At 41.3% G+C, this 288,358-nt stretch overlaps 2 protein-coding genes across 6 annotated transcripts in view; both read right to left on the bottom strand.

Annotated features, from left to right (window-relative positions):
• Positions 1-1,272: 1,272 nt before the first annotated feature.
• ttc27 (tetratricopeptide repeat domain 27) lies at positions 1,273-221,868 on the bottom strand. Its single transcript, XM_072580509.1, has 20 exons — positions 221,650-221,868; positions 194,603-194,777; positions 193,079-193,208; positions 186,896-187,036; positions 181,296-181,398; positions 172,051-172,215; positions 169,819-169,952; positions 162,464-162,576; positions 140,093-140,159; positions 117,629-117,742; positions 98,682-98,777; positions 98,123-98,245; positions 92,322-92,549; positions 77,061-77,159; positions 72,067-72,119; positions 67,223-67,388; positions 25,050-25,247; positions 19,820-19,931; positions 13,329-13,429; positions 1,273-1,525 (listed from the first exon to the last, which is right to left on the bottom strand). The coding sequence occupies exons 1-20, from the start codon at positions 221,738-221,740 to the stop codon at positions 1,403-1,405; spliced, it is 2,532 nt and encodes an 843-aa protein (XP_072436610.1). The 5' UTR covers positions 221,741-221,868; the 3' UTR covers positions 1,273-1,402.
• Positions 221,869-235,975: 14,107 nt separating this feature from the next.
• Positions 235,976-288,358, bottom strand: part of birc6 (baculoviral IAP repeat containing 6) — a 243,325-nt gene continuing 190,942 nt past the window's right edge. For all 5 annotated transcript variants that reach the window (XM_072580512.1, XM_072580515.1, XM_072580513.1 and 2 more), the window contains 9 exons: positions 269,979-270,189; positions 259,595-259,740; positions 258,364-258,474; positions 255,240-255,457; positions 253,061-253,222; positions 251,607-251,684; positions 248,114-248,302; positions 239,761-239,895; positions 235,976-236,697 (listed from right to left, as the gene is read on the bottom strand). In XM_072580512.1, coding sequence (XP_072436613.1) covers positions 236,512-236,697; positions 239,761-239,895; positions 248,114-248,302; positions 251,607-251,684; positions 253,061-253,222; positions 255,240-255,457; positions 258,364-258,474; positions 259,595-259,740; positions 269,979-270,189 — 1,436 coding nt within the window. In that variant the 3' untranslated portion in view covers positions 235,976-236,511. The remainder of the gene's footprint in view (positions 236,698-239,760; positions 239,896-248,113; positions 248,303-251,606; positions 251,685-253,060; positions 253,223-255,239; positions 255,458-258,363; positions 258,475-259,594; positions 259,741-269,978; positions 270,190-288,358) is intronic.

The raw sequence follows: 288,358 nt of genomic DNA on the forward strand, positions 1-288,358 counted from the left end.
AACAGCAATTGGATGGCTGGACTTGGTTCCAGCCGTCATTTCTCCCTTTACCAATTCTAGCCTTGTTGTTCAGGGGACAGTGATACTGCAGAAGTAGCTACATTTGCTTTAGGTGAAATACTTGTGACTCTTCAAAATAATTCATTATCTGAAATGGTTTATAAACTTTTAGTTTGATAGCAGCAATTACAAATATGATACGCCCCATTTTTTCTGTCCAAGCAAATGCCAAATGGGCACATTATTTGCCTTAGTAAAATGAGGTGATAACAGAATTTCTTTTCAGGCAGCAGAACAGTTTGAGATGATCATTTTAACAGTAATTTGACCTGACTTCCAACTATCTGCCCAGAGACGGGCTACAAATACCCAAGAGTTCCGAAAGAAAATATCAGCAATCCCTGCACAGAACACATCTGTGCATTAAACATAACGTACCAGTTATTTCTCCAAATGATTGGATATTAAGAAAGTTTGAGAGACATGCATGAAAAAAACCAAGCTCACCACCACCCCTACAATACAAAGCTATTGCACTGGGCAAAAGATTAGGTTAATGGATTAAAACTGTCACATTATTTAACTTTTCCATTTCAATAAAGCTTTTGTTTTCAGATGCCAAACTTAACACTCAGTTATCATGGTTTATTTAGGAGCTAGGTCAACTTAAGGCATTTTATTATTTTGAAGGTGCTATCTAAATGCAAGATTTTGCGGTAGTTTGCAAACTCTTTTCTCCATTTCACACACTTTCCCAATCTACCACAGGACTGGTAATCCGTGAAACTCCATCATGTCTCCACCACAATACTCAAATTACAACATGATTGAACAGGTAACATTGTCACTTGAGTGCAACTCCCATTTTGAATTCATCACACTTGTTACACCCTACCCCCAAAGAGAAATGAAATAGACAAGAGTCCCAACTATAAAGGAGGTAACACAGCACCTGAAGAAAGGGAGTTTTCTCCGAATAATTATGCCTAAACTTCAAGGTAAGATACGCAGGGTTACTGACTATATTAAGATGCCCTGAGGGCAGTATAAGACTCTGGGGTAAATAATCTGGGGTTATTCTTTCCTTTGCATATATAATGTAAAGACTGGAGTGTGCTGCTCAGTTTCTGTTTAGTAATTTTCTAGAAAGCACTTTGAAAAACACCATACAACACTGTCAGGAGTTTAATGTGAGGCAGTTTACTCCTTAGTGACTTGAATCAACAGTGATTGATACAAAATATATCAGAAAGATGAACACAGACACAAAGCCACAGAAAAAGGAACATTTTATTGAACATTAATTTACATCTAGTGCAATGATTTATTTCAGGTTCAGAGAATCTTGGTCTCTCAATACTGGCGTTTCAGTGAGAAAATCAGATTCAATTCTTCCTTTTCCTCATAACTGATTCCGGAGGAGGTTGCTAAGTTCTTGAAGCTCCTTTACCAAGTTGTCCATCGCTGTTTTCTCACCAGCTAACTCACTCTGAATTTCGCCCGTCATAACATCAGTGAAAAGTTGCTGTAAGACAAAGACAGAGAAAAGTAACAACTGAAATTTAACAACCAGTTTACTGTTCTCCCATTTATTGCTACACCTATTTAATTGAACAGCTAATTCTAACCTGGCTCCTTAATCCATCTTTCACTCTTTTTTCACTCTTTACAAACACTAGCATTAGTTACAATTAGGAAGCAGCATTGAATTCCATCAATGCTGCATTGCCATCAGCTAACACCACAGCTGGAGTTTTCAAATAAATGTTAATGCTTAAAACTGTTACACCAGAAAATGCGTTCATTGAATAAACCTACCTGTTAAAAACCAAGACCCTACATTGACTTTTAACCCAGATAGTAGAATGGTTATTCCAGTGTACCTTAGGTAAATGTCAAGCATCTTCTTGACCACAAGTATGCAACCATGCTTCACAACCCAACACTATATTTGCCCCTAAAAATACCAACAGCGCAATGTAATCAAATTGCAAATACAAAATCAAAACTTGAAAGATGCTAGAAATCGAAATTAAAAAGAGAAACGGTCTGAAATGCTCAATAGATCAGCCATCTGCTTTTCTTTGATCTAGTCACAAACTCTGCAAGTTTGAGCTTAAAGACATTTGCAGGAGTGAGGCTGTAGGCAATTTTGGAGCTCGGATGACCTACTGTTCTCATTATCAGAGTGCCTTTATACAACATATTACCTTGAATTGTGAAAATTGCTCAAAGGGGCTTCAGGTGAAATATTTTGAGCTATGACGAAAGCTGCAAAGATAGGGCCTTTTGTTCCTGCCTCCATCAAAATAAATGGCCAGCAGTAAAGCTAAACAGTACTCGTCAGAGACATCATTACTAATATTTTTGGGTCTGGCACTGAGCGGAAAACAAGATGAGACCCTGAGCTCAGTAAATGTATTTCCAGTACTTCTAACTTGTATACGCCCTGTCCAAACACTCTCAACAGTTTTGGAAGACTGAATGAGATATAGCCATTTTGGGCGGCACAGTGGCTCAGTGGTTAGCACTGTTGCCTCAAAGCACCAGGGATCCAGGATCGATTCCCGCCTCAGGGCGACTGTCTGTGCAGAGTTTGCACATTACCCCTGTGTCTGCGTGGATTTCCTCCGGGTGCTCCAGTTTCCTCCTACAGTCCAAACATGTGCAGGTTTGGTGAATTGGCCATGCTAAATTGCCCATAGAGTTCAGGAATGTGTAGGTTAAGTCTATAAGTCAGAGGTAAATATAGGGTATGGGAATTGGTCTGTGTGGGTTACTCTTCAGAGGGTTAGTATGGACTTGTTGGGCTGAAAGGCCTGTTTCCACACTGTAGAGATTCTATTCTATTACTGGAGCAATTTCATGCCCGTGGACTCCATCGTGGGGCTGATCCATTGCATGGTACAAATCATTGTATAAAATGTGCTTCATATTTGGAAGAAAGAAGCGTATTCAGATCCATGAAAGTGAAACATTTAAACTGCACTCATTTTACACAACAGGAATTGGAGATTCTGGAAATCTGGTTTTAAAAATGATTTATAAGAGCAGAAATCAATATGTTTTACAAATCACACAGTTACACATGCACTAGGCTGTAGAAAACAAGTGAATTTGTTTTGCTTTAATAAACCCATCAGTGGTGAGTCAACAGTCATTGCCCATCCCTAACTGCCCTTGAGAAAATGGTGGCGAGTTGCCTTCTTGAACTGCTACAATTCAGTTGCTGTAGGTATACCCAGAATGCCGTTAGGGAAGGGAATTTTGGGATTTTGACCCAGTGACACTGAAGGAATGGTGATTTATTTCCAAGTCAGGATGAGGAGTGGCCTGCAGGGGAGCTTGCAGGTGGTGATGTTCCCATGTATCTGCTGCCCTTGTCCTTCCAGAGAGTATTGGTCATAGGGTTGAGTGCATCCTGTAGATAATACGCACTGCTTTTACTGAGGAAGGGAGTGAATGTGGATGTGCTGCCAATCAATTGGGCCATTGTATCCTGGATGGTGTCAAACTTCTAGAGTGTTGTTGGAGCGGCATTCATCCAGGCAATTGCCTCTATTCCATCACACTTCTGATTTAAGCCCTGTAGATGGAGGACAGGGATTTTGGTGGAGACAAAAGTGAGTTATTCATTGCTGGACTACTAGCTATTGATGTGCTCTTTTATATGGTGATTCCAGTTCAGTTTTGAGTCAATGATAATGCCCAGGATACTGACAGTGAGGGATTATGTGATAGCAATATCACTGAATGTCAAGGGGCAATACTTAGATTCTAGTGAGAATGGAGAAGATTTGTTGCTCAGTTTGAAGTTCTGGATGTACGTTTGCTCGCTGAGCTGGAAAGTTCATTTTCAGACATTTCGTCACCATATTAGGGAACATCAGTGAGCCTCCAGTGAAAAACTGGTGTTAGTGACCCACTTTCTATTTATGTATTTAAGTTTCCTTGGGTTGGTGATGTCATTTCCTGTTCTTTTTATCAGAGGGTGGTAAGTGGGGTCCAAGTCAACGTGTTTGTTGATAGAGTTCCGGTTGGAATGCTCTGCTTCTAGGAATTCTCGTGTGTCTCTCTGTTTGGCTTGTCCTAGGATGGATGTGTTGTCCCAGTCGAAGTGGTGTCCTTCCTCATCTAAATGTAAGGATACTAGTGAGAGTGGGTCATATCCTTTTGTGGTAAAAACAAGGACTGCAGATGCTGGAAACCAGATTCATTATAGTGGTGCTGGAAAAGCACAGCAGTTCAGGCAGCATCCGAGGAGTAGGAAAATCGATGTTTCAGGCAAAAGCCCTTCATCAGGAATGCTTTTTGTGGCTAGTTGATGTTCATTTATCCTGATGGCTAGTTTTCTGCCTATTTGTTAGATTCTATTTTGGAGATGGCAATTACCTGCTACTTGTGTGGCATGAATGTTACTTGCCACTTGCAAGCACAAACTACATCCTGTCCATGTCTTGCTGCATTTGGACATGAACTGCTTCAGTATCTGAGGTTAAAAAAAAAAGCAAAATATTGTGGATGCTGGAAATCTGAATCAAGCAGAAACTCAACAGGTCTGGCCATATCTGTGGGGAAAGAAACAGAGCTAACATTTTGAGTCTGGTTTCAGTTCTCTGCCTCTGTCAGAAGTATAAAAAATAACCTATTTTGCAACACCTTTCAGTTCTGAAGAAGAATCATACCTGATGCTGCCAGATCGACTGAATTTCTCCAGCATTTTCAGGAGCATGAGGAGTCACAAATAATGCAGAACACTGAGCAATGATTTGCGAATATCCCACTTCTGACTACGCTGGAGGGATGGCCATTGATGAAGCAGTTGAATTCGGTTGGGCCTGAAACTTTTTTCTGCCAAAGATCTATGTTAAATTAACCTTTGCTGAGTTACCATTTCCCATTCCTCCCTACCCCAACTCATTGTGCTAAAGATAAAATATTAAACTATTTTGGATCAGAAGTGGATTACATCACAAATGTTTGCTTTACAGCTCACCTTCTAAGTAAAACTGCTCTTTTGTTCTATACTAAGTTAAAAAAAGACTAGTGGGTTCCCACAGGCTTTTGAATGATGAATTCAGAAGTGAAGGTCAATTAATCTTCAAACTGATAAGTCTAGCCTTGACTGCCAACACTACAAAGGAGAAAAGGAACAGTGGGTGGGTGAACATGGAAGGCCCCACATTTCTAACACATCCAACAGGGTCACACACATTTTACTGAATCCTGCACAATAATGTTCATCAGTTTTGGTTGCCCCACCATCAGAAGATCAAATGCAATCATAATTTAGTTCATTGATCCTTATGAAAACCTAAATACTTAAGCTGGTGATTTGTACATCTGCTTCATGTACAGATTTCTAAATTAAACTCTGTCGAGGAATTGAGGTGTACCTCTGAGTCACTTCAAGGCTGAAGGTGCTTATGGAATTGCACACTGGCAAGAGTCAAGGTATTTGGGAAATGAAGAGAAAGAGTAAGAAGAAATAAACAAAAGAACACTTAATTTTTTTTGAAAAGAAATTGAAGACAAAGTAAATTGAAAATGATTTCTACTGAAGCTAAAAGTTTTCTGTGGAGGGGGAGGGAACAGAGGATGACTATCCAAACAGCAGTGCCCCATTTGGAAAACAGATGTGCTTCTGAACTAGCTTGTAAAAAGCTCCTGTAATATGCAAGATAATAAATGTGTCAATATTAACCACAATAGCTTCCTTTGTGACCAAATGGGAAAAAAATTCAATAAAGACATTTTGTTTCCAAATAACAAGGAAATTTATGGGGTAATTTTAATGCTGATAGCAACAGGAGCAAATTTTACAAAAACATTAGCGTTCCCGAAAACACCCCCTGCACCCCACCCATATGCTCAATTGTACAAATGAAGAATAAATGGTTGCTCTGTTGGTTGAATGTTTCGAAGAATACTGCAACCAGAAGAATAATGCACATTGACATTTCTCTGAATGGCTCACTCCCTCTGAGAAAGAGACTGGGCTCGAGTCCACTTCACATCAGAGGACCCAACATTTAGTCACATGTTATAAGGAAATCACAATCACCCAAACCCAGAACAAACTATCATACTAACATATTGAACGTTGCTTGTTTTTTCATGGGTTGCAATTATTCCTTTATCCTGAGAAGACTCCGAAGTAACTTTATACTTGATACATCAGTCTGAATATTAACAAGGGTGGGTTATGTTTGTGGGAGTGGGGTGGAGTTAGGGATAGGAAGACCTCCCTACAGAAATGAGTCAAATAGATGTTTAAATCTTAATGGTTCAAAAACTGATTCTATGCCATCCACTTCTGGTCTTTATGGAGGTGGATAATGTTGGGAGATGTCATCCTGGTTCCAAGAGGTAGATTAATGATTGAAATGTTTTAATGAAGCTAACCGCCTCTGATGCCCTCAGCGCTTACAGGTTGTATAGTAAACAGATGGGTTCTCGGCAGCTGAAGGGAGGCGAATATAGATTTGGGAGAGGGGTGAGTGCCTCTCCGGCACCGCTTATGGGCCAGGGAGAGAGGGAGTGTTTTCATCACAGGTTTGGAAATCTGATCTATGTGGTGGTGTAGCGTGCTCTGGAATCCTTTCTTGCTTGGCAGACATTGGAGTTAAAACTAAAAGGTCTTCTAGCATTCCATCAGTGAAATAAACTGCTTTGACATTTCCATTGCTAAGAAAAATATACGGCAATACAGGAAGATGCACTGTTTTGCAGTTCAGGTTACACGCACACAGTCTGTGCACCAGATGTACAGGGAATGTCAATTCTAAATCAAATTGAAGGGCTTTTGCCCGAAACATCGATTTTCTTGCTCCTTGGATGCTGCCTGACCTGCTGTGCTTTTCCAGTACCACTCTAATCTTGACCCTGGTTTCCAGCATCTGCAGTCCTCACGTTTGCCTAAATCAAATTAATTACTGGATTAGTGGTGCTGGAAGAGCACAGCAGTTCAGGCAGCATCCAACGAGCAGCAAAATCGATGTTTCGGGCAAAAGCCCTTCATCAGGAACAGCACCACTAATCCAGTATTTGGTTTTCAGCATCTGCAGTCATTGTTTTTACCTTAAATCAAATTAATGTCAGACCATCTCTTGTTCAGTTTGGATTACTACAACAGAGAACAGATCAGTCGCTCTTGGACACATTGTATTGATAATCTATGGATTATTTTAGCTCACTTTAATTAAACACCCGTAAGTCAAATATCATCCCAATTTGAAACAATATTGCTGTTTCTTCAATAGTAGCTGCGCTTCAAGACAGCAACTCACTATTAAGGACAATTAAGGGATGGGCAATGAATGGCAGTCCTGCCAGTGACACCCACACCTTGTGCACAAAATGTCTTCCCGTCAGGCACACAATGTTCCCACCCAAAATGTTCTCATCTCTACAGTATCCAACACACCAGATTCAGGAATATGTAACCTCTGCAATGGGGTTCTCTTGCAGTTTTGAGGTCCCCATTAAGCCGGTATTCAATGTGGCACCATACTTAACAGTACAATCTGGCAGCTGTATTGTGTTGCACAGTTTCTGTTGTAACTTGTGATTTGATTCCTGGATTACAATCCTACCTGAAGATTGTCTAAAAAAAGTAACAGCACATTTCCAAGAACAACGTGGCAGTAGTCCAGGGGAAAATGACAACGTGTATAACGGCTTCAGACCCTCTCACCTATGCAGTGTTTGAAAACGTCTTAATTTACTTGGTTTAGGTTATGCACTCCATCTGCAGTAATTTATGAATTTGTGATGTTCAAACACAACTGAGATTAGAGAATAAAGTTTCAGAAACTATGTTGGAAGTGTGTTGGCGAGTACTCTTTGAAGTTGGATTGGGTGTAAGTAGACAAGCATTTTAATGAGCTCGAGACAGACTCTCATCACTACATTGCCAAATGGTAGCATAAACTTTCGAAACCATTTCCTCCGTTCAGACCTTGCCAGAGACTTCCTCCACAATTAATATTTAAGAATTGTAGCCATTAATCTATGCCTTTCAACTGAAATTCAAATAATCAATGTACAATTATAGAAATTTATATTGGACGAACAATGTAAAGCTGAAGACAAATTTTCTTCACTGAATTATGAAATAACATCACTGGTTTCCAAGATATTAATTTGTTTAACATGCACCAGAGTTGGATCCAGTGCTTTGTGAAAGTGCCTCATCAACAGCTGACATTCCAATCAGGTATGAGAAATGGTTCATGCTTTTCAACCTATATTGGCTGTTAATAATAATGGAAATCCTACTGCTGCCATAGTGTTACTAAAATTGACATGGCTTTGAAAGGTAACAGTGCTGTGAGGTGTAGCAAGAGAAACATATTAACAAGAATGGATCTCTCAAGAACTGAGAGATTTCCAGGGCAGCTAAAGAATTCAAGAAACTGAACTGTAACATCAAACAGATCTCAGCGAACTGAATTCATGAATTGAGGATTAATGCTGACAAGAATTATTTTTATATTCCAACCTCTAAAATATTATATGCGGAAAAGCTATTGTGGGCCTGTGAAACATTACACTGACATTCAGTACTGGTGTTTCAGAACAGTGGAAGTAGATCTTGACATAAAAGTGGCAGTCTAACTTCAATATCTGTAACTCATACCATGTTCCAAATATCTCACAAAGGGTTGACAGCTCAGCCACACCATTGCAATGAATGAATAACAAAGAATTTTACAGAATGAATATATCGTTCACTGTTTGTTGTCATAAGACCATAAGATTTCGGGGCATAATTAGACCATTTCTATAATTTTCCATACAACTGAATCCCACTATTTAGATTAAAGTCCAATCCACAGCCCTGGTTATGAGATTCACCAGGTCTCTTGCCCATTGAATTTGCTGCGCCGTTCAATATTGGCCCTTATATTTCTCAGTTCCATTCTCCTAGCTTCTTCCTGTAACCCTTGATCCCCTTACCAATTAAGAACTTATCTGTCTTAAATATGCTCAATGGCTTGACCTCCACATCCCCCTCAGCAATAAATTCCACAGACTAACCACCCTCTGACTGAAGAAATCTCTCCTCATCTCAGTTCTAAAAGGTTGTTCTTTCACTCTGTGGCAATGCCCTCAGGTCCTCGTCTCTCCTACTAGTGGAAACATCTCTTCCACATATATTCTATCCAAGTCTCCGAGTATTCTATAAGTTTCAATCAGATCCCCCTTTTCTTACTAAACTCCATCTTGTGTAGATCCAGAGTCCTCAACCGCTCATGTGCAAAGCCCTTCATCCTGGGATCATTCTTGCAAATCTCTTCTGGACCCCCTCCAATGCCAGCACATTTTCCTTCAGAATTGATTTGATTTATGGTTGTCACATGTGTCAAAATACAGGGAAAAGTTTTGTTTTCAATCTTGGCTCACTTGGAACCTACAATAAGCAAGAAAATCACTGCCAACATTAGATGCGTATTTCTCATTTCAAACGCATAATTCTCAAGGGTGGTACTAGCCATTAACAGTCTCCATTAACAGCTATTCACCCTCTTAGCCAGATTGTTACCCACTCCTTTGTCTGTCTATCTGCTCTTCTCTCTCTTTGGGCTCTATCCACACCTATCACTTACTCTTTACCTGCTCCCCCCACCACATTATCTGCATATAAACCTACATTTTCCTAGCTACCATCAATTCTGAGGAAGGGTCACTCGACCCGAAACATTGACTCTGATCTCTCTCCACAAATGCTGCCAGATCTGTTGAGCTTTACCAACAATTTCTATTTTTGCCTCTGATTTACAGAATCTGCAGTCCTTTCAGTTTTTACCAAATCCAGAATTTCCTGTTCCCTAGTGGTTTCTACATAAGCTGCTTCGAAACAAAAATCCATAGACATTCCACAAATTCCTTTCCTTGAGATCTACCCACCAATCTGATGGATGTAATCCACCTGCATTTTGAAGTCCCCAATGATTATTGTAATAGTGCCTTTCTTACATATCTTTCTAAATCTATCTCCAGCTTTATTTTCTTCCTCACATCCTGACTGTTGCTAGGAGGCCTATACACATCACCCATCAGGGCATTTTTTCTCCTTTGCAGTTTCTCAACTCTGCCCACATAGATTCTAAGCCTTCCAACTCACTATCACTTCTTGCTGTCAATTTGATTTCATATCTTACTAACAAGACATCCCACTCCCTCTGCCCATCTGTTTCTTAAAATGTACCTCCTTGACCAAGCACCTGCCAATTTCAATCTGCGTCACAAACTCATTGACCTTGTGTCATATATTGCATGCATTTAAGTACAGCACTCTCAGTCCTACGTTTACTCCCCTATTCTCATAGCTGCCCCCCTCATCTGCTCTGTCTGAGGTTAGATTCCTGATTTTTTCTACACTCTGTCCTTTTACATGTTCTGGAAACTTGCTGAGACATCATCCCCCCCTCCCTAACCATTTCTATAATTTTCCATACAACTGAATCCCACTATTTAGATTAAAGTCCAATCCACAGCCCTGGTTATGAGATTCACCAGGTCTCTTGCCCCTGCATGATTGCAGTGGAGCCCATCCCATCGGAACAATCCTTCCCAGCAGTCCCGTGATTTCAACCCCGTTTCTTCCACACTAATCTCTGAGCCATGATCTCTTTAATCTTGTTGATCCTGTACAAATTTTCTCATGGCTTAGGTAGCAATCTGGAAATTATCGCTTCAAGGGATTCGGTTGTTTATAACCTGGGAGCAAGAGACAGGGATTTTCTATAGTCTGTCAAATAAGTTGCCATATTCTATCCCAAGGCACAATGTCGGACAGTTTCCAAAGGTGGCACTTAGGACTGTGCTTATTTGGTTATCTCCATTCTTCTGCCATTTGTTTTCCTCAGTTTAAATACATCACATGATGATTTCAAAATGAACTTGCAAAGTATTCTTAGCTGAGTGGAATTTGTGACATTAAAGAACTGTGGGACAAGGGCAACATCAGCATTTTCTTTACTTTGAGAAATTGTGATAAATGACAATGTCCATATTGCAGAGTAGCAGGTTGAAAATGTCTCATTTGTATTTTCAAACCCTATCTCGGTAACTTTCCCTAGCCCCACAACCCTCAGTTATCAGCACATGTCTCATTCTGGCCTTTCAATTTGCACGGTTCCACCAGTTGCCTAGGTCCTAAGCTCTAGAATTCCATCCCTAGCTCTCTTTGCCTCTCCTTCCTTCTTGAAAGTGTTTCTTAAAATGTACCTCCTTGACCAAGCTTTTGGCCATTTGCCCAATATCACTTTATGTGGGCACACTCCAGATGTTTTATTGAGTTAATATACTTGACAAATACAAGTTGCTAAATATGACAGCTAGTGATTAAAGCTTGGTTTTGAAAAGCCTGGATATTGAACAATTTCATGGCTATGATGTAAGAAGAAGAATATAATATTAAATAATATAAACAAAAGAATATGTTGACATGAATGAAATAGGAAAAGGCAGAAAAAAATTGATGAAGTTAGACAGGACAGAAACATAAACCGAAGTTGCTGAAGAAATGCAGCATCTGTGCAGAGAAAGCAGAATTAATGTTTTGGGTCCACTGACCTTTCTTCACTATGATTGGAAAAGGTTAATATGTATGCTCAAGATGGGGTTGAATGAAGGAAGGAGTAAAAACTTTAGTTGGAGTTGGAACCCAGAAAGAGACAACGAAAGTTGGACAGAAAAAGGAGTGGGTAAAGGTGACCCTGGGGGAATCAATACCTGCTACTGGGGAGCATTGGTAGCTGACAATTGGTTGGTCGTGATAGAAGCCCCTGTGATGACAAGGTCTGGTATGTGTTGGGTTTAGGTAAGGACATGGGAAAAGGTACTAAGGCCCTAAAATTATTGAACTAGATGTTGTATTCTCAAGTTTGCAGGGTGGCCAAGTGGAAAAGGAGATCTTTTTGTTGAGAAAGGACAGAGGTGCTAGCTGAATCTCACTAGTTTTGGCATCAACATTTTAATCTTGGATAGACTTAGCCTTTGTAGAGAAATAGTAGCTTTCTGGAAACCTTTCCAGAAAACCTTTTGGCACAAGAAAGGAAAACAAACTTTGCGGAAGCAGCTTTATTAATGGAGGCAGAGTGAGGTTGGCGTGATGGTAACACTAAGAATGTCAAGAGGAAGAGATCTAATGACACGACCATCAAAGAGATGAAAGTTTGGCTTATAAGAAACATAACACACAGTGTTTTTGTGAATTGGTCAAGTTTCAAACTTGGATCTCTCCATGCTGAACATTAAGCATTATCTTATTCAATGTGCAAAGCTACCTGCATGCAAGCTTATGTAGTGATGTCAGTGAAAAGAATAAGCATTGCCTCCCATTCACTCTATCTTTGATAAAGATTAAAAAGTTAAAGGGAAAAGTGTACTTTCCTGAAGGACCTTGGGTGAAGTTTGTGACAACATAACTGAATCATTTTCCATTGCCTCAACATTGGTATACTCTGATGGAGTCATAACCAGCTACATCATCAGAACTAGATATGTAGGTTACTGAAGGCTAGAGCTTCAACCTAATGCTGAGCATCAAGAGAAATTTATTCTTTGATCTTGAAACTGATTGCATTACAAACAGGAATGAAAATAATCATATGCAAATCATTAAGGTCAAATTCTTACAATTGCGTCGCATCAACTATTATTCCACGAGCTTTACAATGGCCAGCAGTCAGAACACTCGCCCATAATCATTGAGGTATCACTGTAGATAGCATGAGGCCTCTTGCTTTTTGTCTCAATGAGCCAGGTTCGAGCTTTAGGCAGGGATTTCCAAATTTCAGTACTTTCTTTGGGACCCAATCAGGAAAATGTTTTATTTGAAAAAAAATCAGAAGAAACCAAAATGCTACGGTTAGGGTGGCAGGAGGTGAACTGACAGAATTGACCTGGAGAACTTCTGATACAACGGATGCTCAGATCACCAAGCCAGGCTATCCATGACAGCCAATGACAGATCACATGGAACTAGGAAGACTGAATCAAATTGAGCTGCTGCGGCAATACCATTTACCTGCTGGTGAACAAAGTCCTGAGGCGGCAAATGCATATTAGATGCAAAAGTTTCAATGTGGCACTTAAACAGATATATACGGACAAAGCAGTATATAAAGAACTCTTTTCCGCAAAGTACATTCTTAGGAAAGAAATGATAAACACAGATGCTACCTAACTCAACATATTTCTGAGTTACAGCACAAGTATTGCAAATGACTTCCAATGTAGACAACGTTTTCTCTGTATTTCTGTTAGCAACAGAGAGATTTCAGCTGTTAATGTAAAAGAGTTATACGGTGTTCTACCTGTGCTTTACTGGACAGGTTACGCAGACTGAGGCGAGCTGAGGATAGCATCTGCAGAGCCTCCTGGGGGTTGGTTTTGCCTTTACTGCATTTGATCGACACTGCAAAAATAAAAACAGCAACATAGATACAAGACACTAGGACACAACTTCAATTATAGTCTTGGACATTTATAACGAGATACTGGAGAAATGGGCACGGCAACATTTCTAACAAAAAGAAAGAAGTGTTTTAAGAAGTAAATGAGACCTGTGATAAATGAAGCAAAACCTCAATAACTGATACTTAGATATTTTCAAAAGGAGCAAAACCTTCTAATGATGGAAATTTGAAATGAGAAAATATCAAAAACTCATCATGTCAAGCAGCATCTGCAGACAGGAAAGTGATCAGCATATCTTGGTCAGAATGCAGGATACTACAGATGAACTGCATACTGTACACCATCCTGGTTTGGAATTACATCACTGTCTTGTCCCTACTGCCAGATAAAATTCCTGAAACTCCAGTTCAAACAACAGTGCAGTTGCTCAAGAAGGCAAGCAATCAGGAGTGGGTAACAAATGATAAGCTAGCCAGTGATATGCAGCCTATTATGGAATATATGTTTAAAAAGCTTACAATGAGAATCAGAGCAAGAGAAAAGGGGTTGGAACAGTTCACCACATTCTCGAGAAAATGAATTAACTGCAAAAGTGAATATGTGGAGAAGAGGAGATCATTAAATGACAAATGAAAATATTTAAGAGATGATGAGAGAAATCAGAAAAATAACATCCTTCTAGCCTTCACAAGCACTAAGTCACAGCATGAATTCCACATTACAGGAAATACAGGTAGAAGTGGAAGCTGCAATTCAGTTGTGAGGGTTGCAAGATGCTTAGCAATGCAATAAATGCTGTTTTGAGAGCTTATATTAAGCTTCATTCAAAATGCAGAAGGCTGAGGGCAAAGTGGAAGCACTAAAGAAGTAAGTGATCGAGAGTGGAGGGTTGCACTTGTGTGTAAATACAGAGATGATTTCAGCAAAGCAAATTGCTTTTAATCTGCCCAAACTTCAGGAGACCATATTGTGGTCAGTGAACAGCGAAGCCTGCAATTTAGCATTATTTTGTTTTAATTTCAGTGAGTAATTGGAACGGAAATCTCATTGAGTGCCATGAAAATTCATTATAATGTTTACAGCAGTGTATTACAGCATGGTGCTGTGCCTGAGCTCCTCCTGCTCCCCCCCACCTGCCCCACTAGATAATCCATACCACTTGACTACAATTAACACCCAATTCATATATAATTAATATAAAGCTCTTGAGCTGCAGTAGTAGTGTCCTAACCTTTGAGCCAGGAAGCCCGGGTTCAAGTCCCCCCTGCCCCAGAGGCGTGTGGTAGCATCACTGAGCAGTTTGATTATACAATTAACGTGGGAAGCTAAGCAGGTTAGTGGGGTAATAGAGATGCAGACGAGGATGCCTTCTAAGTACTTACAGACAAAGGGGTAAGGACAGAAGATTTATGTTTTTCAATCTGGGCTCATTTGGAACCTACAATAAGCAAGAAAATCACTGCCAATATTAGGCGCATACCTCTCATTTCAATAGCTGGCAATATAACTGTATTCTAAAGTTGAGATACCTATATAATTAGTTATTTTAAAAAACTGAAAATTAAACCCAGATGGCTCCTGCAAAGCAACATCTGTGGTCAACTCTCTGATGGCAACAGCACATCATCAAAATAAAAAAACAATTTCTAGGATTTCATTTCATTTGGAGTTTATTCCAAGAATAAGACAAGTTCTCTAAGATTCAAAAGAAAATATGCCGATACTGGAAATCTGAAATAAAAATAGAAAATGGCAGAAATGCTCACAGGTCAGGCTGAACCTGTGAAGAAAGAAACAGGACTAACTATTCCTTTCAACAGAACTGGTCTGATTTTATTCGGAAGAAAGCTCATTTAACTTGTAATGTGGGCATAATCTTACAGGGATCTGAGCAATGTGGGTTACCATGAGATTATTCACAGAATTGGACAAGGGTGAGGCTTTTATCAACATTGGGAGCAACTCGCTGCATCGTTTATGCATTTGCCAAGCAGCGAGTTGTCAGTTTAGGTGGAAAATTACTTGTGAAAAGTCTTATTAATGGCCCAGCTCACACGTCAAACAAGCTAGATGTCACAAAATCTCCTCATGGAAGTTAGAGTGGGTGCCTGGTGTGACTTCTGCTCCCTGCTTGCTCCAAAGGACCTTCACATTTCTTCGGAATAAACTGCATCCCAGGGCACTATCCACAGGCACCTGTCTCTCACACACCCCTCATCCATTGACGTTCGCATCTAATATTTTTCCAGCACCACATGACTATCTTGGCAATTCTCCACTCTGTGCCATGCAGGACAGTACATAAATGTGTTGCAGGGTGAACCACCAACTAACATAGAAAGGCTGCAGCAAGGACAGTGTGTGTATAAACAGGTACCTAGCTCATGGATTGGGCAGGTTGCAGCTCAGGGCTGCTTACCTTGTTCTATTAATGCTCACTCATATAGGTCCTCCCTTCATATTGGCACCATCCATGCATCAGCTGCCATGCCATGTCTGTTTGGGTTTCAGCCAGTGCCATATTGACAAGCTGTTTGACGCAGACACGCAAACAGGCTGTTGTTATGTTCTTCAGCAGGAAACTGGGTACTTATTGCCAAAAGGGGTGGCAGCTGGCACATGGGATGGAGGTAACTGATGTAGTTGTGAAGGTGAGTGCAGGTAGACTTTCCATGTAGTACACAGAAAGTCTCTCTACACCATACCCCCATATGGAGACCCACGACACTGGACTTTACCTCCAACTGTGCTCTCTAACTCTGAACCTCAATGTAACACCCTAATGATGCCCACTCTATCCCTTTAGACTCCCCTTGTGGAGACTATGGAGGTGGCCACTACCAATAGAAGCTCTTCCCACAGCCTCCCATGCTGAACTATGCAGTTCCTTATACCTCCATCAAGCTCGACTTTCCCTCCCAACACCATCCTTGTTCTCACATGAAAGGCACCAAGAGAAAACTCCAATTATAGCATTAGGCTACCCTCATTTATAAGATACCAGACAAATGGGCCAGGCAACATTTCGAACTAGTACATGAAGCAGGAGCTTGCAAACGCCAACTTTGCTTCATGTGCAATAATTTCTTCACCCATAGAGATATTGGCCAAAGATGGTTTGCCATTGGTGTTACATAAATCAACAATGTCATCTCAATGATGCAGGAGTTAGCAATAACTTAAAAGGGGGCAAATACTGGCTAAAAGTACCTCCAAGCAACTTCCAAAGGCGTTCTGGGACCAAGGAAACATTGCAACATCACACGTCATGCAAGCATGACGATGGACTTTAACGAATGCGATGGAAATTAGAATGGTTGAGTGTGTCTGGGATTGAAAGTTGAGTCAGAGCACAGTTAGCATTCCCTTTTAGATGCTGTGTGTTGGTCACTCAGCATGTGTCAGACCTTCACCATGCTGTGACCAGCGCAGAGGTGAGGCAATTATCATCTGCTGAAGTTCTAGGATAGTCCAAACAGAGTGTGCCACACCATTTTTGTGTGTTGTGCTTTGCACAATTGGAGCAGGCAATGAGGCAACATAATTGATGCTGAAGAACTAGGGGAATGGGAGAAGTCTTCCGAGGAGAAGGATACGAACAATGGTGAGAAGGAAGCTCTCTTTTTAGATGATGGAACTCAACTGCATTGGGCTCTACAATACAGACAGGGCCTGACTGAAACCTGGTTAGCTGGGTGTAGAAAAGCAGCACTGACTGTCAAGGTCAAGATGTCGGTATGTGGTATTCATTGTGGGTGTGAACTCCAGCCTGCACTCACTTCCCGTGGGTTCCCTTTTCCTGGCTATCAATGACAAGATACTGGAAAGTGGGGAACGAGTATCAAGGGTTCAGATTTAGGCGAGGTGTATGCAAGGATAGGTAAACTGTGTGGCTTAGTGTTACTAGGTGTGACCAAGGTGAGAGAGATTTGTGAGGCTGCTGGTCCATTATGCGGGCGGTGGCGGGCAACCTAAGACTGTCAATGCTTCTCCAGGTAAAGAGTGATCTCTCAAAGGTGGCACAGACACAAGGGATAGAGGTCTTTCAGTGGATATCCACTGTGTGGCGAGTTATTCTGGTAAGATAGTGCTAGAATGGGAGGTGAGGGATACGACTGGGGTGGAGCAGGTACTTAATGAGGCACATTGTGTAAGAGATGGTGAGGAGCCTTGCTGGCACTCACGGCAAGGATACCTCCACGCAAATTCACACAACACACAAGAAAAGGTAAGACTCAGACCATTAAGTTTATTTTTCTCTCCACAGATGCTGTTGAGTTCCTTCATTTTTATTTATTTGTTTTAAACCCAGGACACCCCATAAAACTTAACGTTTTGGCCACGTTATTGGTCATCTGCCCAAATCATTTCTCACGTGGGCCAAACTCTATTTGAAAACACCATGAAATGCCTTGGGATGATTTACTATGTTAAGGCACTGTATAAATATAAGTTGGTGTGCAAATTGTTTCAATATATTTGCCTGATTTGATCTGATTGTGCAACACATTAAAAATCCACAGGCTTGTGATCAGATCTGGGCACTGGTTCTGCTTCTTGCCAGTGCATCAGCCGAGATTAGTAATGAAACAGGAGTGCCCATTCATAATATTAAAAACCTTGTTCTAATGAAGTTCAAACATTTGTGCACATTTGTATTTCCTCATAAAGGCTATTTCCTAGTTAATCTTTGCTGTATTTTTCTAAAGGATCATTTTTCCATAAACCTACCATTTTGATTAAGTAGGCAAAAGTGAGGACTGTAGATGCTGGAAACCAGAGTCTAGATTAGAGTGGTGCTGGAAAAGCACAGCAAGTCAGGCAGCATCCAAGGAGCAGGAAAATCGACGTTTCGGGCAAAAACCCTTCATCAGGAATGGAGCATTCCTGATGAAGGGTTTTTGCCCGAAACGTCGATTTTCCTGCTCCTTGGATGCTGCCTGACTTGCTGTGCTTTTCCAGCACCACTCTAGTCTAGGTTTTGATTAAGTAGGTCTAGTGACACCGGTAGAGAGAAACAGAGTTAACATTTCGAGCCAGTGACTCTTAACTTTGTTTCTCTCTCTAAGGAAACTACCAGACTGAGTTTCTGCAGCACTCTTGAGTTTGTGTTTCAGGTTTCCAGCAACTACAGTTTTATTTTTAACTTTAAGCTTTTGATCACTTCTTCTCATACCTTGACTTGATTTGGTGTCAAATTTTGTTTGATAATGTTCTCATGAAATGTTTTGGCATACCTTACTGTTATGTAAATGCAATTTATTATTGCATAAAGGTCATTGCCACAGCCAGTACTCTAAAGGAGGTCGTATTATGGGAATTGCATTTGGCTAAAGGGATAACAATTGGAATTCAGGCCTGCTGATCCAGTATACCAAAATCTCTGCTTGTAATTCTGATCATCTTTTCTATTCTCTCATGGGATGTGGGCATTACTGGCTGGCCAGCATTTATTGGCCATCCCTACTTGCCCTTAAGAAGATGATGCTGAGCAGCCTTCTTAATCCATTGCAGTCCATGCATTCTGGGTAGACCCACAATGCTGTTAGGGAGTGAATTCCCTGCTTTTGACCCATTGACAGTGAAGAAATGGCAATATATTCAGAAAATAATAAGAGTGAAAGCAAACTGAATGTAGGACTATGGAAACTCAGTTAAGTCTAGTAAGATAAGTTCGAAGGCCTTTCATTGTGCTGTAATATTCTATGAAATCATTTAATTCTTGGAAAAGACTCTAAAAACATAATGGGCATAATAATTAGGAGCAGGAGCAAGCCAGTCAGTCCCTCAAGCCTGGTCTGACATTTAATAAGATCATGACTGATCTGTTTGTTTCAAACTCCCCATTCCCTTCTAGTTTTGTTAACCTTGCCTAATAAGAATCTCTCTTGCTCCACCTTACTGCAATGTTTTGTTTACATTCTTTGGATTACTGATTTGCAATTAACACAGAAATACTGAAGAATTAACCACAGTCACAAAAGAGGATAGGGAGAGATTGTTTGCTTTTGTTGCTAGCCAAATACTCCTACTAAAAGTGAGAACAGTGTCAGTTGTGATGCTTCCAATGAGAATATTCAATGGGCAATCTAACTATTGAATTGCTTCCTTCAGTTTCACTGCCTCACTGTATGGAGCCTTCAGCAAATCTGATCACTTTGAATTAAGATTCCAAGTCATTTTTGTGAATAAGAAACACTAGTAGTCCCTGAATTGAGCACTAGGGACCCTACTGAAAGCAAACAGGTCTCTTTAGTTCCCTCACCTGCAATCCTCCCCATTAGTCAGGTTAACACATATCACGTTAGAACTAATTATAAGCAACCATTAATGGGCAAATTGTAAAATTAAGGATTAGAGAAGTAAGTCATGGCTGCTGGCAGCTCACCATGTGCAAGTTCTATCGCTCCTTTTGATACTTCTTTGAAAGATGCGACATCTTTCTCCCAGCCACTGGATTGAGTTTCACATCGATGAGCTTTAATTAGATACTGCAGTGCCTGTAAATAAAAGCAATGATATTAGACTGCATATAAACGAGCACAGTGGAAAGACTTTTTTTTTGTACTTTCGTTCATGGACTATAATGAGAAAACAGCTATCTTAAAAACAAAGTATTGTTGATTGTACATTTTAAAAGCAAACAACTTGACACTCATTGTAAGTACTGCTTACACAGCTGCTTGTTCAAGCAGTAGTGGAGCCTAATTAAAGATAAGCTGGAGCCAGGAGTCTGTATATGAACAGAGCTTCACCCAACAAGAAGTGGCTGATTGGTCTGTGAACTCATGACCAGTTATCAATGATGAAGACCTTTACATGTCATACTTATGTAATGGCCTCCCAAATAGATGAACAACTTGGGGTTATGAATGTTTTGGCAGAAAACAATGGACCTCTGGAGAAGGAGCTATTTCTGCAACATTTCAGAAAACTGATGGCTGGGACCACTGAATGCTTTCCCAGTCTTTTCCTCTGCCCATGAACACCAATGGTTTTTTTAATCCTCTCTGTGTCTGTCCATATGTGAGTGTGGAGGGGGAGTTTATAAGTGATTTAAAAGTTTAGTTGGTGGAACTATATGTCAACGATTCCTAATTGTTTGTCTGTAGCTAGGATTGATTTATTTATAATAAATAATCATTCTTTCTCGTACAAAAATCTGATCCATATTTTCTGGCAACTTGAGTCTAAAAGACAGGCAAATTAGGGAATTCTGCATACTTTTGGAAATCTTTGACATTGATGATGACTTAGGAATAGTGGGGCATAGTGTCCAATGTATTACCCAGTGAGGAGTAACTACAGTTACTTATTTTCCCCATTATGTTCCCCTATTGCCTTCTCATCATCTCATCATCATTGTCCTTTAGCCAATCAGACAACACAGAGTTTCTATTAACAGCACAACGCACAGAGTCAAGACATTTGAAGTTTGCTTGCCAGTCAAGGTTACAATAATAAACTCAGGCTGTACAGTTCATCATGGAATTACAGCACACCATTAAACTGAGGTTTTCTAACAGTGACTCAGTGATCAATAGTCAGTTTATAACAACAATGTGCACACGTGTGCATTATATACATATTATACATATAAAAATAAAATGCCTTTAAGAATAGATCAGAGATGCTATATGTGGGCATTATAAAATAATTATGGTAGATGCCCATAAGCTTGGAACAAGGGGTAGTGTTAGGGAGTGCATTAAAGGAGTAAACAGGGTGGAGAGATGGAAAGGTTAAGAGAGGGAGCCTATGTTTTCGGGACCTGAAGACATACCCAACCAAGGGTATAACTATTCAAATTAGGGATGTTCACAGTGCCAGAATTGAAGGAGAACAGTTTGTTCGGAGATTAGGGATGAGGGATAGTAAATCAAGACTGGATCTAAAAACAAGAATGAGAATTTTAAAATCAGAGAGCTGCCCTATGGAAACACGTGTAAGGCAGCCAGCAGGGAGGTGAAGTGTGAACAGGATTTAGTGCAAGGTAGGAACTGGCAGCAGAGTTTAGGATGAACTCAGGTTTATAGAGGGTGGAATCTGAAGGTTGACCAAGAATGCATGGGAATATTCAAGTTTAGAAGATAAACATTCGGCAATAGATGAGATTAGGCAGTAGCAGAGTCTGGCAATGTTATGGAGGTGGAAATAGGTGGCCAGTGGTCCCACAGATGCATGTTGGAAGCTCATCTCAGGATCAAATGTGACACCAAAGTTGTTAGGAGTCTGGTTCAGCCTCAGGCAGTTGCCTGGAAGAGAAATGGTTTAAAAATGTCAACTCTATGCATCATATCTAATTTTAAATATCTAATCTGTATGAAAAATAAACACTGCAATAAGATTATTTTTTAAAAGTGGTTGTTACATTTCCTTAAGCTACATGCACTTCCAAGTGAAGGAAAAATCTAAACAAACTTGCAGGCGATCCCACAGTTAATTACTGGTGACATTTGGTAATTCTATTCAAAATCAATTGTATATTACTGAACCCAACAGCATTTTCTAATTGAGGTAAGGTACTTTTTCCTATTAACCTGCTGCTGCCTTTACTGTACACCTGAAATGGTTATGTGAGTACTGCTACACTCCTTGAGCTAATATCAACAAAAGTAGCAAGAATGGACTTTAATTCATGTGCTTATAAATAAACAGAACTCTTGCAAATAATGAGTATTTGTGTCTGGAAAGTAGGCATATTAGGAATTAATGTCTGCAACCGATAGGGAATAAACTTCAGTCTGCGTGTTCAGAGGATTATGAAGTATTTGCCCTCAAACCTCATAATCTGAGCCCATTATCCAGTTTATCTCCATTTTATCCGGTATTCTTTTTGAACCTGTTGAACTAACTTGGCTAAATTTTACAACTCAAACAGTTATAAATAACCCCTTTTAAAGGGTACCTAACACTCACGAAAAAATACATATGCAGTTTACTCCTTAAATTTATATTATGCTTCTTTTCCTCAACTATGTTGATGTCAAGATGTCTTTCTCAGGTAATGCACCATGGGGAGCCTGGTACCGCAGACAGAAAACTCCACGACAGAGCCAATCCTGAGCTGCGGAGCTCCACAGGACTAGGTACGAACAGGGAAAGTCTGCCCATACATGCATCAAGTGTCTTAAGGCACACACTGCAAAATGAACATTATAGCTTATCCTAAACAAGTAGTCCAGAGGAAAATGTGTGCAGGGACCTGTCCTCCCCCTCCAAAAGTGCCTGCAAGTTGTCAGACTTAAAAGGAGTAAAAAATATTAGCATTGTAAATCCTGAGTACACTTTCAACAAAAAAAGTCAGCACAAGCACTTCTCGTTCACTGAAAGGACTGCTTTTTGTCAGTTATTTGAATAGACATTTTATGCTTACAAGTAGTATGGAAATGTAACTCAAAGACTTCCAAAACTGTTTAGGACCGTGCCCGTAAAATTATTGAGTATGCTGAACTCTCCAGGAGTTGCAAATATAGGAATGTCTGAGCCTAGACCTCTGGGAGTCTATAGCAAAACGTGGTAGAATTACGTAGCAGATTTCTGATCCTTTGGTATTGAAAATCCCAATTTATAAAGTTAATGCCTTTTGGACAAGAAATTTGAATAACAACTATCAACTGCAACTCGTTAAAACAAATGCAGAAGGATTTGATTCAACAATGAAAATCTCTGAAGTTTCTTGAAATAAACATTAATGAATTCTACACCCAGGATGATGATATGGAGCTCCTTCTTTCTATGGACCTCATAGCTTGTATTTCAGCCTCTCAAGTGAGAAAGCCAGAACCACAGTGGGACTTGTGCACTGGCTGACACTTCAGTGCTGCACTGAGGTGCATCTTTGTCAGCAGTGTTATCTTTCAAATTCAACATTAAATCAGGGCCCCACCTACTTTTCTCAGGAGAATGTAGAAAAAAATCCACGACTCCTTCTGAAGAAAAGCAGGTGAGTTCTCCCAGCATTTAAGTTAACATTTGTTCCACAAATAGAATCAGGAAAAGCAGATAGATGTGGTAAAGTGAGTTTCAGCCAAACATTAGCAGGTCCTGGATAAATAGCTAGAAATTGGCAATATATTCCACCTTGAGGAATGGTAGGACATAGCTCCATAATCCAAATCTCATTAAGGCTCCAAACTGCCATGATGCTTGGATGTCTGAATATATGACAGATCATTCACTAAAGGGCGGGGTAGCTGCAGCATCTATAGATTTGGGAGCAGATAACTTATTAAAATAAAACATTTTATACTAATAGACAAATTGAAATACCTACTTGATGCATACTTAAGAATACATTGAGTTAATAGGTGCATAACATGGTTACTGGAATAGGGTAGGATGCTCTTTGCAGGGTCGGTGTGGACTGGATGGACCAAATAGCCTGCTTCCACACTGTAGCGATTCTATGATCTGTGAACACTTTTCATTTCCTGAAGCACTGCACTTTGATTCACAAGGACTATAAAATCTCATTTACCTCTTTGGTCTTCGTTTCAATTCCCCTGTGACACACTGGTTTGGATCCTGCAGTCCCAATATCAGGGAAGCAGTTGCAGGCTGCCTGAAAGGATTCCATGCCAACGGCCTCACCAACACCTGCCAGCATGTAAACTTGGGCTCACTGCAAATATTGGGGTTAATCTAGGGCGATGATTTGTGTAGGGCCTGCTGAGGAATGCAAACCTTTAAATCAATAGAAGGTCCATAATACTCTTAGCACAGCCTCCCACAGCAATTCCTCAGTCCTGATGTGTATATATATGTGTGCGTGCGTGCGTGAGAGAGAGAGAGAGAGAGCGCGTGTATGAGAGATAGTGTGTGTGTGTGTGTGTTTGGGGGTGAGGAGTGATGTTGAATGGTACCTCAAGTGGATCTTCAACTGAAAGTTTTATAAACTTTATTAATTTTCTTCCAAATAAAGAACATCTCCAGATTGTGACATTAAAAGACACATGGTCTCAGTGGAATTGCATCTTGCAATTCAGCCTCCCTATTCACTTCACCAATGGATCTAGGCTGGAGCTCGGACAGCAGTCAATTGGAAAGGTAGGCACATTACTTTTTAACTAAGTTAGTAGCATGCACTTCTGCTTCACTGCTGACCTGCACAATCTGGGCCATTGTTTTTTCTTAAAAACCTTTAAAAAATATGTGGCATACATATTTACAGAGTTTTCTGTTCAAGAAGGAGGACCAGCCCAAAGGAATGCTGAGTATCTGTGAACATATACACCCTCATCTCTAAATAAACACAGAGGAGATTGAAAACTATAAAGCTATGGGTAATTTACAGTTCTAAATCATAAGCAGGCAAGATGTTCCAGTCGCGCAGCACACTCGTGAATGCAGCATTTAGATTTTTGAGACATTTAAACCTCAGTCCAGGGAAAACATGGGGGCACGGGGGCTGAAGTTGTCATCTGCCATTAATCTTTATTCGTACTTTATTGCGGCTAGTTTAAGCATGGCACTGATAACCCAACCAACGTAGTGGTTGTCTAGTTCTCACTTTTCTGCAGAATGGCAGAGAGGAGCAGTGAACTTGGGCAATGACAGCTCAAACAGACAAGTCAGATGGAAGCTCCACTATGTGCACAACGCTATAGGATACTGACCTTCTCGTTGTTGTCTGCATTCTCTGTTTGCCCATTTCCATAAAGCCTGGCATACAACTTCCAAATCTCAGCATCGTTGGTTACTTTAGAAGTCACCCTACCAAAGAGCTCCCGTAATCTTCCTGTCAATACTGTTGCAGGATCCCCTTTGCAATCAGCAATCCCTTCATCCACAGCTCGCACCAGGATTTTCAGAACCTAAAATGAACATGATAAGAGACTTTAATTTATGCTTAAAGAACACTTTTGAGATGTTAAAGGGTTAACTTGTTCTGCTGACATGTAAGAAATTGGACGTCTGGGGGTGTCTTTTTGTCTTGCAGGCAGGATATGACAATCTAATCATACTCTATAAATGCCGCGGTTTTAAGGAATAACTTAATCACACACTGTCTCTGGAAATAATCTAATCATTTTACATTGTTTTTGGGTGGCTTGTGACTATGGGGGACTGGCAGGGGGTGGTGTCTTGTGTGCATGACTGACTGGTGTAAAATCCTGTATAAAGGGAGGATGGTTCGCTTGTTCAGGAAGCCTTGTTTGTCACGCTCTGCAAGCATAGCGAAGAGTGTTAAATGATCCTCCAAAATCTTGTACCTGCTGAAATAAATTGTGGCTGTTCACAGAAGTTGCCATATTGCAGTTGCATCAAGTGTATAGAAGTCTCTAGAAGGGAACCTAACATTTGGTGATGAGATTGGGATTCCAACGTATATGGAGCTTCTAGGCAGACTGAGTAAGTGATTGCCTGTATGACGGTAACATGAGATGGATGGCCCCATGAGGCAAGATTTACCTTGATGTCTCTCACTAACCTATCACTCAATCGACCCCTCATCCCCTAGGACTTTGTAGTGACAGAATATTTGAGATAACCTATTCGCTTGTACACCGAATTCATCCCAGGGAGGTTAGAGATCCCCTGGAATTTGAAGGTTAGAATCTTCTAATAGTGGGGTTTGAGGCCCTGGAACATAGTAAGTAAGATAAAGGACAACTACTGTGTCTGTCTCAATCACCCTGCCTTAGACCAGTTGTTAAGAGGGGAAATCCCCCACAGGAAGGTCAGGACCCTGAATTAGGTGTGGAGACTGAGGACACTGAACTAGTATATACAGATAAGATAGGAAGTTGAGACTTTAAAAATGGGACCTCTTTGCATCGGTTATGCCGGGGTGAGCCCCAAAATGAGGAATGGTTCAGGTGCCTGTCAGGATGTTTAAATAAAAAACTGGGAAATGAAATTTGGCCAATGGGAGGAACTTGGGACATAGATAACTGTTTAAAAGTAGAAGCAGCAATTTGGAAACGCAACATGGCACGAAATGGAAAACATTAATGTCCGCATTGAGAAAGACTGCTGAGGAAATAACTAATAAATCTAAACAGGCCAGCTGGGACGTAAAAGAGGGATTAGAGTGTGTGATCATGAGGGACAGCCTAAGACTTCAAAGTCAGTATGGGGATTATAATTTGAGTAGAGAAAAACTGGAAAAACTGAGAAAGTAAAGATAAAATAAGGAATCACCGTTGAAACGCCAAGCTGGACTATCGAGTGGGAATAAAATGGAGGTACCTCCTGACATGTATGGTTTGCCAATAATGTTTCAAAATAATGACACTGATGACCAGCTATGGTCACAACGCGGATTTCTGACCTCCTGAGGGACACCTATTCAGAACTCACTACATGTCCAAAATCTCCTCAAAGCCATCCTCCTCCCCAAGCAATTGGTCATAATCAAACGTGCTGCTCATGTAATGGACAATATGGACATCAGCACTGGCAATGCCAGAGCTGATCGAGCTGCCAGAGCCGCGGCAACAGCCCACAATTCTACTGTGTGTTCTATAAACCGGCAGGCGCTAAATCGATCACCTGCCTCCAAAACAACGGACATACCAGACATTGTCGCTGTGCAGCGTTTACAGGAGGACACCCTGACCCAGAAAAACAAATATAGAAGATGCATGGTTGTTCGCACTCTGCGTTGAAAGGCCTCTAGATCATTCCAGTTGGTCAAGTGTGTATACCTGATGCGTTGCTACCAATGCTTATTGACTGTCTTCATACTGTAAGAATCTCAAGAAAGGAACCTAACACTTTTGGTAAAGATTTCAGAGAGTGCAATGATGTAAACATGACATTTGGACTCAGGGATCATTACGCCAACAAGAGGCAAACCAAAATCCTGTCAAGAGCCTTACATACAAGATTTATTTTTATATTGCTGCTTCTCTCTTCTTTTTGAAAACTTTGACTTCTCATGGGTTGCACCACTCTCAGTCATGCTCCAATACCTCATCAGGGTGAACATTTTACATTTGCACAAGTCTGGTTGGGTGAGTCTCCGCAGCTGGGTTAACCTCCAACAGCTCTTGAACCATAACCAATGGCCTCTCTCACACACAACCAGGCAGGAGCACAATGGAAAATAATTGTCAGCAGATATGCTAAACAATTTTTGTTTCCTTGTTCCCAAAAATTGAGATCAACAGCTATATTCCCTGCCACCACTCTGACTGAGATCACCTAATTCTGGACCCCTGCAGATGCATGATTTTAATAGTTCCACAAGTGGCAATTGTGCCTTTGATTGCCTTGGCCACAGACTCTGGAATTGGATTGCTTAATCTCTCTGCCTGTTTTTATCCTCAGAACCTTTATCATGAAATGTTTTATGATGTGTTCTAATACAAAGTTTGGGAGAAGATTTGTAGCTTGGGTGCTCGTTGTTGTGGTTCGGTTTGCCGAGCTGGGAATTTGTGTTGCAGATGTTTCGTCCCCTGTCTAGGTGACATCCTCAGTGCTTGGGAGCCTCCTGTGAAGCGCTTCTGTGATTTTTCCTCCGGCATTTATAGTGAGCACTATAAATGCCGGAGGAAACATCACAGAAGCGCTTCACAGGAGGCTCCCAGGCAGTGAGGATGTCACCTAGACAGGGGACGAAACATCTGCAACACAAATTCCCAGCTCGGCGAACAGAACCACAACAGTGTTCTAATACCTCATGACAGTTTGTGTGATAATGTGCCTATGAACTACCTTGTGACATTTTATAATGTTATGGTATAAATAAATGGAAGGTGCTATTGTTACTAACCATTCCGTGGGAATCAAGCCCTCCTAATCAACTTACCACAATGATGCACAGGATGAAGATGTAGCATTAACACTTTCTTGGGAGTTTAAATGGACCAGCATCAACCATAGTATTGTTATGAGGATGGGGCAGCACGGTGGCTTAGTGGTTAGCACTGCTGCCTCACAGCGCCAGAGACCTGGGTTCAATTCCCGCCTCAGGCAACTGTCTGTGTGGAGTTTGCACTTTCTCCCCGTGTCTGCGTGGGTTTCCTCCGGGTGCTCCGGTTTCCTCCCACAGTCCAAAAATGTGCAGGTTAGGTGAATTGGCCACGCTAAATTGCCTGTAGTGTTAGGTGAAAGCGTAAATGTAGGGGAATGGGTGGGTTACGTTTAGGCAGGTCGGTGTGGACTTGTTGGGCCGAAGGGCCTGTTTCCACACTGTAAGTAATCTAATCTAATCTTAAATTACCTGCTACACAAGTGACTCAGTTTATGACCTCTGAAAGCCTCTCCACAAGACTCAGATGCATTTGGATACTTACTACTTATCTGGATGTGCCAGCTAGAACATCACTCAACATCAACCAGGACTGTGTAATCAGATTAGATTACTTACAGTGTGGAAACAGGCCCTTCGACCCAACAAGTCCACACCGACCCTCCGAACAGCAACCCAGACCCATTCCCCTACATTTACCCCTTTACCTAACACTACGGGCAATTTAGCATGGCCAATTCACCTAACCTGCACATTTTTGGAATGTGGGAGGAAACCTGAGAACCCGGAGGAAACCCATGCAAACACGGGGAGAACATGCAAACTCTACACAGACAGTTGCCTGAGGTGGGAATTGAACTCAGGTCTCTGGCGCTGTGAGGCAGCAGTGCTAACCACTGTGCCACCGTGCTGCCCTGTGTACTTGACTGGCACCTTGCAATTCTACTCAGTATCAGTGACACTGAATTCATAATGGGACTATATGAAACTAACCACACTTAGTTAAAAATCCTGACTATCTTGACCTGGAAATATACCGCCATTTTTTCAGGGTTGCTGGAATCTTAGAGAAGTCTTGGAATTCTCTCCCTAATGGCATTGTGGGTCTGCCTACAGCACACATTCAAGAATGGAGGTCTCCACTACCTTCACTGGGGTAACTAAGGATGACTAATAAAGCTAGCAAGCTAGCGAAGTCCATGTCCCGTGAGTGAATAAAAAAAAGTTTTTAAAAAGCCTTTTTCCTTTGACTTTTGCTGTTGTAATATCATGCGAATATCATCACATGAACATTCTCCATTAAGTCATAAACTGTGCTGAGTTGGAAAGAAAACATGGTTCCTTCAGTGCTACTGAAGGGTCAGTATACACTGCAAGAGCAACATTACCACAAGGACTGCAACATGTAACAGACCTAGGAGGTCGACAGTATCACTTTGCAACTTCCTATTATATGGATATACCAGGATTAAACCATTTATAAATTATTGGTCTTACTGCATTTAAAACAGCAAAAGACGATGAGAGATTTGACTGATCGAGCATATCACTCTACTTTTGAGAGATCATTACCTTCTGAGGGAAGCTAGGGATTGGAAATAAATGCTGTCATCCATATCCAGAGAACAAAATCAAACTTAGATTAATTTTATAATTGGTATTAAAAACACAAGCTGCCAAGAGAAAACAGCCTGTAATCTTGCTCCTGATCTGTTGGAAGATGCAATGCTTGCAGACAGGATTGAAGTGGAATGGGATGTACCTTACACCTTTTCCAGCTGGTTCAGTGTTCCACCTCACAAATGAGAAACAGCTATCTCAGTAACATACTGTACTGGAAGGCCACTGCTGTTTGCAGAATTCAATCCAAGCATGAACTGCCCCCTTAAAGAGAGGGCAGACAGAGGAACCAAACTAAAGCAAGGGAAATCTGTTAGGCTGGAACTGGTTATACATAACAATACAGTACAGCAGAGAAAAATGTTACTCTGCACGCAAGTGATTTAATAAGTCTCGTGTTCAAACTCTTGATCTTTGACTTTATCCAAACTAATACAAATGAGTCTTTGCATGTGGTTTTTACTGTCCCCCAATGAGCAATATAAAGGCATTTTTGAAAAAGCATGAACCAACACTGAAGAAACCACATGCAAAAGGCCACTAATTAATTTTTACTGGTTATCCAGACATATTAATCCTATAATGAGTAAGTTTTACTCTAAAGCTTGGAGCAGCTGGGGCAGTAAAGATCCCTGACTGTACACACGTACAAGGTTTAGTCAATGTCTTTACTACATATGTAGTAGCCACTACTCGAAAGGAATCATAAACAATTATAAATGATAAAATATCTCCGCGTTAAACTTTAAATAAGCTCATGAATTGGTTGGTTTATTAAATGTACAATACGGTGTGAACTTAGTCACATAATTTATTCTTGTATCATCAAAAATCTGGAGTCATAAAACTGCAGAGACAATGTACAAGTCAACATGTGAGGTCTTCTAGAATCTTGTGAATCAACTTAGACGGCCAGTATACAATACAATATACTGGTGTGGATGGTCACCATTTAAATGTGATGGAAGTGCACAACATCGCTAATTCAATTAAATGAATGTGGCATGGTTTTCTGAATGAATTATTTATACAAAGATACCTTTGACTACAAACAAAGAGTTTTAAAAATGGCAAATTCATTGTGCTTAGTATTTGTGCTAAGAATTCACTGAATTCATTGTGAGTCACCAGATTTGGTGTTTTCAGTTTGAGATAGCATCGTTCCACTTCAAGTAAGCTTTCTCTTCCACCTTTTCTGAATCATCTGCCAATATTTTGTGCACTAATAGCAGCTCATGATTTGATAATGCAACTGCATAAAACAACAAGTGGAGTCAGGTACACATACGACCACTTTTTGTGAAGGCTTTTTGCCCAAAGGTTCTTGTTCCATTCAGCTTAAACATGATCCTTGGACGGCTTGGTGACCCACATCTCCAAAGGTCGAATATTGAGTGCGAGATGCCCCACCTAAATAGCTGCAAAGTGGGCATCATTTCTTCACAGGCACCTCCTGATCTCATCAGTTAAATGGAGTCTGAACATGCCCCAGATTAATAAGCTACATTCTTTACATATGCCACTGGGATGCCTACTCCACATAGGGTTCACTCCATCCTTACCCAACTGATTATAGGCATGGGCCTACACCAAAACCTTGCAGGAAATTTGTTGTTGAGCATGGTTTTAATGCTGATAACAGGCTTTAACTTTGTTCCATTGGTCATGAGGGTTACTACCACCATGAGTCTTTGTCATTTTCACTAGAACGGTTTTTTGCTCCATTCCATTCTGTAGCTTGGCTGCTGGACACGATTAAATTCTAGGCCATATCACGCATGTTGCTGACATGACTTAATGGTTACTTGTGATTCCCCTGCTGACTGCTGGCGAAATGATGGAAAACTGAAATTTGACAGAGGGGGCTTCTGCTGGAACACTTACTGTCTCATTCTATAAAGGGGCGAAAACAACTAGTCCTTGGTCTGAAGTTTTTACTGAACTTAAGGTTTAGTTTGGTCCACTAAAGTCCACTTACATGTCTATATACCTAATGCATTTGCTGGGATGATGTAATCACTTGGATGAATTTTGAGCACCCATTCCAATATGTACGTTGCTCAGTGGTTAACGTTCCTGCCTCACAGTTCCACAGTTCCTCACAGTGTCAGGGACCTAGGCTTGATTCCAGCTGAGGGTGACAGTCTGTGTGGAGTCTGCATGGGTTTCCGAGAGGTACTCTAGTTTCTTCCCACAATCCAAAGATGTGCAGGTTAGATGGATTGGTGATGCTAAATTGCCTACAGTGTGCAGGGATGTGCAGATTAGGTGAATTAACGATGGTAAATGCAGAGTTACGAAGACAGGGTAGAGGCTGGGTCTAGGTGGGATGCTTTTTGGAGGGTTGGTGCACACTCATAGAGTCATAGTTATACAGCACAAATTCTTTGGTCCAACTCGTCCACACTGACCAGGTATCCTAAACCTGATGGGTCGAATAGTCTCTTTCCACATTGTTGGGATTCAAAGATCAGGCCATGATTTGGTTTCTGCCCTGACAGACTATCCTTCTTTCATTCCTACACCAATTTTCACTAACATAAATACCCTTTCCCTCATTTCAGCAGAGCTACTTGATGAGCTAGCAAATGTTTTGAATTTTACTTTGAAACCAACTTTGTACTTTTTTTTGCTAGAAGAACCTAGCCATGCAACATGTCTTCATGTGAGTTTGTCTTAAATTCCCATGTATCATCTTCACAAAGCAGGCTCTATTACCTGTTTGGTGCCATATGTGCTGACTTGCAGAAGCAGCTAAGTAAAACATGAGTTTAACCTCACTCTGAGGTGAAAAATTGAGGCTAACTACTTAGGCAAATATTGCATTCTTTTCCATAGCTGAAAAAAAGGGTCAAACTAATACAAATTATACTTAGAAGCATAATTTATGGCATTAAAACACTGGGGTAATCTTGTATGTCATATTGACTCGTGCTCCACAATCTATAGCAGGGGATTATTAAGGTCTATCTAATAAGGAGTGCAAATGAGATACATCAACACTCACTATTTATAAATAAACATAAAATTATTAGCAACAAAGAAAATAAATTAAGTTTTAAAAGTGCTCTGGTTTATTAATAATTTGGAGGTGATGGTGTTGGACTGGGGTGTACAAAGTTAAAAATCACACAACACCATGTTATAGCCCAACAGGTTTATTTGGAAGCACTAGCTTTCGGAGCACTGCTCCTTGTTCAGGTGGTTGTGGAGAATAAGATCGTAGGACACAGAATTTATGGTAAAAGTTTACAGTGTGATGCAACTGGAACTATACATTGAAAAAGACCTGGATTGTTTTTTAAGTCTCTCATCTTTTAGAATGACCATGCTGGTTTCAGTTCTTTCATATGTGAATCCCAGAACTTTTTTTATAGTTACATTCTCAAGTGAACTTTAACAATAGGTTCCATGTTAGCTCAGATCATGCATTGGAGGTGTGAGGCTGTCTTTGCCCCAATGTTCAGACTGATTCTATTTCGATGAAAAGGATTTACAGAATCTTCCATGGATTCATTAAGTTTCTGAGCAAAATAAAATGCAATTATGCAAGTACAAATTCACCCCACAAACTTGCGTGTGGATATCCGGGGGGGGGGGGGGGGGGGTCGTGTATGAGTGTCTGTGAGTGGGTGTGTGTATATGTGTGAGGCTGGAGTGTAAAGGGATGTAAGTCTGTGAGAGGGTGCCTGTGTGGGTGTGTATATGTGACCGTATGAGAGAGAGGTTGTGTATGAGAGAAGTTGTGCGTGTGCGTGCGTGCGTGAGAGAGAGAGAAAGAAAGAGAGAGTGAGTGAGTGAGTGCGTGAGTGAGTGAGTGAGTGAGTGCGTGCGTGCGTGCGTGCGTGTGAGAGAGAGCGAGAGAGAGAGAGAGAGAGAGAAGAGAAGAGAGAGAGAGAGAGAGAAGAGAGAGAGAGAGAGAGATTGGGTGACCCCACTGCACTACTCGTCAACCTTTTGATCTACTTCTATCCTTTTCCATCAATATTTTAAAACTAATAGAATTATGGTCGCTGGCCCCAAAGTGCTCCCCCACTGACACCTCAGTCACCTGCCCAAGAGTAGGTCAAGTTCTGCACCTTCTCTAGTAGGTACATCCACATACTGAATCAGAAAATTTTATTGTACACACTTAACAAATTCCTCTCCATCTAAACCCTTGACACCATGGCAGTCCCAGTCTATGTTTGGAAAGTTAAAATCCCCTACCATAACCACCCTATTATTCTTACAGATAGCGGAGATCTCCTGACAAATCTGTTTCTCAATTTCCCTCTGACTATTAGGGGATCTATAATACAATCCCAATAAGGTGATCATCCCTTTCTTATTTCTCAGTTCCACCCAAATAACTTGCCTGGATGTATTTCCGAGATTATGCTCCCTCAGTACAGCTGTAATGCTATCCCTTATCAAAAACACCAATACCCCTCCTCTCTTGCCTCTCTTTCTATCCTTCCTGTAGCATTTGTATCCTGGAACATTAAGCTGTCATGTTTCTGTAATTGCTATGATATCCCAGTCCCATGTTCCTAACCATGCCCTGAGTTCAGCTGCCTTCCCTGTTAGGCTTCTTGCACTGAAATAAATGCAGTTTGATTTATCAGTCCTACCTTGTTCTCTGCTTTGTCCTGCCTGCCCTGACTGTTTGACTCACTTCTTTTCTCAACTGTATCTGCCTCAGATGGATCTCTTTCCTCACTATCTCCCTGCACAACCCTCTCCCACCCACCTTACTAGTTTAAATCCTCCCGAGCAGCTCTAGCAAATCCCCCGGCCAGTATATTATTCCTTCCAATTCAGGTGCAATCCGTCCTTCTTGTACAGGTCACTTCCACCCCAGAAGAGATTCCAACAATCCAAAAATGTGAATCCTTCTTCCATACACCAGCTCCTCAGCCATGCACTCATCTGCTCTATCCTCCTATTCCTGCCTTCACTAGCTCATAATACCGGCAGTAATCCAGATATTACTACCCTCGAGGATCTCCTTATTAAATTCCTGCCTAACTCTCTATACTCCCCCTTCAGAATCTCATCCTTTTTCCTTTCTATGTCATTGGTTTCAATGTGTATAATAATCTCTTGGTAGTCCCTCTCCCCCTTGAGAACATTCTGCACCCTCTCTGAGACATCCTTGATCCTGGCACCAGGGAGGCAACACAGAAACATCTAGTCTGTGCCTCAGACTGGAGAGTCCCCACAAACAAATGAACGTTCCCATTGAATATGATTTGTAAGATAAGGTGTTTCTTTACAATTTTCCTCTTGACAACTGAAAACCCAATTCTTTAATTTCTTTGAAACTGAAGCACGAATTAACACTATGTGTGGTATCAAGCTGTGGATAATGGCTAGCAACGTAGTTGACTCAGAGTGCAATCCCAGATCTTCAGATTATTGTCCTTCTGTGGAAGGCAGTTTCTCAAGAAGAACTACAAGAGAGCTGTCAAAAGAAAGTGGCTTCTACCAGCATAAGCAAACAATCTTCCTGTCCAAGCTGTATCAGCATTACTCACCGAAACAGAACTTGCCCAGAATCTGTGCAAATTGCCACAGTGAAACCAAAATCATAGAATTAATGGAATTGTTACAAGCACAAAAGGTAGCCTTTTGGCCCATTGTTTCAGTGTCAGCACTCTGCAGGAGTACCTGAACTTGACTCACTCCTCTGCCCTTGCCTTGTAGTCCTTGCAAATTTTCTTTTTTCAGGAACCTACACAATTCTTACTTTACCATCACAATTGAATCTGTTCATAAGACTGATGTGACATGAAACGTATTTTAGAATGAAGGAGCACATGCTAATGACAGCTGATTCTGCTTGGGTAAATACAGAACAACCTCGATTATCCAAACAAGACGGGAGGGGAGTATTTTGTTCGGATAATTGAGAGTTCAGATGACAGATAGCGTTTCTACAGGACCATGAGATCTTGCTTGGATAATTCGAAATTCATATAATTGATATTTGGATAATCGAGGTTGTTCTGTAAACTAATTTTAAACTGGATAGTCTCAAAAAGAAATGAAGTTTTCTCCTCCAATCAAGTAAATAATAAGTAATAATGGGGTGGCACGGTGGCTCAGTGGTTAGCACTGCTGCCTCAGCAACAGGGTCCTGGTTAGATTCCAGCCTTGGGTGTCTGTCCGTGTGGAGTTTGCACATTCTCCCCGTGTTTGTGTGGGTTTCCTCCGGGTGCTCCGGTTTCCTCCCACAATCCAAAGATGTGCAGGTCAGGTGAGTTGGCCATGCTAAATTGCCTATAGTGCTAGGTGCATTAGTCAGAGGGAAGTGGGTCTGGGTGGGTTACTCTTCAGAGGGTTGGTGTGGACTGGTTGGGCCAAAGGGCCTGTTCCCACACTGTAGGGAATCTAATCCATAACTGGCTTCCTGTTTCATGGTAGTGGCAAAATGGCATGTAGCTGTTACTAGGCAAAACATTTGTTACACCTTGCTCACAATGTCCTTTTGAAATTTCATTAAGTTACTTATCCACTTGCAGAATTACTCTCTTATTAAATTTCTAAATTATTCACCTGCAGCTGGTTTCGGTCAATGACCTAGGTTCCTTCATTATAGGCTGAAATATTTGTCATTAAATGTGCTGATAGATTCTTATTCACGGTATAAAACTGCATTTCACCACTATTCCATTTGGACAGCCAACTCCGCTTTTCGAACTAAACTATTCTGATGAACAGAATCACTATTGGGATTTCTTCTACTTCTTGATGTTTCTGAATTGGCAGTTGCACAGCTGCTGACACTCACAGCCTTGGCACTCACATTGGAAATGGCCGCATTGGTGAGATATGAAGAGTGCCTAGTACTTGTGCAGCATTTATTCAACAAGGTTCAATAGCTGCAGGACAGAGAGGATAAAAACTGGCGAAAGAAAGCATCCCCCCATGTGCTGCTCTGAACTGCTTACGTTTGTGGCTTTAAAATAATGTTGAAACGGTTTCAGGGTAAAACTGTATGACATGGTGGGAGGAAAGATGAAAACTCAAATCGTCAAAATCCCATACTTGTCCTAATCCACATAAATTGGTAACTGTGGAAAGCATGTACGCATGTTCACTATGAAAATGTACAATGAGGCTACAACTTGCTTTTAATAACATTTTCCATAATGCTTTCAGTCCAAGCGTCATGTTTTAAATAAAATGTATTTAGAGTATTAGTCATAGAGATGTACAGCATGAAAACAGACCCTTTGGTCCAACTCGTCTATACAGACCAGATATCCCAACCTAATCTAGTCCCATTTGCCAGCATTTGGTCCATATCCCACCAAACCCTTCCTATTCATATACCCATCCAGATGTCTTTTAAATGTTTTAATTGCACCAGCCTTCACCACTTCCTCTAGTAATTCATTCCATACATGCATCACCCTATGTGTGAAAAGGTTGCCCCTTAGGTCCCTTTTAAATCTTTCCCCTCTCACCCTAAACCTATGCCCTCCAGTTCTGGACTCCCCCACCACAGGGAAAAGGTCTTATCTAGTTATCCTATCCATATCCTTCATGATTTTATAAACTCCTATAGCCTCTGACACTCCAGGGAAAAACAGCTCCAGCCAATTCAGCCTCTCGCTTTAGCTCAAATCCTCTAAGCCTGGCAACATCCTTGTACATCTTTTCTGAACCCTTTCAAGTTTCCGATCGGATGGAGACCAGAATTACACGCAATATTCCAACAGTGGCCTAACCAATGCCCTCTATAGCCGCAACTTGACCTCCCAACTCTGACCAATAAAGGAAAGCACAGAAGTCCTTGTAAAGACTGAGTCTGCAAACATGCAGAATTTCTGAACAACAAGCACTGTTACCAGTGTCCTGGAACATTAGATCTTGATAAAAGCACATTATGACTTTTCTCATAGCAACATACTGAGTATTGTTGCTCTCTCCAATTTAGAAGCCAAATTCTTAAGAATTCAACAGGGAAAAATGCAATTAGGATTTCTTCTACTTTTCATTGATGTTTTCGCATATTTGGCAAAATCATCAAATTCCAGCAGAGGAGGTAGAATGTCTTGGAAATGTATTGTTCATGTATCAACCATAAAAAAAGGAAAACTTGCTATAAATAATTCAGAAAAAGGATCTCACCGTAACTGAAACTGTTTCAATTTTCTGAAGGGGTCAAGAGCGCTTTTTCACTTATTGGCCCTGAGCTTTCTCTGTGTGTCTTTTCTTGGGTAGGAAGCATTGGTCAGGTGATAATGTCCCAGCCCATTTAGATTGTTAAAGGCTAAGAGCACCAAGTTGGTCTTTTCCTGCTATCCATTTTAAAGTAGCCATCAGAGTCAGATGACCACTAACTTCAGGTTACTCTTCTGTACTAAACTGTGTGTGTACGAGCACCAACACAGCAGCATTCCACTTATTATAAAATGCAGGCCACACCTATGATATCATGTATGCTGGCTAATATTCAGGTCATCAGCAAGAAGAAAGCAGCAGCGATAGGCAGGTGCTTCCTTTGCAGGAAGTGGAGGGTGTGACCTACCTCAAACTGGCTAGGAACACATTGTCAGGAGGTTATTTCCTGCAGGTGTACACCCTTAGCTAGGGAATGGTGCATTGCCTACAGTACCAGAGAGCATCTAAATCTTGGGATCAACTTATTTAAAATGGAAAATTTGTTACTTAAAGTATTACTTGGTAGTATGGTTTGTATGGTTTAATTATTCTCAGCTCTGGCTTGCTTGAAAGTACTTTTGTTTCTGAGTCAGAATATCATGGTTTCAAGTCAAATGCCAGAGATCTGGGCACGATAATCTGATGCTGAGGGAGTACTGAACTGTTAGAAGTGTTGTTTTTCAAAAGGGACAATACTCGCCAATGATTTAACATTAAATCAACATCCCAAAAAACAGATTACCTGGCCAATATTTATATGCACAGCCTGGTTGTGGGCAAACTGAGTGCCAGGATTCCCAATTACAACAGAGCTACATTCTAAAAGTACCTCATTGGCTGTGAAGCACTTTAAGATGTATTGAAGCTGCGAAAGACGTTACACAAATTCAATAAAGTCTGAATAAATGCAATAAATTTGTTAGACAGCCCACATGTCTAATCCAGGTACCAATATGAATTATGCTGACCCAAATTCTAATAAAGTACCAGGTTATAGTCCAACAGGTTCATTTGAAATCACAAGCTTTCGAAGCGCTGCCCTTTCATCAGGTGCAATGACAGAGAAGAGCACAGTCACAGAATTTATAGGCAGAGAGATCAAAAGATCATACAACTTTTGAGTGTTGATCTTCTTTACTGTCCTGTTTGACGCCATTACCTTGATAAATTGTTGTAATCTCTCTACCTTAATTAATATGTACAATTTTGGATTACTTATTACTTTGGTTAGACTCTCTGCATGCAACTCTTATTCCTATCATGTTATTCCAGTCATTTAACTTGTCTCCAGCACCAGCGTATTTTTAATTCTTGTAAATGGCTCTCTGCCTCATTTAATCAGATTGTAGGTCATCCCTTCACCTGTTATTCAGCTGCTGACACTTTGTTCACTCCATCTGAATTCTGGGTCAACTGCAGAGATTTAGATGAGATTCCCTACAGTGTGGAAACAGGCCCTTCAGCCCAACCAGTCCACACCGACCCTCTGAAGAGTAACCCACCCAGACCCATTTCCCTCTGACTAATGCACCTAACACTATGGGCAATTTAGCATGGACAATTTAGCATAGTCAATTCACCTGATCTGCACATCTTTGTGACTGTGGGAGGAAACCAAAGCACCCAGAGGAAACCCACGCAGACAAGGGGAGAACTTGCAAACGTTACACACAGACAGTTGCCCAAGGCTGGAATCGAACCTGGGATCCTGGTGCTGCTGAGGTGCTAACCACTGAGTCACCGCGCCTTTACTGTTTGACACTCTACTCACACCAGTTGTATGATCTTTTGATCTCTCTGCCTATAAATTCTGTGACTGTGCTCTTCTCTCTCATTACACCTGACAAAGGGGCTGTGCTCTGAAAGCTTGAGATTTGAAATAAACCTGTTGGGACAATAATCTGGTATCATGTGACACCTGACTTTGTCCACCCCAGTCCAACACCGGTGCCTCTACATCATGGCCAACAAAATACAGCTTACTGTTTAAAAGAGTAAGTGCCTGAGCCATTTAGGCTAGGTGTCCTCTATATTTCAGTTCAAGTCAGCTGAGTTGGTTAATTTACCATTAACAATATAAATCCTGGGATGATTGGAGCTAAATTCTTCAGTGTCAATGGTTTTCAAGCTTTTCACTTTGGGAAGCCTGCTGCACATAACAGATATGTTCCTGATTTTAGTTGAAAGCTGAATGTTGGCTCAGTCATCCAAGAAACTCTGCTCTTCTTTAGTATCTCAGAATCTTTCACATGCCACAGAATTCAATAGGAATTCAATGATTCTCACAAAAGACAGTACCTTTGAAATGTAACATTGGCTTAATGGTGACAATACCACATGAAGAGCTGAATGCTTGGAGAGGGGCTTGAACACAATATTGTCTTGCTCAGAAGTAAGTGCTATCACTGGACCAGACTGGCTCTTCATAGCCAGAGAATCTCAGCAATGTCCTGCCTAAATGTCTATAAAATTGTGTCAAAGTAAAACAAGTATTTCAGAAAATGAGCTGCTACATTCTCCATGCTTGTGCGAACATGCTTTGTCTTGCTAACTGTGATTGTCAATACAATTAGAAATGATCCACCCAGTTCAAAACATTAGAGTGACTAAAATAGCTAATAAATAATATGCTGTCTCCTGCAAGTAAAAGTTGCATAGCTCTAAAGTGTGGCTACTTTATAGTACTCTTGGTCCAATGTGGCCAGTGAAGATTGGTCAGGGAGAAATCAGAAGCCTTCATTTAGATCCCAAGAAAAGTCACTGGACTTGAAGCGTTAAAATTGCTTCTCTCTCCATAGATGCTGCGAGATCTTCTGAGTTTCTCCAGTACTTTCAGATTTTATTTCAGATCGCCAGCTTTCCAGTATTTCACTTTCAAACATATGGGTCAAATTGAATTGTTAGGAGTAATAATAAATTAGTAATGCTAGTATTTAAGAGCTCAAACTACTTTCAACTTATGCACATCTAGCATGAAAATAAGTTTTGAAACCAAAATGAGCTTGAAGTCATGAACGAAATTATCATATTTTTGTAATCCTGACAGTGTACAGTCTAATGCAGATTTTGCTGATGTGCTTGAATGCTTGTGGAACTGACATTCATTCACTGGCACTTTCTTGAATCCAGAAGATGTGCAAGAAGGATTGCTGACAGAATTTCTCAAGCACATTAAATTTATAGAAACACAATGCAGGAGAACACTCTGTGCACTGTGACTTTAGTTGCCTTCTGGAGGTCTTTTTTGTCTAACACTCACCACTGTAGTTTGTGGAAAATTGAGTCAGCGCAACTGATCAGGTATTGGATCTCCTCAGCAATGGTGACCTTTTGACTGAGCAGCCAAAGCACTCAACACATTGCAGTGCCTGCTTCTTATTCAATCATGGATCTAGGCATCACTAGCTAATATATTTTCATGTCTGGACAGTGAGTGGCTTGGACGGGAGCTTGCAAACTCCCATGTATCTGGTGCCTCTGTCCTTCCAGATGGTAGCAGTTATAGGTGGAAGGTTAAAGGAAATTGAAGGAGGAGGACTGTTTGACTGGTTATGTGCAGGTGGATATTTGAGTTTTGTTTTAGCAAACTGTAAGTGTCCTGTATGCGGGATTAAAGAGGTTGAGAGTGGTTTACAAATCAGTTGTAGATTGAGCAATAAAACTGCAGTCATCTGCAAACTGTCGAACATGTAAATCTAGGTCGTCAGCTCAACTTTGGCACAGAGGCATCTGAGGTTAGTCCATCTAGGCACCATTTAATATTCTCTCCAGAGAGCAGTTGATTTTTGATTAGGTGAATAGCCTCTTGCAGGTAGGTTACATATCAGAGGGGGCTATCACGTGGTTTTGCTTGTGACTAATCTGGTTTTTGAAGGCGCTGCGTCAAATCTTCTACTCAAGACAGTTGCGTTTGTATTTTATAGAATCATAGACTCCCTACAGTGTGGAAGCAGGCCATTCAGCCCACAGAGTCCACACCAAACCTACGACAAGCATTTCTCCCAGGCCCAACCAATATTCTCCATAGCTAATCTGCCTAACCTGCACATCTTTCAACTGTGGGAGGAAACCAGTGCATCCGGAGGAAACCCATCCAGACACAGGAAGAACACGCAAATTCCACACAGACAGTCGCCCGAGGGTGGTATTGAACCTGGGTCCCTGGTGCTGACAGGCACCAGTGCTGCCCCTTAACTGTAGACTTTTTAAATGCTAGGAACTGCTCTAACGAGCAGATAGAGTACAATAAGCTATAAAATTCACAGAGATAGAAACTGATGACTGACATTAATCTGTTGACATAGGGAATGCAATTTTGTAACTTATGGTCAACATGGCTAAAACCGTAGCTTTGGAAAAGCATGGCCCACTACAACAATGTGACATTTCCATTTCCCACACCAGGCGTCTTTGTCGGTTATAAGTGGAATTGCCAATTTAATGTCAATTAGTGCCTAATTATGAGTAATATATGCTGTTAACTGCTACCCATTAGGAACTAGATAGAGACTGCCTAAACTAATTTCCCCAAGGAGACTTGAAGCCAGCAAATAAAAGGAACTTTAATCCAGTCTGGGCTGCACTCCAGACCCCAGGCTCCCAAACTGAAAAGACAATATGCTACCATACTGAGCTATACACTGTTCTTCTTTCTTTAATCCACTCTGCTGGCAGAGCTAGTAAAACATCCCCTACAAGATAATGGCAGTTTATCAACTTGCCTGTTCAACTCGCAAATTAGTCATGAAAAAATGTAAATAAAAAGCCTCAAAGTTTTTTTAATTCCTGTAATAAAATTTTAACTAAACGAATCACTGATTAGTCATTGCCTGCAATTACTTTCACAAATGTGAATCTAGTCCAATAATGCAAGGAATCAAATTGCTGCTCCCACATCATTACTGTGATTTTCAGCTTCTAAGTAATGATGAACAAATAATCAACAAAAAGAAACCAAAGCATCTTAGCAACTCATGTGAAGGATAATGCAGTTTTATTGAGAGATGAAGTACAGTTTTGAAAATGCTTCCCCATTTCAGTCCCTCTTAGTGCTGTACATTGTTCTCCAGAACTGGCAGACTGATGGCACTTAGAAGCCAAGTGGCAGAAAATTGACACAGTTTGATTATTAATCCCTCTCACTCCCTGGCAGGAAGTATCTTGTTTTTATTTCACCTCTCTGTCCCCAAAAGCCTGGCTTCTCAACATCTGGGAAACCATGAGTGCCAAAGCAAGTCTCACCACATCCCCAAGAAGCACACTTCTGCAACAGGCCTGTATCATCAGATGGCCGAAAGCAAAGTTGGGCAGGGAAACATGTGAGGTACATAAAAACTACATTGATTTTGAAGGAAAAATATCTAGTCTCTATAAACACAGAGAAGAACAATACATCTACTGTGGTCGCTACCGGAAGGCAATGTAAGAGAGTAAAGATGTTAAATTCAGATGTGATGTATTCAGATCAGAGGTACATTTTCCTTTTTTCTTGGAATGTAGTCAGTGAAGGCAAAACTAGTATTGTCCATCCATGCAACTGTGTCCATGGAATTCATGTCACATAGAGGCCAGATCAGATAAGTGGGGGCTAATTTCCTTCCCAAAACAATATAAGTGAACCAATTGTATTTAATTTAATAATTGAATATCTTCACAGTCATATTTGCTGACAACTGCTTTTTTATTTAAGATTTTACGGTCAACTATCTGGTGTACTTATTAACAACATACCATTCCATTATTCACTTTTGCTTTATAACATATGTACCAGCTTAGAAAACCACCAAAAGTTGTTTAATAAAGATGACAGCGTTCCGAAAGAGCACTGAATCAATAAAAGCAAATACTGCAGATGATGGATATCCAAAGAAAAACATGAAAGTACTGGAAAATTCAGCAAATCTAGCAATATCTGCAGAGAAACAGAGTTAATGTTTCAAAACCAGTAGATTTCTCCAAAAGTTTAGAATCACAGAAGTGTTAAAGTGCAGATGGAGGCCATTCAGCACATCATGCCTGCATCAATTCGTTAAATGAGCATTATAACCTAGTGCCAATCTCCTGCTTTTCCCCCATACACTTGCACATTATTTTATCCAAATAATCATTCAATACCATCTTGAATGCTTCAATTGAGCTTGCCTCCAGTACACTTTGAGGTAGGGCAGTCAATATCCCAATTGCTTGCTGAGTGAAAATGACTTTCCTCACTTCATTCTTGCTTATTTTGAAGATCACTTTAAATCTATACCCTCTTGTTCTTTTCACAAGTGGGAACAATTCTGCTGTATCTACTCTATACAGCTTGCTCATGACTTTGACAACCTCTATCAGATCTCTCCTTAGCCTTCCTCTCTCCATGGACAAATCTCTCATCCCTAAAAACAGTCTTGTAAATTCATCGCTGCACTTCTTTGATGCGTTGATATTCTTCCTGTAATGGGGTGCCAAGAACTGTACAAAACACTCCAGCCGAGGTCTAGTATGCATCTTACACATTATAGCAGTGGAAATATGATGGGTTTTTGTTAAAAAGGGGAAGAGTTTCAGTTAGAACAAATAAGTAGGTCAGGTAGAGGCCAGGAAAAATTAAATGGCAAAGATGTCATGGAACAAAGGCAAAGGGAATGGGAGTGGTTGTGGTAAAGAAATAAATAAAACGCAATTTAAAATCCAGTGATTGCAGTGATGAATCAAAGCACTGATCAAGAGTAAGCATTAATGGCAGAATGAAAAACAGAATCAAAATACAAAACTAAGGTCCAAACTGGTGCTGAGAAAAAAAGAATCAAAAGGGAGAACAGACTTCAGAGTTCATCTGGGGGAGATGGTGATGTATTTGTAATGTCAGTGGACTAATAATCCAGAGGCTCTGTGGGCATCTACAGCAGCTGGTGGTGAAATTTAGATTTTATTAATAAATCTGGAATATAAAGCTAGTTCCAGTAATGGTGACTATGAAACTACCACTCATTGTTATAAAGACACATCTAATTCCACTAATGCCCTTTAGGAAAGGAAATGTGCTGCATTTACTTCGTCAGGCCTACGTGTGATTCCAGACATGGAGCTACGTGGCAGATTCTTAAACTGCCCTCTGTAATGTTCTAAAGACTGTTACTTAGTTCAAGTGTAATTAGGGACGGGCAACAAACAGTGGCCTCTCCAAAAATACCCACATCCCATGAAAGAACAAAGAAAAAAACTCCAATATTTCAGATGATTATATTCTTGTGATAGATGGCTTTAAACTGCATAATCTGAAGATGAGCTGCTGTTCCTCAAGCCTGACTTTACTTCTAAACCTTGAATTTAAAGCATGTACAGCTTCATCCTTTTCATCAAAGCAATCATCACTCAACGATTATCCTGGAACTTCTCCCTGAGAGACAACCGCATTTGAAACCTTTGCCAGAGATTGATATAACCCATTTTAGATTAGATTCCCTACAGTGTGGAAACAGGTCCTTCGGCCCAACAAGTCCACACCGACCCTCCGAAGAGCAACCCACCCCCCTCTGACTACTGTACCTAACAATACGGGCAATTTAACGTGGCCAATTCACCTGACCTGCACACCTTTGGACTGTGGGAGAAAACCGGAGCACCCGGAGGAAACCCACGCAGACACGGGGAGAATGTGCAAACTCCTCCTGGACAGTTGCCCGAGGCTGGAATTGAACCTGGGACCCTAGTGCTGTGAGGCAGCAATGCTAATTCGATTGACACAGAAATCTCTGCCTCCTCTGTTCTGAATAGTTTTTAAAATTGAATTGTCTAAACATGAAACTTTCTTAGAACATTGGGAAGATGTTGTATTAGTGACTTTGACATGAAGCATCACCATCACTGCTGCCTCACAGCGCCAGAGACCCGGGCTCAATTCCCGCCTCAGGCAACTGTCTGTGTGGAGTTTGTACATTCTCCCCGTGTCTGCATGGGTTTCCTCCGGGTGCTCCGCTTTCCTCCCATCGTCCAAAAATGTGCAGGTTAGGTGAATTGGCCATTCTAAATTGCCCGTAGTGTTAGGTGAAGGGGGAAACGTAGGGGAATGGGTCTGGGTGGGTTGCTCTTCGGAGGGTCAGTGTGGACTTGTTGGGCCGAAGGGCCTGTTTCCACACTGTAAGTAAGAAAGACTAGCTTTACAAGGGCACAATATACTCTGGGTGGGGGATTTTGAAGTCCACTACCAACAGTGGTTCAGCAGCAGCACTACAGATCTGGACGGGTCCTGAAGGACATAACTGCTAGACTGAGTCTGCAGCAGGTGGTGAGGGAACAAACAAGGGGGAAAAAACAGACCTCAACTTTACCAATCTGCCAGCTGTAACTGCATCTGTCCATGACTGTATTGGTAAGAGTGACCACCACACAGTCTTGTGGAGACAAAGTCCTGCCTTCACATTGAGAATAACATCCATCACGTTGTGTGGCACTATCACTGTGCTAAATGAGACAGGCATTGAACAGATATAGAAACTCAAGACTGGGCATCCATGAGGCACTGTGGCCATCAACAACAGCAGAATTGCATTCCAGCATAATCTGCAACCTCATGGCCCAGCATATTCCCCACTCAACCATCAAGCCAGAGGATCAACCTTGGTTCAATGGGGAATGCAGGAGGGCACGCCAAGAACAACACATGGCATACCTAAAGATGTGATGTCAACCTGGTGAAACCACCAACCAGAACTACTTGTGTACCAAACAGCATAAGCAGCAAGTGATAGAGCTAAGCGATTCCACAACCAACGGATCAGATCTAAGCTCTGCAGTCCTGCCACATCCAGTCATGAATGGTGGTGGACAATTAAATTACTCACTGGAGGAGGAGGTTCCACAAATACCCACATCCTCAATGATAGAAGAGCCCAGCACATCTGTGCAAAAGATAAGGCTGCAGCTTTCACAGCAATCTTTAGTCAGAAGTGCCGAGAGGATGATTCATCTTGGCCTCCTCTAGTGGTCCCCAGCATCACAGATACTAGATTTCAGCCAGTTTGATTCACTCCATGTTATATGAAGAAACAGTTGCAGACACTGGATACTGCCAAGGTTACGGGCCCTGACAACGTTCCAGTAAAGTTACAACACTGGTATCTACCTGATGGAGTGGAATATTGCCCAGTACACAAAAGGCAGGACAAATCTAACACAGCCAATTACCTTCCCATCAGTCTACTGTCTATCATCAGTGAAGTGATGAAAGGTGTCATTAACAGTGCTATCAAGCAGCACCTACTCAGCAATAACCTGCTCAGTGACACCTAGTTTGGGTTCCGTCAGAGCCACTCAGCTCCTGATCTCACTACAGTCTTGGTTGAAACATGGACCAAAGAGCTGAATTCCACAGGTGAGGTGAGAGTGACATAAGGCTGCATTCGAATGGATGCAGCAAAGAACCCTGGCAAAACTGGAAACAATGGATATCAGGGGGCAAACTCTCTGCTGGTTAGAGTCATACCTGACACATAAGGAAGATGGTTGGTAGTTGTTGGAGGTCAGTCATCTCAACTCCAGAACACGTCTGTAGGAGTTCCTCAGGGTAGTGTCCTTGGCCCAACCATCTCCAGCTGTTGCATCAATGACCTTCATTCTATCATAAGGTCAGAACTAGGGATGTTCGCCAATGATTGCACAATGTTCAGCACCATTCACAATTCCTCAGATTCTGAAGAGTGCATGTCCAAATGCAGCAAGATCTGGACAATATCCAGGCTTGGGCTGACAAGTGGCAAGTAATATTCACACCACACAAATGGCAGGTTATAACCATCAATAAGAGACAATCTAATCATTACCCCTTGACATTCAATGGTGTTACCATCACTAAATCCCCCATTGTCAACATCCTGGGGACAATCATTGACCAGATACTCAACTGCACACACCACATAAACACAGTGGCTACAAGAACAGGTCAGAAGGTATGAATACTGTGGCGAGTAACTCACCTCCTGACTCCTTAAAGCCTGCCCACCATCTACAAGGCACAAGTCAGGAGTGCAATGGAATAGTCCCACTTGCCTGGATGCAGACCCAACAACATTCAAGAAGCTTGAAACTATCCAGGAACAAAGCAGCCTGCTTGATTGGCACTGCTTCCACTAGCATCCGCTCCAATTACCACCGATGCTCAGTAGTGGCAGCGTTTACTATATAGGAGACAAGCTGAAGAAATTCACCAAAGATCCTGAGACAGCACTTCCAAACCCACAACCATTTACATCTACAAGGGCAGCAGATATAGGGGAATACCAACACCTTCAAGTTCCCCTCCAAGCCACTCACCATCCTGACTTGGAAATATATTGCCATTCCTTCACTGTCGCTGGGTCAAAATCCTGGAATTCCCTCTCTCAGCAGGTGGATTGCAGCGATTAATGAAGGCAGGTCTCACCACCTTCTCAAGGGACAACTAGGGACAGGCAATAATCGCTGGCCAGCCAGCGACACCCACATCCCACAAATTAACTTTTTAAAAAAGTTATTAATGGAATCACCAACTTAAGCACCAAAAGTGCTTAATTTTCAAACTCACTGAAAAGACCGGGAGACAGTGTGCGTACACGTGCATGTGTTTTGTGTGTGTGTTGCGGGGGGGGGGATGTGTGGGGAGGGGTGATGGGGTTAGGTTGTGGCGGTATAGCAAGGAATTAATTTTTGGGATAAATTATTGAGCATGCTGTGTGTTGAAACCCAACAGCAGTCAAGGTGTGGTCACTGAATGAGTAATCTAGTATCAATTGGACATATTGAACTCTCTTCTGTTGAACTGTCAGGTTCAGAGACGCCTTTGAACTAAACGAGTGTTGGTTTATCCCAGCTGGTAATATTTTCAATTCTGAGTCAGAGAGTTGAATTTAAACCACTCTTCAACATTTCAGATGATTATATTCTTGTTGTTTGCAGAGAATAGGCAAAGTAAATCAATTCACACTGCTGCTCTGCTGTGGCTTGTTAACAGCTACACGAACAGCCAATTTAATAATCAGTCAAGCTTGTAACGTGACTCATTTATGTTTGCTAGGAGGGCTAGATATTCATACACCAGGACATACTCTCTTGAAGAAAAGACCAATGCAAGAAAGTTCAAGCCCTGAAGCACTTTTGAATTATTTGGGAACTTAGAGGACGTACAGATCCCCTTTGCTTTTTCTACTGCAATGCATCAGCATTGACTTGCCAACCAGATGTCTCCTGTAGAAGAGTACAGACATCTGAGAGGTTGGAGGGGCTGAAAGATATTATATGGAAAGGTTAGGGTGAGAACCTAGAGAGATTTGAAAATAAGGATGAGGATTTTAAGATCAACACACTGGTTAGTTGAGAACAAATGTTCATCAGTTGTGGAAGGATGAAGTGAATTTGGTACACTATAGACAAGATCTCAAAGCATTTGACAGACACTATCTGACAAAAACTAAACTCAATCTATTTCAACTTATTGGCTCAAGGATGAAATGGTTATACAGTCAGAACGGAGCTTGTGGCAAACAAACGTGTTGCAGGCTGAATGTGCCCTACAAGTTACAGTCCCTTTAAACTACATCTTGCTCATTTCAGTGAATACCTTAGTCATGAGTAAAGTAGATTGCCTATGCAGAGTATCAACTCCAAATTCCCTTTTCAGGGCTGGACAGTCTGCAAAGTAATGAATCAATTTTATTGTGCAGAACACTGTTTAGGAATATATTCCTCAAGATTGCTTAACACTGATTTATAAGATGGGTAGAATATAATCACAGCCACTGATTGTTAATTCACAGAAATTATAGCCTAAGAAATTGTTTAGGTAAATTGAAGTAGTTGGACAATCACTGGACATAAAGGTTTGAGAGATTGTCATGGGATAGCACGCCATGCCAATGTGCCCTAAAACATGGGTTAAGGTATGACAGGGAAGGGTGTCATATCACAGTGTACTGGTACAACTTTAGAGAAATTGATCTCACGATACTCCCTCATCCATTGAAAATGGGGGAGATACTAAACGAGTATTTTGCATCAGTATTTATTGTGGAAAAGGACATGGAAGCTGTAGAATGTAGGGAAATAGATGGTGACATCTTGAAAAATGTCCATATTACTGGGGAGCAAGTGCTGGATGTCTTGAAATGAATAAAAGTGGATAAATCCCCAGGAGCTGATCAGGTGTATTATAGAATTCTGTGGGAAGCTAGGGAAGTGATTGCTGGGCTTCTTGCTGAGATATTTGTATCATCGATAGTCACAGATGAGGTGCAGGAAGACTGGAGGTTGACTAACGTGGTGCCACGTTTAAGAAAGGCGATAAGGACAAACCAGGGAACTATAGACCAGTGAGCCTGACATCGATGGTGGGCAAGTTGTTGGAGGGAATCCTGAAGGGCACGATGTACATGTATTTGGAAAGGCAAGGACTGATTAGGGATAGTCAACATGTGTGAGGGAAATCATGTCTCACAAGCTTGATTGAGTTTTTGAAGTAACAAAGAGGATTGATGAGGGCAGAGTGGTAGATGTGAGCTATATGGACTTAAGTAAGGCACTTGACGAGGTTCCCCATGGGAGACTGATTAGCAAGGTTAGATCTCATGGAATACAGGGAGAACTATCCATTTGGATACAGAACTGCCTCAAAGGCAGAGGACAGAGGGTGGTGGTGGAGGGTTGTTTTTCAGACTGGAGGCCAGTGACCAGTGGAGTGCCACAAGGATCGATGCTGGGTCCTCTACTTTTTGTCATTTATGTAAATGATTTAGATGTGAGCATAAGAGGTACAGTTAGTAAGTTTGTAGATGACACCAAAATTGGAGGGGTAGTGGACAGCGAAGATTACAACAGGATTTTGATCAGATGGGCCAATGGGCTGAGAAGTTTATTTCAGTTAAATGTGACGTGCTGCATTTTGGGAAAGCAAATCTTAGCAGGACATACACACTTCATGAGAAGGTCCTAGGGAGTGTTGCTGAATAAACAGATGTTGGAATGCAGGTTAATTGCTCCTTGAAAGTGGAGTCGCAGGTAGGTAGGATAATGAAGAAGGCGTTTGGTATGCTTTCCTCTATCGGTCAGAGTATTGAATACAGGAATTGGGAGGTCATGCTGCAGCTGTATGGGACATTAGTTAGGCCACTGTTGGAATATTGTGTGCAATTCTGGTCTCCTTCCTATTGGAAAGATATTGTGAAATTTGAAAAGATTCAGAAAAGATTTACAAGGATGTTGCCAGGGTGATGCTGAACAGGCTGGGGCTGTTTTCCCTGGAGCGTCAGAGGCTAAGGGGTGATCTTCTAGAGGTTCACAAAATTATGAAGGGCATGGATAGGGTAAATAGACAAAGTCTTTTCCCAGAACTAGAGGACATAGGTTTAAGGTGAGAGGGAAAAGATATAAAAAGGGCAACGTTTTCATGCAGAGGGTGGTACGTGTATGGAATGAGATGCCAGAGGAAGTGGTGGAGGCTGGTAAAATTGCAACATTTAAGAGGCATTTGGATGGGTATATGGAACAGGAAGGGTTTGGAGGGATATGGGCCGGGTGCTGGCAGGTGGGACTGGATTGGGTTGGGATATCTGGTCGGCATGGACGGGTTGGACCGTAAGGTCTGTTTCCATGCTGTACATCTCGATGACTCTAAATTCATCATCTCAGCTATGTGTAGCAAGTTAACAGGTTACTTAATTCAGGAATAGCATGACTTCTGGTGCCTGCTCTGAGTAGCTCGGTTACTTGACTGATAAATTACCCGACTACTTAATCTACCACAGACTCAAACTGGTAAAATGGTGCTCACATCTCATCACTTGAGTTTGGTGGTGGTGGTAAGTTGTGAGCAACATTGACAATGGGAGATTGTTTTTATACTAATAGAGTCCCGTAAGACATTTCTACTAAAATAGGTATCCATATTGATAATGTACTTATTTAAATCCCCATCTCATGCCATTCCCCTCTTCCAATGCCATAACCATATCATCTTCATCCCATCCGTCCAATGCCACCATCACACCTCCATCCCACCATCAACTCAACCTCCAAACGGTTCAACTTGTTTCTAGGCTTGTTCCTTTCTCTTCCCTGCCAAACAATCCATCCTAAAGAGAACACATTGTTTAGCAACGGGGGCAGCAGGTCATGGCCTCATTCTGAGGAACAGTCATTGGACTAGATGGAATGCACCCCAAAGAGGGTCACCATGGCATGTGACCATACCCTCGAGAGAGGAGGAAGAGAGTCTGTTTCCCCTCTGACCATAGCGGGGAGAGATGGCATCTCCTGCTAGTACCCTAGGGAGGATACCTTCTGTCATGGTTTTAAGTAAACAGCTCTCTGAAACAACATTTTTATAAATTTGTTATTCAACACATCCCACTGAAAAGTAATTCCTATCTACTAGTCACCTTACCAGTATCCTTGTCAAAAACAGAACCCAAAACTAAAGACATTCCATATGGATGATACTCACACATCTAAAAACGTAATTTAGTTCAGTATGCAGAATTCTTTTTTGTTCAAAATTTAGTTATCATCCACTTCCCTGAAGTAATGTTATTTACAAATTAGTTGTGCAATCTCATCCAACTATTCAACTCTGTCCTGGTCAAAAATGGCACTGATGATGAATCCCATGCATCATCCACCCAACAGAGGCACCCCTATTGTAACATCAGATACGGAGTGTACTGACGACAACAACTGTTGACCTATTTGGTAAAACTTCAACCAGAACAAGGGAGAAGATCCTAAACCAATGGACGGATTTTTATACTGATCAATCAAAGCAGTCCATACAGACAAAAGCCAAAGACAGCACTGTACTATAGATTTTAAAAGAAAAAGAACAAATTAAAAATTACAACACTATGATCATAATGCTGTTTAGATGCTTTCAAAGTCCTGAAGTAGCAAATGCAATATTGGAAATGTGATGGACTCAACTAAAAGGAATTTTATAAGAATTAAAGGCAAGAGTTATTCTTGAGTTTCAAAAGATTACATATTATTAATTCTTTTTTGATTAGAAAGAAAAAGCTGACAGTTTTGACAAGCAATGTGATCTAACTGAACATGGTAGAAATTTTTCTTAAAGGGGCCCTCATACTAATTATGCCCCAATAGTTGTACTGTTTAATCTATGGTCTTGTCTATATGTCCATTACGTTAATTTAAATTTTGGCTGCTCACCATTTAAACCATTACACTCAAGTCCCTTATCTCAGTGTTAGACTCACAGACTCATGACAAATTGGTCTACAATTACACTGAAAGGAGAAGGGATCCAGATTTAGCAAAGTAAATGCCAAGACCTGGATCACTAATGCCAGACTCTCTGAATCCAATCTGAAGTAACTTTAACAGTATGCAATTATGAGCCAATGGCCATACTGCAAATATGTAGGTTTTATTGGGGAACAGAAAACTGTGGAATATTGAGAGAATACTTTTTTCCCCAAGATTTGTGTGTTTCTATCCTGGAATTTAATCCATTTCTTTTCTGCTTGGATTATTTTTCTCAGCGCCATTTAAAATCACCATGACACCTAAGGTTACCCTGACATTCTATTTCTAGGCCAATGCAAATTTAACTCTCAGCAAACCAACTATTTTATTCTGACTGTGACTGAGTGCAGACAACTCTTATTATTATCATTCTTTTAACTGGTTTCTAGAAGGGACATAAAAGTGATGCTGTCATTTATTCTTCATAGGATGTGGGTGCAGCTAACAGCACTTGTTGTCCATCTCCAATTCCCCGCAGACTGCTTGCGAGGCTGTTTCAGAGGCAACTACATCTGCAGTCACATGTAGTCCAGATCAAATAAGGAATGCAGCTTTCTTTCCCTAATGGATATGAGTGAATCAGATGGTTGTTAAAATGACAATCGCTGGGACACCAGAGTACCTTGTACTTTACCACCTTGAGATAATGGGCTGGTATTTCAGACTTAGTGGCTGAATTTAGTTTACACCAGCTGCCTTGGTGGATTTAAGACTATATCCTCAAAGTGTTAATTTGGGCCTCTGGATTATTATTTGAATGACATCATCATTATACTAACACCACTCCCTTACAGTGTGTCACACACTTACTTTACCTGTTTGAAATCTCACTCCCTGATTTTTCCCATTTCCTATTTTTTGAGGAATATCCACCTTCCTCATGGAACCTCCTCCTTAGTCAACTCATTCAAAACAAGGTGCTTATTTAGGGAAAGGTTAATGCAGTTCCAGACATTAGGAGTCCAGTGCAATTTAACGCATTCTACAAATTCATAATAACTGCCCAGAATATAAGTTTGTTAGACATCACTGTTTTGCAACAGACAGAAAATGTGCATATCCTGAAATCTTTGAGGGACTTTAGCACACATGGAAAATAAATACTTTGTGCATGCTTTCTTCATCTGAACAACCACAATTTCCACAGACCATACATACTGTTGGAGTGAATTGCTCCTGGGACCTCTTCGCTGTTTCCAGATTGTAGTGTCTACTACATGATACTCACAAGCAAAGCCAGGCAACACCAATTTCCACATAGAAAAACCATCATGCCTTTTAATTACGTTGGCACACTAAAGGATAGATACACCAGCATTTTTGGGCATTAATTAAAGATGTCTGAGGACCATGAACATGTGACAGTGTACTATTTTGGTTCTGCAGTTTCTGAACAAGGCCATAATTGGAAACTTAATCTTGGAATACTCTACTTTGGATTTAGTACCTTCAGATAATGGCTGTAATGGAATTTCATGTCTGGGACATATTTCCACTTTTCGAGACTCTAAAGGATTAGGACTGACATTTTGTAAAGGCGTGATTGTAAAATATATTACAGCAGTGGATATAAATACCCTGCAATTTGAATTTTTTAAGCATTCATTTCACATTCAAATTAGGTAAGTTATCACAATGGGCAAAACACTCGCACAAAATCCTCAATGGACCCACTCTTCCAGCAGCTCCTAAATTAACTTTCAATATTCATAGAGAAGTTCACTGAAAATATGGTGGAAAAGGAAATTGCTGTACTCAAGAACAAGAAATCTCCCAGTAGAGGGAGGCAGAAGTGGGTACTGCAGATGCTGGAGATTAGAGTCAAGATAAGAGTGGTGCTGGAAAAGCACAGTCGGCACACACTCATTCCTGATGAAGGGCTTTTGCCCGAAACATCAATTTTCCTGATCCTCGGATGCTGCCTGACCTGCTGTGCTTTTCCAGCACCACACTAATCTTGATTCCCAGTAGAGGTAATATCACTGCAGAAATATTCAAGGCAGGTGGAGAAGCAACTATCTGTGGTTATGTAAACTTTGTACCCAGGTTGTGACATTAGTTCACAATTCTGAAAATATGGATCAATCTTCAGAAAAGACAAGCTCATGGTTTGCAAAAAGAAATTAAACAGAGTCTCACATCTGTCAATACCAGATAGTCTACTACCAAATGATCCTGTTAAGACATTGTGGATGGTGAAGTTCAACTACACCAGCTAGTCGTCAGTTCAAAATGCACTTGCGCCAGCAGATTTTTAGACTATGGCCAATTGTTGAGGATTGCCAACAGCATCAACCTCCACTTGCCCCAGCCATCAACTTTACTGATTTAACAAAGGCTGGAGAACCTAAACAGCCGAAAAGAATCTCATTTTGCTGTTGCTGGTAGAACTCAGGAGAGAGTGGGAGACTCGCCAAGCAAGCAGCATGACAAGCAAAACTATATGGGCTTGCTTGCAACCTTCTATGCCTGATCAAGAGAGCCTGCTGAGAGCTACCCTCCTGCATCCACATGGCTAACTGGCTCCTTTTCTCTTTCTGCTTTATAAAAATGACTTTACAAGTGCAGCAGTCTGGAATGGCCAGGAATTCGCAGTAATAGTGACAAATCCCACAAGTTAGATTACTGTGCTTCCTGAAGTGATGCCACAGGTCCAAAGAAGATTGACAGCTTTATGATGTCAAAACAAGCTTTTTTTTCTGCAATCTCTTTTGTTAATGGATCAATGCTTATATACTCAAGATAAAATGTTATTAAAGGCTTATAGCTTCTGCTACTCTTATTTTAAAGGCTTGATTGATTGACACCTTTAGAAGATTGTAGCAACAGCAATTTTATTTTAAAGAAAATTATGAGCGGGAGTTTTTCAAACAGTTTCACATCAACTACTGTTACTACATTGTTGATTCTGGAGTGTATACTTAGTAAATGAGCACGGAAGTTGGTGAGTTAGCAGGAAGAGTATGAGGAGGCCATGAAAGTGGGTGACAGGCATGTATTGACATTGGAGTAGGTAGCCAAATGAGACGGGTGAGAACTAGACAGCCAAAATCACAAACAAACATCAGGGATGAATCCACGGAGAGTCATGGCTAGCCCTTTCAACAATCCACTTCAACATTTGGCTGACTTGATGCCAATTACCAATTTGTTTGGTGAGGCAGCTGGGCCGCCTCCACCTCACACCTGTCACCTCCACCCTTCACCTCCTGGTGAAAACTAATCTGAAAGCTCACTTCCTGCTGAGGCACATCTGCCGAGTTGAGAAATTCTCCAAGTTGAGCTACTCTATTCAGTAGTGACAGTTTGGCCAATTTGATGCACAGATATACTTTGACTAAAAATGCGTCCATGTAATAAATCAAAAGCTTTGTAAATAATATCAACTTTCGGTAACAACTTTGTTACAGTCATCATTGATTATGATCAGTCCAAATTTTCTGTGAAACATGCAGATTTATTCCACCAAACTTAACAGGATTCACTTTAGCAATGAACCACAAATAATTAAGGCATATCATCCGTCTTAAAGGCCTACACACCTGCACTCAAATAGTAATTGATGGAGGTGATGACCGAGTGATATTATGGCTAGAGTATTTATCCAAAAGCTTAGCCAATGGTTTGGGGACCTCAGTTCAAATCCAGCCATGATAGATGTTGAAATTTTAATTCAATAAAAAATATCCAGAAATAAGAATCTGTTGATGACCATGAAACCGTTGCCATTGGTCAGAAAAAGATATCTGTCTCACTAATGCCCTTGAGGGAAGAAATCTGCCACCCTCACCTTGTCTGGCCTACATGTGACTCCAGACGTGTTGACTCTCAACTGCCCTCTTAAACGGTTGAACAAGCCACTCAGTTGTCGGAATCACTACAAAACCTCAATAAAGAAATGAAACCAGACAGGTCACCTGACCTTGACCTAGCCACTGGAAAAGGCAAAGGCAGAAACAGCACTCTAATCCTGTAAAGTCCTCCTTACTAACACCTGGGGGCGAGTGCCAAAATTAGAAGAACTGTCTCACAGACTAGTCAAGCAATAGTCTGGCAGTCATACCTACCGAACCATACCTGACAGACAATATCCCAGACACCACCATCACCACCAGAACCAGCAGAGGTGGTGGGAGAATGGCATACACTTGGAAGAGAGTTGCCCTGGGAGTCTTCAACATTGACTCTGAACTTTATGAAATCTCATGGCTTCAGGTTAAACATGAGTAAGGAAACTTCCTGCTGATTACCATGCACTGACCTCCCTTGACTGATGAATCAATACTCTCCTCCATATCGAACAACACTCAAAGGAAGCACTGTGGGCTTGCAAGGACACAAAAATGTACTCTTGGTGGGGGATTTCAATGTCCACCACTGAAAAAGGCTCAGCAGCAGCACTACAGATGGAACTGATCGGGTGTTAAAGGACATAGCTGCTAGATTGGTCTGTGACTGTTGGTAAGGGAATCAACAAGAGAGAAATGCATACTTGACTTCATCCTTACCAGTCTGCTGACTGCAGATGCATCTGTCCATGACAGTTCTTGTGGAGACAAAGTCCTGTCTTGGCATGGGCCATACCTTTCAACGTACTGTGTGACACCATCACTGTGCTAAATGAGACAAACTTCAAAGAGATCTAGCAACTCAAGATTGGGCATTCATAAGGCGTTATGGGCCTTCAACAAAGGCAGAATTATACTCCAACACAATATGCAACCTCATGGCCCAGCATATCCCCCACTCTACCATCACCGTTAAATCAGGGGAACAACCCTGATTCAATGGAGAATGCAGGAGGACATGCCAGGTGCAGCACTAGGCACATCTAAGCAACAAGTGATAGGCAGAGCTAAGCAATCCCTTAACCAATGGATCAGATGTAAATTTTGCAGTCATCCCATACCCAGTTGTGAATTATGTGGACAACGAAACAACTCACAGGAGGAGGAGGCTCCACCAATATCTTCATCCTCAATGGATGGAAGAACCTAACACAGAAGTGCAAAAGATAAAGCTGAAATATTCACAACAACGTTTAGCCAGAAGGGCCAAATACATGATCCATTGCAGCCTCCTCCAGTGGCCTCCAGTGTAACAGATACCAGTCATCAACAAATTCGATTCATTCCAAGTAATATCAAGAAATAGTTGGAGACATTGGATACTGCAAAGGCTATGTGCCCTGACAAGATTCTGACAACAGTACTGACAACTTGCGCTCCAGAACTTGCTGTTTCCCGAGCCAAACTCTTCCAGTACAGTTGGAACACTGGCATCTAACCAATAAAATACAAAATTGCCCAGGCACACACAAAGCAGGCCAACTCCACCCCAGCCAATTATCACCCCATCAGTCTACTGTCGATCATCAGTGAAGGGATGGACAGTGTCATCAACAGTGCAATCAAGCAGCACCTGCTCAGCAATAACCTGCTCAGTGACGCTAGATCCTGACCTCATTGCAGTTTTGTTCAAACATGGACAAAAGAGCTGAATTCCAGAGATGAAGTGGGAGTGATATCCCTTGACATCAAGGCTTAGTGTGCCATCAACAGACCCAGCAAAACTGGAATTAATAGGTATCGGGGGCCAAATTCTCTGCTGGTTGGATCCAGACCTGGCACATAGGAAGATAGGTAAAAACAATGACTGCAGATGCTGGAAACCAGATTCTGGATTAGTGGTGCTGGAAGAGCACAGCAGTTCAGGCAGCATCCGAGGAGTAGTGCTGGAAGAGAACAGCAGTATCTGCTCCCAGGTGGACCAGTTCCACGACAGAACACACCAGATGGCCTCCTTCTTTAGAGACCGCAATTTCCCTTCCCACGTGGTTAAAGATGCCCTCCAACGCATCTCATCCACATCCCACACCTCTGCCCTCAGACCCCACCCCTCCAACCGTCACAAGGACAGAACGCCCCTGGTGCTCACCTTCCACCCTACCAACCTTTGCATAAACCAAATCATCTGCCGACATTTCCGCCACCTCCAAGCAGACCCCACCACCAGGGATATATTTCCCTCCCCACCCCTTTCCGCCTTCCGCAAAGACCATTCCCTCCATGACTACCTGGTCAGGTCCACACCCCCCTACAACCCACCCTCCCGTCCTGGCACCTTTCCCTGCCACCGCAGGAATTGCAAAACCTCCGCCCACACCTCCTCCCTCACCTCCATCCAAGGCCCTAAAGGAGCCTTCCACATCCATCAAAGTTTTACCTGCACATCCACCAATATCATTTATTGTATCTGTTGCTCCCGATGCGGTCTCCTGGACACCTCCTAGCAGAGCGCTTTAGGGAACATCTCCGGTACACCTGCACCAATCAATCACACCGCCCTGTGGCCCAACATTTCAACTCCCCATCCCACTCTGCCGAGGACATGGAGGCCCTGGGCATCCTTCACCGCCGCTCCCTCACCACCAGATGCCTGGAGGAAGAATGCCTCATCTTCCGCCTTGGAACACTTCAACCTCAGGGCATCAATGTGGACTTCAACAGTTTCCTCATTTCCCCTTCCCCCACCTCACCCCATTTCCAAATTTCCAGCTCAGCACTGTCCCCATGACTTGTGCTACCTGCCTACCTTCTTTTCCACCTATCCACTCCACCCTCCCCCCGCCTCCAACCTATCACCTTCATCCCCTCCCCCACTCACCTATTGTACTCTATGCTACTTGCTCCCCACCCCCACCCTCCTCTCACTTATCTCTCCACCCTTCAGGCTCTCTGCCTGTATTCCTGAAGGGCTTTTGACCGAAACGTCAATCTTACTGCTCCTCAGATGCTGCCTGAACTGCTGTATTCTTCCAGCACCACTAATCCAGAACATAGGAAGATAGTTGAGGTTGTTGGAGCTCAGTCACCTCAGCTGAAGGATATCTCTGCAGGAGTTCCTCAGGGTAGTATCCTAAGCCCAACTATCTTTAGCTGGTTCATCAATGACCTTCCTTCCATCACAAGGTTAGAAATGCAGATGTTCACTGATGATTGCACAATATTCAGCCCCTTTGAAACACTTCAGATACTGAAGCACACCATGTTCAAATGCAACAAGATTTGAACAATATCCAGGCTTGGATTGACAAATGGCAAGTAACATTTCTGCTACAAATTCCATGTAATAACCATCTCCAATAAGAGATAATCTAATCACTGTCCCATGACTTTCAATGGTGTTACCATCACTGAATACCCCACTATGATTCTCACCATACAAACCCATGACCACTTCTATCTAGAAGGACAAGGGTAGCAGATATGTGGGAACACTACTACCTGCAAGTTCTCCTCTAAGCTTCTCACCATCCTGACTTGGAAATATATTGCCATTCCTTCACTGTAGCTGGGTCAAAATCTGGGAATTCCTTCCCTTAGGGCATTGTGGGTCAACCTACAGCACATGGGACCATAGCAGTTAAAGAAGGCAGGTAAAAACAATGACTGCAGATGCTGAAAACCAGATTCTGGATTAGTGGTGCTGGAAGAGCACAGCAGTTCAGGCAGCATCCGAGGAGCAGTAAAATCGACGTTTCGGGCAAAAGCCCGTCATCAGGAATAAGGGCAGAGAGCCTGAAGCGTGGAGAGATAAACTGGAGCAGGGTGGGGGTGGGGAGAAAGTAGCATAGAGTACAATAGGTGAGTGGGGGGAGGGGATGAAGGTGATAGGTCGGGGGGGGGGGGGGAGGGTGGAGTGGATAGGTGGAAAAGAAGGTAGGCAGGTAGGACAAGTCATGGAGACAGTGCTGAGCTGGAAGTTTGGAACTAGGGTGAGGTGGGGGAAGGGGAAATGAGGAAACTGGTGAAGTCCACATTGATGCCCTGGGGTTGAAGTGTTCTGAGGCGTTCTGGTAGTGAGGGAGTGGCGGTGAAGGAGGCCCAGGACCTCCATGGCCTCGGGAGAGTGGGAGGGGGAGTTGAAATGTTGGGCCACAAGGTGGTGCGGTTGATTGGTGCGGGTGTCCCGGAGATGTTCCCTAAAGCATTCTGCTAGGAGGCGTCCAGTCTCCCCAATGTAGAGGAGACCGCATCGGGAGCAACGGATACAGTAAGTGATATTAGTGGATGTGCAGGTAAAACTTTGATGGATGTGGAAGGCTCCTTTAGGGCCTTGGATGGAGGTGAGGGAGGAGGTGTGGGCAGAGGTTTTGCAGTTCCTGCAGTGGCAGGGGAAGGTGCCAGGATGGGAGGGTGGGCTGTAGGGGGGGGGCGTGGACCTGACCAGGTAGTCACGGAGGGAATGGTCTTTGCGGAAGGCAGCTCAGAGACATCGTCTCATGGACAACTTGGGACAGACAATAAAATGCTGGCCAGCCAGTAATGCCTATGTCCCAGAAGTGGATAAAAAATTCTTTCCCTTGCAAACCTGTTGAACTACAACTTAATCTGAAGAGTTTGGATCAGAGCGGTGCTGGAAAAGCACAGCAGGTCAGGCAACATCCAAGAAGCAGGAAAATCGATGTTTCAGGCAAAATCCCTTCATCAGGAGTAGAGGCAGGAAGCCTCCAGGGTGGAGCGATAAAAGGGCGGGGGGGGGGGGGGGGGGAGCGCAGAAAGCTGGGGAGAAGGTAGAAAAGAGTACAATAGGTGAATGGGGGTGGGGATGGAGTTGATAGGTCAGAGAGGAGGGTGGGGGAAGGTAGCAAAGAGTACAATAGGTGAATGGGGGTGGGGATGGAGGTGATAGGTTTTTACCTCATTAATTTGAAGAGTGTCAAGGATAAATTTATGTTATTATAACTATTACATTTCCATAACATCAATGCCATTTTTTCAAATAAAAACAAAGATACATACTCTTGCTCCTTGAATTTTTTTTGCTTTCTGTCTCTGCCCTTTTTCAGTTTGCAGTTCCAATTCCTCACCAATGCATAAACTGAAAAGCATTTTTTTCTCAGCCAGTATTTACTATGCCCACACTGTGTGTTGTTAATCAAATGCACTGAAAAGAACATGTTGTAAAAACGCCAGTATGGAAAACATTACTTCGATTAATGGTGCCTCACATTTATGACCCCTGCCAGACAGTACAAAAGGTTGATACAATGAGATACCTCTAAAGAAAAACTCGTTAGTTCACTAAGAAACAACAGGCAGCAGCTAATTAGTAACCAAATCCAGAATGTAAACTCCTAAAGCAGTTTAGTCATTAGAGATTTCTAGATAAGCCATATTTCGTTTTCTAAGAAATTTAAAGAGGTTTAAGTTTCATGTGGATGGAAGACGTGGTACATTTGACTGGAATATCACACAATTGAAATTTGGAGCACAAGCCCGAGCTCAGCAGGTGCTTAATAGTTGTCACTGGCAAAACAAAAATGGCTTTTTCAGGAAATGCTTGGTTTGCCTGACACCTTTTGCAAAGTCAGTCTTAATTTGTTTTTTCAGTTTGAGTTGGCATTAAAATTGAACTGGCATTTGGACTTGGGTGAACAGAAGGCAACACATGTACAACCCAATGGAACCAGAGGCCTGCAAATCTTTTTCCCAGTTTAGAAATCAGATGTGGGGCAACATTTCTGCCGTTCACTTTTAAACTATGTTGAAGAGGAATTACAGGGATACTTCTAGTCCTATTTGTCTGGACTTTTCTTCCTTATTTGTACAGGCAGGCACAATAAACCTGACCTGGGTTCAAACTGCTTGCGGCTGCTTAAACTGAGTGCCAAAAAGGGTCTGGAAACCACTCAAATGTGTTTAATTTCCTTTGTGTGCTATTTTAAGTTAACCAGTTAACGTGTTTGCACAAAAGCCTGTATGCGCTACTTCATATGAATCTGCAACACGGCATTTTAAAAAAATAAAAGGTACAGAGGAAATTAATTTAGATAATAGTTCATCTTTTGTTAGAATGTTTCTCACTTCAAATTACATATGGTGTTGGTGGAAAGAATATTTTATACTCATTTGAAGAATCCAGTCATTGAACAAGAAATAACAAAGATGACCAAGGCCAAGCTAATTTATACTGATATCTTGAATTGGCACAGATCTGTGCTCATCCCTAGTTTCTATATACTCTGTGCCAGAAATTCTCTAGACACACAAAGTCTGAGGTAAACATGTCCTGCATCCCCCTCTTCCCAGCCCCTGGCCCAAAAGTCAGACATTACTTCAGAAACTTGAAGGATCGGTTGATAACATTAAAGCACTAAAATTCATTTTGAATTCTGGAAAATTGAGGCCATATTCGGAAAGAGGGGTTGCAAATCCACCTGCAGTGCAGCTACATCATGGTAACAGAACACTTATTTGGTGCTTGTTTTTTTTAAAAAAACCTTTCCAGTAATGTCTGTTCACATTTCCACATTTATTGAAACACAATTTCTGCATATGCCTTCTTCATCTACCTGGTGTTTCAGGCAGGATCTTTCGAACAGGTTTGTGTATGCTCATGACTGACCGTTCTGACTGGTTAAGTGCTTCTGTTGGACTTGAATGTTTTCTCAATAGTAATAGTATTTACACAATCTGTGCATGAATATTGATGAGACAACCCCCCTCCCACCTCACCTATGCCTTGATTATTGCTAAATACAAGTATAAAAATGTAAAGGGCTGAGGAAGACAATCAAACTGACTGCACCAAAACTGAACACCTATTTACAACCAATATTTTGTTATGAAAAACCACTCTGCACTTTACTCACACTGTAACTAAAACAAAGAAAGGATTGGTGTCAATGATGAAACTATTTACGCAACCAACCTGCACTCCATCTAATCTTTCCCGCCATTACACAGATCTCTGAGATCCATGGTAATAATGACCTCTGGAACTGGAAGTCAATGCCAAGCAACAAGCATGGACCCTCTGAGCTATCATGCAACTTAGAGAGTACGTTGCAGGCAACAATTTCTTAAACAGTGATGTTGAGGACTTAGAAACCAGCTGGAGCATTATTTTCACTGGGATAACATCTGGCAGAGGAAAATAATAGTTGAGGGTTGAACTTTGGCTGCAGGGATCAAAGGTGATATCCTAACGCATAGAATCACCCACTCTGCTCATTCTGCTATATTTCTTCTTAACCTGAATAAACAATCAGGGCTGTAATCTCTTACTGTTTGAAACAAAAGACAAGACAACAATAACAATAAAAGTGAAAGCTGTAAATTAATCTCTACATTCAAACTTAAGTACAGGCAAAAGGTTGATGTATTACCAGCTTCAGCTTCTGGGTGTAGCTCATAATAACAATGTATCAGACATTACAAACAATCTAAAGTGTCCCTTTATAGTGGAGTCAATTTATGAGCAAGCTGCCGAAAGTTCACTGACACAACACAACATACATTAATTCTTGACTAACCACAATCACCTTCTTGCAGTCTAATACACAAATTAACCATGTTTCATTTGCCTAGAGTCAGGGCACTTCAAAGCAACCCTTTCTATAAAACATGGAAACATTCTTGAGAAATATAAGGGACCAAATAAGTGGTGATTATTTTTTCATATTTTATTTAAAAATATGTTTACAAATGTTGTTACCTCATTTTCCTTTGATTTTACTTCAGAGCTAAGAAAGTGATAAATATACAGAGGAACCTCGATTATCTGAAGGAGATCTCAAGGTCCCGATAGAAACATTACATCAAAGAGGTGTTTCCAATACTGATGGTGTCTTTTGTTAACAATGAGTAAAAACAAATTTAGCCTACTGAAAAGCTGCCGAGAACAGTCCTGCACATCAATGGGAGTCCAGGCACCGTCCCCAAATGACTGACTTCCTGCCCTCTCTCTCGGTCTCCCCACACTTTCCCTGGAGTTCTACCCTAACCGTTCCCTTCCCCAGACAATCTCTCCAATCAGGCAAAGGTGGAACTTGTCAAAATGTTGCAGTGAGAAGTTGTGTGTGTGTGCGCACACACGCTCGCTGTATTTGGAGACTCATCCCACCGCCCCCCACCCCAAAGGCTCTGCTCCAGTCCAGTCCAGTCTGACCGCGGGTGGGGATGGAGATGGGCAGGACAGAAGGGACGGATGGGGGCATGGACAAGGTTGGGGTGGAATGTGTGTTGGGGGTGGAGGCAGGGGTGGACCAGGGTGCTGGGTTGGACAAGTTTGTGGGGGTGGGCGGCACAGTTCGATAGGGTTGGGACGGATTGGTTCAGTCAGGGAGCGGGGGTCGGACAGGGAGCAGGGTTGGGGGGGGGGATGGATGGTGAGCGGGATCAGGCGGGTCAGGCGGGAAGTGGGGTTGGGGGGGTCAGACGGAGAGCGGGGTCAAGGAGAAATACGACGGGGAGCAGGGTCGGGGAGGGGTCAGACAGGGAGCAGGGTTGGGGGGTTCGGACAGGGTTGGGGGCAGATGGACGGGAATCAGGGGTTGGGGGGGATGGACGGTGAGCAGGGTCAGGGGTCGGACGGGGAGCAGAGTCGGGGGGGGGTCGGACAGGGAGCAGGATTCGGGGGGGTCGGACAGGGAGCAGGGTTGGGGGGGGTCAGACAGGGAGTAGGGTTGGGGGGAGAGGGATGGGGATCTGGGTTGGGGGGAACGGACGGTGAGCGGGGTCGGATGGTGAGCGGGGTCTGGGGGGGGGTCAGACAGGGAGGGGGGTCGGGGAGGGGTCGGACAGTGAGTGGGTCGGGGAGGGGTCGGACTGGGAGCGGGTCGGGGGGGTTCAGATGGGGAGCAGGGTCGGGGGTTCGGACTGGGAGCGGGGTCGGGAAGGGGTCAGATGGTGAGCGGAGTCGCGGTGGGGTCGGACAGTGAGCGGGGTCGGGGAGGGGGTCAGACTGGGAGTGGGGTCAGGGGGGTCGGACGGTGAGTGGGATCGGGGGGTCGGACAGTGAGGGAGTCAGGGGGGTTCGGACTGGGAGCGGGGTCGGACGGTGACCGGGGTCGGGGAGGGGTCGGACAGTGAGCGGGGTCAGGGGGTCGGACGGTGAGCAGTGTCGGAGGGGTTCGGACGGTGAGTGGGGTCAGGGAAGTGTCGGACGGTGAGTGGGGTCAGGGAGGTGTCAGACGGTGAGTGAGGTCGGGGGGGTCGGACGGGTAGCGGGGTCGGGGGGTTCGGACGGGGAGGACAGTTGTGGGGGGGAGGGGGGGGGGAGTGGTTGGGTGGAGAGTGCATGGATGGACGGGTTTGGGTGGGGAGCGAGGGCGAACTGTGTGGCGCAGTTGGATGGGGTTTGGGGGGGTCTGACGGGTGAGGGGGTGGTGGCAGACATGGGTGGGGGCCCGTGCACGGTGTGCTACTGTCTAGTCTCCTGAACGGGGAGTGGATATAGCAAGTGCTCGCTGTATCAATCCCATTGAACTGATAGAGGTTGGGCGGGGTGATGTTTCAGCAATGCTACAGGTCTCTTGCAGTCAACTGTGTGTTGGCTCAGAAACAAACCGTGAGACAGAGAGGGGGAGCAAGGGAGGCAGAGCGAGGAAAAAGAAAACTTCAGAAAACTCAATGCCCCAGAGGAAAGGCACTGAATCAATGAATCGAATAATCAATTATCAGAACGAAATAGTGCCCGCCCATCTCGTTCGGTTAATCGAGGTGCCTCTGTACAGTGAAATCTTTTGCAAATAACATGACCTGCAAAACCTCTGTGAAATATGCGAGCTTCACAACCATCACCTCCACTTTAAAGAAACATTTAAAGGCAGACAGAAGAAACAAGAGTCAGAGTAGACCACATGGTCCCTCAAGCTTGTTCTGCCATTCGATGCGGTCATGACTGATCATTAGTCTTAACCCCAACTTCCTGCCCACTCTTTGCATCCCCCAATACCAAAAATCTGTCTCAGCCTTAAATATATTCAACAAGAGTGTCTACCATCCTCTGGGATAGAGAATTCCAAAGAATCACAAAACTTCTAGTGAAAAAAGTTACCCTCAACTTAGTTTTAAATGATCAGCCTTTACCTTGAGATTGTGCCCTTGCGTCCAAAGTTCCTCAATCAGAAGCAACAATTGCTCAGCAGGAGAAAGCACCAGTAACTGAACAGGTGACATGACATTTCACTGAAAACTTAGCATTCACTTGACTGTAAGATCAGAAAGCAAGATCCAGAAACAATTTAAAACAAGAGCTCACCTGAACATCTCTGTACTTGTCTTTCAAATCCATGAGTCGATGGTATGCCTTAATGCCATCGCCAAATTCACCAACATCAATGCAGGTAAGTAAGTAGTTCTCCCAGATCTGCCAGTGCTCATAATTACATTTAATGGCTTCTTGGAGAGTTCGCAATGCTTTGCTTCTATGTAATATGGAATTATATAACAGATCAGGCATACTTCCTTGATCTTAAGAGTTTTTTGTGTTTTATGCTTGCATTGAGATTGACTGACCAAAGTAAGGCAAAATACTTTCCCTGCATCTATTAACTCTTAAACAGAGTTAAAAATCACACAACACCAGGTTATACTCCAATAGGTTTAATTGGAAGCACACTATAAGACCATAAGACCATAAGACATAGGAGTGGAAGTAAGGCCATTCGGCCCATCGAGTCCACTCCGCCATTCAATCATGGCTGATGCGCATTTCAGCTCCACTTGCCAGCGTTCTCCCCGTAGCCCTTAATTCCTCTAGACAACAAGAACCTATCAATCTCGGCCTTGAAGACATTTAGCGTCCCAGCTTCCACTGCACTCCGTGGCAATGAATTCCACAGGCCCACCACTCTCTGGCTGAAGAAATGTCTCCGCATTTCCGTTCTGAAATGACCCCCTCTAATTCTAAGGCTGTGTCCACGGGTCCTAGTCTCCTCGCCTAACAGAAACAATTTTCTAGCATCCACCTTTTCAAAGCCATGTATTATTTTGTACGTCTCTATTAGATCTCCCCTTAATCTTCTAAACTCCAACGAATACAATCCCAGTATCCTCAGCCGTTCCTCATATGCTAGACCTGTCATTCCAGGGATCATCCGTGTGAATCTCCGCTGGACACGTTCCAGTGCCAGTATGTCCTTCCTGAAGTGTGGGGACCAAAACTGGACACAGTACTCCAAATGGGGCCTAACCAGAGCTTCATAAAGTCTTAGTAGTACATCTCTGCTTTTATATTCCAACTCTCTTGAGATAAGAGACAACATTGCATTCGCTTTCTTAATCACAGACTCAACCTGCATGTTTACCTTTAGAGAATCCTCGACTAGCACTCCCAGATCCCTTTGTGCTTTGGCTTTATTAAGTTTCTCACCATTTAGAAAGTAGTCCATTCCTATATTCTTTTTGCCAAAGTGCAAGACCTCGCACTTGCTCACGTTAAATTCCATCAGCCATTTCCTGGACCACTCTCCCAACCTGTCTAGATCCTTCTGTAGCCTCCCCACTTCCTCAGTACTACCTGCCTGTCTACCTAACTTTGTATCATCGGCAAACTTCGCTAGAATGCCCCCGGTTCCCTCATCCAAATCATTAATATATAATGCGAACAGCTGTGGCCCCAGCACCGAACCCTGCGGGACACCGCTCGTCACCAGCTGCCATTCTGAAAAAGAACCTTTTATCCCAACTCTCTGCCTTCTGTTAGATAGCCAATCCTCAATCCATCCCAGCAGCTCACCTCGAACACCATGGGCCCTCACCTTGCTCAGCAGTCTCCCGTGTGGCACCTTATCAAAGGCCTTTTGAAAGTCCAGATAGACCACATCCACTGGGTTCCCCTGGTCTAACCTACTTGTTACCTCTTCAAAAAATTCCAACAGGTTTGTCAGGCATGACCTCCCTTTACTAAATCCATGTTGACTTGTTCTAATCAGACTCTGCTCTTCCAAGAATTTAGAAACCTCATCCTTAATGATGGATTCTAGAATTTTACCAACAACCGAGGTTAAGCTGATTGGCCTATAATTTTCCATCTTTTGCCTTGATCCTTTCTTGAACAAGGGGGTTACTACAGCCATCTTCCAATCATCCGGGACCTTTCCTGACTCCAGTGACTCTTGAAAGATCTCAACCAATGCCTCTGCTATTTCCTCAGCAACCTCTCTCAGAACTCTAGGGTGTATCCCATCGGGGCCAGGAGATTTATCAATTTTAAGACTTTTTAACTTTTCTAGCACTATCTCTTTCGTAATGGCAACCATACTCAACTCAGCCCCGTGACACCCTTTAATTTTTGGGATATTACTCATGTCTTCCACTGTGAAAACTGACGCAAAGTACTTGTTAAGTTCTCCTGCTATTTCCTTATCTCCCATCACTAGGCTCCCTGCATCAGTTTGAAGTGGCCCAATGTCTACTTTTGCCTGTCGTTTGTTTCTTATGTACTGAAAGAAACTTTTACTATTATTTCTAATATTACTGGCTAGCCTACCTTCATATTTGATCCTCTCATTTCTTATTACACTCTTTGTTATCCTCTGTTTGCTTTTGTATCCTTCCCAATCTTCTGATTTCCCACTGTTCTTAGCCACTTTATAGGATCTCTCTTTTTCTTTAATACATTTCCTGACTTCCTTTGTCAGCCAAGGTTGTCTAATCCCTCCCCGGTTAATCTTTCTTTTCTTGGGAATGAACCTCTGTACAGTGTCCTCAATTATACCTACAAACTCCTGCCATTTTTGCTCTAGTGTCTTCCCGGTTAGCCTCTGCTTCCAGTCTATTTTAGTCAGTTCCTCTCTCATGCCCTCATAATTACCTTTATTCAACTGTAACACCATTACATCAGATTTCGCCTTCTCCCTTTCAAACTCCAGACTGAACTCTACCATATTATGGTCGCTACTTCCTAAGGGTTCCCTTACTTTAAGATCTTTTATAGAGTCTGGTTCATTGCAAAGCACTAGGTCCAGAATAGCCTGCTCTCTTGTGGGCTCCATGACAAGCTGTTCCAAAAAGCCATCCTGTAAGCATTCCATGAATTCCCTTTCTTTAGATCCACTAGCAACATTATTTACCCAGTCCACCTGCATATTGAAGTCACCCATGATCAATGTAACCTTGCCTTTCTGACATGCCTTCTCTATTTCCCGGTACATGTTGCGTCCCTGGTCCTGACCACTGTTAGGAGGTCTGTACACAACTCCAATTATGGTTTTTTTGCCTTTGTGGTTCCTCAATTCCACCCACACAGACTCCACATCATCCGACGCTATGTCATTCAATACCATAGATTTAATTTTGTTCTTAACTAACAAGGCAACCCCACCCCCTCTGCCCACCTCTCTGTCTTTTCGATAAGTCGAAAAACCATGGAGGTTTAACTGCCAGTCCTGACCCCCCTGTAACCAAGTCTCTGTGATGCCTACTACATCATAATCATTCACTATTATCTGTGCCATTAATTCATCGGCTTTGTTATGAATGCTACGAGCATTCAGGTAAAGTGCCTTAATGCTAACTTCCTTATTAGAGATGTTGTAAGTCATATGTCCTAAGTTATCCTTGCTTTTTTCTGCATTCTCAGTCTGCCTCAATTTTAAATCCGCCTGGAAACATGCTATCCTGCTGCTTATCTTTCCATTTACCTCCATACTCCCTGTCGCTTTCACTTTCCCTTCCCCCCAACTCAGAAGTTTAAAGTCCTACTGACCACCCTATTTATCCTCTTCGCCAGAACATTGGTACCTAGCTTTCGGAGTGCGGCTCCTTCACCAGGTGATTGTGGAGCGGTGCTGCGAAAGCTCGTATGCTTCCAATTAAACCTGTTGGACTATAACTTGGTGTTGTGTGATATGTAACTCTACAAAGGAAGACTTATCTATTCTTTGCAAATGAAAATAAAAAATCTTTCTCTCTTTTAGTCAAGTACATTCCAAGAATACAATAGCACAAATTTTGATTTGGTTTTGTACCACAAGAACATGCCCTCAGGTTTCAATACTGCAAATGAAACAAAATATCTTAATCGTTTCATTAAACAACAGGTTCAATGGTTTCTGGCTCTGATATTCAATGTAGTTCTACTGTATTGAAACATTACTGTAGAAAAGGCATGAGCAATAGGAATCAGTTTATTAAACAACTTTGCTCGTGCTTATACCAATTGTTTCAAAATAATATACCTAAGCGATGCACGAACAAAGCAGCCCTAGTTACCAGGTCAGGCAGCATCAGAGGAGCAGGGAAATCAACGTTTCGGGCAAAAGCCCTTCATCAGCTCCTCGGATGCTGCCTGACCTGCTGTGCTTTTCTAGCACCACTCTAATCTAAACTCTGATTTCAAGCATCTGCAGTCCTCACTTTTTCCTAGCCCTATTTATCACAACTTCCTGTATGCTTTTTGCAAGGTTTGTGAAGGTTTGTAGCTCAGGTTGAGGTTGAGAGTGTAGGTTTGCTCGCTGAGCTGTAGGTTTGATATCCAGACGTTTCATTACCTGGCTAGGTAACATCATCAGTGGCAACCTCCAAGTGAAGCGAAGCTGTTGTCTCCTGCTTTCTATTTATATCTTTCTCCCGAATGGGGTTCCTGGGCTTTGTGGTGATGTCATTTCCTGTTCGTTTTCCGAGGGGTTGATAGATGGCATCTAGATCTATGTGTTTGTTTATGGCGTTGTGGTTGGAGTGCCAGGCCTCTAGGAATTCTCTGGCAAGTCTTTGCTTAGCCTGTCCCAGGATAGATGTGTTGTCATAAACAAACACATAGATCTAGATGCCATCTATCAACCCCTCGGAAAACGAACGGGAAATGACATCACCACAAAGCCCAGGAACCCCATTCGGGAGAAAGATATAAATAGAAAACAGGAGACAACAGCTTCGCTTCACTTGGAGGTCGCCACTGATGATGTTACCTAGCCAGGTAATGAAACGTCTGGATATCAAACCTACAACTCAGCGAGCAAACCTACACCCTAATCCTGTATGCTCTTAAATAATCAAAAAGGGTCAGAATTATAAAATATATTTTAAAATGCTCAGAATTCCTTTATTGGTCAAACCGATATCTTCTAGTTGCATAATAACAGGTACACGTGTGCAACTTACTTTTCTTTTAATCGGATATATGCTGTTGATAAGTTGTTCCAAGCTTCTGCATTCTGAAAGAACAGAAACATGTACAATGAATCCATACCTTCAACCGGAGATAAATCAAATGTAATTATTTTATTTCTGCACAATTACAATCGTTAAGATGTGGAGGTGCCGGTGTTGGACTGGGGTGGACAAAGTCCGAAATCACACGACATCAGGTTTCGAAAGCTTCATGTGATGAAGGAGCAGTGCTCCAAAAGCTTGTGATTCCAAACAAACCTGTTGGACCTAGTGTTATATGACTTCTGACTTTACAATATTTAAGAGAAGCTGATGGATCTAAATTTCTAACAGCTCGAGGTTCACATGATGGCTGACAAGTTGGATCATGTTACTGCTTTTTAAAACTGTTCTTTGCAAGGTGTAAACTGTCATCCTTGGCCATATTTCTCATGATACCTCCTTACCAATTATTTCAAGCTCTCTGATATCAAAGATTCAGGCGAAATACCTCTAGGAGGAATATTTGAAGGGAAGCATAGGAAAGGCAAAGCTGTAGGACTAGCTCATTCAAAAAGCCAGCATAGACGTAACGGGCCAAATTATTTCTCGTACGTTTCCTTGAAATTGATCCATTATGGCATTAATTATTCAGATCACAGATTGCGACAACAGCTACAACAATCAAACTGTGTCAAAATTCTGTTAAACGAAGAATAAAAGAAAATTAGAGGTACACTGCAAGACCATGTTAAATCTGATGGTTAGGTAATTTTAAACGTTTCTTGGATCCCTGGCAGCTGCAGTTTTCAAAATCATTTGTACTTCATTATAAAGGAAAAGCTGGAAATATAAATGGTCTAAAAGTTGGCGTTTTATGGAAGCTAACTGAATGTTCTAGTTAAGATGTACACCACATGGGGCATATAATGTTCCATTCCACGCAATTTTCTCTGTAATTGCTCACATGATCTCTAATTTCATATTTGTCATACTGAGGAATGTCAGTACTGGGACCGTTCTCTTATTTTTGGTGCCCATTGTTTGTACTGAGCATTTCTACAGCATGGAACACTTGCTCAGTAAAACTATTAGAACTCAAAACAGCCAAATGAGGGATAGCATATTGGATCCTAGTCTTTTTACATGGACAAATGTCACCAATAGACATATAATACATCTTGTGTACCTCCAACCACCACACCACCTTTCAGCCTGATCATATATATTTACACAGGTGAGTTTCCAAACAAGACCCACCACTGAACAGCCAACGACCTAATATAATGACCGCTGCTTGCCCATCAATGTGACTCAGTGAGCAAGAGCAGCAGTCCCAGTTGTGAATTTTTCCACATTTGATTGACCAGAACATATTCTTCTCTAATGACTAAGAACTGAATAAAGATTATTAAAATCACTGAGTCAAACATTTTTACCTCAGTGGAAGTGACTGATAGATAGGATAACATAGTCACCCACTTGGAAATTTCAAACTCAAATATATGTCAATCACCCAATTCTCCACTTGTAAAATCTTGATGTATAGTTCTGGACTAGTCGATGAATCAGCTCTCCCAAGTTTGGCACATACTCTCAGATGTTAGTGAGAAGTACATTGTGGGGTTGACCATCAGTGGTCCTGATACACTTTGCTTTAATTCCAGATGTATTCAAATTGAGATGTGTTGTTTTAGTAAGTGCTTTTTAAACATGTGTCTGAACTTCCATTTTGAAGATGTGAGTGAAGAAGGTGAACAGCCAAGGTCTTTTCCCCAGGGTAAGGGAGTCTTAAACTAGAGGTTGAGGGGGGAAAGATTTAAAAGGCACCTAAGGGGCAACATTTTCAGGCAGAAAGTGGTGCGTGCATGGAACGAACTGCCAGAGGAAGTGGAGGTGGCTGGTACAAATATATCCATCCAGATACCTTTCAAATGTTGTATGAATAGGAAAGGTTTAGAGGGATATGGGCTAAATGCTGGCAAATGGGACTAGATTAGGTTAGGGTATCTGGTCACATGGATGCGTTGGACCAAATGGTCTGCTTCTGTGCTGTACATCTCTATGACGACAGGTACATTAGAGTTTGTGCCATCATTCAGGCTCGAAAATATGTTGCAATTCCTTCAACACCAGTGGGTCACAATCTTAGAATCCCCTCCTCACCATATTTGTGGATGTACCTACACTACATGAACTACACTTGCTCAAGATGGGTCTTTACCGTTCAAGGATAACTGGGAATGGGAAATAGATGCTGGTCCAGCCAGTGACACCTACTGCCCAAATAAGAAAATAAACAAACTGTGTGAAGGCTATACCCAGTTTATAGCTCAAAGTTCAAACAAAGGAATATCAAGAAGCTCTCTCACAATTAAATATATCTCCAATCATAGGATTCTGCAAAGATATAAGATCAGTCTCATAAAGATTGTTTCCTGTCATGCGTTTATTCTGCACAAAATATACTCTACTACCTGACATCAAAACAGCAAATCTCAGACTCCTTTCTGTAGCACAGCAAGTGAAATTGAGTGTTTCTGCCATCTGTGTCCTTGATGATCAACCACCTGGACAGACATCAACAGACCTTTGAAGTGGCTGTGACACAAAAAGTAAATTACCTGATTTCTAGGCCCACTGAAAAATTCGGCCTGCAACAAATAGCTGATTGACAACTGGTCACCGTCCTGAGACCAATGACAAAGGCCTTCTGCCTGCTAACAATGATGTGTTTGGCTCCCAGATAGATGAACAACTTGTGGATGCAAACAGTATGATCAGAAGGCCTATGACCTCTGGAAAAATAGATGGTGTTAATTTCCCACAGTAAAAAATACTTAAGGCCTGAAGAAAGCCAGTGTATTTCTCCTTACCAGTTGCAGTAAGCTGTTGCTTTCAACCAGTAAGCCAGAGACTTCATAAGCTGTGAATCAGTCACTCTATACCTGTTGTAAGCAAAGTTCCTGGAGAACAGAGATTGAGAAGCAGAAATCTCTGACAAGCCAAAAGGATCATATCAGTGAACCTTGAGGACAGGACCATTTAACTGTCTTCCCAGCCTTTCCCTCTATCCATAACATATTTTACATCTGTCTGTGTTTGTGTGTGTGCATGTGTAGGGGAGTTTTAGAAGGGGTTCAGAGTTTTAACTGGTACAGTTACACACTGACAGTTCATAATTTTTTTACCTGTTAGTAGAATCTATTTCTTTGTAATAAATAGTAATTCTTGATAAGTTCAGAAACTTGGTCATTCTGGCAACCTGAGTCTAAAAGCAGTTAAATCAGAGAATTTCACACACTTTTATAAAATGTTTAACTTTTGCGATGACGCCAGGAATAATGGGTCTTGATTTCCAGTGTATTACCCCAATAAGGCATGACAAATTAAGTGAGTATGGAAAGAGCTTTGCGTTGGTGGATCTACAAAAAGCGCAAGATTTCACAGCATTTCAACAAACATAAATAATTTGGAGAGACATTAAGTGGAAAGGGCTGGCTCTGCACATCTTCGTTCAACAAAAAACTTTTGATATTTTTAAAATAAGAAATTGCTTGTGACAGTGGCAATGATAAATCTGCAGGAGCTCCGGGCTTAGTGTAAGCTAACGGACTGTTCCCATTAAATTGTACAAGTGGCTATGAGCCATCAAAATGCCAAATCAAAATATTTACAGAAATATAAAGTGCAAATGCATTTCATAGAATCCCTTTGGGACAGTTTTAGCCACATGTATATACTATTCAGAATGATTTGCAATTCTATTACACATCAATGGGTGATGAATTAAAACACTTTATGTGCTTGCCTCTAAATCACTATCATGGTGGTAGTTTATTTAAGTAACATGCAGTCAAAGTTAAAAAACACTTTCAGCTGCTCCCTCTTACCTGGTTATGTGAATATTAAGCATACATTATAAGCTATACAACTGCTGGGCATTTAAGTCTAGTCACCAGACTACATCCATTAATTATATTCGCTTTAACTGCTTTTTTAGATTATGAAATTAACGTTACTTTAAATCTCACGAAACACTGCAAGCTCAAAGATGTGTTCGGGTTCTTAGCTCCAAGCACTTTCGATGCCAAACGGAGTAGTTACATTATTCAGATATTATCCCATATTATTCAGAAAAAGTATTCAAAAATGAATCCAGATATATTTGCACTATAACACAGAAGTACTGAATCAGCACCAACCTGAAAATAGCGTTATAGGTAAAATGTACATCAATTAAGATGTTAATTGTATTTAGATGGTGGCTATAACTAGGGACTCACCAGTTTGTGTTATGGAAGCAGACTTAAAGGGGGACAGTTGGTTGGAGGTACTTAATAAGTATATGGCCTCAAAGTAAGTAAAAGCTTCTAAGAGTCTCAAGACCAGTTTTGGTAAAAGGCCACAGACCTGAAAAAGTCAACGTTGTATCTCTGCTGCCAGACCTGCTGAGTTTCTCCAGCATTTTCTATTTTTATTATCTGGAGTCTTGTCTGTGTTTATTATTGTATAAATAATAAGCCTCAATTTCTGTCTTCCAATGCCTGGTTAGCTGAGTTTTAATATTGTCTTCTTCACATCCACAGAGATCAAACATTTTCAATATTTGGGTTAAGTGAAATTCTGTCTCTCATGTCAAACTTGATTATTATTCAAACATCAAACAATATTCTTTAAGCCTCTGTGAAAAGCCATAACTTTTTTCTTCAATAAAGGATCTCCACAAATGCCTTCCATATATAATGGAGGCTCTTTGCTGAGCTTGGGTGCTATGCAACATAAAGTGGGAAAGTGATTTGCCTCTTATGATGATAATTACCTCCTTAACAGGGAAGCAGTGCACAATCTGAAAAATACAGATGAGTGCTAAAACAGATGCCCACCTGGACATTTCAGCCAGGCTACACTGCAGGCAAATAAAAGGAAAGTGGCTCTTATACCACAGTTGCTGCCTTGAAAGTTATTTCTGTACTGAGACAAGGTTCTTGCTGTATGGTACTTACATCAGGTTCCAGCATCACACATCTTTGAAATGCTTTTGCAGCACCTTCGAAGTTTTCCAATCCCAGATATGCACAGCCCAAAGAAAACCAAACTCCAAGCTGTACAAAATACAGAAGGCACATTAGAATGTTTTGATAGCTATTAACTCCATTAGCAAGTAAAACAAAATCTTTGTTCCTTATAATCGACACCACAGTGATAGAAATAGAACTCTCCACAATTGTCAGCATTGAGTTTTACTGTAGATTTTAAACTTTTAATCAAATGATAACTTCCAGTGAATCTAATTTAGACTCAGTGCCAAAACAAATGCAGGACTGTACAGTTTAATGATGGAGTACTCAGTCGGATCTAACACTTCACCCTGCCTTAGCATGACACGCATGTGGATAAACCAATCAATAGCTTCAAAAGGGCAAGCTTTAGTGTTACTGTGTCTATGCAGCTCATCGATTTTAAGCAATGAAGCAGGCAGCCCCAAAGTTGAACCTTTGCAGAGGTTCCCACAAGGCAAAATTTGTCTAACACTCACAGACTGCGTGGCCCCAATTGCACTGTTGTCCCTGTGGAGACCAATTAACACAGCAAACATCAAATACTGAACTTAGATGCTTTCTGATGTGTTAAACACCATACAACACATTTAGCATTTGCCAACTAAGATTTAAGTTATGTGATCATTATAAATTACAATAATTTATTTCAGAGTTTCAATATTGAACTAAAAACATGACTTTCTAAACTGCGAGAGAGAATGTTAGAGGAGTGACAATGGAACTTTGTTCACATTGTGACAGTTTTATGATCGGACACATTCAACATTGAGGAACTTGCTTTCAGTTGAAAAGAATGGGATTTGTTTTGGCTTAGGGAAAACCCACAACTTGGAAAGCTTTTGGTTTCAGTTTACAGATGTCCTGGTTGAAATTAGATGGAGGAACAGTTGCTCCTATAAAAGAGCTCTCTCAGTGTCAGGGTTTCAATTTAAAATTCCAGACCAAAAGTGTTTGGTTAGAACAGAGCTGATAATTAAGGAAGACACTATTAAACTCTCAAGATCAGGAATTGGAAAAACTAGCCAAGTTAAACCCAGGGTTGTGATAGAGGGGCAAATTTCTCTGCTACTTGAGTATCACAAAGTGATGCTTCGGGGTAAATGGGAGTGTATTTTTATCATGTGTTTCATAATCTTTCAAATTATATGTGAATAGTTCGTTTATTCCACGTTTCTTCATTTTGCTTGCATAATAAACTTGTTTTATTGTGAAAAACAATTCTGTAGCTTGTATTTTAGTGAGATTCATGAAATAAGAAAAAGATCTGTCAAGCCAGTTTTCAGTCTAGGATCTGAGCTGTCTAATTGTAAAATCAGCAGGGATCATAAGGCTACTAAATTACTGGAAAAGCATCTTCAGAAACTGAACCTTCAGTCATAGAGTCACAGAGATAGAAACAGCGGTCCAACTTGTCCATGCTGATCAGATATCCTAACCTAATCTAGTCCCATTTGTCAGCACTTGACCCATATCCTTCCCTTTCCTATTCATATACCCATCCAGATGCCATTTTAATGTTGCAACTGTACCAGCCTCCACCACTTCCTCTAGCAGCTCATACCATACAGGCACATCCTTTGCGTGAAAAAGTTGCCCCTTAGGTCCCTTTTATATCTTTCCCCTCTCACCCTAAATCTATGCCCTCTAGTTCTGGACTCCCACACCCCAAGGAAAAGACTTTGTCTATTTATCCTATCCATGCTCAAGATTTTATAAACCTCTATAAGGTCACCCTTCAGCCTCCGATGCTCCAGGGAAAACAGCCCTAGCTTATTCAGCCTCTTGCTGTCACTCAAATCCTCCAACCCTGGCAACATGTAAATCTTTTTTGAACCCTTTCACGTTTCACGGCATCCTTCTGATGTGAAGGAAACCTAAACTGCAAGCAATATTCCAACAGTGGCCTAACCAGTGTCTTGTACAGCCACAACATGACCTCCCAACTCCTGTACTCAATGCTCTGACCAATAAAGGAAAGCATACCAAATGCCTTCTTGACTATCCTATCTAGGAGCGATGAATCTGCACTCCAAGGTCTCTTTGTTCAGCAACTCTCCCTAGGACCTTACCGTTAAGTGTATATCTGATAAGATTTGCTTTTCCAAAATGCAGCACCTCGCATTTATCTAAATTAAACTTCATCTGCCACTCCTCAGCCCACTGGCCAATCTGATCAAGATCTTGCTGTAATCTGAAGTAACCTTCGTCACTGTCCACTACACCTCCAAATTTGGTATCATCTGCAAACTTACTAACTATACCCCCTACCTTCACATCCAAATCATTTATATAAATGATGAGAAACAGTGGACCCAGCACCGATCCTTGTGGCACTCCACTGGTCTCGGCCTCCAGTCTGAAAAACAACCCTCCACCACCACCTCTGTCTTCTACCTTCAAGCCAGTTCTGTATCCAAATGACTAATTTCCCTGTATTCCATGATATATAACCTTGCTAACCAGTCTCCCGGGGGACCCTTGTCAAATGCCTCATTGAAGTCCATGTAGATCACACCCACTGCTCTGCCCTCATCAGTCCTCTTTGTTTCTTCTTCCAAAAAACACCATACCTTTGTACTGCCAGGCTTGATTATTTGAATGCTTTTCTGGCCAGCCTCATAACTCCTATACTCCGTAAAGTTAATTCACCCAAAGTCCTGCAGCTCATATCCTAACTTTCATCAAATCCTGTTCATACATCACATATTCACTGATTAATATCGTTCCTGAGTCAGCAGTTTCTCAATTAAAATTTTCATCCTCATTTTCATATCATTCCATTGCTTTACTCCACCTTATATCTATGATAAACCTCCAGACCAAAGAGATAACTGGATTTCTCCATTTCTTGTCTGTGGTCCAGCCTCAACTTTAATTGCCCCAACACTGGAAGTCATGCCCTCTCTAGGACCTAAGTTTTGGAATTCCCTCCCTTAATGTGTTAAACTTTGCTCATTAACACTTCCAAGAAACACCTTGGGATATTTCTGGAACATGTTCACAAAAGTTTTTAAAAGCATCAAAGGCATGGGGAGAAGGCAAGAATATGGTACTGAGATATAGGATCAGTCATAAGGAGCAGATTTGAAGGGCTGAATGGTCCACCCCTGCTCCTAGTTTCTGTGTTTCACTACAGTGAAGATGCTACAGAAATGCAAGCTATGACTTTTTTTAAACCGAAAAACAGAGAGGGTAATAACCTTGTAAATAGCATTTCATCAATGACAGCACCCATTTTACCCTCAGCCGATTTCAACCACAGCACTAACAGTATTTTGAGATCTATCAGTTATTTATGTAACCCCTAGGGACAGACAAGATCCATGCTACATCAACTACCATGAAAACAGCAACAAGCCAAAGGATGGGACTTTGCACATAGCCTGTCAGACAGCCAAAACAGAAGAACGTAACAATTTTTTTTTCCAAATATTGCATTTACCACATTTTTGTTTACAGCTCCACAGCGTCCAGGCCACAAGTCTGCTACGGATATTTCAACCATCTGGATGCAATGGGTTGAAAGAACAGAATAATAGTTGACAAATGTGGATTTGGCCACAAATGAATAAAACCATGCTGAAATCAACTTCATTTTCAACATCAAGGATGAAAAAAGATTTCCACTTGTTCCATGAATGGAGGATGGTGTTTACTCAGGGCTGCGAGTTTCTGCCATGAGTCTTCATGTGTCTGAAGATGATTATTTTTAGTCTCTGGATCTTTGGGCACATGGGGTGGGATATTCCACAATGCAGTTGCGAGACCAAAGTTCAGGATTTACCCCCTTTTTATAAGCTCCTTCAAGCATTAATGTGAATCTTGCCATGCTTCAAGGAGAGCATCAGAGTGACTTTGAAGCTTTCTTTTCAGTCCTCCCCTTGAACTTTGGTCTTTTAAAACCTTAAAGAATAGGACTTGGCTGGGAAGACTGTGTTTGGTCACCTGGACTCATCTAAGTTGATTTTGCAGGAGTTTTGTGGAACTATCCCTAAGATATATACTGGTGTTTGTTTGATGGCCCTTCTATTGAACCAGAGGATGCAATGGAAGCATGGCAGATGGAATTTCTCGAGTACTGTTAAATTTCACTGATACACGGTCCAGGTCTCACTGTAGTAAGGGAGTGTGAACATGGCAACTGCTTTGTACACTAGGACTTCTGTTGATCTGCAATGGTCTTTGTTGTCAAACACTCACCGCCATTGTTTATAGAAGACTGAGCCGGCACAGGGTGGATCTCATCGATTGACATTTTGAAAAGATGGCTGCCATGGTGTGGGAAGTGCTCAACAAAACCCAGGGTCTAACCTTCAAACATACGTGGAAGGTAGAGTGCTGGCCGATCAGGTATAGGTAAACATTTAAGATGTGTTCTAATTATATTGAAGCACTTTTTTTATTGTATGCAAAAGTGAAGAGATCAAAAGTGGCTTGCAAATCTGGTGCAAAGTAGGCAGGAACATGACAGTATATCTATAATGGTCAGTTTAGTTTTGGAATGAACTGAAGTTTAAAGTTGCTCATCCTTCCAACTATTCAGTAGCAAATTTGTCTACAGTACTGGAAATCCAAGGCACACCGCTGCAGCTGGCAAGGGACTCGGCTAAGCCAAGGGAAAGAATTACTTGGATTGTACAAAAAAAAAGGTCTTTTTACAATTCTCTGACAAGACTTTCAAACACTAGCTAGGTTGACAGAGCCAAGCAAATTGTTCTTTGCTTACTGTAGGCTATTCTGTGCAATCATTTTTAATGAAACTAAAAGCCAAGCTTTTTGTTCAAAACCAGCAGACTCTGTGATTAATGTTTAAGCATTACAAAAGGTTTGGTTAATTTTGACTGACAGTGAGGTGATATCAAACAGACGCTATTTACCTTATGGCAGACTAGTCACAAGACTTTGTCTCAGATCATTTTACTCTTACTCCCACTCAGGAGGGCTGAGAACAGTCAACACTCTCTCACAAGGGAGCCACAGTTAAGCTTTCCAGCAGACAAAGAATTAAAAACTAATTGCACATCAATTTAACATTAAGATCAGTTTAAAATAGAGCAGACACATAGGGAAGTGCTGCAGCAATGAAGGCTTTCAATTCAAATGTTGACCTCCAATTTTCTTTAGTGGATTGCCCTGCATTGTCGGAAAATATATTCCACATCCTGTAATGCGCAGAGAATAGTTGCAAAGGCTCAAGACAAAGAAAACAGATCAATGAAAGATATTGCACATAAAGCAAAGAATACACAGTGAAATTGACAGAAAATTTCAGGAAAGTTGAAGTTACAACTTTGAAATGTGGCAGGATTAGTAAATGTAATGCCCAAGGGACGTCAGTTCAAATCCCACCATGGCAGCTGGTGGAATTTAAATTAAAATTAATAAATCTGGAATTGAAAGCTAGTCTCAGTAATCCTGACCTTCAACAATGGTCATTAAAATGCCATCTGGTTCAATCATGTCCTTTAGGAAAGAAAATCTGTCATCCTTACCTAGTCTGGTCTACACCTGACTCCAGACCCAGAGCAATGCGGTTGACTCTTAACTGCCTGGGGCAGCACGGTGGCAGCAGGGGCCCAGGTTCGATTCCAGCCTCGGGTGACTATCTGTGTGGAATTTGCACATTCTCCCCATGTCTGCGTGGGTTTCCTCCCACAGTCCAAAGATGTGCAGGCAAGGTGAATTGGCTATGCTAAATTGCCCACAGTGTTAGGTGCATCAGTCAGAGGGAAATGGGTCTGGGTGGGTTACTCTTTGGAGGGTCAGTGTGGACTTGTTGGGCCGAAGGGCCTGTTTCCACACTGCAGGGAATCTAATCATGACAAGGTTTAGGGTTAATGCCTCATTGGTCAGACAAAACAGCAGTCAGTGCACTATTGGATTCTGAGAGATAGATAGGAAGATAGTCAGTGGTTGGTTGAGGTCAGCCATCTCAGCTCCAGGACATCTCAGCAGGAATTTCACCAGATAGTGTCCTATGCCCAACCATCTTTAGCTGCTTCATCAACGACCTTCCCTCCATCATAACGTCAGAAGTGGTGATGTATGCTGATGATTACACAATGTTCAGCACCATTTGCAACTCCTCAAAAAATGAAGCAGTGTATGTTCAAATGCAACACGATCTGGACAATATGTAGCCTTGAGCTGACAAGTAGCAAGTAACATTCATGCCACACAAATGCTAGGCAATGACCATCTTCAATAAGAGAGGATTTAACCACCGCCCCTTGACATTTAATGGCGTTACCATCACAGAAACCCCCATTATCAACATCCTGGGGATTACTATTGACCAGAAACTTAACTGGACTCACCACATAAATACAGTGGCTACAAGAGCAGGTCAGAGGTTAGGAATACTGTGATGAGTATCACATTTCCTGGCTCCCCAAAGCCCGTCAACCATCTACAAGGCATGTGTCAGGAGTGTGATAGAATACTTCCCACTCGCATGAATGGGTGCAGCTCCAACAACATTCAAGAACGTTGACACCATCCAGAAGAAAGCAGCTGCTTGATTGGCAGCACATCCACAAGCATCTTCTCCCTCCACCACCAACATTCAGTGTGTTCTACCTACAATATGCACTACAGAAATTCACTAAAGATCCTTAGACAGCACCTTCCAAACCCACAAGACTTCCACTACGAACAACAAGGGTAGCAGATACATGGAAATACCACCACCTGCAAGTTTCTCTCCGAACCATTCACCATCCAGACTGGAAATAGTTCACTGTTTTTTCACTGTCACTCGGTCACTGGAATCCCCTCCCTAATGGCATTCTGGGACAACCTACAGCTGCGGACTCCAGTGGTTCAAAAAGGCAGCTCACCACTACCTTCTCAAGGACAACTAGGGACGGGAAATAAATGGTCAGCCAGTGACATCCACACCCCATGTGTGAATAAAAATACACAGTTTTGTGCAGCCCTCTTGATTAGTATTTCCAATTACTTTTAAGTTCATTACAGGTCATTCCACTACCCATGTGTTTCCTTCCCCATGTTTTTTCTAGTCCTTTGAAATTCTGCTCATCTGTAATTTTCAATTTCTGAAGGGTGATATGTCTGAACTATTCGCTTCCATTCAGATAAACACAACAGCTAGGAGATGGAACAGGCAATTTGGCCCCATCAGCCAAATGGTTGATCTCACCTCAGCTTTAACTCCACTTTCCCCATAACCCTTCAACCCATTACTAATTAAAGGTCTGGCTACTTCTTCAAATTTATTTGGTGTCCCGGCATCCACCGCGCTCCACGGTAGTAAATTCCACAGATTTACAACCTTTTGACAGAATGAATTCCTCTTCATCGCTCTTTTAAATCCTCGCCTTAGCCTAAAACTATAACCTCTTGTTCTAGATTTTTCTACAAGTGGAAACATCTGCTCTATGTCCACTGATGACATTTTCACCCAACCTTTGGAACTCCTAGCCTTTCACCGCTGGAATTTATGCAGTGAACCTTTTCTGAGCTGTCTCCAAAGAAATTACATCCTACCTCAAAAAAAAAGGACCAAACTGCATATGTTCCAGTATAAAACTAAAGTACTGTACATACTGAAAACCTGAAAGAAAAACAGAAAGTGCTGGAGAAACCAGACAGCATCTGTGGAAAATGAAACAGATTTAACATGGAGTTCAAAATGACTCACTAAACTTGAAATATTAAATCTGATTCACTTCCATTCATATGTTGATAGACCAGCATTTTGTCCTGGACGACGTCTCACAATGAGGTGTCACTGGGGGACAAATGCCATTTTGAACATTTAAAATAACATTTTTTTCATATTAGACGTTAATTCATAACTCCTGGGTTCAAAACAGACTCATCAACATTCAATGGGCACTTTTGGCAGGATATGAGTTTAACACAATGTTCTTGAAGAGACGCCAGTAATTATGCAAATATGGAATGGAAGTTCTACCATGCTGAGCTCTTAAATAAATCCAGAAGGTGGCACTTACAAATCTGGTTATAAACAATAAAATCTTTCAACTTATTGGAGGCACAAGTATGCTCTTGAAGATACCTATACAGGTTTGGGCTAAGTTTAATGAAATACTCCATGGAATAGAGAATGTGATGAAAAAGAAAATCTTTCAGAAACTTGCTAGTTTGTCACTCAAAATTCTATGTTAATAGTTTCACAACTTAGCATCCTGGGAAATGGGTACTGATCCCAACACATTCTTTTCCAAAAAAAACCCTCCAAAAATAAAGAAGAATACCAGCTCATTTAAGGTAAACTAAAATGAATCCATCAGTTTTTTTTCCCACAAGAGAACAGAAAACTTTTTTTTTCAGCAGTTCTGCTGTGCAACTCCTTTTATAATGAATTTATAATGACTAAGTGTCTTGGATGAAATATCCTGAAGTTGTTGAGATTTTTGTCAATTTCACTTCTGAAATATTTTTCTACATCTCAGGTTCTATGTTGATGCAGCCTGTTGAGATGATATAACTCTTGTCAATGAACACATGAAAAACAACTTCACCTCCATATTCTTCCCTCACATTGACATTTCCACAAATAGAATTCTGAAGTACAACTTGCCTTTACATAGCACCTTTAATGTCGCACGTTTCACACAAGTATTATCAAACAAAATTTGACACACAGTTGCATAAAGAAATATTAGGGCAGGCGACTAAGAACTTAGTCAAACAGATAGGGTTTAAAGGGCAATGTTGCAGATTCCGGGATGTAGATGTTTCAGCAAGAACAGAGATGATGATGGTAAAGGTTGGCGGGGGAGGGGTGGGGGGATGGAGTGTGGCATCGTTAATCAAGGGTAGTATTACAGCAGTTGAGAGAACGTTCGAGGACTCATCCACTGAGGCAGTTTGGGCTGAGGTTAGGAACAGGAAAGGAGAGGTCACTCTGTTGGGAGTTTTCTATAAGCCTCTGAATTGTTCCAGGGATGTAGAGGAAAGGATAGCAACGACGATTCTCGATAGGAGCAAGAGTAACAGGGTAGTTTGGTAGTAACAGGGGGACTTTAACTTCTCCAATATTGACTGGGAATATTATAGTTCAAGTAGTTTAGGTGGGTCAGTTTTTGTTCAATGCGTGCAGGAGGATTTTCTGACACTGTATTGAGACAGGCCAACAAGATGCCATATTGGATTTGGTACTGGGGAATGAACCCGGCCAGGTGTTAGATTTGGAGGTAGGTGAGCACTTGGCGATAGTGACCATAATTTGGTTATGTTTACAAGAGCAATGGGCAGGGATAGGTATGTACCACAGGGAAAGAAGTACAATAGTGGGAAAGGCAATTATGATGCGATTAGGCAAGATTTAGGTTACATATGGTGGGGAAGGAAACTGCAGGGGATGGACACACTTGAAATGCGGAGCTTATTCAAGGAATAGCTACTGCAGGTCCTTGATAAGTGTATTCCTATCAGGCAGAGAGGTAGTTGTCGAGAGAGGGAGCCATGGTTTACGAAAGAAGTTGAAGCTCTTGTCAAGAGGAAGAAGGTGATGTGAGGATGAGGCGTGAAGGTTCAGTTATGGGGCTTGAGAGTTATAAGTTAGCCAGAAAAGATCTAAAGAGAGGGCTAAGAAGAGCCAGGAGGGGACATGAGAAGTTGTTGATGGATAGGATCAAGGAAAACCCTAAGGTCTTCTATAGGTATATCAGGAATATCAGAATGACTAGAGTAAGATTAGGGCCAAAGATAGTAGTGGAAAGTTGTGTGTGAAAACTGAGGACATAGGGGAAGCGCTTAATGAATACTTATCGGCAGTATGCGTTTTGGAAAAGGGCAATGTTAGTGAGAATACGAAGATACAGGCTACGAGATTAGATGGGATTGAGGTTGACAAAGAGGAGGTTCTAAGATCTGAAAATAGATAAGACTCCTGGATTCAGATGGGATTTATCCTCGGATTATCTGGGAAGCCAGGGAGGAGATTACAGAGACTTTGGCTTAGAACTTTATGTCATCATTGTCGACAGAAGTAGTGCCAGAAGACTGGAGGATAGCAAATGTTGCTCCCTTGTTCAAGAAGGGAAATCAGGACAACCCGGGTAACTACAGACCAGTGAGCCTTACTTCGGTTGTGGGTAAGGTGTTGGAAAAGATTCTAAGAGATAGGATTTATAATCATCTAGAAAGGAATAATTTGATTAGGGATAGTCAACACATTTTTTTGAAGGGTAGGTCATGCCTCACTAAACTTATTGAGTTCTTTGAGAAGGTGACAAAAGAGGTGGATGAAGGTAAAGCAGTCAACAAGGTGTATATGGACTTCTGTAAGGCATTTGATAATGTTTCACACGGTAGTTTTGGGATTGAAGGTGATTTAGCGGTTTGGATCAGAAATTGGCTCGCTGAAAGACAACAAAGGGTGGTGGTTGATGGGAAATGTTCATCCTGGAGCTCAGTTACTCGTGGTGTGCCGCAAGATCTGTTTTGGGGCCAATGCTGTTTGTCACTTTTATAAATGATCTGGATGTGGGCACAGAAGGATGAATTAGTAAATTTGCAGATCACCCTAAGGTAGGGTCGTGCATAGCGCCGAAGGATGTTGTGGGTTACAGAAGGACATAGATAAGATGCAGAGCTGGCTGAGAAGTGGCAAATGGAGTTTAATGCGGAAAAGTGTGAGGTAGTTCACTTCGGAAGATGGAACAGGAATGCAGAGTACTGGGCTAATAGTAAAATTCTTGGCAATGTAGATGAACAGAGAGATCTCGGTGTCCTGGTGCATAAGTCCATGAAAGTTGCAACCCAGCTTGACAGGGTTGTCAAGAATGCATATGGTGTGTTGGCATTTATTGGCAGGGGGATTGAGTTTCGGAGCCACGAGGTCATGCTTCAGCTATACAAGACACTGGTAAGGCCACACCTGGAGTATTGCATGCAGTCCTGGTCACCACATTATAGGGAGGATGTGGAAGCTTTAGAAAAGGTCCAGAGGAGATTTCCTAGCATGTTGGCTGGTATGGAAGGAAGGTCTTATGACGAAAGGCTGAGGGAACTGAGGCTGTTTTTGTTGGAGGGAAGAAGGTTGAGAGGTGACTTAATCAAGACATATAAGATAATCAGAGGGTTAGATAGGTTGGACAGTGAGAGCCTTTTTCTTTGGACGGTGATGGCTAACACGAGGGGACATAGCTTTAAATTGAGAGGTGATAGATTTAGGACAGATATTAGCGGTAGTTTCTTCACTCAGAAGGTAGTAGGGCGTAGAACGGCCTGCCTGCAATAGTAATAGACTTGCTGACATTAAGGGCATTTAAATGGGCATTGGACATACATATGGATAATAACTGAACTGTGTAGGTTAGATGGGCATCAGATTATTTTCACAGGTTGGCACGCAACATCGAGGGTTGAAGGGCCTGTACTGCACTCTGTTCTAAAAGGAGGAGGAGTACACAGACAAAGGGATTTGAGGGCGTATATTTCAGCCAAGGATGCAGCTGCAAATGGCAAAGTGAAAGAGCCCAAGGCTGGAACTGGAGATATTGTTAATCACCATGTTCAAATATGCTCTGACACAACTAGTGCGAAGGTAGGACTTGACCATGAACTGTACAGGTCTGACGGTTGTCAGGGTGAAGTGGAAAAAAAAGTGTTGAATCAAACAGTAGCAGTGATTACCAATCTGTAGAGGACTACTTATAATGGAATGACTATTTACAACTGGTGTTATAACAAATATTTTTAACCAAATAGATTACTGATATACACATATTAGATTTAAGAGTCTACATAAAACAACTGTGCATTTATCAGGGACCAACTGAAGTTACTTATTAATCCTTATCCTGCTAAATAAACTGATTCATCTATTGAGGTATAGTTTTAAGGTTAAAGGAGTAGGAGAAGCTGACATAAATCAAGTCGTGGTTAAGTAACGTGATGGCAAGGCTTTAAAGGTCTGTGGTCCACAGTAACTGATGGACTGAAACAGGATTTTAAAAAAGGACAAGGAGTTTCATAGCACAAAACTTAATTATTTTAGAGTATTATTAATCTGTGTGAGCAAGTCTAACAAAAAAATTTGCACAGTATGCAGCATACTACATCTCGCTCCAGAAGAAAATTTACTTTATATGAAATTAAACTAACAGGCGTACTCTCTTTGGAAAAACAGTTTAGATTGGAAGGGGGAAGTGATGTTGGAATTTTTAACTCTTGATGCTCTGTCTCTCATCTGGGTAATGAGCAATCTGAGAGAAAAAGCTACACCGTTGTTCACATGATCCAAGTGACAGACAGGCCTCTTAACAGCTGCTCGGCATCCCCACTTAACATTGAGAGGAGGCTAACCAAGTATGTAAACCAGGGTTGCGCTTGAGCTTGCAAAGTAAACCCTGGTCCTGGTTTTTACAATTCATAGATGCTTGAAGGAATGCACGCTGACGGGATGTTCCAGGAGGGAGGGTATTAGGTTCCTTGGGCATTAGGACCAGTTCTTCGTAGACAGGACCTGTGCAGTATTCACCAGAGCCAAAGCCCTTGAGGTGCAATTTGCTGTCTGCAATGTATTTTAGGGAAGGGAACCAGGGGATACTACCAGAAAGTATAAATAAAAATGTACAAAGTACTGAGAGAGACATATAGCTCTCAAAAATGAAATAGTAAGTTATTAGATAGGAATAGAGTTCCAGGGAAATCAACAAGATCTAACTTGGCCAGACAGTGAAGATATAATGTTGCACATTACAGGGTAAAATAGATTGATGAGCTGTAGATGCAGGTAATGATAGAAGAATGCGATTCTGTGGTCAACAATGGAGACCTGGCTCAACATACTCCATCACTGGTTACTGTCACAGAATTTATGACAGAATTGTCACAGTGCAGAAGGAGGCTATTTGGCCCATCATTTCTGTACTGGGTATTACATATTTCTGGATACATCATGCTCAGGCAAGATTGGGAAGGAAAGAAATGAGGGGTGGCAGCAGAATGAGAAAATTACCCTATTGGACTTCCTCCAAGAGAGGCAAGAACAATTTTTCTTTTGGTTAGTAGCAAGTAGTAGTTTAGTTAATGATAAGAAATGAGGATAGGTCACCAAATGATGGAAAAGAGATAAAAGAGCAAAACAGGGAGAAGAGTTTGTGAAGTGTGTTCAAGAGAATTTTCTTGATAAGTACATTTCAGCTCACTAAGGAAGAAGACATGGCTGGAGCAAGTTCTGAGGAAAAATATGGATTTCAGTAACCTACTGTCAGTAAGGGCGCAGTCAATTTAGTATTAGAATGCTCGGTTTGGCCTTGGAAAAGGACAGGGAATAATCTGGAGCAGAAATACTTAATTAAAAGAGGGTTAATTACATTGGGGTAAGAACAGACCAGATCAATCAGAATCAAAGACTTCAAGGCAAAATGTAACACAAAAATATTTTTCTAATGATATGGCTTGGCTATAGCCAAGGTATAATCACACAAAGGCGAAAGGGAGAATAAGTAATGCCAAGGTTTCCCGGATGATAATCGAAATAGAGAGAAAGACGAAAAAGAGAAAGAACAGATGCCAGATTTATTATACACACGAGAACCTAGTCATGTATAAAACGCACAGAGGGAAAGTAAAATGGATAAAGGAGAGGAAGGAGTATGAGAGGAGACTGATGACCAACATAAAAGGAAATTCAGAAGTCTTCTGTCGGTGTATAGGTAATAAAAGCATCGTGAGAAAAGGACTGGGATAACCAAGGAACAAAAAGTGGACCTGTGCATGGAGTCATGGGTCATGTCTGATGCACTAAATGAGCACGTGGCAACTTGCCATCCTCATGAAGATAATACTACTGAAGTCACAGGGTAAGGAGATTGAGACACTGAGTGGCCTGAAAATAGATGTAAAACAGGTATTTAAACATCAGCAGGGTCAGCTGTGATGCCTTTGATGATGAAGAGGGAAGAAAGAGAGGAAACTGCACTGGTACTAGTCATAATCTTCCTTGGATTCACAGGTGGTGTTAGAGGAGAATGGCAAATCTTTGTTCAAAAACAAATTTACCCAGAAACAAACAGCCACTCAATTCAACTCCAGTAGAAGGAACGCTTTTAGCATCTATAATCTGGGATTAAATTAAGTTGCTTGAACAAATGCAGATTAAGTAAGGAAAGTTTGCATGGAAGTATTGAAGGTAAATTGTGTTTAACAAACTAACTTAATGACATAACAAAGATGGTTGTAGAGGGTAATGCCATTGATGTGCTGTTAAAGTGCCATATGTTTGTCAGCAACGTTGTGGTCCATGAAATAAAATGGACAGTTACAGCAGAGGTGAGAAGTTGGGGGTGTGACAGGAAACAGAGTAGCAACGAATGGTTCTTTCTTGGAGTGGACGCACTTACACAATAGAGTTCTCTTTGGTTATTAACAGGATCATTGCTTTTCTTGAAATGACCCAGACATGGGTACAATTTCAAAATCTGCAGAGGACCCAAAAGTTGTCAGTATTGTGAACTGTGAAGAGGATAGTGATAGCCTTCATGAGAATACAGGCGTAGTGCTAAGTAGCAGCTGAAACGACAGCCTATTTGTACAACCTACATAACCCAAAAGCTTGGTTTCATGCAGAAGCTATCCCTTTTTCCATTTCTGTCAAGCACGTGAAGTAAAATCTTAACCTGTTCAAACTTGAAAGTAGTTCGCAGTCAAATTTTGTTCCATATCAATAATCTGCAACACCTCATCATCACAGCCCCTTGGCTCAATCACATCTTTACTCCCAAACATCATACGTTCTCCCTCCTTGTTATGTTCAATCCACTGAAGAGCCTCACATCCTATCTTTCTAATCCAGGCACAATAGATCAGCTTTCTTATTTTTCACATTGAACAGTTTCCACTTCAGCTGCGTGCATGTGGTATGGGAGGCCCTCTGTCTGACACAAGGCAACGAGCAATCATCTGTAACTGTGGACTACGGAGTAGCTCAATTATCCAAAGTGTTTAGCATTAGACTCAACAATTTACATTGCGTTGATGTCCAGTGGGTCTGAGTGATTGCAGGCAGTGGACCTATTGGCTCGGAAGAAACACAGACTACACAAATCAACCAGGAAATGGCAGTATTGACTGAAAATTACTGGCAGGTGTGAAATGACATTAAAAGTATGCAGGTTTCAATACAGATACCTCCCTCCAACAGAATTCAAAACCCATTTTATTATCCCACACATTAAGCTCAACAAGAGGTGAGCTCCCCACCTGTAAGCAGTTGATCTGCACTGATCGCTCAAAGCATTCCACACATTGTCTGAGCTCATGGTTACGGAGGTGCAGCAACCCTTTGGAGCGCTGAGCACGGGCACTGCGATAATTGGACAGTTCCCAGGCCTTGTCGTAGTACTGGTGGTCATTCAGCACATCTCCCAAGAGGCAGTACAAAGTAGGTGTCTCTTTCTTCTCTAGCTCTCTGCGAAGAACCTCTTCTGCCTGAAAAATGACCAGAGGATGAAATCAAACCCTGGACAAATCCAACAGGTTCAGCAACACAGGTGGGTGCTCATTCTCCACTGCTTGCTTTTTCTTAGTGTTGTAATTCACAAGTGTGCTTTCATCAACAAAATTAACACATTAAAGATATAATAAACATGCTTTTTGACATACTGTACCTTATCTGTGTTATACTAGGTATGGGAGACTCATAGAACACTGAAGGTGGACGGTTGGCTCATCAGATTCGTGCTGGCTCTTTGAACAAGCTCTCCAATTAGTCACGCAGTCCAACTCTTTCAGTGTCTGTGTAAACGCTTTCTTTTAGAATCATAGAAAGTTTACAGCACAAAGGAGTCCACTTGGTCTATAGTGTCTACACCACCCCAAAACAAAAGAATCACTTAGTCTAATCTCATTTCCAGCATTGATTTCATAGACCCATAGGTACAGTAATTGATATATCTCATAAATGAGTCAAAGGTTTCTGCTTCTATTTCTGGCAGCAAGTTCAAGGCCCCTGTTTTTCTGAGTGAAAAACATCTTCCTCATCAGCCTTTAATCTTTCCACCAATTAGCTTTAATCTAGTAGCTGCTAAAGGAAACAAGCCTTTCCCTTTCTTTCCAGGTCACACTCAATTTTGTACATCTCAATCAAATCTTGCCTCACTATCCCAATCAGTAAAGTCTAGTCTGTCCTAACTTTCGAGTAAGCTTCTCAAGGATTTGTCCAATTCACTAGAAAGTTACGAGTGAATCTACTTACACAGTCCTTTCAACTAGCACATTTCAAATCATAATTTGTGCACACTCATTTCTCATCTTTCTTGTTCTTTTATGCAAATTACTTTAAATATTTCACCTCTGGTTACAGCTATTCCTGTGATCAATGCTACATCTATCAAAACACCTCCTAATTTTTAACAGATCTATTAAATTTCCCCTTGACTTTCCAGTTTGAAGGAGAAAGATCTTAGTTTCTTTAGTCTGTCCACAGAAATAAAATCTTTTACCCTCAGTTAATTCTTTCACTGTTGTGCAGCCCTTAGTGTTACCTTGCATCACTATCAAAGCCTTCACCAATATTATGACCTACCAATAGGCTTGTTACTCCCAGAGTACAAGTGAAATGAAACTCCTTGCAATTTTTTTTCCCCTTTTCACAGAACTACCGAAGCCATGACTGTTTGAACCTTTGGGCAATCACCCTCAAGCAACAATAATTGTTCTGCAATTTATTCTTGGCTGTAATGAATTAAGTTTTGACAACCAGAGCATCAAGCTAAAGATTTTTTTGTGCACAAAGTTACAGTAAAAAAAGCACTTTGTGAGGTAGCATGGAAAATAAGGATTTAAAAGGTATTAAATATATTTTGTGGCTGTGGCTTTCAAAAGTCATACTGAATAGTCCTCAATCATGGAAACATATTGTTTGAGCCCCTTTTCCCTTGCTCCATGGTAGAATGCTTCAACAGGGAAGCAAAGCCTGGTATAATCAATAAACAAAATAAATTGGCTCCTTATGAACTGGCATAGTTATATATGATCACTCAAACTCTGGCACTAGGTCACAGAGAGTTAGTGCCAATATCAATATCATAAGCTAATTTCCACATCCAGTGATTAAGCAGTAGAATAAAAAGCTACAGTGTACTATACTACCAGACACACATGTTCATTCTGAGCTAGGGGACCAACCATGGCGCCATGTGGAAATCGAGTGTCTCAATTTGTGTGGTTAAAAAATATTGCAACTTCTGTTCAACATGTTCTTCTCATCAGCTCAGCTTGGGTAAGCCTTGCTAGTGCTAAACAATTGGCATTTCCCTCATCCTCTAACCTCCGACCAAACTAATACCCCAATCTTCAATGCAACTGTGTGGGAAAATATAGCTTTATCAAGAGAAGACTTTTTTTTATATCAAAAAAAGTGGATAGGAAACATTGAGCAGTCAAAAATGATGAAAGCAAAAGAGATTGGAAATTAATTCCATTTTTAATTCTTGATTATAAATCAGCATCAATTGTTTTCAAGAACCAAGAATATTTTTATTCTCAACAGTCTTTCTCCCCTCACCAAGCAATCATTACTCATCGGTGGATCCTGGTGATGTATTAAGCAGGAATGTCAGCAGCGTCAGTGAAGCTTAATCTATCTATCATTCAATATCATAAAAGGTCACTTGAAATACAATTGGAGCGGGAAACTAACTGATTTGGTTTAATTAATCCAGAGGTGCTTAGGAAAATTGTAACCACAAATCTGCCTCCACATCCTGACTCAATTATTGAACATGGATTGGGGATCTGCAACCTGGAGCATTTCTGTTTTCTGCTTTGTGAGCCACTTAGAGAGCTCCTTTTAAAACAAACAGGAGTGTGCCTTTCTAGAGATACCGTGCTCAACCAAAATAAGAGTAAGAGATTCAGATGATGAACATTAACTCAATAATCAGATAAATCAGGAACCAGCAGTGTGTTAAACAATGTATAATACTCGAAACCTCAATCTATTTTCTTATTACTGAATTGAACTATGAGAAGTTATACCTAGCATACTAAAAATTATCTGCCAACCTGGAGAAGCCACATCATAGGGTTACATACATGCTATAGTCAGAATTATGTGAGCCCATAATCAAAGACTCTGCAATTCCACTGCATTGAATTGTGAATGGTGTTGGGTAACTAAATGGAGGAGGAAGCTCCACTAATACCCCCATCTTCGATGATGGGGGTATTAGTGGAGCACAGAACATCAATGCCAAAGGCATTTGTTATCATCTTTGGACAGAAGTGCTAAATTGGATGGAGAATCCATCTCAAGGTTCCTCCTCAATCCACAGCATCACAGAAATAAGGCCATAAAACTGTGAGAAATAGGAACAGGAGAGGACCATTCAACCCCTCAAGCCTGCTTCGCCATTTAAAAGGATCTTGGCTGATCTAACATTCCTCACATCCATTTTCCGGCATTTTTCCCATAACCTTTGATTCCCGTTCTGATCAAGAAACTATTTATCTCAGCATTAAATATAAAAAGGACTTTTTCCCCACAGCTCTATGTGGCAAGGAGTTCCAAAGACTCTCAACCCTCTCAGACAAAAAAACTCCTTCTCATCTCAGTCTTAAATGGTGCCCCTTAATTCTGATTCACTGCCCTCTGGTTCTAAACTCTCCCCTGAGGAGAAACACCCTCTCAACATTTACCCTGTCAAGCCCCTTAAAAATCCTTTGTTTCAATGAGATCACTTCCTGTTCTTCTGAACTCCAGTGAGTAGCGTCCCAACCTTTTAAGCCTTTGCTCTTAAGACAATCCCTCCATACTAGGGACCATCCTAGCAAACCTATTCTGAACTGCCTGCAATTAAATAATATCTTTCCTTAAACAAAGCAACCAAAACTGTTTACAGTACTGCGGATATGGTCTCACAAGCACCTTATACAGTTGCAGTAAGACTTCCCCACTCTTATACTCCAACCTCTTGAAATAAGGGCCAACATTCCTTTAGGCTTCCTGATTATCCGCTGCACCTGTGTTAGCTTACGTATTTCGGGCACAAGTACCCCCAAGTCCCTTTGTATTACAGCTTTCTGCAGTTCCTTTCCATTTAAATAAAACTCTGCTCCTCTGTTCTTCCCTTCAAAATGAACAACACATCACCCAATTTGGTCCACTCCATGTGACAAAGGAGATGAGGTGGCATAGTGGTAATGTTGCTGGACTAATATTCCAGACATTTAAGTTAATGCTTTGGGCAGGTTAGCTTTCTAAATACTATCTATGATTCCAGATTCATAGAAATGTAGTTAACTCTTAACTGTCACCTGAAATGGCTGAGCAAGTCACGCAAGAGCATTTCATTTTGTTATTGATTCATATGATGTGACATCACTGACTGGCTACTTTTTATTACCTGTCTCTAACTGCACTCGAGAGGTGGTGGTGAGCTGTCCCAAGACCCAAGGCTTTGACCTAGTGACACTGATGTTGCAGTGATAAGCTACCAGGTCAAGATGGTGTGTGCCTCAGTTGTGGGGGCAAGTTGGGGATTATGGTTTAGGGGACAGAGATCATGAGCTTAGAAGATGCCGTGGTGACATAGTGGTAAGCTGTTGCAGTGCAACTTGTAATTGGTACACACTGTTACCATAGTCCATTGGTGGTAAAGAAGGGGTGTTGAAGGTGGTGGATGTGGTGCCAATCAAGTGTGCTGTATTGTCCTGAATGGTGTTGAGCCTGATTGCTGTTGGAGCTGCATCCATGCAGACAATGAAGCATATTCCATCACATTTCCATCAAGTGGGAGTGAGGAAAGAGGAAATGAGTTACTTGGCGCAGAATCTCTAACCTCTGACCTTCTCTTATGGCCACAATATTTATATAGTTGGTCCAGTTCAGTTTCTGCTCAATGGTAATCCTTGGATGGTGAGTGGGAGATTTAGTGATGATAATGCAACTAAATGTCCAGAGACGACGGTTAAGGTCTCTCTTGTTGGAATTACCCATTACCTGGCTTCTGCGTGGTGCAAATATTATTTGCCATATATCAGCCCAAACCTGGATATTGTTTGGGCTATATTTGAATATGGACTGCTTCAGTGTTTGAGGAGTCATGAATAGAGCTGAACATGTGCGTTCATCAACGAACATCCGAGTTCTGACTTTATAACGGAGGGAAGATGATTGATGAAGCAGCAGATGGTCGGTAAGCAAATGCTGGCCTTCTCAGAGATGCACACATTTATTAAAAAAGAGCAAAGTTTAGAAAATGTTAAGAAACGGCTGAAGGCACTGAAGACTGCAAAGTGTGTAGACCTGAGAGTATTAAAATAAAGGAAATCTCTAGAGTGTAGAATGCTAGTTCTTCCTTTGGATCGAAGGAATTAATTAGGAGAAAATGAGGACTGCAGCTGGAGATCAGAGTCAAAAACTGTGTTACTGGAAAAGCACAGCCGGTCAGTCAGCATCCGAGGAGTAGGAGAGTCGACGTTTCAAGCAGAAGCTCTTCATCAGAAATGTGGGGGGTGGGAGTTGGGGGGTGGCCCAAGGGGGCTGAGAGGTAAATGGAAGGAGGGGTGGGGCGCAGGGGGAATGTAGCTAGGAATGAAAATTAATGTGAAACAGGAAATTTCTGGGTGCCAAATACAGATTTTACAAAATGACACCAATCATTTGAAAACCTTCCTTTTGGGAAATGAAAAATGAGAAGCTTTGCTAGAAGACAAAGTTTTTGCACTGCAATTTCTATCTGAGCAGCTGTAACCGTTAAAAACAAAGAGTCACAGTTTTACTTGCTCCTTTTAAGCCTTTCAGGTGAACATCTCCTTTTTCATTAAACTTTCCCTCCCAAGATTTTGAAAACTTTTAGAACAAACTGATAAAATTAATATTGTATAGAGGTGGATTTTATATTCAATTCAATGCTAGAGCTCTCAAATTACTGAGAACAAGCAAGTTGAAAGAATAAATTGTTCTTATCTTCGTCTTTATTTCCATGAAAACAAAACTCTCCAGATAACCTGTGCAGAATACAGCCCAACTGTTAACTCCAAGAGAAGTGCTCACTCACTTTTCCATGTTGCCCAATTCTTTCATAGCAAATAACAACATCTTCCCACATCTCCAACTGCTCGAAGATCTGTTGAGCTGAGCTATTACAACCCAGGTCAAACAGAAGAGTCGCAAGCTGACGCTAATAGAAAAGGATAAAAAATAAAGATTTTAAAACTCCAACAATACATTCATCTAACTTATTGTTCATGTGACATAAGTAATATTTTCAATAATGGAGCTTTAAATGATAACTGCCAAAGAAGAAATTTCTCAACGCCTAAGTGAATTTAGATGCTAACTTTGTTGTCCAATTTAGTGGATTCTGAGACTGGATGACAAAAACTCTGAGTGATGAAGTGTCACTGAATGTAAAACAAAGTATAAATTTGGAAAAAGCACATTTCACTTACACTTAGTGGCTGTATTCTCGAGTCTGTATGTGTCAAAGTCTCAAAATCCACAAGGTTCTAACACAAAATCTAGATTGTCATCTTTGCGGTACTGAGAGAAGATGCTAAACTAGTCAGATTATGCTCTTTAGAGATGAAGGCGGCATTAAAGATTCATACACATACCTGAACAGCATAGTGTGGAGGTACTTGGCAACAGTAGAAGATCTTCAGGCGTTCCACGACAGATGTGGTCTTGTCTTCAAAGTGATCTGTAAGAGCCTAAGCAGGAAAGGTAAAGTAAAGCATTAACTTACACAGTACAGCAAGCTCCAAATCAGATAATCTCTGCTAGGATGGTGCTACATGTAGCAAAGTTGATCTCAGTTCCCTTCTGACAGGGTACAGAAAGTCATTATTCAGCATCCTTCTGGAATCGAGTAGGCATGTGAATAGTCATGGAGAATAGGATGGGGCACGCCACGTTTGAAGAATTTATAGGCAAGGCTTGTGTCCACATAATAGTCATCAGAGAAGAAAATAAAGTACATCCACTGCTAATGAACCAAATCCCACAAGGATCCAAAAGCCAACTACAATGAGCAATAAATATTTCCCAGCCAGCCATGCCACATCTTAAATGAACTTTACAAATAAAGGTATTTAAAAATATAGGAGCACAAACACACCATTGTGTTTCTATTTTGTTTCTGCAAACTGAGGAAAAAATCTACAAAAATACTTCAAAAAACTCAGAAGCAGAGATAGGAAGAAATTAAAATTAGTGAGTGATTTCTATGGACTGGCCAGCTTGGTCTTTCCATCTTTCTCTTAAGCTATAATTCAAGACAAACTTCTGAAGGTGACCAGTAAAATATATCTTACAGTACAACAAACAACAACAAGAAATACAGCACTCCAGCTCAAATGTGAATAACAGATCAATGTAAAAGTATGTTATGATTGCAGTTAGTGGTAATTTTGGACAAGTCAAATCCCAGAGTGAGCCCTGGTTTGATAGACCATTTTTTTTTGTTTACTAGGGAGGTCGGTCACTGAACATGTTACAAGAGGCTGTAAAATACTTTAACAAAAGAACATACAAATTTATCACACACAAAAAAAAACACAAATTCTGCCAGGTAACAACTATGTGAACAATCTCAATACAAACATCAGAAAGAATAGTTCATTCCTTTGACTGTAGCAATAACTTAGCAATTGATTAAACCTCAGTGAAGTGCCATCCTTATCTCCACACTGATACTTCTTGCTCAGTTGGAATGGATGCAAACAGTATACTTCCAGCAAATGACAATGCATTCACTAGATATTGTTTTCTTCAGTTTATTTCTTTGCATGAGACTTTTAAAACAAACCGTTGACTCAGTCCACTCCTACCATCAACAGCTTTGTCAGATACAGGATGTCTTTCTCATTGCTAGTTCCACAACTTCCTGCTTCTGGAGCTTTCTTATCAGTTGTTTCTAAAAACCTCAGGAACTTGCCCGAGCCCCAAATGTTTGGAGACTGATAGTAACCATACCTCTGCTGTTATGTCACTTCCTACACATGGACCGACTTCTGTCCCATTCTCTCTCTCTCTGCGATTCAAGAAAAACCATGGCAACTATCTGCCTGAGGGGGCTTGTTGGTCATTTAGCTAAAGCAGCATTATAAATGCTGTTTTGAACTCACTGTCCAAAATGACTTTCTGACCTTTAAAAAAATTCATATCTTCATAGAACTCAAAACTAAAATCCATTTTCCTCCACTTTAGAGCCCAAATTCTGAAATAACAATGGTAAGATATTATGGACTTGAATTTCAGGAGTTAAAAACAACTACATATTTAGAAAATCTTTCTGTACATATCACAGACAACAAAGTGCTGGATGTCTTGAAACATATGAAAGTGAATAAGTCCCCAGGACTTGATCAGGTGTACTCAAGAACCCTGTGGGAAGTTAGGGTAGCAATTGCTGGGTCTCTTGCTGAGATATTTGTATCATCGATAGTCACAGGTGAGGTGCTGGAAGACTGGGGGTTGGCTAACGTGGTGCCACTGTTAAAGAAGGGCGGTAAGGACAAGCCTGGGAACTATAGACCAGTGAGCCTGAAGTCGGTGGTGGGCAAGTTGTCGGAGGAAATCCTGAGGGACAGGATATATATGTATTTGGAAAGGCAAAGACTGATTAGGGATAGTCAACATGGCTTAGTGGGTGGGAAATCATGTCTCACAAACTTGATTGAGTTTTTTGAAGAAACAACAAAGAGGATTGATGATGGCAGAGCAGTAGATGTGATCTATATGGACTTCAGTAAGGCATTCGACAAGGTTCCCCGTGGGATGCTGGTTAGCAAGGTTAGATCTCATGGAATACAGGGAGAACTCGCCATTTGAATACAGAACTGGCTCACGGGTAGAAGGTGGTAGTGGAGGGTTGCTTTTCAGACTTGAGGCCTGTGACCAGTGGAGTGCCACAAGGATTGGTGATGGGTCCACTACTTTTCATCATTTCAATAAATGATTTGGATGTGAGCATAAGAGGTACAGTCAGTAAATTTGCAGATGACACCAAAATTGGAGGTGTAGTGGACAGTGAAGGTGGTTACCTCGGATTACAACGGATCTTGACCAGATGGGCCAATGGGCTGAGAAGTGGCAGATGGAGTTTAATTCAGATAAATGCGAGGTGCTGCATTTTGGGAAAGCAAATCTTGGCAGGACTTATACACTTAATGGAAAGGTCCGAGGGAGTGTTGCTGAACAAAGAGACCTTGGAGTGCAGGTTCATAGCTCCTTGAAAGTGGAGTCGCAGGTAAATAGGTTGGTGAAAGAAGCTGTTTGGTCTGCTTTCCTTTATCAGTCAGAGTATTGAGTACAGGAGTTGGAAGGTCAAGTTGCGGCTGTACATGACATTAGTTAGGCGACTATTGGAATTTTGCGTGCAATTCTGGTCTCCTTCCTATCGGAAAGATGTTGTGAGACTTGAAACATTTACAAGGATGTTGCCAGGGTTGGAGGATTTGAGCTGTACGGAGAGATTGAATAGGCTAGGGCTGTTTTTCCCCTGGAGCGTTAGAGGCTGAGGGGTGACCTTATAGAGGTTTATAAAATCATGAGGGACATGGATAGGATAAATAGAAAAAGTCTTTTCCCTGGGGTGGGGAGTCCAGAACGAGACGGCAGGGGTTTAGCGTGAGAGGGGAGAGCTATAAAAGAGACCTAAGGGGGAACCTTTTCACGCAGAAGGTGGTACAGGTATGGAATGAGCTGCAAGAGGACGTGGTGGAGGCTGGTACAATTGCAACATTTAAAAGGCATCTGAATAGGAAGGGTTTGGAGGGATATGGGCCGAGTGCTGGCAGGTGGGACTAGATTGGGTTGGGATATCTGGCTGGCATGGACAAGTTGGACCGAAGGGTCTGTTTCCATGCTGTACATCTCTATGACTCTATGTTAATAGGGCTACCTTTTGTGTGTCTCTCTCTCCCTCTCCGCCACCATGTCAGTGAGTTAGAGTCATAGAGTCTTAGAGATGTACAGCACAGAAACAGACCCTTCAGTCCAACCTGTCCATGCCAACCAGATATCCCAACCCAATCTAGTCCCACCTGCCAGCACCCAGCCCATATCCCTTCCTATTCACATACCCATCCATATGCCTTGCAGTACTGCTAGTCATAATCCAGTCATGATCAGTCATCCGCTTGGAATGCTCATGGCCAAGGGATGTGTCCCAGCACAGTTTGGGGAGGGTGCATCAGTCCTAGAAGGCCATCACAAGCTGTCATGGCAATCATGTACTGTCCGCCAGGAAGCTGTAAACACAGCTCATAGTCTGGTCAGTCTCGTCTAGGGGCTGCTCATCAAAGTTGATCAGAGGTCTGTGGTGAGTGGAAACTCTGTGATTTGTTTAACAACAGCTGATAAGGGTACAAGGAGGGCCTGCAGGGGCACTGCCAAAAGAGGTAGGGGAGTCAAAGAAATGGGGGAATGCAAAGGTATTCACAAGGTGGCCGAAGGCCAGTAATAGAGGGAGACTCAAGGCAAATTGGGGATAGGTCTTACGTTCTCAGCATGTTGCACTGTAGACACAGGTGTGCTCAGTCATCAGCTATGGGGTGGCCACTGATGACTCTTTCTGTCCTGTTCTCAACATGGATCATTTCCACTGAGAATCGTGCTGAATGTTGGTTGCTGTGACTGCTGACCTAACCAGGTGAAGGTGAATGCAGGAGGATCAGGGCCAGCAACAAGCTCAGGAGCAGGAGCAAGCCAACATGGAAAATGAGAGCACCCAGCTCAGAGAGGTTCCTGCTGCAATACCCCTCAGGATGCGGAGAAGACCGAGAGTCTTGGCTCCAATTTCATTTCCTGTGGGATGAGTAAGGCACAGTGTCAACACAAGCTCCATACATATGTCACAGAAGACTGTGACAGAACTCTGCAGGGTGCTGGAGCAGGTCCTCAGTAGGAATGTGAGGCCATCCTCTCCCAGTGGCTGTGAAGGTGACTGCCACCATAAACCTTCCTGGAACTGTCTCCTTCCAGGGAGGTGTTCCATGTGGGATATCTCAAACTCAATGACTGATGCCATCTCTGAAAGGTCACACCAATTTATTCCATTACCCCATGACCTGAACAGTGCTGCAGCCCAGGAGTTAGGATTTGGGAATAGAGCAAGGTTCTCACATGTTCATAGTGGCCATTTCACAATGCTGCAAAATTCATCAACAGGAAGGGGTTCCATTTAGTTAATGTTCAGGTGATCTGTGATTACCATTACCACATCCTGGAGCGGTGTGGCTGCTACCCTACAAACTACCGTGATTCTTCTTGGAACATTTCTTGTAGCTGTTGTGTTTGAGGGTCCAGGTGCCTTTCCAGGCTGGTTATTGAGGGAATAAGGCTACCAACCGTAACCAAGACTCATGACACTATTGTGCAATACCCTGACTGATTGCTGACCTGCATGCAATGTTCCCCTACTGGACCATGACAAACTGGAGGTTGTTCAGACAAGATGTAGCTACTGACAGGGAAAGTGTGTGGTGTGGTGGTTAAACAGTGAATAGGGTGAGTGAGTGAGGTTGTTAGCTACATCAGCTGTGCTGCAGGCACCAGGGCTTTGTGGCTGCTGTGCCATGAAGTTGCCAGTGAAAAGCAATATTGGGCTGCTAAAGCACAGCAGCCTTTCAAAGATGACCCAGGTACAAGGGAAGCAGTTTCACAACGGATATCCAGCGTAGCGTTTTGTTCTGGGAATAATATGTGGTAAGATGGGGTTGGAATGTGACAGGGGCAGGACAGGTCGTTAACACTGTGAATTTGGTAATCTCTCTGAAAAACACAACACAACTTGGACAGTCAAAATAAAAACATAAGATGCAGCCCAATTTGACTACACTCAGGCAGATTGTATGGGTCTGCTTAGACAGGCCTCAAGCCTAAACCTGGACTCTGCTCACCTTTCCATGCCAGAGAGACTTGATGCCCACTATTTGAGAGTTACTGTGGCATATGGTCATACACTGTACAGTGGGTTAAAACTTATCATTTTTCTCTATTGTCAGCTTGTTTTCTAATCATTAGAGAAGGAGATTTTCATAGTTACTGCCCGCAGGTCTCTCTGGAAACACAGGGCAATAAAACTAGAGTTACGTATGGCTTTGAGCTACAGGAGCAGACATTGACTACAAAAATCTTTTGCAGTCTGAAGCAATGAGGACAAAAATGAACCTACTAGGAAATAAAAAAAAACTGAAATTGACCCCTCCCATCAATCAAATTCCATGCTGAAGATCACTTAATCTTTCTCTTCAAAGTTATGACAATGCAGTGCATATTTCAGAGCAACCCTTTTGGAAAAGTCATCTCACAACATAACACAGAGAACATTTTTTTTAAGTGGAATACTTTAGTCAGTTCAGCTTAGTAATAGCATATGTAATTAAAGTTTGAAATATGCAGATTTTAATTGTCAAAAGTGAGTTTTTCTTTAAAAGAAGAAAGCTAGACAGTCATTTCCTGATTCAATACTGATAACATGTCCTCTTCCCCAAGGACAGAAGCCAAAGTCTTACATGCAGTTGATTTACAGAAACTGTCCTTAATAATTAGTCTCAGGATGTCCCTAATTAACCCTGCATGGAGGAATTGCAGTGACCTGAAAGAAAGGCTCAGAACAGATCTAACACAGCCCCATTGTCGCTGTTAGCCATCACAACCATGACCCAGACTTGTCATGAGCAACACCAGGGGAGAACAGCTAGTGTTTAATTTTAAAGTGTAGCCATAACAAAAGATTACCAAAGGCTTTAATGTGAACTTCATCATCAGACACTTAAACAGCAATGAAATAGAAATTATGGCAGGATTTCTTCACATTTCTGATGAATAACTTGATTGTGTGTGCCATAAGATTGGCCAAAGGCACTTTAATCACTATCTAGAACAGCTTCTGGTTACTCAAGTAATGTAACAGCTCAATTTGATGCAATGAAATTACTGACAGATAATGTGCTCGACTTAAGGGAGAAAATCAAAGTTAGGAATAAGAAGGAAGCCAGCCCAAATTAGCTAGTCAGAAAAATTCACAAGCAGATTGATAGATCAGCAGTGCAAAGTCCAAGATTATGGTCAAGCAGAAAAAATAAAGACGTCCAATGTACAGTGAAAATGAAAATACAATACAGCATAGGAATAGACCCTTCGGCCCACTTATTGCCATGCATGGTTTCTATCCCTCTGTTCATTTCCTGTTCATCTGCCTATCAAGATCCACCTTAAACATTGCTAATGTGTCTGCTTCCATCACCTCCACTGGTTGAGCACCCACTCTGGGTGAAAACTATTCCCTGCACTTCTCCCCGAAACCTTCCCTTGCTCTCACCTTGAACCTGTGTCCTCTTGTAGTTGACCTTTCCACCCTGGGAAAAAGCCTCTGACCATCCGCCCTATCTATGCCTCTCATAATTTGTGTTGACCTCTATCAGGTCACCCCTCAGCCTCCGTCTTTCTAGTGAAAACAATCCAAGTTTATCTAACCTCTCATCATAACTCAAACCCTCCAAACTAGGCAACATCCTGATAAGCCTTCTCTGCACCCTCTCCAAAGCATCCACGTCCTTCTGGTAGTGTGGCAATCAGAAGTGCAGGCAATACAGGTAGTTCTTCTATAATGCGATGGCTGTATTCTTCTGTAGCCCCACATTATAGAAAAATCGCGCTTTCGACACAGTGCTTAAAATGTTGGCAATGTAATCATGTTACAGGCAACGCATGTTTTAAAGTTGTTGCTTTAGAAACTGTGTCCCCAATTCATCAATTGCATTACAGCGAACTAACGTTAATGAAACGTGCATTATAGCAGAACGATTTGTATTCCAAATGTGGCCTAAAGCTTTGTACAACTGTAACATAACCTGGAGAAAGTGAGGACTGCAGATGCTGGAGATCAGTGCTGAAAAAAGTGTTGCTGAAAAAGCGCAGCAGGTCAGGCAGCATTAAAGGAGCAGGAGAATCGACGTTTTGGGCATAAGTCCTTCTTCTTCTGAAGGGCTTATGCCCAAAACATTGATTCTCCTGATCCTTTGATGCTGCCTGACCTGTAACATAACTTGCCAACTTTGACATGCGATGCTCCGGCCAATGAAGGCAAGCGTGCTGTATGCCTTCTTAACCACCTAATCCACCTTTGTTGTCATTTTCAGAGATCAGTGGACCTGCATGCCCAGATCCCTCTGCATTTCAATGCTAATAAGGTGTGGAATATTAAATGAAAAATTGGTGAATAAATAACAAATAGTACTGCAAACCAATACAGAAAATGAATAAGGCTCTGCAAGAGATTAGAAGGATGATATAAATATAAGGATAAATAAAAAAGGTGTTTATACATATGTGAATAGTGATGTAAAGGACAGCACCACTCAAGGTTGACGGAAGGATTTTAATGGTGGAGGATGAGGATACCTTTTAAGAAGCAAAAACAGAACTGAGAACATAGTTGTGCCATGGGACAAAGTAGAACAATTGATGGAGCCAGCTGTTATAAAGTAATCGGTTCTGAAATAACTAGAAAGTTTGTTCGATCGCCAGGTTCTGACTGTCATGTTTGACAAATTTAATGCAGATTTTGAAGAAGTAACCAATAATAGGAATGTAGTCAATGTATGTTTCCCAATAGAAATGTACAGTGCATCACAAAAAGAATTAACAAGATTGAGGGGTTTGGTGTGAAACAGCCACATGGATAGAGGTTTGGCTATGGACAGAAAGTGCAAAAAAAGTGTTGCGTGCATTAGTGAAAAATGTACATCAAAGGTCAACTGAGAGCAATTCCATTCTTAATGTAAACAGGTGGTATATTGGGCAGAGTCTTAAATTTAGAACAAAGGTGGAGATTTGGCTAACAACAAGAAGAACTATAAAAGACCTCACAAAGAGACAGATAGCTTAGAAGAATGAGCAAAGTAGAAACTGGAAGTTAACAATAGCACTACGTGTTTGGAGGATAAACAAGAAAAGGGTTATACAATGATTGACAGCACAATGAACAGCAAGATCCCAGTGTTAAAATATACAAATTCATGAAAGAACATGCAGTCAGAAAAATTATTAAATGGAGTATAAATTATATCAAAGCCATCTCCAGTGTAGAATTACCAGGAAAAAACTAACAATAGGAAACTATAGCTAAAAGGAAAAAGTAAAACACTTGAACTGTTTTCATTGGAGAGGACCAGAAGAGATTTAGTAAAGTCTTTATAATAAAAAATATTTTACATAGAGTAGGATAAACACTACTTGCTCAAATATAAGTGAATCTATAATAGGTGCTGTTATGGCAAAATTTAAGATATGAGCGAGGAGTTTTCCATAAAGGATTATTAGAGCTTAGCCACAGGGACCAATTAAGGCAACACTGGATAGACATTGGAAACTGAAGCAAAGGGCAGAGTTTGGGCAGTGGAATTAGATTAATACACCTGATGGAATAGAGAAAATAAACATATAACAACGCCCAGATTTAAAAAGACAAGACAACATAGGCTCAATGAGGAACAAGTTTAACAGTGGTAGTCCATTTACATATTTTCTGACCAACCCTGTTCAGAGAAGTTATGATGCACCTCTAGAGCAGGTGAGGGACTTGAACCCATACCTTCTAGTTCAGAGGCAGGGACACTATCACTGCATGGCAAGTGACCTCTCAGCCTTCACTATTTGATCACCAGCTGCTGAGGATTGAACCCATGCCCCCAGAGCAACTGTCTCTGCCTCTGAATAATGAGCCCAGTGACAATACCACAAGGCCACTGTTTCTCCACCCTCAAATTGTTAGTATCTTGTAGTTCAGCTTGTTTTGCAGTTCTGAACATCTTTTCAATGGGAAAATCAGGTGACCTGTAAGCTTGCTGAACAATAGAGATGTTATTACACACTCTTTAGGGCAGATAGGACTTGAACCTTTGCTCAGACGTAGGGACATTAGCAGTGCACCACAAAAGCCCCGAGTGGTAGTTCTTTTCATGCAAAGTGATGATTTAAAGCAAGAACAGATTGCAATGAGAGGCTCAGACACTTGTTTAAGTGATAGCCAGGTATTGAAATGGGAAGATTATATATTGATATACTTAAACGATATTATCAAACCTGCAGGAAAACTAATACAATGTCTATCTATTTCATTAAGGAGTATCATGAAATCTTCTCTGGCTTGTCTGGAACTTACTTTCATATCATAGTATGGACAAGTTAGGTAGAAGAGCCTATTTCCATGCTGAACGACTCTAATAACTTATCAGCCTTTGCATCCTGATTTTAAACTTCAGTTATAAACATGAAAGTATAAGTAAATTAAAATTTCAACGGCATGATGAGGATAATTTATTTTTATGCAGTATGTTAGGATCATCTGGAATGGACTACCAAAAAGGCTGTTGGAAACAATTTCTGTAAAAGTTTTCAAAATGGAGCTGGAGATGGGCAGAGGATTGAAACTCAAGGGAAGCTGTAATGTGCGCAATGGATCAAATGGCCTCCTTCTGAACTGTATGAATCTATAATGGACAAAAATAATATTTTCCTTCCAGCAAAAAGGAAATCTTAGGTACTCCAACGTGTAGAAGGTAAACACTAGAGTACTTTCATATTTTCAGTAAGTAATTAAAGATAGCAAATAAACTGTTACCAATCTTATGGAGAAAGAGCACAGCTGAAATGGGAAAAGCAGCAGCCAACTACAGCTGTTATGAGTCAACTCCCACTGTCTCAGTACATCCATGGAGCCTATAGCTGAGACACTAATGAGTTGCCAGCACGGCTGTCTACTATTTTAACAGCCATGAACTGGTATGCTACGGAACAGTGGTAGAAATCCACAGACGTCTGACATCAGAGGCCAATAAAATTAAATGCTTCCTGTGACTATGACCCTGACTTGTATCAATAAACAACCTGTAGCACAATTTATTTTTTCAATTACCCTCAAAAAGGTGGTGAAACACAAAATACGTTTCTCCAGCAAAAAAAAGTTGCTACAAAAACTTGGTGCACAGCAGGAGAACTGTGAAGACTGAAAAAACAAACTCTGCATACTATTGCTGGAACAATTTCTTCACTTTTGACATTATTTGCAAGTTCAATTAACTCCTGTTTTTGCAGCTCCTCCCCAAATTGTGGCTCCCAAGCAATGGCTGTGAAGTAGAAATGAATAGCTGCTGCCAGCACAATTCACAGGGTGGGCAGGAAAAGAAAGGAGGCTTCTCCAATGTCAATGTTGATTGTTCCCACCAGACAGATCACCTAGACTATGGGCAGGTGACACTCCTAATCAGTCCTCACTACACCACTTCCATGACATCCTTCCGATGATTTTTCCAGTTCCTTTATACGTCAAATACAAATTCCACTTGTTCTTTTACTTGTATCAAAGAAAAAATTCAAAATCTGGATTTCGACGCATTTCCACTTTTATCACGTGCATACTTCCATTCTCTGCTCTGATAGCATAAAATGGCATTTAGTCTTGTCAAGGTTACATACAGACTTTAACTTCCCTATGTTCACTCACCTCTGTAGTCTCTTCTGTTCCTCATTTGTCATGCCTCCTCAGTTGGTGTCATTAGCAAATGATACAATTATCCCATTTTGCCTATTTCTGATTCATTGACTGACACTGGGCTAAGATGCCATAGGTGCAGATCTCAAGGACATACTAGTAGCAATGTCTTGCCAATCTTAAAACATCAGAATACTCTTACTCTATGTTTCCATTTTTCAGGCATCTCCCAATTAATAGACTTCTGTTTAGATCATGGGTCTTATAGTATCCTACATGTCACTTTATCAAGGACTTTTATAATCCCTTTCCTTAGGATCTGATAATTTCCTCAAGACTGATTAAGTAAGCATGCATGACTTCTTGATGAAATGGACAGGTAAGATCTCTTGGTTTTTTACAGAATTAGTTCCCCACAGATCTTCCTTATTTTGACCTCAAGCCGTTTTCCAACTTACAATGTGAGGCTGAATGATTCACAGTCATCTGAAGCATGAACTTTTCTGAACTGTAGATCAACCAAACCTGTGGATCAAATTGGCTCGAATAAAACTGACAGGTCAAACATGGGATTTACGTGAGAACATTCAGCTAATTCAAAGCTAAAGAAATAGGGCAAGGATTCTGAACACAAGTAGCATGAATTATTCATCACCGAATAAACCAATACAGTAATGCACAATAAGGTTCAGTAAATTAAAAATAGTATCTTGATTATTTGATTTCCTTAAGAAGGAGATAGATATAGTTCCTAGGGTCAAAGTGACCCAAGATTATGGAGCAAAAGTGGGAACAGGGAACTGACTTAGATGATCATATTGAATGGCGCAGCAGGTTCGAAGGGATGAATGGCCTATTTAGAGTCATAGAGTGATTGAGAGTTGTACAGCTTGGAAAGAGACCCTTCGGTCCATCTCGTCCATGACCGACCAGATATCCTAAATTAATTTAACCTCATTTGCCAGCATTTGGCCTAAATCCCTCTAAACCCTTCCAGTTCATTTACCCATCCAGCCTTTTAAATGCTCCACCACTTCCTCTGGCAACTCATTCCAATCACACTGCATGAAAACGCTGCCCCTTAGATCCCTTTTATACCCTTCCCTCTCACTTTAAACTTACGCCTTCTAGTTTTGGACTTCCCGACTCTGGGAAAATACCTTGTTTATTCACCCTATCAGTGCCCCTCACAATTTTATAAGGTCACCCCTCAGTCTATGATGCTTCAGGGAAAATAGCCCTCAGCCTCTCCCTTTAGTTCAAACCCTCCAAACACAGCAGCATCCTTGTAAACCTTTTCTGAACCCTTTCAAATTTAACACCTCTTCCCTGTAGCAGGAAGACTAGAATTGAACACATTATTCCAAAAGTTCTGTTCTTATTTTCTACGGTTTTTGATAAATTGTAACTGGACTAGTAATCCTGGGACACTGGCTAACCCTCTGGGGAAGAAAGAAAAAACTAAATGCTGGAAACTTTTACTTGGAACTATTCTGAAGTCGTCATAATGAAATCAAAACCTTAACCCTTTCTCCCAAGACATTGTGCCAGAGTCTCTCCAGCACATTGTTTTTTATTTCAGATCTCCAGCATCTGCTGTACTTTATTTTTATTTGTGTCTCTAAATCTCTGGGGACATGGATTTAAATCCCACTATAGCATCTAATGGAAAGTGAATGCAAATAATAAATATAGAATTGAAAGCTAGTGTTGGTAATCATTACCATGACAACTATCATTGATGGCTGGAAAAATCCATCTGGTTCACTAATGTCGTCGTGGGGAAGGAAATCTGTAACGTAAAGCCTACACGTAACTCCAGATCAACAATAATGGACCCTAAGATGGCCCTAGCAAGCTACTCAGCAACTTATGATGGCTTCTGAGATCTCATTGCTGAGGTTCCCACATAAACTGCTGGATAGGTGAGCTAAAGGTAAAGTTACTATAGTCTCTGAGGACTATAGGATTGCTTTCTCATAACAGAGAAACAATTAGTGGTGGTTTGACCTGGAGGTCACTAGTCTGTCTACCTTGTCCTAGCAACCAGGGGAAAGTGAGCACTGCAGAATCTGGAGAGTCAGTCAAAATGTAAGGCCTTGGAAAAGCACAACAGGTCAGGCAGCATCTGAGAGGCAGAAAAGTCAATGTTTCGGGCATAAGCCCTTCATCAGGAATATGGAGGAGGGAAAGGGGCTGAGAGACTAATAGAGGGGGTGGGGTTGGGGCCAGGGGGAAGGTAGGTGAGATGGCGATACATGGATGTAGGTAGGAGATGACTGTGATGGGTGCTGAGGGTGGAGCCATTAGGTGAGAAGGAACATGGACAGGTAGGTCAGGTCAAGAGGGCAGTGCCAAGTTGGAGGGTTGGATCTTGGATAAGATGGGGGTGAGGACACTTAGAATAGTGGGACTATTTCAAGATGTGGTTGAACAGCTTCAGGGCAGAGGAGATGACCTGGGAGATGCAGAGTGAGAGTGAGAGAGAGAGAGAGAGAGAGAGAGAGAGAGAGACTCACTGAGATCTTTGTAGAAGGAGGAGGAGAACTTTTTTAATGTGGGCATCTTTGGAAGAGGCTTCTCTGTAAGGTTTCAGCAATTAGGACAAAGTGAGGGCTGCAGATGCTGGAGAGTCAGAGTCAAAAGGTGTGGCGCTCGAAAAGCACAGCAGGTCAGGCAGCATCCAAGCAGTAGGAGAGTCGATGTTTCGGGTATAAGTCCTTCTTCAGGAACATGGACAGGGAAGGGGGCTGAGAGATAAATATCTTGTCCAAGTAGTCACACAATTACAGCTCTGGTGTCACAAATATACATCTGGCATCCTCTCGATGCAAGGCTTTTGACTCAGCATTTTTTTTTAATAAGCTAAGTCAGGGAAGGCCCCTGGCCTCAGACAACATGAGCTGACAAAATAAATAACCCAATTTGCTAATAAATCCCCACAATAACACGTTGTGACAGTGTGAGGATTACTTCAAGTAACAGTTTTGCAGGTGTTTCCAGGTTCACTTAACAATGCTGAATATCTACCATTTACCAATTTAGCACGTCTCCGTTTTGGATTAGAAGATCCCATGCTATATAGCCAAGTCCCAAAGGACACAAATAATTGCTTCGTTTTGTGGGTTGGGGGGGGTTGGAAGAATGGAAGAGAAAAACTGTTTTTACCATTCCCATCATGGGCTCTACATTCCAACATAGCAATAGATGGTTTAGAACAAAAAAAAGGAAGGAATAGTAATTTCCTGTATGAGATGAAATTCTGATTATTCAAGAATGAAACAGCTGAAGAGGTGGATACACTGCTACCCTGCTTTCCAGAGTGAACGGTCATTATGTATGAATATCCCTTCCAGTTTATTTATTCATTTTGCTAAAATAAAAAAGCAAACATGTAAGATACTGAAATTATGAATTTTAGTTTACAGAAAAGCAGTGGGCTGAAAGGAAGACCATCACCAATTTATGAAATTACATAAAGATCTGAAGAACTATGTTCATTAAGACTATATCAATCAAGGAAATTCTTGAGCAAGTAAGCAGCCAAGTGCATGGCCTTCTTCACAAACAGTAACAGGTTAAATGATGAGTGGAATTAATAAAAGGACAAACGTTAATACTGGCAAGACCTCCACCCCTGTTTTCTGCACAATGCCATGGCATTAGGCTACTTCCAAAGAACTTTGGAGCAATAATCCAAAGTAATAAACTGATTATTTAAATAAATGAGTATTAAAGGAATAACCATTATGGCCTCACTCTAATCTCCATCCATGACCCCAACCATGCAACCTCCCCCCCCCACCAACCTAACAGATTCCGTTCCATCACCACTCCCAACACTCAGGCCTTAGGCAGGCAGCTACTCACTCTCACAATTTGCCTGATTGGAGCAGTATCACCTTGAAGAATCTTTAAATTGTACTTCCTGTACTTGGAACCTGGTCATATCCGAACTAAATAATGTTGCATGTTGAAAATTAACGATTAGAGTTAGTGAGGGGAAAGTCAGTGCCAATGGCAGTACAATTCATAGCTGTATTTATGCACTAGACATGAGGGAGGACTGGGTTATAAACCTTCTAGGATCTTGCATTAGAATATTTCTCAGGCAAAATATAAGTTTATTGCCCCTCAAAAATCTTACCAAAGTCCTCATGAGTTGCCTGTCTATACCAAGACTCCACCGCTCACAAAAAGACTCTGTATCTCATAACTCCTGAAGGATTTTAACTGATGCATTATGTCCTCTGTGTACAGAACTTTAGTTAAATTTAATAAGCACCGATTTATAAATATATATTGAAACCACAAACAAAATGAATTATAATTGACTTGATTTATTTATTGTCACAAGTACATGTTACAAATAGTGAAAAGGGTGTATATGCCGAAACACAAAATAAATAATCCATTAATCAAGAAGCTAAATGATTCCATGGTATGTCAAAGATTGTCTTTTTTGCCATGGTATTCTTAAAATAAAATCATATCTTTACAAAACATTCTCCTAAATCTATAGCTGGTACAAGCTGTGATCACCAGGTTTCCATTATGTATTTCCTGACAGTAAAACAAACATACCAGTTTTCATCCATACACACTCAGTGAAATTGTACAGGAAGAGTGAGCAGACAACAAATGAGTTTGAACGGGACATTATATCCTGTATGGCAGTGGGATCGTCTCAGAACAGTTCACCAGCAATATTAGGAGTTATGAGATACAGATACACTTAACAATTTTCATCATAATCTCTCCTAAAATCATCCTGCCATAGTAATGTTTGATTCTATATAAACAGCCCTTGTCAAAAACTTATGAGATTCCAGTGTAAAATGAGTCTGTGCCTCTTCAGTTTCTAAATTTTTCCAAATTCGGTTCGACTTTCTCCTTTCAGCATATTCCACAGCAAAATGTACATGTAGACTACCATGAGGAAAATTTACTGCAACCTATTTTAATGATGAGACAATCCAAGAAATTTATTTTTCAGCATTAGGGTCTATATGGAATAACTGTGAACTTGAAGATGATCATAATGTACAAATATTCATACTATTCGCTGACTATAAATATTCCTCGACCACAGACATATCATACAAGGTATTGATTTTTTTTCAAAAAGTTTAAGGACTGCAGTACCTCAATAATTTTAAGGCATGAACTCTCCCACATCCTAGCTCCTACACCACACACCAGGCCTTGATTTCACACTGTCTGCCATTACACAACATCTATTGTTAGCCACTACCAGTCTCCATTAACAGCTATTCACCCTTCTAGTCAGATCTTTACCTACACCCTTGTCCAACTGCTCATCTCTCTCCTTAGGCTGTATTCCCACCTATCGGTTACTCATTTTCCTCTCCCCCCCACCCTACCTTTTGCACATACACCAACATTTTCTTAGCTACCATCAGTTCTGAGGAAGAGTCACCGGCCTCGAAAGTTTAACTCTGATTTCTCTGCACAGATGCTGCCAGAACTGCTGAGCTTTTCCAGCAACTTCTGTTTTTGTTTCTGATTTACAGCATCTGCAGTTCTTTTGGTTTTTATATAAAATATCAAGTCAAGTTTCAGTCTGCGATGCAACCTGTCCAGAATAAAGTCAGCTGGGATCATAATACTGTGCATTCACCAATGTTGCTCTCAGAGGATAGTAAACAACCGCAAATTGCCCACCATTTACCTTCCATTTCCCCAACCCGTGGGGAAAGTGCTTCCACTCACTGTAGCATCACAGTGGATATATTTGTACTCCCGCACTCAAGGGGAAAGGGGAAAACTTCAGTCCCATTATCACAACCTTCTCTCATGTTGTTCGCCCCAGATACTGTTTCCTTGTTTAGATCCATAGGTAAATATCCAAACTATGCAATGGTGCTTTGTTATAATATTTTGTGCAATGTAGCTTAATTTAGACTATACATAAGTTTTTTAAACGTTCACCACAATGTTACATTATACAGAATCTATAGCATAGAAACAGGCCCTTGAGTTCAACAGTGGAGGAATTCAGATGCATAGGGAAAACTGGACACAGTCAGAGGACATGTGAAAGCTGGCACTGTGCTTTTGGATGTTGCTGATGACGGAAAGAAAACAACTGAGAAGTGAGAAAGAACTTAAGGGTAATTCCTTGAGGGGTACCAGAGGTAATGGGAGTGAGACAAAAAGTCATCATTCTTTGGCTACATTTAGATTGATGAGAATGGAATCTGCTGAGGTTGGTTCCACCCAGCTGGATGACAATGAGATGCAAGAAGTTGGTTTGGTCAAATGGGTCAAAATTAGCAGACAGATTGATAAGGATGAAGAGGATAATAGATCAAGCACATGACAGACCGACACAGAGTAAAGTCTATCTAAATTTCCTCATAATGCCAATTATTTGGTAAAATAGTAATAAATTAATAATTTGGTGCAGAATCTAATCTAATTAGAACTAGGTTTAGACTACCCAGGCACTAATAGCTATCAGTGAGTGAATAGATGCTCACTCCATCAACCTGCTGTTCCACAACAATAGTGAGATAAGCAAATGATTGTTGGTGGTACTTGAACACCTGCCAAGACACTAGAAAAACTCTTACATTCTGATTACTGCCACAAGAATTTGGTCATTGACAATAATCAGCGCAAAAGTTGACAGGATTTTGGTTTACAGCTTTTTAGATTAGATTAGATTCCCTATCATGTGGAAGCAGGCCCTTCAGCCCACTAAGTCCACACTGACCCACCAAAAAGTAACCCACCCAGACCCATTTCCCTCTGACTGATGCACCTACACTATGGGCAATTTAGCATGGCCAATTCACCTGACCTGCACATCTTTGGACTATGGGAGGAAACCCGAGCATCTGGAGGAAACCCATCCAGACACAGGGAGGATGTGCAAACTCCACACAGACAGTCACCCGAGGGTGGAATCGAACCTGGTCCTTGGTGCTGTGAGGCAGCAGTGAGCCACCGTGATGGCCTTCTTATTTATTAAGAGCCAACATGCATCAATCTTTCAGGACTGTACTGGACTGTTTACCTCGATTGAAAGCTCAGTTTTTGGTATGAAGCTCAAATCCATTAATTTTCACAGAGGGGTTCACTGTGCTCGAAATTGAGTACCAACAGCATTACTGAAGTTCTGTGCCTTGGTCTTGTAAATTATATTTTAACCAACACCACTGATAATCTGGACCAGGTAATTATCTCGTAATTTATCTTACTGCTATAAATAAATTGGCTACAATATTTACCTCAGAGACTACAACAGTTTAAGAGCAAAAACAGAAATTGCTGGAAAAGCTCAGCAGGTCTGGCAGCATTTGTGGAGAGAAATCAGAGTTAACGTTTCGGGTCCAGTGACTCTTCCTCAGAAATATTAGCTCTGATTTCTCTCTACAGATGCTGCTAGACCTGCAGAGCTTTTTCAGCAATTTCTGCTTTTATTTCTGATTCTCGTTATCTGTAGTTCTTTTGGTTTTTATTTGGTTCAAGAGCTCTTCACTGCAGCTATTCCGTAAGTGTTATATAAATGAAAGTGCATTCTATATTGGCATGTTACTTGCTGCAATAAAAGCTTCATTAGACAATAAGATCTGTGCCTCACTGATGTGTGCACCTACTTAATTTTGATTTCTAGATTTTGATGGTGTACAAAATAAATACTTCCAGTTCCTAGTTTCTCTCAGAGGAATTTTAACCCACCAAAACACTTGCCAAACAAAATTCAAGAATTAGTGCTTCCCCGTTAACATTCAGAACTTCCATAGCACCAGTGGGATCAGTAGGTTTCCTACATGACTCAGAGTGGGTGGGGTGAATAAGAGAGCTCATGCAAACAATCAGGATGTTTCTACTTATCAGAACAGATTATCCGCAGAATCTATAGCTGTAGGTCACTGCTCAGGATGTTGTTTCATACAAACTGGACATTTTAATGTGCCAATTTCCTTTTCACACCAGATAGATAGGATGTGCTGACACATATCCTGCCTTATTCTAATGTTGTATGCAAAGTTACTAAATATTTTTGTAACCACAGTAGCAGCAATGTCCTACCTGTGCCTGCATCATTGCACGTTCAATCCGACGAGAACTACCTTTCTCCAGTTTTGTTCTCAGCATTAGGGTGGTCACTTGAATGGCGCAGAACTTTGGCTGAGACAGTATATACTGAAACATAAAACAAAACCACATTGAGTATTAATTTTTTTTTTAAATGGAAAGGTTAAAAATTAAATCTGATTCTTAAAAGATTATTTTAGTATTTAGTGGGTATTTTCATTTTTGCTGGGGCATTATAAATAACCATACCCTCTGTATCAAGAAGTTGATTTTCATTCAACCCACCCAGAACATAAGTGTGCAAAAACAAAGTTCATCAAACAGACAACAAAGTAAACCACATTAATGTCAGCTTTGAAACATTAAGATCCCAATTCTTGACTTTGGTGAAATGGGCACGATCTCATCAGATCTTTGTATATCTAATAAAGGTAACCTGCTTGAGAAATTAATAATGATGCTGCTGGTTCTCTTAGTTACATATGTAACAATATTAAAACACAGTGGAAATTCTATTTTATAAGTAGTCATAAAAGATCAAAATTTGGTTCTCTTCATATCTGAGCAAAATTAGGGTTGCTCATAGTATATCACCGATGGTTTTGGTAAGCTGTAATAACCAATTTTAGTGAAATGATCAGAATGACAAATGTTCATTCACCCTTCAAGCTTTAAAATACCAAACAAATCCAGCAAAGCAACACAATGCAGTGTAAACAGACCATCCCACTCAAAGAGGTGCCTTTGGCCTCCTCACTGGGGCTTTAGTAGTTCAGACTGATATTTCAGGTCATCAGCCATGCTTCTGAAAGGATTCCTCTATTCTTAAGTGGGGATTGAACAGCAACTTTAGCAGAGGCAAGATGCATTTTTACAGTTCAACAATCTTTCACTTGAACCCTATCTCACTGGGATACATCTGCACATAATTCACTAGGATTGGTGAGACAGGGTAAGGGACGAAAAAGTTAAAAAGGGAAGATAAGCTTTTTAAAAAAAAACAACTTGAGATAAGAAACACGTATGACTTCCAATAATGGCGCAAACTAATACTGACTTCAGGTTACTATGCCAACAAACTCTCGAAATAACCGGCAGACACCTAGACCCAAGGGAAATACAATGCTGCCAATGCTTTAAAAGGACCACCCAGATGCCCAATGTTTATACTAAAGTGTTTCCAAATATGATTTACTTGCAATTTGTCTCACTTCGCTAGTCAATTGGGAATTACAATCTAAGACAGCCAAGCATTTGAACTTTACAACATTATAGAATGCGTAGATCTTTTGGAATGAGCTGAATTCACACTTAAAGGGCGAAAAAGAAAGGCCTGAGGAAACAGGGTAGTATTAACAGTGCATGAGAAAAAGAGATAGCTTCCTATACATCCTGTTATTTCAAGCACAAAGGGACTCCCATCTTCTGCAAAGCTAATTTTATTCACAAGGAAGTCAGCACTATTCATCATGTACACCCAACATCCTTTAATACACTGAAAGAAAATTCCCACATTAAAGTGCTCTTACATATTTGAGATAATGGTTAGTGTGGACATAAAATAATCCTTTAAGAAAGGATCCAAAAAACATTTGAAGTCCAACAAGAACCACAGTGCTTATTGGGCGTGAGTCATACCCATAGGATTTGCTTTCTGCCAATTATGGTTCTGCTTGTGCAATTTACATGGGTACTTACTTGTTTACATCACAGTGCATGTTTCACTTAGTGCTGTGTACAGCTGCATAGTTAAAGCAGCAAAGGCACTATTACAATGTACAACTTTATTATTAAGTTACTGAATGCTGTCCAATGGTGCAAATTCTCCCAACTGTAGTGTGAATAGCTTACAATGAAAGAGGAAAAGAACCATGGTAGGGAGGACAGAGAAAGTAGCTCAGTATGTATAGGATCTGTTGGAAGCATATTTAAATCGAGTGGATCTGACAGCAGGATATATAAACGAGGAAACCAAGACTTCACTCTGTTCTGGAGAAGCAGCTCAATAACTTAACTGTAACAGTACTTTCAACTTTCCATTGTAGGTATCTTAAGAGTTTTCATGAGATTGCCAAATTACTGCCAAACAATGCTAAACTACAGTCAAATCCATATGTGGGGTTTACCACCATGAGAAGAAATGAGTTTATAATCATTTCAGATGGGCCTTTACAACCAACGCGTAGGAGATTTCTGTCCTTTTAACTCTTCAAGCTTTACAAAGAACAATACAGCACAGGAATAAGCCCTTCAACCCCCCAAGCCTTCTCTGACACATTTTGCCCTTCCAAACTCAAACTGTCTTTGCTTGCAGGATCCATATCCCTCTATTCCATTCCTATTCATGTATGCAAAGCTGAAAATATACTGTGCTGATCCATAGCATGGCCTAGTTTGGATCACAACTCTGCAGTTGCTTGATTCAATCCAGTTCTGAGGTATCTCAGAGGTCCTGGAACCTCTCTCCTGTTTGCAAAGTTGCATGTGGGTCCAATGAGAACCTTGTCTCTAAAATATAACACATTTGGAGCTGTAGCATCCATTGATTTACCAGGAAGCACAATACAGTTTAATTGGTCCTTTCCTGGGTTGTGTCCTCACGAGCTAGTTTTTAACATATTTGCTTGCTGGTTATAAACATTTATATTATAAATTATTCAAAGATCAGCAACCAGCATCTTCAGGGCATTCCTGATAGCTCTGCCATTTCTTAATAATAAAGGTGAAATATTCATTGTCTTTCGACAAACCACTGTTATTCTCATCTATCACTTGGCCTTATTTCTTGTACAGTCCGTTATCATTAACGTATTACTGGGCTTCTATTCTACTCATGAATTTCAGAGGTCCTTGACTGTAAGACTACATTGAAACGCTGGCACAATTTGCACTGCCAAAATTATGGAGGAATCAAAGCTACGGTCCATTCTCAATGTGATGGGTGTGTGCACCGATAAGGTTAAGGCCATGTGAACTCTAGAATGAAAAATGACAGAATAAAGCTGAAATAACTGCTTGTATTTTAGTTTCTCTTGCAGTCAGAGACCCACACAAATGCTATTAATAACTATAACTCTCAACAGGTCCAAATAACTGAGCCACTGTAAAAACGCAGAAGGCTCATATGGAAGAATAAAACAACTTGATCTTCTGTTCACCTGAATTAGTGAGCACAGTTCTGCAGAAACCAAACATTAATTAACCAAAATTAACTGCAGTCAGATGCAGCCAACTTTACTGACTGTTTTTATATGAAACCCATAGCATTGGGAGCGGCTTGTGTTTTACTCAGATTGAAATGCCCGGAAGGGGAAAAGCATAGGGGAGTGTGCATGAGCTCAGTGTGCGCTTTTGAGTTTATACTAAAGAATAGCTTGGCTTTAAGCACCATATTTTACTGACTGGGAGCCCGCCCATCAGCTCCTATAGACAACAAAAACATGACCTACAGCCAAAGTTAATTCAGTGACTCTAACTTTCCCAATTTTGCATGTGTGAGCTTATCTGCATAGTTCAGTTAGTCTACTCATAGCTGCCTATTGCATAAAATTACTTCACTGTGCATTTATTATGTCTCAGCCTATAGACTGCTATCGAATTTTCCAATTGTTCATAAATCCCTCTCATTAGTGGATGCTCCTATCCTTCCGATGATGTTTACTTTAAATGCCAAGTTTTGCATAATATAAATACCCAGGTGGCACATTAGGGTAACATATTATTTTCCTAGTTGTGAATAAATCTGTCTTTATTGAATAGCACTATTCTATTGGCGACACTTTGTTCACAATGCTAAGTTATACAAAATGAAACTGATTGCAATGTACTTTCATTCCAGGTGCCTACTCTTAAATCCAGTGAAGACTCATGGGACAAAATTCTTCTCCCTTTGTACATTCAGAGAGTCTGAACAATTCAACGTAGCTGCTTGCGAGCACAATCCCTCAGCACAAAGCCATAACCTTGTTTAGGAGCGCCTCAAACGTCAGCAAGAAACAACAGATATTGTTGCAGTTAGCTGCTATTTTATACTTAGTTATTTTTGCTGGCCATGTCTGAGCTGCAACAAACTCATCCTATATGTGTTCTGAGATTATTTCATGTTGACATTGAGGTGGTTTTGCAACCCACTCAAGAATAGCATTGCGAGAAGAAAGACAGAATGCATCGTACACTCAATGAAATGACTTCTAATTTCATTCCAGAATGGTGATGTCAGACTTGCCTATTTGTGGTTGCTTAAATGGTTTGCCAAACTACTTCAGAGAGCTTTAAGAGTCAATCTGCTGAGCACAATCCAAGCAGCTTTCATGGCTTTTTTTTGAAGTCACAGCTTGCTATGATACGATATGAACTCATTACCTTGAGATTACTCATATGGTATCATAACCACAAAATATTCTTACACGAACTGCACAGTTGCTTCTTGAACCATAGTTCATTGGGCTGTGCAGTCTGGGGAGAGGAAGACCCACGTGAGTTCACTAACACACTGGATTGAAATGCATGCCTGTACAACATATGCATATGTAAGCAAAGATTTTCCATCCTCATAAATGAAAAACTCAGAACCTCTGGCCACACAAACATTCTGGGGAGTCCATGTGATGTGAAGCACTGTTTTAGCTGGAGTATAGTATTTTGATCAATAAATAATAGCATCTGAAAAGGCTGCTGCCAAACCCAAGATGGGGACATGCATCCAAACCATACGCGTTATAGCTGCAGCACTTCCTCACATATGTTCATTCACTATTTTCAAGCTATTTAAGTCAGTCATTAGTAAAAGGGTGATCGGCTTATCCAATTACACATCCTTTTGCCAGTTGTTTCAATATTTAATCTTTCTGAAATCAGTACAACCTGAATATGTTAATATGTTTACATGTGTGACAATACGATCATGTGGTAGTGTCCATATACCAAACTTACAAGATAATGCATGACTTAGAAAGGGTGGGCGCTGGGAAGTTGTTTCCGTTAGGTGGGGAGACTAGGACCTATGGGCACAGCCTTAAAATTAGAGGGGGTCAATTTAGAATGGAAATGAGGAGACATTTCTTCAGCCAGAGAGCGGTGGGCCTGTGGAATTCATTGCCACGGAGCACAGCGGATGCCGGGACATTGGGTGCCTTCAAGGCAGAGATTGATAAATTCTTGATCTCGCAAGGAATTAAGGGCTACAGGGAGAGTGCGGGTTAAACGGCAGAGTGGACTCAATGGGCTGAATGGCCTTGGTTTCACTCCTATGTCTTATGTTCATTTTCTTGCACTGCGATTAAATGCTGATAACAGATGGTCTTTTTCTCTGGTGGGGCTGGTGGACAAAGGCAGCAGCAACAATCTTCACCCTACAGACCATTCTTCAGCTACAACTAATGGGCACTGGCTGTTGTTTCAACAACAAAGACAAGGGGGTTATCAAGCCAAACGAAATCCTATCCTACCCTTCCACAGATTCGTTCACGACTCTTTCCAGCAGGGAGCCTTGAAAACAGTGAACTATGGTTGATTTTACAGTGATTGAATCAAACAAACCCCCCCTCATCCTTCTCACCATATCAGCAACCCATGACATTGTGAACTGCACTGATTTCTCCCAATGCCAGTAGTCCAGTTCTTTCGGAATGTCCTTACTTCTACTTTTTCCTATCAACCAATGCCCAGAGAATCTTCTGGAATAGTTTCTCCTCTCAACTAAGAGGTTATTAGTATCTTGCCTCTGCCTCTCCTATTTCTCATCTACATGCAACCTTCAGCGACATCATTCAAATACACGCTATCAGATTCCACCCATGCTTCAATGGCATCCAGTTCGACCTCAACACCATCCCCTGGTGGCACAGAGGAAAAGTGAAGTGACAGAGTTTGGGTTCAAATCCCACCATGGATGCACAATGTTGTTTATAAGGGAGTCAGTTTAGCTCAGTTGGCTGGATGGTTGGTTTGCAAAACAGTATGATGCCAATAGTGTGGGTTCAATCCCCACACTGGCTGAGGTTACCGTGAAGGACTCTGCTTTTCAATCTCTCCTCTCACATAAGATATGGTGGCCCTCACTATTTAAATCACGACCAGTTATCTTTCTCTATTGAGAGAGCAGCCCTGTGGTCTGGTAAGACTATGGCAACTTGACTTGGCCAGTGGGAAAGGATATGGAAGTATCCTCCTCACCCCAGCATAAGTTTAAGGGGCAGCATGGTGGCTCAATTAGCACTGCTGCCTCACAGCACCAGGGTCCCAGGTTTGATTTCGGCCTTGGGCAACTGTCTGTGATGAGTTGGCACATTCTCCCCGTGTCTGCATGGGTTTCCTCCTGGTGCTCTGGTTTCCTCCCACAATCCAAAGATGTGCAAGTCAGGTGAATTGGTCATGCCAAATTGCCCATGCTAAATTGCCCATAGTGCTAGGTGCATTAGTCAGAGGGAAATGGGTCTGGATGGATTACTCTTCGGAGGGTTGGTGTGGATTAGTTGGGCCAAAGGGCCTGTTTCCACACTGTGGGGAATCTAATCTAATCTAAAATAATTTCAGCTCAATGCCTATTGCAATGATTGGATGGAGACATTGAAGAAGTGGTGTCAGAATTCATTAACAAAACAAAAGGTATAGGCAATACTTGAGGTAGTCGGAGAAAACCACAAAAGGATATAGAGAAGGTGAGGGAATAGTAGTGAATTTTAATGCCAGAAAATCTGCGGTATAATACATTTTAGTCAAAGGGTTATGGGAAAAGTCAGGAAAGTAAACGTGAGTAATGTTATATCAGCCATAATCCTATTGAATAGAGACAAAAAAACTGCAAATGCTGGAATCCAAGGTAGACAAGCGGGAGGCTGGAAGAACACAGCAAGCCAGGCAGCATCAGGAAGTGGAGAAGTAGACGAAGAAGGGTTAGACCCGAAATGTCGACTTCACCATCTTCTGATAATCCTACGGAATGGCAGAGCAGACTTGAGAGGCTGAACAGCCTACTGCTGGTCATATTTCTTCTGGTCTTATGAATTATCAAGTCAACCACAATCCAGAAAACTTACAAAATTAAGTTGAATTAAAACAGCCTCTGAATTATAGTCTTCTGCATTGTAAGATTAACTATTCTATTTCTCAAACCAGCCAAATTTCTGATCCCTTTTAAGCAATATTTATACGATGTTAGAAATCAAATGATTAAGCCCATTTCCTAACCACCTTGCTTGTCTAACCAGCGCTGTGCGTATTACTGGAATGTTCAATCCTGGCAATGCCATGGAGAAAGTGAGGACTGCAGATGCTGGAGATCAGAGTCAAAAGAGTGGTGCTGTAAAAGCACAGCAGGTCAGGAATCATCTGAGGAGCAGGAGAGTTGACGTTTCGAGTATAAGCTCTTCATCAGGAATGTCTGATGAAGACAGAATTCCTGATGAAGAGCTTATCTCAAAACATCAACCCCCTTGCTCCTTGGATGCTGCCTGACCTGCTGTGCTTTTCCAGCACCACACTTTTGACACTGACAATGCCATGCTTGACGTTACTGTGATCATAACTTAAATGTCTTGATTTCACCAATGCACAAACCAGTGCTGTGGACAAAAACTTGCATCAACAGCAGGCAATCCACTAATAATTAACTGGACTGCTTCTCACAGACCATTGTAAAGCTGGTCACTAAACTGCAGCAGAACGTGGTGTGCTCCCACTGGGCTGACTGGCAGTAGAAACAATGAAAATAGCAACTTAGTGTCAATTAAAAGCACAATTACTGGTGAGTCCTGTGGTGCAAATCACAATAGGGATTTACCAAAACTCATTTCCCATAGGGGTCTCACAGTCACTGGAGGTGAGGCATTTTAATCCCTTGAATTTGGCCAGCATTCAAGCCCATATGAACCATCAGTTAAAGTCATAACCCATCATGGTATCTGGTCCCTAACAGTGACTTATATTATTGACTTTAATTTCTATTGTTTTTCCATGGGTCAGAAAAAAAAGTCAATGACCACATGTGGGTGGTATGGCTGGATGGAGATGGAGAGACCCTAAAAACAGATTATAGTTCAGAACAGGACATCATGTACAGCACATTAGGAGTGACTGATTTCTTAAATTCTCGAGAACAAATAATAGCTTATCCATTTCCTGTCCTCAAAATCACCGTTTACGTTGGTGATATGGACTTCCCTACAAACACTCGACCGAATTTTCTAAATCTCACACAAAGAGAGAGGTGGTTTCAGAGAACATAAAGACAAATATTTAAAAAAAGCAAATCTTCAAACTTCCCATTAACACAGTTTGACAACAAGTTGCAATAATCACATACAGAGATAAGAGATGTTTCCATAATACTAACAGTCATATTTTGATTAATGATTTGCACGCTTCTGTTCAGATCAATAACGAGACAGGAGAGACTATTCTGTACTCTCTGAGGGCAAGGGGCACCAATTTACCGCTGTCATGATGTGATACCTTTACAACTTGTACTATAAATCTCCAGACATCTTATACTCATAGATTAGCTCAAGGGATCGTGCAGAATGCTTTTACAAATGCAGAACTCATCAGTAACAGTTCACTGAAAAATAAATCATGCCTGGACAGCTACCATGAAACCATAAATGAATTATTTTTTATACATATTTACCAGCTAGTTAACACTGATGTCAATTCTATTATAATTTAGAAGTTAAATGAAGCCAGTCAAATGCCGTTTTTTTTGCCCAAGTCCAATCAGTAGATTAACATACCACATTTCCTCCCTTGTAGAGGACTCTCAGTCAGCTGGGACAGCAAGAGGGAGAAAGAAGAGGACATTGATTGAGAAGCAGACAGTAGAGATGCAAGCTGCATACAATGTTAGATTTTCCACCCTGTGGCCTAAGCTTGCTTTGTTCAAACTTGAGAGATTGGGAACCAACAAAGCTCAGAGGCAGACAGGCATAAATGGCAGGCAATCCTGACAACTGAACTCACAGCTCTCAGCTCAGAATTTGAGATTTCTCCCTTCTGAAAGCTGTACAGACGAGCAGACTGGGCACAATCAATAAGAGACAGCCCAACAGAAGAATTATGTTGTGCAAATTGGAGACATATGAAAGCTTGACATCAACACAGCATGTGCTTGCCTAATTTGTTTTAAGTCAGTATATGAGGTAAATTTTCCACTGCTCCAAAGAATAATGCAGATTTGCCCTCCTAAGAAAACAATTTTATTTTAATAAACTCACATTTGTACAACGGCCTTGAGACACCCCAAACTACTTTAATTTCAACAAAGTTGCTTTTAAGTGTGACTATTGCTGTAATGAAGGGAAATGTTGCAACAAATTTTCACACAGCAAGATCTCACAAGCAGCAATGAGATAAATAGCCACAACTCTCCCGCATTGTTGGTGCTAGTTTAGTGATGAACGTTTGCCAAGATGCTAGATGTGCTCTCCTGAATTTTTTTTTCAAAGAATGGGAATAGTTCTGTCCACCAGAAAGACATCTTATCATCCAAAAGACAGCATGTCTCTTTCCGTGCTGCACTTGACTGTATAAGAACAGGGGAGTTCAGATTGTGCATTAAATCTAATCATCTTAAGGCACCCATCTGACAATCTGAAGAAATCAGGAGTTGGAAACTCCTCCCATACAGAGAGAGATAGGAATATCTAAACTCTGAGAGTTAGGCACAATCTGAAAGGGTGAAGGCGGCAGATCAGGAACAACTTTCAAAAGGGAATCAATTATATGCTTAGAGACGAAAAACAAAATGAAGAGTTATATGAAAAGAACAGGAGGGATCAATTTCATACCTCTCTCAAACAGCTGCACAGAAAAGTTGGGTCAAATGGCATCCTCTTGCCATCAATGGTATAAGTGTATTTTATGGTAGCAGAGGGCCAGTTGATATAAACACAGATGAGGAGAAATTACTTCTCTCAAAACATTGTGAATCTGTGGAATTCACTACCCTGGATTGCAGTGGACATGAGAACGTCGAGTAAATTTGTGGACAAGACAGATATATCTTTAATTAATAATGGAGTCACAGAGTTATACAATATGGAAACAGACCCTTCAGTCCATGTTGTCTGCACTGACCAGATTCCTAAACTGATCTAGTCCCATTTGCCAGTATTTGGCCCATATCTCTCTAAACCCTTCCTATTCATCTACCCATCCAGATGCCCATTAAGTGTTTTAATTTGTACCCATTTCCACCACATCCACTGGCAGCTCATTAACTGTCTAAATCCTGCCCTGGGGTTTGCTTTACCAAAATGCAACACCTCACATATATCTAAATTAAACTCCATCTGCCACTCCTTGATCCATACACATACTGTGTGAAAAGGTTGCCTCTCAGTTCCCTTTTAAAATTTTCCCCTCTCACCTTAAACTTATGCCCTCTAGTTTTGGACTCCCCTAGCCCGAAAAAAAGACCTTGGCTATTCTCCCCTACCACGATTTGATAAACCTGTATAAGATCACCCTTCAGCTTCCGATGCTCCAGGGAAAAAAGCCCCAGCCTAATCAACCTGTCCCTGTAGCTCAAACTTCCTAATCCTAGCAATATCCTTGAAAATCCTTTCTGAACCCTTTCAAGTTTAACAACATCTTTCCTGTAGCAGGGAGACCAGAACTGAATGCAGTATTCTAAACGAGACCTAACCAATGCCCAGTACAGCTGCGACATCACATCCAAACTCCTGTACCCAATGCACTGACCAATGAAGGCATGCATGTCAAACATCTTCTTTACCATCTTGTCTACCTGCAATTCCATTTTCAAACAACTACGCACTTGCACCTCAAGGTCTCTTTGTTCAGTAACACTCCCCATAGTCTTACCATTAACTGTCTCAATCCTGCCCTGGGGTTTGCCTGACCAAAATGCAACACCTCACATATATCTAAATTAAACTCCATCTGCCACTCCTTGACCCATTGGCCCATCTGATCAAGTGGATTGAAGGGTTATGGAGAGCAGGCAGGGAAGTCAAATTGGACTTAGTTGCAAATAGCCATAAACATATCAAATGGCAGAGCAGGCTCAAGGGGCTGAATTGTCTTCTCTTGCTCCCAGTTCTTATGTGATTATGGTTAAAAAAAACTTTTGGAAACCTGATCAGACTCAAAGGAGAATAAATTAATGTTGTGGTCCAATGAAGGGTTACAATGCAAAGTCTTTATTGATACTGACCTGACCTATTGTGCCTTTTCCCCTTTTTTACATCAGCTTACTACAATTAAATTTCTCTCATTCTTTTCTGTGATGAAAATAACGAAAGACTACAGTTAACTTTTCTAATCAAAACCACAGAGATTTCACTGGACAGCTTGAAAAAAGTACAGGCATATCATGTGCTTCATCGAATGTCATGTACATATTGTAATAACAGAAGCTGTTTAGATTTTCCACTTAAATTTATAACGGATGCAGAAACAGATTTTGTTTCCTTAACTGGACAGATAATCACATACATGCAGTTTCCATTGGAAAGCTGAATTTACTTTTCAGACAGCAAAGTGGGTCCGTGCTGTGTGCACGACAACCATCTAACCAGCCTGCAGATTTCAGCACCTACGTGTAGGCTGGATAGATGCCTGCTCACACACACAACAACTTCAGAACACACTAAAAGACACTTTTTCCCGGTTTTGCAGCAACACACTGAAGTGACAGCCTGGCTCAGTGCCAGCTTTCTGACTATTTCAATGCTCTCCTGGTCAATCTCCCATCTGTCAATCTCCTTAAACTAGGACTCATCCAAATCTTCTGCTGCACTCCTTCCATTTTGGCCTCTTGTTCATCTATAATTTCCCTCACACCGTCTGTGGTGCCAATATCATTTGGTTGCCTCACCACTAGTATGAGAAGTACAACTGCTAAACCTCTGCTCATCTCTCTGCTCCTTAAAGTTAATAATAATACCTATTGCAAATATCTCAATGTGACTTGGTGTCATATTTTGTCTGACATACTTCCAGAATGAGCCCTAACATATTTTACTACTTTGAAAGGGCTCCATAAATGCAAGTTGTTGCTACTGACTTTGGAATCAGAGGTTTATGACTGAAGACCATACTCCAAGAAACAATCTTGTAATATAATTGAGCTCTGTGAATACTGTGGGTCTCCATACTTTAATAACTTATTTCACTATGGACTGTTTGCAAGTTTCTGGGACTCAGGTGAAATTGAAAGAATTCATGGCCCTATCTGAAGAAAAATAGGAAGCTCTGTTGCTATCATCCCCTGAAACATCACCACAAAAGACAACAATTTCTCATTCATTTCACTGTTGTTTTTAGGATTTTACTACATAAAATAATTACTATGCTTTATAGCAATCTGGATTGTCCCAAGTATTATGGTTTGTGAAATACTTTGTGGGATGTTTCAGATACATATGATTAAGTATTATACAAAAACAATCCTTTCTGTACAACATGGCAACATAAAACAATCATAAAACTCACAAATCATTTACATGCCTGCATGCTCCATTTGGTCATTTTAGTCAATCCTGCTCTTACCTCTTCAATTTCTAGCAACTATCTTTGACAGAAACCCAGGCTGATTTCTCTCGTTCAAACTGAATCATTAGAATCAACAAAGGCACGAGCAACTTCCATGGTGCTCCTAATGAACACACATGGTGAGCTTCAAATTGCATTTACTGTTGCTCACTGGCATCTGAAGACAAGGGCTAATGGGAAAACCGCAAAGGAAAACTCAACGAGAAACAGGAAGAACCAAAGCGAAGGGGTCCTACTGGTCCGAATTGACCACTCTGCAATACCAGAAATGTAAATGCAGAATTTTAGCCTTGTCATATATAAAATGTTAATTAGATCAATAGGCAAACTCAACACACTTTCAAATGGGTCAAGTGCTTGAAGGCCTGCCTAAGGCAGCAGATTAACATTGAATGTAATATTCCACAATTGAGACATTTCCAGAAATAGAACTACACACAAAAATTAGCTCAATACATTAATCATTATACTTGCTTCGTTACGATATAACAGTGTAATGATATCTAGCATTTTCAACGTAATTAGTAATGGGTCATATGAATACCACGTGGTTTCAATGCATCTCAGAGATTTACTGCAAACCAGAGTGCATGTGTAAACATTTTATTGTGGTTGGGATGATTGAAGTGACATTATTTAGCATGACTCCGTCAGTTTAGATACATTTACAGTGGACACCATTTAGCATGACAAACTGGGGACTCGGAGAGATTACAAATGCAGACATTTTTCTGGTACTCAAACCTGCTGAGGGGTATCAGCAGTACAGAATGAAATTTGGTTCCATCTTTACAACTATATATTGACATAACGCACTTCTGAGTCCTAAGAGCATCCAGACGCTGAGTGAATTTTATTTTCCATAACGTACACTACTGAACCATCACTACTCATTCAACTTCCTCATCAGCAATTATTGTGGCATCTACTGAGAAACTAATAATCCTTTGTCAAACTATGGGTCACATTTTCTGTTGCTCTAAGCTTACTCAACCTTACAGTAGATTCACACCTGCCAAAATAATTGTTACAACATCATAACTGGCCATCCAAGATATTCATATAATCAGTGAAACTGAGGTCAGGAGGTGAACCAGCCACATCATTACCTTATCTGTTATCAATTCTTAATTCCTCCCCCGCCAACCCATCCACCCTGTGTAACCTTTATTTCGCTTCTGCTACTTTCTTAAATATTATTTCACATGATGTGAGAATCACTGGCTAGGCCATCATTTGTTACCCACAACAACCTTTTGATCTGCTGGAGTCCATGTGGTACACCCACAATGCCATTAAGGAGGTAGTTCCAGGTTTCTGATCCACTGTCACTAAAGGAACAGCGATGTATTTCCAAGTCAGGATAGTGAGTGGCTTGGAGGAAAACTTGCAGGTGGTGATGTTCTCATGAATTTGCTGCGTTTTGTAGGTAGTGAAATGTCCCCAGTGAATAATATAACAGCTCTAAAACCTAAAAAACAACATTGGCCAAGTGAACGGCAAGCTGGGAAAACTGGTCAACTGAACAGCATACTAAGAATTGGGCCAGACAGATACGTGAGCCATTTACCTTGATTGATTGCATTGAACTGGTGTTAACAAGACGCTGGAACGGAGAAGCTTGCAGAATTCACTGTCAAATTGGATCAAGCCAGACAGATATGCAAGCCATTCACCCACAGTGAACAGATGTTAATGGAAAGGGGCTCTTGCACTGCAGTTTCTATCACAGAATGTGCGTTACAAAAGACAGTATTGATTATTGTAGTTTCCCAGTTGATCGAGTTGACCCTAGGAGCCGGGCTGTCTGAAAGCAATTCCACCTGAAACCTTGCATCATTGCCCCTTCAACACCTAGGGTTTTGAAGTGCAAGGCTTCGGTTCAAATCCTAACCCACAGTTCCACAGGTAATAAATCCAAACAGGTTGATTCAAAGTCTACTTTTTAAAATCTGTACATTAGATTAGATTACTTAGATTAGATTAGATTAGATTACTTACAGTGTGGAAACAGGCCCTTCGGCCCAACAAGTCCACACCGCCCCGCCGAAGCGCGGCTCACCCATACCCCTACGTCTACCCCTTACCTAACACTACGGGCAATTTAGCATGGGCAATTCACCTGACCTGCACATCTTTGGACTGTGGGAGGAAACCGGAGCACCCGGAGGAAACCCACGCAGACACGGGGAGAATGTGCAAACTCCACACAGTCAGTCGCCTGAGGCGGGAATTGAACCCAGGTCTCTGGCGCTGTGAGGCAGCAGTGCTAACCACTGTGCCACCGTGCCGCCCATTAGTTACATATAGATTCATTAAAACCAACGCAAGAAAAATATTTCTAAACTACTATATGCTTGTGAAATAATAATAGCTCAGTTAGTGGGCGGCATGGCAGCACAGTGGTTAGCACTGCTGCCTCACAACGCCAGAGACCCGGGTTCAATTCCTGCCTCTGGCGACTCTGTGTGGAGTTTGCACATTCTCCCCGTGTCTGCGTGGGTTTCCTCCGGGTGCTCTGGTTTCCTCCCACAATCCAAAAATGTGCAGGTTAGGTGAATTGGCCATGCTAAATTGCCCGAAGTGTTAGGTGAAGAGGTAAATGTAGGGGAATGGGTCTGGGTGGGTTGCGCTTCGGCGGGTCGGTGTGGACTTGTTGGGCCGCAGGGCCTGTTTCCACACTGTAAGTAATCTAATCCATTTATTGTGGCTTCATGACACCTTGAAAACAAAATGGCTAGGCAAACTGCAGGTAGTCAGTGATTTTATGGTAACCAATCTATTCCAACTGAGAGACAATTTTTCTCCATTATATAAAAATGAATAAAGACGGAAGGCCTCTATGGCGAATTCAGGCTTTTCCAAACTGGTCACCCGAGAACAGAATGATGATCATAAGGTAACTGAAGGTGCCCTGCTGATCCAACACTTTCATAAACTGATTTTCAGTGCCCCTACCTACACTCCATTCTGAGTATTTCTCTTTCAGAATGCCTTCCTATTCTGCCTTAAAACTTGCTTCAATTTTTAAATTACACTGCATTGCTGTGCAAATCTGTAGTCTAAACAATTTACGTAACTGGTTGTTTAAACCTTTCGTGAGAAAAATGAGAACAGTTCAGAGGACATAATCCTTCCATTATGTTGGGGAAATGTAATTTAACTTAGGAGAACACTCAATTTTGTTCCTTAAGGTATGGGACAATTTATCAGGAGTGACCATATTTCCCTGAACAAGGTGAAGTAGGCTTTTCTGCCAAAGGGCAGTTGCTCTGATCATGATTTTTAGTTTATAATAACTGCAAGGTCGAACCCACTAAGTAGCAAAATATCAGCGGGAAAATGTATGGTTGGTACTTGTTCTATAAAAGTTGACAAAGCATTTGCCTTGCAGTTCAATTGTCCACAACAGGGAATTTTAATAAATACTTCTCACAACTGACCCCAATTGCAGCTGTGTTAAATATTATTGCTCTTTCAAAAAGAAAGAAGCCGATGATGTATACAAAATATTTTCCAAATCAGGAACAATACAGAAGTGCGGACTATTTTTAAACAGCATTTGTAAAATTTAATCTGAGCATTTTATGCTGTTAAATAAACCTGAAAGTTTTATATGTAATGGAACAATTTGTTCTTCCAGTGATAGTACAATTAATTTTGTCAGATAGTATCCTTAATAAAGCAGATTTATACGTGATTCAGATTTGATCCAGCAGACCTGGATGCTAGTGACAGGAGACGCTAAAAGGTAATGAAATATATACAATGGAATTCATGCCATAAGTAGATCACAAAAAAACCAAAAGCAGCACTATACAGTTCCAGGGTTTCAAGGCTGTCACAAATATGGAATTGCTTATTTTTTCAGAATGATCCAACAGGTCCTTCTTCATGTACAAAATTACTTCAAATTTTCAGCTCCACTACCTTAGTCAGAGGCTAATTCCCACACTTCGTGGAAGGATTGAGTATGAACATTTTTTCATTTACCCTAATGGATAATGCCATGAACAGAGACTGTTGTTGCGATTCTGTTTGCCGAGCGGGAATGTGTGTTGCAGAAGTTTCGTCCCCTGTCTAGGTGACATCCTCAGTGCTTGGGAGCCTCCTGTGAAGCACTTCTGTGTTGTTTCCTCTGGCATTTATGCTGGTTTGTCTCTGCTGCTTCCGGTTGTTAGTTCCAGTTGTCTGCTGCAGTGGCCGGTATATTGGGTTCAGGTCGATGTGTTTGTTGATATAATCTGTGGATGAGTGCCATGCCTCTAGGAATTCCCTGGCTGTTCTCTGTTTGGCTTGTCCTATAATAGTAGCATTGTCCCAGTCGAACTCATGTTGCTTGTCATCTGTGTGTGTGACTACTAAGGATAACTGGTCGTGTCGTTTCGTGGCTAGTTGGTGTTCATGGATATGGATCATTAGCTGTCTTCCTGTTTGTCCTATGTAGTGTTTTGTGCAGTCCTTGTATGGGATTTTGTACACTACGTTGGTTTGGCTCATGCTGGGTATCGGGTCCTTTGTCCTGGTGAGTTGTTGTCTGAGAGTGGCTGTTGGTTTGTGAGCTGTTATGAGTCCTAGTGGTCGTAGTAGTCTGGCTGTCAGTTCAGAAGTGTTCTTGATGTATGATAACGTGGCTAGTCCTTTGGGTTGTGGCATGTCCTCATTCCGCTGTCTTTCCCTTAGGCATCTGTTGATGAAATTGCGGGGGTATCTGTTTTTGGCGAATACATTGTAGAGATATTCTTCTTCCTCTTTTTGCAGTTCTGGTGTGCTGCAGTGTGTTGTGGCCCTTTTGAACAGTGTCTTAATGCAACTTCTTTTGTGTGTGTTGGGGTGGTTGCTTTTGTAGTTCAGGACTTGGTCTGTGTGTGTGGCTTTCCTGTATACCTTTGTGGTGAATTCTCTGTTCGGTGTTCTCTGTACCATCACGTCTAGGAATGGGAGTTGGTTGTCCTTTTCTTTATCTCGACTGAATCTGATTCCTGTGAGTGTGGCGTTGATGATCCGGTGTGTTTTTTCTATTTCTGTGCTTTTAATGATTACAAAGGTGTCATCCACATATCTGACCCATAGTTTGGGTTGAATTTGCGGTAAGACTGCGGAAGACAGCTAATGATCCCTATCCATGAACACCAACTAGCCACGAAACGACACGACCAGTTATCCTTAGTAGCCCCACACACAGATGACAAGCAACATGAATTCGACTGGGACAACGCTACTATTATCAGATAAGCCAAACAGAAAACAGCCAGGGAATTCCGAGAGGCATGGCACTCATCCACAGATTCTATCAACATACACATTGACCTGGACCCAATATACCGGCCACTGCAGCAGACAGTTGGAACGGACAACCGGAAGCGGCAGAGACAAACCAGTACAAATGCCGGAGGAAACAACACAGAAGCGCTTCACAGGAGGCTCCCAAGCACTGAGGATGTCACCCAGACAGGGGACGAAACGTTTGCAATACAAATTCCCAGCTTAGCGAACAGAACCACAACAACGAGCGCCCGAGCTACACATCTTCTCACAAACTTTGAACAGAGACTGTCGCATATTTGTAAACATAATGAAACAATAAAATTATTAGAAGTCGGTTCTTAATACTTTTGTGTTGCTGCCGTTTGGTTCTCTGCCTCTCTCACAGCAACTATAGCCCTCAGGATTGAACACTTCATCAAACCACTTCCCATATCGATATTGTCTTTCTTAGAGTGCAGCTATAACACATTTCAATAATGCTTGGCTATATTAAACAAAAAAGCATAGAGCTGGCCTGTACAATAAAGACAAGAAGCTTATAACGTAAACTGAAAATCTTCTCGAATTGTCATTTTGCTTTTCTGCTATTTTCAATCTTGCCTGTGAATCTCAAGATTCCAGGTTCAAGTCCCACGCCAGGGGTGCTCACAAAACTAAAAGCTCACCTCCAATACAGTACTGAGGGAGCAGTGCACTGTTGGACATACCATATTTCAGAGGAGATGCTAAATTAAAGCCCTATCTGATTGTTCGGGTGGTTGCAAAAGGACTCAGAGCTTTACTTTGAAGAATGGTACACTGGTGTCCAGGTCAATATTCATCTCTCAATCAGCACCACAAAAAACAAAATATCTGATCATCACATGGTTGTTTGGGAGAGTTTGCTATGTGTATATTGGTTACCGTGTTTCTTACACTATAACAGTGATTACACTTCAAAAGTACTTAATTGACCATAAATTGCTTTGAGACACCAAGCGGTTGTGAAAAGCACCACATTATTGCAAGTCTTTCTTTCCTACACCATGGCCTTTTTGCAATCTCTGTGTACCATATGATTCTTCAGCTGTGAGACTGAGCATCAGCCCTAAACCATAGTTTCCACCTAGTGCTGCACTACCATTCAGAACAATGGTGTTCTGGGTTCATGGTCTTTTAACAGCCATGATGTGTTGGTGCCGATGTTGGACTGGGGTGTACAAAGTTAAAAATCACACAACACCAGGTTATAGTCCAACAGGTTTAATTGGAAGTACAAGCTTTCGGAGTGCTTGGTGACCTTATAGAGGTTTATAAGATTGAGGGGCATGGATAGGATAAATAGACAAAGTCTTTTTCCTGGGGTCAGGGAGTCCAGAACTAGACTGCATAGGTTTAGGGTGAGAGGGAAAAGATATAAAAGGGACCTAAGGGGCAACCTTTTCACGCAGAGGTGGTACGTGTATGGAATGAGCTCCCAGAGGAAGTAGTGGAGGCTGGTAAAACAGCAACATTTAAAAGGCATCTGGGTGGGCATATGAATAGGAAGAGTTTGGAGGGATATGGGCCAAGTGCTGGCAAATGGGTCTAGATTAGGTTGGGATATCCAGTCGGCATGGACAAGTTGGACCGAAGGGTCTGTTTCCACGCTGTACATCTCTATGACTCTATGCTGCTCCTTCAATAGGTAGCTGTGGAGCAGGATCCTGTTCCACAGCTACCTGATGAAGGAGCAACCCTCCGTAGATCTCTAAGTAAACCTGTTGGACTATAACCTGGTGCTGTGTGATTTTTAACAACATTATGTAACAGGTGAGTGAATAGGATTACAGTCTCCATTTGGCAGTCACTCTCAGGAAGTGTGACTTCTGTTCCTGCAGTCACAGATCGTGGGAAGGCTTGTCGTTGAGCACTTAATTGCCATTTGTGAAAGAAGATAAAACAGAGCTCTGACTGGTTCTCCATCTGACTGGCAATGCCAGCTTCCTGGATTAAATTCCACCCAAATTCAGCACTTTAAATTTAGCAAAGTAATTAGGATGACAGGTTACAGGAAGGACATTTAACCAACACCAATCCTTTAAGAGGCAAATTAAAGACATAGTTATCTCGCTTTTGGTCAGTTCTGGTAATGTTTGCACTCTTCTAAAAGATGTGATCTAACAGAAGATAAGTGCACACAGTGCAGTACCTAGAAAAATTAATTTTAAAATGTGATAAAGCATTAACAACTTGCTTCTATACGCACCTTTAGACATATTAAATATCTCAAGTTGTTTCACACAAGTGTCATTAGACAAACTTTTAACACTGACCCAGATAAACAATATTAGTATAGATGACTGAAGGCACAATCCAAGTTGAATCAATCATAGAATCACAGAAACCCTACAGCGTGGAAGCAAGCCATTCAGCCCATCAAGCCCATGCTGACCCTCCGAAGAGCATCGTACTCAGACCCACTCCTTCTTACCCTATCCCTGTAATTCGATGGGCAATCCAACCTAACCTGCACATCTTTAGACTGGGAGGAAACTGGAGCACCTGCAGGAAACTCATGCAGACTTGGGGAAAACATGCAAACCCCCCCCACCCAAAGTGGAATCGAATTGGGTCCCTAGCACTATGAACAAGCAGTGTTAACGACTGAGCCATGGTGCAGCCCCAAAGAGGTACGTTTTAAGGCATGTTTAAAGGACAAGGGTTGAAAAAACTGAGTACTGACTTTAAAAGCTTAGGGCCTAAGTGGTTGATGACACTGTCACCATTAGTGGATAACGAAATGTTTTTGTGGCCCGATTTGGAAGGATGCAGCAATTTTGGAAATTAAAACGAAGAACTGCGAATGCTGGAGATCTGAAACAAAAACTGAAATTACTGGTGAAACCCAGCAGGTCTCGCCCATCTGTAGGGAGAAATCAGTCTTAATGTTTTGAGTCTAGTGACTCTTCATCAGAACTGGATTTGAAATGCTAGCGATGCTTTCTCCCCATAGATGCTGCCAGGTTTGGAGCTTACTTGGTCTACAGAAATCTTCAGGACTATTAAAACTGTGCCCCAAGCGACTGAAATTCAACATCAGGGCCTTATATTTAACACACAGCTATGGAAAGAGCAATGCTTGAGTAAGAGTAATCATGTCACAGTCCTAAAGAAGGGCTTATGCCCGAAACATCGATTCCCCTGCTCCTTGGATGCTGCCTGACCTGCTGCGCTTTTCCAGCAACACATTTTTCAGCTCTGATCTCCAGCATTTGCAGTCCTCACTTTCTCCTAATCATGTCACGTGCCTTCTAACAGTCTTCATGAGGTAACGTGAAGGACACCTACAATCTCCATTAAATGCAACGAGCATGGATTTAAAACTTGAAAAATCATATATTCAGAACTGAAAATCGATCAATTCTAAACATACTTTGTTAATTTAACAGTTGGAATATTCTTTAGAATTCCCATTTTTATTTGCAAAATGCTTGATTTGGCAATACAACTGCAACCCTAAGAGAGAAATAGGTCAACCTGTGACTCTATTCTTTGCTTTCAAAGTGTTGTGAATCTTTGCAATTCTCTTAACCCAGCAAGTGTGTAAGCACAAGCATTGAGAAAATACAAGATAAAGATGGACACTATGGATACTGAGAGAATGAAGGGATATGGGGATAGTGTTTAGATTACATTACAGTGTGGAAACAGGCCCTTCAGCCCAACAAGTCCACATAGACCTGCCGAAGCGTAACCCACCCATACCCCTACATTTACCCCTTACCTAACACTACGGGCAATTTAGCATGGCCAATTCACCTGACCTGCAGATCTTTGGACTGTGGGAGGAAACTGGAGCACCTGGAGGAAACCCACGCAGACACGGGGAGAACGTGCAAACTCCAGTCAGTCACCTGAGGCAGGAATTGAACCCGGGTCTCTGGCGCTGTGAGGCAGCAGTGCTAACCACTGTGCCACCATGCCGCTCAAATTGAAAGGATAATTGAAGTAGAAGACCTGCTATGATCTAAAAGAATGAGAGTGCAGGACTAAATGGACATCTGCCTTCATTTCTCATGCACATATTAGGGAATACTTCTACACCTTCCCTCAAGTCACAAAGTGAGGAAATAAACAATAAATATCTGAGGCCAGGATCTCAGGACAATGAGTAACTTTCTGCACGGCACTGAGTCAATGACTGATGAGAGCTTTAAACTGGGGTCATGAGATCTTTCCTAGAAACAGAAATATTTGTATTCACATTTGCCATGACACCCACTGATATCAGAAAAGAAATTAAGACAGAAATCTCATAGTGAGAGCTGGTCTGATTTCATTCCAGAACATTACATTTTCTTTCTTTTAAAAAAAAGCTAAAAAATGGATTCCTCTAACAACCTATAGCCAAGGAAGCATTGAAATATGCAACAATGGCTTTTGCTGTCTAGAAAAGTTTGTTAGCGAAGGCAGCGCCGATTTTATTTAAAAAAAACTATTGCTTTGCAGTACCTGCCTGCGTACTGCTCAGACCTTCGGCTTGCATACATTTTTCAGATTCCAGCAACTTTAGCAAATTATGGGGATCCACCCAACCGGGAAACATAACGTGGAAAAGGGTTGGAAAAACTTCAGCCAATGTTTGTTCAGGAAGAATCTCAAGTGAAGAAAGAACACAGCCTGAAAGTAGAAAGAACAAAAGACTGCAGTACTTACTGAGGTGAATGCCAACAGTTCCTCTTCAGTCAGCTTATGAACAGGGTTGTTCTTCTGAAAATTTGCGCTGTTGAAACAAAACGTTAACAAGTATGGAAGCAACAATTAATGATGTGTGAAACCATCAAGGAGAAGCAGTTACATACAAAGAAATGGGAAGCAGCAGTTGATAAACTGAAGGTTAAGCTAGAACTTATTCCACACAGACATTATTGGAACATTGCATATATTGCCACAAATGGCTAGTGAAGTTGTACAATAACATTTAAAGGAAAGTTATCGAGGGACCTGTGTAAGTACATGGCAAAAGGTCAGACAGATGAAATTAAGATTAGATAACTTCAACTGAAGAATTAAATTTTACGGTGACTGAATTATCAAATGCATCGCAGGGTGCTACTGTTCAATTATTTCCTGACTCAATGGTTCCATGTTTAAAACAAATGGACATGCTGTGTCAATATGAGCATATGTACACACACAACCCAATATACGCAGGTACATGCATGTTTTCTATATCTGCACATGCTTTGAAATGTTTGTATTTTAGTCAATTGCACTTCAAATGCCACACGTCAAAGTTCAGAAGAATAGACAAATAAATAGAAATTCCTTCAGATTTAGGACAGAAATCTATGCAATGTCAGGATCAACTCATTCAAGAGGATATCATGGGTTGCAGTTAAACCTAGCAATGACGTTTGCGCATTTCTCCACGTGGCTGCCTCAAGCATGTTCCCAAGTGAAATCTGATCCAGAGCAATCCAGAAAACAGATGAAACAATGACCATTAACCTTTATTCTTGCCTTATAGGAAACAGAGAGTTAAATACACTGAACCATCTATTTGGTGATCGGAAGCCTGTGATGTCAAGTTCTTAGCAGAACACAGAATTAACATAACGGGAATATGTTTGATATGGGATGTGCCTAATACATTGTTTTAAAACCTCAAGATTTTGCCACAATTTCCTTAGTAGTGAAACATGAAACAATGAACAATTAAATGAGAAAAAACAAATTGGAACCACGTGGCATTCTTTTACGCTTTATAAAACAAAACAATGGGAGACAAAATGCACCATGATATACTAATTAGCAACACAAAGACAATTTTTTATATGCATGTTGGACACATGAATTCCCTGAAAAAGCGCAGCAGGTCAGGCAGCATCCAAGGAGCAGGAGAATCGATGTTTCGGGCATGAGCCCTTCCTCAGGTGATTCCTGAGGAAGGGCTCATGCCCAAAACGTCGATTCTCCTGCTCCTTGGATGCTGCCTGACCTGCTGCGCTTTTCCAGCAACATATTTTCAGCTCTGATGTTCAGCATCTGCAGTCCTCCCTTTCTCCTACATGAATTCCCTGGACTTGTTTAGCTAGGGTATGGTGGAAAGATCTAGAATGAAATATTATGACAAACTGAGAGGTTGAAACTAAAATTAAAGAAAATCGCACAGCCGTAAATGACAAAAAGCACTTTTACAATTACAATTCTGCTTTGGAACCCGGGATTGTGAACGAAAGGGAATAAAGTCATAGGTTTTGCTTCCCTCTATAGTCATAGAATAATTTGTAGGGAAAAGAAAAAAAGCTTTTTATCCAAAAAAACTTTACAGCAATAAAGTGTGTCAGCTAAGTGGCCTTTAGAAACTGGGAATGTGACCTATTGTTCGGGTGAGGAAAGATGAAATTAAATGAACATTTTACACAAAAGGGATGATGGAGCTACCCTAAAAGCTCAATAGATCAACGCATTATTGAATGCACCACCAAGACTGCAAATCTAGAAGCCCTCAGATCTGATATCAGGTCCACCTTAATCTTGACCAATATGCTTTAGGGAGCATTTGAATTAACTTAGCAGGTTGAGATGTAATCAATTTATCATCACATTGTAAAATATTAATGGAACCAATGATCAGGCTCAGGACGGTGAGAGGATTGGGCTTAGATCTGATACTCTCACCTGCATGGACTGGTTTTACAGAAGTTAAGAACAGAGGGGAAAGTGAGGACTGCAGATGCTGGAGATCAGAGTCAAAGAGTGTGTTGCTGGAAAAGCACAGCCAGTCAGGCAGCATCCGAGGAGCAGGTGAATCACCGTTGAGCATAAGCTCTTCATTATCCCTGCCTGATGAAGAGCCTATGCTCGAAACGTCGATGTTCCTGCCCCTCGGATGCTGCCTGACCGGCTGTGCTTTTCCAGATGAAGAACAGACCCTTGGGTGGGCTATTGGAAGCCTATCAGCTTCTGTGTAACTGCAGTGCCTGGCGAGGCATTTGAGTAGGGAGACTCTAACAGATATTGACATTTTCTGTCAGTTGACACAGGAAAACATCAGGAAACCATTTCATTTTAACAGAAATGACATGCCAATATCAACAAATACAGTAAACCCAGTGACTACATGGTCACAACCCTGAAACCCTCCTCTAAGAATCTGGAAACTTCAATTTGAAATCATAGAGACATATTAAAACATTGCCATTCAAGACAACATACAAAAATTGAAGATGATCACAGAGAAATTGTTCTTACTGATGGTCAACAACTGGTGCAATTGCTGAAGGCTGAAAACATCTACTGGGATGTATATGAAAGGCCTCTAATACAACCATTGATAGATTCCACACATTGAGACCTACAAATCAAACCTTGCACAAGCCGGGGAAAGAGATATTCCAGAAATACTATGCATCTCGACAGATTGAAATAGTACTTAGTGTATTTATGGCATTTGGCACTGACAATGAAATATGAATCACAGATTAAAGTGAACTCTGTTTAACTGTCTCTGGGCATCAATAAATCCAAGTTAATTTTGAAATATAACTAACTGTCCCTTACATAAGAGCTACAGCATAGTCAAATATTTTGAAAATGAGATATGAAGTTATCTGCAGCCTGCATTCTAACGCGCCAAATTAAAAATGCAAGGTTACAGGAAATGCAAAAAAAGTGAAGGAAATGACAAAAAAAACACAATACATGTGGATTGCTGAGTCAATAGTAACTTAACGTGTATAATTATTCTGTAGTGAGATAATTTCATATTTTACGAATTATGATAATTATCCCATACAATGGGAAAGTATTATGGTATACAAACTTTTGCACAAATTGAAAATTAATTTCAACAATTCTTTTGTCACCAGCTGTTTTTACTTGTCAAAAAATAATTCTGACAGCAGACTTTTTTAATAAAATGCTAACTTGCTGTTTGCTAAAGGTGTGATCCTGCATCCAATTAATGTACAGTTATGCATTGAAGAAAGGTACATGCTTATCCAATGCTGCAGCTCATTGGACAAAGATGAATAGTACACTTCAACAGTATCAATATGAACTACCCTCCAAATGTCACACAAACGGGAGCACCAAAATACATGGACACGAATGATGCACAATCTGTAGTGAAACTGCCCATATCAGGCAAAGCAATAGCAGGGAATAGGTGCAGAGTTAGCAAATTTCTCCCAATCATTATCTAGCAACTCAAGTTAGTGGATGTGCAGGGAAGGTAATATCAGCCTGCATCATGGACAAGTAACCCTCTAAACATGGATTCAGAATCAAGGTCACTCAGTAGCATCTTCCACTCACTGATCACAAGACTGGAGCGGGAAGGGCATGTAAATAGGCGTGAATCAAAATCTCACTACCTTCCCATCTCCATGAGAATTAAGCTCTAGTCAAAAACACCCATGATTAACTCTCTTGTCCTGTGAACTAACGCCCTTAAGTGGTAAATTAATGACTACTAATTTCACCCCTGTTCACCCTCATCTCACCCTTGCTGGTATTAACCCAGCCTAGGTAGATGTGCTGCCCACATCTAACACTTTGGAGCCAGATTGCTACCTCTGTTTGTGTGGTCTGGAGGGGATCCTGGATCAAAGGCAGTTAGCAACTAGTCACAGGACAGCATGTCATGGGGTGCCTCTGAGAGGGGCCTTACTCTTGACTTTGTTGCTAGCCCACCCTATATTGCTTCACTGCAGGAAAACCACCCATGGCTTGGGTCAGTCCATGATCCAGGGACTTCTGTGCCTGCCCTTCTGACAGCAGGCTCAGGGGCTGAATGGCCTACTCCTGCTCCTACTTTCTATGCTTGTATATGGTCTACCCAGTGGTGCCGTTGAGCCAGAGGTAACCAGCCCTCAGTAGGTCAGACTTCTGCTCTGGTGGCCTTGATTCCAGGGGAAAGTTGGCCTGACTGGCTTCCAGTTCAACAGGTCTTCCTAAAAAGACACTGTGTTGGTCTATCAAAGGCAGGCAAAATCTTTGAGGCCTTATAGGATTGGAATCCCCCCTCCTGGACTTTACAAAATATAAGAAAGAATCTAAAATCGCAGGGGAACAGAACTGCAAGTAAAACACAATCTCCAGGACAAATAAATAAGGGTTACATTCAGACAGTGGCTCTACATAAGGAATTCAACAATATTGGAGCGCTGTCATAGGTCAATGGCGCAGAAAAATGCCATTACCTGACATTGCCTAATGCAATCAAAAAACTGATCATCAAACACAGTTGCATAAAACCTAGGCATTTTACCCCAATGAGTTCCCACGTAAGTGGGGGGAATGGGTAAATTGAAACCTTTATCCATCTGGAACTAGGTGCTGTTGTAATGTCATTTCCAAGCAACAAGAGAGATGCTTAGAACCACTCTGAACTTTTATTTCAATTGCAAAAGACTGCATTTTTTCAATTCTCATTCTTGACTGGACCATGTGTGAAATACACCAAGGAGGATTAGCTCTCAGATATCCTGAGCAATTGGAAAACGTTTGATATTTTTGATATGAATTACTGAAATTGAAGCAAATTGATAGCAGTCAGTCTGACCCAGACCTCCATTCAGTGCTAGGGGAGAACAGCTGTGTTGGCAACTGTAAGTGTTTCATCTAAATCCAAGTGATCTTAGTCAGGAGGGGCTTGCAGTCATAAGGAGGGTCAGGAAGGGTCAACTTGAATCGTGGACCTACAGTTCTCACCAGAAAGACCAACTAAGTTTTCTGTGAGCCAAATCTGAGAGGTTTTGGGGCTGAGAGATTAAGGCAATCAAAGGGCAACAATCAAACCCAGGGAGTTTGGGTCTGAATTATGCAAGATTTGAGGAGACTTGCAAGGTTTTGCCTTTGGCTTCTTGGTAAATTTTAATTTCTAGTAAATCATGGTGATTGTGTGTTTTGGTTGGGAGCCTAGGTTAAATTGTGGAGGGATTAAAATCAAACAAACTAATCACTTAGACCAGGTTAGAGGCTTTGTATCACAACATTAGGTTTACTTTAATTTAAAAAAATGTTTGCGGTTGAGCCAAGCCTTGTGTCCGTGAGATTTTGTTCTCTATAAATTCATAAAATTCAGGAACCATTGGGAGTGGGTGCGGGGGGGGAGTGGGTGCGGGGGGCGGAGAACAGGAGCCAATTATAGCCTCAACAAGATTTCATCTGATGACTTAGTGGCTAAGTTAGTCAATTTTCCATTTTATTCTAAGAGAATGAAGGATTCTCTTGAATTTCTACTTCACGGTCTCTGCAAGTTAGATTTCATTTAAACAGTTTCTCTCTAAAAATCTTGATTACAAATTATCAGCCTGGATACTGGAGTCAACCGTGAAGTTCCAACCCTCAGCACTGAACCTAGAAATACTGATATGTATCTGGTGCTGAATCAAAGGGATCCCCAAACATCAAAGCAACCGCAAATACATTAAGCAAGATAAGTGGTATCATATTAAAGAATTCTCAGACACAAGCATTGTTATCTTTCACTTTATAATATTAACTTATTAAGTATAATGAAAATTGGGATATATATAATGTTACAGTAGAAAATAAAATGAAACTCCCACAGCCCCCACCAGCCCCTCCCCCCAAAAAAACAAAGCATGTCGCCAATTCATAATGGAGGAGTTTAAAATTCCATTGGTAATAGTTTTCAGGACCAGAGAGGTTGCTCACAATTACTGAGAACTTAACACACCATTAAAACTCCCAGTTATATCTATTAAAGAAAGTGTGGATATTTTCAAGGATTTTGTTACAGAAAAACTACAGTGTAACACAGCTCTTGTCAGTTCAATCATTTCTAATAGTAAAAAGGCTGGAGGAACTTTAACAGCATATCCTGCGTAGAAGTGTAGAACTGCATTGATAGTCGTTTGGATTTTCATATTTAACTATTAATGTTTGAAATCCACAAATCTGAGAGTGTGTCAGAGGAGTAACAACAACAAACATAGACAGTTTCACCCTCCATACCACAACTGTAAAATAAAGCCCTCATTTTCAGGATAGGAGGAAACAAAATTAGAAGAACAAAGTAAAAGCTGTTGCCTGATTTTTCTGGCCACTTTGGGATTTGAGCCATGTAGGATACAGAACAGAGACAAACATAGCATTATACTAAAGGGAAACTAAAAGAGGTAGAGTGTCTGGGCTGGGTTGTGGAATCCTTATACATCTATTTCAAATGATTTAAGCCAGGGATGAGACAACAGCACATCAAACTTAGAAACAAATTACAAAACCAGATTTTTAAAAAACCTACAAGATTTCATTCCAAATTTTTGTGAAATACTTATTTTTGAAATACCATGGATGCAATCTCTGAAGTATCTGGCAAGGTGACATACTTCAATTCGAGACACAGGAAAACATCAATTTCCTTGTACAAGACATTGCCGAAATTCCAATTTTAAAAAAAAAGTATTGAAATTGTCCATGTGGCTGCAACGTGAGAGATTAACAGGGGAACAATGAATAGTGTGTTGAATTACAGAAATCATCATCCCTGCTTCTGAACAAGTCTCAACTATTGTACAGAGCTGAGAATGTGTTGCTGGAAAGCGCAGCAGGTCAGGCAGCATCCAAGGAACAGGAAAATTGATGTTTCGGGCATAAGCCCTTCTTCAGAAGAAGGGCTTATGCCCGAAACGTCGATTCTCCTGTTCCTTGGATACTGCCTGACCTGCTGCGCTTTTCCAGCAACACATTGTCAGCTCTGATCTCCAGCATCTGCAGTCCTCACTTTCTCCTCAACTATTGTACACTCATGATTTGAGGAGCCGGTGTTGGAATGGGGTGTCATCAGGTGAAGCAGCAGTGCTCCGAAAGCTAGTACTGCTAAATAAACCTGTTGGACTATAACCTGGTGTTGTGTGATTTTTAACATTGTACACCAAAACATTCTTGCAAGTTATTCAACCCAGGCAATGGTCATAAGGTTACCTTCCCCATATAAAAGACATGCATGCATCCAGAGGATTCAGGAATTCTGCATGAGAGAGAGAAAGACCAGTCATATCTGCTCACTGGAAGGGTTTGAAATGATGGTGGTAGGTCCTATAAAAGGGAGCAATCAACTGCCAAGAACACCTGCCAAACATTCCACGAATGTTAAGTGTAAACATTAACTTTACATCTTACAGATTATCCCAATGGATTGTTATTTCACGAAGAACAATGAGGTGGATGTAGATTTGGCAGAGTAATGCTCAATTCAGCCCAATGGAACATGACGATTGCAGAGGAGCACAAACGTCTTCTGTAAGTGTATGTGGTCCAAAGGAGATACATGCAAAAACAAATCAAAGGGAAGGGGTTGTTGGTTTGCTCTTTGAAGTAGAAAATGGTGTAAGAGCTGCAAAACAGCTGAGGTATACATCCAACGAGTTCTCTAATAACTGAGTCAGAGTTGTTTGTTAGACTGAGGCAATGCTGACATGTATCCTGCCAAACAAAAACAAAATGCAGGTTTGGTTCATACGACTCAGTCGACTCTTGGAAACTGGGTCGAGACTGTAGTGCTGGAAAAACTCAGCAGGTCAGGCAGCATCAGAGGATGCTGCCTGACCTGCTGTGCTTTTCCAGCACTACACTCTCGACTCTAAGCTCCTGTATCTGCAGTCCTCACTTTCTCTGACTCTTGGAAACTGTTGGCTAACTGGAAACATAAGAAAGATGTTAGGGAAAAATCTTAACTGCCACAGACCATTTAATATTAAAAACAACTTAGTTCAAAGAAAACAGCCTCAAAATTTTCCTTCTTTTCAATGGAGTTGTATAAAGTATAACTTGCTGACAAGTCTACATACACTTGGCTCACAGGGAATAAATCTCAGATTTCACTACATTCTTTGGGTTAAGAACATAGAATTATCCTCTATCAGACATCCAATTAGATCTATAACCTTCCAAAAATGCTCTAATGTAATTCTAATCTACAAATATCCAGATGTGATGTGAAAAATAAAGCAGAACCCAATTTTATTGTTCAGAAAAGCAAGCACAATTTGAAAATTCGTGGCTGAGAAGCACAGATGAAGGATACACACTTACTTGTTCAACTGACATTCAAGGTACAAATGGGAATTTAAATTTCAGCTCTGGGTCTATTTGGTGCAGGCAACGCACATTCCTGCACTCAGTGTGGGGCGTGATGACATTCACACAGTAAAATCAATCAAATGCTATCCATTACCACAAATTCAATACAACATGAAACAGGAGCGTCAGTAACTGATGGAAAATGTTTAATGGTGTTTAATGAGCACGGTGAGGAGGAAGGGGGCAATTTTCAACACAAATGTGAATACCACTGTCTCTTCTGGTTTGGTTCATGTTAAAGCATCACATCCAAATCTCCTTCCACTTGATCTGCACTACACATAAGGTCCATTTAGATCCCAATGGAAAATTAACTGATGAGTCTTGTCTTTAAGGTCACCTGAGAAGCTGATCACTGTAAATTTCTTACTAAGCAAGAGGGCAAGGGTAATAATCTAATAATCAACCCCACCGCTCTATGGCTGACCACTTCAACTCCCACTCCCACTCCACCAAGGACATGCAAGTCCTGGGCCTCCTCAACCACCAAATTCTAGCCACCCGACACCTGGAGGAAAAATGACATCTTCCACCTTGGAACCCTCCAACCACACAGCATCAATGTCGATTTCACCAGATTCCTCATCTCCCCTCCCTCCAACTCAACCCAGATCCAACCCTCCAACTCAGCACCGCCCTCTTGACCTGTCCTACCTGCCCATCTTCCTTCCTATCTATCCACTCCACCCTCCACTCCGACCTATCACTATCAGGCCCCCCAACAGCAACTACCTATCACTTTCCCAAGCTACCTCCCCCCCAAAGCACCATCCCTCTCCTATTTATCTCTCAGCCCCTTTCCCTGCGCCACATTCCTGAGGAAGGGCTACAAACATTGATTTTCCTGCTCCTCGGATGCTGCGTGACCTACTGTGCTTTTCCAGCGCCACACATTTTAACTCTGATCTCCAGCATCTACAATCCTCACTTTCTCCTAATAATCTAATACCCCAAATTTTAATTCCACAAAATGCAATTCTTTGAAAAAGCTTTCTTGTTTAGATAAGTGCAGTATTCTTTCTTGAGAATACAATGCCCAATGCAACAACACTGCCCTTTTGAAAATTAAGTAAACAGAACAAAGATTTGTTTGAAATTTTGTTAGCACAGAGATTCCACATTTTCTGTTCCCTTACCCAAAAGCAATAAAACAAAATTGACTCATCCCTTTTTAAGGATTGGTGGGAGGGTTGTCTCCCACAACCAATACGTCTCATACTGAAAACCATGATGTCATGGCATTTAATCTATGAATTGGTTCTCACAGTGTAGAATTAACTTGTTCTTAACATTTCATCACCTCAAGTCCCTGTTATTAAACAACATGTTTTCTCTATGCATGCTTATAATAACTGACAAGTTGATGAGAGTGATGCAGGAAATGAGAATTTCATTAAAGCCTGAAAGGACACCAGAGCTTCAAGTAGGCTGTTCAGAAAGCAGGAGGGGGCTCAAGTTTCCATGGAAATTAAATCAACATTTTACAAATAGTTACAAAAATAAAAGCACAAAATGACTTCATTATATTCACTATTTCAATTCAACAAGCATCATGGAGGGGAGAAAGTAATTTTAGGAAATTAATTTCTTACAAGTACAAAGCTAACTTTCTGTTGGTTTAAAATCTAGGCTGCAACTGCTTTCTGTTTCTATATTTTTCAAAATCCCAGATATAACCTTTGGCTTTTCCTCTTCTATCCTTCTCTTCCCTCTAATTTTTCTCTGCCAAAACTACTGACTCTTTAATGGATGCATTTTCACAAATATTAGTCATGCTGTGATACCTCGGCACATGTAGCTGTTATTCATGTGGACCTGGCAATGACAGCCACCAGACTATTCAACTACATGTGTCTGATCTATTTCATACACCTCTGCTTTTACCCTTTTTCCTCCCTCTTAGCACTACGAGGGGGAGGACTCTGGCAGCTGAGGGATCAGAGCTTTGTGCACTCTCTGTGATAATCTTAGCCTCATTTCTGCATGTCCCCAGTGAATTGTCTCAAGTGTGTTGGGTGTGACTGAATAAACCTCTATTTTGGTCAGTCACAAGTCTGAGGTCTCTATGAGCCAGTTAGACCTCTTTCGGGATGTTTTGCAGACATCACTCAAAGGTTTTCATGGATCTTCTGGCTTCTGCTGTGATTGAGTTCCAGATAGAATTGTTATTTCAGGAGTCAGGTGTACAAACAGCATATCCTACCCAGCAGGAGTGGTTTGAGTGATCATGAATATAATCAAGGATGGATACAAAAGCAAGTTCAGATAATCATAATTGAGTCTCCTTGTGGTCTGCCACAGGGAAACTATTGCAAGGATCCTCCTCAAATTCCTTTTCCCAGTGGCTGAAGAGTTCTTGAGAAAAGTGTGTTGCAGTTTCACTCAGCAAGGCACGACAAACGTGAGATTCAATAAAAGTGCAAGCTCTAAACTTTACACATTGTTTCTTTTCACCCCTCAAAAATCTGTAGGTGTCAATCAAAAAGATTGATCGACACTCTCTTCCCCCCCATCCAAGGCCTCAAACACTCCAAGTGGAATAGCAATCTATATGTACCTGCTTCAATTTAATAAAACTGTGTTCACTTCTCAGAATATAATCTCCTCTACACCGGAGAAACCAAATGTAGATTGTCTTTGAAAATGTCCTGCAAAGAAGTTACCAAAGTATTGTTCCTTGTGAAGCAAACAAAAAACAGAAAGATCAGCAAAGGAGAATTTAAAAATCCTGGTCATTGTTTATAAATCTCTCCATAGTCTCACGATGAAACTTTGTCTATGTCCTGTTACTTGCATTTTCATCAGGGAGAGACATTATACTGGAAGTGGTTACTTATAATGTTTTTAACAGCAGAAGTGAGGGGTTTAAACTGAAAAATCATTGATAATGGGCTAGCTATCACATTGTTACCCCATAGGCTATAGTCAAATTTGTTGACCTGTCTTAGCAACAGAAAACACACCATGCATATTCACTGGAAAATCTTGAATCCCTGTCCATGTGTGTTCATATTAGACAGTTAAAAAATTGAGGGTCAGAGACACGCAACCAGGCTCTGAGAAATATCCTATTTTGTTTAAAGCCAATCAAGATGACCCACAATAGTGGGGCAGGTAGCACTGTCAGTATATTTGTAACAATGCAAGTTTAGTTACTATATTGATATAACTAACTGAATCCGTTAACAATTCCTTCTGTATGTTCACATATTCAATGAATTGTACTTGACATTGTCTCCTGAGGCCCCCAATCCACCTTCAGAGTTTGAAAAAGTGCACTAATAAATAATCTGTTCAAATCACAAGGAGGTACTATTGTCTCACCCCAGGGTTATGCTATCATTCCATGTGAATGGAACAAAGTAAAAATATGATGCTCAGACTACTTTTGCAAATGACTGATACCAATGAACCCTATAAGGTATATATAATAGATTCAAGTTTGTAAGGTATCATTTACAGGAAAAACTACATGAGAAAAATGTTAATGGCAAGACAATAAAAATGTATATTGCTAAAGAAGTTAATATTTCACAATTTCCTTTCTGTCTGTAATGGAGCCCGCCCAAAATCAACTTTCTACCCGAGGTAAAAATTGCTTAGTTTACTTTTGTCAATTTTCATCCCTCCTTATCTCCTGAAGACATGTGCAGTTATACCACAAGGTCGAGTGTTCAGCTGAGTGATACCTCATGGTACCTCCTCCAACTGAAATTCTCAGCTTCAGGAAATTCCACTGATGTGAATCCAATCTCTTCTCCATCAAGGACCATAGACAACCACAGGCAATGAATAGTCATCAGAAGCAGTCGCCTGGATTAGTTCCTCTCCGTAGTCCAGAAATGCTTAGGTGCAATGCCATGTGCTTTATGACTGCCTCAGCTCAGATTAGTTAACACAGCTCAAAAATCAAATCAGACTTTCTATTTAGCTTGGACAGAGATTACCTTTGTCAACTGAATCACTGCTTTGGACTAAATGTTCATTGCAACAGTAACTCCAACAAATATTTTGCTAACTTAAGAAGAGCAATGGATTGGCAATGCACCAATACTTAGGCAGAGGAACATCCTTTCATCTTTCCGACTGCCCAAATGGTTAGCCCCAATATTTTGACTGCAACATTAGAGGCAAGTCATGGGCAAGAAAAAGGAACTATTCTGCACAGGGATAAAAAGTAGAGAGAGCAGGCACTCAAAAGTTGAGACACTGGGAAATATGTGAGCTATTTATCCATCAGGCCCCCAGTTTCTATAAACGCTCCACCATATTCGATAACTAAGAGCAAATGAAAATAATTTTCTCCCAAGAAAGCAAAATGCGATAACTTAAGAATGCAGCTTATATGTAGAGTTATGAAAAACTGGGACTGAAATTTGTAAGGCGTAAGTGAAGACTGCAGATGCTGGAGATTAGAGTCGAGAGTGTGGTACTGGAAAAGCACAGGTCAGGCAGCATCCGAGAAGCTAGAGAATCCACATTTCAGCCAAAAGCCCTTCATCAGGAATGAGGCTGGGAGCCTAGGTGGAGAGATAAATGGGAGGGGGATGGTGTTGGGGGGACGGTAGCTGAGAGTGCAATAGGTGGATGGAGGTGGGGGTAAAGGTGATAGGTCAGAAGGGAAGGTGGAGTGGATAAGTGGGAAGGAAGATGGACAGGTAGAACAGGTCATGACGGCGGTGCCAAGTTATAAGGTTGGATCTGCAATAAGGTGGGGAGTGGAGAAATAATACTTGCCTCAATACTATAGCACAGCAATACCTCAGAGAATACAAACATGAGGAGAATTGTGGAGAACATGGCCTGTCAAGACAATATTGCTCATTTAAAAAAAAAATACATTTTCCTAACTGAAAAGGTGACCATAGAACAATGCAACAGGAGGATATCTACACACATTAAGCATATGGTACACACTGTGATGATGCAAAAATGCAGATGGAAAAATTCATATTATACCACTGTAAAATTCCACACGTGATCATTTGGCTCAGGTACTGGAAGGTGGATACACAAGGAACCTTACTGCAGGAAGAATTCTCCACCTTTATAGAAGTAAAGGGGGGAATAAATTTTTTTTTTCCAAATTGATACTCCATCAAGAACAGATCGCATTTTCAGTAAATTGCTTTCTTTATTACCAACAATTCCTTAATGATGTAGATGGCAACTTACGCAGCGGTAACTTACTCATTTCATAACTCAGCTTTGAGGTCACCTTAAAGTCAAGGCCATCTGGACAGTATATGATCACACTTGCTTCCAACAGAACTAAGAACACATGTTCCATCCATATGGTCTACAAAAACTGGCAATTAACTCAACTGGAAAGGAAAACTAAAGGGCAGAAAGGTTATCTAAACATCTGCTACCTGCCAGATGAATTAGCCTCATCCCCCTTGAGGAAACATGACATCATTAACCAGGAGCTGTGCATGCCATAACTTCCCTCTTCAACTGCCCTTGTGACATAAGACAGAGAATCTTCAAGCTCGAGCTCAGGTATGGTCAAGAAAAAAAAACTCTGCATGCGACAAGAATGAAATGTACAAGATAAAATGACAAACTGTGACTGAAGACTTTCATAAATATAAAACCTTAATGTTTTATACTGAATGCATTGACCTAAGAGAAAACAAAATTCATAGTTCAACAAATAATGCTTAGATTTATCTTAGCTGAAGAAAATTATCCTTACTGACCAAACTTAGTAGTAATGTGCAAAATCTCAACAGAAATGGCCAAAACCTTCTGGAATTAGATTAGATCACTATAAAAGCACAAGCATTATAGTAGTTCCCAAAGTTGATTGTGTGTATGTTTAAGATAAAAAAAATCTTTACTGCCATGCTCTCAATTTTTATTAAAAGGAGGCATGGCTAATAATAAAAAACTGAGAGGATGGATTGCAGTATGACAAAGGCGATTGACATTATACTGCCAACCTCCTGTCTTTATTCTGCTTGCGAAGATCTGATCAGAATTGTGCTGAATTTTCAAGCTGAAATTACTAGTAAGCCACTCATGTCCTGATGGATCATGTCCAAACTGCTTTATTTCACAATGTTTTTATAAAATTGTCAACATATACCTTAATATAGCATTACAGACCAAGTACGTCATATCAGCATAATCAGATGAGATGAGCACAATGAGCCAAAGAATTGGTAACTAAAATCTTGGCAAAACCAGCAGAATCAGTGATGAGAAAGTAGTCACTAAATTGCTATCCATCTGTTTGGTCATCAGTAACATTAAAAATCAACTGAAGAAACAGTAAACAAGGTCACTAACTAAACTCTGACTTGTTTATTGCTGATCACGATATTTGTCAATTTGGCTCAAGCCATATCAAGTAATTGGAAGAACTGAACTCAAGCACTGCTCCAGAATTTGAAAGTGATATGTATTTGAACATTCAAAGGGAGCAGTGCAGTTCACATCGCGGCTGAAGTAAGATTCAGTCTGTCTGTTCTGGTGGTTCAGGCAATATTCCCATTGATTAAAGGACAATTCACCTCATAGCCTGGTCGTTCACTCAAACTGCATGACCAATGAAATAAATAAACTGATGATTTATGTATTATCATCTAGGGGATACTTTTGCAATTGAAATAGTTGCTGCGATTGTATGTAAGAATTGCATAATTCCAGAGTAATTAATTGTATTTAGTACTTTGAAATGTTCCTGCTAATGCACCACATATATGCAAGTCCTCTCTTGTTGTAGACCAGATGCAGTCTCTTGTTGTAGACCAGATGCAGTTTGTTTTAGACTGTCAGGAAAATAGTTCATAGAATCAGTGTGGAAACAAGCCATTCGGCCCATCGGTCCACACTAACCCTCAAAGAGCACTTCTTATCCTAAACCTGTAGCCTTGCATTTTCCATGGCCAATCCACCTAAGCTGCACACCTGGACTGTGGAAGGAAATGGAGCACCTGAAGGAACCCATGCAATCATGGGGAGAATGTGCAAACTCCACAGACAGTCACCCAAGGGTGGAAGTGAACCTGGGTACCTGGCCTTGTGAGGCAGCAGTGCTAACTACGAAGCCATCATGCCACCCAATCATCGAGTTGTTTAGGATGTTATAATTTGGAGATAATATATTGCACTGTGAAAGTCAAGATGTCAAGCGAACATCACAGATGATGTTTACCAATAGATAGAATTTCTGCAAGCTTATAAAACAATATCGACACTATTATATAGAGTCACTGAGATGTCCAGGACAGAAACAAACCCTTCGGTCCAACTCGTCCATGCTAACCAGATATCCCAACATAATTTAGTCACACTTACCAGCACCCGGGCCATATCCCTCCAAACCTTTCCTATTCATATACCCATCCAGATGCCTTTCAAATTGTAATAGACTCCACCACTTCTTTTGGAAGGTCATTCCATACACGTACCTCCCTCTGCGTGAAAAAGTTGCCCCTTTGGTCTCTTTTACATCTTTTCCCTCTCACCCTAAACCTATGCTTTTTAGTTCTGAACTCCCCCACCCCAGGGAAAATATTTATCCTATCCAAGCCCTTCATGATTTTATAAACCTCTATAAGGTCACCCCTCAGCCTCCGACACTCCAGGGAAAACAGCCCTAGCCTATTCAACCTCTCCCTCTAGCTGAAATTCTCTAACCATGGCAACATCCTTGTAAATCTTTTTTGAACTCTTTCACATTTTACAAGATCTTTCGGATAGGAAGGAGACCAGAATTGCATGAAATATTCCAAAAGTGGCCTAACCAATGTCCTGTATAGCTGCAACATGACCTCCTAATTCCTACACTCAATACTATGACCAATAAAGGAAACCATATCAAATACTTTCTTCACTATCTATCTACCTGTGACTCTACTTTCAAGGTACCATTAAATGTATAAGTCATGCTAAGATTTGCTTTCCCAAAATGCAGCACCTTGCAGTTATCTAAAATGAACTTCAACTGCCACTTTTCAGCCCATTAACCCATCTGATCAAGATCCCATTATAATCTGAGGTAACCCTCTTCTCTGTCCAATACACCTTCGACTTTGGTGTCATCTGCAAACTTACTAACTATACCTCTTATGCTCACATCCAAATCATTTATATAAATGATGAAAAGTAGTGGGCTCAGCACCGATCTTTGTGGCACTCCACTGGTCACAAGCCTCCAGTCTAAAAAACAACCCTCCACCACCACCCTCTGTCTTCTACCTTTGAGCCAGATCTGTATCCAAATGGCTAATTCTCCCTGTATTCCATGAGATCTAACCTTGCTAACCAGTCCCCCATGGGAACCTTGTTGAACGCCTTATTGAAGTCCAAATAGATCATGTCTACCACTCTGCCCTCAACAATCTTCCTTGTTACTTCTTCAAAAAACGCAATCAAGTTTGTGAGACATGATTTTCCACGCACAAAGCCATGTTGACTATCCCTAATCAGCCCTTGCCTTTCCAAATACATGTACATCCTGTCCCTCAGGATTCCCTCCAACAACTTGCCCACCACCGACATCAGCCTCACTGGTCTATAGTTCCCTGGCTTGTCCTTACTACTTTTCTTAAATAGTGGCACTACATTAGCCAACCTCCAGTTTTCTGGCACCTCACCTATGACTATCGATGATACAAATATCTCAGCAAGGACCCAGCAATCACTTCCCAACTTCTAGGATACACCTGATCAGATCCTGAGGATTTACCCGTTGTTATGCGTTTCAAGACATCCAGCACTTCCGCCTCTGTAATATGGACATTTTTCAAGATGTCACCATTTATTTCCCTACATTCTATATGTTCCATGTCCTTTTCTACATTAAACACTGATGCAAAATACTCATTTAGTGTCGCCCCCATCTCCTGCGGCTCCACACATATAAAGGTTGAAAAACTTTAATCACATAGCATCCGACAGAACCAAATAGGGTACTTCCTTTTGTGCCATTCTGCATAACTATCCAACAGCTAGAGACTTTTTAAAATCCATATAAATTTCCTAGTGCTGAACAGAGAGTGGCCAAACTTTTGCAGCACCTAAATGGTAAGGACAATGGTGAGTCAATTGGACCAAAATGCTGAGATCAGAAAAATTAAGATTCCTGACATTGAGAAGTAGTGTTTGGTTTTCAAGCCAAGATTTGAATGACATGATTAGACTCTTGCTAGTAAATGCCACAAAGCCCGTTTCATGTGCGTACATTGTGTTATGATCTATTATCGCTTCGTTTACATGGAGTTTTCACACAAATAGAAGGAGGTGCCTATTCCTGACATGGAAGTCAGATCAGGTGCTTGGTAGCTCCCGATCACTGCTTACTCCTCCAGGCCTTCCCATCTTAACCTGCAGTTCCTAACACCTTAGGCATGCTCCATGGGTAGTGACCATCTGCAATCTCTTGCAGTCCATCAAGATTGGCACTCGTCTCGCACCAGCCACACTGCACCATCATAGTTCATCTCCAGCCCACTGAGAATACAGTCTTCCACCTAATGCTGAATACCAGAGGTTAGGTGTCTACAGAATCCTAGAATTTCTTCCTGAGTTCTGACTGCAGTTATCCAACTATTCTTCATCTCTAACTAAGCTCCAAATTAATTATGCACCTAAAGACTCAGAATTTCTTCCTGAGTTCTGACTACAAAGAGTCAATGGCCTAAATCATCTCAACATTATACTTTACATGCAGCCCACCTCTGCCTTAGCCCTTCTTCATCAACCGACTGTGACTCTGCAGCTGCTTTTTAGTGACCCAGCACTGTCACTTAATGAAAACTTTGCAATGTGTCCTGCCCTTATTGCTTGGCAAATCCAAATGCAGTGACCAGTGGTAAGGCATGAATGTAGCAATTGGAACGATTTGGTCCTCTGCATGTTACAATGCTGGCTCAGTATTGGCTCCAACCACACAAATTGTAGACAATAAAAAGGAATTTATCACAAAACATACTTCATCCCCTAGGTTACAGTGAAACTTTTTGTTCAAACTGTAAGCTCACACCTTTCACGTTTTTTGTAAAAATTATAAATGGCCTGACTTCACTTTGTAGTGCAGTGTTTCAGTATTTCTAAAATACACTGTTTTGCTTTCAATTTTTGGTACCCTTCACACTAAGTACTGTCAGGTTATTTAACAGCATTGTTCCAATTTTGGTCCTGCTTTCATCCAACAAAGACATATGGAGAGCCATGAAAAACAGGAATCGATACATACTAATAATTCAAAGAAGTAGACCTCTGGTTGATTTACTTTTCTTGCTTGCTAACCCAGGAATATTGCCAACAGTTGCAGGAAAGCCAATGAGCTGCTTTGGGCCAATTTGGCTTAAGGTATTGGTATTATACCTGTGGTCTTCTGGTCTGAGTACCTGATCAGGTGGGTCATATACCCACCAATGTTAATCCAAGATACTAAGTTGTCACATTGATTCCTCACATCAACACAACCAAATAGTCATCCCACCAATAAAATTAGAAAGCAATGGAGAAACCCAACAAGTTTGGGAACATCTGTGGAGAGAGAAACAAAGTTAATGCTTCAAGTCCAATATGACTTCTTTGGTTTTGAGGAAAAGTTATACTGGACTTGAAACATTAATTTTGTTTCTCCAGCACCCTCTATTGTTACTTCAGACCTCCAGCATCTTCAGTAACCTGCGTTTATTTTAGTAAATGCATCAATTGCCTGATGAGTTATGATTAGCTCACTCTATATTGTCTTGGGAGATCCTGAGTTTACATTTCATAATATTGACAGAAATGAATAAACTTAAAAGTTTTACTCGACTTGGTTCCTTCTATCAATGTTGAACAGTGAGAGGATAACAGAGTCATACAGTCCTAGAGATGTACAACATGGAAACAGACCCTTCGGTCCAACCTGTCCATGCTGACCAGATATCCCAGCCCAATCTAGTCCCACCTGCCAGCACCTGGGCCATATCCCTCGAACCCCTTCCTATTCATATACCCATCCAAATGCCTCGTAAATGTTGCAATTGTACCACCCTCCACCACATCTTCTGGCAGCTCATTCCATACATGTACCACCATCTGTGTGAAAAAGTTGCCCCTTTGGACTCTTTTATATCTTTCCCCTCTCACCCTAAACCTATGGCCTCATGTTCTGGACTCCCCAACCCCAGGGAAAAGACTTTGCCTATTTATCCTATCCATGCCCCTCATAATTTTGTAAACCTCTATAAGGTCACCCCTCAGCCTCCGACGCTCCAGGGAAAACAGCCCCAGCCTGATCCCAACCTCTCCCTAAAGCTCAAATCCTCCAACCCTGGCAACATCCTTGTAAATCGTTTCTGAACCCTTTCACGTTTCACAACATCTTTCCAATAGGAAGGAGACCAGAATTGCACGCAATATTCCAACAGTGGCCTAACTAATGTCCTGTACAGCCGCAACATGACCTCCCAACTCCTGTACCCAATACTCTGACCAATAAAGGAAAGCATTTCAAACACCTTCTTCACGATGCTATCTACCTGCAACTCCACTTTCAAGGAGCTATGAACCTGCACTCCAAGGTCTCTTTGTTCAGCAACACTCCCTAGGACCTTACCATTAAGTGTATAAGTCCTGCTAAGATTTGCTTTCCCAAAAGGCAGCACCTCGCATTTATCTGAATTAAACTTCATCTGCCACTTCTCAGCCCATTGGCCCATCTGGTCCAGATCATGTTGTAATCTGAGGTAACCCTCTTCATTGTCCACTATACCTCCAATTTTGATGTCATCTGCAAACTTACTAACTGTACCTCTTATGCTTGCATCCAAATAATTTATGTAAATGACAAAAAGTAGAGGACTCAGCACCGATCCTTGTGGCACTCCACTGGTCACAGGCCTCTAGTCTGAAAAACAACCCTCCACCACCACCCTCTGTCTTCTGTCTTTGAGTCAGTTCTGTATCCAAATGGCTAGTTCTACCTGTATTCCATGAGATCTAACCTTGCTAATCAGTCTCCCATGGGGAACCTTGTCGAACACCTTACTGAATTCCATATAGATCACATCTACTGCTCTGCCCTCATCAATCTTTTCTGTTACTTCATCAAAAAACTCAATCAAGTTTGTGAGACATGATTTCCCACACACAAAGCCATGTTGACTATCCCGAATCAGTCCTTGCCTTTCCACATACATGTACATCCTGTCCCTCAGGATTTCCTCCGACAACTTGCCCACCACCAAGGTCAGGCTCACCGGTCTATAGTTCCCTGGCTTGTCTTTACCACCCTTCTTAAACAGTGGCACCATGTTTGCAAACCTCCAGTCTTCCAGCACCTCACCTGTGACTATTGATACAAATATCTCAGCAAGAGGCCCAGCAATCACTTCTCTAGCTTCCCACAGAGTTCTTGGGTACACCTGATCAGGTCCTGGGGATTTATCCACCTTTAACCATTTCAAGACATCCAGCACTTCCTCCTCTGTAATCTGGACATTTTGCAAGATGTCACCATCTATTTCCCTACAGTCTATATCTTCCATATCCTTTTCCACAGTAAATACTGATGCAAAATATTCATTTAGTACCTCCCCCATTTTCTGTGGCTCCACACAAAGGCCACCTTGCTGATCTTTGAGGGGCCCTATTCTCTCCCGAGTTACCCTTTTGTCCTTAATATATCTGTAAAAACCCTTTGGATTCTCCTTAATTCTATTTGCCAAAGCTATCTCATGTCCCCGTTTTGCCCTCCTGATTTCCCTCTTAAGTATACTCCTACTTTCATTATACTCTTCTAAGGATTCACTCGATCTATCCTATCTATACCTGACATATGCTTCCATCTTTTTCTTAACCAAACCCTCAATTTCTTCAGTCATCAGCATTCCCTATACCTACCAGCCTTCCCTTTCACCCTGACAGGAATATACTTTCTCTGGATGCTTGTTATCTCACTTCTGAAAGCTTCCCATTTTCCAGCTGTCCCTTTACCTGCGAACATCTGCCTCCAATCAGCTTTTGAAAGTTCTTGCCTAATACCGTCAAAATTGGCCTTTCTCCAATTTAGAACTTCAACTTTTAGATCTGGTCTATCCTTTTCCATCACTATTTTAAAACGAATAGAATTATCGTCACTGGCCCCAAAGTGCTCCCCCACTGACACCTCAGTCACCTGCCCTGCCTTATTTCTCAAGAGTAGGTCAAGTTTTGCACCTTCTCTAGTAGGTACATCCACATACTGAATCTGAAAATTGTCTTGTACACACTTAAGAAATTCCTCTCCATCTAAACCCTTAACACTCTGGCAGTCCCAATCTATGTTTGGAAAGTTAAAATCCCCTACCATAACCACCCTATTATTCTTACAGATAGCTGAGATCTCCTTACAAGTTTGTTTCTCAATTTCCCTCTGACTACTGGGGGAGTCTATAATACAATTCCAATAAGGTGATCATCCCTTTCTTATTTCTCAGTTCCACCCAAATAACTTCCCTGGATATATTTCCAGGAATATCTTCCCTCAGCACAGCTGTAATGTTATCCCTTATCAAAAATGCCACTACCCCTCCTCTTTTGCCTCCCTTTCTATCCTTCCTGTAGCATTTGTATCCTGGAACATTAAGCTGCCAGTCCTGCCCATCCCTGAGCCATGTTTCTGTAAGTGCTATGATATCCCAGTCCAATGTTCCTAACCATGCCCTGAGTTCATCTGCCTTCCCTTTTAGGCCCCTTGCATTGAAATAAATGCAGTTTAATTTATTAGTCCCACCTTGTCCCTGCCTGCCCTGACTGTTTGACTCACTTCTGTTCTCAGCTGTACCCATCTCAGATCGATCTCTTTCCTCAGTATCTCCCTGGGTCCCACCCCCCCACCTTACTAGTTTAAATCCTCCCAAGCAGTTCTAGCAAATTTCCCTGCCAGTATATTAGTCCCCTTCCAATTTAGGTGCAATCCGTCCTTCTTGTACAAACTATCACAAAATATATAGGTCTATCCACATGCCGGAAAATGCTCACCAGTTAGCAAGAATAACAGCAAGCTCCTCTGCACATAGGTCTGGCACATTCTGCTCCTTGGGGTCTGCTAGTTTAATCGAGTTCAGTAAAGTGTCATCACTTAGTTCAAGGTTCTGTTGGCAAGAAGTTGCATCACCATGTTATTTGTTGTACCTTATTTGTAGCATTCATCTGTGACATTTTAGCATCTGGAGACAGTTATGATACAAAAAGTAGCATTTAAGTAACACATTTGACATTATAAAACATTCCAAGACACTTAATAGGAACATAAATATCAAATTTGACAGTAAATAATGTAAGGAATGTTTAGAGTAGATCCAAAATCTATGGGGCTTTACATAATCCAAGTCTAACGAGATATCAGCAGCAAGTGCAACGTGACTGTTAATATCATCAGGAAACTTTTGCATTGGCTTCTCTAATGCAGCCTTTGTGGAGAGAAGGAGTAGGTATTTTTAGAGTCTCTGAATGCTCTGCCAAGGTTACTTTTTTGCTTCCAATTAATGCAACAATCACATCAGTACCGAGGTTGAGCGACCAGTAATTTAAATACCTTCAGGTTAGGACCACCCTGACGGCAGCCCTTGGCAAATTCCTCCCTGATCCCCTTTAAGCTCATTCGCTTCTATCTTAATAATAGACACTTCATAACCTACCTTTACAAAACTGAGAAGTCTTTGTTGTTAAAAATGCTTAGGTTAGTGCGGTCTTGTGACCCTGGTAGTGATCACCCTCTAACTTATAAACACATGCCTGCAATTTTGCTGCTCACTCTGGCACCATCATCTGGAACCCAAACATCTGAATACATAAGCAACTGAACACCTATAAATTCTCTAATATTTTGAGGGCACTTACCTTCCCTCCTGTTTCTCAAGCCTTTGCATCAGCCGTGCAATCTCTGAAAACCTCCACCTACAACTCCATGTGGGAACACTGGACTAGAATTCTCTTCCATAATTCGGAGGCGGCGGCATCAACTATATGCTTCAAACCACTGTCTTGTTGACATCAAAAAAGGGATCATAGCAGGGATCTTTCTGTTCTTTCTGGGTCAAAGGTAGTTCTATCCCTAAGTTTTTATTAGATGCATTTTTCTACTTCAGGCTTGCCTAATCTAGCCTCCAAGCCCTCCATTTTTTCCTTCACCAGAACGGGGCCTCCAAGCCCTCCGTTTTTTCCTCTCCAGAACGCCATGACCAGGGCCTCCAAGCCCTGTTTTTTCCTCTCCAGAACGCCATGACCAGGGCCTCCAAGCCCTTCGTTTATTCCTCTCCAGAACACCATGACCAGGGCCTCCAAGCCCTCCGTTTTTTCCTCTCCAGACGCCATGACCAGGGCCTCCAAGCCCTCTGTTTTTTCCTCGCCAGATGTCCCCAAGAGACCCTTCCACCGACACTCTCATTCGTTTGGCCGAACTGGTCCTCACCCTTCACAATTTCTCCTTTGAATCCTCCCACTTCCTCCAGACCAAAGGGGTAGCCATGGGCATACGTATGGGCCTCAGCTATGCCTGTCTCTTTGTTGGCTATGTAGAGCAGTTGATCTTCCGTAATTACACCGGCACCACTCCCCACCTCTTCCTCCGCTACATTGATGACTGCATTGGCGCCACCTCGTGCTCCCGCGAGGAGGTTGAGCAATTCATCAACTTCACCAACACATTCCACCCTGACCTTAAATTTACCTGGACCATCTCTGACACCTCCCTCCCCTTCCTGGACCTCTCCATCTCCATTAATGATGACTGACTTGACACTGACATTTTTTACAAACCCACCGACTCCCACAGCTACCTGGATTACACCTCTTCCCACCCTACCTCTTGCAAAAATGCCATCCCATATTCCCAATTCCTCAACCTCCGCCGCATCTGCTCCCAGGAGGACCAGTTCCACCACAGAACACACCAGATGGCCTCCTTCTTTAGAGACCACAATTTCCCTTCCCACGTGGTTAAAGATGCCCTCCAACGCATCTCGTCTACATCCCACACCTCCACCCTCAGACCCCACCCCTCCAACCATAACAAGGACAGAACGCCCCTGGTGCTCACCTTCCACCCTACAAACCTTCGCATCAACCAAATCATCCACCGACATTTCCGCCACCTCCAAAAAGACCCCACCACCAGGGATATATTTCCCTCCCCACCCCTTTCCGCCTTCCGCAAAGACCATTCCCTCTGTGACTACCTGGTCAGGTCCACGCCCCCCTACAACCCACCCTCCCATCCTGGCACTTTCCTCTGCCACCGCAGGAACTGTAAAACCTGTGCCCACACCTCCTCCCTCACCTCTATCCAAGGCCCTAAAGGAACCTCCCACATCCATCAAAGTTTTACTTGCACATCCACTAATATCATTTATTGTATCCGTTGCTCCCGATGCGGTCTCCTCTACATTGGGGAGACTGGGCACCTCCTAGCAGAGTGCTTTAGGGAACATCTCCAGGACACCCACACCAATCAACCAAACCGCCCCATGGCCCAACATTTCAACTCCCCCTCCCACTCTGCCGAGGACATGGAGGTCCTGGGCCTCCTTCACCGCCGCTCCCTCACCACCAGATGCCTGGAGGAAGAACGCCTCATCTTCAGCCTCGGAACACTTCAACCCCAGGGCATCAATGTGAACTTCAACAGTTTCCTCATTTCCCCTTCCCCCACCTCACCCTAGTTCTAAACTTCCAGCTCAGCACTGTCCCCATGACTTGTCCGGACTTGTCCTACCTGCCTATCTCCTTTTCCACCTATCCACTCCACCCTCCCCTCCCTGACCTATCACCTTCATTCCCCTCCCCCACTCACCATTGTACTCTATGCTACTTTCTCCCCACCCCCACTCTCCTCTAGCTTATGTCTCCACGCTTCAGGCTCACTGCCTTTATTCCTGATGAAGGACTTTTGTCCGAAACATCGATTTCGAAGCTCCTTGGATGCTGCCTGAACTGCTGTGCTCTTCCAGCACCACTAATCCAGAACCTGGTTTCCTGCATCTGCAGTCATTGTTTTTACCTTGCCTGATCTAGCATACCACTACCAAAATCCTCCACAGTTATGTCTTTGATATCTTCGGGCTTGCATATTCCAATGTTCTCCTGGCTGACTTCTCGTCTTCAATCCTACATAACCTCAAGTTCATGCAAAAACTTGCTCTGATTTATGTTCACCTACCATCCCCTTGCATGCTGACCCAGATTTGAACCCGATCTCACAAGAGCTCAAGTTTAAAATCCAATCTTAGCTTGCAAATCTATTCTCCATGTCCTTGCACCTATCACTAAATTCTTCCAGGCCAAGCAGCCTTCATGATTTGTGTTTCTCCAATTCTGCCTTAGTGCACATCGCCAATTTTAATGGCTACTGTTCATTGAGCTGCCTTGGCATTGGAGAACTTTGTTTAAACTTCTCTGCCTCTTTACCCTCCCCTTCTAAAACATAGGCCTCTAACCTGTGATCAGCTCATAGAGATAATTTTGTGGCTCTGTTAAAAAGTTTGCACTGACACTCTTCTTGTTAAGCGCTTTGGTACATTTTCTAGGTTAAAGGTACTATGTAAATCTAAGTTGTGCTGGTTTGCCTTCTTCCCCAATTCCATGGTAATTCTCAATAGATCGGAGAGGTTTTTGTACATCCATGGAAAGGAATATTTTAACTTCACATTGGACTTGATCATATTTGCTTCTCTTTCTTGTTCAATACTACCAAATACATTAGCACAAAAACAATGTTTATAACTGTGAATGTTGATTATAGCTTTGTATTTATCAATCAGGAGTTAACCTTCCTTCTCAATATCCTACTAGACTGCTGCTATGAAGCATTTGAAAACTTTCTGACTTTTTCAAAAGTAAGATTTGAAAAAAACCCATAAAATCAGAAATATGTCTGAAGCACAGTAACGTAAAAATCAGATCCCTGTAAAATCTACCTTGGTGTGTTTTTGTCCCACTTCTCTTCCTATTCATTTCCATGGTGTTCTGTTTAATGAGGGTCTCTAAACGTAAATTCCAGACACATTACATGGAATAAATGTTTTTTAAAGCAAGAACTGGTGCATAGTCACTGGCTGTTCTCCAGTGATCACACATCAAGCAAGGCAACGGGGTACAATCAACTCCTGATGTCCAACAATTTAAAGAGTGATTGTGGTAGAAACACAAAACCGATTGTTTTCTTTCAATCAATAACATTCCTCCACCTCCCACTGAATGCAGATCTATCAGGAGGTCATTTGTTAAAAAGGTAGTTGGTCACTCACTGGAAGGTCTATGTTAACTTATACTATCAGCAACTCTGGGGAAACACATTCACTATGTCACAAAGTCAATTCCACCTGACTGAATCTGAGCCATGATTCCAATGTGAAGCAACCTCCATTAAAATTAAAGATATGCGCTCTAGGTTTACTTAGCAATTCTTTAAAGACTTTTTTTGAATCCATTACCAAAGAAGTTAATCAAGATTAACCATCCCTCATTACTCAGTAACTAGTATCATACTTATAAACATAAATCGCCTGGCAACAGATAAGACAATTTTTTTTTGCAAAGATGTTCCGTTATTTCCACAATTAAAGTTGTTAGAACAGGCTAGGGATGCTACAGGAATTCTGGTAAAAAAAACAGAACATTCAGGGGTGCTGTTGCTAATTTGCACTATTCCAAATGATATAGTTGTAGACAATTAGGTGAATAACAGGAACTCAAACTGTAAGGATATATATCCATGCTTTGTGTTCAGCTCGGCACAGCAACATTGTGCATTCCTACAATTCTCCAGCTAAGAGGTCTCAAAATGGACAGCTCTTTAGCAAACACCTAACCTGGCATGGATTGAATTTTGCTACTTGGTCATCAATGCAGTGATAACTTTTAGTCATGCAGAACAAGTTCCATTAAGTTGCTTCCTGAAGCATCTTCATGGAGGAGAAGGGAATAGGTTTACCAACACAATGTTGGTAAATGCAATGCACTTCTCTCAAACCCCAAAACTTCTTGGGGGGGGGGGGGGGGGCTGTCAGGAAATTTGCGATGCATTACACAGAAGTGTTCCACAATGACTATAGAACACATCTGTAAAATTGACTGGAACCTTCCAGCTGCTTTGTAAAGTTTCAAGGGCTCCAGTGAAAAAATAACATGTGAATATTTAAAAGAGTCTCAGGATAATTTTAACCCTCACTGCCCAGCAAGGATCAGACAGGTAGATATTTAAAAACACTCATGGGACATAGTTGCCAAACCCTTCAGGTTACAACAGTAACTTGTAAATCTGAACAGGAGATGGCTATCCACTGGAAAACATGTATGAGTATAAATCAGGATTTAGTTATAGAATTAGAACCAGACAGCTATTTTACCCAGAGTTCTGCACAGGGAAACCACTGCTAATTTTCTTCTGGACAAACACAACAAGCGGAGGAATTGGGCACAAAAAATGCTTAATTTATGTATGTATTTTGTCAAAACATGCCATTTTAGTCTAGTTCCCCAATCTTTATGTATTGCCTACTGTATCACCCTGATTCTAGTCCATGGATTGAGAATAGTTTTCTCTCCTAATACCCTCAGCCCTATCAAATCTACCATTATTAACCTTATAAAGACGCTGCCCTTGACCCCTCTCTCCTTGAAAACTTTAGGCCCACTATCAGCATCTCTTGCCTCTCCAAACTCCTAGCAAGTGTTGTTGCTTCCTGAATCTACAGCCATCCTTTCTAACACCCCAAGGTGGACTTCTGTCCATGCCACAGCATGAAGTAGCTCTGTTCAAAGTCACAAATAATACCCTCTGTGACTGTGACCATATACCGCTATTTGTGTGTGATTCAACCCGCCAGTCTTTCACATGTCATCAACACCATTCTCTTCACATGGCCCTTCTATTTCCAGTTAGATGGGACTGCCTCAGATGATTCCACTTTTATCTATCCAATCAGGACCAGAAAATTCCATCATGGAATGTAGAAGTTCAAGAACGCATCTCACTATCACCTTCTCCAAGTCAATTAAGGCTATGTAACTACTTCACTGACCCAGTTTTTAATTGCTTACCTTAATTTCTCCTTCTTTGACTTGGTGCCAATTCTTTTCTAATTACACTCCTGTGAAGTGTCTCAGGTCACTTTGCTACATTAAAATCATGATAGAAATGCAGTTGCAAGGCCCTCACAATAATCAACTGCATCATATACAACTTATTCAGCTCCTTGTCTTCTTCCATATGATGGTCTTGTCCTCAGAACACATACAGAGCCCAGTGACCAGATTTGGCAGAGAGCATAGTGGCAATGTTACTGGACTAGTAATCCACAGGTCTGAACCAGTAATCCAGAGGCCTGGACCAAAGGTCTGATAGAAGATTCCAAATCATACCACAGCAGTCAGAGGAATTTAAATTCAATTAATCAATAAATCTGGAATAAAGAGTTAGTCTCATTAAGTAATGATCATAAACTACCAACAGTAGTAAAAAAAAAGTTCTAACATTCTTCAGGGCAGGATCATAGAATCCAAGAATCCTTACAGTGTAGAAGCAGGCCATTTGGCACATCAATTCCACACAGACCCCTCTGAAGATCAGCTCAACCAGAATCAATCCCCTATCCTATCCCTGTAACTCTGCATTTCCTATGTTAATCCACATAACTTAGATATCCCTTGACACTAAGGGCACTTTAGCATGGCCAACCCATCTAACCTGCATATCTCTGGACTGTGGGAGGAAACCAGGGCATCCAGAGGAAATCCACGCAGACACAGGAAGAATTGTTAAACGCCGCACAGACAGTTGCCAGAGGATGGAATTGAACCTGCATTCGCAGCACTGTGAGGCAGCTGTGCTAACCACTGAGCCACCATGCCAACCCATCTTTCATCTCTGTCGATCTAGCTTATACATGACTGCAGATTGTCAGCAATATCATTGACTTTTAACCACCCTTTGATATAGCAAGGCGAGCTACTTGGTTGTATCAAATTACTGCAGAAAAAACATTGCGGTTGTAGGTACCTCCAGCAAACGGACTGCAGTTATTCAGAAAGTCAGTTCTGAATAGCAGATGATGATCTGCTTTAAGGATGAGCATTAAATGCTAGTTTTGCCAACAATACTCGCATCCCAAAAACAAATTTAAATGAAAGGAACAGACAATGCGGAAGGTGGTTCTAGTTTTCAAGTGGCTACCCATGTTAGCTTTCACCCTTCCCATGTGAAAACAGGGCTTTGACACTGAGATCAATGTTTATAGTTACCAACTTTAAGCTAGACATGATTCTCAGTTAATTATAAGTCATAGCAACAAGTTGAAGAACCAGTCAAACTTTAAGTACAGTTGCATGAGAGCTACCTTGGGAAGATTTTCCAAGGGCGTTGGTGCTAGCATGAGATCTGTTTGATGGAGGGCATCATCTTCCCGCTGGACATCCAAGATAAGCTGAGCTAAATAGTCTTCTTGGAATCGCGTACGCTTCCCCAAGGCACCTTAAAGAAATGCAAATCGCATTTACATTATGAAGGAAATGGTAAGGGATGGGGAGTGGAGAGTAGGTGAAAAACTTAACTTCACTCACTGAAAATGAAACAGGATACAAAATTATTCAAGAAAATCAAGAATAAAACTGTATGATTTCCATACTCTCAATTGCTTTGAAGGATATACACATCATAGACATGTTCATTACTCCATTGTTTTAAAATCAATCTTGTGACAATCAAATAAGCAAAGCAAAGGTTCTCTACATTAAAATACCAATCTTCTCAACTAAGGTCTCTTCAACAGCACCTTATTAACCTATAAACCCCACCATCCAGAAGAACAGGGGCAGCAGTAATAGGGGAACACCAATATCTGGAAGTTCTCCTTCAAGTCACTCACTATCCTGACATGGAATTTATATCAACATCACTTCACTGCTGCTGGGTCAATAGTTTGGAGCTTCCTTTAACAGCACTGCAGTGTTACTACACCATATGGCCAGCAGCAGTTCAAGAAAGCCGCTCAATGTGACCTTCTCAAGAGTAACTAGGGATGGACATAAAAGGCTGGCTGAGCACACTCCACACCCAATGAACAAACAAATTAAAATCTAATACTTCAGACTTCAAGGCTCAAAACCTTAACTCAGCTCAGTGTCATTGGCATCGGGTTGTAGTGTGACTTTTGCTTTTGAAATGTAACGATATTAATTTCCCGAGACTTCTGGAGATACAAGTCTAATTTTTACCGCTGATCCCATCTCCAAAGCAAATACTGGGGCTATTTGCAATCTTAGCACACTTAAGGAGATTCCTGGGCCATGTGATTTTTCCAGGCCCTTTCTCAATCTCTTCCTGTCATTCTAATAGAAATTTAGGAAACACTAAGTGGCCATTTGGGCCATCATATCTGTGCCACCTAAAATGTACATAGGCACAGTGGTAGGCCTTTGAGCCTGCTGCTGCATTTAATAAAATCTGGGCTGATCTGATTACTCCACCATCTTGCCTATACCCCATAACTGTTCACCCTCTTGCTTACCAAAAATCGATTCTACCTCTGACTTCAAAACATTCAAGGACTACAACGGACAACTGGAACTGACAACTGGAAGCGGCAGAGACAGGCAACTATAAATGCCGGAGGAAACAGCACAGAAGCGCCTCACAGGAGGCTCCCAAGCACTGAGGATGTCACCTAGACAGGGGACGAAACGTTTGCAAGACAAATTCCCAGCTCGGCGAACAGAACCACAACAACGAGCACCCGAGCTACAGATCTTCTCCCAAACTTTGAACAACTTACTTTCCTACCTAACCTGTGGCATCAGCAAATTTAGAAACCACACCTTCCGACACTTTATCCACGTCATTTATATAAATTGCAAAAGGTTGAGGCAAACATACTCACCCTGTGGCACACCATTTGTTATATCTTACCAACCAGAACAACAGCTATTTATGCCTACAATTTCCTGCTCGCTAGCCAATTTTCTATCCATGCCAATCTTACACCTTCATTAAATCTAGTGTGAGCATTAAGATGGAATCACTCCGTAGTCAGCAGAGGATGAGCTAACTAAATTTTAACCTCTAGCACCTGCCATTCATTTCCACTAGAAAGGATCCCTGAAAACAATTGCAAGATGAAGAGGAGAACACAAAAAGTGAACAATGCAGTTATACTGACATTCTTCATCTGCACGGTCCAGACAATACTGGATATGTTACTGGGGCATTACAGTTGAGTCTGACATCATTTCTCAGTGGACAAGAGACATGGATAGTGACTGTCAGTGGAAAGACCTGACTGTAGTGTAGTGAGACCAATGCCAATGGTTACTACATTATTCAAGTATATGATCTTGCCATTTTAACCTCTAATAGATCCATTGTCGTGAAAATTTACAGCGTCCTACTTTCAAAATGTTTAACAACAAAATGAAATTCTCAAAGAAGTCGGCTAATTATTTTCAGAGATTTTTTAAAATATACATTTTTTAAAAAAAAGCTGTCTTGGCTAGATTCCAGTCTCGAGATTACATTAGCTAAAGCCTGGAAAAGAAATAAAAATACTGAAAAGTATGATGCGAGTCTAACATACCTGTCATGGTGGTTGACAACTTTGCCATTTTCTGGGCTCTGTCGAAATTCTCTTTGGCCTTCTTGTATTCGTAGTAATATAGCAAAGCATAGCCACACTCCAGGTGGAACTGGATTGCTAAATTTCGGCACTCCCCAGAACTGAAGAAGGTGTTATTTGCAGACACTGGGAATATATCAAAGATATAACAAAATTTTGAGAACTTTCTGCGATAGAAGGATGCCCAAAATAGTACACTGCAAATTAGAGGGGTTACTTGCTTTTATTCTCAGGTAACTCAGTGCAAAACCCAGACTGTATGTCTGAACTGAAAGGTTTATAATGGCTTTGGTTATATCATGTCAACTTGCCATTTTTCTTAAGCATAGACATTCTTTCGTATCCTTACTTCCTATGTATTGATCTGGCTTTTTCTCCAGTCACATAAATTGACTCTGTGATAATCTAAAGCAGGATATTCACACCTCAAAACAGTGCGAAGATTTCTCAAAATAATTTTAACCTGAATTCTAAGTTACTATATCTCGGTTTACATTTCCCCACCTGGGATCAGTCATTTCCATATCCATCTTGCAAATTTCCTTTATTAAGGATGGAATTTTTGTCCACACAGTACTCCTCAATGGTGTACTTAAATTTCAACCTGCACTATTTGCGGTGACCTGGAAGAAGGACCAAAACCCACAACCATCTGATCTGGAAGCAAAGGTGCTATCAACTGAGCCAAGCTAATGTTCTGGTTAATGGAGACAGCCCTGACTGTTTTACTAGTTGCATTCTCTGATGTATTATTATCCTTTATCATTTATTCAGAGATCTGCTTTTTTCTGACTTAGGGGGTGTCTTCAATCACTCCTTCCTCCCTTCTCTTCATGACAGACCAATACTGGATGGTATACCTCATTGCACTGTCAATACTGAATACTCTTCCATCATTATTCTAAAGATAGATAAAATGGAAGATATAGCTCGCTTCATTCTTCCATCAATGAGAGGTGATGCCTTCCCTAATCAATAATATACAGGATTACAAATTCATTGTATAAAATGCACAGAAGAAGTGTTCACCTCGGCCTCATCTTCAGAACTGCAGTCCCTAAATCTCTAACATCTACACCAATCATCAGTATGACCTGTGAACAGGATCTACTGCCAGGTAATGTTATGTAACTGACTGTTTTGTGCTGTTGGGCACATGTCAGCTTTTTACTTTGGTTCAGAATGTCACAACTTTCTCATATAGATGCTTTAAGTACTGTTTTTGGAAATTGTTTTGCGAACTGCAATACAGTTGTTTGATGGACATTAAAAAAATTTGATCCTTCCTAATATTTTCTCAGGGACAAGAACAAAAGTTGTTGAATTTCTTAACCCTTTGTTAGATACCTTGTTTAAAATAACAAAGACATCATGCAGAGATCCTGTCCACTCATTCCGGTGAATAATGGGAAGTGCAATACAGTTGATATTCTTACAAGGGTACGATTAAATCATCTAAAAGACTTTCATCTTGTCATGATTTACTGAAAGCCTAATAACTCATGAATAAATGCAAAATACTGAAGATGCTGTAAATATGAAACAAACAGTGAATACTGAAGAATCTTGAAAGATCTGGTAGCGTCTGTGGGGAGAAACCAAGTTAATGTTACCAAAACATCATACCAAACTCGAAACTCTGTTTCTATCTCCATGGATGCTGTCGGATTTATTTTCTCCAGCATTCTGTTTGTTTCAAACAATTTATTGTCTGTGCGGTAATGTTTTTAAATCAGGCTGTCTCTAGGGTTTTCAGTTTAATATTTTCAGATCTACGTTCCACATTCTGAATAACTTTGCTAAATTAATGAACTTTTCTCAAATGTTAGGAAATATGTTTGGTTTCATAATACCTATCATTCCTACCAAGCATTCTACAATGAAGCACTTTGAATTTCAGCCGTGGCTCAGAGAATTGTTCTCATACATTGTCATCAATGCGTTCATCTTCCTCTCCATATACTTGAAGACGTAATTTAGGTTGATGCACCAGTGCAGTACCAAGGTGTTTTGTTTTTCAGATGAGAGATCTGACGTCAAACAAGGCCCTATCTACTCTCTCAGGGAGTTGTCAAGATTCCATGACACAATTTCAAATAACATTGGAGATCTCCCTATTACCTACACCCATATTTATCCCTCCACCTACACCACGTGAAACAAACTCATTGCTATTTATGAAAGCTTGCTGTCTGCAAAATGGTCAATAGGTTTTCTACATTACACCAGGGATTACAATCTAAAAGTATTTTATCGGTTGCAAAATGTCTGGAACATTCTGAAGTCATGAAGAGTGCCAGAGACCCGGGTTCAATTCCCGCCTCAGGCGACTGTCTGTGTGGAGTTTGCACATTCTCCCCGTGTCTGCGTGGGTTTCCTCCGGGTGTTCCGGTTTCCTCCCACAGTCCAAAAATGTGCAGGTGAGATGAATTGGCCATGCTAAATTGCCCATAGTGTTAGGTGAAGGGGTAAAATGTAGGGGAATGGGTTTGGGTGGGTTGCGCTTCGGCGGGTTAGTGTGGATCTGTTGGGCCGAAGGGCCTGTTTCCACACTGTAAGTAATCTAAAAAAAAGTACAAGTCTGTCTTTTGTAGTGTTTTAATTATTGCGAAAGAAAGCAGACATAGACTGCAACAATACGTAACCCAACATATGAACTGATCAGTGAATCAATCAACATGTAATTTCTGAAAACTTGCAAAAAATAATCCAATGCTGTGTACATCACTTGTCCCATCCCCTTAACCTAGGATGGCACCTGAGCTATGTGCAATGAATTAACAAGGTGTGATTATCCTAAAACATGTTATATACAGAAAACTATATAACATGGAGACATGTTTAAAACAAGTTTGTTCTCACTCAAACGTTTATGTATCATTTCCATATGATGCATAATTTCATCAACTATACATATGGCATTAAAGGAAAGGATGAACTCAAAATAACAACCAAGCCTTGACGAGCACCATCCTTTTAAGTAAGGTATTGCCCTTTGAGAAAAATGTCTCTCAAAAGAAAACTACTGAAATAGCAAAAAGAATATCTGTGCAACATCAGCAATTGCACTATCGCACACAAGGGTGTTTTTAACATATAAGCAAATACATATCCGTCACAAGGAGCTCATTAAGCTCTGGTATAATCTGAAATCTGGAAGGTCCTTCTAACGCACTCTTAAAATGCTAAACATGTTTTTCAGCAAAAATATCAGCAGCTTTCAGGAAGCAACCCTTGCAAATTCCTTCCAAACAAGGATAAGCAACTAAACTGATCACGCTATGATGGTCATATACTATATAGGATGGAATATAAAATGCACTCCACTAACTCGCTTGACTTTTCACACAGGCTGAAATGTACTGAGCTGGGAATGTTCCATAAAGATTAATTCATGGGTTGCGAAAAACTAATCCTCAACAAAAATACTTGCTCAGTAACAAAGAGAGAATAAAAGAATAGTGAGCAGTGCTTTACTTAAGTGGCAGATATCAGAATTGCTCCAGTTCAGAAACAGAAAATCCTTCCCGTGTGCCTAATACCCTAGAAGACAGGGTAAAATAAAAGTCCTTCAGCAAACCTGATCTTATTCCTCACAGAATAACAACTCTCAAGTCTTCCCACGGCAGCTTCTTGGGGCTGAGGAACAGAATTTGCATCATTAATACAAAGGATCATTAGCCCAAATAAACCATTCTGGTCCTGCCATGGAACTTGAACTCTCATCGCTTGACAGAATCAAATGTGCTCCCAATACAATCAGGGTCTCATCTGTATTGCTCCCACTATTAAACAACAACTTAAGCTGCTACAGATCAGGAAAGCTTCACTTTTTGGTCTGTTCAAGCCAAGCAAAGCTTTTTCCAAAGGGTCAGAATTCAATGTGTCCACAGAGTCTGCTTCTGAAAAGACATCTGAGAGAACTGTCTTTTCAGTTCTTCGACATGGATGCCCAACCTGTAATGCAATTCATGATGTCGCCTGATAGGATGGGGAGGAAGTTTAAACAATTTATTCCAGAATGAGAGGGGTTTATGGAGTAATATAGCAATTACGCAAACAGTACAAAATAGGATATTCAGATGGAGTGGTCTATATTGGTACTTTTGCTCCACACAAGCTTCCTCCCACTGCACTGTATCTAATCCAATCAACTCATCTTTCTGTTCCTTTCTCCCTCATGAACATATCTTACTTCCATGTAAACCCACTGAACTCAACTAGCCAGAAAAAGACGTGACTCACTCTCACTAGTATCTTTACATTCAGATGAGGAAGGACTCCACTTCGACTGGAACAACACATTCATCCTAGGACAGGCCAAACAGAGACATGCACGAGAATTCCTAGAAGCATGACATTCCAACCGGAACTCAATCAACAAACACATTGACGTGGACCCCATTTATCACCCCCTGAGAAAAAAGAATCAGGAAATCACATCACCACAGGAAATGATGTCACCAATCCAAGGAAACCTAAACACATAAATAAAAACCGGGCCATACTACCAGTGCTTCACCGGAGGCTCACTGATGATGTTACCTAATACAGAGACGAAACATTTGAAAACAAACCTTCCAGCTCAGCAAACAAACTTACATTCAGATTCTAATAACTCTTAATGTAAAGAGGTTTTTGCAGAATTCTTTACAGTATTCATTACTTATTTTACACTTTTTGGCCCTGGCTTTGGACATCTCCACAAGTGGGACCATTCTCTCCGCATGTACTTATCCATTATGAAATTAGCCGAGCTTTCTCTTCTCTCGAGGAAAATAAAGAACCTTTTGCTTGTCATGGCTATAAATTCAGTTACGATAACATATTTATCCTTATTTTTTGCAACTTTATATCCTTGTTGTAATATTTATAAAGGAACTGTTCACAATACTCAATACAAGTTTAACATAGAAAGGAACGCCAGTGCATTTTTGGAGTATTTTTATAGACTTGCTAACCTGCATTGCTACTTTTAATGTTTTGCGAATGCGTTCTGAGATCCCTTTGCACTTTCAACTCAATTAGACTTTTATTTGGTGGTCTCCTACTCCTCCTACCGATGTGATTTACCCGCATTCACACATGTATTGAAATTCATTTGCCATTAGTCCACCCATTCTGTATGTTTACATTCTGTATGTTTTTTGTATTTTGTTGCTGACTTCCTCAGTATTATCTATTGAAGGGATGATGTCAACAGTTGGTTGCGACAAAAAATTCACAACATCTGGCTTGATCAACACAACCAAACAAAAAATTGTTTTAAAGAAATGATGCACCATCACCACATTATTTTGTTCAGTTAAAGGTGCACAACTTGTACCTATTGTAAAATGAACAGTTATGCTAATTTAAAAGAGATTAAGCTTTCATTACACTAAATGTATGAATATACAACAATGACAATTTGCACAGTTATTTCTGTGTGTTTACTGGGTTTTGTACAAAGTAACTGAGGAAATCAATGAATCCCAGTTTAAAAGGTAAAATGGCAGTTTTATGATTCCCTTCTTTACTCAAAGAATTCTCAAGTTTTGTCTCACTTTCCAATGTTGTGTCATGGCATATTTTAAGAAAACTAGATTTCTGAAAGTTGCATAGTTGCAATCACATCTGAATGTTTGAACACCTGATATTCAATGGAAATTTTCTATTTTAATTGAATGCGGCCTTCAACTGAAATGTAAAGTCTATAAAAGCTTGCAAACTCCTGAATAAGTTAATTTATTTGTATTTGTAATGGTGCTGAGATATTTGTATCACCGACAGTCACAGGTGAGGTGCCAGAAGACTGGAGGTTGGCTAACGTGGTGCCACTGTTTAAGAAGGGTGGTAAGGACAAACCAGGGAACTATAGACCAGTGAGCCTGACGTCAGTGGTGGGCAAGTTGTTGGAGGGAATCCTGAGGGACAGGATGTACATGTATTTGGAAAGGCAAGGACTGATAAGGGGTAGTCAACATGGCTTTGTGCGTGGGAAATCATGTCTCACAAACTTGATTGCATTTTTTGAAGAAGTAACAAAGAGGATTGATGAGGGCAGAGCGGTAGATGTGATCTATATGGACTTCTGTAAGGTTCCCCATAGGAGACTGGTTAGCAAGGTTAGATAGATAATAGACAATAGGTGCAGGAGTAGGCCATTCTGCCCTTTGAGCCTGCACCACCATTCAATATGATCATGGCTGATCATCCTTAATCAGTATCCTGTTCCTGCCTTATCTCCATAACCCTTGATTCCACAATCCTTGAGAGCAATAACCAACTCTTTCTTAAATTAATCAAGAGACTGGGCCTCCACTGCCCTCTGGGGCAGAGCATTCCACACAGCCACCACTCTCTGGCTGAAGAAGTTTCTCCTCATCTCTGTCCTAAATGGTCTACCACATATTTTTAAGCTGTGTCCTCTGGTTCAGCACTCAACCATCAGCGGAAACATGTTTCCTGCCTCCAGAGTGTCCAATCCTTTCATAATTTTATATGTCTCAATCAGATCCCCTCTCAGTCTTCTAAACTCAAGGGTATACGAACCCAGTCGCTTCAGTCTTTCAGTATAAGGTAATCCCGCCATTTCAGGAATTGACCTCGTGAACCTACGCTGCACTCCCTCAGTAGCCAGAATGTCTTTCCTCAAATTTGGAGACCAGAACTACACACAGTACTCTAGATGTGGTCTCACCAGGGCCCTGTACAGCTGCAGAAGCACCTCTTTGCTTCTATACTCAATCCCTCTTGTTATGAAGGCCAGCATGCTATTAGCCTTCTTCACTACCTGCTGTACCTGCATGTTTACCTTCACTGAGTGGTGTACAAGAACACCCAGATCTCTCTGTACTGCCCCTTTACCTAAATTGATTCCATTTAGGTAGTAATCCGCTTTCCTGTTCTTGTCACCGAAGTGGATAACCATACATTTATCCACATTAAAGTGCATCTGCCATGCATCGGACCACTCACCTAACATGTCCAGGTCACCCTGTAATCTCCTAACATCCTCATCACATTTCACCCTGCCACCCAGCTTTGTATCATCAGCAAATTTGCTAATGTTATTACTAATACCATCTTCTATATCATTAACATATATTGTAAAAAAGCTGCGGTCCCAGCACGGATCCCTGCGGTACCCCACTGGTCACTGCCTGCCATTCCAAAATGGAGCCGTTTATCACTACTCTTTGTTTCCTATCAGCCGACCAACTTTCAATCCAAGTTAGTACTTTGCCCCCAATACCATGCGCCCTAATTTTGCTCACTAACCTCCTATGTGGGATTTTATCAAAAACTTTCTGAAAGTCCATCTACTACACTACATCTACTGAATCTCCCTCGTCCATCTTCAGAGTTACATCCTCATGGAATACAGGGAGAACTAGCCATTTAGATACAGAACTGGCTCAAGAGTAGAAGACAGAGGGTGGTGGTGGAAGGTTATTTATCAGACTGGAGGCTGGGACCAGTGGAGTGCCACAAGGATCGGTGTTGGGTCCACTACTTTTTGTCATTTATGTAAATGATTTGGATGTGAGCTTAAGCGATATAGTTAGTAAGTTTGCTGATGACACCAAATTTGGAGGTGTACTGGACAGCGAAGGAGGTTACCTCAGATTACAACAGGATCTGGACCAGATGGGCACATGGGCTGAGAAGTGGCAGATGAGAGTTAATTCAGATAAATGCAAGGTGCTGCATTTTGGGAAAGCAAATCTTAGCAGGACTTATACACTTAATGGTAAGGTCCTAGGGAGTGTTGCTGAACAAAAAGAGCTTGGAATGGAGGTTCATAGCTCCTTGAAAGTGGAGTTGCAGGTAGATAGGATAGTGAAGGTGACGTTTTGATATGCTTTCCTTTATTGGTCAGAGTATTGAGTACAAGAGTTGGGAGGTCATGTTGCGGCTGTACAGAACATTGGTTAGGCCACTTTTGGAATATTGCGTGCAATTCTGGTCTCCTTCCTGACAGAAAGATATTGTGAAACTTGAAAAGGTTCAGAAAAGATTTACAAGATGTTGCCAGGGTTGGAGGATTTGAGCCAAAGGGAAAGGTTGAGTAGGCTGGGGCTGTTTTCCCTGGAGCGACAGAGGCTGAGGGGTGACCTTACAGAGGTTTATAAAATCATGAGGGGCATGGATAGGAGAAAGAGACAAGGTCTATTCCCTGCAGTGGGGGAGTCCAGAACTAGAGGGCATAGGTTTAGGGTGAGAGGGGAAAAATATAAAAAGGACCTAGGGGACAGTTTTTTCACGCAGAGAGTGGAACGTGTATGGAATGAGCTGCCAGTGAAACTGGTGAAGGCTGGTACAATTGCAACATTTAAAAAGCATCTGGTGGGGTATATGAATAGGAAGGGTTTGGAGGGATATGGGCCAGGTGCTGGCAGCTGGGACTAGATTGGGTTGGGATATCTGGTCAGCATGGACGGGTTGGACCAAAGGGTCTGTTTCTGTACTGTACATCTCTATGACCAGACCAAACCCCCTCAAAATATTTTAAGAAGATAGCCTCAATCATAGCCTTTTCTTATTTTAAAGGCAAGTATAAAGTTTTGCATTCCAGATGTAATTTGATTGGTCAAACTACTTGACATTAAGCAAAACACATTTTATTTTTTACACTACAGTTAAAATACAGACAAAATAAAAGAACTGACTTATCTGCAACTGTATTGAAATGATTAACAAATTAATATATATATTAACTGCGACTAATCCGCTGTTCCAATATAGTAACATCCCATAAACACATCCTTGGCAAAGGCAAATTGAGTAAAACATATTGTCTTACATGCAACTCTAGCAGCCAGAAGAGAACCCCAGCTTTTAGCTGTAACAAAGAGAGGAATAATAGCTTCCTCATACAGCTTCAAGACCCCAGCAACTGCTGAAAGCTAAAACTAACAATCTCGGTTTTGTGGGAGCTTGACCCCACCCATTCAGGCTGCTTCTGTTGCTCCAACCTTTAAAAATAACCCAAAGCCTCACAAGCTGGATACTTTATCGGCTTTGAGGAGACCATTCCACACCTCTGTCTCAACCTTCCTTGATAAAACAAATAGTACAAAATAACATCTGAAAATACACAGTACTGTCACATATTGAAATATTTATGAATAAAATCAAGCATTTAAAAATTAGTTTTCTTTCCCCAACCCTTGCACTTGTTGTTTACAAATTGTTTTTGAAAGATTCTGGAGATGTTGTACCTTCATCGATACAGCCCTGGATGATGCTGAAGAGCTGAGGTGAACGCTCTGCCAATAGCTGCTGCTGAATGTTTACACACCGCATTGTCCACCAGGGCAACATCTGTAAAAACAAAAGGAAGATTTTTTTCTCCCTCCCTCCACAAAGGAAGCTATATTTAAATTATATCGAAATTGATGCTCATAGCCTCAGTTCTAACTACCGTCAGAAATTCCTCTGACCTCATGACCCACACTGAGGTCATTGTGAAAATGCAGTTCTAGCTTCTTGTGCATTCCCAATTTTTATCTCCCCACCATTCAGATCTAAATCCAAACACTGCAATTCTCAGTCCTCTATTCTCACCTTATTTGAGTCACAATTTAAAACATCCTTCTTTGACCTAATGTTTCTTTTTGCAGTTTAGTGTGCAACTTCAAAATGTCTTGAGGGATTTTAAACACATTAAAGGTGATAAACAAATGCAAGGTATAGTTGTTACTGCTAGTTGCACCTGCACACAGCTTGAATCACCTCTAAGTGCTGCTGAAACCCTGTTTTATTCCCTCATAACTTTAAGACTAGAGTTCTTCAATGCTCTTTCAAACACCACCCAATGCTAACTGCACCTTCTTCTATCCAACGTTAAATCTTACTGCCCCACCTCCCCTAATCTTGTTAACCTCCAATGTCTCCTTATTCTCCAATATGCCAATTCAAGATTTCTGTCTTCAGTTATGTCCTTTTAAAGGCTATCCTTACCAGTTTCAACTTCAAGTCCTTCATGTCACCATGCATCCTCTGCTCTTCCTATTCAGGCTTCTGCAACTGCCCTCCATGAGGTTAAAGTTTTGAGCTGTTATGATCCCACACTGCAACACTCAACCTAAGCCACTTCAGCCACCTTCAACAGCGAATAACAAGCCTTTCAACTCAGCTGTGTCATATTCCTCTAATTTTTCTCAGCTTGCTGTCCTTCACACCATACCCACTCCCAAAACACATTTAATAACATTAAAGCATCAGCGTACAAAACTTGCTCCGAATCCCATGCAGCTCTTTAGTTGGAAGTATCACTTTTGAGATGTTCAGTTATATAACAGAAAGGTGAATTGTTGTTCACGCATGCAAAACGTGAAATTGAGCCTGAGAATAGCAATGGATGCATTTCCTTCTACATTTGATGTTGGGGATTAATATTCCTCTTATTTAAGGTATAGTGTATCTCCAACAGGAGATCCAGGTTACATGTAACAGTCAGGTCTGGAGTACATGTGCCCAGTTACATTGCTCCAACCTTGAAGGAGGACTGCCAATGGCAATGTGATATTTTTCAGTTTTCTCTACTAATTTGTCTGTAGCTTTTCTGAATGAGATTGCTGAATTAAAATGTTTATTTCATGATTTACTTAATACTTCTTACAACAACAATCTGCATCGACTGTTCCCTTTTACATAACAAAACATCTCAAGGTGTTTTACAGGAACATAATCAAATCATGTAACCCAGAACCAAAAAGTGAGAGAGCAGACATGTGATCAAAACCTTTACTAAATATTTAGATTTTGAGGACTGTCTTAAAAAGGAAATGCAGAGGGAATGGAGAGTGTATGGAGACAATTCCAGCGCTGAGGGCCTAGTTAGGACCGATGATTAAAATCACGTTGGTAAAGATTTCAAAACTGGAGAAGGAATTTCATTATCTCGAAGACTCAAAGCAGTTATAGAAGCGGCGAGTGGCAAGGTTATGCAGATTTGAACACAATGGTGAAAACTTCTTAAAATTACAAGGCTTGACTGACCTAAAGTGAATTTACATCAGCAAGTAAACAGGTGGATGAATAGAACCAAATTGAAATTGCTGAAATTCAGTTTAATTAGAGCTCCTACTGCCACAGCCACAGGAATCCTTTGTCCCATCAACCTGGACTAAATTTAAATCCATATTGCAGAGGAGAAATCTACTAATTTACTGTGACATGCCTTTTGTACTTTTCTGGGACAATATCATATACATTTTAATTTTGTTGAAAACTAATTAGAGGCACTTGCCTTCAGTCTTTTCAGTATAACATTTGGGAAGTCATGGTTAGGTCGTACAGGATATTGGTGCGGCCTCTTCTGGGCTACTGTGTACAGTTCTGGTTGCACAGTTATGGGAAGGGTATTATTAAGCTGGAGAGTGTTCAGAAGAAATTTACCAGGATGTTGCCATGGAAAGAAGGCTTGAGTTATAAAGAAAGGCTGGATAGGCTGGGACGTTTTTCACTCAAGCATGGAGGTTGAGAGCTGACCTCACAGAAGTTTATAAAGTAATTAGGGGTATAGATAGAGTTAATAGTAGTTGTCTTTTCCCTAGGATGGGGGATTTCAAGACTATGGGGCAGATTTTTTTTAGATAAGAGAAGAGAGATTTAAAAAAGACATGAGGGGCTAATGTTTTACATCGAGGTGATTCACATGTGCAACAAACTTCCTGAGGAAGTGGTGGATGTAGGTACAATTACCATGTTTAAAAGACATCTGCATAAGTACATGCTTAGGAAAGGTTTGGAGGGCTTTGGGCCAGGAGCAGGCAGGTGGGACTAGTTCAGTTTGGGATTACGCTTGGAATCAAAGGGTCTGTTTCCATGCTGCATGACTACAACTTTATGACTTTAAGTAGCAAGTTCCCTGTGCTTCATCCATGGGATAACTTGAATATTTATTTCTATGGGCAAGTGAGAATTATAGTTAAGTGTTAAAGCTAACAGCATTTAAGAAAAATACACATTTTTCCCAATAATGTATTAACATATACATTCCTTGTTTTATGTTAATCCTTTTGTTTCAGATAAATCTTTTCAAGAAGTTTTATAACTCTAAACAAATTCCTTTGAAGGTCTAAGTAACAATGCTGGCAGAGGCAACTTTGCACTGGGTGACAGCATTCATGGAAATTTGAATTCAGAGCTAGCTCAGCTCAAGGTGGAGCAAGCGCTCCCCCTTCTGGTCATGTGGAGTTTATTTTAGAGAGGTGTGAGGTGCTGCATTTTGGAAAGGCAAATCAGACAGGACTTATACAATTAATGGTAAGGTCCTGGGGAATGTTGTTGAACAAAGAAACCTTGGAGTGCAGGTTCATAGCTCCTTGAAAGTGGAGTCACAGGTAGATAGAATAATGAAGGCGTTTGGTATGCTTTCCTTTACTGGTCAGTGCGTTGAGTATAGGAGTTTGACGGTCATGCTGTGGCTGTAGAGGACATTGGTTAGGCCACTTTTAGAATATTGCAAGCAATTCTGATCTCTCTCCTATAGGAAGGATGTTGTGTAAGGGTTCAGAAAAGATATACAAGGATGTTTGCCCGGGTTGGAGGGTTTGAGCTGTAGGAAGAGGTTGAATAGGCTAGGGCTGGTCTCCCTGGAGTGTCAGAGGCTGAGGGGTGACCATATAGAGGTTTACAAAATCACAAGGGGCATGAATAGGGTAAATAGGCAAGATCTTTTCCCAGGGGTAGGGCAGTGCAAAACTAGAGGGCATAAAGTTTAAAGTGACGGGGACAGCTTTAAAAGGCACCCAAGGGGCAACGTTTTCATCCAGAGGGCGATGCCAGAGGAAGAGGCTGATATGATTATAACACTTAAAAGGCACTTGGATGGGTATATGAATAGAAAGGGTTTAAGAGGGATGTGGGATAAATGCTGGTAAACAGGACTAGGGATATCTGGTCGGCATAGATGAATTTGACTGAAGGGTCTGTTTCTGTGCTGTATATTTCTATGACTCTATATACCATACAACACAAAAATATTCTTCAAGAAGGAACAATCCTTGCTGCATTGATCGAATCTTTCGAACACAATGTCCAGAGGACAATGACAGCTGAGAGTCATTTTACAGCAGTGATCAGAAATTAGATCAAGCGTTTCACACAGCACTGAAAATCAAATTCATTTTTGCCTTCCCCTTGTAATCACTCCATCTTTTAAAACAAAAATTTAATGGGATGAGAACTTCATTGGTTAGGCCAGCATTTATTACCCATTCTCACTTTGCTGTGGGTCTGGAGTTACATGTAGATTAGACCAGCTAAAAAAGGACACTTGTGGACCTGAGGGGTCTTTACAACAATCAAACTTTTTTTTGTTGAATTCAAATATCACCATCTGCATTAGAGCTATTCAAGACCAGGTTCTCAGGGTTCTGGATTCTTCTACAGTGACATCACCACTTCCCTTATAAAATGGAACAATTGTAAATTGCCAAGTTGAGTTTGACAACTATGGTAATCGTGTCAAAACTGCCATCAGGCTGGTCCACATTACATGGTTACTGCTTAAGGGCAATAAGTGCAATCTTACTCATGTTATTCACATCCCAGCTGCTTGAGGTGCACCCCCTACATTATTTTGCCACACAAGTAAGGGTTCCCCAGGAATAAAACAAAGAATTGCAGTTGCTGGAAACGTGAAACAAAAACAAAAACAAATATTTCTGGAGAAAATCAGAAGGTCTGGCAGCATCTGTGGAGCGAAAGCAGAGTTTACACTTCCGATCCAGTGACCGTTCTTCAAAACCCCTTAACTCCTTTGTTCCCTACATAGTCCTCAACCCCGTCTCTCTCTTATTCCTCTCCCAGCATCACTACTTAGCCTTCAAGCTCTCTGTAGTCATCTTATCCACAAATGCCTGTTTGATTGGCACCACAGCCACAAGCATCCACTCCCTCCACCACTGACACTCAGTAGCAGCAGTGTGTATTATCTACAAGATGCACTGCAGAAATTCAAAGATCCTCAGACAGCACCTTCCAAACCCACAACCACTTTCATCTAGAAAGACAAGGGCAGCAGATAAAGGGGAACACCACCACCTGCGAGTTCCCCTCCAAGCCATTCACCATCCTGACTTGGAAATATATTGCTGTCCCTTCACTGTCGCTGGGTCAGAATCCTGAAGTTCCCTCCCTAATGACATAGTGGGCCTACCTGCAAGAGGTGGGCCGCAGCCGTTCAAGAAGGCAGCTCGATGATCACCTTCTCAATACGAACTAGAGACAGGCAATAAATGCTGGCCAGCCAGTGACGTCCACATCCCACAAAATGAATAAATAAAAATAAAAAGGGGGTCTACTCACACTGAAACACTTATTACTCAACCTTTTCTGCCCTCTTATGAACTGATGCTGCAAACAATTCCCTCTCCCCAGGTTTTGGTTGTTTCTTAACACCACTATCAGCATGCTCTGCAAAGAACCCATCTTTCCTCTACTCTCTTGCAAATTCCCACTCCAACTCCAATCTCCCCTTCCTCTCCAAAGTCTTTGAATGTTGTGCAACTTCCAACTTTGTGTTCATCTTTCTAACAGATTCATATTTGAATCTTTTGCAATCAGGGTTCCGTCCACTACAAGACAAAAATTATCCAAATCATAGTATGAGGGACACCTCCTGTAATTTAAAACCAGTACACTAGCTCTTTGGAATTTCTCAACCTCGCTACATACTTGTCTCTTAGTTTTAGATCAGAACAAATCATTGGCAATCTTGGCATTCTATTCAACTCAGAGTTGAATTTCTGCCTGAGTACACTCTAGATCGCTCTCCTATCTCTGGAATACCTGAAGGATCTCACCTTACCTGGAAAAGATGAAGCTTCCTCCTGCAGTTCACCAGGATTGTCTTGGCCAACACCAAAAGGAAGGGGTTAGAGACAAGGCTATAAATTGATTCTCCATCCAAAACCAGACTGTTCAAAAGAGTAACTCGCAAACTTTGAGGCTGGAATAAAACAAACATATACTTATCAAATTCCCCTTCACCCCTCACAAAAAAGTTCCCTTAGTCAAGAGTCCTTGAGTAAATGTTTGCCCCAGTAACAATGTGTATAGCATTAAAAACGTGCTGAGAGAAAAGCATGTGAACAGCTTTCCAGCTTGACACTTAGTTAGTGGGCCATAAAGAATAAACGTATGCAAAATCAAAACCAGAGAATATTGCAAGTCTACATTCATGTCCAACAATCTTTACACATTCCCCTGAAATAATCAACTCCACCAACAAACACCATTCAGTTAATTTTAGATTACTCATGAAAGCAATTCAGCCATTCACTCAAAATCAAAACTGGAACCGTAACTCCTCACTGGAATAATTTAAAGTCCTCAGTTGGATTATCTCAGCTTTGCAGTGCCACAAATCCAGTTATAAGCTTCAGCAACTATGGGTTAAGCAGGGGTAACTCAGGTGGGTACTGAATATGGACAGATCAACATTCACTTTCACTATTGAATCCTGTTTTATAAAAGAGCCTGCCTATCTTTGCCCATAATATTTTAAAAATTCTGAGTTGTGAGCATCACGTGTTGTCCATTCCTAATGGTCTTTGAAAAGGTGACAATAAACTGTCTTCTTGAACCACAGCAGCCCATGTGGTGTAGATACACAACACTGTTAGAAACGAAGTTTCAGGATTTAGACATGGCAACTGCTCAGGAACTGCGACGCAGTACCAAGTCAGGTTAGTATGCAGTACTTATTACAGAATCCCCACAGTGTATGAACAGGCCATTTAGCCCACTGAATGTGGATCTATCCTCTGAAGAACTAACCACCTTGACCCAGTCCCCCATACCATCCCCGTAACCTCACATTTCCCATGGCTAATCCACCTAATCTGCATATCTTTGGACTGTGGGAGGAAACTGGAGAACCCGATGGAAACTCACGTAAACGTAGGGAGAACGTGCAAACTCCACACAGACATTCACCCAAGGTTGGAATCAAACTTGGGACCCTGGCGCTGTGAAGCAGCAGGGCTAACCATTGAGACACCTTCCCCTCCCCACTTGGAGAGGAACTTATCAACAGTGATGCTCCCATATGTTTGCTGCCCTAATATGGTAGAAATAATGGTTTGCAAGGTGTAGGAGAAAGAACCTTGGTAAGCTACTGTAGTGCATCTTGTAAAGACACATTGCAACCACCGTGCACTGGGGTAGAGGAAATGAATATTCAAGCTAACGGATGGGGTACCAGTCAAGAGGTTTACTTTGCTGCTGAAACTGCAATATTTATTTTGACTGAATACTGTGCTTTTAGGACATGGAATCTGTTTGGAAATAGGAAACATATTCCACTTTGTCTTTACAGATCAACGCCAAGGATTCCCAAATTAGGTGCTTTTGCAGGCAAAATTGAGAGGACAACTTGCTCAGCACTTTGTCAAATCCCAGGAAACAAAACCTTCTCTCAAACAAAGCATAAGGGTGCAGCCTAGTGATGCAGCAGGTTGGTATGCCAATACGATATATCTCAAGGTTGCATAATTTGACCTCAACATGGCAAATACCCAGCATTTCAATGCAATCAAGAGGATTGTGTGTTTGGCCAATTATTTTTTCAAAAGACACATGTTGCTGCCCATGTCACCACTGGATGTCCATTTCTTCCCTGACAGCTATTTCCTCAACAGCTTCCCACACACCTTGGCCAAGATGGGAGACTCTTCAGGCAAACTGCAAGTGGAAACCACACTCACTAATACCATACGAACATGGTCCTCACTCCAGTTCTTACCCTTCACAAACTATACACAAGCAATCGTTTCACACACCATTGGAAGAGTAAGATATTCAAAGCAGTACTGTTAATGTAAACAGCCAGACATCACCATGCCATATTCAATCACTCATTATAGTCCTGAACAAAGAACAAAGAGAATTACAGCACAGGAACAGGCCTTTTGGCCTTCCAAGCCTGCGCCAATCTAGATCTTTTATCTAGACCTATGTTCTAAGGATCTGTATACTCTGCTCCCTGCCCATTCATGTATATGACTAGACACAGCTTAAATGACGCTATCGTTCCCACCTCTACTGGCAATGCATTCCAGGCACCCACCACCCTCTGCATAAAGAACATTCCACGCATATCTCCCTTAAACGTTTCCCCCCCACCTTGAACTCATGACCCCTAGTAACTAAGTCCCCCACTCTGGGAAAAATCTTCTTGCTATCCACCCTGTCTACATCTCTCATGTGTAGACCTCAATCAAGTACCTCCTCAGCCTCCGTCTTTCCAATGAAAATAATCCTAATCGACTCAATCTCTCTTCATACCTTGCACCCTCCATATCCAGGCAACATCCTGGTAAACCTCCTCTGCACCCTGTCCGAGGCATCCACATCCTTTTGGTAATGTGGTGAGCCGGTTAAATCTGGATTAATAAAAGCAAAATTCTGTAGATGGTGGCAATCTAAATCCAAATTAAACTTGACTCATAAAACAAAAACCCAATGACTCAATGGAGACCTGTCATGCTTGGTGTGGTTACTGGGCTGTCAAAGTCTGATATGCACTGGAACAACTCTGCTAGGGAGAAGTATAGGGGGCACTATAATTAGTTCCAGTGTCACCAAGTGGGGCTTGAGGGATGGAAATAAATCTTACATGTTCTACGACGAATATGTTATCTATTGACCACTATTTAAAAAAAACTACTCTATTAGGTTAGGACAGGAATAGGACAAATGCCTGCAGTCACATAGCTTACTAACTGTGTGACATTTCCAAAACTGATGGCGAGAAACTGAGGAAATACAATCAGATGGAACAGTCATGGGACTGTATCAAAATAATTTATAATAGTATGAGAAATTAAACATAAAGCGTAGTGCACAAAACACAAGGACTCGAAAATCTTTCTACCAAGAGCATAAAATTCTAAAAAATTAAACATTTTGAATATGTTCCTACATTCTTTGAAAATTAAATTTAAAACATTCTACACTGCAAGAGAGCCTGAGTTAATCAATTAATTTAAATGTTTGTTTTTTATTAAGTATTTGTTTCCATTTCAAATTTATGTTCAAAATAAGCTTTTGGGCACTTTGGCTTGCAAAGTTTAGGTTTGCTGTATTCTGACACAATCTAGACAGTGAACTCTTTCACAGAATTATAGAGTCCCTGGAGTGTGGAAACAGGCTATTCAGCTCTTCAGGTCCACACTTACCCTCCGAATAGTACTGAGCTCACCCAGACCTGACTACAATGTCATTTTTCATGATTTGTTCTGTGTTGAGCCATTTTTTTTTGAGAACAGTAGGGAAGAGAAAAAACAGACAGCATATTTTTACAAACTTAAATATTGCTACAGAAATGTGTGTTATCTTAATTTATTATTCAATGCTTCATTTATCCTGAGAAGGTTATAATAAAGACGCCGGAGAACTCTTTAGTCTTTCATTATTCTGCAATTTTGAGTTCGGTGCTGAATCTATATGATGATGGTTTCAGCATCCAATACTTAGTGATAGATTGTGATAGCAACTAAGGATTCCAATCTTGCAATCTATTATCATCTTTTAACAAAACACATAATATCGGACATCCCTAAAGACACAGGAACAGGAGAATGCACACAAATTATTGTAGTTCATTGTAAATAAACAGCAAATATTCATAAGTCACTGGCATTCAGGATATAATTATACAGTTTTTTTTAAGAAACTACTTATTACAAAACATGGAAGTGCTAACCGGCTGTGTCTAGGAGCAAAAGCTTGGAACAGAAATCACAGGGAAGTGAGTGATTCTGACAATACAAATCATTTGTCACAATTCGCTGAAGTAGTGCATTAGAAATCAAGTCTCACTATTCCCATGGTCCTCGCAGATTTGAAAATCATCGAAAGTTTAAATAAGCCATTGAACTGTTCAATGTTTCCTGTCTAATGCAGGTTAAAAGAATGTGCACATCAGGCAAAATGACCACTTACTGCAATCAAACTGTTTTTAACCAGTGGCAAGAAAGAAATATGAATTGCTTACTTGTAACTCTAACTTAAATTCTAGCCTTTTGAAGAAACACACACACAAAGAGACAAGACACAAATATTGTGGATGGGGAAGGAAAATTAGCAGGAGGAACAAACTTTGGGAAGATGCTCTTGCATGACCTAGAATGGCAGGGTAGGTTCAATGGGCTGAACGGCCAACGCTTTTTCCTACGTTCCTAAATTTGCTGTTTCCATCAACTTCCATTCTCCCAATTTGAAAACAAAATACATATTTCAAAAAAGTGTTACAGTCACTTTATATGCATTATATTTTGTAGACTTGAATTTGAAGGTAATATGTAGATTGTTTAAAAAAAAACAAGTCATTTTGTAGAAGTCTACTTTTTAAAAAAAAATATGGTATTTCTTGACAACCACATGTCTTGTGATTACTGCTTGGTTACTGCAGACTCTTTGTCTGGGCTTTTGACTGGCAGGTTACAATCTTAGCCTCAGAAATTGTTTGCATTTTTCTGTTGATAGCCAGCCTGGGCAAGGGAAAGAGCTTCCAAACACAGCTCTCCTGTTTCAGAAAATCATCTTGATCTGCATCCAGTTTGATATCTGGAACCCTGTTCCAGTCTGAGTCCTGACTATCCACCTGAAAGGCATCCAGAAGAATCCTTGATATTGCACTAGCAAAGAACCCAGAGCTCATGTTCTGCTTATGTTTGATTACCTCTATCTAACATGTTAGAAGGTTAGGCAGATGTCACTTGAACATTCCACATCTTATCCATTTTTGCCTTCAAAACTAAGATTTATTGGCTAAAAGTAATTTTCTCCCCCAAAGTGAATCTTTGCAGAGAATTTATTCTCCATTATTGGATATTTGGATTTTTCAGAGGGGTAACCATTTATATTTTCATATTACAAATTCAATACACTAACTGGTTTTGCATCATCACTGAATAAATTTTGTTTATAATAAGTAAATGATATTGTGATTATTAAAGAAACCAGATTGATGGAACTTTTTATTTTATGGCTGGAAGCTTACAAGAGGCAATGTCAGGAACCAGGTAATACAATTAAATTTATGTTGTGACCTGCGAAAGTAATGGGATTCCAGAAAGACAGTGTACTCCTCCCATCTTGGTCATGACAAACGTAATGTGGAATAATTACTAAAGAAACACTTTTACTCAAAGACTGAAACATGTTTGGAACAATTTATCAGGCTAGGAAAAGAACAATTTTACCCAGAATATAATTAAATACATTGAGAGGAGTGTTAGTGTAAGGGAAGAGGCTTCAAAAGCAACTTCTCATTCTTGACTTCATTAATACACTGAAGTATTTTGACCCTCCCACTCCCACACATAAAGAAGGACAGATGGAAGAAAATGATGAAGCATCCTCTCGTCTTAACCCTGTCAGGTTCTTAAATTTCAGACTGGGGTCTGAGCACCAATCACCAGAGCTGCCCTTTTAGCTAAAGAGACCAAACAAAAAGGGGCGGGGAAAACTGTTTAGACTGGAGAGAAACAAAAAGCTCTCCATTTGGAAAATTTGGCCATCACTCTTCAGAAAATGATACCTGAAATTTAACTGAGGAATTTAAAGGGAATTAAGTACAAATTGGATGTGGGTGAGAGGTTTGTGTCTGAGAGAGAGAGAAGACTTTCAACATACTAAAAACAGTGGGTTAAGGAGGATCTGAATCTTCAAAGAGGGATAAGCACTGATGCTACTTTGTTCACCCAGACATTAACTCACTCAGTGAGGACAGCTGATAAGACAGATTTTCCAAATGCAATTAATTAAAGTACTCTGATCTAAAATTCTTAACACAAATCACACTGTCAGTTTCCTCAGAAGAAGTTCCAAAATTATGTTTCCATATTTTCCAAATCTACAGGCATGACTTCTAAATAAATACAGAACTATGGTAGCAACAAAATAACAGAGAAATGTAGCCTCCACAAGGTTTTATAGTAAATAGGTAAACAGTTGTGCAGGTTTCCACATAAGATCAACTTACCTCTCCAAAGTTCCCAATGATTAATGCAGGCAAAATATCTTCTGGTTCTATCTGAACAGGAGGCCCTGTCCAGTTGCTCTGTACAAACAGCTGCAAGCTGCCCACACCCAATAAAAACACAACCAGTTGCCTACAAAAAAGTAAGAAAGTGGTTTAAGCCTGTGGCGCCCAGCTTTACAATGTTTTCATGCCAAAATTACTGTGTGTTTGAAATGTTCAATCTCAAAAAAAAATTTCTTTTGTTTCCCAAATCCAGTGAAAAATTAAGAAATCAGTTTCAGCAGACTTCATTATTACATTCAAACCAGTCCAAACTAGGTTGTGACACGGCCAAATACTGAATTCAAATTTATTCCTAAGTGATTGTTTGTGTGTATGTAGATCCACTGAGAGTTGAGTTGAGACTTCCAAATTCACTTCTATTTTAAATTGGTAAGACAGAAAGGTAGCGGCCACACTCAGCAATCTGAACTCGCTGGGAAGCCAATGGCCCAAAGTTGAAGTTAGGATGTGCTAACTTCCTCTGATGGCATCAGAAGGAGGCTGACCTTTATTTCAAACTAATTGCTTTGATAACTTCTGGCAATGTTGAATGAGCACAGATAAAGAGCCTGCACACATCAAGGAGTGTAATTCCTTTCAAAGGGATTGCACCGATCCTGTACTACAGCTAAGGCCCATGATGCAAAAGCATGTCACCACCAGGATTTGACAGGGTAAACACAAAGATAATTCCACTTGTGGGAGAAGAGGAGAACTGGGACCATAAATACAAGATAGTCACTAATATAAACAAAATGGAATTCAAGATAAGCATATTTTTATTCAGGGAATGGTTAGAACGCAGAACTCATTACCACAGGGAGCAGTTAAGATGAATGGCAAGAATTAATTTAAGAGGAAGTTAGGATATGACATGAGGAAGAAAGAAATTGAAGGTTATGTTGATAGAGTTAGATACAAAAAAAGATGTAAGAGGCATGTATGGTGCATAAATACGAGCATGGACCTGTTGATATAATGGCCTGCTTCTGTGTTTCAGGCCTCTAATTTCTCAGTACTTTTAAAATTGTACAACCTCTGAGGATATCACCTCTTGATTCAATAACCTGAGTTGGAATGATCAAACCCATATCTCTTGATTGATGTTACACCTACCCCTGCACTTTTCACCAGGCTAGGAACCCATGCAAAAGGTTTCAGTCCTTCACTTGTGCTACTCTATGAAAATAAAACACTTCCAATTATCAGCTATGGTTTCTCCATCAGATACAGAGAATAGCCATCTGAAATGTTTGCTACAACTTATGGCATCTTAGAAAAGATATGGTGAAATCATATCTTGGAAGGGGAAAAATTGCTATGGGGGAAAAGCAATGGAGTGAGACTAATTGGAGACCTTTATCAAAAAAATGGGCACAATCAACTGAATGGCATCCTTTGGTTGCATCATTTCAGTGTATTTAAGTGTATCTTGGAAAAAGAGGTGCAAACAAAGCTGAAGCTGTTATGTTAACCAATCACCTTTCTGCTTGATCTTCTGATGGACCATCAAGGTATGCCAAGATCTGATTTTCCAAGTAGTTGTCAATAACTTCTCCAATGGCAACTTGAGCAGGAAAAATTTCCTGAATCCTTGGATTCAACAGAGTCCCTTTGAAGTTGCCCTCCAACAGTTGCTGCAGCAATAAGGTGCCTTCTGCAATAGAAACAGTCTGTCACTAGTGAAGGTCAAGAAAGTGCAAAGTATTCAAAATGTGCAGGCTGACATCTGCAGTAACCACGACATTCAGCAATTACTGATCCAGCACCAATGCACTCAACGGGTAAAAGTAAATGGTGTGTGATCTTTATTAATCATCACAAAATAATTTTAATGCACTGGTGAGTAAAGGCTGAGTTTGCAGAATGGAGTCCCAAATCTGAGCATTTCAGTTAAAAAGAGAACATTTGTTTGTAATATTCCTCACTAATTTTCTCATCATTTCATCTCTTAAACACTATGCTGGACTACAGTTTTATGGATGTGAGACAAGTTTATTCTCTACATGTTGGTCTAGACAGTGAGAACTAGTCAACGTTAAGGCAGGGTTGCACCTTAACAGAGCTTAATCAGACCTTCCCGCAACACACACTCGTCTTTCCAGCAGAGGTCTCTGGAAAGTGATCAGGAGAAGGAACTCCAGCCTGTTCTCCTCCTTTACCACAATACCACTCCCACTCCATCAACACCCCCACCACCCCCCCCCCCCCCCCCCCACCCCCCACCCCCCCCCCACCCCCCACCCCCCCCCCCTCCCCCCCCCCACCCCACCCCCCCCCCCCCTCCCCCCCCCCACTGCAAAAAACCTCAGCCGGTTTCACAGCATCTGTGAAGACAGAAACGGAGTTAAAATCTGTGATTTCAGCAAATTCAACCCAGAATAGGAATTAATGTGGACTCCTTCAGTTCTATATGACTAGCTGCAGCATTTTTTACTAAGCAAATGGAATTTGCTTTTAGATTTCTACTGAACCGCAAGCCACAATAAGAAACACCGAGGAGCAATAACAAAGGAAAGTATCCAGTCCCAGATATAAAAACATCGATGTCATATAAAATATTCCTATATATCTCGTTGAACACTGCCTCAACCTGTTCCAGTGTTTTCTACAGCAACAAATTACACTTGAAGGTGGTAGCCAATTTACACATAGCAAAGTCTCACAGACAGATTGGTTTGTGTAGGTAATGACGGCAATGCAGCACTCCTAGAGTCATACCATTATAATCAAGCAACACCCTCCCACTCCACCCCATTAACCCATCAAGCCAAAACAAAAATTAAGAGACTCAAATAGGCAGGTGCTTCAATCCAGCCCTGGGAAATAATGAGTAGATAAAGAAACTTCAAAGGTGAAACAATTCCTGCTGTAGGTAATTCTTATTTGCACCTGATAATGAAACATTACATTGGTTTAAAATTCATAGCATCCCTCAATAAGGCAGTTGCCACTGAACATAGTTAGTCTCTCTAAACCAACAATCATAGACAAATAGATACTTAAAACAACAGCATATTATTTCATTTGGAGTGTATAAAATATGCAGGAACTTCAAAATAAAACAAAGTACTATGGATGCTGGAAACTTGAAACAAAATCAGAATTGCTGGAAAACCTCAGCAGGTCTGGCAGCATCTGTGGAGAGAAAACAGAGTTAATGTTTCTGGTCCAGTGACCCTTCTTCAGAACCGACTGTAGCTGGCAAAAGGTTGGTTTGTATACTGAACATATTGAGGGTGGAAAGGGGGAAGGAGTAAACGATAGATGGAAATGAAGTCCAGAGAAAGAGATAAACAGTTGGGCAGGAATGCATAAAGGTCAGCCTGGGAGAATGAATAGTTGCTAACAGGGACCATTAGTGGCTGACAATGGGCTATTCGAGGTAGCAGCCTATTTCATGTCAAGGCCTGGTGTCTGGGGGTTAGGGTAAGCTGGAAGAACACCTCATTTTCAACTTTAGAATCCTGCAACCTTCTGGACTTAATACTGAATTCAATTTTATGGCTAGAGCACCATGATCCATCTCCCATGTCCTTGTTCCGATCAGGATTTTTTAAATGTGCAAATCAATGTGATCATGGTGAGCTACAACTCATTGCAAACTCAACCAGCCCAGCCACATAAATACTGTGGTTACAGAAGCAAAAGACCGAGAATTCTATGGTAATTCACTCCCTCAAAGCCAGTCCACCATCTACAAGGAACAAATCAGGATTGTGATGCAATATTTTCCATTTGATCATATGACTTCAGTTTCAACAACAGCCATGAAGCTTAAATCCACCCAGGACAAAACAGATCATTTGATTGTTACCCTATGCACCACCACAACATTCATTCCTTTCAACATCATTGGAGTGACAGTAGTGTGCTCTATCGACAAGATATATGACAACAATTCAACAAGGCTCTTTCAACAGCACCTTCCAATGTGCGAACTTCCTGGAAAAACAAAGGCAGATACACAGGAATACCACCAGTTGTAAATTGCTCTCCAAACTACACAACTCCCTGATTTTAAGTATAAGGTCATTCCATTTATTGTTACAAGTGAAAATCCTGGAATTTCCTTCCTAATAGTACCATAGGAACCATATGAAGGCACCGGATCAAGACAGTGGCTCCACTAACATGTTTTCAAGAGCAATTAAGGACAGGCATCAAACGTTTGATCTTGCCAGAGCTACTCCCATTCTCTGAAAAAATCTTAAGATTTTATCCTGACCCTAAATGAGGGATTAATAGTTCACAAACACAAACTCTTCGTTAAAAGTATTGTTTTATTCATCTATTTCAAACATTGCCAGGATTTCCACTATTCTAGTTGAACTCATGAAATCCTGAAACTGAAGCAACCAAAGTGTCCCATTTAATTCTTGGCCCAGTATTTTATTTTGAACAAATTAATACCCACTTCTCTTGCTCTTATTTCTCATGCTCTTATAAATCAGTGGACAAATTAACTTCATACTATCTTCTAAGTGATAGAGGTGGAGGATTTGGAAGGAGCTGATTAAAAAGCCATGGCAAGTTGCTGTGGAGCATTTTGTAAGTGGTAGACAGTGTTGTCACAGCTCCCTGGTGCTGGAAGGAATGAACACGACAGATTGTGCATAGGGTCCAATCAAGCGAGCTACCTGCCTCACATGTGAAGACTCTTTGAGAGTTGTTGAAGATCCACTCGTCTAGGCAAGGCTTGCTACTGTGCTGATAATACCGTCCAGTCAGATTTCAACCCCAGGATTCCCAAGTGCTGAGGATATTTCATGGTGCCTTAGTCAAACTCAGAGCTGTAGTGTCTGCCTTGCTTCTAATGAAGGTCATTTGATTTTGTTGGCAAGACTAACATTATTCTTTGTGCCTCACCATAAAAACATAACTCCAGCTCAATTCACTTCAAAGCCATTTCCAATTTGTCACTTCATTTTTAAAAAGGAAATATTTTCAACGTCTTCTACAATTCAACCTTGGAATTCAGCAACTTACAGTTTTTTTTTATTACAACTGATTGATAAGGTTGCTAAAACTGGATCCTGCTGCCGGAAAATGCAATAGGTAAGCATTTCAGTTACTCCTACATTTAAAATGTGCCTTAGTTAGACTTCATTTATAGCATACAGCACCTTTGCAGTCAAGTCTACATTTACGGTTCAGGGAAGAAGTACTGAAGTCTTATTTCCTTCATTTATTATGTTATTACATGGACATCAAGATGGAGCAAGGTCACTGATGGAATAAAATAACATTCACATTATTGGACAGTTAAGTGCTCCCAGATCAAGCCAGCCCAGCAGCAGAGAATGAAATGCTTTATCAAGAATGTCCCCGAGTTTTAACTTTATCAGAGCACTCTAGCGCTTTAATACTGTTACCATTCTAATACTAGGAGCATTCTGGTAATCAAGCACCACTAGTCCATGAGATGTATCAAAAATGTGAATGTTTTATTTAAATACCAAAATGGTCAATTTATTTCTCCTTATTGCTTGTAACCTGAACAGAATTTCACCAGGTTTCTTCAATAAATTTAAAAAGATGTTTCTTATAAACAATCTTATTCTGGCAACAAGTTGCATAAGCTGGTTATCAATCAAACTACTTTGGGAATTAAATTGCATCCACTTAGTCACACCATACGCAGTGACAACAATACAACTCTGCAACGATGGTAAAGGTTTTTTTTTTACAAAAAGCCAAATGCGAAAACACCCCAGTGGAACCAAAGGGTGGAACTCAAAGGATAAAAAAAGGGAGACTCTTCATGGTGCATTCAACTTCCTGTTATCAAAACTGCAATGCTAAAACTGCACAATTGTTGTAATCTTTAAATCAGACTTCAGTTCAGATGAGATTCAGTAAGACCTAGAATTAACTTGTCAGCTTTCAGAGTTTAAGAGGAAGTTAAAGATGCTGATTTCTGGAAATTTCTCCGGTTTCCCAGAAGATAGCTTTTTAAGAGATCTCTGTAAGGTTGCTTCCTTTCCAGGAGAGAATGAAAGATTTTTTTTTTGCTGCCAGCTTTTTGGAGATTTCTCCATCAATTAGCAGATAGGTGTGTACTGAAATGTTAGTTCAGAGGCTGTTGCTAGGTAATCTTGAGCATATAGCCTCCCAAATCAGTCCATCCAACAATTACATGCCACAAAACACATCTCTTATCTCCCTTTAAAGCTTTAGCTTGCATTCTTTCTACAAAATCATCTGACCTTCTGTAAACAGGAAGTGAACCACAACACATTCCAGTATTTCAATTTTCAATAATTATTGCTTAACACCAACTCCGAGAAATCATCTGGAAAAACTCTTTTCAATACAGTGTATAAATGTTCTAGTTCGTCAAAGTTCTTAGTATAAATATATGTTCCCAACATGCGTCCACTCTTGGAAAGTGAAAAGCCATTTTCAAATATGATACAAACTTGACGATTTATTAAAAAATAAAAATTAGACTTGCATTCATTCGTCTTTATTCACTCATTATACAAGATTGTTACAATTTCTTGTCACCTTCTTAGCCCCAAACTATTCCAGTGCATTACATTCTTAATAATGCAATATTATCTTTTATAGTGAGCGAGTTTTGAGAAGGTTTGTAGCTCAGTTTGAGGTTCTGGACGTAGGTTTGCTCGCTGAGCTGGAAGGTTTGTTTTCAGACATTTCGTCACCATACTAGATAACATCTTCAGCAAGTCTCCAATTGAAGTGCTCGTGGTTTTGCCCGCTTTCTATTTATATGTTTGAGCTTCCTAGGGTTGGCGATGCCATTTCCTGTGGTGACATCATTTCCTATGGTGATGTAATTTTCTGTTCTTTTTCTCAGGGGGTGGTAAATGGGATTCAAGTCAACGAGTTTGTTGATAAGAGTTCCAGTTGGAATGCCATGCTTCTGGATACGCACGAGAATTCCTACTTTACAGATTTAGTGAAGTCAGGGGCCTGTTCATTTGTTAGGACCATCTTCAGCTTCCCAGAAGTTGTTTGGAACTCTTGTGGCCATTTTACACAGTCCGGTTTTTGTAATACATTTGTTAGAGGTACAGCCATTGTCCTAAACTTGACACAAATTTCCAGAGAAAATATGCATCTCCAAAAATCTCATGATTTCCCCATATGCATTGGGAACAGGGAATTCTATCAAAGCCTTTATCTTTTACTGTCCTTGGCAATGCTTGCCCTAGCCCTGTGGTGAAAAGTGAAGTGTGGTGCTGGAAAAACATAGCAGGCCAGGCAGCATCTGAGGAGCAGGAGAATCGACGTTTCGGGCATAAGCCCTTCTTCAGGAATGAGGCTGATGTGCCAAGTGGGCTAAGATAAAAGGTAGGGGGAAGGGAATTTGGGGGAGGAGCGCTAGGAATACGATAGGTGGAAGGTGAGGGTGAGGGTGATAGGCCGGAGAGGGTGGTGGGGGGCGGAGAGGTCGGGAAGATGATTGCAGGTCAAGAGGACGGTGGTGAATCCGGGGGTTGGGACTAAGATAAGGTAGGGGGAGGGGAAATGAGGAAGCTGGAGAAATCTACATTCATCCCGTGTGGTTGGAGGGTTCCTAGGCGGAAGATGAGGTGCTCTTCCACCAGGCATCGTGTGGCCAGGGTCTGGTGATGGAGGAGGCCAAGGACCTGCATGTCCTTGGCGGAGTGGGAGGGGGAGTTGAAGTGTTGAGCCATGGGGTGGTTGGATTGGTTGGTGCGGATGTCCCAGGGGTGTTCCCTGAAACGTTCCACAAGTAGGCCGCCTGTCTCCCCATGGCTGAACACTTTAACTCCCCCCCACCCCCCACTCCACCAAGGACATGCAGGTTCTTGGCCTCCTCCATCGCCAGACCCTGACCACACGACGTCTGGAGGAAGAGCGCCTCATCTTCCGCCTAGGGACTCTCCAAACACATAGGATGAATGTAGATTTCTCCAGCTTCCTCATTTCCCCTCCCCCCACCTTACCTCAGTCCCAATCCCCGGATTCACCACCGCCCTTTTGACCTGCAATCTTCTTCCCGACCTCTCCACCCCTACCCCCTCTCCGGCCTATCACCCTCACCTCCTTCCACCTATCGTATTCACAGCGCCCCTCCTCCCCTACCTTTTATCTCAGCCCACTTGGCACACCAATCTCATTCCTGAAGAAGGGCTTATGCCAAAACGTCGATTCTCCTGCTCCTCGGATGCTGCCTGGCCTGCTGTGTTTTTCCAGCACCACACTTTTCAATTCTGGTCTCCAGCATCTGCAGTCCTCACTTTCTCCTAGTTGATCCTACTAATGTCCAAAGTAAGCTACCTTCACTTTACATAATTCACTCTAAGCAAAATTTATGACTATTTCAACTAATTTAAGAATTTAAGTAAGAATTCCAACTGTGTCACATGGGTCTTTCCAGGGATTGTTATACATTGACACGTCACTAGTTACAAATGGTTCATAAATCTGGAATGTAGTTGGAGTGTTTTTTTTTGTGTTGCCATAAGAATTTAATGTGCTACCTAGAGTATCTCAATGATATCTGATGAAATGTCCATCTTCTTCTGCAGATTCTATGAGAATTGCTTCACTTTCTCGTCAGACTTTGTACTTAAGTACAAATTGTCATTGGAATTCAGTGGGATTGAAGTCTCCAACTGAGAGATGCCAATGGATGTATTCCATCACCAATAACATGCAGGACAGGAAATGTGTTTAACAACCAGGCTGATGTGGTAATCTGATTTTTTTTTATAATAACATTTCACTCTGTTCTGATTTAATTTAACAAGAAGCTTTTAATTGGGCTGGGATAGCAACAGTTTCTTTCACTTTATGTACTGGACATTTCTTTGCACAGGTACATTCTATGGCAGCACTCTGTTGCAGATTCTGCAGATCATGTGATAGAAACAAATTGTCAAATGGGTGTTGTGTGACATTTTCTGCTGTCCAACAAACATAAGCCTTTGGTGACTTGATTAATACTCAGGGTAGCTGTTAACCCTTTAAGCAAAGCATGGTTTCAGATTGTAAAGCAGCAAAAGAAAGCAACAGGCAGTTTACATAAGAAAAAGATTTTAAATGAAATAGCTCAAACCATGACTCAAGTCGACATGTTTATTTGCTTGAAAGGGCATTTTGCAAAACATCTCTTCATTTATTTACGTCCAAGGACAATATTACTCGCTAAAACAAAGTATCTAAGTTACGAATACAATTCAGCTTGGGAGACCTTACTGTCTGCAAGGTAGCTGTCACATTTGCTATATTACAATGGTGGTTATATCTTTAAAAGTACCTATTTGCTTTTAAAGCTGATCGAAGATTGTAAAAGTTGCCATACAAACCTAAGATTTGATCTGTCTAAGTTTATATTTCAATAGTTTATCATCTCATACGAAAGCAGCAGTTCAATCAACCGAAGAACGAAAGAATCACATTTCCACAATAATTCTGTTCCACATTGCCACTCCTCTATGACTGGGCTCCAACCATTGACAAAATACGAAGACATATTAATTTAACTCACATTTCAGGGTCGGCTAAGTACAGATGCAAAAGAAGAAACCAGCTGTGCAGTTGGAAAAATGAGTTAACCCCCTATTTGTTTAATGAAAGTTGCAAAATTAGGTAACCCTGGAAAAGTAGGCCAGAAATCATGGTAAAAGTGCTGACCTTTAATTTTCTTTTCACTGTAATTTACACTTGTGCATTTCAAGGATGTAAATCAACTGAAAGTGCTATTTTGCTAGGTGCTTGAAAGAATGGTTTCTTGTAGAGCTGTTCTTTTTTCACCCTGCCTCTATTTCCCTGTACCAAATTTTATTTAAAGAAAGTAACATCCACCTGGTTTTCCAATGGCAGTTTCAAAAGTACCATCATCTTTAAAAGTGCTGACATGACTGTTGCCAGGGTTGGAGGATTTGAGCTATAGGGAGAGGTTGAATAGTCTAGGGTTGTTTTACCTGGACCGTCGGGAGGCTGAGGGGTGACCTTGTAGTGGTTTATAAAATCATCAGGGGCATGGATAGGATAAATAGACAAAGTGTTTTCCCTGGAGTAGGTGAGTCCAGAACTAGAGGGCATAGGTTGAGGGCAAGAGGGGAACGATATAAAAGAGACCTAAGGGGCAACTTTTTCACGCAGAAGGTGGTTCGTGTATGGAATGAGCTGCCAGAGGAAGTGTTGGAAGCTAGTACAATTGCAACATTTAAAAGGCATCTGGATGGGTATATGAATAGAAAGGGTTTGCAGGGATATGGGCCCGGTGTTGGCAGGTGGGACGAAATTGGGTTGGAATATCTGGTCAGCATGGACAAGTTGGACCATAGGGTCTGTTCCCGTGCTGTACATCTCTGTGACTCTATGACTCTACCATCCAAAGAGAAACAGGGCAGAATTTTACCCTGACCAGTGCTGCAAGATCATAAGACTCAGAAGAATTCAATCAAGTCTACTCCAACATGCAATGGGATCATGGCTGATCTGACAATTAACTCCACTTGCCTGCGTTTTCCCCCTTAACCGTTGATGCATCCTACTAATTAGAAATCTGTCTGCGGGTTTTGAGAAATTTTGTAGCTCAGGTTGAGGTTCTGGATATAAGTTTGTTCGCTAACCTGGAAAGTTCGTTTACAAGTGTTTTGTCACCATACTAGGTAACATCATCAGTGAGAGCACTTGAGTTAGTGACCCGCTTTCTATGTGTGTTCAGGCTTCCTGGGGTCAGTGTTGTAATTTCCTGTGGTGATGTCATTTCCGGTTCTTTTTCTCAAAGTGTGGTTAATGGGGTCCCAAGTCGATGTGTTTGCTGATAGAGTTCCAGTTGGAATGCCATGCTTCTAAAAATTCCCATGCATGTCTCGGTTATGGCTTGTCCTAGGATGGATATGTTATCCCAGTCGAAGTGGTGTTCTTCCTCATCCATATGTAAGGATACTAGTGAGACAGAGTCATGTCTTTTTGTGGCTAGTTGATGTTCATGTACCCTGGTGGTTAGCTTTCTGTCTGTTTGTCCAATGTAGTGTGTGTTACAGTTCTTGCAAGGTATTTTGTAAATGACAATAGTTTTGCTTGTTGTCTGTATAGGGTCTTTCAAGTTCATTAGCTGCTGTTTTAGTGTGTTGGTGGGTTTGTGGGCTACCATGATGCCCAGAGCTCTGAGTAGTCTGGCAGTCATTTCTGAGATGTCTTTGATGTCGGGGAGAGTGGCTAAGGTTTCTGGACGCGTTTTGCCTGCTTGTTTGAGTTTGTTACTGAGAAATCGGCACACAGTGTTCACTGGGTACCTGATCTTTTGAATACACGGTATGGGTAGGTTTCCTCTGCTCTTCATAGTTCCTCTGTGCTGCAGTGTGTGGTGGCTCGTGAAAATAATGTCCTGTAGTCCAGACAAGAACGATTTCTTAGCAGCATTAGAAACAACACTGAAAGACAACAAACTCACAGAAGAAACCCAGCAAACCATTAGAGAGACAGTCGCACCAACATTAAGCAGGAACAAGGAAGGAGAAACACTCAATATACAAGGAAAGCAAAGCTTGAGAAGGACTCAAAAAAGATGAAAACATTGTGTTATGAAGATGTGGGTGTACTGTACCTTTAAGAGAGTTAAAAGCTAGCAAAAACTACTTGACAGCACCAAGTGTTCTGAAAAAAGATACAACGTAACATGTGCTCCAGCTACTGGGATAACTAGGGTATCTGGTTGTGTGGAAACGACAAAACAGATTCAAATTAGGCAAATCAGTTTAAATTATACCCTGAAAATAGCAAACTCCAATCTAGTTTGAATTGAGTTTATTGACAATCTTAAAAGCCAATGACACAATTGGGGGGGGGTAGAAGACCAGGGAAAATTAACAGTTGGGAGGAGAACTGCCAGCTACCAGCATGTAAAGACTGTCTAAAAATAGCTCTCTTAAAAAGGTATCTTTACCGATCAGGTAAAGTTGTTAATTTTTACTTGAAATAGTTCTTGGCCTCTCGAATTTTCACAGATTATTGCATGGGATAAATCCTTTCTGTGTTTATGGTTTACAGTAAGCAGGAGAGTCTACCCTGTGTTATAACAGTTTGGGGATTGTCTGGGATTTGAACTGGTTTAGACAGATTTGAATAGATTTGGGGGTATGAAAAATCCCAACAGATTTAAACACTTGCAGGTTAGTGTCCTAGGTCTTTAAATAAAACGTAAGTCAGACAATTTGTTTAACTTCGGTGACTTGAGGTTGATTTAATTAAAATTGAGAGAAATGGCTCTTAAAATTGCTAAAGAGGTTCTGGGATTTGCCCAGAAAGTTAATAAGGAAAGAAAAAGACTATACGAATTAGCAAATAAGCTAGATTTAGGTTTAACCAAGGACACAAGTAAAGCTGAAATTGTAAGGTAATTACTCAAACACGAAGGTGTATCACAGAAACAGACAAGTGTAGTAGAGGTCGAGAAACTTAAATTACAATTGAGGAAAATGGAGTTAGAAGGTAAACACAGAGAGAGAGAAAGAAGAAAGAGAGAGAGAAGAGAGAGAAAGCGAGAGAGGAGAGGGAAGAGAAAGAGAGACAGGAGAGAGAGAGAGAGGAAAAAGAGGGAAGGTTCTCAGCTGAGCAAAGAGAGACAGAGAGAAGAAAGGGAGAGACAAAAAAAGAATTTGAACAATGAGAAGTTGCGACTTAGTCAGCGAAATCAAGTTGACAGGATGGACATTAAAAGAGAAGGTAGTGATTTATATAATATAATAAACTTTGCCACATTTTGATGAGAAAGCTATTGAAGCTTTCTTTATTTCATTTGAAAAATTGCTTGGGCAGATGGAGTGGTCCAAGGATATATAAGTAATGCTGGTTCAGACTAAACTGGTAGGCAGAGCTAGTGCGGTATTTGCCAGGCTGTCAGATGAGGGGTCAAGAGATTATGAAGAGGCTAAGCAGGCTATTTCAAGTGCTTATGAATTGGTACCAGCAGCAGATAGACAGTGATTCAGAAACACAAAGAAGGAACCAGGTCAGACTTATGTTGAGTTCAAAAGAATTAAATAGTCATTTTGATCAATGGGTACGTGCTTTGAAAATAGATAAGATCTTTGAGGGTCTAAGACAGATTATTCTGCTAAAAACTCACATGCAGAGATGGTAAGATTTCACATGGAGGAACAGAAAGTTCAGGCAGTGAGAAGGGCAGCAGAATTAGCAGATGAGTACATGTTGGTGCATAAGACAAGCTTCCGGCCAGAATTTCGTCCTGTGAGGGATGGGATTTGTGAGAAAGGGAGATCTTACACTAGTAAACCAACAGTGGGCAGCACTGGTAAGAATTTACCACAGGATAAAAAAAAGAAGCCCAAGAGGGGGGAGAGGAGGTGAAAGGCCTCAGGTGTTTTCACTGTGGTAAAGTAGGACACAAAGTCACAGTACTGATCGTTAAAGAAAGGTGCTGTGGGGAAAGATGTGGTAAAAGAAACTAAGCCAGTGGCATTAGTAAAGGTAGTAAATGAGACCCCAAGAGGAGCCAAGGAGCTGCGGAAGATTGCACAGCCTAGGCCAGGGCTGGATATGGAGTTAGTACCTGATCTCTACAAAGAATTTGCCTCTGTGGGTAAAGTTTACTCAGAAAGAACAGGGGGAGAAGGACAAAAAGTTATAATTTGAGAGACACAGGATCGAACCAGTCGCTGATAGTAAGGGATGAGTGCATATGCACTCTTTCTGATCTATGATCCGAGAGAGTAGTATCAAGGCTGGGGAAGTTAAAGTGGGAGTGCTTGACAAGAGTGTCAGTTCCAGGAATTCAGTTTGTTTTTGGGAGTGATTTCACAGGATCCAAGGTGGGAGTGACATCCCTTGTTGTGGAGAAGCCCAAGGAAGACCAAGAAACTGAGGAGTTAAAACAGAAATATTCTGGTATTTTTCCAGACTGTGTAGTAACCAGATCCCACTCTCATAAGTCACAGCACGAAGTGAAATGTAAAGAGAAAGATAAAGGAGTTGAGGTTCAGTTAGCAGACACCCTATTTGACGTAATGGTGCAGAAAAAATCTGAACAGACAGAGAGTCAGTCAGAAGTGTTTAGTCCTGAAGGGCGAAAGAACTTGCAACAGCAAGACAACAAAAGATATATATGTGGATGCGTACTCTGAAAAGGGGGAAGAGAATTTTCCGGAGGGTTATTATCTGAAAGATAGAATCCTCGGACGGAGTGGAGACCACAGCAGGTTAGTGCAGAGGAGAAATGGGCTGAAGTGCACCAGATTGTGTAGCCAGTAGTATACAGACAGGAAGTGTTACGGGTAGCACATGAACTACCTGTAGGAGGTCACCTAGGGGTACGAAGGTCTCAGGCTAAGGTACAGAAACATTTTTATTGGCCTAGAATGCACAACTATGTGTTTAACTTTTACCACACATGTCATACATGCCAAACGTAGATAAGCCACAAGCAGTAATAAGACCAGCAACTTTGTTGCCAATTCCCCCATTTGAAGAACCTTTCACGCAAGTTATCATTGATCGTGTAGGTCTCCCGCTGAGAACTAAAAGTGGGAACCAGTACTTGTTAACCAGAATGGGTGTGTCTACCAGATGTCTCGAGGCAATTCCATTATAAAGTATCATGGCAAAAAGGGTAGTAGAGAAGTTAGTAGTTTTCTTCACACGTTATGGACTACCCAGGGCAATTCAGTCGGACCAAGGGTCAAATTTTACAGTTCAGCTGTTGAAGATGGTTATGGATAGCCTAGGTATACAGCAGTTTAAATCCAGTGCCTATCATCCTGAATCCCAGGGAGGTTTAGAAAGGTGACATCAGATCTTGAATACCATGTTGAGAGCATACTATCAGGGCTATCTGAATGATTGGGATAAAGGTATCCCATTTGTATTGTTTGCTATTAGAGATGCCCCAAATGAATCTACTCAGTTCATTCCCTTTGAATTAATATTCGGTTGTGAAGTGAGAGGCCCTTTGAAATTAATTCAAGAAAAATTGACAGGACCAAAGTCTGAGATCTCATACTTGGATCAGAGGTGAGGGAGAGATTAGAATAGGTGAGTTAGCTAAACAGCACCTAAAAAAGGCACAGTGTAGAATGAAGCAGGTGGCAGATAAAAGCTCTGAAACTTGGACATTTTCCTGAGGAGATGACATGTTAGTACTGTCACCAGTGATGGGAGATCCCTTCAAAGCCAGGGTTAGTGGTCCCCATCAAATTTGGAAAAAGTTGAGTCAGGTGAACTATCCAGTAAAGATGCCAGATAGAAAAAAAAAGGCATCACGTCGGTCATGTGAACATGCTGAAACAGTATTATACTAGACAGGGCGACATAGTGGCACAGTGGTTGGCACCGCTGCCTCACAGCGCCAGAGACCCGGGTTCAGTTCCCGCCTCAGGCAACTCCGTGTGGAGTTTGCACATTCTCCCAGTGTCTGTGTGGGTTTCCTCCGGGTGCTCCGGTTTCCTCCCACAATCCAAAAATGTGCAGGTTAGGTGAATTGGCCATGCTAAATTGCCCATAGTGCTTGGTGATGGGGTAAATGTAGGGGAATGGGTCTGGGTGGGTTGCGCTTTGGCGGGTCGGTGTGGACTTGTTGGGCCGAAGGGCCTGTTTTCACACTGTCAGTAATCTAATCTAAATGAGCCATTCAGAAAGAACTGGAGAAGAAGGTGTTAGTTACGCCCCGCAGAGTGAGGAATCAAATCCAGATGATGTGGATTTTGAGGTGCCTCAAAATAGATTTTAAAAATGAAGTCGTCCTTGAGGAGTGGGATAGGTTAATAAGCTGTCTCAGGAGCATAAAATGCAGTTGAAAGATTTGTTATTGCAGTATAAGGACATATGTAAGAATCAGATGTGGAGGACCAATGCTATTACACATGAAGTAGACATGGGGAATACTGCTCCGATAAAACAACAGGCTTAATCCTTTTAAAGCCAGACAGCTCCAGAAGGAGGTGGAGGCCATGCTCGATGAGGACATCATCGAACCAAGCCAGAGCAAGTAGAGTTCACCGATCATCTTAGTTCCCAAACTGGAAGGGGCTCAACGATTCTGCGTGGATTATTGGAAGGTACTCTTATCTAGTTCCTCAACTGGAGGACTGTATCAAGAAAGTCGGACAAGCCAGCGACATCACCAAGTTGGACTTAATGTGTGATTACTGGCAGGTACCTTTATCAGAGTCAGCGGAAGAAATTTCTGCGTTTGTAACCCCAAATGGGTTAGATCAGTATAAAGTGATGCCACTGGAATGAAGAACGCACCCGCCACATTCCAAAGATTCATGAACAGAGTTGTGTCTGGGTTAACAAACTGTGCAGTCTATTTAGACGATGTAGTGATCTTTAGTAAGTCCTGGAAAGATCGCATGGTACAGTTGGCAAAGCTCTTCGAATGACTATGAGAAATATAAAACTGCTGATAAAGTTAAATAAAACGGAATTTGCGAAAGCAGAGATGACGTTCTTGGGACATTATATCGGTCATGGAAGGTTGACCCCATGGAAAGCAAAGACGAAGGTCATCGAGGAATTTCCACGACCAACCTCGATGCAAGAGGTGCTTCCATTCTTAGGACTCAGCGGATTCTATCGAAAGTTTGTTCCAAACAGCAGTGTTGTGGCACCGTTAACCGATTTGCTGAAGAAGAACACAAAGTTTTGGTGGACAGAACCATGCCAGGACGCATTCGGCCATTTAAAATCATCATTAACCACCAAATCAGTTTTAGTTATACCAAACTTCTCATAACCTTTTAAAATTGCCATCAGTGTAAGTGACATAGGAGTTGGAGCTGTACTCCAATAGGAAGGGGAGGATGGGACTGAACTGCCAGTTGGTTATTTTTCGAAGAAGATCAACATCCACCAAAGGAAATACTCCACAATCGAAAAAGAACTATTGAGATTGGAACTGGCCTTACAATATTTTCATGTGTATGTCACGAACAATGTGTCGGAGACGGTGGTGTACATGAATCACAATCCGCTTACATTCTTAGAATGCTTTAAAGACAAGAATATGAGAGTTTTTCATTGGAGTCTTATGTTACAGACTTTTAATTTAAAAAATCATACATGTTGCAGGTCGTAAGAATGTAATTGCAGATGCTTTTTCGTGGATTTAACTGATAGAATTTAGATGAGATTTGTATTTAATGTTATGCATATATAGGAAGAAGTTAAGATGAACTTATACTAAAGTGATCTGTATGTTTGGATGATCTGTGGTTAAAAAGAAAGCCATCTTTTAATTATGATGGTTCAATTTTTCTTAAGGGGGGAGGTGTTATGAAGACATGGGTGTACTGTACCTTTAAAGAGAGTTAGAAGCTAGCAAAAAACTACTTGACAGCACCAAGTGTTCTGAAAAAAAGATACAATGTAACATGTGTTCCAGCTACTGGGATAAATAGGGTCGCTGGTTGTGTGGGAACGATAAAACAGATTTGAATTAGGCCAATCAGTTTAAATTATACCCTGAAAATACCAAACTCCAATCCAGTTTGAATTGAGTATATTCACTATCTTAAAAGCCAATGACACAATCCAATACTTTGGGGGTAGAAGACTCGGGAACATTGAACAGTTGGGAGGAGAACTGTCAGCCACCAGCATGTAAAGACCGTCTGAAAAATAGCTCTCTTAAAAGGTACCTTTACCGATCAGGAACCAGTGAAGCAGAATCCCCAAGAACAAGAAAAGATAACAGGAATACAGAGAAAACTGAAAGCTACCTGGTTTTGAGATAAGAAGCTTTGTTTTGTAAATAATGATCGGGAGTTTTATCGGTCTAGTATTGTGGAAGGGAAGGTAAAAGATAGGTTAGAGAGGAGTTGCAAATAGTTGTTAGTTAATTGTTCTCTGGTATACTTCAAGAAATAAAGTTGTAAATTTTTACTTTAAATAGGTCTTCGCGTCTTGAATTTTCACAGATTACTGCATGGGATAAATCTTTTCTGTGTTGCTGGTTTACACTCGGCAAGAGAGTTTACCTCATGTTGTAACAATTGTTATCCTACCTGCAGACAAAGGACACTTTACAGTCATTTTAAACTGAAGAGACTACATTGAGAAAGCAAACGCACTGCTTGCAGATACTGACACCTACCAACAGGTGGCGATAGACCCAACCTCACAACTAAAGAACTGAATCACAGCCCGAGTCAAAAAACTTCAGAAGTCTGGAGAACTAAATAGACAGACTTCCAAAAAGTAAAACCAGGCGGATCCAACACACTACGCTTCTACGGGATACCCAAAATTCACGAAGCAGGAGCCCCCCTCAGACCCATAGTCTCGCTACCTGGAACACCAACGTACACATTAGCCAAGGAGCTACACCAAAGACTAAAACATTTAGTAGAAGACCCATGCCACTCCATTCTCTCCATCCAAGAATTCCTGAACACCAAAGACACCAAAATAGACAAGGATGAAATAATGGTCTCCTTTGACCTAACAGCCCTGTTCACATCCATCAACATCAACCTGACCAAGGAAACACTGACTACGCGATTTGGAGAACCAATGACACATACACCAAAACATCACCAACTTCATCAGCAAGGGCAACATCATCAAGCTAGTGGACCTATGCCTTATCACCCACTTCGATCTCAATAACATAACCTACAAACAAACCAACACAACACCCATGGGATCTCGGATATCAGGGTTCTTAGCAGAGGCAGTAACGCAGAGACTCAAACAAACAGCTCTGCCAACCATAGAACCCAAACTTTGGGTCAATTATGTGGATGCTTCGTGATCACTAAACGAAACAAATTAGAGGAAACCTTCAAGACCATCAATAATACCCTTACTGGTGTAAAATTCACTGAACAGGAGGAAACCAACAAACTGTCATTCCTAGATGTCACATTGAGCGAACAGTCAATGGGGAACTTCAAACCAGCATGTATAGGATAACAACACATACGGACCAAATACTGAACTACAGAAGCAATCATTCCAAAACCCACAAACAAAGCTGCATTAGAACATTATTTCACTGGGCCACCACACATTGCAGCACAGAGGAACTATGAAGAGCAGAGGAAAATCACGTATACAGTATATTCAAAATGAACAAGTACCCAATGAACACAGTCCACTGATATCTCAGCAACAAACCCAAACAAGAAACAAAACGCGCCCAGAAACCCTAGCCACTCTCCCCTACATCAAAGACATTTCAGAAATGACTGCCAGACTCCTCAGACCCCTTGGCATCATGGTAGCCCACAAATCCACCAACACTAAAACAACAGCTAATGAACTTGAAAGACCCTATATAGACAACAAGCAAAACTAATGTCATTTACAAAATATCTTGCAAGAACTGTAACACACACTACATTGGACAAACAGGCAGAAAACTAGCCACAAGGATGCATGAACACCAACTAACCACAAAAAGACATGACTCACTCTCACTAATATTCTTACATATAGATGAGGAAGAATACCACTTTGACTGGGACAACACATCCATCCTAGGGTAAGGCAAACAGAGACACAAACGAGAATTCCTAGAAGCATGGCATTCCAGCCAGAACTCTATCAAAAAAACACATCGGACTCGGCAAGATGGCGGCTATTCTGTAGAACTGCTGTGGACAGCTCTGCCTAACAGCCAAGGCATAACAGTGTTTTCTGCCATCCCTGGCCAACTTATGTGGTGGAACTATTTCTTTAAAGCCTTACAGAACATATATTTGTTAATATTTGGGAGTGGGAAGGATGCCAAAGGGAAAAGGAACAAGCAAACAGCAGCAGGGAGGACACTCTCCTGTAGCACCTACCACACCAGAGACTGCAGCAGCAGCAGCCTCTCCTGAACCCCCCCGGGGGACCTGACAGACTCACAGGAATTGGCTGCGGCAATGGAGAGACTGACCTTGAAAGTTGGGGCTGCGATTGAGGAGATCTGTGGAGAGATTCGTGCCCAGGTCCAACCTATCACATCCATGCTGCTGAAGTAGGAGCAGGAGATCCAGGGCCTCAGGGAGTGGCTGGAGGAGGTGGAGGGTCGAACTAAGGCTTCAGAAGCTGCAATGAAGTCCTCATCCAGTCGGATCCAGGTGCTGGAGCGAGAGGTGCGGGCCTTGCAAAACCATATCGACAACCTCGAAAATCGAGGTCGGAGGATAAATCTCCGAATTGTCGGGCTCCCTGATGGTTAGGGATTTCATCCAGAAGACGACTACGCTTCTCACTCAGCCCTATAAGCCCCGATACAGAGAGGTTGTTGCTAAGTTCCACAAGCACCCTTTAAGTTCGTGCCCTCAATTGCCTGCTGGGAGGTGGGGCTTGGCAGGATATTAACCGGTTATGTGAGGTCTGGGAGCAAGAGCTGAGAGTGGAGATCTCTTCTGAAACATGGGAGAACATATGGGAAAATACTCGAAAGATCTCAATCTGTAACAGGACATGCGCTACGCAGTTAAAGATTCTGTACAGGGTTCATCTGGCACCAGACCATCTGGTGAAGTTTAAAAAAGGGGCATCTTCAGTGTGCCCAAATGTAAAATAAGTGTAGGTACTCTTACCCATTGCTTCTGGACATGCCACAGGCTCCGTGTTTATTGAAGCACTGTGGCAGGAAAGAGGGAGGGTATTGAGGATTGAAGTCAAAGTAGACCCGATTTCTCTCCTCTTAGGTCTAGCAAATTTACCATCTTTGGACGGGCATGGGAAGAAACTATTTAATATTCTAGCACACTGTGCACGGAAGAATGTTCTAATGAATTGGGTGTCTGAGAAGCCGCCGGGCTTGCTGGGATGGCAGAAATTAATTATCGAGCACATTCCCTTGGACATTTTCACAAACATGGTTCACCACACAACAGACCATTTTTATAAGACACGGCAGCCCTACTTGAGTTGTTTGGATATAGATTTATCAGTTATGTTAACTAGGGCGTTTGTTTAACCAGGATGATTAGATTTGTCAAGCCCTAGAGGGGGTCTCCCGAGTTAATACGGGTATGTATACAATGCTCCTGTTCCTTTGTTTGGGAGCCTTGCGCCGAGCATAGCTGTTCTGTATTTTGTAGGTTTTTTTAGTTCTTTTTGCTTTTCTACTTTTTGGTGTTGCTTTGCACAGTGTTAGGGTTTGCTTTGTATTATACAGTAGGTTAGTAGTTAGTAGATAGTAGTTGTATTGTAATTTGTGTTTTTTTCCCTGAATATTATACTGATATTTGTGATTGTTTCTTTCAATAATTTTATATGTTTGTAAAGTTAAAAAAAATTGCTAATAAATATATTTACAAAACAAAAATCAACCTAGAACCCCATTTACCACCCTTTGAGAAATAAAGCAGGAAATGATATCACCACAAGAACTGACATCACCAACCCAAGGAAACCTAAATCTAAATAGAAAGGTCACTAACAACAGTGCTTCACCGGAGACTCACTGATGATGTTACCTAGTATGGTGACAAAACGTCTGAAAATGAACCTTCCAGTTCAGCGAGCAAACTTACATCCAGAAATCTGTCCATTTCAGCCTTAAATCGGCCTCAACAAATCTCTGCAATGAAGAATCCATATATTCCTCATCTCAAAAGGTAGAACCTCTTACATAGTGAATATACCATCTGGTCCTAGAGTTTCCCACAAAGGGAATCAATTTCTCCACATCTACCCAGCAAAGCCCCTGAAGAATCTTGCAAGTTTCAATAAGGTCTCCTCCCATTTTTCTAAACTCTAACGGAGGACATGTTCTTTCTACCCAACCGCCCATCGTACGAAAATCCCTCCATACCCAGAACCAACTGAGTGAACACTCTCTGGACTGCCTCCAATACATTTCCTTAGGTAAAGGATCCAAAACTGTTCACAGGTTTCCAGGTGTGGTCTGATTAGTGGCTTCTATAGTTTTATCAATACCTCCCTACTTTTATAATCCATTCCCTTTGGAATTAAGGCCAACAATCCATTTGCCTTCCAAATTACCCATTGAACTTGGATGCTAGTTTTTTGTGACTCATATATGTGGACCTTCAAATTCCCCTTTACTATAATTTTCTGCAGTCTTTCTCAATTTGAATAATATTAACCTGCTTTATTCTTTTGCCAAAGTGATAAATCTCACATTTTCCTCAAATTATATTACAGCTGCCAAATTTTTGTCTGCAGACCTGCTTTATTTCCATGGAGTTTTGGTGGTGCTTCCAGTTCAGGAATGCCTTGTGCTTGCTATGTAATAGCTCCAGGATCACCCTAGTCACCAGTCTTGGTGTTTCCTTGCATTAAAATACGAAATACCTTCACATGTGCTACTAATGATGGATTTAATGTAACCAGTCTCTTGTTGTGCAATGGTAGTGTCCCTAATTCAGGACTAGGAGACCAAGGTTCAAGTGCACCTGCTCCAGAGGCTGTATTAATCCCTGAGCAGGTGGATTAGAAAATATCGAACCAGGCACAATGGACATTGATATTTCTGTTCGCTGAGCTTCATCAGGTTGAATGTGAGGTGCTGACTATGTAGGTATTTCTTCTCAGAATCCTGGAGTTCACTGAAATTGTGTTTTTGGTAGTAGCACTTCTGCAAGTGCATTTTGGTCCACGTTGATTGAGATAATAGACTAGGTTAGGCGATGGTCTGTCCAGTAGTCCTTAGATCCTGTCAGGATGTGGACGATCCTGACATCCATGCAGTCCCTCATTTGAGCAACATGGTCAAGTAGTGGAAGATGTTAAATGTGCTTGTCTCTCTAACGAAACACAGGGTTTGTTATGACCAGGCCATGATCTAGGCACACCAGGAGGAGGACTCTGCTGTAGAATATCTTCCCCATTCTTTCCTTGGTAATGGTGCAAATCCAGAGGTTTCAGACCCTCCTACGTGGCACTGAAATCAGCAAGGAGAATCATGCCATCTCCTTTTTGAACACATGACAATGGGCTGAGGATTGATGAATGGAGTTTAATTTAGATAAATGTGAGGTGCTGCATTTTGGGAAAGCAAGTCTTAGCAGGACTTATACACTTAATGGTAAAGTCCTCAGGAGTGTTGCTGAACAAAGAGACCTTGGAATGCAGGTTCATAGCTCCTAGAAAGTAGAGTCACAGGTAGATAGGATAGTGAAGGTGTTTGGTATGCTTTCCTTTATTGGTCAGAGTATAGAGTACAGGAGTTGGGAGGTCATGTTGCGGCCTTTCAGGACATTGGTTAGGCCATTGTTTGAATATTGTGTGCAATTCTGGTCTCCTTCCTATCAGAAGGATGTTGTGAAATTTTAAAGGATTCAGAAAAGATTTACAAGGATGTTGCCAGGGTTGGAGGATTTGAGCTATAGGGCGAGGTCGAATAGGCTGGGGCTGTTTTCCCTGGAACATCGGAGGCTAGAGGGGTGACCTTATAGAAGCTTCTAAAATCATGAGAGGAATGGATAGGATAATTAGACAAAGTCTTTTCCCTGGGGTATGGGATTCCAGAACTAGAGGGTTTAAGGTGAGAGGGGAAAGATATAAAAGAGACCTAAGGTGCAACTTTTTTCACGCAGAGGGTGGTGCGTGTATGGAATAAGCAGCCAGAGGAAGTGGTGGAGGCTGGTACAATTGCAACATTTAAGAGGCATTTAGATGGGTATATGAATAGGAAGGGTTTGGAGGGATATAGGCAAGTGGGACTAGATTAGGTTGGGATATTTGGTCGGCATGGATGAGTTGTTTCCGTGCTGTATATCTCTATGATTGATCAAGGCTGCAGATGAACTCTCCTTTGGGCTCATCAGGCATTTTCAGTGATCTGTGGTGTTCACACCGATAATTGTAGTGTACTGCTTCTGGGATGGGGACAGACGAAACAGTAATGAGGCATATATTTATCCAAAAGGGGATTCACTGAAATAGTCAACTGGTACGGCACAGCCAACCCCATGGAATGTGTGTTTTCTTTTGGTTTACCTTTTCTAAAGGGGGCATACGTATTGGCAGTCAAGACCTTCCTTGGCCTAAGCACTCAAGGACCTACCACACCATGATATGAACGGAATTATGCTCAATAAGGACTGACAGGCAGCAAGTGCTCATTGGAAGGGGCACTCAGGGATTTCCTTGTCTGAGACTCTATTGGCAATGTGGGTGGTCTTGACAACATCCATGCTGCCCGGCACCGTTTGTACAACCCCAATCTGATGAGAGATTGAAATGGCCATGCAAAACCTACAAAGCCGTTGGTACAGATGGAAGCCCCACCAAAATGTTAAAATATAGTTTAGAAGCACATTTGACATGAAAACGCAACTTCACAGTCTTCATTCGGAAGGTGGAAAGCATGCCAGGGTTCTCTGCAACGCTGTACTTGTGACTATCTTCAGGTGAAAGGCATAAGACTGACCGCAGCAATGAGAGTATCTCCACTGGCTGCCAAAGGGAAGTATCCTCTTCAACTGCCTTCTTCAAATGAATGAAGAACGCCCTCCTGGCGTCACAATGCAAATTCCGCCTAACAATGGGTAAATAGGCAAAGTCTTTTCCCTGGGGTCGGGGAGTCTAGAACTAGAGGACATAGATTTAGGGTGAGAAGGGAAAGATTTAAAAGGGATCTGAGGGGCAACTTTTTCACACAGAGAGTGGTACGTGTATGGAATGAACTGCCAGAGGAAGTGGTGGAGGCTGGTACAATTGCAGCATTTAATAGGCATTTGGATGGGTATATGAATAGGAAGGGTTTGGAGGGATATGGGCCTGGTGCTGGCAGGTGGGACTAGATTGGGTTGGGATATCTGGTCGGCGTGGACAGATTGGACCGAAAGGTCTGTTTCCATGCTGTACGTCTCTACAACTCTAAGAAGCACATGATCTTCACAGTGAGATAAGTCCAAGAGAAATGCAGAGAGATAGCAGTAACCTCTACATTGCCTCCTAGGCTTTAACTCTATCAACAAAGAGTGACCATGGAGTATCCTCCTAATTTTTGGCTGCCCACAGAAATTCATTATCTTCCAAATGCTGAATGAAGGAATGCAAGCCAAGATTCTCCCCAATGGATCCACCACAGATACAATATGACCGCAAGGTGGGGTGAAGGAAGAGTGTGTTATTGCACCAATACTCTTCTCCATCTTCCTCAGCGTGGCACTCCACACCATATCCTTGAGGTTTCTCAGTAGAGTGAAGCACCTCTACAAGACAGGTGGAAAACTGTTCTCAATCTGCATCATCTCAACGCAGATCCAAGACCATCTCAAAACCTTTTGAGCTGCAGTATCAAGATGACAATTTCATGTGAGCTATGTCCGAGCTTCAAAACACCATCACGTGAGCAAATGGGCCTATGGCTAAAAATATGGAAAACAAAGGTTGTCTACCATACTACATCCAACACAACTCTGGCCCCTACTACCAAGATCCACAATGAGCCACTGGACAACCTAAACCAGTTCTGAAACCTCAAACCCAGCATCAGTCTCATGGCCTATGGGGCATCAAGTGTGTGTGTGTGCGTGCGCACACGTTGGCAACATACGACGGGGCAAGGGGGGGGTTGCGTGCGACGGGGCAAGGGGGGGGTTGCGTGCGACGGGGCAAGGGGGGGGTTGCGTGCGACGGGGCAAGGGGGGGGTTGCGTGCGACGGGGCAAGGGGGGGGTTGCGTGCGACGGGGCAAGGGGGGGGTTGCGTGCGACGGGGCAAGGGGGGGGTTGCGTGCGACGGGGCAAGGGGGGGGTTGCGTGCGACGGGGCAAGGGGGGGGTTGCGTGCGACGGGGCAAGGGGGGGGTTGCGTGCGACGGGGCAAGGGGGGGGTTGCGTGCGACGGGGCAAGGGGGGGGTTGCGTGCGACGGGGCAAGGGGGGGGTTGCGTGCGACGGGGCAAGGGGGGGGTTGCGTGCGACGGGGCAAGGGGGGGGTTGCGTGCGACGGGGCAAGGGGGGGGTTGCGTGCGACGGGGCAAGGGGGGGGTTGCGTGCGACGGGGCAAGGGGGGGGTTGCGTGCGACGGGGCAAGGGGGGGGTTGCGTGCGACGGGGCAAGGGGGGGGTTGCGTGCGACGGGGCAAGGGGGGGGTTGCGTGCGACGGGGCAAGGGGGGGGTTGCGTGCGACGGGGCAAGGGGGGGGTTGCGTGCGACGGGGCAAGGGGGGGGTTGCGTGCGACGGGGCAAGGGGGGGGTTGCGTGCGACGGGGCAAGGGGGGGGTTGCGTGCGACGGGGCAAGGGGGGGGTTGCGTGCGACGGGGCAAGGGGGGGGTTGCGTGCGACGGGGCAAGGGGGGGGTTGCGTGCGACGGGGCAAGGGGGGGGTTGCGTGCGACGGGGCAAGGGGGGGGTTGCGTGCGACGGGGCAAGGGGGGGGTTGCGTGCGACGGGGCAAGGGGGGGGTTGCGTGCGACGGGGCAAGGGGGGGGTTGCGTGCGACGGGGCAAGGGGGGGGTTGCGTGCGACGGGGCAAGGGGGGGGTTGCGTGCGACGGGGCAAGGGGGGGGTTGCGTGCGACGGGGCAAGGGGGGGGTTGCGTGCGACGGGGCAAGGGGGGGGTTGCGTGCGACGGGGCAAGGGGGGGGTTGCGTGCGACGGGGCAAGGGGGGGGTTGCGTGCGACGGGGCAAGGGGGGGGTTGCGTGCGACGGGGCAAGGGGGGGGTTGCGTGCGACGGGGCAAGGGGGGGGTTGCGTGCGACGGGGCAAGGGGGGGGTTGCGTGCGACGGGGCAAGGGGGGGGTTGCGTGCGACGGGGCAAGGGGGGGGTTGCGTGCGACGGGGCAAGGGGGGGGTTGCGTGCGACGGGGCAAGGGGCGGGTTGCGTGCGACGGGGCAAGGGGGGGGTTGCGTGCGACGGGGCAAGGGGGGGGTTGCGTGCGACGGGGCAAGGGGGGGGTTGCGTGCGACGGGGCAAGGGGGGGGTTGCGTGCGACGGGGCAAGGGGGGGGTTGCGTGCGACGGGGCAAGGGGGGGGTTGCGTGCGACGGGGCAAGGGGGGTGTTGCGTGCGACGGGGCAAGGGGGGGGTTGCGTGCGACGGGGCAAGGGGGGGGGTTGCGTGCGACGGGGCAAGGGGGGGGTTGCGTGCGACGGGGCAAGGGGGGGGTTGCGTGCGACGGGGCAAGGGGGGGGTTGCGTGCGACGGGGCAAGGGGGGGGTTGCGTGCGACGGGGCAAGGGGGGGGTTGCGTGCGACGGGGCAAGGGGGGGGTTGCGTGCGACGGGGCAAGGGGGGGGTTGCGTGCGACGGGGCAAGGGGGGGGTTGCGTGCGACGGGGCAAGGGGGGGGTTGCGTGCGACGGGGCAAGGGGGGGGTTGCGTGCGACGGGGCAAGGGGGGGGTTGCGTGCGACGGGGCAAGGGGGGGGTTGCGTGCGACGGGGCAAGGGGGGGGTTGCGTGCGACGGGGCAAGGGGGGGGTTGCGTGCGACGGGGCAAGGGGGGGGTTGCGTGCGACGGGGCAAGGGGGGGGGGTTGCGTGCGACGGGGCAAGGGGGGGGGGTTGCGTGCGACGGGGCAAGGGGGAGGTTGCATGCGGCGGGGCAAGGGGGGGGGTTGCGTGCGACGGGGCAAGGGGGGGTTGCGTGCGACGGGGCAAGGGGGGGGTTGCGTGCGACGGGGCAAGGGGGGGGTTGCGTGCGACGGGGCAAGGGTGGGGTTGCGTGCGACGGGGCGGGGGGGGGTTGCGTGCGACGGGGCAAGGGGGGGTTGCGTGCGACGGGGCAAGCCGGGGATTGCGTGCGACGGGGCAAGGGGGGGATTGCGTGCGACGGGGCAAGGGGGGGGTTGCGTGCGACGGGGCAAGGGGGGGGTTGCGTGCGACGGGGCAAGGGGGGGTTGCGTGCGACGGGGCAAGGGGGGGTTGCGTGCGACGGGGCAAGGGGGGGTTACGTGCGACGGGGCAAGGGGGGGGTTGCGTGCGACGGGGCAAGGGGGGGGTTTGCGTGCGATGGGGCAAGGGGGGGTTGCGTGCGACGGGGCAAGGGGGGGTTTGCGTGCGACGGGGCAAAGGGGTGGGTTGCATGCGACGGGGCAAAGGGGGGGTTGCGTGCGATGGGGCATGGGGGGGAGCGACGGGGCATGGGGGGGGAGCGACGGGGCATGGGGGGGGAGCGACGGGGCATGGGGGGGGAGCGACGGGGCATGGGGGGGAGCGACGGGGCATGGGGGGGAGCGACGGGGCATGGGGGGGGAGCGACGGGGCATGGGGGTGTGAGGTGGATAGTGGGTTGGGGGTGAGGGCAGGGAGGGGGTGGGGAATGTGATGGTGGATTGGGGGATAGAGGGCAGGGAGTGAGGGGGAGTGGATGGTGTTGGGAGTGAGTGTGCAGGGGCACGGGGTGGTGGGTGTGAGAGGGGAGAGGGGAGGGGGGAGAGGGGAGGGGAGGGGAGAGGGGAGAGGGGAGGAGAGGGGAGAGGGGAGAGGGGAGAGGGGAGGGGGTGGGGAGGGGAGAGGGGAGGGGGTGGGGCGGGGAGAGGGGAGGGGGTGGGGCGGGGAGAGGGGAGGGGGTGGGGCGGGGAGAGGGGTGGGGGTGGGGCGGGGAGAGGGGTGGGGGTGGGGCGGGGCGGGGAGGGGGTATAGTTTGGGGGGTGATCCTGTCCATGTCGTGACCGCGAGCTCACTCCCTCTCCGCGGCTTTTACCTTTCCCTCCGCCGGCCTCCTGCTCCCAGCGGCTGGCCTCCACCTCGCTCCGGAAGCCACGCAGCAGCGACAGCTCGACTGCAGCGGCCATGCTGTCCCGGATCTGGTCTCTCAGTCTCCCTCAGCCCTGTCCCATGTGCTCTCGCCCGGAAAAACTACACGGCGGCCATGACAGCGGCTCAGGACAGGCCGGGCCAGGGGGCGGGGCCTGGTGCAGGGGCGGGGTTTGTGCGCGTCCGGGGGCAGAGGGGCGGGGCCTGAAGTGAAGGGGCGGAGCTTGTGCGCGTTCGGGGGCAGAAGGGCGGGGCCTGAGGTGAAGGGGCGGTACAGTGCGGCGCCCAAGGAGGAGAGGCGGGGCTTAGTGCAGGGTGTGGCCTGGAGGGCAGGTCTGCCGGAGGGGGCGTGGCCTGGTGATCTGGAGCAATCTCGCCCCGCCCCTCCCCAAGCAGTGGGTGTAGATGGAGGGTGATGGGGGGGGGCAGGTGCAGGGTGAAGGGGTTGGCTTTCCCCTCCTGGTTCCTCACCAACCACCACCCCATGGCAGCACTCTCTCCCTGCCCCCACCCTGAATTCACATGGCCTCCCCTCCTCCCTGGAACCCCTTCCTCCAGCTCTTCATTCAAAACCAAAATATACATCCACCTCCTCAGGCCAACCATGTAAACTTTTATTGTGAAATGCCGGTGTTGGACTGGGGTGTACAAAGTTAAAAATCACACAACACCAGGTTATAGTCCAACAGGTTTAATTGGAAGCGCTAGCTTTCAGAGCGACGCTCCTTCATCAGGTGCAGCACTCCCAATTAAACCTGTTAGACTATAACCTGGTGTTGTGTGATTTTTAACTTTGTATATTTTTGGGATTTGAATGAAGGGAAGGGGGAAGGGGTTCCAGAGAGGAGGGGAGGCCATGTGAATTCGGGGTGGTGTTTGGTGAGGAGCCAGAAGGGGAAGAGTTTGTTTACAGGAGAAGGACCTGGAGGGGAGAGGCTGGGGTGTGACAGGGTTGGATGTGGGGCAACTGGAGGGTGTGGCTAGAGGCAGGGTCATGATAGGGGTGGGGCTACAGAAAGTACTATTGATGATCCCTTGCATCATTTTCCTGAGGATTGAGTGTAGACTGACTAGTCATAATTGACCAAATTCAGTTTGTCCTGGTTTTTATGTAAAGGATATACCTGGAGAGTTTAATACATTTTTTGATGGTGCCGTTGTTGTAGATAAGTGAGGAAGTGGGAGTGAGAGAGAGAAAGTGAAAATGTGTGAGAGAGAAAGAGAGGAGCAGTGCAACAGAGAGATGGAGAATGAGAAGAGGATAAGTGCAATAGAGAAGCTGCACAAGAGCAATGCAACAGAATATATCTGAGGGAGACATGAGAAATTCGAAAGTGTGTCGCAGAAAAATGTAAAGATTTTTAAAATAAAGTATGAGGCCTGATATACACCATAGAATTGTTTTTTTTGTGGAGACAGACAACTTTGGTATGGTTTTTAATTAACATTTTGCTTCTGTTTTAACAGGAGAGGGATGATACAGACATAATCAGGGAAGAGTTAGGTGAAATTTACATAGTGAGAGAGGAAATATCAACAATCGATGAAAATGATAAATACCCAAACTCAAATATTTAAGTCTTTTAATGGAAGAAAGCAATGGCAGAGTCTCTTATCATTTTCCAATCCTGTCTTGATAGGCCAGCTAACATTGTAGCATTTTTTAAAGTGGAGAAAATGAATACACAGCAATTATAGACAAATCAGCATAATGTCAGTGCTAGAAAAACAATTGGAAATTATTGAAGAACAGCACATCTCTTCAATCACAAAACTGCATACATTGACGACTCAATATGAGTGAACAATTTCCCGTACATGCAGTTAGTGATATCAGAGTTAACAACACTCTGGGCAGCTGCCTGCATTAAATATGCCACTTATCTTCACAGAGTCCTCCCAGACACAGGAGCTGGGAGGGTTGAGAAGGCACATCTTTGACAAGCAGACGCTGCCTCTCGTTTGCTGCCCCTCTTCCTGCCTTGCTCAAAACCCCTTGCTTCCTCCCTCCCCCAATTGTTTGATGCCTAGCTCCATCATCTCATTCCTCATTGTCATAGTCATGGTGTAGGCAGGTGAGAGACAGAGAAGCATACAAGGCTGAGTGCTTATGGTTATGGTTGGGTGAGAGGTGGCAGAGTGAGGTCAGGAATGGAGCAGCAAGGAGACAGCAGGCACACACTGGCACCACTGGAAAGACACATCTGCTGTTTGACAGTGAGGGTGCTGAGTTCCTGTTTACCAATGATTACAGTGTAATCAGAAAACAATTAGCATTAAGGAATGCTCATATCTGATCACAACTATTAATTCTTTTGAGATGGTAACAAAGATGCTGCTGAGGGCTGTTTATTTGATGGAGTCCACCAGATTTCAGTCAAGCTTTTGATATGGCTCTAAACAGTAAACAGATCAAGTAATTAATGTGACCCAAGACAGAGTGGATAGTTGGATGCAAAATTGTTTCAGAGGTAAGAAGTAAAGTCATGGCCTATTGGTGGTTTTGGGACTAACAGGCTGTTTCTAGTGGGATTCTAGAGTGTTCGGTACTAGGAACTTTGCTTTTTGTGGTATGTATCAATTGTGTAATGCCCAATGGGAAGGAAGACAAGATCCGAATATTTAGAAAAGTTAAATTTTCTTTAAAAATACACACTGCTGGACTGACATGGACAACACTGATCACATGATGCCAATTGACTATAATTTCTGTCAAGTTCTGATCAGCAGTAACCACAGGATCATCTCCCTGAAATGGCACACTTCTTGCATGGTACAGACATTTCAGTCAAACCAACACAAAGGACAAGGAAACAAAATGTCTATCTCAGCCAATTCTGAACAGATTTAGGACCTTTTGGCGCGAGCGATTTGGCGCAGCCTATTTTGCTGCAGACCCATTTAGGCGCAGAACTATTTTGGCGCAGATAGTCATCAACAAAAATCAACATAATAGTAGAATTATCGAATGGGTAGTTTCAAGTAGTTTGTAGTTATTATTAAAATAACTAGTCAAAGAAAAACAACTGTAGAGGGAACCTTACAAGTGATTAACGAGTGCCTAGAAAATTTGTTGGAAGCTTTCCAAGGATCGATGCTTAACAACAGAGTGCTGAAGAAAGTAGTTCGTAGGACAAGGAAAGAAATTGCTGCTTACCCAGTAAATACAAGAAATTTAGAAGAACTTGTAATTCCAGATAGCTTTAAAACATGAATATAATGAAGAACAACTTTTACTAGCCAACAGCTGCAGCACCGCCTGCAGAATTCTTATATTTGGAAGAAAAAGGAATGCCGAGTTTCTGAAAATATCAAAAAAGTTATATGTTGATGGAACATTCAAAATTTACCCACCTCTATTTTCACAAGTTTATGTTATTTTAGGGGAAATACATAAAGGTGTGTTCCCACTGTTGTATGCTTTACTCCCAAATATGTTACGAAGAACATATGATAAATTATTTGAAATGTTTCTGGAAATATAGCCTGAATGCCGCCCTGACATTATCAACTGTGACTTTGAACTTGTACATCTTGTAGCAGGGCACGATATTCCATTGAAATTAAAGAAATTCAGGGAATTTAATGGTTTTTTTTTAGAAATTTTGAGGAACCACGGTTAGGAGTGAACTAATCACAGACTAAATGCAGTTAATACACAAATAACTACTGGAAACTACCCATTAAATAATTCTACTATTATGTTTATTTTCGTTGATGACTACCGTATATCTGCACCAAAATAGTTCTGCGCCTAAATGGGTCTGCGGCAAAATGCGCTGCGCCAAACAGGCCACGCCAAAATGGCTGCTCCGAATGGTCCTACTCCGATTCTGAACAAATGATGTCATTAAAATCCATTAATGCTTAACATGTTACTATTGGCCCTTTAGTTATATGGTTTGGATGGGACATCGAAATCTCACCTCATTTGCTGAGTGGCAAAACCTATTGATTGATACCAGGGCCAGGTGGGTCTCATTGATTGTGACATCTTTGATTGGGGTTGTTAAGCTGGGCCAATCAGTGACCCTTGGCTGACAAATACAGGAGAAATAAAGATTTACACACTTGTTATTCTTCACTGTGTCTGACACCTGCACACACATGACACAGATGCTGGGGAGAAATAAGCACTACCACTGTTAGGCAGTAATTTGGGGACAAAAAGAAAAGAAAATGAAAAAGAGAACAAACCAGAGGAATAAAGATTTACACACTTGTTATTCTTCACTGTGTCTGACACCTGCACACACATGACATGGATGCTGGGGAAAAATAAGTACAACCACTGTTAGGTGATAGAGTCATAGAGATGTACAGCATGGAAACAGACCCTTCAGTCTAACCTGTCCATGCCGACCAGATATTCCAACCCAATCTAGTCCCACCTGCTAGCACCCGGCCCATATCCCTCCAAACCCTTCCTATTCATATACCCATCCAAATGCCTCTTAAATGTTGCAATTGTACCAGCCTCCACCACATCCTCTGGCATCTCATTCCATACACGTACCACCCTCTGCGTGAAAACGTTGCCCCTTGGGTCTCTTTTATATCTTTCCCCTCTCACCTTTAACCTACACCCTCCAGTTCTAGACTCCCCGACCCCAGGGGAAAGATTTTGTCAATTTATCCTATCCATACCTTATGATTTTGTAAACCTCTAAGTTCACCACTCAGCCTCCGACGCTCCAGGGAAAACAGCGCCAGCCTGTTCAGCCTCTCCCTATAACTCAAATCCTCCAACCCTAGCAACATCCTTGTAAATCTTTTCTGAACCCTTTCAAGTTTCACAACATCTTTCCGATAGGAATTAGACCAGAATTGCATGCAATATTCCAACAGTAGCCTAACCAATGTCCTGTACAGCCACAACATGACCTCCCAACTCCTGTACTCAATACTCTGACCAATAAAGGAAAGCATACCAAACACCTTCTTCACTATCCTATCTACCTGTGACTCCACTTTCAAGGTGCGATGAACCTGTACTCCAAGGTCTCTTTGTTCAGCAACACTCCCTAGGACCTGACCATTAAGTGTATAAGTCCTGCTAAGATTTGCTTTCCCAAAATGCAGCACCTCACATTTATCTGAATTAAACTCCTTCTGCCACTTCTCAGCCCATTGGCCCATCTGGTAATGTGAAGGAAATCTTAAGATAAATAAATAGAGAGAAAAAAACAATAGTGTCAGACATCGTGTCACTCTGAGAGCTGGTTCTGAGGGAGCTGGATTAGTGTCAAGGAGTCTCCATTTTGTGTTAGGAAGGGGACTGACCTCTGAACTGCCTGGACCACAGTCAGTGTTTTATTACTGCTGTTGGTGTTTCCTGCTGTTGGTGTTTCCTATTGAGGAGGAGAGGTTTCCTTTTTGTCTCTTCCCCTTGTTTCAGTTCGACTTTGTTTTGATTTTTTTGTTTATCTTTATTGTTTGTTATGATTTTTGATTTTTTCCAGAAAAAAACAAAGGATAAATACAGATTTACACACTTTTCATTCTTCATTTTGCCCTATACCTCCACACAGACGACATGGGTGCTGGGGAAAAAATAGCACTCCCATTGTCAGGCGGGAATGTTGGGGGGTGGCGAAGGAGAAGAAAAAAAGAACAGGAGTGTCAGACATTCTGCTCAAAAGAAAAAAAATGTCAGAGATTCTGTTCACTCGGAGAGCTGGCTCTGAGGGAGCTGGATCAGTGGTGAAAGACTCTCCATTTTGTGTTAAGGAGGGGATTGACCTCTGAACTGCCTGGACCACACGGTCAGGTTTATTCCTGTTGCGTTTCCTACGAAGGAGAGGAGTTTTCTTTTTTTCTCTCTCCTCCATGTTTCAGGTAGACAGCTTTGATTTTTTGTTTTCTTTATTGTGATTTTCTTTCTGGGTTTCTTTCTGATTATTTATGTTAATTTGAGCTGTGCCACCACCACCACCACCACCACCACTGCTGCAGCCTGGGCCTACTGGAAAATGTTTTAAAAAACAGGAGAAATAAAGGTTTACACACTTGTTGTTCTTCACTGTGTCCTATACCTGCACACGACGTAGGTGTTGGGGAAAAATAAGCACTACCACTGTTAGGTGGTAGTGAGAAGGAAAAATATGGCAAAAGCAAAAAAAAAGTGTCAGAACTCCTGGAAAAAAATGTGTCAGACCATTCTGTGAGCCAGCTCAAAGGGAACTGGATCAGTGTCAAGGATTGTCCATGTGTAAATAAAGGGTAACTTACTGACAGGATACAATTCTGTGGAATTATCTCAGTACAAATATCAAGATTGCTTGCTTTCCCATATAATTAAATGTATGTGTTCTCTTAAAATGTAGATCAGTTAGCGCGCACACAAAAAGTAAACAGGAGATTCAGAAGGTCTCCTCAGTTGAGGTACAGGTTTTGGGTGGGGTGTTTCGAGCCCATATAAATAAAGGTGACTTGGTGATGGGATACCAGCCTATGCAATTATTTCGACTGGAAGCAGCAGGCATGTGTTCTAAAGCTACTGGTTTATTTGAATCACCTTTGATACAATTTTTAAAAAATCTTTCATCAATCTGCTTGTAACACCAGAAGAGTAAGAATCTCCATTAATAGTTAACACCTGCCTCTGAATCTCACTGTTCTGATAAGATTCCTGTGTTTCATCTCCAAAGTGAACCACTCCCCATCTTGCAACTGCTCTATCTTCAGCAGCATTTCAGCTATACTGGCAATCCTGTGTATAAACAACTAAAATAACTTAGACTTTGATATTGATTCACTCGACTCTCAAATCCATTAACTAATTCTGATATCTTTACTTTTAATTAATTTGTCAATTATTTCATTCTTCTTTCTTTCTTTGGATGCACATGTCAATATGTGTTCTGATCCATTCCGAGTTTTGAATGCAATAATTTTAAAAGGGTGCATTCACTTACAAGTCATGGGCATCATTGGTTGAGCCAGCATTTATTGCCCATCAGAGTTACCCTTGAGAAGGTGGTAGTGAACTGCCATCGTGAATCATCTAGTCCATGTGCTGTCGGCAGACACATAAGGAGTTCCAGGATTTTTACCCAGCAACACGGAAGAAAGAGTGACATATTTCCAAGTCAGGATGGTGAATGGCTTGGAAGGGAACTTGCATGTGGTGGTGTTCCCATGTATTTGCTACCCTTGTCCTTCTAGATGGAAGTCATCTTGGGTTTGGAAGGAGTACTTTCCTTTGCCCTAAATAATTTGCTGGAGGTCATTTTCATTTGGAATTAGAAAATAGAACAATACAGCACAGGAACAGGCCTTCAGCACATCATATCTGCGCTGATCATGATGCCATTCTAAATTAATTCCACCTGCCTGCACCTGTATCCCTTTATTCCCTGCCTATTCATGTCTCTACAGCCTCCCATCATCTATGTAAAAAATGCACCACACACATCTCCTTTAAATGTTCTCCGTGGCGGTTTAAATCTGTGCATACACCACCCCCGCTTCCCCACCCCAGCCCAGCCGCCCCAGTATTTGCTATTTACACTTGGGAAAATGACTTCACAGACATACACCACCCCTTTTATTTTGTAAATAAAATAGAGAAAATAAGCAAAAAGGTCAAAAGCCTCCACTGTTACAGACATGGAGGAATGAGTATAAATATAGGTCACTGAGTAGTATAAAGGAACAGAAGGACCTTGAAGTGCAGTTAAACAGCTCCCTGAAGGCAGTTGGACAGCTAGATAATATGGTAAGGAAGACATTGCAGATACTTGTTATCTTAACCAATGACTTTGATTCTTAGTGCCCTCTTGTGGTGCAATGGCAGTGTCTCTGCTGGGGACGAGGTGGTTATGCTGAAATTATGTAAAATCACAGCATGCAGTTCTCATCATCACACCATGGGTACATCGTCATAGTACTTGCAAATTTCCCAAGGATGAGACTGTTGCCTACATTGCTGAATTTAATCTTGAGGAAAGGTTGGATAAAAGGAGAGCTCCAGTTAGAATGGATGGAAAGGTCCCAAATCTTTCCCTGCTGGTTAAAAGATAGGAGGTTTGAAATGGATTTGCGGGGAATGTTTTGCACCCAAAAGGATAGCAGGGTTTTGGAAATTGCTTTGGTAGTAAAGATCAAAATCTTCATAACATTTAAAAGAAATGTTTGGGTGCGTACTTGCAAGTGTTGTAATTTACAGACCCACAGATCAAGAGCCAGAATTAGAGTCCCTATAGTATGGAAACAGGCCATTTGGCCCGACAAATCCACACCAACCCTTCGAACAGTAACCCACCCAGACCCATTTCCATACATTTATCCCTGACTAATGCACCGAACACCATGGGCAATTTAGCATGGCCAATTCACCTAACTTGCACATCTTTGGATTTTGGGATGAAATTGTAGCACCCGGAGGAAACCCATGCAGACACGGGAGAACGTGCAAACTCCAGTCACCAGAAGTGGGAATCGAACCCAGGTCCCTGGCGCTGAGAGGCAGCAGTGCTAATCACTGAACTACCGTGCCACCCCAAAGTGGGAATAAGCTGAATGGCTCCTTAAGAGCTCACACAGACACAAGTCAAATGGTCAATAAAGCATGGCGTTGGAAAAAGGACAGCAGGTCAGGCAGCATCCAAGGAGTAAGAGAGTCGACATTTCAGGAATAACCCTTTTTTTAGGGGCTGAAGAAGGGTTATGTCCAAAACTTCGACTGTCCTGTTCCTTGGATGCTGCCTGACCTGCTGTGCTTTTTCCAGTGCCATGCTTTATCAACGCTGACTTGCCACCATCTGCAGTCTTCACTTTCACCTATAAGTCAATGGTCTCCTTCCATGCTGCAAATTTCCATGATTCTGTAATCTGTAGTTGACTACCAGCAAATTGAGAGGAATCTGAGATATAGAAACAAAAATAAAGATATACAAACACAAAGAGAGATAAGAAGAGACTACAGAGAAACTTGGAACTATAGGAAAAAGGGTAAATAAATAGCAAATAGGACAGAAACGTCATGGGGAAAAAGCTTAATGGGGGTGTCAACAAATATTCCAGTAGAGTTGGATCTGCTATAACATTGCAGTCCTATTTTCATGCAATCCTGCGCTAAAAGAAAATCGTATAATAGCAGCAGCATCTAATCTAATGGGGGTGGAATTGCGTTACAACTGTTACATGCTCTAGAAACAGTGTCCCCAATTCGTCAATTACATTATCATGAATTCGCATTAATGAAACATGTGTTATAGCAGAACTACCTGTATTACGCTGATGGAAGATTACAATATACACTATCAGCCATAACATAGCAGTGATGATACATGCAAAGTAATAATTCTGAATTGCTGTAGTTCAGAATTTTTTTTCACTGTTTCATGTAGAAGTCAAAAATTAACAAGGGTCTGTGTCCAGCAATTAAGAGTGGTAACAATATGCTACTGGTTATAGTGTTACTCCCAATCACACTTCAATCTGATGGGCTGCATTTATTATTCAAATCAAATTTGCAACCTTGTGATTCCAAAGATAGTGGATTAACTAAACCAGACTGACTCATGGACTTCAGAAGACGAAATCACAATAAAAGGAAAAACAAAACTCCTAAAAAAGTGACAAAATAGTTTAAGCATTTGATATTTGTATCATAATTCAAGGTGTTTTGAGTTGCTGTTTTAAATGTTGAAAACATGAAACATAAAGCCAATATTAGAACCCTCTTCTGGCACAGTGGTAGTATCCTGCCCTGGAACAGCGAGATCAAGTTTCAAGTCCCATCTCCTCCAGAGGTGTGTAATAACATTTATGAACAGTTTGATTTAAAATACGGGTAAAAAGCCAATTTTCATGAAGACACTGCTTTGCTTTTTTTTTCCTAAAAAATTTACACCAGCTATTTGGACTTTGAAATAAAAGTAAATTCTAAATTTGTGCAGAGCACCACATCTGAGGGAATAGTCCAAGTAGAACTACAAAAATTTACAAGACAACAATAAACTTATAGGCTTGGCAAACTAGTTTCAATACAGCAAGTGAGGACATATCAGGTTTTGATCAGGTAAGTGAGGATCTGAATGGAAAAGAATAGCAAAGGGTTCTGAAAACAGAAAATATGAATAATGAAATAGTAACATGGGTTAAACAAGATAACAATCATTAAACAAGACAAGCCCAAACCCAAACAACTATTTCCAGAGGGATAGGATTGAAAAGTTATGCCAAGGTCATATGGAACCTTGGTTAAAACACACTTGGGAGTATTGTGCAGAGTTTTAGTCACCATATTATTTTAAAAAATTAGAATGCAAAAAGGATTTACAAGTACGATACTAGAACTACGAGTTTCTATTTGACACTTGGTGTCTAATTTCTCATGGAGAAAGCTTTGGGACAATCTAAAAGAAATCTTTGCTAGTTTGCATCTATTTCCACTTGAGAATTAAAACTGCAGGCCTTCATTATAAAATAATCACCGAGAAATCAAACAGCCAATTCAGAAGAAAAATCTTTACCCAGAAAATAATAAAAATATGGACCTCATTAGCAATGGCAGTACTTCAGATGAATCATATTGATGCATTTAAGGGGATGCAAGTATCTGTGAGAGAAGCGAATATAGAATTATGCAGATAGGGTTGAAGCATAACAAATTCTTGTGTGAATTGACTGGATGAATTGGCCTGTTTCAGTGCTGTACATTGTATACTTTTTTTTATGCAATATGAACTGCTGCTCCCTTTTAGTGTAATGCCCAAGTTTTCCACTTAAGTAAATTTATCCCACAAGTAAACTTATCCTACATATTGACTTGAAGGCAGCTTTAGTGTACAATCTATTGTAGCCATAAGCATCAGCTGATTCCCCAATTGTACTAATTTAATAGTTTGTGACATCACCTTCAGAGTTCCCCTATGCAATTCTTTTTTAAAATGCAAAGTCAAGCGAAAATTGAGTTGTGAAATTCCACATTTGTGCACTCAGGAAACATGATTTATGCCGTCATGATATAACAAACTAAGACACTGAAGCCAACACACCATCTGCATAAGGATACTAACTGAACCAAAGCCACTCTTTAAATAAGAACAAGCTCCTTAATAGGTAAAGAACCTTAAACAGGAAGTGGATTACTGAATATCCAGCTAATGCACAAACATCATTAATATTAAATAGGTATCAGGATTTCTTGACATACCCTTCATGAACTACCACTAAACCCCAGCCCCGAAAACCTCTTTACAATGGGCAAACCTCATCACAAACAAGCAGTTGCTCAACTGAGCTTATACAAGGGCCAACTCTTCAGTGAGATCAAGTTCCAGATATTCATCTTCAGATTGACTTTCCAGATTCTTAAATTTGCATGCACTTCATAATAAGGTCTGTTCAGAAGGTAGCAACCATGTGAATAAGCCATTTTTTTTATTATTAATGGGAAGAGGGCATTACTGGTTAGGTGAGCATTTATTACCCATCCCCAATTGACCAGAGGACAGTTAAGAGTTAAACATATTACTGTGGGTCTGGAACCAGATAGGCCAGACCAGGTAAGGAAGGCAGATTTCCTTCCCTAAAATGACATTAATGAATCGGATGGGTCTTCATACCAACAATGGCTACATGGTCACCATGAGAGCAGATACTTATTGAATTCAAATTTCACCACCTGCCATAGTGGGATTTGAACTCATGCCCCTGAAATATTAGCCTGGAGGTCTGAATTACCCGTTCACTAACACCAGCACTACACCACTATCTCCCTCATGATTATCAATTTAACAAAAGGATTTTAAGTTCTGGTTACTACTTTTGCTGTTAAATGCACCATCACAAGCCACAAGCTTGACCTGATGTGTCAATTTCATGCTCCTTGGCAAAGAACTAGTGGATATTTTAACATTAAAACATTTTAAAATCTCAAATCCTGTTTTGGATATGCAACAAACTTCTCATTGCTTTCTCATACAAGGTCTCACATATGTCACAGATAATGCTCCCCTGAGATGCTCATCTCTGACCAGGGATAACAGCACAAAATTGATCCATCCACTGTGTACTTTGTTTATTTGCAGACACACTGCCAACATTGAGCTTTGCAATACAATAGCATTTATTAAAAACATTTGATAATCTACATCATGTACAAAAGTGTAGTATTGAGTAGGCAACTACAGAAGTAGTCAAAATGTAGAATACCAATTTTTCTGACATTTTCAATACTGAAGAAATTCTCAATATTATAGATGCAAGATCATTGCTATTTTTCAAATAATTCCTTTTTCATGTTATTTATCTGTACATCCCACTTTAATTTGTGCTGTTAATCTATCATGCAATAGGAGGGAAACTTGTAAATCCCTCACACTAGCCATATGAAACTCACTCCACCATCTAATTAGAAATTTAAAGCCAGTCCAACAACAGTAAGAGTGCAAGTGTAGACTGGCAACTGCCAGTGCAGCAATGCCCTTTTGTGACAATACCTTGCGCATCATTCAACTTGTATTTTGAATGAATCATAGTGGAAATTACTGGTTCAAGTGTAGAATGTGTATTACATCCAATCAAATGGGAGACTCGGGTGAACCCCTTTTGCACTGTATAAAACCCAAATGCCTTTAAAGATTAGAAGGAACCGAGCTGATTAAACTCAGTCCTTGTTCGCACGTAGACTTCAACAGTTAAACTGGACCCATGCTAATGATTGGGCAAAGAGACTTATGTCAAATAGAGCACAACTTCTCTGTCCTTTGATATCACTAATTGTTATGCTCTGCAACAAAATGGGTAAACCGCATCACAAACAAGCAGTTGTTCAACTGAGCTTATACAAGGGCCAACTCCTAAGTGAGATCAAGTTCCAGATATTCATCTTCAGATTGACTTTCCAGATTCTTAAATTTGCATGCACTTCATAACAAGATCTGTTCGGAAGGTAGCAACCATGTGAATAAGCCATGTTTATTTTTAATGACCTACCCCAGTTTCTATGTACATTAGGCACCATTATTTGCCACCTGTGGAGTCAAATGAATATAATGGACTGTGTCTTCTTCGTGTATGCACTCAAACCAGCCTGCACTAGTGTTCTGTAGAGTTTCATATAATATGATGGGAAGCCACATAAGCTGTCTTCCAGGATACAGACAACTCTAAGATCCAAATTCAATGATAAAACAGATTATCTTCAGAAAACACGAGTGGGCAAATTGAAATCATATTTGAACACATACTGGATATGATCAGCAATAACTTAAAGACACAGAATACATCTGCCTCATTCTCTGTTGGGATAATGAACTTTAAAGTCAGTATTTAGGAATATTAAGCAATTCTAAATCATTCCAAAAACATTAACTGTTCAAATCATGTGAGAAATATCTCCGTTTCAACGGACAGCTTAGCTTAGCAATCCAGTTCTGCTGAGCCACTGATTTGGCGGTAATAATGTTTGTGACTTATTCAGTCAGCTTACTTAATGTAGATTTGATTTCAGGAACTTCTGGAAATCTGTCTGGTCTTCTCTTTCTCTAAGCAAGATTTTGTTGGTAAGAAGCCTGAATATTACTGTAGATTAAAGTAATGTTGATGATCTACCATGCATTTTTTGGGCTCTTTGAAATAAATTGATTGCTCAACCTGGATGCTCATGTAGCCTAACAATCTTTAGAATAAACACTGAATAATTATAGCCATGTGCTTGATTTATAAAAGTGAAAAGATATAAATTGATAGTTGACAAAATAGTGTCAAGTAGTCAATAGTTAGGTACTAGTACAATGAACTTGCAGCAATACATTCAAACTTATGGGCCAAGTATTATTACAATAACTAACATCCTTTTTGCCTGCCTACCAATGACAACTGCACAAAGTCTACTTCATTAATTAGCATCTCTGACATTTATCAATCAGCTTTAAAACCAAGTCTGTCAGACATCTGGGAAGTCTGAAGCCAACCAGCAGAAAATGCACAAGAACCACCCAGAACAATCTGCTTAATTTCACATGAAACTGTGCACTTGTACTTACATCCTACCACACTTGAAAGAATAGCGACACGCACCCATTGCCTCAAAACAACTAAAATCAATTATTTGCCCTCAAGTTGTTAGTGTAAGGCTATATATTCAAATGTAATAAAATTTGATTCTTGCAGTGTTTCATAACGCCAGAGGCCAATATGCATTTATGTGAACCAAAGCAGTTATATTTATTAAAAATGTATTTAAGACTCATCATAAAAACGTTCATGAATTCAGTAATTAACAGTACTGTTAACGTACCAGTAATCAATCGTAGCTGTATAGCATGTTCATTCATCTTTTATTGAAGTTACAGGAGTTTGTAGAAATTTACTATGAGCAATGAATATGGCCAAACATCGTTTTGGAGGGAGAGATGGAGAAGGGGAATGGGGTAGGGGCTATCAACCTAAGATCTGTATTTTTAAATAAGCGAAGTACCTATAAGGATGACAATATATTCCTGGTTACAACTGTCCTCTAATGGTCAAATCTGAAAGATTAACATTCGGTAAACATTCTAATGTATTTCCCTTATATCAGTGATTTATCCGTTTCTCATCAGTGTATACATGAACAATTTGTTTCAAACATACCATGTAGTGGTTATGTCACAATTGAAAAATAAAAGCACAAAAAAGTTTACACTCTTTTACAGGTAAATAAAAGATCATATTGATTTAAACGGTTTTACCTTTAAGGGCATAGCATAGTTCAATTTTATTACCTATTACATAATTAGCTTCTTACATACAAATATTGACAAAGTTTGGCTTGTGCTCCAAAGCCGAGTCTTTCAAGTCCACGCAATGCAGATCATAATTTGACATCATTAGGGGAGTGGTCTCTGCTGCTGCTGGGCTTTTCTTCACCCTCTGATATAGGTTCTGTTTCACCCGTTGCAGCATCTTCAGTTTTCTCCACTGCCTCATCACACTCCGGCTCAAGACCCTCAGGGCAGGGAAGCTTCAGCAACTCTTCACGTAGCTGCGCAGTATGGCGCTGAAAGATAATTAGACAGCACTTAGCATGTGATGTCTGTTTAGTGGATTTTACATTCATTCTACACCATTCTTCTCATAAAAACTAAATGTTTAATATAATTCTGAAACTGTACTGATAAAATGAGGACAGCTCGGTCAAAAATGCAGCCCATTCCCCTTCTTCGTTTGAAAGAAGCCGAAGGCAAAGTAAAGATCAGTATTGATCATAATCAGAATTACAAGGACAATGTGGAATACTATGAAACCAATTGGAAAGAATTTATATTGCATTAGTTGTCTTCTGTTGCTAAACCAACTTGCCAATTTTGTGTAAATTTCTACAATTCTTTAAAAAAAAATCAATCCATCAGTTCCCTTGCCACTCAAGCTGCAATCCTCCTCCTTCACCTGTCCTAACAGTTCACAATACTGCTCTTCACCATGAAACCCCTCACTACAGGTTCACGTTGCCTCCCTGCTCTTATTATGTTTACTTTCCTATCCTATCCTTACCCAATGCCAATTACACTTCCCTGATTTCTTCTATTCCTCGTTCACCCGGACAATTTTTATTTACAAATCTCTAAAGTTGCAGCTTAGCGAGCACAATTAATTTTTAGCGTTGCATTTTTATTGTTGAAGCTGCATACTGTACGAACAATCAGAAGTGTTACAGGACAGATGCTGTGATGATCAGTACCTGCTGAATCAAGTGAACAGCCTCTGAATTAAATGTGTAATATGTCTTATCCTACACCCACCACCAATCAAATAATGCAAACCTTGACCAATTTCCCATCACCGTTCCCAAATCAGCTTGACAATATTGTCAAAGCATTAAGGACTGCAAAGTAGGACCCCAGCACTGATCTCGGTGGAACTCCATTCACTACATTTCAGGATGCAGCTACTCAAAAAAAAGGCTCCATTCATCCTTACTCTTCTATTAGCCAGCCATATCCTTTATCCATATTAGTAAGTTAAGCCCCAACCTACCCGCTTTTATTTGATAATAACTTTTGATATGGCACCTTATAGTTAAAGGATGGAAGGTTTATTGTATCATTAAGGCTTGAAGTGCAGCTTTAAGTGAAAATGAAGAGAAGCATTAAGCAAAAAACAAAATCAAGAAAATACTGAATTAGCTAATTAGTTTGTGGCATGATTGACAGATAAGTAGGGCAAAAAATGTGGCTGGCAGGTGCAGGGCACAGGCAGAGTTCAAAAGGTAATGTCAAGAATTAAAAAGGGAAGGTGATTAGCAAGTATTTGGTGAGAAATTCTACATTCTACTTTCCAGTCTCCAGTTTATAACAGTCTGTAAAGTGAGGTAGGGTAACTCGGTAACATGGAAATGCATCCAGTGGCATGTGGGATGTTGCATATGTTTTGCATGACTTAGACATCCAAGTTTCAGGACTTGTCACCATCTGCAGAAACTGGAGTACCAGGTCTCAGAATTTAAGCAACTGCTCGAGTCATGTGGAACATCTGCTACGTTGAAAACTACATGGATAGTACAGAGTGTGGGCATGCTACAAAATAACACTGATCTTAATAGGGAGGAGGAGAAGGAGATGGCTTATAAAGTTGCCATAAGGAAACCAGCAGCTAGAACACTAGGTGTGTTTTAAAATATAATCAAAGAGGAACGAGAAACTGAAGAGGAAAAGGGAATAGCACACTGAAGTAAACAGGTGGAAATAAAAAAAAGGATGACTACAAAAAGTTTCAATGTATATTAATAAGAAAGGAATAGCAAAGAATCTTTTTAAAAAATACAGTGTCTATCTTTAGAGGGAATTACAAAAAGCTTACTAGAAATACTAGGGAACCAAGGGACTAGCAAGAACGACAAACTAAGAGAAATTAGTATTAATGAAGACGTAGCAGTGGGAAAATTAATGGGACTGAAAATTGGTAAATCCTGAATGTTCCCAGAGTGTTGATAGAGGTGGCTATAGAGACAATAGATGCATTGATCATCTTTCAGAATTCTGTACATTCTGGAACAGTTCCTGCAGATTACAAAGTAGTAAACGCTTCTATTTAAGAAAGGAGGAAAGAGCAAACTCAGAACTGCACACTTGTAATAGAGAAAACTCTGGAAATTAATTATAAAGAATGTGACAGTTGGATAGCTAGAAAATCAGAAGATGCTACCGAAGGAGATCTGATAATCATGACAATACTGTAGGTGTAATCTTAACATAGGGACTGAAGTAGTTCAAGGCAGCAACTGACTGTCATTTTTCAAGACTAATTAGGGATGGACAATAAACAGTGACCTGGATATACAGTCATAGAATCAAAGAGTTATACAACAGGGAAACTCGTCCATGCCACCAGATATCCTAAACCGATCTGGTCCCATTTGCCAGCATTTGCCCATATTCCTCTATTCCCTTCTATTCATGTACCCATCCAAATTCCTTTTAATTGTTGTAATTTTACCTGCCTCTACCACTTCCTCAGACAGCTCGTTCCATACATGCATACCCCTTTGCGTGAAAAGTTGCCCCTCAAGGTCCCTTTTAAATTTTTCCTCTCTCACCTTAAACCTGTCCTCTCGCTTTGGACTCCCCTACCCTGGGAAAAAGACCTTGACTATTCATCCTATCCATGCCCCTCGTGATTTTACAAACTTCTACAGGTCACCCTGTGGCCTCCAGCACTCAATGGGGAAAAGCTCAAGCCTATTCAGCCTCTCCCTACAGCTCAAACCTTGCAACCCCAGCAGCATCCTTGTAAATCTTTTCTGAATCCTTTCAGGTTTAACAGTATCTTTCCCACAGCTGGTCACAGGCCTCCAGTCCGAAAAACAATCGTCCACTATCACCCTCTGCTTCCCATCTTCAAGCCAATTTTGTATCCAATTGGTTAGCTCCCCCGGATTCCATGTAATCTAACTTTGCTAACCAATCTACCATGTGGAACCTTGTCAAACGCCTTGCTGAAGTCCATATGGAAGTCTTTGTTGAAGATTCCCATATCCCAAGAATGAGTAGAAAACAAAATGGTGCACTGAATATAAGGGAGGAAATGCTTTGCTAAATCCTGTAATCCGTTTTCTCAGCCCTACCTTCAAAGCAGCTGCGTGATGAGACATGGTTCTGCCGACCCTCTTGTCACTGCTATACTGCTGGATATCCGCAATCCACTCTTCACACTGGGCCATGACCTCTGTTCTCTTCAAGTAAAAATGTTTGTGTATGACCTAGAACCAAAAGATTCAGACAAAAGGTAAGATGTACACTTACAAGTTTTCACTGGCAACTAATGCAGCAAAATATAACAACCAGAGTTACTTCTTCAAAAGAGACAATTAAGGCAGTTCCTCAAGTACATTTGTCATCATCAGCAGAAAACGTGCATGAATTCCCATTGATTTAACCACAGTGTACCTGCTGCAGAGTTTTTTTTCCTATTTACTAGGCCACCTCCGCTAGGATACTTGCATTGGAAGATCCACCATTCTATTACAGTAAAATTTACATTATGGCACAACATCAATCAGAATACGCTGCCAAATCGAGTCTCCAAAGTCCCTCCACAGGGGTAACCATTGCTGTTTAAAATACCAATGTTGTCATCAGGAATTGATTGCAAAAGAACAGAAGGATTTTTCCCTCACTGTTATTAGTGAAAAGAGTCAAAGGCTGAGAGATTCTGCAAGTTGCAGTATGGGTCAAGCCACATCTACATTCAATCCCTACTTTTACCATTAATTGCAATGTATGAAGCAATAGTTTTGACTCACCGGCACCACCCAATCTCAGTACATGCCAAAACAACATAAATTTTACTGCTTCTTAAAATTTTTATTCCATGAGAGATTGACATTGCTAGCAATTGTAGCCCATCTGAAATTGCTCCTTAATTGAGTGGTTTGCTAGGCCATTTTAAAGGGCAGTCAAGGGTTGACAACACTGCCATCGATCTGGAGCCACACAGAGGCGAGACCAGGTAAGGGCAGCAGATTTCCTTCCCTAAAGATAGCTTTTTAGAAAATAATGACAGGTTCAATAATGGTGACTGTGAAACTGTTCATATTCCAATATTTCTCAATTGAATGTTATTTCCATCAGCAGCAGTGATGGGATTTGAACCCTTGACCCAGAGCATTAGTTTCAGCTTCTGGATTATTGGTCCAGTGACACTAACACTACACCCTACACCAATTAATATTGAAAAGCTCCTTACTAATAGCAGTCTTTTTTTTAATTTTAGAAATACACCAGAATGTTGCTCATGTATAGGTGGTAATTTTGTCAAATGATTATTGACTTGCTTTTTCCCCAGATATTTATTGGCTTTCTTCTTTGACCTTGTGTTTTCTCAGACTGAAATCAACAAGAAAATAAAGCATAAACTGCAAGTCACCACAATAGTAACTTGCTAGCTGTTTTGCTCGGGGTGTGCCTCATCTGTCAAAGCCATCACAAGTTTATAGGGTGGCATGGTGGCCCACTGGTTAGCACTACTGCCTCTCAGCACCAGGGACCCAGGTTCAATTCCAGCCTCGGGTGACTGTCGGTGTGGAGTTTGCACATTCTCTCCATGTCTGCATGGGTTTCCTCTGGGTGCTCCGGTTTTCTCCCACAGTCACAAAGATGTGCAGGTCAGGTAAATTGCCCATAGTGTTGGGTGCATTAGTCAGAGGGAAATGGGTCTGGGTGGGTTACTTTTTGGAGGGTCAGTGTGGACTGGTTGAGCCAAAGGGCCTGTTTCCACACTGTAGGGAATCGAATCTAATCTAAATTATAACTACGGCTTCGACATAGAGGATAAGTCCTTTTAGGGGGCCCTGTCCCTTTAGAGATGAGGATAATCTATTTCTCATAGAGGGTGCTGAGTCTTTGAATCTCCCTTCCTTTAAAGGTACTGGAAGCAGGTTCATTAAATATTTTTAAGGCAAAGACAGAGGTTCATAGATTTTGGACAAAACAAAAAAAAAAAAAAGAGGGTAGAAGGTGTTGGGGTAGGCAGCAATGTGAATAATCAGATCAGCTATGATCTTACTGAATGGTAGAGAATATTGAGGGGTTGAGTGGCTTACTCCAGCACCTGCTGTACAATTTACATGATCATAACCATGTAGTGCTTGGTAAACATGCAAGGTCTGTTTTCCAGAAATACACACAGAAAACACTGGAGAAACTAAGCAAATCTGGCATCATCTGTGGTGAGAGAAACAGAGCTGAAGTTTAGTACCCAGTCTGACTCTTCAGAATTGCAAGGTGTTAAAACATCTTTCTTTATACTTTTGTAGAGTGTAGAGTGCAAAAGACAAAAGATTACTAGTAATGTCAAAAGAGAAAAGATGTAAAATGGGTGTAAATTAAGGTGTGAAAGAGGGAAAATGGGTCCTAGCTAAGCAAAGTAAAAGACACAAACAAGGTGATGCATTGACCTACTAGCATTCTTGCTGGATTGTCAATCCAGAGACCCAGGTACCCAGGATCAAAACCTATGATGGCAGAGCAATAAAAAAAACATCTGGAACACCATCGATGACCATGAATCTATTGCCGATTGTAAGAGAACCCATTTGGTTCACTAATGTACTAAGGGAGGGAAAGTGCCATCTTCATGGTCTAGACCACACAGGGCTCCACAATGTGGTTGGCTCTTAACCACCCTCTGGGCAGTTAGCAAGGGGCAATAAATGCTGGCCTAGACAGCAATGCCCTCATCTTATGAATGAGGTAAAAAAACGTTTTTTTTCCAATGGAGGCAGTGGAGAGAGAGATATACAGATAGAGCACGAACACAAGAAAAAATTAAGAACAGGCATCATGCAGTCAATTTCAGAAGTTATGAAATTCAATACTAAAACCTAGAGGCTTGTAAGTACTCAAGCATAAAATGAAGGCGTTGTTCCTCCTGTTTTCCAAACTTCACATCACCCATTGGGAAGCCTTTTAATTGTTTTTCCTTTGGAAGATTGCCTCAAGTTCTTCCAAGTCGAGAGCGTGACGCTGGAAAAGCACAGCAGGTCAGGCAGCATCAGATGAGCAGGAGAGTCGACGTTTCAGGGGCCCACATTCCTGATGAAGGGCTTATGCCTGAAACGTCAACTTTCCTGATAGCTATTTTGGTCAGGCTCAGGGAATTTAATGAAACTGATAACTAGGCTCTCCTGAGTGTTGATCATTCAGACACAGCACTAACGTGTCTATCGGCCCCTATCTCAGCTCCACACAATCTAGACTTCAGCATTATGCACAGAGCAGACAGGGAGGGCGAGATGGACATCTATACATTTCCTTTACTATAGAAAGGATAGAACAATCAAAATGCAAGTCAGCATCATGGTGGCTCAGTGGTTAGCACTGCAGCCTCACAGCGCCAGGGACCCGGGTTCAATTCCAGCCTCGGGCATCTGTCTGTGTGGAGTTTGCACATTCTCCCAGTGTCTGTGAGAGTTTCCTTTGGGTGCTCCTGTTTCCTCCCACAATCCAATCCAAAGATGAGTAGGCTAGGTGAATTGGCCTTGCTAAATTGCCCGTAGTGTTAGGTGTATTAGTCAGAGGGAAATGGGTCTGGGTTGGTTACTCTTCCGAGAGTTGGTGTGGACTTGTTGGGCCAAATGGCCTGTTTCCACCTTGTAGGGAATCTAATCTAATCTAATCCAAGCCCTGGTCCATTCTAGTAACTAACTTGAGGGTCAGACAGTTAGAAAAAATTAACTATGGGAGGCTTCTATACAATTAAAAAATTTCCAGTTAAGTTCAATTTGAGTTAAATAGTGTCAGTTTTCATTCCAAATGCTGACTCAAATAGAAGTATTTAGCATTTACACATTGTTATTTTCTAAATCAAGCCCCTCAATAACACAGATCCCATTATGCACTTCCTTCTAGCTAGTTCCATTGTACATTACTACACATTGTATTAAAACTATGGCATTTAGATCAAAAGAAATTTTGCTGAAATTCCAATTTAAAAAATCATTTAGGAAAATGGGCTTTGCTGACTGGGTCATTTATTGCCCATCTCAAATGGCCCTTGAGGTGATGGTAGGCGAGTTGCCTTCTCAAACTGCTCCAGTCCATTTGTTGTAGGTAGGCCCACAATGCCACAAGGGAAGAAATTCCAGACTTCAACCCAACAACACTAAAGCAATGGTGATGTACTTCCAAGTCAGGATGAGGAGTGGCTTGGAGCAGAATTTGCAGGTGGTGGTGTTCCCATGTACCTGCTGCCTTTGATGCTCTAAATAGTAGTGGTCATAGGTTTAGAAGGGACTGTCAAAGGGATCTTGGGAATTTCGGCCCTTTATCTTTTAGATGGTACACACTGTTGCTACTGAGTATCTATAATGAAGGGACTGAATGTTTGTAAACATGGTGCCAATCAAGTGGGTTGCTTTGTCCTGGTGTCCAGCTTGAGTGTTGTTAGAGCTGCACTCATCCAGACAAATAGTGAACATTGATCACACTCTGGACTTTTGCCTACTTAATGGTGTACAGGTTTTGGAAGACATCATCACCACCTTTTTGGTGCTTAGCTCCCTGGCCTGCTGATCCCAACTACTATGCAATTTCTCATTAAAAACAAGCTTATTTCTTACTGTGGTGTTGTCTCAGAGGGCAGTTTGATGTCGACTACCATCTACCTTAAAATCATTCAAACGTTTACCAATGTCCTTGCTGATTTGCAGACACCCCATTCTTCAATACATTCAATTCAAAATTCACACTCTTGTCTATCCTTCTTTAATTTTCTATTTGAGCCTTGTACCTCTTCTCCCACAATAACTGACTCCAATTAAAGGATTCCCTCATAAATAAATATACAAAGAAACTGGTCTTCATGTTCTACGCAGTTCAGCATCTTGCAGATTTGAAAACAACTTATAAAATTCTTTTGTATGATATACACAAGATCTATGAAACCTTCAAAGAATACAACTTATATAGAAAGCAAACCTGAATTTCCATAAGCTGTCCAATTCAGTGAACTACAGACTGAAGCAAAGCAGTCTCAGGTTTCCTGCAAAGTTAGTTAGTGGTAGCCATTTGAAAGTATACAACGATGGCAGAGGCAAAAACGAGTTCTCCAAACACTCCTCCTTTACAGATGCTACTGGTATCTGCTAGAAACATCTGTTCCTCCACCAGCTCAATGATCAGGAATTCAATTGACAAGGTGTACCAAATGTTAAATCAATCACTGTCATGATGTTGCAGTCTACTACCTTATGGCACTCAATACAGACAGGTGTAAATTCAAGGCAGAGAATCTACCAAAACAGCCATAGAGTTTCAGTTAGACCTTGCTGAAAGTGACTGGAATTAATGTTGGAATAACAAATTCCTATTTCCTGCATGCTTTCAATAAAAAGTTGGCTAACTTCTTTGCCCAGTATCTGAACAAGAGTGCAAAGCATGAGGAAGAGCTAAATGACTATACAAGGAACCACAGTGCAGCAACAGGCCTTCGGCCCTCTGAGCCTGTGCTGCTGCATTTTGCTCTTCCGTACTAAAACGGTCTTCACTACAGGATCTGTATCCCTGTATTTCCTTCCGATTTATGTACTCGTCCAGGTGCTTCTTGAAAGCTGCTATTATGTCTGTTTCCAGCATCACCTCTGGCAACGCGTTCCAGGCACTCACCACCCTTTGTATGAAAAAAGAGCCTCACACTTCTCTTTTAAACATTCCTTCCCACCACCCCCCCAAACCTTGAACCTCCACTCGGGAAAAAGCCTCATACTTTCCACTCTGTTCATACCACGGCACAATATTCCAAATTCCAATATTCTTGGAACAGGCACTCAGTAAGCTTAGCATGTTAACAGGAAAGAGGATGGACCCCTTCAAAAAACACTAGTTACACTTCCACTAGCAAGAAAGTCAAAGAGTTTAAAAAGACAATTAAGAAAACCTAATACAGAAATGGCCTTTTCCACCATCTTCTCTACAAAGCTTTTTGAGAGATGATAATTTAGCTTATTGTTGAGCACACACCCATAGATTTATCACTTTGGTACAATATCATGCGTGACAACCAGTTTTTAAATTTTTTTATCTTTAGCAGGATGACTGATAAGTACTGACATTTTTCAAGACCAATATTCTAGATCTTACAGCAATGTGTGTTCAATCTCAATGCTCCAATATAGTCAGCACATTCCTATTATGAAACTTCATCACTGTCCGTGCCCTTACAGATAAAAATGTAAGCAGATCCAATTTAACAAGATTAATGTCCAAACTCTGTATCCTGGACAGCACATGAAAACTGTAGGAGATCCTTCTGGAATGTACAATTGCCTATAATATTCCTAAAGGAAAACAAATGATGCAGAAGCTTCTCTTCTTGCATTCATTGGAATTATTGCATTTGTTTCAAAGTTCTAATATTATGACAATTTATATTAAAGGAGAAAAAGGTGCAGGTCATTAAGCAGGTCAATCCTGATTGGCTGAGGTATTGCCATAAAAAACACAATAGGGAACCATAGATTCCATGAGCTCCTGGGCAACTCAAAAAAATCACTAGGCTTAAACATATTCTTTTTGTTTGCTGAAAATGGGAGTCCTGCGTAAGAATGTAGTTTGCTTCAAGCAAGTGTAACTAAGCTGCGTTACCAGCTTGACTGATATTCTTCAACCTCTTGTTAATTTGGGAAGTGATACACAAGATTTTCCAACAAGTGCTGCTCAATCATGAAATAACATTGAACATCTGGCATTTGGTTTTGGGTTTTACAAGTGTGAGCTGGAAACAGTCTGTACTCTGTATGTTATGAACAGAGAGAGACACCATTTGAATTTATTAACTAATCACAGGGATATATGGCACATTATCAGACATCACTTAGGTACTGAAATTCAAACACAACATTGCTCAAGAGTGTGGTAGAAGAATGCTCTTTTGTCTGAACATCTGACAACATCATTAGTATAAAATACCACTGCTACAGGCATTGCATAGTAATAGCATTATGCCTGTCTAACCTATTGTTCAAATATTTGAGCTACTTTGCCTTTCCAGGGTCATATGATCCAAAGGTATCAGCTTTACACCCATATGGGAGTTGGAGCAACTCACAGCAAACAACGATCTGATCAGGATAGCTTTGATATGTTTTTATTACTGAATCAATCTTGCACAGTGAGCAAAATTCTAGGGCCCTATTTATCTTATTGCTGACAAGGCAAAACCTATCGCAAGTGAAATGGACCTATATGAATCCAAATGCAAATACTAACTGGTAAAGGTAGGTCTGCCGCAGTGGAAAGCCCAGCAGTAGATTTTTAGCTCAAAAAATGCTGCTTTCCGTTCAAACAATTCAACATCATATGTGAACATCAATGCCTGTGTAATGTCAGATACGTAGGCCATATGTTCCAGCAATTGGCCAATTGAATCAAAAAGCACATTACTTCACTTACTCATAAGAGACAGCATAGAGTACACTCAATCAGCAAATGCTTGCAAAATCCAGAACAAAATGCCTGGTGTAGCACATGCCTCCGCATATGGGCAGCATTTTCTGAACAATCTTGGGTTTACATAGTTACTCAAACATCCAGTTTAATACAAGCAAACTTGTAAAATGGATTATTTACATTTGGTAGAAGCAACATGCATTCAGGTTCAAAGACATGCTCTCCACAAACAAAAAGAACATTTTTAAGGCTTAAACTTATTTTTCCCCCAAATTCACTTGATTGCGTGGGGAATCTAGGTTCGCACTGCTTTTAAGAGAACAGGGCATTGAATAAACTGATGAACAAGAAAGCAGTGCTTTCTTGGATTGCTTGGATATCAATAGCGCTGTGCATGATATGGTCATAGTTGACTTTGGCTTCCAACTCAAGGCAGACATCAATGATGTCAGTATAGACAACTTCATCTGCCAGTGCAACGGCTGGAGCTCAATCATCAGGGCAGAACTGCGTGCTGACATCTAACCACTCTTGGAAATCTCTATACTCCTGAATGCTACAATCTTGTTTTTTTCACAGAATGCTTACAAAAGGATTTATCTCAACAGAAAGGGCAGACCTAAGGTAACTGACAAACGAACCAGAAGTGATGGACAAATATCTTTTCTGATATATCCCAAGATTCCAAGTTGATTTCCAGTATAATGTAGAAATCCTACATCAAATAAAATTGCAGATCTCAACGGATCCATTGAGCGGTGATGGCTTGTGGTAAAGTTATGATCCACTATGTAGAATGAACTTTAAATAGACTTGCAACTTATCCCCCATTCCCTTATCTTTTCCAATTATAAAATGATGTATCATATTGAAGGTAAATATCTGCTTGAGATGGAAATGATCTTTAGATCAACGTGCATTATACTGAGAAGCTCCTATTTGAAACTTTTTTCTTAACGGGACTCTCAACATCTAAAACTTCAAACATCAGCAGTAGATTATTGCATATACACAAATTTAAATGAAACATACCTCTTTAAAGCATGGCGAGGGATTTCTTATTTGTTCAAGCATGGCCCATTTTACAGTTGCTTGTCTTATATTTCCATCGTACTCTCTGGAACTCTGAGTGCCACTGGGTGTTCCCCTTGACCTCTCATAACCAGGTTCATTAAAATAAGGCTCTGCTACGAGTATCAAAGACTGGATTGACACTAGCACCTGCAAAAAAAAGTCATAATTTGATTACAGTGGTGACAACTGAATGTAGACAAGAACAAACCTGGCCATTTACAAAGAGAAAAATATCTTAAATTTTAGCATTTTACTGTAACAGGGCACTAATATTATGGAAAATGAAGTGTGCTACCAGGCTCCTCTTTACATTGAATTACATTTTTTGTAGGGATCCAAGTTCAAGTCATTCCCAAAATACTGCACTTTACAAGGAACAATTTAACTACTAAATACATTGCTTTTAATTCAGACTGTTATGGCTGCTTGGATAACAAGTGTGCAGAAGATGAAATATTGCTTGGTTTGTAAATATTGTGGAATGAGATATCCGGTCAATAACTATCGATCGGATAGTTACAAGTCAGATTTGTTCAAAAGAATATCTGATTGCTACAAAGGAGCTTTTATAAATGTTTTGGAATTTTCATCTTCCTTTCTCACTCATCAAGTATTTAGCTGAAAGGAATAAACATTTTGTAGTGGTTATTTTGTAGTGAGTCTAGCAACTCAGGGTTTGACATTTCAAAGCCGTGATTGCAAATTTGTGAAATTGAATTTAAAACATGCAATTTACAAGCCAGTACCATAAAAATAATCATGAAACCTGCTGGATTGCTGAAGAAAGCCAGAAGTTTACACCATCTCCTGCTGGCACTTTTCAGGCAGAGTGGAGGCTGCAAATTTCCCTGGATAGGCCTTCCCACTGCCCTCCCACCCACCCCAGACCATCTGCAATTTTACACAGAAGTGGGGAGGCCTACCCCAGCCTATACATATTGCTCCAATTGAAATCTCTTAAGTGGGCATTAGCAATCACTATCCACCTGGATTAAATTTTGAGGCTAGTAGTACAACTTCAGGGATGGAGTCAAGTAGGGAAGGCCGGTGAGACACCCTGATTAAGCCTCAGGCAATGTAGAGGAATGGGGGAGCAGCCTCCTTTCCACACTGGGATGAAAGTGATTGAGGGGAACCCAAAGTGTGTCATACACTCTCCAACACTTATTAAGACCATTTATCTCTCCCAGTGTTCCCAACCTGTAAGGAAACCTATTCACCTATGTGCTCCTGGACTCCAGGAGTTTCAATGTGGGATGTGCTGATAGTCCCAGTCCTGGCCAATGCTGCTGGGTCCACAGAGTTGCAAACCAGTGCGCACTGGGCAGCAGTTCTTACTCCAGAGAGGGGCAGGAATCCCAGTTCCAGCAATTAACGTCCCTTGAAGTCTTTGAATATTCTTTGTAACTGACAATTCCATTTTCATGATCTATGTAAGTGAATAGCTAGCTCTTTATGGATATACACAGTTTCTAGCTTTTCTCTGTAAATAATGCTTAGAGCTATCAGTTTTTGCCCAAAATGGATGAACTCACATTTATCAATCAGAATTTGTATCCAAGCCAGTCCCATGATACAGAACCAAGACATGTTTCTTTGTGGATAGAGTTCATTAACTATTCAGTCTTATCCACTTTTTCCATATACCTGGTGCCCCTTCATATCTACCTGCATGTTTTTTTTAAACCACTACCAAACCACCTCAGTTTCTCATTAAATGACCAATTTACAAGCCCAGTTTGTCATATCTACCTAGGCAATAACCACTGCTTAACTACTTACACAGCATGGTCAACTTGTGTGTTAAACTCCACCTGCCACAGGTTGACTCGTGTGTTTAATTTGACTCTATAATTTTATGTTCCCATCTAATGTACTTTCTATACTGCCAATCTTTCTGTCAAAAGGCCACCAACCTAAAACATTTGTTTCAACAAATCAACAATCTGTTTCTCCATTCACAGATACTGTCAGATTTCCTCACTATTTCTGATATTTCCTGCCTTTACTTCAGGCTTCCAGCAATCATAGCATCTTGCACAGAGTTACATCTCTCTCTCTGTTGTAAGTCACCAGTAAACAGTGAATACTTGAGATCCTAACATGTTCACATGCTTCCTCCCGATAAACAGCCACCATGTCTACCCTGTCTTCTACCAGCTAACTAGGTCAATTATTTGCCTTCAATTCCATGACTTCAATTTTAGTTAATCATTCTTGACAACTCTTTCAAGGTCAAGTATTACACTGCTAGGAAGAATGAAAGCTCATCAGTACTGTCCAGATCCCAGGAACAAAAAAAGTTAATTGAAGCCCTCTGCACCTAGTATTCATTATAAATTTCCAACTGTTCTGGACTAAAAGACACATGTAAACCTGATTTTCACAGCATGACTCACAGCCAATGTTCTACTTAAATCAGTATTCCTGTGGTTAAATCTGATCAGAAACTTCAAGTCAAGAGCGTGCATTTCTTTGATAAAACATCTAGCTACATACTTCATGAAATACATGGAAGATAGGTTTTCAAAATCTTAAAAAAAAAAGGCTCACCCTAAATTCAAAATTTTAATTTGAGATTTTACCGTTAGAGTGGATGAGTAGTTAACATGCAAGTAAACTAAACAACTATAGGACAAAGTGGACAGTAAGTTATAAGCAAAATTTAACGTAAATCATGAGCGAAGACAAGCATGTAGACCTAACAAGTTAAAAGGGTATTTTCTTCAGATTTTGCCACTCTGTTTATTACCTCAGTTTTAAGAATGTTTTGCAGTCAAATTTCATTGATATTTAACCTCTTTCCTCAAACAATGAGCCACTATCAACTTTGAGATTAGAAAGTGGCAACTCTTCCATATCATCAAAATTTAGCAGATTGTATCATAGTTCTTGACAACTTTTGCAAGGTCAAAATCATTCAAATTATGTAAAAGCTGTGAAGTATCTCCTCAAAATGGGGGCAGCAAGTTTTGACACACTAAGCTTTTGTTCTGCACTGTGACCAAATCTGATAATAGCATTGCTTATGATGTGAATTAATTGATTCAGACCCAGAATGGAGCCACAAGATATTTCATTATCTAACACATTATAGAAACAATATCCTCTCCAATTCCAAAACTGAAATAAAAAAAATACTAAACTCCTTTATTTTTGTTTTTTATTCTATATTCAAAGTACGCATAAAATTCTTAGATTTTAAAAACCGATATTTCTTGTCCCAAACCACATAATGTCTCTTGCAAATTTTAGTTCTATGCACTTCTGCAGTGACAAAATGCTTGGCATCTTTCAATTACAATTCATTGAACTATACACGAAAAATAGATTGCATTGCCTGAAATTTTAATATTTACCCTGATAGGATGAACAATACTATTAGATTTAAGGAAATTTTATTTATCAAAGACCATACTACCCTAATGAATACCAAATAGTTTCTGCTTACTTGCAAAAAACTAGATGTTTGAGGATTCCACTTCTCCTCAGGTCTTCCATGCCAGGTGTTGAGAATGCTTAAACAGACCTGGAAAAAAGATCATGCCAAGAGTCACAGAGACACACAATTACTTTGCCACATTGCTCAAGGATTCTGTGGGACTTGGCAAGATTTCATCCCAACAGATTCTGAGAGTAATTGGCCACTGAATTATTCAACACTGAAGTGCAAATTATTTTTAATGTCTTAAATCCTACAATTTGAATGTCATTTTGCATCAGCAGCACATAATAAACTTGACACACATGTCAAAAGGAAGACCACTTTACTGATCTTAGCTATGAGAGGAAGTAATCTTGGGTTAATTTTAAGTGTAAGGGCTGTTACAACTGAGCAACTTAAAATGAGAATAAATTTGAGAATAAATCACACTGGAGGGATAAAGAATGCAGAACCATTGCAAAGTAAGAAGCTGTGGAGAATGAACAAAGGCACTCAGATCCAAATAGCCTAGGTATTGAGTGTGGAATTTAATGCCCTTCTTTGCAGCATGTTTGGAGCACAGGGGAAAACTGTCTGGCACTCAGCACCAGATTGAGGAATTGAGTATCATGGGGGGAGTTACTGCTGCTGAAAGCTACCTCCTGACTTTTCTGTAGATGACTCCACACCTCCCCATAACCCTTATTCCACACACTCCTCTATGGATTGAGTCTCTGGTGGACATATTGTTGGTATCTGCCACCACTTCTGCTGGTCCTGTCCACATCCTGTAGATGCTGACTGATTGGCTGTAAGATCACAAGAGTGGGACAGAGGCTGGATTCCATTTCCAGCCCTTTGGGCAAAGCCTTCTGCTGCCCAGTTAAATGTCTGATCGGCACTTTCGCCATCCTCAGAGGAAGTAACAAGGCCAGCTCTCCAGGATGTGGGCAAGACCTTTCTTATCTGGATTAAATTCCACACCATATGTCAAAATCCTGACATCAGACAAAATTTACCTCTCAGTGGTTTGAACCATTCTTCCCCTTGTGTTGCTATCACAACTAACTCAAATTAGTAACACAAGTGCTGGCAGTAGAAAATTGAGCTAGAAATGCAAAAAATCTATTTGCACAAAATATAAACCATTTCTAAATTCAGAATGTAGATTATAAAATGGATAATTCTGTTCATTCCTTTCACATATATCTACAAGTCCAAGACTAAAAGTTGACTGTAGTGATGGCCTCCTTTTATTTATCACAGATTTAAAATCATTTTATTACATGGAAATTTACTTGCTTTATCCAGTCAAAAACCTGATCTTTAAGTAGATTTCACAGCATTATCTTACAATGACAAATCACCTATGTAAATGTTATATGTTTATCTTTGCTGTACAAGCAGAAGTTAATTTTACAGGATTGCTGAACAAATCCAGCTTTATTTGAACACAAATAACTTCCAATCTATTTCCTTACCTTTCCATCATTGTAAAGGTTTGGGTTAAATCGTACACTGTGTCCTCCTGTGGTTTCCAGGTTTACAAGTGGAGGAGAATTTGGATAATCTTGGGGAAAATATACATCAAATTCAAAACAACCATTTGCATAAGGTGTATCGGATGGTCCTGTGATAAGAACCTGATAGAGGGAAGAATGAGTCATCAAAACCAAACTAATTCCAGCATATTTATTGACAGTTTCTAACACAACATCTCCAGAAACTGATTATAAAATTTAATTGTTATTGAAACCCAATAATGCAGCAACTTCTAAAATCATATCTTCTGTCACATCCAGTGTTGTATAATGTGATAGTGCTGAAAGGATTCATATTGGAAACTGGATTAAGTTCCACACAATTGAATGAGGTCATATCGCCTTGGGTGGAGAGAAGATTCCAACTCCTTTTGGCCCTGATGAAGCTAAATTGCCATCATTGTTTCCTGATCATTTTATTTATCATGAGCAACTAGCCAATGTAAGGTGTACCTGATTGCTATAATGCAATAAAGTACAACTTGTGAAACCCAGTATTTCTTCTCATTAAAATTCACTTGGGATTCAGCCTTTACCAGTATTAACCAAATCGGCTCTTGGACTCAGTATAAGAAGGTTGCAGATGATGTTTGTGGTGCAATGGTAGTGTCCTATCTTGGAGCAAGGAGGTCTGAATTCAGGATTCATCTGTTTTAAAGGTGTGTACTAACATTGCTGAACAAATTGATTAGAAAATAGTAAGATAAGCACTCCTATAGTGTAATGGTACTGACCACCTCTGAGCAAAGTTACCTGGATTCACGTCCCACCTGCTCCAAAAGGTGTGTTTTTTAAAATTCATTCATGGGAATATAATTGGCCAGAGTGTAATTTATTGCCCATCTCAGAGGATTCTTTGTGGGTCTGCAGTCACATATAGTCCAGACTTGGTAAAGATGGTGGTTTCCTTCCCTAAAGGACATCAGTGAACCAGATGGGTTTTTTTCTTGACAACTGACAATGGCTTTGTGATCATCAGACCCTTAATTCCAGATTTTTATTGAATTCAAGTTTACCATTGCTATGGTAGAATTCAAACCCAGTCTCCAGATCATTATCTGGATCTCTGGATTAATAGTGCAGTGATAATACCAGTAGGCCATTGTCTTCCCACTGATGTTTAACATTTAACAATATAAAAATATCTTGTGGTGCAGTGGCAATGTCCGACCTCTGAGTCAGCAGGCTGGGGTTCAAGTCCAGGCGTATCATAAGATGAGTGAACTGGTTAATTAAAAATACCTATATCGAGGAAGAAGGGTGGCATTGCAAGGGGTGCATCTTCACCCCGGTAACAATAATTTTGTTTAATTTTGGTAAGTTTCGTTAACAGTTTTTGTTACAGTGCCCCATGAAGGCCTGTCTAGCTTGATTTAGGTTTTAGTTTTATAAAGAGTAAATAGGGACACACCCTCATGGCACAGTGGTAGTATCCCACCTCTTTAGTTTCATATAAATGGTGCTGATTTAACTGTACTAATACTGGCTGGCTGCAAACCATGGTCCATTACAACATGAAGTTCACCTTTTAATTAAAGCAAACATTTCAGCTTTTATCCTTATCCTCAATACATTAATGAATGGAAATTTTACAAAACTTTTAAACATAAGTATCTTGCAATGTGAACAAAAGTTAAGGTAACACATCTTAGTTTTAAGTCACAGGTTGCAAATTTTCTGGGAAATAGATTGGACAGGTGATTAGCAATGAACAGCACATCTGCAGCTGGTGACAATGAGAGAATATTGTACAGGTTTACTGATGCAGATACATTTCCTCCTTCTGTCCTCAAAGCTTTGTTCAAAGCCTCTTGCAATAGCACAACCATAACTGAATGGTTTTGAATATGAGACATTTGAATGTTCATAATGAACAATTAACACTTGGATTAAATTTATAGGAAACACTGGGATTTACTTCAAGGAATATGAATGTGCGCAGACGATGTCAAGGGCCCTCTTGTGGTGCAGTTGCAGTGCTCTTCGTCCAGATGAGGAGGGCTGGTTCAAGTTCCACCTGCTCCAGAGTTATGTAATAACATTTCTGAACAGGTTGATTAGAAAAATAGTTTAAATTTTAACAAAATAAACTATTTCAGCTTCAGTATTTTTTACTCACTTTCATGATATCCAATCTCTCCTCATCACAGCGCACAAACACACTGGATGAAGAGGAAAGAGGCAGAGATGTTGAGAGTGTGACAGCCTCTTGTGCAAGGCGTCTAGCTCTGGCAGCGCTGTTAGCATCGCTGGCATTCTTCACCTGAGACATATAATGGTAATTTACTTTGAAGATCAATTTTCCATCATCATCTTCTGTGACCATCTCAGCAGTATCTAAAAAGAAAACCATTTTTAAGTTTTGGTAGAAAATTTGAGATGATGCTTTAAACACAAAATATCATCAACCAATAAATAATCAGAAAAATGAAGTGCCATAGCCTACAGGGTCATGGGATCAAGAGCTGGAAAGTGAGCTTAGGTTGAACCGTTTTTCTGGTTGTCAAACACACAATCTATATTACGTTTGGTAGAAGTGGTGGCAAAATGATACGTTAGTGCACCAGCAATCCAGAAAATCAGGCTGATGTTCTAGATTAATGGTTTTGACCCTCATATTTGTAAATGGTGACATTTGAATTTAATGAAATTGGGAACTGAAAGCTAGACCAATGGTGACAATGTAACCACTGTTGATTATTGTTATAAAAACTCATCTGATTTGCTAATCCTCTTTCAGGAAGGAAATCTGCCATCCTTATCTGGTCTGGCCTACATTTAACTCTAGACCCATAGCAATGTGGTCAACTTTTAAATTCCCCCTCGACAATCAGGGATGGGGAATAAATGCTGGTCTAGCCAGTGATGCTCATATTTCATGCATGACGTTTTAAAAATTAAAAATAGATAATTACAATTGAATCAATCTAATTTCAAATGCTAGAAAGATGGATTCATCTCTTTTATCCAAGTAACATTCTTATAAACTCTCAAACATTAGCCAACAATCATTTCTATCTCAAGGATAAAGCTAATTTCTGAGCTGCCATGGCCATAAATCAATTGCTGGCAAGTGGGACTAGATTGGGTTGGGATATCTGGTCGGCATGGACGGGCTGGACCAAAGGGTCTGTTTCCATGCTGTACATCTCTATGATTCTATGTTCACTTGATGCTGCTTCTTTCAGTCAATGTTGGTCTCCAGGACCCTTGAAACAAAGTATTAATTGAGCTCATTAATACTTAACAGAGATTCGCTAAAGTCATGTCTTCAACAACCTTGTAAGATGTCTTCCTCTGACACCACATAGTCTTCTGCTTCTGGGACTTTCTCCTCACTGACTTTTGGGACTTCTTTCCAGCAGTGACTTACTAGAAACTGATCACAGCACTTCTGCTGTTATGGGACCCATCCCCTGCATGAAACTGCTTCTGGCTCCTTCTCTCTCTAGGAGTTATGAACTTCAAGTCAGCAAACACTTTAGCAACTATCTTGCCTTGTCATTCAGCTGAAATTTGACTTCTTTTGGATGCTGTTTCAAACACAATGCTCATAATTATTTACTAATCTTCAGAAAAACACAGGCCTGATCTTCACAGAAAATCTAAAATTCATTTTTACCCTACTTTAGCACTCAAATTTTCATGTAGTAATAATAATAGGAATCTGCATAGCACATTTAATAACTAATTAGAAATGCATCTCAAATAAGTTGCCCACAAGTTTAAGGACCAGAAATAAAATGGCCATCTCATTTTCAGTACTCTAAAAGAACAATGTTGTGTGCATCAAGTTGCCCTGACTACCTGTCTCCTACAATATAGCAATAACTATACTTCAATGGTTGTAAAGCATCGAGCATAGTCTGAAGTTGTGCAAGCTAATAAATTCTCTAAAAAGCATTCGAAACAGAGCAGCAATCTTTATTTGGAGGTAGTGGGGCAAGGAGAACAAAAATCCAAAATCCTGGCTTTTAATAAATTCGGTGCATCGTTTTTGTTAGACCAATCAATTCTCAGAAATGAGTATATTGTCACAAATTTACTTATAGTATCAGATCTGCAGTGGCAAAGATCAGGATGCAAAGTTTTAAAGCCGTTCAGGTGATCTCAGGATCATATAAACAACCAAGCAGATCTGCTGCACAGAAACTTACTTAAGATCACAGGTAGAATATAGGTAGGCAGACAGTAGGGTACAGAACACTTAATGCACAATAATAAAAGGAGGAGAGTTCTGTATACACAACCTCGAGATTCTAAATATTGCCTGCTTTTTACTATCTGTGCTATGCACATCAGGGTACAATAAGGGTTTAGACAGTAATTATTATTTCAATTCCCTGATGGCAGGGGAAATAAGTCTGCATCAATAATTTTAAAGAGCAGTCTATTAATCACTTCTCTATAACTGCTCTCAACATTTTAATTTTTTTTCTCATTCATACGTTTTCACATTTATTTCATGATAAGGCATTTACTCTGGAGAATTAATTCTCAAAACGCAGCTATTTTGATTTATAAAAACTGTATGATTACATAAATGCACCAATGCAAGTATGTATGCAAATATACTTAATGTTTATTCATCTGAAAATTGAAATGCTTGTGTACTCCATAAATGCAAAAACCATACTCAAATACAGTCTAATCCAGAATAAAGTGCAAAGCTTACCATTTATAGCAAAATCCAAACTTCCTGTAATTTTACTTTGTTACATGTGTCCTGTTTGTTGCACTGAGATATGTTCCAGACTGCTGGGTCGCAACACAACTTAGAGGGGAAATTTGTCAGTGATGTATATAGTCAAAAGGCAATTTCTAGGAAAGTGACTTTGAAATGCCCATGTTTTCAAACCAATGATAAATTCAAAAATAAATCTAAAATGCAATGCCCCAAAGTGTAGTGACTTAGAGAAATCCACTCCTGGTAAAAAGAATTAAGCTTTCTCGGCCTTTGCTGTCACCTTTTAATTATCACCCAGAAAGCAACAACTAAGTTTAAAATTCCATAGCTTTCAATAACCATAGCTTTCGATAGCTATCAACAGAAGGAACCCTGGCCTTGACCTCCCGGCTAAAGTATGCTGGCATCAACTGTGACATCTGTATCACGTACTGTATTGATCACTAAGCTATTGAGAGAATAACGCAAAGAAAGATTTAATTATGTAAAGCATTATTTACAGGAAATTCCATGTGTTCCGATTCAGATCCTTTTACCCACATTAAAGTAAACATACCGAATTGCAGTTTTTTCATTGCAGCGACATACTTTTCCTCCAGAGAACGTGTGACTGCTAAAGGTCTCGGTCTTACCATTGCCTTCTTTGTGGATTCAGCAATTTTCTTTTCTGAAACAGTGGGTCAGGGAATGAATACAGGAAGCAAATCCAATATGGCGCTGAGATCTCTGAAGAGTCCTCACTCGCAGTTTAAATAAAAGGAAGCAATGAACAGAAAGAGATACTGATACAGTTGGAACAGCAGGGGTGCAAGATGGCTCACATGGAGCATAAAGAGTGGCATTGATCAGTTGAGCTGAATGGCCTGTTTGTACTGTAAATTCCATGTTTACAAATAAGCTGTACAGTTACAGTATTGTCCCCAGATACTATACAAATGCAAGTTCCTTTTCTTTAGTTTGATCTCATGTTGGAGTTAAGTGGTCTCAGTTGGCACAGTAGCTGGACAATTTCAGCTCGGTATTCTTGGGCTAGGAATATGAAACACAGACTGGGAATCCTGCTGCTGTTCACTACCAGTCAGTACCTTTTCCTGTAATTGCATGCAGACACAAAGAGGATCTGGCTCAGCTGCAATGTATACTGTACTGACTATAAAATACTTCTGTTGTGAAAACACAATCAAGTCTTGCACATTAGCTAGATGGCATTGATCCACAGCCCACACTTGCTAGCAAGTCAAAACCTACATACAAAACAAGGGAAACATAGACTAATAGTTAAGGAGGCTAACGTCAGTTACTTTAAAAATTTACTCTGTACAGCAAATTGAAGAGAATGAGCCTTATAAAATGTTGCAGTCTCCCAAAAGTAAAGGAACTGCAGTTACACTGTGTTCTCTTTGTACATGAATGTCTGCAGAGCACAATTCCCAACAGAAATTGAATAGAATTTGGATTAAAGATTCTCAAATTAACATTTCTTTGGATGGAGGTGGTAGAGGAAGAGAGAAAGACAGATTTCTATTGAAGAGAGTATAAATCGTGAGAAGTTTTATATTACAAGCATCAAATCAATGTGAAAATACATTCTGCATATTTCTCTGTGCAGTCTGACAGAGGGCACGGCCATCAGTACTGCAATAAGACAAAATATTCACAGAAAAAAAAACTCTGCCTGGATGTTTTTAAAAAAAAAACTAAAACCATGGCTATTTAAATCAAATTCTTCTGGCTGATGCCAGAAATTACTTCTTCAAAAAGTACACCTTAACAGTTGATAGTCATACCTTGGGCTGCCTGTCGCAGGCTGTTGGTTGCCAATTGGACAATCTCAGCAGTTTGTTGAATATCAGGTACAAGCAGCGTTAATCCTTCAGATTCTGCTTCTGCTGCATCATTCTTGGACCCCACTTTGCTTTTATCTTTCTTAGATCTGCCAGAAATGAAGAGTAATTGTTACTGGGCTTTATAATAAAATGTTCTATTTTAGTTACCAATATGCATGTTTTGTTTATTTCATCAATAATAATATCCATCCCAAAACCTAAGTTAGTAAAGCCAACACAAGATCTTTCCATTGTAAAATTACACTCCATTCAATGCAGTAATAATCATTCCCAGGTATACAACATTCTGTGTACAACAAAGGTTTGTTAACTAATGAGCTAATGAATCTTCAAAGACTTGTATCAACCAGAGAAGCATTGTGTCTTGTTTGAAGTTTGTTACATTTTGAAAACTATGATATTGCAGTCATGGGTAACCTGGCTGCCAAATTATCAAATTATTATTTCCATCAATTCTGGAAGAAACATTTTAGCTGGCGGAAAGCAATAACACTTTTATTAAAACAAAGAGACAACTTAGTTGATAATTCCAATGTATCTGTTGGGAATATAAATGGGTTGCAGTCCGATGAAATAATAAGTCACCGCACTTCGAAAAAAATTACACCATTCGGAGATGCTTCAACTTCATGAAGGGCTTCATGCAATTTTAACTGTATAATATACCACCAGTGGCACAGACCTGATGCACATAAACTGTGCACTTGAAGCTGAGCTCAGCCTCTGTTTAGCTAATCTAGACAAAATCATTGGGCTTGCAACATGGCTCCCTTTGACTATGTAGGAGACTGATATATTCATTTGCAGAGCCCAGTCCTCTGACGGAAAATGTGAGTTTGTGTAGTTATCGCACCTTTACAAACAAAGGAATCTTGGGAGAGTCTGCTCTCAGTTGAAAGAATGAAGATGACCTTAAGTGCTCACTGCCCCTGTAACTTCAGACAGATCATGCACCAAAGTAGTTATACTGACAATTTATAGTTATACGGTGCCTCAAAGAATAAAAAGGTACTTTGCAGTCATGAAGTACTGAGACACTTGGCCAAAAGCTTATTCAAAGCTTTTTAAGAAGAGTGGGGGTTAGAAAGCCTGGGGCTTAAGGACAGAATTCAAGAGCCAAGGACCTCAGTAACTTCATGGCAGCTCGTGGGACAAAGGAAATTAAGCTTGCAAAATAGAGTGAAATAAAAAAGGTTACAACCCTGTGATGCAAACATCAAAATTGTGACTTCCAGAATAACATTCACACATTATGGAGAATATGAAGTGTAAACAGTAATATATAATTATTACAAGTTCTGCAAATGATAAATATTCAGATAATGCTCCATTAACCCTTTCTAAAATAAGAGCGCTTGGTTGCTATCACAGTGAAATGAACCAGATTTAGTCTTAAAGCAACTTCAAAATAATTAAACCAAATTGAACCAGTATCAGTCCTTTTATAACTAGGTGTGCTAAATTACTTTTTAGCTTAGCTTGCATCTTGCAGGTTTAAAGTTTTACTACTTAAATTCTAAATCAAAGCATACACAGTTCAAAACATAAACTAAAACTTCAGAATGTTTCAAAGCACGCATTAAAACAGTGCACACAGACAAATTTTCAACATTTCCTCACTAAGTCATTATTAGAAGGTCTCTTCCTCCTAACCTAGGACCACACAGGTAACACGACCAGAGAACACAACTAGTAATGGGAATACCAAAGTAATTCAATTACTGACTGTCTTCAGTAATTGAAGCACATCCCTTCTTGACACACGCAAACTAATCAAGAAACGTTTTGGGGAAAATATTTCATGGATTTTATTTAAAGGAACTCAAGTTGGAAGAGTTAAAATTATTTGGGCCCCACAGAAGTTTAGAAAGCATACTAAGCCCTTCACAAGGTAGTTTCAAAGACTGATCCCAAAAGTTAGAGAGAAGAATTGAAGCAACGCAGGTGTGCACTTGAGTGGACAGGAACAATGAGTCTCCTACCAAGGGGAAGGTTAGAAAACTACTAATTGGTTAGATGATTGAAAAACGGCTGTCCACTTTCTATCAAATTTGTAAGAAAAGTACAAGATATTAAGATTGTATTAAAGAAAGTGGAAGGTTTTTTCTCAAAAGAATTCAAGATTATGAGACTACTAGACTCTCAGCTATGGGTTCAGTGTGGGTGTCACTTCTGGTCACTGTATATTTCAATATGTGGAAATATGGATACAGTATAAAGAGGAAGCTGTGTCACAGATGCAGATAGTGTCAGAATAGGAGGCATAGTTAATATTTCAGAACATGAAAGTTTTGTCAATAAGGAGCAATGAACTAAAAAAGGGCAGAAGAATTTGTTGGTGTGCGGGCGAAGAAAAAACAATGGAAGGAGGATCAGTGCAGAGCGATTTACAAGTACAAGTGCGTAAATGACTAAAAGGCACACTTCAGATTGGGTGAGACTCTTAAAACAAAAACCTAATGGAATTCAAGTACTCTGTGTTGTGATAAAGACAAGTGTCTGCAAAAACCTTTAGACAGTTGGACACAATACTGTGATCCACATTGGAGGAGGAATAAAATCACATAGGAGGAGTAAACTTCTAGCCCCTCATGCCAGCTCGACTATTCAGTATGATGATAGCTGATCCGATTATGGCCACAACTCTTAGAACATAGAACATTACAGCACAGAACAGGCCCTTCGGCCCACGATGTTGTGCCAAACATTTGTCCTAGCTTAAGCACCTATCAAATTGCCACTTAAAGGTCACCAATGATTCTGACTCTGCCACTCCCACAGGCAGCGCATTCCATGCCCCCACCACTCTCTGGGTAAAGAACCTATCCCTGACATCCCCCCATACCTTCCACCCTTCACCTTAAACTTATGCCCCTTGTAACACTCTGTTGTACCCGGGGAAAAAGTCTCCGACTGTCTACTCTAGCTATTCCCCTGATCATCTTATAAACCTCTATCAAGTCACTCCTCATCCTTCGCCGTTCCACTCTCAACCTATCCTTGTACGACATATTCCCCATTCCAGGCAACATCCTGGTAAATCTCCTCTGCACCCTCTCCAAAGCTTCCACATCTTTCCTAAAGTGAGGCGACCAGAACTGCACACAGTACTCCAAATGCGTTCTAACCAAGGTCCTGTACAGCTGCAACATCACCTCACAACTCTTGAATTCAATCCCTCTGCTAATGAACGCTAATACACCATAGGACTTCTTACAAGCTCTATCCACCCGAGTGGCAACTTTCAAAGAGCTATGAACATAGACCCCAAGATCCCTCTGCTCCTCCACCTTACTAAGAACTCTACCATTAACCCTGTATTCCGCATTCTTATCTGTCCTTCCAAAATGGACAACCTCACACTTGACAGGGTTGAACTTTATCTGCCACTCCTCAGTCCAGCTCTGCATCATATCGAAGTCCCTTTGCAGCCGACAACAGCCCTCCTCACTATCCACAACTTCACCAATCTTCCTATCGTCTGCAAGTTTACTGACCCACCCTTCGACTCCCTCTTTCAAGTCATTAATAGTCTTCCCTGCCTATTCCACATAACCCTCGACTCTCCTGTTGAGAGCCCTCATTCCTGATGAAGGACTCTTATCAGAAACATTCTCCTGCTCCTCAGATGCTGCCTGACCCACTGTGCTTTTCCAACACCACACTCTCGACTCTCCTGTTGAGAGTCCCATTCAAGACTAAGTTAGACATTGACAAAGCCTCGGAAGCATCCCATGGAAGAGAATTCCAAAAACAAAAGGACACTCAGGAGAAATCCTTCACCTCCATGTTAATGGGTGACCTATTACTCTGAAATTGTTTACCAAGTTCTGCATTCCCCACAAGAGGAAACATTGTCTCAACATCTACCTGATCAAGCTTCTTCCTATTTCTTCGAAACTCCAATGAAATTAGAACCGACCTGCTCAACCTTCTGTCAATGCAAATATCTTTCCTTAAATAGGTGACCAAAACTGTACACTGTACTTTACCCTTCCACCTGTAAAAAGGCTCTCCTATCTTTGTACTTCACAGCCCTCACAATAAAGGTCAACATTCCAATTCCATTCGGAAATAATCGCTATGCCTGCAAATCAAGGTTTCAGGCAGGACATCACTGTACATGTTCACTAGATTTACACTTAATGGTAAGGTCCTAGGGAGTGTTGCTGAACAAAGAGACTTTGCAGTGCAGGTTCATAGCTCCTTGAAAGTGGAGTCGCAGGTAGATAGGATAGTGAAGGCAGCATTTGATATGCTTTCTTTTATTGGTCAGAGTATTGAGTACAGGAGTTGGGAGGTCATGTTGCAGCTGTACAGGACATTGGTTAGGCCACTGTTGGAATATTGCATGAAATTCTGGTCTCCTTCCTATCGGAAAGACGTTTTGAAACTTGAAAGGGTTCAGAAAAGATTTACAAGGATGTTGCCAGGGTTGGAGGATTTGAGCTATAGGGAGAGGCTGAACAGGCTGGCGCTGTTTTCCCTGGAGCGTTGGAGGCTGAGGGGTGACCTTATAGAGGTTTACAAAATTATGCGGGGCAAAGTCTTTTCCCTGGGGTCAGGGAGTCCAGAACATGAGGGCATAGGTTTAGGGCGAGAGGGGAAAGATATAAGAGAGACCTACGGGACATCTTTTTCACACAGATGGTGGTTCCCTTTGTGGAATGAGCTGCCAGAGGAAGTGGTGCAGGCTGGTACAATTGCAACAGTTTAAGAGGCATTTGGATGGCTATATGAATAGGAAGGGTTTGGAGGGATATGGGCCGGGCGCTAGCAGGTGGGACTAGATTGGGTTGGGATATCTGGTTGGCATGGACGGGTTGGATCGAAGGGTCTGTTTCCATGCTGTACATCTCTATGACTTGAAAAGAATGGATGTTTTTTGATTAGAAAAATGCAGAATATAACAAAACATAATTGGCGTTAAAACTTTGAGATAAATGGGATAAGATAGTTAGAAACAGCAGTTTCTTGCAGTTCAGTAACCAAGACAAAGAACCATAGGTACAAGAATGAAAACATAATAGTTAGCTTTGGCAGGAGAGACTTCTTTGCACAGCTAGTTGCAAACTGTGGAATTCACTTAGTGTTTGCAGCTGAAGTAGAAACAATGACAACATTTAAAATTAGATTGCACAGAAGAACAAAGGAAAACAGATTGAAGGATTATGGGAACAGAATCACCGGTGCAATTAAGATTGTTTGGTTGAATGGAAATTAAATGTCATCTTGAACTGCTTGGAGCACATGGCTTGTTTCTTGTCGCTCTTATGTATGTTTACATATTGCTCCAAGCTTCAATGTGAATCAAAGATTTATCATTCGCTGCACAAAAGCTTGTTAACACGGATGGAACAGTGCCACAGCAACAGCCTACTCACTCAGATCCTGGGGAAAACTGGAAAAAAAAATACCCTGCACATTGCAAGACTGGGCAAAAGCCAATAAGTAATCTTGAAAAGGCAAACTCAAAAGGGAAAAAACAAAGTATTATCTGATGCCTGTAAAGGCTATAAGATAGAGAGTTTTTGTTGATATAATTAAATTGTCACATATTACTTATAGTATTGAGAACATTTGATTTAACATATATTTGTGCAAAGAGCATTTGCTTAATCACAAATGCTCTTTGCACAAATATGGTTATATTTTGCTTATTTATTAAGATACATACTTGCAGCTTAATTATATGCACTTGGAGAATTATTTGGCTGAATGGAACGAATTAAAATTAAACTTTAGAAAATCTGTCTGGTTCACCATAATATAGGAGACGATAGAGCAATTCATACAACTCCCATAATTTTAGACAAGCCAGTGGTGCAAGAGAACTTCCCTGCACCTGAATATTTTTGGAAAACACGACTGCTGAATTTAAACAATATTTTAAAGCACCATAAATGAAAATATATGAAACCATTCATGGAAATTGAATTATAAAAATGTAAATGACTTGTAAAGGGTGCGTCACTTCTGTAAACAGAGCAAGTGATCTTAAACAAGTGAAGGAACAGAAAGCATGGAGGGGACACTTGGCTTATCATGCCTATCAGTTTTTTGGTAAAGCAATCTGTTCTACCCAACTCCCTTGAATTTACCCATACCACTATAACTTTGTTTCCCCATTATATATTTATCTAATTCTCTTACAAATGATTCTATCAAATTTGATTCCGCCATTCTTTCATGCAAAGCATTCCAGGTTGCAACTTGTTGAATTTACAATAAAACATTTCTCTGGTTCAGTGCCAATCAACTTAAATGAATGTATTTCAGTTATCAATGCTCTGCTACAAAAAAATTCTAATATAAATATTCTTCTCTTGTAACCTTTTGATCCCTGTTCAAGATAACTACCTCTCCACATGTAAAAAGACTATTATTGTATAAAATTCCATGAGCACTTCCTGCCAAATGTCAACAAGTGGAAAAATTAACTTATGTTGTATGGTGTTGGGGATAGAAAAGCCAGACTATGACAACCTTGAAGTTAGAGGAAAAAAAATTAGAGTTTTAAAAATCCTTGTTTAAACCAAGACCATTCCACAGTTAAATTGTCAATTTGTGAACAATTATCATTAAAGAAAACATTATGATGTGATTTGCATAGAGAACTATTTTAAAAACTTTCATAAATAAAACTACTCCACCTGTAATAATACATAATTTATTGTTTTAAACAGTTTCAGCAAGAAAAATTGTTGGGAGAACCAAGATGCAACTGACATTTACATGACTGATGTCAGAAGCTACATTTTTGAGTGAAGTGCAGCCAGGAGATAATGGGAAATAAGAGCTCAATATCAGTAAGGTGAAAGAACAAAAAATGAAATTGGAAGTGTTCAAGCCAGGAGCGACAGTAGATTGCCACAGGGCTAAAGTCCAAATCCCACCTTTAACTGGGGATCTAAATGTCCTACTCTTGTTCAGCAAAATTAGGCACTTGGATGAGAACGCCTAAACAGCAGACTGTTTAAACAAACCTCTCCTATAGAGCCAGGCATGATGTCACAGAGCAAAAGAATAAAATCATGACTTTAATATTCCTACTCTCGTAGGTGTCAGCGACCAGATAAATGCTCAGCAGTTATTAGCAGTAAGGTATCGCACTGGAAATAGTTGTTAGAGGTTAAAATCAAATTCAAAAGAAATGTCAAAAATACACTTTCCAAAATCAGAATTTGTTCTAAGTAAATGCAATAGCTTCCAGCTGGCAACACTAAAAATGTGATGTGATTTATTTTTGTCTCTGAATTAGGAAATGTGCTACTGTATTCAGAAACATTTTGTCCTATCGTCATACAAAAATTCTTATCACACATGAATTAAAAATACAAACAACCTCAGCTGAAAAGAGCAAGCAAATAGTCCTGTGATTTATGAAGAATTTATTTTGTTACCTAAAACAATACACAATCATAAAGTAGGTAAAAACAATGACTGCAGATGCTGGAAACCAGATTCTGGATTAGTGGTGCTGGAAGAGCACAGCAGTTCAGGCAGCATCCAAGATGCTGCCTGAACTGCTGTGCTCTTCCAGACCACTAATCCAGAATCACAATCATAAAGTGGCAGGTCAAACAAGAATAAAATGTTCATTCCAGTCCAACTTTAGTCTTGAAAACATGTCAGGTTAAGAAATCAAATCTTCCCTGATCAGCTTGGAAAACTGACAACCGGGTCTTTTTTTTAAAAAGCCAATGATGTAAAATTCATAGATGAAAAGAGCAAGTTGTATCAACACCAATTTCATTTAATCCGGCTTCATTTACAAGTAGCATCTTAGCATTCATTCTGAAACCATACTTGAAAAAGCTGTTTCGTTTAGTCTGCTCTTTAACTTCCACATAGAAATGAATAGGCAGTCCTTGAAGAGCAGGAAAAAGGAGTATGGCACAGGTGGCAATGATTAGGTACTGAAGTGGTTGTTCCCCTCTAGTCCAATAGCACACACAGACCTCATTCTGCAAGTGTGCGCCAGTTCTTTAAGGAGAAAGTGTAAAAGATAATATAAAAAATGATATAAATATTGCTCAGCTGAATTGGCAGAGAGAAAACAGTGTGGGTAGAAAAAGGATGAAGGCCTTTGGGTGAAGGATTTTGATGATGTTATGTTGTGATTGAAGTTTGGAGTTTGAAGGACTGGAGATGCCTGGTTTGTTTTTTTAAAAAAAAGAGGAGAAAGTGAGGACTGCAGACGCTGGAGATCAGAGCTGAAAAATGTGTTGCTGGAAAAGCGCAGCAGGTCAGGCAGCATCCAAGGAGCAGGGGAATCGACGTTTCGGTCTTAAGCCCTTCTTCAGGAATGAGGAGGGTGTGCCAAGCAGGCAAAGATAAAAAGTAGGGAGGGGGGACTTGGGGGAGGGGCGTTGGGAATGCGATAGGTGGAAGGAGGTTAAGGTGAGGGTGATAGGCCGGAGAGGGATTGGGGACGGAGAGGTCGGGAAGATGATTGCAGGTCAAGAAGGCGGTGCTGAGACTGAGGGTTGGGACTGAGAAAAGATGGGGGAAGGGGAAATGAGGAAGCTGAAGAAATCTGCATTCATCCCTTGTGGTTGGAGGGTTCCTAGGTGGAAGATGAGGCGCTCTTCCTCCAGGCATCGTGTTGCCATGGTCTGGCAATGGAGGCGGCCAAGGACCTGCATGTCCTTGGCGGAGTGGGAAGGGGAGTTAAAGTGTTCAGCCACGGGGCGGTTGGTGCGGGTGTCCCAGAGGTGTTCTCTGAAACGTTCCGCAAGTAGGCGGCCTGTCTCCCCAATGTATAGGAGGCTGCATCGGATGTGTGTGGAGGTGCAGGTGAATTTGTGACGGATATGGAAGGATCCCTTGGGGCCTTGGAGGGAAGTGAGGGGGGAGGTGTGGATGCAAGTTTTGCATTTCTTGCGGTTGCAGGGGAAGGTGCTGGAGTGGAGGTTGGGTTGGTGGGGGTGTGGATCTGATGAGGGAGCTGCGGAAGGAGTGGTCTTTCCGGAACGCTGATAGGGGACAGGAGGGAAATATATCCTTGGTGGTGGGGTCTGTTTGGAGGTGGCGGAAATTATGAAGGATGATGCGATGTATCTGGAGGTTGGTGGGGTGGTAGGTGAGGACCAGTGGGGTTCTGTCCTGGTGGCGATTGGAAGGGCGGGGTTTAAGGGCGGAGGAGCGGGAAGTGGAGGAGATACGGTGGAGAGCATCGTCAACCACGTCTGAGGGGAAATTGCGGTCTTTGAAGAAGGAGGCCATCTGGGTTGTTCGGTATTGGAATTGGTCCTCCTGGAAGCAGATGCGACGGAGGCGAAGGAATTGGGAATATGGGATGGCGTTTTTACAGGGGGCAGGGTGGGAGGTGGTGTAATCTAGGTAGCTGTGGGAGTCAGTCGGTTTATAGTAAACGTCCGTGTTGAGTTGGTCGTCCGAGATAGAAATGGAGTGGTCCAGGAAGGGGAGGGAGGAGTCTGAGACAGTCCAGGTAAATTTGAGGTCAGGGTGGAAGGTGTTAGTAAAGTGGATGAACTGTTCAACCTCCTTGTGGGAGCACGAGGTAGCGCCAATACAGTCATCGATGTAGCGGAGGAAAAGGTGGGGGTGGTGCCAGTGTTTTAAAAGAGGTCAAACAATGTACAGTGGAACTTTTTGTTTTAGAAAAGACATCACATATGTCTGTGATACTACTTGTTTAATGTTAACCCCATGTTGTGTTTATGACTATCAAGTTGCAGCTCATGCTTTGGATATAATTTGGTGATCTGTCTGTTCGAGGGAAAGAGTTCTGAGTTTAGTTCTCCTGTTTCTGGAAAAAACTTCTTGAAACGAATCTTTGACTGTCCTGTTGAAAAGCAACTGGAAGGCTTCTTAATACTAGTGCTTCCCAAGTAAGCTGGATCTGCCAAGATCCCAGAGGAAGCTGCCTAACCTGGTTGTCAATCATCTACACATGCCAGAATGTCAGACAGAAAGCCACCTGAAAATCTCAAACCTTATCCTTTTTGCTTTCAAGAACTAAGATTCATTAGCCAAGTGTTTTCTCCGAAGAGAAATCCGCTCTTCACCTTTATCAAGCGTGTGCATTTGCGTTTGCATCTCTGTTTTTGGTTAAAGGGATAAACATTTATATTTTCAGATTACAAACTAAATGTGTTAACCTGTATTACACCTTTTTTTAAATAGAAGTATTAACAAGTTTGCACTTAAGAAAATCTGGTTAATTGATATTTTGATATGATTGCGTATGATTGAGACATGGGTAAAACAAATATATGGCAAAAAGATCCCTAAAACAGCATGTTGACATCAATTTGGACCACCAAAACATTAGTTATCACCAAGTGCCAGAACATACCGTAATCTGTTGGTGTAAGTATCCACACACGTTTTCATCTTTGCTAGTAAAGTTCCAACAGATGTCTGTGTTTCAGAATGCTCGTCATCCTCCTCACTGCTATCACCAGACAAAGGCAAAAGAAGAGGCACAAGGGATATGCATGAAGCAATGGCACGTAGCAACTCCAGCAGAGATCTATACAGAGGAACATGTCTGGCCATGTCGAGCACTGCAGTGAAATGAGAGACATGATAAAATTAAAACCAACCCACATTAATGCAAAGCTCTAGCATGACTCTTTTTACAAAATAAGCCATCAGAAGTTACCAATCAATTGACATGTATCTTACAGAATGCTTTTTGCCTGAAGGATTCCTCAGTTTTACATCTGAGACAGTGTGTGTCAGCTATAGCCCAATGTGGGAATTTACATCGCCAGATATACAGGAATATTCACTCTAACGGTTCTAAACTTTTAGACCAACATAGTATTACAAGGTGATTCCCCTAAGTGCACAAATGCAACTTTCTTCACTTTGTGCATTGACCACCCTATGGCATCTGAGGAACTATGCGCATTTTTAAGGCAATTTTAACTTGTGGGCCTACCAGGTTGGAGGACAAAACTTGACCATACAAATGAGGCCTCCAACCCAATAGTTCAGGATGGATTCAGATTCAGACTTGCAAGTGCTGAACCATTTTACTGGATTGATGTTCCTAATACTCATTGTAATATAAGTCAGCTACTAAGAAAGGATAAGATTGGACTGAAACAAATACATCTGTAGGGCAAACTGCCATCAAAAACACTTTTTTTGAACAGGTTTTCTTTTACATTCTGACAAAGACAACAGGTTTGTGCTGACTTTAACAATGCTAATGGAAATGTCAATTTCCAGCATACAAATCAAGTAGCAGTGTATTATTCTAAGGGGCTGCCCAAACAAATGGCAGATAATAACTCATCTGTCACCACTCATGTTGAGAGTACTGCTTCTTCACACAGCCTCGATTTCTTAAAAAAAGTTACCTAATTTAGTGTTAAAAAAACCTTAAAGTATTCAATAACAGCAACATCTTGAAACATTTTCTCAAGGTTGCAAGGACCTTTTACAAAAAGTTATCAATTCTAAATGAAGGCATTTGTAAAAATAATGTTCACCAAACTCTGCACTGCATCCGCAACTCATTTATTTCTGACTAATATCCCTTCTAATATCAGAAAGAAAAACGGGAAATAGTTTTGTTTATACAGGTCCTTTCAGAAGGGATTAGAAAGCAATAATTTTAACTTTTAATTGGGCCACTTCTCCAGCAGTGACTAGAAAATTGTGGAACTCAGATTTTCACCAAAATTGAATTAACTACACACAAGTTTTAAAAAAGATATAGCTTTCTACGCTCACTATCTGGTTTTATAAATTCCAATTACTTAACAATAAAAACATTTATGATTAACGTTGCTATAATTTTGCCTACATCTACGTCCACACCATTTACTGCCAGCATCATAAGCATTGTTCTGTAACCAATACATAGAGACAACAATATGGAATCAGCCTTGTTTGGGATAACTTTAAATGGAATAGAGATAGATGTATACAGTGGATATTAAACCACTATCTTGTATACTTAAGATTTTCCTGGCAGCTTTTCTGTTAACATTCATCACTATCTGCCTCATTAAAAAATCTGCTTACACAATCCTATTTCGAACATTGAAAAAAAAGAGCTACATCAGTCCATTAGAAAATCTACTGATTGCTTACTGAACAAGACAGATGTGGAATAGAAATACACTGCAGACTAAAAATGCATACAAATTCTTTGTAACCTGTCACTATCATAAATAGTTTCACTCATCACATTTAAGGACAGGAAAAGGAAGAAAAGTGACATGGATTTTGAGATAGCAACGCTTCGGTAGGGACAGACTGGAGAGTGATGGAGGCATTTAAAAGTGAAATGTGTGGAATCTTGATTTGGAGATGCCGGTGTTGGACTAGGGTGTACAAAGTTAAAAATCACAACACCAGGTTATAGTCCAACAGGTTTAATTGGAAGCACACTCGCTTTCGGAGTGACGCTCCTTCATCAGGTGATAGTGGAGCCCTCCACTATCACCTGAAGGAGCGTCGCTCCGAAAGCTAGTGTGCTTCCAATTAAACCTGTTGGACTATAACCTGGTGTTATGTGATTTTTAATTGTGTGGAATCTGACATACTTGTCAACATATTTATGGCACCAAATATTACAGCATCCAAAAGTCAAACTATTGGAGATGTGGAACATAACTACACTTGGCTACTATAACTGGGAGTCAGACTTGACATTATCTATTGCCGAATAGATTCCTACAGGTGAGGAAACTCAGCAATGAAGTGGGGATTGCTAACTCCCCAAAATAACCAGATGTTTCACCTTTTCTCATGAGCAGGAAGCAGCGCTAGTGCACTCTCCTCAGGAAGCCTTTGACAACTCTCAGGCCCAAAGAGCTGCCTCTCTCCCACAGAAGACATTGCCAAGATCCCTTCAACAATCCCTCCAATTACCAGAAAAGGTCCCCATAAGTCCCCACAAATGGGCCACTTTCTGCCTGCTGAACAAACTGCTCATTTTCCACCAATCAGGAGGAAAGCAGAACTACAAAATTCCTAACAAAGGTCCCGTCAATTAGATTGAACAATGTCTTGACTTTTAGAGATCATTTTGACTTTAGAAACACCTTCCCTGCTCACTATAAACATGGCACTCCAAGTATTTGTGACCAATGTTTCCTATATGTTTTTGTAATTTATTCCGGAAGTTAGAGAACACGAAGGGGAGTGAGAGAGAAAATAGGAATCTGAATGGATTCTTTTTTCCAAAAAGAAGGAAGTTTCTGTCCTCACTTTTGACCAATGCCATCTTGTTTAGCATTACAAGTATTACTAATATTTTAAAATGGATTCCAGTGTGCAATTCCCAAAACTTGTTCTGTTCAAAGCTTGAAAATTGAGTTGGGTTATCTAGTCTGATTGGATGCCGAAGCCATAAATATTCTGCTAACCAAGTTGCGAACCCGTTGCAAATGTTATTTCTTTTATTTATTTATGTTTCCTATGAGGGTGACGTGAAAGAATACTAGTCAGCATTAATAATTGATTGTTAACTCATCAGAAAGTTTCTAACAAGGAGGGCAATGGTTATCTCTGATAACCCTGAGAATTTGAAATTTCCCCTTTATCTTTGGTTCAGTTTGTAATGTATCTTATCTTAATAGCTACCATATATATCAGCTTCTGCCAAGTGAAAGAGACACAATCAGGGTGATATAGGAGTTACACCAGACACTTCAGTTTCTTATATTGATGCGCTGCTAACGTGGGATTATAAAGAACCCACTGAACTTATTTAAAATGATTTATCTTGAACTCATGGCCAGAAATTATCTAAGAATGACATTTGCTTTTCAACAGAAATTATAACTTTGAGTCTGAACTAGATGATCTGGCAGCATAGTGTCGAAAATGATCTGAAGCACATACTGAATGAGTTGTTCTATTTTTAATATATGTGTCAATGGTAAAAGATGTCATCATCAACCATTCAACAATGTTATCTCAGATGCCTCTCTCATTTGGTCAGTCCACCTCATAAGGAATTAATAGTTCAAATGAAATTGTCTTATTCTGTTCAAGTACTGATTGGAGGTGCAGTGGACAGCGAAAGAGGTTACCTCAGAGTAGAACCTGATCTTGATCAGGTGGACCAATAGGCTGATGAATGGCAGTTGGAGATTAATTTAGATAAAATGCGAGGTGCTACATTTTGGGAAAGTAACTAGAGCGGGGCATACACACTTAATGGTAAGGTCCAGTGTTGCTGAACAAAGAGACCTTGGAGTGCAGATTCAGGTTTCTTGAAAGCAGAGTCTCAGATCGGATAGTGAAAGCGGCGTTTGGTATGCTTTTCTTTACTGGTCAGAGCATTGATTATAGGAGTTGGCAGGTCATGCTGCAGGACATTGGTAAGGCAACTTTTGGAATACTCCATACAATTCTGGTCTCCTTCCAATCAGAAGGATGTTGTGAAACTTGAAAAGGTTCAGAAAATAATTACAAGGATGTTGCCAGGGTTAGAGGAATTGAGCTGTAGGGAGAGGCTGAATAGGCTGGGGCTGTTTTCCCTGGAGCGTTGGAGGCTGAGGGGTGACCTTACAGAGGTTATAAAATCATGAGGGACATGGCTAGGATAAATAGACAATGTCTTTTCCCTGGGAATTGAGGGGAGGGTGGAGGATAGTCCTATAGGGCATAGGTTTAGGATGAGAGGGCAAAGATATAAGAGAGATCTAAGGGGCAACGTTTTCATGTAGAGGGTGGTGCATGTATGGAATGAGCTGCCAGAGGAAGTGGTAGAGGCTGATACAATTACAACATTTAAAAGGCATCTGGATGGTTATATGAATAGGAAGCGTTTAGAAGGATATGGGCCAAGTGCTGGCAAACGGGACTAGATTAGGTTGGGATATCTAATCGGCACGGACATGGTGGACCAAAGGGTCTGCCTGTTTCAGTGTTGTACATCTCAATGACGATATATAGAACGATGACCATCCTTTAACAATTAGGAACCAAAGTTATTTTAATCCTAATATTTAGTACCAATGTTGAAAGCTTAAACAGAATATATCAGAGCACACAAAAAAATAGACGACATTACTTGAATCAATAATGGTCTCTGGCTCTGAAGTCTCCCATGGGAAAACAACCTCTCCCTTCTACCCGATCCAAGCCTCCTAAAAGCACCTTGTATGTTTTGATAAGATCATCTCTTGTTCTTCTAAACGTCATCTATATATAGGCACAAAGTACTCAACCTCCCTTCATGAAAAAATCCCTTCATGCTCAGCATCAACCTACTGATCCTTCTTTGGACTGTCTCTAATCCCAGTATACCTTTCTTTGACAAGGGGACCAAAACTGCTCACATTATTCGTCATGTGGTCTTACTGGCATCTTGAATAGATTTAGCAAGGCTTCCTTATTTTAGCAAGGGTCCTAATGAAGCTGGAAACGTCAACTGTCCTGCTCCTCGGATGCTATCTGACTGGCTTTTCCAGCACTACACTCTTCAACTTCCTTATTTTATCATCATTATCATTTTGTCCTTTTGTTCTTGCAGCCACTGATCTTATGTTTAATGCCCCTGATAAAATATACTGAAGGCAAATAGGATTTACAAACAGTGTCAAATTTAATTACTTTTCTCATGGAGCAGGGGTGAAGCAAGCAAGTATTAAAAAATCCACAATGTATTGCACCATATAGCAATATTAATTCCTCCAATGTTCCTGACCTCATTCACCTGGTACACCACAAAATCAGCCTGAGGTTTGTTTTCTGATATCAAAAAACGCCTTCCAAAAAAAAATCAATTTTAAATTAGTCTTGGGACCTTTCCATAAGCAGGGGAATTAAAAAAAACATAATTCTGACAATTTAATATGTAGCTCAGGTTGGCTCACAAAGACAAGGATTTCCACAAAAGCCTCTGAGGACCATTATAAAATGAATGAATAATTGCAGGCTACTAGAACATTTTATGCACCATTACACAACTAATCTCACATGGGCATGAACATACTTTATGGCATCACATGTGGATTTTTGCAGAATGCTTACAAAAATCATCTGAGCTGTTGTTGAACCAACTGCTCACAATCTGGTATGAATTCATATGATTTTTATGTACTTTCTTCAAACTGAAGTCCAATTTAATGTTGCTTAGTATTTCCAATTCTCCCCCTTTGATATAGAGATGTTCAATGCAAGAATAGCTACACCAAATGATGCATTAAATAGGTAATATTGAGCAGCACTAAATTCCTTTTCCAAATCATTTAACATCCTCAGTACAGCTTAATTGGATGAAAATGGCTATCCTGCCATAACTATGGCGCAATGAAAATCTAAACACTAATTAATCAACATTGGACACGCAGAAGATATGCAAACACAATAGCTGAGCATGTCTTTTTTTTAAAGCTTTCACTGCTTCAATCTTAAACATATTTTAAAACTGCTTATTTTACACAAACCAAATCAGGAAAGATGCCATTAAAGTTTCTAATTTTGCGGTTACCTTCCTTTGTCAATCCATTTCAGTTGAGGGGAAACATTTTCTCAATCTCAGAAAACATGAATGTAAATCAAACACATTAGTGTAAATCAGAAACAAAGTGTCATAAGGGATGACTGCATGATAATGTAAGTGAGACACAGTATACATCATATGAAGTAGGGTCTTGTACCACTACCTCCAGGCCAGAAGACATGGGCTCAAGTCCCACCCGCCCCAAAATTGTGCCAAAATATCCAAACAGATTGATTAGAGTACCTACATCACATGAAGTGATGCAGTGTCACGTGAAATGGTCATGTTCTCTTGCAGAAGTCCCAGTTAGATGTTGTAATGTTAAATTATGTCCTTAAATAAAAGTTAATCGTTTTCATACTGCCTCGGCAGATTCCGCTCAAATTATCTTGCGGCATAACGAAACCAAGAAAGTCAAAAAAGATCATATAAACCAAAGATACACATTGCAAGTAAACCTCCTCTGCAGATGATGCTTATTTTAATAAGTGACCTCCCACAAGCAAACACTTTCCCACGGGTGCAGTAATATGATAGTGCATCATTAACTGCAGGTTTTAAAGATCCAGTGCAGGTTTATAATGAGTTAGTAACATCTTTGCCTGTATTTGAAGTAGCAGAAGTAAAACATTATTTCCCCCTAAAGGATCATCATCTTAGAAACTATGCTGAATTTTATGCTTGGAATTTTTTGTTGTCCTCCAATTTCATCCCCTTCTGAGACACTGACTGAGACCAGCAGGTGTTTACACAGTAGCCAGCAATCATTTCCTCATCTTGAATTGTTGCAGTCCCTCCTTTCGAAATTCTGCTGGCCCCTATCTAACCTATACCAAGTCCCTGTAACCCTTCACCGGTGCTTGCTGATCTACATTGGATCTTGCTGTAATGATGCCTTGGTTTTTAAACTTTCAACTTCATTTTTAAATTCCTCCATCGTCTAACCCCTTATCTGTACAATCTATCCTTTATATCCTCAACCTTCTGAGATCTCCGCAGTTCTCAATTTAGTTGGCATTCCCAATTTTTGTTGTTCTATCATTGGCGTCTTGTCTCAAACCCCATTGCTGAGATTTCCATGTTAAATTGCTCTATATTTTTCTTTCTTAAAAGGATAATGATAGAACTGTGGAACACTCTTCTGCAAACTATCAATTGTACATGTTAAAATAGATGACAGATTTTTTTTCACCAAAGGTATTAAAGGATATGGGTTGGGGTGGGGAGAATGAGAGGTTAGGTCACAGATCTCAAGATTTGCCAAAACAGGATTGAGGGGCTAAAATAAGACCATAAGACATAGGAGTGGAAGTAACGCCATTCGGCCCATCGAGTCCACTCCGCCATTCAATCATGGCTGATGGGCATTTCAACTCCACTTACCTGCATTGTCCCCGTAGCCCTTAGTTCCTCGAGTCAACAAGAATCTATCAATCTCTGCCTTGAAGACATTTAGCGTCCCGGCCTCCACTGCACTCTGCGGCAATAAATTCCACAGGCCCACCACTCTCTGGCTGAAGAAATGTCTCTGCATTTCTGTTCTGAATTGACCCCCTCTAATTCTAAGGCTGTGTCCACAGGTCCTAGTCTCCTCACCTAACGGAAACAATTTCCTAGCGTCCACCCTTTCCAAGCCATGTATTATCTTGTACGTCTCTATTAAGTCTCCGCTTAATCTTCTAAACTCCAATGAATACAATGCCAGGATCCTCAGCCGTTCCTCACATGTTAGACCAACCATTCCAGAGATCATCCGTGTGAATCTCCACTGGGCACATTCCAGTGCCAGTATGTCCTTCCTGAGGTGTGGGGACCAAAACTGGACACAGTACTCCAAATGGGGCCTAACCAGAGCTTTATAAAGTCTCAGTAGCACAACAGTGCTTTTATATTCCAACCCTCTTGAGATAAGTGACAACATTGCATTCGCTTTCTTAATCATGGACTCAACCTGCATGTTGACCTTTAGAGAATCCTCGACTAGCACTCCCAGATCTCTTTGTACTTTGGCTTTACGAATTTTCTCACCGTTTAGAAAGTAGTCTATGCTTTTATTCTTTTTGCCAAAGTGCAAGACCTCGCATTTGTTCACGTTGAATTCCATCAGCCATTTCCTGGACCACTCTCCCAAACTGTCGAGATCCTTCTGTAGCTTCCGCACTTCCTCAGTACTACCTGCCTGTCCACCTAGGTTTGTATCATCTGAAAACTTCACTAGAATGCCCCCAGTCCCTTCATCCAGATCATTAATATAGAATGCGAACAGCTGTGGCTCAAACACTGAACCCTGCGGGACACCTCTCATCACCGGCTGCCATTCCGAAAAAGAACCTTTTATCCCAACTCTCTGCCTTCTGTCAGACAGCCAATCCTCAATCCATCCCAGTAGCTCACCTCGAACACCATGGGCCCTCACCTTGCTCAGCAGCCTCCCGTGTGGCACCTTATCAAAGACCTTTTGGAAGTCTAGATAGACCACATCCACTGGGTTTCCCTGGTCTAACCTACTTGTCACCTCTTCAAAGAATTCCAACAGGTTTGTCAGGCATGACCTCCCCTTACTAAATCCATGTTGACTTGTTCTAATCAGACTCTGCTCTTCTAAGAATTTAGAAACCTCATCCTTAATGTTGGATTCTAGAATTTTACCAACAACCGAGATTAGGCTAATTGGCCTATAATTTTCCATCTTTTGTCTTGATCCTTTCTTGAACAAGGGGGTTACAACAGCGATCTTCCAATCATCCGGGACTTTCCCTGACTCCAGTGACTCTTGAAAGATCTCAACCAATGCCTCCACTATTTCCTCAGCCACTTCTCTCAGAACTCTAGGATGTATCCCATCGGGGCCAGGAGATTTATCAATTTTAAGACTTTTTAGCTTTTCTAGCACTCTCTCTTTTGTAATGGCAACCATACTCAACTCAGCCCCCTGACTCCCTTTAATTGTTGGGATATTACTCATGTCTTCCACTGTGAAAACTGATGCAAAGTACTTGTTAAGTTCTCCTGCTATTTCCTTATCTCCCATCACTAGGCTTCCAGCATCAGTTTGAAGCGGCCCAATGTCTACTTTTGCCTGTTGTTTGTTCCTTATGTATTGAAAGAAACTTTTACTATCATTTCTAATATTACTGGCTAGCCTACCTTCATATTTGATCCTCTCCTTTCTTATTACTCTCTTTGTTATCCTCTGTTTGTTTATGTAGCCTTCCCAATCTTCTGATATCCCACTGCTCTTGGCCACTTTATAGGATCTCTCTTTTTCTTTAATACATTTCCTGACTTCCTTTGTCAGCCATGGCTGTCTAATCCCTCCCCAGATAATCTTTCTTTTCTTGGGGATGAACCTCTGTACAGTGTCCTCAATTATACCCACAAACTCCTGCCATTTTTGCTCTCCCGTCTTCCCCGCTAGCCTCTGCTTCCAGTCTATTTTTGTCAGTTCCTTTCTATTCTGGCATGCTCATTTAAAAGGCATCTGAGTGGTGAATGGAAATATTGAGCCATTTGGCACATTCCATTCACATTTAGTCCACTGATAATGACCTGCAGTAAGTTTGGTAGTCTGCCGTATAGGTATTAGAGGTTTGTGGGTTGACTTAGCTGATCGCCCAGAATCTGTATTCTTTAATAATGTCTACAGTTCAATCTAGTACAAATGTTATTCTGTCGTGAATCATGAACTACACCGGCAAGGTCAGTCTTTGTTTTCCATCCCTAACGACCTTCAAATTGAGAGCTGGTAAGCTATTTCAGAGGACATTTAGGTGTTAACCACATCATTGTGGATCTGGAGTCACATCTCACCAGAACAAATAAGGGTGGCAGATTTCATTCCTAAAAGATACTAGTATAACAGATAGCATTTTACGACAATGGTAGTAATGGTGGTCACAAAACTGAGACTAGCCTTCAATTCCCAATTTTACTGTGCAAATTTAAATTCCACAAAATTCAGTGTTGGGATCTGAACCCATGCCTTCAGATCATTAACTTGGCTTCTAGATTACTAGTTCAGTGACATTATCACTGTATCACCAGTTCTGTGCTAAGATAAAACTTCAGTGCTCATTAAACTTAAGAGTCCACAAAAAATGTTGTAAACGGAATAAGAAAATCAGTTGTACTGGTTACATTGCAAGGGCTGCATGATTTGCATGTCATCACTGGGCAGCAGGCTCTACTTCTGATTGCTGGAAGCATTAATTTTGCACGAGATTTTATCCAACAAATCTACTTGGATTTTGCATGAAACCTGCAAACTATACACTAACTGTATTTTATTAAAATTGAGAAGTACTTGAATCATTTGAGATCATCAATTAATATATACTCATTTTGCCCAAGACCACACACCAATATATTTACAGAAACTCCTTTGAAAAACTGAGGCTTAGACCCAAATAGAAATAAAGCTATCAAGCCTAAGGTACTAAAAAATAGGGAACACACCTCAATTTTGATTAACCACCCGAGTAAATTACCAAGATGTGTTGAACATGGTCAGAAAGTTTGCATTTATTATAGTTCAGTGGTAAGTGCAATGCATTTATTATATTTACAGAAATGGCAACAAAGTTGTCCTTTAGAACAAAATCCTCTGATTCATTGCATTTTTTTTGTGAATATTCCTTCTTAAAATGTAATATGTACAGGTTCAACCTAGGTTTATATAGGTTGAATCAAAAAAGCTGCCTGAAATCTGACAATTATGCTTTTATTTTATTGGATAACAATTACGCTTACATGCAATGAGTAACCAGTTTGAGCTCTGCATTTCTCCCATCAAAAGTATGGTTACTTGTGACAGGATCTTAATCCTACAGGATCCTGTTAAGCAAATACTTCCTCACTGACTGTCAGAGTCTTTGGACATGAGGACTACCTTGACTGTCATTGCCAATGTAAATCTGGCCCCTGAAACAGCGTTTCTTCCACCAAATCCATGATCACCCAGGGAACATCATGAAATCTTGTCAATAATTTATAATTCCTCCTTTACTTCTTTTTTTCAATACAAGAAAATAACTAATTTACAGCAATAAAAAATCATTACTGTGTAATCATTTCCAAGCAGGTTAGAAACTTGTTTTGTTCAGCCACATGCTTGTAGGGATCTGCAGCAATATTTCAGTGGACTGTTAATTAGAAAGCAACAGATAAAAAATATTATCCAGGGACTATCAACTCTTGCTTACTGGGAGTCATTCATTAGCAAAAAAAAGGGCTATAGCTATCTCAGACTTATTTTAAAAATTACTAATATTTATTTCCTCACTAAAAGGGTGCTTTTCATGAAAACAGCAGCTTTCACTGTAATGCCGTGCACGGGGTTTTGCCATGGTGATTTGCAGCTCTTGTTCATTCAGTGTCAAGTGCATATGTACGTAATCAGTGTCAGACCGCACCGATGTATGCAATGAAGCCACTTTATGTTCATTGAATGAGATTCCATGTTAGGGAGTACTGAAAAATGTTCTTCGATGCATAGCTTTCAGTGCTGTGTGTATGTGTGCGTCTGTGTTCATTCAGGTACCTTGCTCAGAGAAGAGCAAATGCCTTTGTATTGCAGAGCAAAAACTCTGCTGTTCAGCTGTAATTGAATATATGGTTTACTGCATTTGAAGTCACAGCATGCAACCCAGAACTCTCTTCAAATGGCTGGCAAGAGACATTTTTAGAATGCTCATTTGGAAGAAATTCTTCAGTACACTAATGAAAAAAATGGATGGAGCTCTCAGCACTTTGCTCACTGACTGCAGCTGCAATGTAAGACCCACCAGTTTCTTGCTACTAAATAACTAGTGTTTGGACGATGATATAAAAAAACTTCACTCGAAGAAAAATTGTGCTGAGAATCAAAGCAGTAAGACATCATCTTTTCCACATCATTTGGCCTCAAAAGGGGATTAACGATGCCTAATGCGGTTTCTGAAACCTTGTAAACCATTTCTACAATTGGCAAGTCATTTTGTTTTCCACCTACCTCTACAAAGCAGCTAAAAGGAAGCTCAGACAGCATGTTGATGCATTTTTGTTCCTGATGAACTATCAGGTAAGGTTTGTTTTTCTAAAAAAAATTGTGTTGCTCATTTAAATCTCTAAATTATCAATTATTGTGGCTTGCATCTTGCAATAGAAAAATACTGTGTGCCTCCATCCTCAAAGACAACACATGTTGTCCTTATTAAACTGATGTTTTAAAAGTAATGTAGTACTAGCTAGATTTTCCCTCATATGATTTGAATACTCATTAAATCAAATCACTGGAAACTACACGAGACTAATTTAGTAGATTCAGCGAGATAAAAGGAAGCAGAAGAGATATTTGAATGATCAACGATCACTTTCAGATTTCTTTCTGCAGGACAATGAAACCTCATTGACAGTAACATTTACAATCTCTGCATTCTCAAATGCAAACAGATAATATATTTTTGGCAGGGATGAAGGCTGCTTTACAACTGTCCGGGAAAATTTATACGCACTAGAAATATCATAAAATCCTTAAGCAGTTCAAACCTGCAGCAAGATTAACAAACAAGAGTAAGCTTCCGTCAAAGAAAACATGCAGATTCTTGCAGGAATGGTCATTTTGAAAAGGACTGTATATAATAGACTAGGGACAGGGGGCACACATCTCCTTGAACTATATCATAGCAACACAGCACTGAGCATTTATTAAATTCAGCAATAAAATAATTCTTTATGTATTTTTCTTTTGCAGACAGCTGCTGGAATACTGCTGATAACATTCACAAAAAAAAATGGGCATCTCTGCCATTACTGAAGCAGAAGAAGTGAGAATCCAAGGAGAGAAAGAAGACAGAGAGGAATCTGTTCTTGCTCTGCTGGGAATAATAGGAACAATTCTAAATCTGCTGGTGATCATTTTTGTATATATCTATACTACATTCTGAAAGCTCGCAAGCTGGTGAGAAAGCAATAGCTATTACCAAAAAGTTCTTCAGAATTCAACTGCTCAACACGAGGTATGCTCAAATAAGCATTATCTGTCCTCAGAAAAATCAATATTTCAACATCTGATTAAATAACTTACACCAACAACGTGTAACACCTGCTTTCAATCAAGTCAACAGGAATTTTATAACAAGTTAATACAGTAAATGGGCATTACACTGATAGCTGTCTATCACACAGCAAGAGCAAAACAAAACAGTAGCAGGTTAAAAAAGGTTTGATACTAAAGTATCAGTGAACTACAAACAACAGAATTATCTATAAAAATGAACATAGCTTGAAGCTTGAGAACACAGTTCAAGATAAAAAAAAACTTTTGAATCGAAACAGGAAATACGTACAAGATTTTTCAAAATTTGTCTGCAATACATGGATTCTCAGCAATTGATTACGAGGAATGAAGGCAGCAAAATAAAGACAAGGCAAATGGTTAAAGAAAATATATTAAATATCTATAATCACATGCCAATATGATACTGGTAATCAAAACTGTTCCAGAGAAGTCACCATGCTCTGCTAAGCTGATTATAATTTGTCAGTTATGGCAATTTGATAAAATTCAAATGGATAAATTAGCCAATAACTCAATCCAACTTTAAAAAAATGTTCAAATTACATATGGCAGTCAACTTTTTTGAAAAAGTAACTAATCAAAATGCAAGAGATTATACCTCAATAAAAAATGTAATGTAAATACTACGCTTGTGTGAGACCATGTATTAAATGGCTTTGCGATCTCTTTGAAGCGGTGCGCTGCTGAAGGCAGTTGTCATAGGAATTATATCTGCTAGTAAGAGTGGACATAGAGATTGGTGGTATGATCCATAAATTGATAACATCCCTGATGTAGATCAATGACACATCCAAAAACTGCTCAAATTTTCAGATGAAATTAATAAGAAGGGGAATGTAATCATAGAAACTGTTTAGAAATTGCACAGTTTGAAAGATAGGTAATTGATATGGCATATAAAGGATTGCTTTAAGGAAGAAAAAAACGGGCAGTACACAATATTCGTAAATGGCGTTGAAACAGGTAGTGATGAAGTGAAACAGATCTCGGAATCTTCACAAATTCAATGCTCAGATAGCTAACCAGTGCAGGATATAATCAACAAAATAAGATGTTGACACAGAGCCCAAAACACACAATAAAAGTCAGAGAAAGTCATGATTAAACTCTATATTTCAAGTCACACGACAACTAAGCATCGGTCACTCAGATACAGGATAGGTATTCAGTGTTGCAAACAGCAATAAAAACAGTTCATCTGGAGACTTAAAAGTCTGCATTAAACAAAGTCTGAAGGTTCCCGTGTTCATCAGCTTCAGATGATGCATCCAAGAAGCAATCTTAGAGATATATAAGATACCAAACTGTATAGGACAGGTAATTTTGAAAATTATCCCACGCTTTCCATTTAACTATAAGGATCCTAGGCTCAAACTAATAAAGGGCAATGTTGTGGTTCTGTTCGCCGAGCTGGGAATTTGCGTTGCAGACGTTTCGTCCCCTGTCTAGGTGACATCCTCAGTGCTTGGGAGCCTCCGTGAAGTGCTTGTGATGTTTCCTCCGGCATTTATAGTCGTTTGTCTCTGCCGCTTCCGGTTGTCAGTTCCAGCTGTCCGTTATAAATACCAGAGGAAACATCACAGAAGCACTTCACAGGAGACTCCCAAGCGCTGAGGATGTCACCTAGACAGGGGACGAAACGTCTGCAACACAAATTCCCAGCTCGGCGATCAGAACCACAACAATGAGCACCCGAGCTACAAATCTTCAAAATCTACAAATCACAATAAAAGGCAATCTTAGAATTGATAAAAAATCAAGTACTTCTTCAGTGATCAAAAATGTCATGGAATCCTGGTGGACTAATGAGACAAGATTGGAATCACTTTATCTAAAATGTCTGCCTCACCTGAAATTACCACAGTAACTTGATTACAAGGAAAGTGCGGGAGCCAATTTTTGGACCGTTAAATCACAATGGAATTCTTCTGTTCTCTGAACAGTATGGCAGAAATTTCAAAGCCCCCTAAGGAGGTTGATGCGCTGCTGAAAACACCTCATCCAAAAGGCAGCACCTCTCAACACTTCAAACTGAAGCAACAACCTAAATTATGTGCTTCTGACTCGAAGGGGACACACTCCTGACAGAATCACAGAACTGGATTAGTGGTGCTGGAAGAGCACAGCAGTTCAGGCAGCATCCGAGGAGCAGTAAAATCGACGTTTTGGGCAAAAGCCCTTCATCAGGAATAAAGGCAGAGAGCCTGAAGCGTGGAGAGATAAGCTAGAGGAGGGTGGGGGTGGGGAGAAAGTAGCATTGAGTACAATAGGTGAGTGGGGGAGGGGATAAAGGTGATAGGTCAGGGAGGAGGGTGGAGTGGATAGGTGAAAAGGAAGATAGGCAGGTAGGACAAGTCATGGGGCCAATGCTGAGCTGGAAGTTTGGAACTAGGGTGAGGTGGGGGAAGGGGAAATGAGGAAACTGGTGAAGTCCACATTGATGCCCTGGGGTTGAAGTGTTCCGAGGCGGAAGATGAGGCGTTCTTCCTCCAGGCGTCTGGTGGTGAGGGAGCGGCAGTGAAAGCCATGTCCTCAGCAGAGTGGGAGGGGGAGTTGAAATGTTGGGCCACAGGGCGGTGTGGTTGATTGGTGTGGGTGTCCCTGAGATGATCCCTTAAGCGCTCTGCTAGGAGGCGTCCGGTCTCCCCAATGCAGAGGAGACCTATTGTACTCGATGTTACTTTCTCCCCACCCCCACCCTCCTCAAGCTCATCTCTCCAAGCTTCAGGCTCTCTGCCTTTATTCCTGAAGGGCTTTTGCCCGAAACATCGATTTTACTGCTCCTCGGATGCTGCCTGAATTGCCGTGCTCTTCCAGCACCACTAATCCAGAATCTGGTTTCCAGCATCTGCAGTCATTGTTTTTACCTAGAATCACAGAACTGTTGAATTTAGATGGCCATTTAGCATATTGTGGAGAAAGTAAGGATGGCAGATGCTGGAGATGGGAAGGTAGCTTGGAAGGCAATAGGTGGATGGGGGTCTTGGTGATGGGTCAGAAAAATGCATGGAACGGCTAGGTGGGAAGCAAGATGGATAGGTGGGAGAAATTCAGGAGGGCGGTGCAGAGTTGGAGGGATGGATCTGGGATAAGGTGGGGGAGGGGAGATGAGAAAACAGGTGAAATCAACATTGATGCCATGTGTTGGAGAGTGCCAAGGTGAGGTGTTCTTCCTCCAGGCATCAGGTGGCTAGGATTTGGCAGTGGTGGTGGCTCAGGACTTGTACATCCTTGGTGGAGTGGGAGGGAGAGTTGAAGTGGTTTGGCACAGGGTGGTGGGGCTGTTTGGTGTGTGATGTTCTCCGAAATGTTCTGCTAGTTGACATCCTGTCTCCCCAATAGAGAGGAGACCACATTGAGAGCAACGGACACAGTAGATGAGGTGTTTGGGTGTGCAGGAAAGTCTCTGCCAGATGTGGAAGGACCCTTTGGGTCGTTGGGGTGAGGTGTGGGCGCAATTTTTACACTTCTTGCAGTTGCAAAGGAAAGGTGCCGGGAGTGGAGGATGGGTTGGTGGGTGGCATGGACTTTACAAGGGAGGTGCGAAGGGAATGGTCTCTGCTGAATGCTGATATGGGTAGTGAGGAAATTTCTCTGGTGGGGTGATCTGACTGTAGGTGACTGAAATGGTGGAGGATGATGCATTGCACCTAGGGATTGGTGGTGTGAAAGGTGAGGACCAGGACATTCTATCGTTTTTGTGGTTGGAGAGGTGGGGTACAAGGGCGGAGGTGTGGGAAGTGGAGGAGATGCGCTGGAGGGAATTGTTGACCACGTGGGAAGGGAAATTGTGGTCCTTGAAGTTGGAGACCATCTGGGATGTTCTGGACTGGAATCGTTCCTCCTGAGAGCAGATGCGATGAAGGCAGAGGGATTGGGAGGAAGGGACAGCATTTTTATTTACAGGGCGGGGTGGGAGGAGGTGTAGTTCAGGTAGCTGTGGGAGTCAGTGAGTTTGAAGTGGATGTCAGTGTTGACTCGGAGAAGTCCAGGATGTGGAGGGAGGAGTCCAAGATGGTCCAGGTGAACTTGAGGTCAGCGTGGAAAGGGTTTGTGAAGTTGATGAAGCACCTGAGGGACCATCCAACTACACAGTATCAACATCAATTTCACCAGTTTCTTTATCTCCTCTCCCCCACACCTTATCCCAGATCCAACCCTCCAACTCAACACTGCCCTCTTGAATTTCTTCCACCAGTCCATTCCACCCTCCCCTCCAACCTATCACCATCACCGCACCCCCCCCCCCCCCCCCCCCCCCCAACCTGCATCCACTTATCACCTTCCTAGCTATCCTCCACCGCATCCCCCCTCCCAGTTGCACCCCCCCCCCCCCCTTGGACACCCACCCCCCAACATTCAACATTCCTGATGAAGGGCTTACAACCAAAATGTTGACTCTCCTGCTCCTCGGATGCTGCCTAATCTGCTGTGTTTTCCACTGCCACATTTTGTGACTTTTGCCCATTATGTCTGCATTGGCTCCCCAAAGAGCATTATTACTTGGTGCTATTCACTTGCCTTTTCCCCATTACCTTGAATATTGCTTCTACTCGTATTATCATCCATTATTGCCTTGAAGGCCTCAATTGACTCTGTCTCTACAACACCTCGAGGCAGTGCATTCCCCTCATATTAAATATGTGCCCCCGATTCTCCATCCTTTCACATGTTGGTACATTTTCTCAACTATTATATCTAGATCTTATGATTTTGAAAATTTCAATCAGATCTTCGCTTACCCTCCTTCTCTCCAAGGATGTGTGTCCCGGCCTCACCAATCGATCCTCATCAGACCATTCTTGTAAATGGATCTGCACCCTCTCCAATGCATTCATATGCTTCCTGTAGCGTGGGTCACCAATATTCCATTTAAGGTTTAACATGTGTCACATATAAATTTAGGATCACCACCTTGTTCTTGTATTCTTAGTCTCTATTATTATGCTTTATTAACTGTTCTCTCTACAAATCCTGAAACCATCTATGCATTGTACATTCAGGTCCTTCTACTCTCCCTGAAGTACTGTACCCCCTTTTTGAATTGTTCATGTTCTTCCGACCAAAATGCATCACTTCATATGTCTCTGCATTCAACTTCATGTGCCACCTAACTGCCCACTTCATCCACTTGTCCACGTCCTTTTAGAATTCTACATCTCCTCCACAGAGTTAACAATGCTTCCAAGTTCTGTGCATT

Source organism: Chiloscyllium punctatum, chromosome 11 (assembly GCF_047496795.1).
Source record: "Chiloscyllium punctatum isolate Juve2018m chromosome 11, sChiPun1.3, whole genome shotgun sequence".
NCBI lineage: Eukaryota > Metazoa > Chordata > Chondrichthyes > Orectolobiformes > Hemiscylliidae > Chiloscyllium > Chiloscyllium punctatum.

Bases quoted from the DNA above. Each gene is read 5' to 3' on its own strand.
- ttc27 (XM_072580509.1), bottom strand. From the start codon at position 221,740: ATGGCCGCTGCAGTCGAGCTGTCGCTGCTGCGTGGCTTCCGGAGCGAG. The intron at 169,953-172,050 runs GTATGTTAGACT...CATTTCTTTAAG, and splicing joins GTTGTCAACCACCATGACAG to GTGCCTTGGGGAAGCGTACG. The intron at 162,577-169,818 runs GTAGCTCTCATG...TCTTGCCAACAG, and splicing joins CCTTGGAAAATCTTCCCAAG to AACCTTGAACTAAGTGATGA.